Source organism: Aedes aegypti, chromosome 2, assembly GCF_002204515.2.
Source record: "Aedes aegypti strain LVP_AGWG chromosome 2, AaegL5.0 Primary Assembly, whole genome shotgun sequence".
In the NCBI taxonomy this organism is placed as follows: Eukaryota; Metazoa; Arthropoda; class Insecta; order Diptera; family Culicidae; genus Aedes; species Aedes aegypti.
In genome coordinates, this window is record NC_035108.1 from 77,927,470 (window position 1) to 78,171,262 (window position 243,793).

The 243,793-nt window shown below is 37.2% G+C and overlaps 2 protein-coding genes and 1 long non-coding RNA gene across 4 annotated transcripts; 2 read left to right on the plus strand and 1 right to left on the minus strand.

Moving 5' to 3' along the window:
• Positions 1-54,182: 54,182 nt before the first annotated feature.
• On the plus strand, positions 54,183-68,097 carry LOC5572406. 2 transcript variants are annotated; one of them, XM_021841317.1, is made up of 5 exons: positions 54,183-54,342; positions 54,427-54,589; positions 54,655-54,906; positions 66,473-66,810; positions 67,862-68,097. In XM_021841317.1, exons 1-5 carry the CDS (start codon positions 54,340-54,342, stop codon positions 67,874-67,876), a joined length of 771 nt encoding a protein of 256 aa, XP_021697009.1. In that variant the 5' UTR covers positions 54,183-54,339; the 3' UTR covers positions 67,877-68,097. The 2 variants fall into 2 exon arrangements, with proteins under 2 accessions (XP_021697009.1, XP_021697008.1); XM_021841316.1 differs by lacking the exon at positions 67,862-68,097 and having other exon boundaries at positions 66,473-67,191.
• Positions 68,098-76,657: 8,560 nt separating this feature from the next.
• On the plus strand, positions 76,658-243,579 carry LOC5574799 (sestrin homolog). The gene is made up of 8 exons (XM_021841318.1): positions 76,658-77,618; positions 104,787-105,415; positions 226,301-226,465; positions 234,397-234,579; positions 234,639-234,864; positions 234,940-235,255; positions 240,586-240,880; positions 240,941-243,579. Exons 2-8 carry the CDS (start codon positions 105,365-105,367, stop codon positions 241,025-241,027), a joined length of 1,323 nt encoding a protein of 440 aa, XP_021697010.1. The 5' UTR covers positions 76,658-77,618; positions 104,787-105,364; the 3' UTR covers positions 241,028-243,579.
• LOC110675679 lies at positions 156,082-156,560 on the minus strand. Its single transcript, XR_002499705.1, has 2 exons — positions 156,332-156,560; positions 156,082-156,274 (listed from the first exon to the last, which is right to left on the minus strand). It is a non-coding gene; the product is annotated as an uncharacterized LOC110675679 (long non-coding RNA).
• Positions 243,580-243,793: the final 214 nt, after the last annotated feature.

The window sequence follows — 243,793 nt, forward strand, 5'->3', positions numbered from 1 at the left end:
GAGCACCTGAATGGCGCTGAGAGCACAGGCAATGAAAGACGGGACAACGGAGGAAATGCCTTCGTCAGTACAGCGGAAGATGGAAACCAACCAGTCCCCACTTTGAGGGAGGTTAAGGATGCCATTCACCAGCTCAAGAACAATAAAGCTGCTGGTAAGGATGGTATCGGAGCTGAACTCATAAAGATGGGTCCGGAGAGGCTGACCATTTCTCTGCACCGGCTGATAGACACAATCTGGGAAACAGAACAGCTACCGGAGAAGTGGAAGGAAGGGGTAATATGCCCCATCTACAAGAAAGGCGACAAGTTAGATTGTGAGAACTTTCGAGCGAACACCATTCTAAATGCGGCCTACAAAGTATTATCCCAGATCATCTTCCGTCGTCTGTCACCTGTAGTAAACGATCTCGTGGGAAGTTATCAAGCTGGCTTCGTTGATGGCCGATCGACAACGGACCAGATCTTTACTGCACGGCAAATCCTCCAAAAATGTCTTGAATACCAGGTCCCAACGCATCAACTTTTCATTGATTTCAAGGCGGCATACGTTGTTCAATATTGCACTAGAAGGTGTTATGCGAAGAGCCGGGCTTAACAGCCGGAGTACGATTTTTACGAGATCCAGTAAATTTGTTTGCTTCGCGGATGATATGGACATCGTCGGCCGAACATTTGGAAAGGTGGCAGACCTGTCCACCCGCCTGAAACGTGAGGCAGCAAAAGTTGGACTGGTGGTGAATGTGACCAAGACAAAGTAAATGCTAGCTGGTGGGGCCGAGCGCGACAGGGCTCGCCTAGGTAGCAGTGTTACGATAGACGAGGATACTTTCGAGGTGGTCGACGAGTTCGTCTACCTCGGATCCTTGTTGACGGCTGACAACAACGTTAGCCGTAAAATACAGAGGCGCATCATCAGTGGAAGTCGGGCCTACTATGGCCTCCACAAGAAGCTGCGGTCAAAAAAGATTCACGCCCGCACCAAATGTAGCATGTACAAAACGCTCATAAGGCTGGTAGTCCTCTACGGGCATGAAACGTGGACGATGCTCGAGGAGGACCTGCAAGCACTTGGAGTCTTCGAACGTCGGGTGCTTAGGACGATCTTCGGCGGCGTGCAGGAGAACGGCGTGTGGCGGCGAAGGATGAACCACGAGCTCGCTCAACTCTACGGCGAACCCAGTATCGTGAAGGTAGCTAAAGCTGGAAGGATACGCTGGGCAAGGCATGTTGCAAGAATGCCGGACAACAACCCTGTAAAAATGGTGTTCGCCACGAATCCGGTCGGAACAAGAAGGCGTGGGGCGCAGCGAGCTAGGTGGATTGACCAGGTACACCAGGACCTGGAGAGCGTGGGTCACAGTCGAGGATGGAGAGAAGCGGCCATGAACCGAGGGAATTGGCGAAATATTGTTGGCGAGGCTTTATCAAGATAATTGATGTAAAGCCAAATAAATAAAATAATAACCTAAAAAGAAGCTCAAAATCAGGACGGATGGTAACCCTATTTTCAACTCGAACAATTATCAAATTCTCCAGACTTATGCATTTGACAATTCCAAATTTGGCTTCGTTTTATATTCACCTTAACGTGAAATAGAAGTTTAGAAAAGATTATAAATACATACACCGTGTCCAGTATATTCTCAATTTCGACGTAACATTACTTCGCGCTTGTCTAACTGATATCATAAGTGATTATAGTTTTTGAAAGGCGCTATAATACTGATTCACTATAGGAAATATTCTGGAAATATTTTATTTTATTAACTCAAGATTTTAGGAAAATTGTTTCCAGGCAGAACCAAATTCAATCTGCAGTCATTGCGGCACTTCTATTTATGAAATTTTATCTATATTTTTCTATTCAAAATACAATATGGTTAAATTAAAGTTTCTGAAATGTTTTTGCGGATGTTCTGAATTTTACTTTATAAACCAGACCAATATGATCAAAAATTCATTTTAAGTACAAAACTCGACGTCAATGAACATATCAAAGCAATTCATTTTTCTACTTCATCAAACGAGCTATTCTACGTTAGTCTGACACTACCAGATTGCAATGAAATAGTAAAACATACTGAATCTTACATTCAGTAAATTGTACCGAAGGAAAGAAAAAGTGTATGAGAATATATTGACCACGGTGTAAAAGCGATGTAATTAAAAAAAACAAAGTGTCCCGTTAATCGACGAAACAATTGTATATCATGTATGAAACTAGCTTCGTAATAAAATTTAATCTTTAAATTAACAATAAACAATCACAATTCGTTTATTTTGTATTTAGAACGAAGATTGAAACACAATGTGCGAATCAGTTGTAAAGACATAACGAGTTTTTAGAGCTTTAGTGAATGTACTGAAACGGGTTCGTGCAGTTTACAAGAGACACGATAGGCCTCTATAACATTAAATATTTTCTACAAAATGTGTATTTGAAACAATTTCGTTGCAAAAAACAACAACGAATAATTTCGTTGAGCAAATGATCAATCTCGTTATTAGTTATAATTAAAAATAAAATATTAAAGTAGATAATTTTAACAATATGTAATAATTTGATCATTCTCTATTCTCAAGGGCAGGGATGTGTAAAAGACATCCATAAATATCAAAATACAATTCAAAACGTGTCTCGTTACTAATTTAACATAAAGAATGTGTAAAATACTTTTGGCCAGCTAGATTGTTCAAGCGCCCCTTAGTGCGACACGCTGGTGGAGCTGTCCGAAGTGTGGCGAACGAAATTGTATGGTGGTGGCAAACTCCCTCGTCGGATAGTCGTCCAAGTTTGCTGAAGTGTGATATGGGGCGCGAATTCAAAGCTGAGTCATTGGTATTCTTCGTGTTATTGTTGTTCGTCGTCATGCTCGTCGTTTTTTTTTACTATTATTCAAAGTCAAGGTTACATCCAACACCGATACCCGAAGTACCTCATACCGCCATCAGACGGTAGATAGAATGGTGTATAGTGCACCTGCTGCACGGTAATACAAGTCCCAATTGATTGCGATCGTTTGCTTGTCATGCTTTGCTCGCTGGACGTAGTGAACGTTTAGCGAGCTCAACATTGCAGAGTAGCTAGTGTTGCTCACCATTTATGTATTTAGCATTTTTAGAGTTTAGGTAGTACCGAAATAATGATTTACAATGCCTACTGGTACACATTGAGCTCCATTTACATAACATATTTGAATTTCCTTCTTTGTCATAAATTCTCATGAATGCAATAACGAAATTACATTATCGAATTCAGCATCGAGAACGAGAGCACGTTCCTACTTCGAATCATCAACTCATCCATTTCGCCCGCCATATGGGTTCGGGTGTATGCTCAAGCACGACCGCCGTTGCCTATGTATTCAGCAACTAGTGGATTGTTTAGACTACTTGCTAAATAGGAAGAATAACAAAATCGCACCCATCGTCAAGTAGCTGGTCATCTGGAGGGCTTCACGGGTGTCACGGACAAACGGACGTAGTATAAGAGAGATTTTCAAACAGTGTTGTAAGCAATCACGGTAGTCGATGCGTTTTCGCTGATATTCGGCAGCGCTTCTCTCAAACATTCACAACACGAGCGATCAAACGAATGTCGAAAAGAAAAATGTCAATTGATTGCCACTGACCAACGCTAGGAAACGATACGGTTTTGTTTGTTTCTGTTCTGTTTTCACTGTATGTGTGTCACATTTGACATAACAGGCAAGATCAAACTATTCATGTTGTTTATGATCCGATGTCTGAATTCTATGTAAAACTTATGATTTATACAAATGTCATCGTGTCAGACGACATTCAATTGGCACTTTTTTGTGCTTGTTGACGTTCATTCTAAAGCTCGTGCTGTGACTGCTAACCATGGCAACGAAACGAACGTCGCGCAAAGTGTCGAATGTTTACAGCACTGTTTTCAAAAAATGACAAAAGACTTTCAGGTTAAGGTTTAATGAAGCAAGACGAAGAAGTTTTTTGCATTTATAAAATCTTTTTGTATGTTATTTGTAGATCAACTGCAAATTGTTACGTCGGTTTGCCTGTGTCTAAGTCATGGTCTAAGCTCTTGTTTTTGCCACGGCATGGCTGTTTACTGCTTCACCACCAACTACCACCATCTTCATCCGCGGAACCGGCTTCAGTCAGATGATTTTTTGAGGTAGGTTATTTTCGCGGCACGATTGTAATGTAGGGTGATTATTACGGTACACACCGTATTGTGTTTCTTTTTTTTTTCCTGATAAACTAATGAAAGTCGATATTGATGGTGTTGGATTGTTAGTAGGTAGGCATGTGTTGCTTTGTATCCCAACTCAGTCCTTTTCGTATGTGATTGGATTTCACACAGCCGATAAATGCCAATATTTGCTTTGGATGTAAGTAGCTTTTATTCCTGTTTGCCGCACTTCCGTCTGACGTGCTTTCTGTGGGACATTACAAAGTAACATTTGTGGAAAATATTTGCATTTGTCCTACTAGAGGTGACAGTTTTTCCTACTGTGGTTGTTCGGAAAGACACGCCTCAGAGCACCACGTGTCGCGTTCATATCTGTGGTATCGATCGAATATATTGTGCAACAATAAACCCTTATCTTTAATTACTAACCGTGCTGCTCTCGCGAGGAACTGTTTGCGGTTGGGATTGATCGGATGACACGGCGCCACGTAATGGTCTTATCCACTGGTGTACTAAACCAGCTCGGTCGAAGAATTTTGACACTAGAGCGGGTCCAGATCACGTGGCGACCATACGGGAGCGTGCCCCGCTCAAGTGTCACAATTCTCAGACCGAGCAAATTTAGTACATCGGTGGATTAGACCATACCATCAGGTCGTCAGTTGCATTTGTACTAAAGGTAGTGTAGGATTGGAAAAATGTGTAATACTATTCAATTTGTTATCAGTTTTAGTGAAATTTCCATTTTTAATGACATGTCGATTTGACCAAATATCATACAATTCATTATACCACAATATGGGAAAATCGATCCTCGCATTTTCGCGAAGTTTCACAATCGTCTTTTGATTCTAATGACCTCATATTCAAAAACTATACGTTGATAGTATAAAGAACAACTTTTTTCGTCATTTGAAACCAACATTTTTGAAACTTTAGGTGTTTCTGTTGTCGCAGCTAGGTAAATATACTTTCATAGCTGTCTATTAGCCTTTTCAATGAACTGGGGAGCAAATTAATTCGCTTCAAACCGAGCAATAAGTCAAAAAAAAAGTCAAAAGTCAGGATATTTCTTAATTTAATACCCTGATAGTCCTTCTTGTTTTCCTCTTCAAGAAACCCTTCTACGATTGATTTGGTCTTAGTCTACTCTAGTCAGCTTTGTTACCAACTGGTTACTCTCGCTGACTTTGATTCTTATTATATGCCTGTTACATTTCAAAGCCATTCTCTATCATATCATCTTTACTTTTAATTATTTAAGTTTAAGATTAGATGTTGTAGATGTTATATAGACTAGCAAGAATATATATGGTTGACAGGCTATTTCCATAAGGTAGATAGAACTTGTCAAATTTCCCAAAGTAACATCCATATTTACCAATGCCTGCCGATCGTTCCACAGGACAACAATCAACTTCTCCCTATGTCAATAAAATAGATGTGATGTCTAAAAATAAAATCGATTATTAACTGCCCGAAGATTAAATAACACTAAATCTGTGTCAATGGATTTGTTTACAGGCCGGCAAGCGGCAAACAGTTACATCATCATTTTCTTCCAATCTCCGATCCGATGGCCGGCGGACACTGTATGGAATTATTGTTCCCCCGCAGAAGATTCATCGCCCTATCGCAGTGGTTCCCGACCTTTTTGAAGCTTCGACTTTCTATCTTCTTGAACAAGGATCTAAGACAAAATTGGCCACTGATTCCGCCAGATATGCAAAAAGATCAAAGATGAAACTATTTCATAAGTTTAGGGGAGGTTTGGGAAGAAACAGTTCATTTCCTTGAAAGGCACCTGAAAGGATCATATCAAGATAATTACTTCAACGTCAAACGGTGCTTACATAATCGCTCATCATAATCTCAGGTTGGACGGATAAAATGATGTATGCGTTTGCAGAAAGTAAGAAAATAATCAAGAAGTCTCCCCCAGTCAACCTTTGAATTTCAATCTTTAGCAAATGCACAGATTATTTAACCGAAATGGTTGAAAGTTTCAAGAATGCAGCGGGGAACACCAAAACGCAATGCACTATTTTGCTGGCGGTAACGTCGACTATGCGAACATGTACAAGGCAGCCTATTGATTTTCGTAGAGTAAACTACAGAACTTTAGAAAAATATCCTGCCAAAATCTAACAAAAATATTGTAAAAACTCCATAAAATCTTTTTTTTTTCAAAAATTTCACCATTTTTGCTGAAATATCTGTCTTTTTATTACCATTGATAAGACAATGAGATGGTATCCGTATAAAAGTGGTGCTGAAAGAGCGCTTTATTGATGTATTCAATAGTTTTCTTAGCTCAATAATAAAATATTTTGCACTTTGTGGTTTTACTGGTTTTAAAGCTTCAAGAGAGCTAAGACTATCGGAAAATATGAAATAACCAATAAATTTAAGATGATAATTAAAGCATTATATATCGCTGCTCCGCAATGCAAAAAAAGTAAAAATTTAGAAACCAAACAATAATTATAACTCTACGCTTTTTTTTAGAAATTTTGAAACATATCGCATTAATGTTGGATCTCTTAACAATTCGATGTTTTTCGATTATTTACTATTAAAGAAATAGGTTTACCAAATATTATAGTGGGCTCAAATTTGATCATCATATGCGTTGTATTGAATAGCTACTTATAGCAAAGTTTTAGACAATGCGACAGATAAAAAAAATCTCCATGCCAAAGTCAATCATGGAAGTGCTCAAGTAGTTCTTTACGCTACCACTTCATCGATTTCTAATAATTCCGAAATATTCAATAACACAGCGTAAAAAAAATAACATTTTTGCGTGTCTCAAAGGCTCTAGTAAATTTGGGGTTGCTGAATTCAATGCCGTGCTCAGAAATGTTTCAGCATGTCACAGTGTTGAGGTCACCAAAGTTGTATAAAACACTGGATTTATTGATGTTTACAGGAAATTTAAACTATGAGTTAGAAAACTTTTCAGTGATCTAATCCACCAAGCATGCAAAATAGGACTTCAATTTTCATTTCATATGAAATTTGGTTCAAATTGCTCGATCAAATTTAGATTAAATCGGCTTTTTCGATATGGGATGGTACACAAATTAATTCACGCTATATTTCAACCTTTGTCACGTTTTTTATATGACTCCTCCGACATTTTTTTAAGGCTTGTCACGCTTGACTTGAACCCTTCCTCCTCCCGGAGCGTGCATGACCTCTATGTTTGCAGTCTCCATACGAAATTCTTCGTTTCCCTAATTTTGCCAACTACAATATATTCTAAATTATTAGATAAATAATTTTTGAGCATCGAAAGTATTATGAACTTTGTTGAGAAATATTGTTCAACATTTGAAGTTTAAATTTTGTGGCAAATTATCAAATACATTTCCTTACAAGCTGGTGAACTTGCATGCAATGATGAAATTGTCAAATTCTGCATTTTTTAACACCTAATATCTAAAAACTGGACGTGCTATGATATTTTTTTTTTCAAAACTGCAATTGATTTAGCAACCTTAAATTTATTAAATAGCGGTATTTCGGATCTTCCGCAGTGTAAAAAAAAGTGAAAGTCATAATTTGTGGAGGCTCCTAAAATGTGACCAGAAGTTCACCGAAAAACTTTCCTGAATTTTTTCAATGATTTGCTAGAAATCTGGGGAGCCAATAAATTTACGAGGAATATTCCATAGATACCTCCATGAATCACTCTAGTTATTATAGCTGACTGTGACAGCATTGACAGTGCGAAATTTAAAATCAGGCCCGTACTCGAAAAAAAATGCATTTTTATCTGTGTGTAACTTTTTTGTCCGTGTGTAAAAATTGATGAAAATCTGGGTTTAACTAGATTGGAGTGTATTGTTTACATGTGCAAAATTTCATAACAATCGGAGATGACGTCGAAACAAGAAGAAAATCGCCGGAGAATTTGGCGCGCCGTCATGGAAAATCCGACTGCGAGCATGAGATGGATCGGAAGACAACTGGGAATTACCCATACAACTGTCTCTCGGGTAGTTAAATCAAATCTTTTAAGGAATCCCAGACGACCTTGTGGCGGGTTGGAAGTGGAAGAAAATCGAAAACAGCTGACCATGTGAAGGCCCGGAAGGTGTTGGATTATTTCAAGCGTTTCAATTCGCGACGCGGCTCTGAAGGCCAATTCCGCCTGGTTCGTTCAGCAAACCATGAAACGAGCTGGGCTTCGTGTATTCAAGGTCCGGAAGGAACCGAATCGGCGTGATCAATAAAACAGATATCGGGGCTGGAGTTCTTCGTTGCCAAATCACGGTTTGATGTTCCGAAAGACATAAAGAAGAAAAAAAATGACAAATTCGCAAAAATATACTTGCTCTGGCAGGCCATATGCAAATCCGGTAAACTGAGTAAACCATACATTACAACGGGTATCATCAACAGTGAAATTTACCGGACTTAGTGCCTTCAGAAACGTCTGTTGCCCTTCCTGGGGTGTCACGGAGGCGAGACATTACTTTGGCCGGATCTGGCGTCATGCCATTAAGCGCGATCGACGTTGGACTGATACAGATACATGTTTTTGTACCAAAAACCGCCAACCCCCCAAGTTCACCAGAAATTCGTCCGGTGCAAAGATTTTGAGCTATAATGAAGGCCAAAGTTCGAAAATCGTCTAAGGTGTTTAAAAACGAGCTGGAATTGAAGAAATCATGGATGAAAGTGGCTCTACCAGTGCACAAAATGTAATGAGGGGTCTTAAGGGAAAGGTGCGGGCTTTCAGCAAAGGAAAGGACATTGAATAAAGTAATTACGCCGAAACATAATCCATATGTTCATTCCCTGAAAATTTCAAGAGAATTCGACTTAAAATACATTTTTGGCGAACACTTTTGTTTGGCGCATTTTCTTCGAGTACAGGCTTTATCTTATCAGAAATTGCAATGGCTTTTCGATCAGAAAAGAATGACACTCTGAAATATAAAGGCTGTTTATGTGGTCAAATAACAAAAATTTTAACTCAAATTCAATAAATTATGCAAGAAGCCTTGACATAGATTTAAATAAATTATAATAAAATTATATATGAGCAATCAAAATTTAACTAGGAACATAACAAAGTTTGTTAGAAGTTTATATCATTATTTCAATATTGAATTAAACTGCATGCATTTCCTCTCATATTCTTAATGCAACTTTTCCTTACTCGATATCGAGTTAGAGAACCATAGCTAAAGGTTGGTTTTCATGATTACCTCGATGGTTCGGATCGCATTTGCACTGGTTTTATGTTCTATAAACTCGATACCTCCCTAACTCGATGATTCCGTCAATATCGAGTTATAGAGAGTTGACTGTATTTTTTACTATTGTTAAGTGTTCTCAGAAAAAAAATCCAAAATATATAAAAACGTTGATATCAATAACTACTTTTGATATTATTGAATCCGCGACCCACCGGTTGAGAAACCCTGTCCTATCGTTAAAGCAATCATCATCAACGTTGTTCAGACTGAGAACGTAGATTGATTCCATGTTTGGGTTCAGAAGCTATTATTTTAAGGACATTAGGGATTTAATCCAACAAAGTCTGCCTAGAAATCTACTCGCATTTTCAAGAAGTCAACTAACGTGATTCAGATCTTTGAAAATGCTAATTTTTGATTGTTATTATTTCATTATCTTTATTATCGAGACTTTCAGCCTATGGTTGGTTTGTCTCCGATTGTTGTTTGTTGTTGTTTAGCCGTTTTGGATGTGATTGGAAGGTGGCTCGAAGCGGATGTCAGAATGTCATTTATAAGTAACATTTATGGAAAATAGTATGTAAGTACCACTAGTAAATTATGTGAGTACAAACTTACCATTTCTTTGTCTAAACCTTCTTCAAGGTTTTATCCCAAGGGATAGCAGAAAAGATATTTTTTGTTTTTGTATCAGTTTGAAGGGATTTGAACCAATAAACTTCTTCAAAAACCTTAAACAAAACTTGCACTAAATGAATTTGTTCCTTTAGCAACCTTCTTCATTCGAGCTTGAGTAATAAAGTTTGGTAAAGTATTTTAGCTTTAACGTGGATAAGATAGTTTTACCGATGGTGGATGCATAATTTTAGTTTTTGTATGGAAATTTCCATATAAACTGTAATTATAATATAATTTTTCTCAAACCTCATTTTTTTCATAATTACAGCTTTTCCCATCTCTTCTATCTTGCTTCCGATATATATGATTTTTGAACGTTTTCCTAAATGCGAGAGATAAGATCTACCAAATTTTCAGCCATTTTGGTGAGAATTTAAAGGGGCCCAAAGTCATCATTTTGGACCACTTTTAAATACTAACCAAAATGGCTGAACATTTGGCCGAACTTTATTTATCATTAATACTGTGAGGAGTATATAGGATGCGAATAAACACACACGTTACATGGAATCTTGTTTCACCTTAATCGAACTACTTTATGCTCTCATATCTCTAGGACAATAGTGATAATGAGTTGTAATCACGACGGCGACTGCAAAACAAAAGCTACAATGTTTCAATGGTTAAGAATTACTGTTATTGTCTACAGTGCTGTTCGGAATACTAGCAGCGCATGTCCATTTTCATATAAAATGATCGATTTTGACATGCTCTAGTTTTGTTTTTCGTACGAGCAATTGAGCTGAAATTTTCATTGAACTACGAATATGTTCAATTTTTTAATCATATTATTCCTTAATTCTGGCAGCCCCTTTTGGAAAATGAGGGGCTAAGCAAAAATTATTATTATGTGATTATAAAGTTAATGTTCTATTTAGAAAATTTCAGGTTGATTTCTTGTAAGGGAACATAACTAAGGAAATATCAAAGTTGATTATTTTGAATGAAAATTTACATGCACTAAGATTATTCCGAACAGCACTGTACATGGTGGTTCAATAATTTGCACCAATTATCATACTTAGCTTATCTTTCTTGCCGCGGATGGTTAGTCAGTTCGGTTGATAACAGCAAGAAGTCTTTTGTAATGTTTACCGATCACAGATTCTCTGAAATGCAACGCCATAAATCTAGTCAGTAACTACTCTCGTACAGTTCCTTTTGTTCTTTGCTGTACTCTGCATACTCGGCACATTAATCAGAGAGTCTAATCGTGAAATGCACACAAACTGGATGGTTATTTGTGGCAAGTGCGTAGAATATATATTTTCATGTCTACGTGCATAGTTCAAATATTGTTTGGTATTTGCTGCAGATAAAGCACAGTAGCTTGCGCATTGAAACAACAAGTTGTGTTTTCTGAGTAGGTAATCAACCGATAGATTTCAAACTTCCAATATAAATCCTAATCTCGGTAGAATATGGTGGTGAGTCAAAATCAATATCAGTCCTTGGAATTCAGTAACTATATTTGAAAATTAACATGCATACTACTAGGCTGTTTTTATTTTCTATGAATCGTGCTGCACAATGGAATCATATTCTGTCTTCTGTTTATATTCGTTATGTTCATATTCGTTTATTTTTATTTTTTATTCTTTTGTTGGTATTTTTTTAAGATTACATTTATTTCTTATATTTAGATGTTCTGTGTTATTCTGTCTACATTCTATTTTGTTAAACAAAGGTGAAGATGCATCGAAGCTAAATTTTCAAGAGCATAGATCATGAGAACTAGACCACCATTTCTACTGAAAATTTAACTCACTGGTCACTCGCTGGTGGTGACCAATCAATCAAATATTCAGCGCGTACGGTTGTCTGGTTCTCTAGATTTGGGCTTTCGAAAATTCGAGATTTGACTTCGATGCATCTTCACCCTAAATTAAGCAATTACTCATGTCTTTAAATTTGTTTGTACAGTGGTCACACTATCATGTGTCTCAAATTATGGATCATTCCCATTTGAATTGTATATAGAATATAGTGACTAATCATTATGATAAGGTAACCGATAATAGTGTCTCAAATTAACCTAACCTATTTGACCCTAATCATAATAAGAACTTATCACAGCAATAGAAGATTTCAACGGTGTTTGCCTAAGATTATTAAAAATTTTAACTGACATTTGTTTCATTGTTTCAATTGTATACAATTGATAAGTTTTATACCAGGAATAAAACATAAGAATCATTAACGAAATTTTATTTTCAATCCTCTGTAGAGCATTCTTCTTGATATTACAACCATAGAGTAAAGTGGGGCAAATGTTCGAGTGGGGTAAGAGTATCTTTTTAAGATTTCTAGCTCAATTTAAAACAAATCTTATAAATGTCATGGTGGTTCGAATACTATTCAAGAAAGAGACTTTCAATCCAAATATCATAAAAATCGATTAAGATTTGGAAAAGTTATGGCTATTTGTTGTTTTTCGACGTGAAAATTGTAATTTTTGGTCAAACTTTCGTTGCATTGAACCAATTGAAGATAAAATCTTTTTCAATATTTTATGTAAGGGCGTTTCTAGGCCTATCATAAGGTTGCTTTGAGGTGTATTAGTTTTGGCATAAATGCTTGAAAACAATTTTTGGCCCATAGTGGGGCAAAAGTTCGACCCTTAGCTTAGCTTAGCTTAGACTGACTACACATATCAATGGTTGCTATTCCGTGATTGACCGAAGTCAGTGAAAATGCACAAAGAATCAACTAGAAGTTCGGCTGGGATTGGCCATAATCTTCTTCAGTGTGCATAATTCAGTGCCTCTATTTATACATGGTCAATAACGGCGCCGGCCACGTCCTTGCAGTCAGGTGGGATTGAGGGAAGGAATGTTAGTGTATAATCTTTGCTATTTGGAGACCGTGTTTGCCTCTGCATCTCCACAAAGGTTACTGGGAGGGATGTTTGTTAATGGGAAGGATCGTTGGGTCACAGGATTCACTTTGATAAGCGATTAGACCATGATAAATAATTATTTGTGAGATATAAACATGCTTATATGTAAATATAATATTTTCATCTGATATGAACAACATCTATGTAGAGAAAAAATATGCCGACACTTGATGTGACGAACGTTTCAAAGTTTGTTGAATAAAGTGAACCTTTTGGAAGTCTACACTTGAAGTGTCGAACCATTCAAAGTTTTTTTTTAATTACAAAAATAAAGGTAAAAAGAAGAAAGTGTTTTGAAAAAAAAAAAAAAAATTTAGACATAAATAATTTATGAATCAGAGTTTATGTCGACACTCACAGTGACGAACCATTCATATTTTTTTGAAAAATCATATTTACGTCTCACCGTTGTAACGATGAGGGGGCAATCATACATATTTTATAGATTAGAAACAGTAGCATAAAACGAGCTCACCAATTGATCCGTCATCCTTGAGCAGCAACAATCCTCTTTGAACTTCACTCGTTTAATAGGCTATATAAAAGCACTCAGAGAAAATAGGCGTGCAACCCGTGAGGGAAAACAACTGACGACTGCTCGGGCTTTCTTGTAGAGATGGTCGGGTTTCACATTTTTCAAACCCGAACCCGACCCGTACCCGACTTATTTTATTCCTTCAAACCCGGACCCGACCCGAACCCGAGACAAAAATTTAAAAGCAAACCCGGACCCGACCCGAACCCGAAAAATTTTCGCTGTTCAAACCCGAACCCGACCCGAAACCCGAGAAAGTTTTCTAAGAAAAACCCGAATAGAACCCGAGTTCGAAAAGATGATAAATTCATCGTTTCTGATGCATAGGGAAGCTTTCCGGTTGTTACTTTGTGAACAATTATCCCCAAACCCGACCTAAACCCGACTTTTTTCAAGCCCGAACCCGACCCGTACCCGATATTTTTTTAACCTTCAAACCCGACCCGAACCCGAACCCGAAAACATAAAAAATTTCAAACCCGAACCCGACCCGAACCCGTCAACGTCGGAAGATCAAAAAGAACTAATCGAAAGCGGCACTTTTTCACTTTACTCGATCGACGCGCGACATGTTTGATCCTGCCCTCATCGCCGGCCCCCGCAAGAGCAAGCGTCAAGGTCGGAAGATCAAACACAACTCCATGCCATGGAATCGGAAGACCACACACTACAAACGTGAATCTCTTTTCGCACTCGCGCCACGCGGACCGAAAACAATTGGTCTTGATTCGATCGCTCGCCCTGCAAGAGCATGCTATGGAATCGAAAGACCACACACTACTCCATAGTGGGGCAAAAGTTCGACCCATGTATAAACTCACGGAAAAATTTGCAAATTGCCTAAAATCCACATTTTATCTTCAAATTTAGTTAAATTTGTCTGATCGTGTGAAAATTGTCACCAAAATTTTTCATTTCCACTTTGTTTTGCGAAAAACTGCTATTTTTGAGTACATTACAATTAACCCGGTTTTGGGCAATTTTTCGATGAAAATTTAGTGTGTATTTTTCGTCAAACTTAAGTTTACGGCTGGTGTAAAGTATGCCTGTCATAAAAGGATCGATATTTTGTGTTATAGCCAGCGAACTTTTGCCCCACACTAGATTCGAACTCTTGCCCCACCGGTGGGGCAAAAGTTCGAATAAGACAATTAATTTTGAAAGTGTTATAACTAAAAATGGGTAAATATTTGACACAAGTTTGTTTAGCAAAATTATAGCCAATATGTTAAAGTTTCACTGTATGGTAATTGTTTTGTTTTAACTGCTATTGTTTTCCTGGAAACTTTGATTATACCACTAAGGTCGAACTTTTGACCCACCTTACTCTACTCCATTTTTAATACAGCATACAACATGACCGGCCTAAATTTTTTTTCGGAAATCTAAAGTTGTTTCAAAGCCAAATTTGATCGTCTGTCAATAAGTGGATACTGACATTTTATATATTTGTTACATTCAACACTAATTGTAATGTTTGAGAGTGGCATTAGTTTTAGATACACAACTTCATCAGAACAGTTCATTGAAATCCCTCTCATCGTGACAACGTATCGAAGGTTTGAAATAAAAAGCTTTTGGTTTATGCGAGCATTTTATGAGGAGTTTTGGAAGCATTAGTGGAAATTTAAATTTTGCAACTCTGAAGAAAAAATATCTTTTTTTTTGCAATCTACTAGAACTGACACGGAGGCTTTCCTTTGCTGGCGTGAATCGCAAGTCAGTCCTATCTGTAAAAAGTAGGCATTGAGAAATTTGATTGAGAAGTTTTCAAACTCGTTTCCCATACAAATACTCAAAAATATCCAGGAGATTGGAACATATTTCGATCTTAATGAAACTTTCACAAATCGCTTTACGTTAGTTATGAGAAAAACATATGTAAAGATGACCAAAACACGGTTCAATTTTGTGTTACACGGTGCGGAAATCTGCAGTGGAACTGACATGCGGTTACTTTTCATCATAGATTGTGCAAACCATTATAAATGTTAGATCTTACTTAGAAATGATGATATGAATGATTTAGCGGTATTCAGTTATTCTTTAAATTATTTTTTAGCTGTTTTAGTAGAAAATGGATAAACATATTGAAAATAATCAAAAAGCCCTAAATTAAAAAAGTGCAAATTTGTGCAGCTAAATTCTTTACGATGCTTTAGTTTACATCTCAAAGTACCCTTGGAAATACATTTTGGGACAACTTGGGACAAAAAAGTATGGGATGTGTAAAGTTTCGATATAGAATCAAACATACTTTTTTCAGCGCACTCCCCGCATTTTTCCGACCAAAAGTACGATTTTTTATTTTATTTTATTTATCTTTGAAAAATCTTTTGAATAATAAAATATTACGATTATGCAGTATATTGTATTCAATGTGTACCTTATGTTTGCACTGAATTCTTCATTTATCTTAAAAACTCTAACTTTGACCTACTGTATCAATTAAAATATAAAAGATCGTGCCCTGATATTCCAGGAATAACTTAATAGATAGAAGTGTTCACTATGGAATGATGTACAAGAAAAACCGATCAGAACAAGTCATTTATTCGATTATTGGCCACCTGATCGCACATAGTGCTATAGGGAGTTTGCTCAAGTACAGTGCATGGGCTGGTTTTAGCCTGAGACGAGACTCGCGAAAACGGTCTTCATTTTCTGCGATTGCTGAGTTTTTTCTTATTCCACTTTGTGTTTATACCAATCATGCGCAAGCCGCTCAAACCCTTACATGAATCTCTCAGCAAAAAATGTTTGCGTTTGCATCACACCGAATCATACATAGCCTTTTGAATGAAATTTCTAACCACCAAACGTAGCAAACATTAGAAATAACTAATCTTGTGTTTTTAATAACAGTTTATTTTGAATACAATACTTTAAACTTCTGAAGCCATAAAAACCGCGGGCTGTATATGACGTTGATATTTTTTTTCTTAGCGAGTCTCTCTCAGGTTTTAGCGGGTCGCCGTTGGTGCGCATTCCCTGTTTGCAAATTTCCTCTTCATAAAAAAAAGTTCTGAAAAATAACTTGAAGCGTACGATTTGATTTTGCTGACAATGTTTTTTGAAATTTTTTTTTATTATATTTTGAATTATAGATTTTATTTGATTAAATTCTTTTTTTTTATTTTTTCATTTGGGTTTTTTACAAAAAGTATTTTAAAAGCACTCGACACTGAAGAAGTCTGTAAGTCGCAGACGAAATAGGCCTATCTGTCAAGATAAGCAACACATATTAGAGTTTAAAGGTATTTGCTCACCTTAGTGATTTTAGTATTTTATTTTTTTTTGCAAAAAGTGAAGTGTTAAAATTCATTTGTAGTTTTAAACATACTCTAATAATCCCTCCCAAAGTTTAATATAAAAAAGTGTAGTATTTTACAGGTTAAGACTTTGACCCCGAGGGGTCCTTCAACTATGATTGCGATAGTTTTTGTTTGGCTTGTTTGATTTTGTGGTGTTACCCTAGTGGTGTTTTGGCCTTATGGGCTCAGGTATTTTTTTTTAATTACAATTTGAAGTTTTTCATTATAGGGTTAAATTTTTATGCCACACAAATGTCGAATTGTTCTTTGTCTAGAAGAATAAGATCAGTTAGAATATTTAGCCTTCTGATTTGCTGGAACAAATATTATTCATCTAACAAAAAAAAAAATTGGTTGTGGAATGTCTGTGCAGCAAACCAATTTTTTTTGGATAAGAATGGATATTTTTCGAATCATTATTCAGTTAAAAATAGTATTTTAGGGAATATTACTCATAAAGGAAACCAAGTAAATTGGACGATAGCTAGGACCATCCACACGATTTTTATCCTTTTATTACAAAACAAACCATCGTAATTGCATTTTTCAAACAATTCGTTAAGATAACTAAAAATCTACTAGGAATAAAAGTAAATAAAAAACAAAACAAAATAATCGATAAATTGAAAGTAAGTATAAAACCAAAATGAAATAATTATAATGAAAGAAATAAAAATAGATGAGGATAATAATCAAAAAAGCAAGTCACGACAATAATTACGCAACTTGGCAGACATTGAAATATTTACAACGGCTGATAAATGAGTGCAGCAATTTGTTTTTCTGCTTCTAGTCACGTACACAAATTCACCCACACCAGGAAACCAACGTGCACAAGCTGTTTTGCTGTACATAGCGCTTATCTTGTATTGTTTCAACCGAATGCGACCCGTTTGTTCCTATCTCGCCACTTATTGACGGGAACAGTATCGTTCCTTGGCTGGGCTGTCAATTTGCTTGCAGTGTGGAGACTCTTGCATGATTCGCTCACACTGTTTGATCCGTCTGTGACGATCACGACCTTAGCGAATGGGCAACGCGTGATTAGTTCGAGTTGACAATCGTTTCAATGAGAACATTTGAAAAAAAAAACGCTCCTGAAGTGGCGTCTGCTATATCGCAAATTGCAACAATACAACCAGCTGTCCAATAACTGAATAAAAATTTGACATCGAAACAAATGTGGTTTGGAATGTCATTGTAGTGACATCAAACTTCTATAAACTGCATCACATTCAGGGGATGCGTGCTTCAGACCCGGCATGGGCGGTTGTAAATTGGTTGTTTATCGCGACATTTAGCGTATTGTTACAGCGATTCAACATGTGAGACAGTTCGTTGCCAGCTCGTACCAGTGGCGTCCCCAGGGATGGAGAGGGGGCTTAGAGTTACTCTACCCCATAGAACCAAACATTTTTGAGAAACTAATTTTGGATACGGAATCCCATCAAGAAAGGCCTATTTGACTTACAGTAATACCTCGATATAACGTCACTCGATTTTTATTTTTGTTACGTTAAATCAAAGTTACGTTATGTCGAAGCAAAATATTGTTTTTATAAATTTCGTTTGAATGTATTGTTTGATGAGAAAATGGATCTAAAATTGATGTAATTTAGCAGTCATTTTCAGTGTTTCTTACATATTTTTTCGACATTTTTCCGTCTTTATTTTTTTTTCTTTTTATTTTTAATTTTGTTTTACGTCCCTATTGTAATAATCATTAAAAAAATATATCCTTAAAAAATTCTTTGGAGGTATTATTGAATACTCGGAGGAACTTTAAAAGAAATTCATAAATAAGATCTTTCAGAAATCTTTCTAAAACTCAATGTTGATTTCTAGCAGGCAATTATGGAACTTCAAGAATTTTGTTACGAGAACTCGTGATGAAATTCTTAGAACAAATAATTTTGAAATTTGTTGACAGAATTTTAGAATTACTTCCCCAAGAATTATTTAGAAAATGTATAAGAGAATTCACGAAAAAATCACAAGAAAAATCTATCAAAACAAGAACTATCTTTGATGGATTTTTCATAGATAAGTTTCTGAACGAATACGTGGTGGGATTATCGGTAGTACTCTAGGAGAATTCCTTGATTATATTTTTGTAATAGAAAACGATGATTATATTTGGTTGGTTTGACTTTATTAACGAGATTTTTAGCCCTGGGCTAGTTCATCTCGGGACCAACGGCTTTACTTCCCTTCCGAAGGAAGTCGTCACTATAACTTTTTACGTCATAAGTGACTATGTCGGGGATGGGATTCGATCCCAGGTCCTCGGCGTGAGAGGCGAGTGTTCTAACCACTACACCAGGTCCGTCCCCATGATTATATTTTTGAAAAATATAAACGAATTCTTCAAGAATTACTTGGAGCTCCAATTGACAAATAAAATCATAGAGAACTTTCTTAAGAAATACATGATGGAATCAATGAAAGTTGAATGCATGAAAAATTGCTGGAATAACTAATGAAACTCTAGACTACGAAAAAAAGAAGGTAGGCGGATTGGTTTGAAGAATTCATAGTTGAATCCACTTTATATCCTGAAATTACTTGGTGAAGTTCCTGGTCAGAGGCACAGTACATTCCATAGATATTTTTTTAACTCAAATGCTTGAATTTAAAATTCCTAGAATTCAGAAATCATTGGAAACAATTCTTGGGCATTTCTGGAGAAATTCTTGGAGGAATAATTGAACCATTTCTTGGTGGAATTCAATGATAATTTTCTGATGAAATTTGTCAAGGAATCCTTAAGACGGGAATCCGTTAAGTCAATATTTATCAGTTGTTCCTAGAAACTTTTGTAGGAATTCCTGAAATTGCTTTGAAAAATAATCTGGTGGAATTCCTGGAATCATTTTTAAAGATTATCTCATAAATTTTTATTCGTGAATATCAGGGTAGTTCACTAATGGAATATCTGGGAGCTCCCCATCGGAATTTAAAGAATATGTTTTCAGTTTTATACATGAATATCAGGAGGGTTGAGGATAAGTCCATGAAAAAATTATTGGAAGAATCCTTGGAATGATTCTAGTTAAAATCCATGGAGAAATTTCAGTAATCATTTGAAGAGTATCTGCAGGAATTTAGGAATAGCAATAGCAAAATATTTCCTTAAACATTTAAAAAAAATCAATTAAACGTTGAATGGATCGGCGAATGGATGGCCTGGAGGTAAATAAGCCTAATCTGAGCTTGACCTAGTTTTTTGAATGCAGAGTCTGAATCAACAATTATTAAACTTTTCATTGAAAATTGAAGTGAGTAGCAAGTTTGGTTAAAATGGGAGCGTAAATGCAACAAAAATAAAGAACAATGATGTTCATAAACATTTGTTTATTTATTTTGTATTGAATTGTCAAAATGTTGGTTTTATCACTATAAACGCTTGCATTGCTCTGATTTAGTATTGGTTGGTGTTTGAATGTTGAAGAATGTTTATTGTAGTTCATAAATCATGTTTTAATAAAAATTAGAAAAATAAATGGGAGCTAAAAATAATTTACGTTAAGTGAGGTAAAAATTACGTTTTAAAGAGGTTACGGTATATCGAGTTTACGTTATGTCGAGGTATGATTGTATTCTTTTTTTTTCTATCTTTATCATCTCGGGACCAACGGCTTTACTTCCCTTCCGAAGGAAGTCGAAATTTTTAGTGACTATCTTGGGGATGGGATTCGATCCCACGTCCTCGGCGTGATTGTATCCTGTAGCCAACAAATGCCAGGGTCTAATTTAACGTGTAATACTCAAATTTGTACATCTTATAATTTTCTACAATCAACCTATCACAGAAAAAGAGTCTGATGCAATTTAAATCATTTCAAACCGATTTTTTCGTTGGTTACACGAAAATTAAAATAAGTTCAAGAAAAAAAATTGAAATTGTATGTTTTCAAAAGAATTGCAAGAATTTAAAATTTTATTATTATAAAAAATCGGTTCCCAGAAGAGACTTCAACAAAAAATTGAACAAGATAGGGATGTTCAAAATAAAAAAAAATTGAAAAATCGAGAACCAAAACTCATAAATTTTCGAATAAAAATTACCCAAGACGTGTTTAGATCGATATTAGAAAAATTATACGTAGATCGAAAATACAAATTTGAGTACAGTAATGTCCCGATTTTTTCAGCCTCCGATTTTGTCTACCCCCGATTTTTGCACCATTTTTGACCTGATTATGTCTACCTCCGATTTTAGCATCCTTTTTTGTCCGATTTTGTCAGCCTAAAATTTATATTTATTTCAATCAGAGTAAACACGTCTATACTGGCAATATTGAGTGCATAAAGTCAATTATGACCTTGACCACGTCTATACAATCATCTAATGACCGAAATTTTGAAATTTGAAATTTTTAATTATTATCCAAGAAACAATCAATGTTATCTTCGATAACGATACATAGAAAATTGAAGTAAAAAATCAATGTTTATATTAACAAAATCATAAAACTGAGTCCTTAAGTTAAAATAAAACTTGAAACCAGTACGATGTGAAATTTGTTTCCGGATTTAGCTCTTTCCCAATTTTTTCAACTGCAGCATGGGGCTGACAAAATATAGATATTACTGTATTTGAGGGTTAAATTTCAATAGCAACAGATTAATGAGCATGTTTGGACAGAAATAAAATAAAATCAGTTATAAGAACACAGTTTTCGTACTTCTAGTAAAATAAATTTGAATACAAAAAGTACTTTCTATTTCTACCCAGCAATGTTCGCTGCCCTCCTTTAAGCTGATTGATGTTAAAAAATGTCCTTATTCTAATATTTGATTTTCAGGCAAAAAGCTTTAAACATAGGCTTTTCATGTAAAATAAAATTTTAATACTCAAACATGTTCACTAGACCTTTATAATCATATTTATGATAAAATAAACTAGACGTCATTGCATATTCAAAAAGTTAAAAAAAATATAGATTTTTGTGGGTTTGAAATTGATTTTAAGTGAATTTAAAGTGTAATCAAAAATTTATGTTTCTGCACAAACATATATACTAGACTTCAGCAGTCTAGTTTCTGTCGGGAAAACCACCAGTTATAGCTTTGAATTATGCTTTATAGGCAAACAGTTATAAACAATTAATTAACTAATTGAAAAATATTTGAGTTTTACTAAAAATAATCTATTTCTATCCATGAATATTTGCTGGGCATCTACGATCAAATTTGTGCATGAGCAGAGCATGAGCATGAACATGAGCATAGATGACCGTATAATTCGTAGTTGCTACTCCGTGATTGACCTGAACAATCGAAGTTGCACAGGGAATTAATGAATGGGGCTTGGGATTGACTTACCATTCTTCAATGTGCACAAATTGAGAGCTCAAATATTAAAAGTCAATAACGGCGCCGGTCACGTCCTTACGGTCTTCGGGGAAGGGAAGGAATATTAGTTAGACAACCGTTGTTACTAGAGACCGAGTATACCTCTGCATCTCCACAGCTATCATGGAAAGGATATTGGGTTATTGGGGTAAGGTAAAGATCTGGGAGTCACCAGTGGTTGGTGATGCGATCAATGATATAATCACGCCTAATCGGAATCGCGAAATAATTCGATTATCGCATTATACGTCGAACAAGTGTTTATCACTCGCCCACGCAGGAGCAAGCGACGCGATCAATAGATCAAACACTACTAACTGCTACGATCCGCGGCGCTTTTTCATTTCACTACGTGAACGGGCCCAGATAGCCGTAGCGGTAAACGCGCAGCTATTCAGCAAGACCAAACGTACTAATTGGCATTATTTTCACCTTAATAAAATTCAAAATTAATTCTATGGAGCTGTCAGACACACTTTCGAGACTTTTTTTTATGCTCACCACAGAGTTTTTTTTTTTGCTAAAACTGTTTTTATTTTATGAGAACATTACCATTTTTGGGTCCAACATAAATAGGGTGCAGAGCTACTTGGGCACTTCCATGATTCACTTTAGCATCGAGGGTTTTTATCTGCTGTATTGTCTGAAACTTTGTAATAAGAAGCGCTTTAGTAAGACGCATATTGTGGCCAAATATGAGCTCTCTAGCTTTAAAAAAAAAAACCACTGCCGAAGTGAATCAAAAGTGCCAAGAATAGGATCCGGCTCCCTACTAAAGTAAAAAAAAATGTTCGAAAGTAGAACGATACAAAGAGTCAGAAAAAGCCTTTTGATCGTTACATACTCTGTTGATACACTTTTCCCCCTAAAAAATAAATGCGATTGATGAAAAAAAAAAATTTTTTTCGGACTCTTGAAGTGAAAAAATGCTGACAAACCCGCATCTTGTCACCTTTATTCACAGAAGAGAGGATCGACGAAGAGAAATCAATCATTATTCTAGCACACGCTTGAATTTTTTTAAAACCATTGCCTATTTTGTTTCTTTTAAATGTGAAAACCTTCAACGTGATCCAGTCAGCTAAAGATGGCATACCAGATAATTATTACTTAACGCACATCTAATTATATACAGTGTGAATTTGGAAAGGGGTTATGCACGAGTTATGTAAACGATCCAAGCCTACAAATTATGTCATGGGGTCGAGCCTAATAAAAATTCGGAAGACTCAAACAAAAAAATTGAAATTTAGCGTGACATAGTATGTGTACCATCCCAAATTAAAAAGCATGATCTAAGAAACCCATTAGCAATCCTTTTGAAATATTCAGAGTTAATAATAATTGATTGTTATGTAGTAAAACTATCTTGAAGAAGTCCTCAACTAACTCTTGGGAATAATTTGAACAAATTGATAGCAGCATTTGGAATATTCCCATAAGGGGTGATGTATCCTTTTCGTGGCACTTATGAATCATTTTGGCAGGGAGGTTTCTTAAAAACTACTAAGTTGTATTTTGTGAAAATATGTCAAATATAGAATCAAATTTGTAGCATTTGCTCATAAATTCTGTTTTTTTTTAATAAACAACGTGAATTTAGTTATAACATGAAGTCTACTATGCGATTCGCGCTATCTATATTACCTGAGCTATAAACGTCACTCCTTTTTTAAGGAACTGAAGAATATATCTAAAAACCCCTCCCAGATCGATTTTCAGGTAATGCCACTGGCTCGTACGATAGATGTTTGTCATTTGTTCAACTATTTGGACGTTGTGGTTTATTATTCGCCATCCCGCAATGCATTGTGGTATCATCCGATGTTATTGTCTTATAGATGCAGTAGGTGTGTACCGGGTCGGGGCTTCTATCTCTAGTTGGCAGACCCCTCGTCTGATGCAACCGGCGTAGTGGCAGTGTCGGTTACCTATCCAAGTCCAACTATCAGCAGCACAGAGCAAGATATCTCTGCCAGATCCCGAGTAGATACAGCTAGGTGGGTGTTGTTTATCGCCATATGGCACACAACACGAGGTTTGCTGTTGTGTAGACATACTTCAGAGTTTTGGATTACACTGTCATTCCCGTTTCAGTTTATTCACCACTCGAGAAGAGGTCGTAAACAACAAGCTGTTGATTGTTTTTGCAAAGAGGGCAAATGTAATATTCCATTTTTTAATAATTTGTTATCATATTTACATGCAAGTTGTATAAGGGAGCCTCTAAGCAAATAACGAAAGGGATTTATCTTTGTTGGTGAATGGTGAGGGGAGATTATTAGCTTATCTATGATAAGTGTTATATATCTATTCTTTGTTAAGCTCAATTTGGAACCACAGACACAAATTTTGACATTGCATTTTAATGAAGAAGTAAAACTTTTGTAGGGTAAAGTGAATTATGCTGAAATTTGCCTCGAAATGAGTAATCAGTTTGATGACTTAGATAAATTTTCCGAGTAGGAAAACGAACCAGCTTCAAACGCTGGCTCGTCGATTCAAATGAGGAAATGAAAGATGCCAGCAATCTAGTCTTCTTCTAAGTATTATGTCCTCACTGGGACAAAGCCTGCTTCTCAGCTTAGTGTTCGATGAGCACTTCCACGGTTATAAACTGAGAGCTTTCTTTTCCAAAGTTGCCATTTTCGCATTCGTATATCGTGTGGCAGGTATGATGATACTCTATGCCCAGGAAAGTCAAGTAAAGTCTATCAAGATATTGTAAGTTATTTGGAGAGATAAAAAGTGAAATAAATGATTTACTTGGATTTTTTGCAACCCAAGTAATCAAAACAAAGAAGAGAACCCTGGCTATGGCCGGGAATGTTTTTCTCAAGAATTTTGTTTAGTTCACTTTTACGAATACGACTATTTATGGCTTGTTGTGTTTTTATGATGCTATGAAGAAACCTATACAAAGTGACAGATTTATTTTCACTCGGTTTTCATACTTTCCCTGAGAATTCCTTAAGGACATATAGGAAGGAATCCCTGTCATGGCAGGAAGAATGGCTTCCTCACACATACAAATACATTTGATGCTGGTTCAAATTTTTTTCTCAAATTATTTCACTTACCTATAATTAATCACTCCCAAAATGCTAAAGGAACATCAGAACACTGCTACCTTACATTTTTTATGGTTTGGTAACTAGTAACTAGTCTAACTTTCACAAATCGTGCTAATTTTCAACACGAATGGCAAACTTTGCTACGTTTGTTTACACTTATTCACCCGCGAACGGAGGAAACTGTCACACAATTGTATCATTTTTGCTACACGTAGACCACTGTACACAGTTTAGTTTCATTACTTGTTTATTGAAGAACATCTAACTGATTTCTGAAGAAAACTACTTAAAACTTTGCAGAACCGTGCTTGAAACAATCACCCTATCACAACTTTTCACTTTTTTTATTTTTCTAATTTTTGGTCGGTTGACCGAATGCAGTGCTGTCAGGAATATTGATGATTGAGTACGACATCATGCAATATTATTTAGTTAAAGCGAAAAACACTCAAACAGATACATTGATAACTGGCAACTATGCATTATTAATTATAACTTCACTATTACCAGTATGTTTCTTGTGTACCACTACTTTCACACGGAAATTTACGTATTCAATGGAGTTTCACCTTAAGCTTTTTGTGCACACAAACACTTCGGAACTCTAGACGAACAAAACGGAGTAAGAATTGTTCAAATCAGTTGACTCTTTCTCAAGCCAGCTCATGACATACAAACACCAACCCATTTTTATTTATATAGAAAATACATAGATGTATAGATAGATAGGTAGATAAATAAATAAATAAATTGTGAAACTAGTTCTGAAGCTGATATAATACTAATGAAGAATTAAAAAAAAACTATCTGTTAAACTTTGTTAGTTACATAACTCAAGGTACAAAACAGGTGTACTTCCTTTTAAAGCTTAAGCAATTCAAATTAGCCAGGTGAAGAAAACAAACAACACTGAGTCGGATGATCTTCGGCCTATTTTAGGGCATGAGCCAGAGACGCAAACACTCGCGCGCATTTTCAACAATGTAATCTGTTCGGGATGATTCACTGGCCGCGTACTTACCTCTTCTATGTTAATCGTTACCTCGCTTAGAAGAATGGCCTATGTGTTAATTCAACTGTTTCGGGTTGTGAATCTGCTTATACATCGGAGTAATGAAGAATTGCAATTTGCAAGTAAGAAAAAAATACTATCAAATCATCAAAAACAATTATTAGAATTGGAAAATTCAATTTGAAATGAAATTATAACGAGTATGGAAAATTGCAACAATTTATGCCGTTTTGACTTTTGAATCATTTAAACATCATGTTTCGTTGACACATCTACAAAAGGAAATTAATTCGTTTTATTCCACTGACTACGTTTCACAGCTTAGTTGGTAAACACGCTGTTATAAATCCAGACCATGACCAAGAATTGCGTTCGATTCCCAGTACAAATGAAGATCTTTTCTTCCTGGAGTACCTAAATTAGAAGGCCATAACAATAAAAATTGACATCGTTGGTCAAGAAAGACCGTGGGTCATAACTATAGAAATACTCATTTGTATGTATGATAATCTTTCCAATCAAGTTGTATACCCTTCCGTACTGTAACACCCGAAAAAAGTATATCGATGTAAACACCGTTCACGCCAATCGGTCTTCCGATGATTACGATTACGACGACGACGACGATAATGCAAAACAGCTGATTGTGACTAATAGACTTGTTGGCGGTCGCTCTATCGCTTACCGACCGCGTAAAGTGTGGTGCCAAAAATACTGGCCCTAATCTTCTTGGCAGTTGGTTATACAGAGACAGAGACAGACTATTTAGAGATACGTGTAAACACCGGTCGTCCCTCGAAATGCGTGCGAGTTGTTTTGCACCGATTCTCGACGCTTCAAACGATGTGGTCGGGCCCTTTGCGGTTGACTTGATCATCATTTCGGTATTTTTCCGTTGTTAGTTTTTCGCTATCTACATTACAGGAACATGTGTGATCGGCGTTTATTTTCGAAAAAAAAAGTTCTACTGAAAGTCTTAGAATTAATACAAAAGGAATTTTCTTTTTGTTATCAGATATTAAAGACGAATCTATGGCAAAAGGTCCAAAGACAAAAAGTCGAAATAACAAGGTTGAAAGTCAAAAGAACAAAAAATCGAAGAGTGAAAAATAACGGACATAAAGTCGACATTTTTCTACCAAGTAAATCATTTTCGATCTTTTGTTCTTTCAACCTTCTGTCTTTCAATCTTTCGTTTTTCTTTACATATTATCCATAATTTTTTGTTAGATAAATTCATTTAACTATCAACTGTCTATCTTAAAATTGTATATTGTTTAAGTGGATTACTCCTAGGGTTTTTTCCCCTATTCGATTGGGTGTGTGAACACTATTTTTTGACATTGGAATCGTCGTTGTCGGTTTGTTCCAAATCAGCACCAAGGCTTGTACTGTTTAGTTTCTTTTATTATATTTGATTAGAACTCACAGTTTGACTGAGGGTACCGTGTGTCGGGGACAGATGATTCAGCGGTGAATCGTATTTTTCTAAGTGCCTACTGTAAAACAGGGTATCTTTGAAAATACGGGTGACTTTGATAGTGTGAGTCCCACAATTTACTTAAGATGATTATAAAACGAACCCAAACTTGGATTTTTTCAAGTGCACAAGACTGGAGAATCTGACAACAGTCCGCGTTGAAAACCTATCAAATAGCTTGCTGGCTGGTGGTGACCAATGGGATAAATTTTCAACGCGGAGCGCTGTTTGGTTCTCAAGTCTTGTGCTCTTGAAAATTTGAGGTGTGGCTTCGTTCTATAATCACCTTAATGGAACAACTAAATTTATGCTGTAGAGCAAAACGAATACGAAAGTTAATAATATTATTATGTAAAGTGTCAGAGGTATTTTCTTTCGAAAGTTACTATTTGTAACAGAAAGTTACTAAAGTCTCTTATTTTTAGAAAAAATGATCACTAAAGTTACTATTTTGTTTTTTTTTTTTCATTAAGGTGAATTTAAGCACATTGACATATGGCTAGTTCTTCACCTGACTGGGAATGCCAGATGTGCATACCAAGAAAGGTTGATGGTCAGAGGGGCCAACCTTTGAGCCCAGCCATGGGTCTCACCATTGTTGGTTTTTAACGACTTCTGCAGCCGAGAAAAAAAAAGAAAGGATCGTTGTAGTGGTCGCGAGTGGTGACTTTGTTGTTGGATTGGTCTTACCCCCGAAATCGTAATTTTTTGAGGAGCCCACCGGCCGTGTCGGCGTGAGAATTCTTGCAGGTTGGTTAAAATGATGGTGCGGTTGCGTATGGAGTTACGTTAGTTGGATGGGACTTATCCCTGAAGGAGAGGACTTCGAAGAGCCCACCGGTCATCCAATACTACACGCAGCGAACTGGACTATCGAATTTCATACATGTTGCCTTATGAAAGGTGGAACGATTATTGCAATACGAACGCTTTATGTATCGTTTTAGCATCACTCCACATCAAGGCGTCGATAGGCGCGTGGTGTACGCTCGGGCCTATCGATCGCAAGGTTCTTGGTTCGATTCCAGGTTGCCGCGAAAACATTTTTCGTTTTCAAATTATGGTTTCATAAGGCAAAATTTATGAATTTCAATCCGATTTCTTGTGGCGAATTTTCATAAGGGATTTCTATGTTTACGTCCATTAGCCTGAGTGTAGGTATTCTCTGAAGTTGATGTTGTTGGGTTCAGGTTGTAGGTTGTCACGTACGAGAGTAGAGTAGAGTCTGGCTTCCTTAAGGAAGCTAATTAGGGCCGCCAATAGTCCATTTTACGAGATGTTTTTGAACAGCTGATCGCTTATTTTATGAATGAAATTTTGACAGGAGGCGGTGTCGTAACGTGTGAAAGCAACAGCAATATCATCAGTGTTGCCGTTTCGTAAAATGTACTATGTAACAGGGTTGTTTGCGAGGGTATCGCGGATACTTCCGGGAATGTTTTTAGTACTTCTGTGTTGTTCGTACAGAGAGCAGTGACAGATTACATGTTCCGCTGAGTTGTGTACACAGCATTGTTTACACTCTTGATGGAGTGTCAGCACTCAGCAGATCCATAAGTCGAGTCTAGTACACGACACTGAAGACGGCCTTACAGTTGAGGTCGAAATACGCGTATCTGTCAAAGGATACAAACTCTAGTGGAATTAAATGGTATAGTACTAAATTCGGTTTTTTCATCTACTTAGATCCATCAAAGTTATAGGTAAAACGGGTATGTCTGGTCCTAAGGCGCGAAATTATTTTCTGGTCGCGGAGCATGGAGAACTCTTCCCGACTAGAAGTATTTCTCTTTACCTTCCGAAGCTGAGCTGAAGTATTTTGATGCCACTTTTCGGCCCAGTATTTATTTATTTATTTATTTTTTAACTAAAAATTTTGAAAGAGGGAAAAACCCCTTTGAGTGATTTCCTTTTGAAATTCTTCTCAAAAAGGCACAAAACCTCTTTATCTTTTCAAAATAACATTACAAAATGGTAATAATAATAAAATATAAATCTATAGGCTCAGGCGGCATTTATCCATTACGGAGCCAAAAATCTTGAAAAAAAAGGGCCATCCTTAAATGAGTTTGTTGAAAATGTTTCCATCAAACCTGAAAAAAGAAAAAAAAAGAAAGAAGCAGAATCATACGTAATATAAAGCATCATTAAAAATCTATAAAGTATTTTTAACGAGGGTAAGAATTTACTTCCCAGAATATCACGAACAGATTGAAGGAGCAAACGATGATATATTTTCAAATTTCCAAAGAAAACAATTCTAGGTATAGCAAAACGCGTACAATGAAAAACAATATGGTCAATATCCTCATAAGCAACACCACAATCACACAAATTAGAATCATTGATATTGATACGATATAAATAACTATTACAAATATAATGATTAGATATAAGCCTTGACAATGTACAAATAAAATTTCTTCCGACAGCAAAATTTTTAAACCAACTAAATCGACAAACATTAGGTAAAATTGAATGACACCATCGTCCTTTATCACTAAAGTCCCATGAAAGCTGCCAATTATTTAAAGAATATTGTTTTAAATCTGCAAAATATTCAGACGAAGAAATTTGTCTGTTGAACATACTGCCACAACGAACCCCTAATTTTGCTAAAGAATCAGCTTGCTCATTACCATAAATATTAGAATGAGCAGGAACCCAAATAAATTTAATAATGTAACCCTGAGAATTCAAATGATATAATTCTTTTTTCAGCAACAACATAATGTGATGAGTTTTAGAATTGAAATTAACGGAATTGAGTGCTTTCAAACAACTTAAACTGTCTGAACATATAATAAAAATATTTGGAGAACATTTTTTAATCAAAGAACAAGTAAAATACAAGGCAGTTAGTTCAGCTATGAAAACTGAGCAAGGAGATTGTAATTTGAAAAAATAAGCAGAATAATAATTATAAACTGCAAAACCAGCAACATTTTGGATTAATGATCCATCAGAAAAGTAAAGTTGATGTGAATCTAATCCAATAAATTTACGCCGAAAAAATAAAGGAGCGAAGCAAAAATACTCAACCCTAGGAATTTGTTTTAATTCTTTATATAACGATAAATCGATTATTGGATGGAACGAGTGAACATTAATATCAAAATTATGATAATGGAATGTAGAAATTGTTGTAGGAACAATATTCAAAGAAGAACAATATTTGTATGAATCTAAAATTTTGCAAGTTGGATTTATATCATTTAAACATTTCAAAACATCAATTATTTGGTGTTTTTTCATAAAACAATTCAACATGAATTTACAATTTAATTCATGTAAGCGAGTTTTAAGTGGAATCACTCCAGCTAAAACCTCAATAGATTGAGTATGAGTTGAATTCATCAATTTTAAACAAATTCTTAGACACCGAAATTGAATCTTTTCTAGTTTACAAAAATGCGATTGACTTGCATTTACAAAAGTAAAACATCCATATTCAATAATAGATCTAATGGTCGTTTTGTGAAGTGTAATTAAATCAGTAGGACGAGCCCCCCACCAAGTACCTGTTATAGTTCTAAGGAAATTTATTCTTTTTGCACAAATTATCTGGATATATTGAATATGTTTTTTCCACAATAATTTTGAATCAAACCATATTCCTAGATATTTATAATCATCAACTTGTTCAATTTCGTGACCATTAAGATATAAATTTATATTAACAATAGAACGCTTACGAGAAAATAAAATAAATTTAGTTTTAGAAACAGAAAAAGGAAAACCATTATTGTTTGCCCAAATTTCAATATTGTTTAATGCACATTGCATAAAATGACGAATAATTTCTCTATTATTACCGCTGATAGAAATAACTTTATCATCGGCAAATTGATAAAAATAACATCCATTTGGAATAACAGATGATATGTCACTGGTAAATAAATTATATAGAAATGGACTCAAACAAGACCCTTGAGGAAGACCAAAATAACTATATCGTATCAATTTGGAAGAACCATTATGAAAAAAATGCATAATTTTGAAAGAAAATAAATTATATAAAAAATTGGCAATTATATTTGGAATATTGAAATTTTTTAATTTTTCAAAAAGTAGAGCTAATAACACGGAATCATAAGCCCCAGAAACATCAAGAAAAGTTGAAACCATATCCTGCTTCTTATTAAACGAAAGATTAATTTGTGAAGCTAGAAGAGCAGTGCAATCACGAGTGCTACAACCTTTTCTGAAACCATATTGGGAAGAAAAAAAAAATTTATTACTTTCAGCCCATAATTCTAAACGATTAAGTAACATTCTTTCGATAAGCTTACGAAGACATGACAATAAACTTATTGGTGTACGACTATCTACGAGCTAATGAAGGATCCTTACCTGATTTTACAATACTGACAACCTTAATAGAACGCCATTCCAAAGGTAGAATATTTTGAAAAAGGAATGAATTGTACAACACTAACAAATGTATTTTTCCATCATGTGGTAAATTTTGCAAAACAATAAATTTAATATTATCAATTCCCGGTGATGTGTTTTTTGTAACAGATAATGCTAAATCTAATTCTCCTAATGCAAATGAAGCACTAAGTTCAGAAAAATAATTATATCTCTGACAATTTTTAAAATTTATAGAACATGGAACAAAATCAGGAGAAATTTTAGAAGCAAATTTATTAATCCATTCTTCAGAATATTCCTGAATATTTGGAGAAGAAGAATTACAATTTCTTAAATTTCTAGCAACAGACCAAAGAGAAGATTGAGAAGATTCTCTATCAAGATTTTCTATAAAATTTCTCCAATAATTCCTTTTTTTAAATTTAGTAATTCGAATAAATTTAGCTTCAGCTTTACAATATAAAAAATAATTTTCCCTTGATCCAAAACGACGAAATTTTTTAAAGGCTTCAGATTTATTTTTTAAAGCCATAGAACATTCACTATCCCACCAAAATGAAGGACATTTTCTTCGGCCCAGTAGTCTCTGACGGATTTAGCAACCCAGCGTTTTACATCTGGGGGTGAAACGGAAAGGGTAAAGCGAGAGATTTGGTGTCCCGTACCAGCTAACAAGTGTGCAGTAGTGTAGGACAACATTTAGATTCTCGCTCCAGGCCACTTTTTGGATTGCATTTAGGTCCCATAACAACTGTGCAAAATTTCAGCTCGATCGGTGAAACTATATTTACGCGCCAGCCGTTCAAAGTTTGTATGGGATTTACTATGGGAAAACTTACTTTTGCAAGGAAAAATCGCCAGAAGTTGCCCGTTGACCTCTATAAAAATTTTGAACACAGACCTCGATAGGTGTTTCCACGATGAAGAATATTGCCGAAGACCGCGAAACAATCCGACACTTGTGAAAAAAGTTATTCAATGAAAACCTTTTGGCAAGGCGACGTTGATTAACACGTAAAGGAATAACAATAATAACAAAATCGGGCAAAACTTCCGAATAGTATATGCTTAATAACTTTTTCTACAAGCATCCGATTGCTTTGCGGTTTTTGGCAATGTTGTTCATCGTAGAAATATCTATCGAGATCTGTGTTCAGAACTTTTATAGAGGTCAACAGGCGACTTCTGGCGATTTTTCCTTGCAAAAGTAAGTTTTCCCACACAGTTCGAACGAAACGTGTAAATTTCTGAGACATATAATGCACATAATTGGAGCGTGGAATATCATGGATATTTACATGATATGTCATGTAAACTTCAATTATATGTCATGTAATCTAGTAGGATTCTGAGTGGTTACATGACATATAACACTTTTTTACATGATTTCAAACTGAAATTTACATGACGTGCATAAATGAAGTTTACATGACATGTAATCTTCATTATTTTTAACTGTGCATAGTAAATCCCAAACAAACTTTGAACGGCTGGCGCGTAAATATAGATTGACCGATCGAGCTGAAATTTTGCAAAGTTGTTATGGGACCTAAATGCATTCCAAAAAGTGACCTGGAGCGAGAATCTATTTTTTTCATATAACCGTATCCCAGGCTAGTGTGCAGCCACATTTCCTTGAATACCGTAATAAACAGGAACCCAGGGGAAGGTGCCGGTCTCCGAAGTATGGACTCGTATACCCTGTATCCACGGATGGGACGGCCGTTCTTAGTGTAAGGATGATAGAACGCTTGCGGAATCGGTGAGGATGAGGTTAGAGCACTCACTGGTAAGATGGCTGCATAAAAAATGGCCGCTGCTTCGGCAGAGAAAACCGCACACTCAGTTGGAAGGCTTTGACAGAGTGTCAGATCGGCGCCGGTGATGCCGATACCTCCTCCACGCTGGGAAAAAGAGCCGTCTGTGTAACGGTGTATGTGCTCCGGGTATTTTTCCGCAGAAGTTTCAGTACGGAGGTTCTAAGCACCGTTCTATGTCTTTTTTATCTGCTCGTCTGTATTTGGAGGGGTAAGCTGCCAACTACTCGCTCCATGTCGAGCACTCTAGCCACAGGGGGTAGACTGGAATCGGCAACCTCACGGAGGATACGATCTACTTGATCGAAGAGAGCGACAGCTGTAGCGTAAGTAGTCGCTTTGCGGCAGATGGCTGCGTGCACTCGATGGTGGAACGGAAGGATGTCAGCTTCTGCAGAGGCTGCGTCGGTGGGGGTTGATGGAAGTAAACCGGAAATAGTGTGGAAGTACCCGTTGAAAATCGGTGAGAGGATTTCAAGGAGATTTTGTTGACTCAAACAGATGATCTGGAGACCGTATCTAGCCTATCTACGACAGCTTGTGCTACCCTGATGCGTGTGGTTCGATTGTTGGACCTATGTGGCTTGGATATGGTTTTTAATGATGTTCAGACGGAAAGGGCAGTTCGTTTTGACAGCAATGAAATGCTCGTTCAATTGCAGGTTACGGTCAATCAACGCCCTGACGGTTTTTCTGTTTGGAATGGGTTGCCCGTCAAAAATGTAAATGTCTGGTGGCAAGTTTTCAAACACTCCGTTCATCGCTACCAGGAACAGTTGTGGAACTTGGAACCCCACTTTCCTCGGCGAAGGCGTTAGAGCTGTGGTTCCCTACTGCTACCCGGAAAGATCGGTGCAGAAGAAAATTTTTAAGGAAGCCGATCAGGTTCCCGGAGAAACCCTATTCCGTCAGTTGTTTTAGTACCAAAGGCGTCCATGTTCTATTCAACGCCTTGGAAATGTCCAGCGAAACGAGGTCTACATTCTACCCTTTTGTCCGCGCATCATGAAGGAGGTCTCCAAGGGAGGCGAAGTAAGAATCAGTGCCGTATCCCGGCCTGAAGGCATGCTGTCGATGCCCGAGGAAACCATCCGTTTTGAGCTGCTCTTTTAACCGCCGCCGGTTAACTATTCTCTCGAACACCTTCGAGATATGGAAGGATATTTAGATGTGTCCGGTGAGGCCACGTTGGTTTTAGGAATAGGGATGACGAGACTTTCTCTCCTTTCGTCCGAGAATGAGCGCTGGTGCCACATACTATTGATTAGCTCTAACAGTTTCGCTTTACCTCCTAAAGCGAGGTTTTTAATGAGGGAGCAGCCTTCGGATTTACCGGTACTAGACCCGAGGGCAAAGTTGAGCTCTAGCTTGGTTGTTAGTAATTTTTTCGCAGAAACCTGGATCGTATGAATTGAAGCTGACTAGACTACCAAAGTAGTTTCCTAGTGCTTCGGCAACCGCAGAAGGCTTGGATGTTCAGGGATGTTATATTCTTTCTCCGGATCGTCGTTGGAAAGCCTTTTAAGTTCTATCAGGGCTTCTCGGCGTGCTTCGAGAATGGAGCGGGTGTCATCAGATCAACAGCGAAGAGCTTTCCTTCCTGTTCTGCTGCTGCTGTTGGGGATGGCTGAGGCAGCTGCCTTTGTAATTACATTGGGAAAGCTTATTAAAGAAGCAGGTTCTTCTAATTTGAGAAGATGATTGATGTTTAATTGGTAGATTTTCCAGTCAACCTGATCGTAACACCACCTGGGGTCTCTGGTGATTGGCAGGGACGTGACTGCTGCAGAAATCAGAATCGGATATTGATCATTATCAACGGCGAAAGGGCTAATATCGCAGGCTGCCCCGTCCCGTAAAACCATGGCAGGCCTTAGAGTACGTTCCAAATCCGTCGCCTGGTTGTTCCAACTCGGCGGGAGTAGGCTCAGATGCCATTACCTGACTTGCGCTGATCCGGCCACATAGTAACATAGTACCCCATGAAGGACTATGCAAATCCTAGCATGGCCTCCCTGCTTGCATAGATAATCATGGGATCACAAAGGCGACTATTCCAGCGGAGGTGGATAGCGGCTTTTAGGGGGACCCATAAGAGATGATCTATCAAAACAAACAACTAGCGGAATGTGAAGGGGAGGACCCATCAGTAACCGGCTAAGGTTCCACCCAAGAAAGGAGGCGACCAACATGAACTTAAGTGAGAACAGTGTGGGCAAAAGCAGGCACTGGCCGCTCCAGTGCAACATTTGAGGAGATTGATGACCCGGGACTAATCGAGGCCATTGATCATAATAGGATGTTATTTCCGAAAATGCAAGTGTCTGCTGAGTAACTTGGAAGACGGAACGTGGAGAAAGCGAATGAACCATGAATTGCACCAGCTGCTGGGAGAACCAACCATCGTCCACCTCGCAAAAACTGGGAGGCTGAGGTGGGCCGGGCATGTCATCAGAATGTCGGATAACAACCCGGTGAAAATGGTTCTTGAAAACAATCCGACCGGCAGAAATCGACGTGGTGCGCAGCGAGCAAGATGGGTCGATCAAGTTGAGGACGATCTACGGACCCTTTGCAGAATGCGTGGCTGACAACGGGCAGCCATGGACCGAGTCGAATGGAGACATCTCCTACGTACAGCAGAGGCCACCCAAGCCTTAGCCCGATTGGTAAGGTAAGTGCTGAGCAACTCGATGTCATCATAGAGTTTGTTAAGAGCAAAAGCAATATCAGTAAGGACTTGAAAACAAGTCTGCTGAAATTGCGACAGGACTATGAGAAAGCTGAGAACACAGAAATGCAGTATCGGCCAATAAAATTAACGAATCGAGTGTAGCCGCCCATGCCATAACTTCCAATCATGAAATAGATTGTGAAAGTGCGAAGCCGGTCGACAGAAAGGTAATTTTTAAGCTTTCTTGACGTTAGTAAGAACTGTAAGTGTTATGTCTTGTCTCGCGTCGCGTTTCGCGAATGACTATGATAAAGCTAAGGAAAAAAGCAAAAAAGACACTAAATCGTGCCAGACTGATGTGTTTTTTTTTTCATAGGAAACGCGAATATATTAGATGCGAAAGCGGGGACCCTCCGAGGATGAATACGTGGCGAAAAGACGCATGGTTGCTAAGGGAAACGTGACCTACACAGCTATCCTCTGGAGAGGGAAAAGCTGGCACGAGCCAAGTTCCGCGATCAAGAGGACATGGCAACATACCACGTCTAAGACCACCAAAGCAAAGAAAAAAGAGCCACGGGATAGCCCGAACTAGGCAGTGCTTCCACAAGAACCACCGTTGCAAATCAATAGCAATCTGTGGATAGGAGTTGGAAAGAAGAACTTAGGCGAAGCGAGGCGAAATACGCCGAGGTTCTGAAGGCGATGCGAAGCACGGAGCAGTTAAAGCCATTGGGCGCAGATGAGCGAAGCATAAGGCGGACTAGGATTGATGAAATGATCCTAGTCTTAAAGAAGGACGCCAAGCAAAAAGGTAGGCTGGTCGATTTGCCGGCTGAGCATACAAATGCCTCCTGAAGTTTGCTTCAAGAGTTTCGGGAATGACCATAACTCGTGGAAATGCAATGATTCCGATAGAAGCATGATGTGCAGAAAATGCGGCACCAAGTACCATAGGGCAAGCGATAATAGTGCTTGATTAGTGTCGATAGAGAAGACAACGGATACTTAATGAGTGGACCCAAATGTCCGGGTACAAGCGGAATACCAAAGCAGCCAAAATGGAAGTAACTCAGTTGAATTTAAACCACTGTGATGCAACGCAGATGCTGTTTTGCCAATCAGTCTCAGAAACGAAGACCGACGAGGTGTTACTATCGAACCAATACCGCATACTCATCAGCTAGCAGCTATAGGGACGACAGGACGATACCCAATCCAAGAAGTAGTCTCTAGCTCAAATGACGGTTTTACAATAGCAAAAATTGACGGTATGTTCTATATGAGTTGTTATGGGCCCCCAAGGTGGTCGATTGAATTTTCCCACATGGTCGACAGGATGATAGCTGAACTAGCTAATCGGCAGCCAGTAGTGACTAATGGGCAGTGGAGTGGGGTAGCCGCTGCTCCAACCAAAGAGGCCAACTATTGTTGGAATCCCTGGATGCATTAAATGAAGAGCTGGCAAATGTGGGTACAGAGAGTACTATGACTATCCGCTGAAATGGTGCAGAATCGATTATCGAAGTGACGTTCTGCAGACCTAACCTTTTAGGTAGCATGTCCTGGGGCGATGATGACGGTTATACTCATAGCGATCATCATTCGATTCGGGTGGAGGGAAGTGCGATGAAACTTGACGAGGTTGGAAAACAGCACATTGAGGCGCGAACGGAACATTCTGGACCTAAACAGTGAAGAGCGATTTTTTGCCAAGAATCCATGATGAAGATATTTTCTACAATTTCCATGCATAAAAGTCGTAAATTTTTTTTTTTTTTTGAAGATTTAAGGCCGATGTCCGGGATTCGAAGCATCCGTATGAGAAACTTTTTTGAAAGAAAGATAGAAATTTTTCAGTTTGGTCAACATAGACCACATTTAACGGTACCCAATGTGTAAACATCTGCAATTTGATGTAAATAAGCAAATGGAAATGGTGCCCTTATCGTGCCCTACTTTCGGGTCGTTGTCGCCGTGTCTAGTTACTCGCAGAACCCTAACGCTCTGGACGAAAGGCTTTCCGTAATCAGTTGGTGATTTCATAATCGTAAATTTATTACAAACGGCCGGCCGGTTCCTTGTCTCGCACCACTTATGTAAGAATGTCCTTCTTGGAAATTTTCCACTGTTATGCAAATGTAGGATGGGCTGAAAATAGTGACAGCCCTATGCGATAAACCATGCGATCGGCTATTGTCAGCTTATCAGCTGTGTTTCCATTCCTTAGTAATTTACATGCAAGCTCTTGCTTGGAATCGGAGTTTTGGTTCGAAATGATCCTAATTCACTCTCGTTTATCATTATCAATCCCAACAATTTGTTAAACTTATTTTTTTGTTTCTTTTTGATTGTTTGTGTGATTCAGTTGGAAAAGTTATCTTAGAAATTCATTATGCTTTCATAAGGATCTTACTCAAAATAATTAATTGCTTAAACCCCAAAAGCAAACTTTTTTCAGTTTTTGTTTCTAAATTTATCATATTTTAGCACAATTTTATGATTTTGCTACAAAAAAAAATTAAATAAAATTCAATCATACATTTATGAAACAACAGTACAGTCTACAATGCCATCTGCTGTTGATTTCATTACGTTATCATCTTGTTTTGTGATTCTAGTCGGGATGTTAACCATTTTTGCGATATTAACAAATTATACAAAATAAACGCATATTTTAGTTTGAAGTCACCGCATTTTATAAGTTTTTGGATACAATAAAATTTGATTCGGTCTGTCTCAACACCGACTATATGTAGGGGACGAGAGCAGTAATACACGAGTGTGGCTATTGCAACAATTAGAAAGCGACCAACAGTCTGATGCATCTGCTGATGCTCGTCGCCTCAGAAGTTAAAATAAACCAAAAAGACAATACGGTGGTGCTGCCAAATTTCTTTTCACATGTGTACCATGTTAATGTAGCACAAATATTTTTTCGTTTGAATTACGTTAGCAGTAATCTCCTTAACAGTGTTTTCTGCGCTATCGAATCACAGGAACCTAAAATGAGTTTGACCTCATTTAGAACTGAAGATTCAGAAACCATGCAGTAAAGAGTAAAAATCAAAGTGTTTTCCTGTTTTATATACAATGTAGCCATATACTTTTAATTGCCCCGTTTATAGCAATATAACTCTTTGAAACCTATCCAACCGTGAAAATTAAACATACTTCCCCCTACCTGGCATTTCCAAACAAAGCGACATTGATGAATTTATACTGTTAAAAGCCAACCCCTAATCCCTTTGTCATTAGAACCCTCCTTGTGACAAACCACTAAATCCCTGCCACTCTTGTCTTGAAGGATGTTTCCTTTCGCGTGGAAACAATACCTTGTGCAAAGCAAAAAAAAAGCGAAGCTTATCAAACGCATCAATCGACTTTTATTCATAAAACATCCGCTTTGTTGGTGTAACTCCTCAACATTTTCCGTACAATATTGCGCGATAGGATCGATGGAAACCAGTCCTGTCGTCAATTCTGCATATGACATTTACCACTTCCCATAGTAACTGGGGAATGGCCGGAAATAATTTTCACACCACCCATCAATAGGAACGAGAGCAGCATTGTCGAATCGCCTTACTCGTCTCCAAAACATAGGAACGGAAACATACTTTTGCTCTGCTGGACCGAACTGCATCCGAACCCAGTCGACTTTATGGTATGGTTTGCTCTGAAGTAGCGCGTTTTACCACTGGGCTAAGAAAGTCCCCTGGTTAGAAAATTACACATCGCAATTGCTGCACGTGTACGCACTTTTATGTTTTGCCTTTATGCGAAGAAAGGGAACAATAAGAAGAAGAATTTGCATGCATAGAACCGTTCTACCAGTAGTGGCAGAGCGTGGAACGTCTTCATACCAGAGCAGGGGGTTTCATGCTCGAACGATACGAAACATGTATGAATCATGTCGATAAGGGTTTAGTAAATTTGTTGTATTAATTTTAATACAGAAACTTTACTTAACAGTGATGGGGAGTTTTTGTTTTTCGTAATCAAAGACTAAAGTGATTTTTCATTGATTCTAGGGGAGGTTTTCTCGGGACTCTCGATTTCCGGAAAATATTGTTAAGTTTCCCGGGATTCCTGAATTTGCCGAGAAGTATTTTATTTATAATGGATTACTAGTGCGCTATACTGTGCTATGTAATAATGAAACAATAGCCGTAATATAATATACTTCTAATGACATATCAAAAGATCCAAAAAGATCTTATGTCTCATAGATGTTTGTTATTTCTATCTTTATTAACGAGATTTGCCCCTGGGCTAGTTCATCTCGGGACCAACGGCTTTACTTCTCTCCTGAAGGAAGTCGTCACTATAACTATTACGTCATAAGTGACTATCTCAGGATGGGATTCGATCCCAGGTCCTCAGTGTGAGAGGCGTGTGTTCTAACCTTAACACCTGGCCCGTTCCCCATCTTTTGTGTCTTTTATTTAGCTTTCGAATTATTTCACATTCATAGTAATCACCTGATTATTTCTGGAGCATTGCAATATGATAAGAGAATGCGAAAACCGTCATTTTAACGAATATCTATGATCATATTTTTACAGTATTCAGTGGGTGATATGCACTCATAATATTGAAAAATATAAATACTTATTATAGTTTTAGCAAATGTTTGAAGGTGCGCTTTAAAAAGTGGTAAAATATTGTGACAAACATAATGTAACGGTAATAACATGAACATTATGAAAACTACTCCACAAAATGTGATATGTATACAAAACACACACAAGGGATCATGCACAAATTATGTCACGCTTCAATGGAGGGGGGCAAGCCAAGCGTGACAAGCTTCACGTAATTGAAATCACTGATAGTTAAGCAGGATTCCCATATTATTTCCACAGGACTCTCAAAGATTTCCCATAGAAGTTCAATAGGAATCCAATAGGATTCTTACAGGATTCTCAAAAATATCCGTCAGATTCCCGCTGAATTTCCTTCGGAATTTAAACAGGATGCTCATGGAAACCACAAGGGATTCTCTCAATTCCTGCAATATATCTACACAATTCCCACGGAAAGGTTTCACACAAAGTCCCCACAAATTTCACAAATCCCAACAAACATTTAATGCAAATTTAAATATTCTCTAAGCTCTCTTTATATGGTTTTATGCTGAGTAAATGCGCTGTACTTACAAACAAAAGCTTCTATTTGATCCTTCTATCAAAAGATCTGGCGAATCTACTCAGCTATTTTTAAGCTGTGTTGGCAGCTCTTATGAATACCGATCATTGCTTTGTCTGGACTGTTATATGACAAGTTGCTGTATAACATCTTCGAAAGGCGCTTTTTCAACCATTGTACAAGAGTTGAATAATTTTTATACAGCTTCGCTGTATTATCCATTACATATTATTTTCAAGTTGCTTCACTGCTTACTGTTGTAATGGACTTTCGAGCCGGGCGTTCAAAATTGCGCTAGAGGGTGTCATGCGGAGAGCTGGGTTTAACACCCGAGGTACGATTTTCACAAGATTCAGTCAATTTGTTTGCTTTGCTGATGACATGAATATAATCGGAAGAACATTTGAAACGGTGGCAGAAATGTACACCCGCCTGAAACGCGAAGCAACAAGAGTCGGACTGGTGGTGAATGCGTCGAAAATACAGTACATGCTGGTGGGCGGAACCGAACGCGACAGTGCTTGCCTAGGAACCAGCGTTACAATAGACGGGGATATCTTCGAGGTGGTAGATTAATTCATCTACCTCGGATCCTTGCTGGCAGCGGATAGTAATGTTATCCGTGAAATACGGAGACGCATCATCTGTGGAAGTCGTGCCTACTATGGGCTTAAGAAGAACCTGCTATCAAAAAATATTCGTCCCGCACCAAATGTATCATGTACAAAACGCTGATTACACTGGTGGTCCTATACGGGCATGAAACGTGGACGATGCTCGAGGAAGACCCTCAAGTAATCGGAGTCTTCGAACGTCGGGTGCTTAGGACGATCTTTGGCGGTGTGCAGGAGAACGGCGACGAAGGATGAACCACGAGCACGCTGTAGTCTACGGCGAATCTAGCATCCTGAAGCTAGCAAAAGCTGGAAGAATACGTTGGGCGGGGCATGTTGTAAGCATGCCGGACAACAACCCTGCAAAAATGGTGTTTGCTTCCGATCCGGCAGGTACAAAAAGGCGAGGAGCACAGCGAGCACGCTGGGCTGGCCAGGTGCTGCAAGATCTGGCGAGTGCGGGCCGTAGCCCAGGATGGAGGGAGGCAGCTGCGAACCAAGTTGTTCTTCTTCTTCTTGGCATTACGTCCCCACTGGGACAAAGCCTGCTTCTCAGCTTAGTGTTCTTATGAGCACTTCCACAGTTATTAACTGAGAGCTTTCTTTGCCAAAGTAGCCATTTTCGCATTCGTATATCGTGTGGCAGGTACGATGATACTCTATGCCCAGGGAAATCAAGGAAATTTCCATTACGACAAGATCCTGAACTGACCGGGAATTGACGTGATTTTATTGTAATAACAATGTAATACCAATAAATGAATGAATCCTGGTATCCACACTGGAATCCAAAGATCCACATTGACACATTATGATCCACACTACAGTCCCAGGATCTACACTGCAATACAACAAACCACACTGGAAATCCAATATCCAGATTAAAAGCTTAGAATTCACAATGAAGTATCACAACCCTCACTAAAATCTTAGGATCCACACTGCAATCCTAAGATCCGAACTGCAACACCAGGATCCATATTGCAATTCCATGGTGATCCACACTGGAGTCCCAATATCTACACTGAAATCCGAGAATCTACATTGAAATCCCAGTTTCCGCAATGGAAATCCAGGATCCACACTGGAATCCCAGGAATAACATCACAATCCCAGAATCCATACTGGAATCCCAATATCTAACCTGGAAACCCAAGGTTCATGACAAAATATCAAAATCCATACTAGAATACCGGATCCATATTAGAATCCCAGTATCCACACTGTAATCCCATGACCCACATTAGATACCGTTTTGTCTCAAATTCCGAACAGACTCATATTCCGAACACTCAGTTTTTGTATGGCAATTGGGTTGAAATGTTTCACTTAAATATGTCAACAAATTAGCTGAAAACGGCACTCGATTGCAATTCAATTTTACGTCTTCCAATTTCTTTTATACCTCGAGAGTAATGTTGATTCTCTAGTTCAAGGCCAGTAAAACTAGCTCAAATAAATTTGTTTGCAAAATTATTCATTTGAATACGATTTTTTAGAGGTGTTCGGAATTTGAATCAAGGTGTTCGGAATATGAGACAGAATGAACACAGTGTTCGGCATTTGAATCAAAATGTTGTTCCATACCTTTGCGTTAAAACAATACTAAACAGGTTTCAATCAACATCATTGACGGCACATCCCACAGCTAACAGTTAGGCTTTGCGTAGGAATTAAAATTTTCACAAACATCAGCTATTTTATGCCCATCAGATGCATTTGAAGTCACTGTTGGCCTTAAGTGTTCGGAATATGAGTCAAAACGGTACCTAAGATTCGTACGGGAATCCTAATATACACACAGAAATCACATGATCTACGCTACAATATTGAAATCCACGTTGGCACACCAGGATTTATTCTGTAACACTAGGATCCACACTGGAGCTCCCGAATCCACACTGTAAACCTAGCATGCACATTGGCTTCCCTGGATCCATATTGGAATTCTAGGAATCACACTAGAATCCCATATCTACACTGAAATTCTTGGATCCACACTGAAATATGAGAATTCACACTAGAATCACAGCATCTATAAGGATCCGTACTGAAATAGCAGGATCCATACCATAAAACCAGGATCCAAACTGTAACCCCAGGATCCTCGTTGTAATCCCAGCATTTAAACTGGAATCCAAATATGCATACTGGTAACCCAGAATCCACACTGGATTTCCAGGATTCATACTTAAATCATAAGATCCACACACGAATATCAGTATCTAAACTAGAATCCCAGCATCTATACTGGAAGCCCAGGGTCAATATTGAAATCCCAGGATTCACACTGGAATACCAGGTTTGACAGTGGAATACGAGGAAGCACACTGGAATCCCAGAACCCACACTGGAATACCAGGTACCACACGGGAATCTTAGGATCCACACTGAAAACCTATCCCTGCCAGTATTTACTGAAATCCTGCGTTTAACATTACAATCCCAGGATCCAAATCAAAATCTTACAATCCCTGAATCCACACAGCATTCCCAGAATTCACACTGGAAATCCAGACGCTACACTGAATTCCCAGGATCTACGCTGGAATCCCAGAATCCATTATGAAATCCCAAAATCTACTGTTATCAAAGGATTCACACTGAAATACCAGAATCCACAAAAGAGACCCGGGATCCACACTAGAACTCTAGAGTCTGCACTGAAATCCCAGGATCTACACTGGAACCCTCATTGGCCTCCAGGATCCATTCTACTATCTCTCAGCAATCTCTAATTTGGAAACCACACTTTTGTAATATAAGACGTCCTTTGGCGATGCCGACCAGAGCTGCTGAAAAATCAGCTCAAATTTTTTTTTTCTTACAGCGCAACCTAGAAGAAGAAATCCGAATTGCGAAAATAGTGATTTTTTATTGGACTACTCTTGAGCTTTATCACAACTTTGCCGAAGATATCATCCATCCATTTTGTCTAAAAAATAACTGTATTTATAAAAGTAACTGATCTCAAAATAGATCACTGAGCGTTCAAGGGTTCTGAGCACAAAATAGCCCACTGGGCGTAAATGGATTAAGATGATGCGTCTACTTTTTACTGGCTTTCAAACATCTGCTTTTTTTTAAATAACGTGCATATTTCAAGGATGCAAACATTAGTCTCCATAATAGCTTCATTTTCTTCTAATGCACCATCATGATTGGACCATGATTTCTCAATTTTTCGACGGTTTCCAGTATCGGGTGCTGTCCAGTACTGAGGAATCTTCCCCTATTCCTACAGGAATCTTTGCAGGAAATATATACTCATAAGAGTATTTTATAGATTCTACAGAGCAATTTCATAAGGAATGTTCACGAGGCTACAGGAAATAAATAGTTCCATTTCCATAGGCCAAGTGCAAAATCCCAACTTTTGAGTATTTCAAAATGAAATCCTATAAAATTGTCGAAAATTTGTTTTAAAATTCTATCGACAAATTTTTAAGTATTTCTTTAAATATCAGGAGTTTTTACAGGGGCACCGTCAAACCTTTTTGAAGGCAGTGATGTTTCAAGAAACTCTACTAGGGATTTTATCAAGAATTCCTTTAAGAGAATCAGTTTATCCTAGTAACTGACGCTAAAGAAGACTACAATTGGCAGTCGAAATACACGTATGTTTCAAAAGATAAGTAATTAGGGCAGAATTTAAAGGTACAATGCTCAAATCAACTTATTTGATACACTTTGTTAAGAGAATCTTAGGGTTCGAATACTTACAAGAAGTATTCCTTCCTTTTACTACATGGGTACTTCAAAAACTTTGTTTAGAATTCTTTATGAAATTTAACTATGATTCAAGGAGATTTAGGTATTATCTAAGGATTTTTTATATGATGTTTTATAATATTTTGAATAATTTTCCAGTCGTACATTTCCCGCATTATCTCATAAATTGAAGGCATTATATCTATCGGTTCATGTAGGAATAACTACATGAGATACTCGACTATCCCCTTTCTTTGGTTTTCCTCCAAAAGCCTTAGCTTTTGGGCTCCAGAGATTTTTCCTAAGCCCAAGGTTCAGAGGTTTTGTTTCGAAAGTCTTAGCAAACTATTTTTTAAACTTCTGCGGAATTCTTAAGAAGTAGATCAATGTATTACATGTACTTTAAAATTTTTATTTTTTTTCGTTGTCCAAGAGTTGCCCAGGAAAACAATCCAGTTATTTATTCAGAAGTTCACTGAAAGATTTTTCAGGATTATTTTTTCCAACACTCAATACAGGGGTTTCGACAGGAATTAGTCCAGCGATTTCTCCTGTTACCCAAGTCACCCGACCAGAAGGAAGAAACAAGATTATAACATAATGTGTTCCCGTGATATGATTTTTTTATATCACCAGTTGTTATAAAACATGTACCGTTAGTAGTTAAAATAACAAAAAATCTAACAAAATTTGCACCATACTAAACTAAAATATAACAAACCCTGTTATAATAATAACAAAATTATTACAGAATGTGTTGCAAGGATGTTACAAAATAACAAAATTATTGCAAACTATGTTACTGTTTATGACATCGGATGTTATTTGCAACAAACTTATAAATGCGATGTCAAAAATATAACAAATGTTGTTATAAATGTGTTACAAAAAATGTAACAAGATGGGAACAAAGCCATCTTGATAACAAAATTATATCAATTTCTGTTATTTTTAACTGCTGTTGATAGGAATGTGTTATAATCTGGTCGGGCATGTTATTTATCAAAGTTTCTCCAAAAAGAGCAACCAGTAATGCCTCTAAGGATACACTATAAATAGACCTCAAAACTGTTTTTTCTTATTGAATTTTAGTAAATATTATGTTTTTTTTCAGTAATTTATGTAGAGATTTCTGTTTTAATTCTTTAAAAAATCCTGGGATACTTTTGATGGGTTTTTGTGAATTCATGTGGAAATCTCTGAATGAACTTCTGATGAAATTCCAGGAATTATGTTTTGAGATATCACAAAAGTATCTTCTTATGCAATTACTGTTACATTTTTCTCGAAAATCTTCTCGAGCTCTTCAATGCATTTTTTGAAAGAATGTTAGTTATTTGGTAGATGTACCTAGATTAGTGGAGTAATGTACTGGAGTCAAAAATAGCTGGTGAGCTATTTTGAGATTGCAAGAAGGAATCCCTCGAAGAATTACCTACTGAATAAGTTCATGGATGGATTTCATGTAGAATCTCCTGGAAAACAACAGAATCTTTAAAAAACATCTGTTGAAAAAGATCCCGGAGGAATAATTGACCTTTAAAAAAAAATGCTTTGACTTGGTGAGTTTGTAAAATTTTAGGTAAAACTTTCTATAAATAATGCCCTTGATTTTGCTAACAAGTGTATCGTGTCTTCCCCTCTGCTTCATACCACCTTCTTCTGGCGGCCGAAAATGCGTAACTTTTTTTTTATTCTTTTTCGAAATCATTTAATGTTATGTTTATCTCTTATTATATTGCTTATCATCAATGCTTTCTACTGGTCACATATATTTTGATTCGTAGCTCGGACACTTGAGGGCTCAGTGAAGTGTAACTCACCATAAAGCATATAAAATAAATCATTCTATGGGATTCTAAAAGACACGGACACCGTCTTCAGCCATTTAGCTGCACAGACTGTAACTCAACAATAGACAACAGAGAAGCATGCTCCAGTGGCACAGCTGAGAAACATGCCTGACGAAAAGTTTCAATGGCTGAAGCGGGAATTGAACGCACAACCCATGATACATTGCGCTTAAATGCCTCACGACACTAACCGCATGGCCACGAGGTCCTCTGCGTGATTTTGTGTTTGAATGTCTCAACTTTCGAATTGACAATTTGTTTCGAATTCCGGGCAGGTCAAATCATTATTCGAATTCACCAAACCATGAATGAACGTCTAAGGCAGTTGGAAATTTTGAATTGCCGTAGATATCTATGAAAAATGGTTACTAAAACTAGCCTCCATTGATTAGTAAATATTAAAACATTTCGTGTGAAATGTTTCCCATGCAAAGTATAGTGTCCGGACTCCGGTATTCGAAGACTATACATAATAATCCATTGAAGATTTGGTTTCAGAGTTATCCTAAAGCCTCCAATATACTCATCAGTTTTCACCTCACACGCTGTCAGATATCTATTGGTATGGTCGTTGAAGTTAAATGTTTTTTTTTTTTTCTAAAGAAAATTGTTTGGATATTTGCTGGTAAAGGGAATTGTGCAACTTGAAAATGTAGATGCCGGAGAAATTTTCGAGGCGATTTTTAATGGAATGTTTGTTTTAATTCCTGCTAGAATTCATATAGTAACTACTTATGCTTTTAAAAGCGCCGTGTTGAAAAAAAAAAAACTATCTGATTTTAACCCAGGAAGAATCTTTTAGTTCCTGAATATTTGATTATTCGTAATAACTCCTGTAGAAATCTTCCTGAGATATGCTTAAGTTTCTACTGAATGGAAAGATAGAGGAATTTCTTCTGAAGACATCCTTAAGTTGATTTTGTCTAAGCCCGTTAACTGACCCTTTTACCAAGTCATGAAATTGAATTAAATGGTATTGCGGACTCCAATTTGCTATCTGTGCTAATTTCATACAAAAATTTAGAACAATGAAACAAAAAGGATGCGGAAAGAATCGAATGTTGTCATTTTGTGTGGAAGTGGTAATGATTTCTTTGAGGTCGTTCGTCTACATCGACTCCGAACTACCCCACTCCCGTGCTAATTACGTCTATGTTGAAAATAATAATAAATCCTTGAGCTGTTTAGTGGAATACCTTTGAATAAATGAAAACCCGAATTTAGTACTATACCATTTAAGTCCACCATCCATTGACAGATACGCGTATTTTGACCTCAACTACGAGGCCGTCTTCAGTGTCGCGTACTAGGCTCGACTTGTCCATGTTATTTACACTTTGAATTTCACACAAATATAATCCCTAGTTGTCGAATATAATCCCTAGATTAGAACAAATCATCTTTGGGATAAAATTCTTTCTTTTCTCTCCAATGTCGACATTGATAATTCATGTACATTTGGTATAGATCAAACAAGTTGTTGTTTGATTACTTATGCTACCGCAACAAGACTTTTGTAAAACAACCTACAAACCCCTCTTCCATAGAGCACCACAAATCTGAACTCATCAGCAAGCTCTCCGGTTCTGTTAGGAAGAGCAATGCTCGGCAGAAGAGGGCCCTTTCGAACAAAGGGCCATTCAAAACATCCAATAGGGGGAGCGGTCCCTTGCTGCCGAGAGAAGAGGAATGGTTTATTGGAGTTTATAAGGTTTATACGCTGCATCACAATACAGTCCCTATTGGAACCGAATGGCAGTGAGCGCGTCTATCCCACCCTCCCCCTCCCCCCAGCCGATTGATGTCCAACATTGTAACACGCAATTCGCTAATGTATTTGGGTGAAATTGCGTGTCAGCTTTCTGGCCGGGTTTATTTTCTTTGTTCGCTCGTTTTGGAGTTTTAGATTTAGTAGGCATTTAATGGAGTTCTGTCGTTGCCAAAAAATCCCCGCTCTCTCGTGCCGCGGGCCCTGCAACAGTGACACGTGTGGTGTTTTCTTTTTATTTTGAGAACCCACTGAAGCAGAAGAATACAGCCATGCGTGAGCGAGGCGTATAATTGAAGGAATTTGGACTCACACGTTAATATGTGCAGGTTTGACTGCTGGATTTGCCAATGCTTCTTTACGCTTTAGCAATTGCATCATTTGGTTCTCTGTAAAATTAAGTGTCATAAAACTGGGTGAACTGACCTAGCGTATCATGTGCGAAGTATATCGTCTTAGGGGTGTGTTACTTTTCCCCGCATAATGGCTCCCTGAATATCGTTTCCTCAAATGCCAGTTACTCGAATACCCCGTATCACGGAATATTATTTCTCTGAAAAATAATTTGGTACTCATAATATACATATCTCTAAACATTTTCTCGTCAGGAATGACAAAATATCTCCTTCTATTGATTGCTTACTGTTCTTTAGTTCATCACCCTGTCACTAAAGACTATTCACACATTTTTGAATTACATGACTTTTCGAGGACACGGGTCATTCGCGGAACTGCCGTTCGAGGAAACGATAATATGGGAAAACGCAGCAGAATCCTCATTCCAGGGTTTAGAAAAAAAAATAATATAGGATCACTAGATTTGCGTCCAGTAAGGGGATTAAGAGCATAATGGATACATTTAGCAGAGGCTTACCTTAGGACCATAAAATTTTAATACTTTTCATTTATCTTCGGCTACTCTTTGAATAACGTACTACATTCATCAATGGTGATGAAAATCATTTCAAAAGCCAGAAAAACGAGATAGATTGAAAACAAGACTGGTAATAATGTCACTGGACTACGTCATCCAACAACGAAAACATGGTCTAGCAACAGTTTGTTTGTTTAAAATGTGTTGGGAAGTCGAGAAAATTGCCCACCGGTAAAGATTCTCGACCAGTAAGGATTCGAACCAACGATCCTCAGCATGGTCATACTGAATAGCTGCGCGTTTATAGCTACGGCTATTTAGGCCCCGGTATATAGAATAGTAATAATTTCATGGTAATAAATCTTCGAGCTGATTAGTGGAATACGATTTATGGACAAAAGGTCGAAAGATAAAACATCGAAAAACAAAAGGTCGAAAACGATTTGCTTGGTGGGATTTTTTTCCTCCTTTAAAAAACGATTTTCGACCTTTTGTCCCTTCTTTTTTGTTCTTCGACCTTTCGTCTTTCGACCTTTTCTACCTTCGATCTTTTGTCGTTCGACCTTTTGTCATAGATTCGTTAACTATATTAATGTAGATCTATTTCCAAATGTGTCTTAAATTTGTCTGTACTCATAATTATTTCCATAATTTTCTCACAGCAGAATTGGAGACAGCTTGTGAAATCTATGTTGCACAATATTACGTAATCGTGATGTAATGTTAAACGTACTTAGACATATTGTGACTCAACATCTTCCACTTTCATGTGACTCAAGTACAATTATAGTGTCATCTTCAAATCGATGACCAAATACAATTTCACAACAACTGATAACCAAAGTATAGAATTATATGTATGGTAAGCCTTTTTAGTTGATCTTCTATTATAAAAAAATGTATCAAATTCTACATGATGAGTAATTCTTCAAATTCAAAAACCTACATATAAAAAGCTCAGAAAATAATACTTTTTGCCTTTGAAATAACTGCTGTTTGAGAATTTAAGTCATGTTTGGAACATGATACAAAATGGTACATCGGTAACCAACATTACATAATGCAATTCAGAATAATACATATCTTCCTTCTGCCGTAACTGCCGTAACCTACTGAGACTGAGCCTGCCTCTCAGCTCAGTGTTCTATGAGCACTGCCACAGTTTAACATTGAGAACTTCCTTAGCCAATCGCCAATTGACCATTTGTACATCGTGAAGCAAGCACGAAGATTCCCTATGCCTAGGAAAAAAAAAAGAAATTTTCTAACCGTCCTTACATCCTTAACACGGCCTGCGACATTTGAAAAAGGTGTAATATCGACTTTAAAAAACGTCCAGTATAAATATCTACCGTGTTTATAGTTAGGATATCAAATCTGGATGCATGTTTATGGTAATGTAATCTCAATTTTTATTATATTTAGAAGGATTTATTATATTCAAGCTTTGCATTCAGTTGCTCACAGAGAGTTGGGTTGTAATTCATACAACCAAATCTGTTAGAACCTACTGAAAAGTAGATTTGTATCAAAATGTGCCTTAAACTTGTCTGTATCATTATTCTATGATTTTCTTAGGTAAGAATTGAAGGCAGATTGTGCAATATATGTTGCATAATATTACTTAATAGTGATGTAATATTGAATTTAAATAGAAATGTTATGATTCATTACAAAGCGTAACAAAAATGACACTTTTGCTTGTCTCAAGGATCAAATTATGTGTCTCCAGTAGATTTAGTGTTGCTGAATCTGATGCCGTTCTCAGAAATGTTCCAGCACGTCACAATTTTAGCTACAGGTCGCCAAAGTTGCATAAAACACTGTTTTCATTGATGTTTACATGAAATTTAAGGTATGATTTATCGAAATTTCTTGTGATCTAATCCAGCAAGCATGCAAAATATGACTCAAACTTTCATTCAAATATAATTTAGTTGAAATTTCACAATAAATTTTAGATTAAATTGACTTTTTTAATATGCTTAAAGTCTCCATACAAAACCTTTCATTTTTCTTATATAGGAAAATACAATACTTTTCTAAATCATAAAAAATAACTTTTAAGCTTCGAAAATATTATGAACTATACTGTTAAGTATTGTAATACTTATAAAGTTTGAATTCCGTGACAAATCAAGCAAATAAATTGCTATACAAGCTGGGAAACTTGCATGCAAGTTGGCTGATATAGTGAAATTTTGCCTTTTTAATAGCAAATATCTCTAAAACTAGACGTGCTATCATATTTTTGAGAACGACAATGGATTAAGTAAGCCTTAATTAAGTAAATAGCGGTATTTTGATGCTTGAGACAAAAATGTGCTCCGCAGTGTTATTATTCACTTTCATTTGATTCAGGTTTTGTACGATTATTGATTTTCAGTTTGCTGACTAAATATATATATACAACTGATAATCAAAAGATTAATCATATGCAGTAACCTATGCAGTTAATTTTCTATTATTGAAAATTGTCACAATTTCTAAAAATAAACCATTTTCTGAATAGATAGAAGATCATCAAGTTTCCACTATTTTTAGCCTACCATCCCTAACATAATCTGTAAACATTCATCTAATGTGAGTATTGAAAAAATGTCTTAAGTCTAGTGTTAAAACCAATATATAAAATCTACAATTTTTTAAATGTTTCGCTGGAGTCTTTTTAGGAACAGAAGTGACTTTATTCCTATTCCCCGTCGAAACTAACGTAATCAGTGCGTGCGCTCGAGCTCGTTTAGCCAATCCTACATCAAGTGCAACAGGCGAAGGGATTCAACGAGATAGTAAACACCTTCGTTCTCATCGCGCTGGGTTGCCGCATCATTGCTCTCTATCGAATATGTAGGAGGAAGTAGTTCACAATGCATATGGACAAGATTTTGTGATTATTCCTTGATAAACATATGTACACGCTGATATCTTCTTCTACTTAATCATCTGGAACTACGCCTCTGCGAGCTTAGTGTAAATAGCATTTCTACAGTTTCTAACGGAAAGCTTCTATGTCAAAGTTACCATTTTGCATACCATACCTAACACATATTTGGTGGCAATTTTTTTCTGCAAAAAATTGTACCTACCTAGAATGTATGTTTTTAAAAAGTTTTGTTTGCAAGAATTTTACATAAAACAGTAATGTTCAAACCAATAAACATTTTTTTAAAAAGCATAAGTATGACAATATTTTTGTCTACAACTTTAAAATAAAAGTAAAGTTTGATTTCTAACAATTATTCTACAAGTAATCATTTCTAAACGTGGTTTCCGTTTCCGTGTGGTTAGTGTCGTCAGGCAATGAAGCCCCAGTACGGCAGGTTAGGCTAACTATAGTCTAAATTTAGTCTAATTCGTTAGATTGTTAGCCTAAATTTTTTTCTAACGTTAGGCTAAATTTAGTCTAAAATTAGACAGATCTGACACAGTTTTGTTAGATATGCTGCAAGTTCGAAACGATCAGTTAGACTAAATTTAGACTAACGTTAGCCTAACGTTAGACAAAATTATGTATGGGCTGTTAGATGGATTTTATGCTGCTTGTGCATATCCCAGCTGTCATCCCAGCATCCCAAGAAATCCAAGCTGTCACCGTCCACCAGCGGCGCTGCTGTCGCAGCGGTGATAGAAAAGCAAAACAGTTGTCAAACACGAACTGGATTTTGATATTCTTTTAAAAAACTAAAATTTGACTTAATTTCAATGTTTTTGTATAAGGAGAATTGTGCAGACTTGTAGTAAACGGAAAGTTTTACAAAATGGTAAGTAATTCTATCCAATTTGCAATTCGTATGTCAGAAAAAATGAAATATTGAGGAAAGTAAACAACACTTTCTTCGCTACAGAACTGCTGTGTAATCCCGGGATGCGGGAACAAGTTCCAGCTGTACCGGGTGCCCAACTCCGGAAATAATCGCTTCCGGCAATGGAAGAAGGTCGCGCCTGTTTTTGGAACTGGATCCGAGCGGATTTGCTCTCACCATTTCATCGAAACGGACTTCGTGGAAAGTGAGTGTTTTCTGCAGCACAGTGAACATACTGTTGAATTTATGTATTTATTTGAACAATAATAGATATCCGGAAGAAGCTGAAGAGCACTGCAATCCCCTCCATCAACTTGCCGGCGGAAAGGTTGAAAGCATCAAACAAAATAGGCTGCTGCGTTTTGGGATGCCGCTCCAAAGACATCAAGAATATGGAAAAGTTTCCCTCCATGACATCGAAAGCTTGGCTGAAATGGGCAAACATACTGGGCTGTGCGGAGGCTAATACAGCGGGGTGGAAAATCTGCCAGAAGCACTTCAAGGACGATGCATTTACAACAGGTAGGTCAAATTAATTGACATTGATTGACTAAGGGGTAGCCTGGTTTTCTGTAAGAGATAACGGCCTCCAACGACCTCAACACCTCAGGTGGGCTTTGTGGCCGTGCGGTTAGTGTCGTCAGGCACCAAGCCACATGAAAAATGTTTCCGACTGTGTCGAGCTGGTCCGTTTTCTAGTGTGGTTCTTTCTGTAGAATGATGCATTCCATCACTTCTATTCGGTTAATGAATGTCTTACCTTAAAACTGAAATAGGGAACATTTTTCTATTCTCTGACTTTACCTTCTCACTGAGGCAGAGCCTATTTATCAGTTTAGTGTTCTTATGAGTACTTCTACAATTATTTACATTGTTATTGAACTTTGCTGCCAATTAAACATTATAGGGATTGCTCCGGGAATTCCGCAGACATTCCTACAAAAACTATTCTGACGATCCATCCAGCAATTCTTCTTGATGTTCCTCCAAAAAATCTTCTAGAGATTCATCCAGAAATTACCCTAAGAATTACTCCAGCAATTCATAAAAAAATATATTTTAAGTTTTCCGTGAGAGATTGCTGAAAGCAGGACTGGTAGCGATTTGATGCTTAAAAATAAATACTTTATAGACCTTAGGGCAACTTCACCGGTGGTCCAAATCACTGGTTGGTTCAAATTTTTTGGACCATGTTAAAAATTGGAGCTTTAACCGGTGTTGCAAATTATATTCCAATTTTATTTTATATCAGTTTTCTGGTCTATTTTTTTGGAACAGGATAACTGCCTGGTCCATTTTTGGTCAGATTTGGAACAAGATTTGAGCTGTTCAAAATCTGATTTGACACACGATTGTTTACTAGTTTGGATTTTTCTCCCTGAAACAGCCAAGCTGGGGGGGGAAAGCTTGATAGTCTACGAAGTGAAAAAAAGTGATTTAAGAAGGAATCAATTCTTCGAAAAACAATTCTTTAGGAATCATCAGATTATTTCTCTAGAAAATCCTCCGGGGAAGTCCGCCAAAAGAAATCTCCAGGAGCTCTTCCAGGAATTCTAACGAAGTTCCTTCTATGTGCCTACAAGGATTTTTACCAGGAATTCCTTCTTCGATTTCCTCTGGGGTTTTCTTCCAGACATTCGTCCGGGGATTTGCTGCAAGAATTACGCCGGTGGTTTGCTCCAGGAATCCCTTCGGTTATGTACTTTCTTCAGATATTTCTTCGTGAATTTCGTCCAAATTCCTCCGTCAATTTGCACCAGGAATTCTTCTCAGTATTTCCATTCGAAAATTCTTTTCGGATTTCCACTCCTCCGTGCATTTCCTTCAGGGATTCCGTCGGGAATTTTCTCCAAGAATACCTCCGTAGATTTCCTCTAAAAATCCCTCTGAGGATTTCCTTCAGGAATTTCTCCGAGGATTTTTTCCAGGAATTTCTCTGTGGATTTATACAGGAATTCTTTCGGAAATTTCAGGCATTTTTTGCGGAAATCGCTTCGGGAACTTTTTTCAGAGAATTCATCCGAGAATATTTATAGGGATTTACAGCAAGAATGTTTTCGGGGATTTATTCAGAGAATTTATTCGGAGATCTTACCAGGAGTATTTGTGAATTTACACCAGGAGTTCCTCCGGAAATTTGCTCCGGGGATTTTCTCCAGAAATTCATTCGGAGATTTTTTCCAAGAACTCTTCTGGTTATTTCCTCCATGTGGATTTCCAATAGCAATTCCTCGAAGGATTTTGTCCAAGAATTCTTCTGGGGATTTCGTCTGTAAATTCATAAGGGAATTCCGCCGAGGATTTTCTCCAGAAACTATTTCAGAATGTTTTCGGGGATTTATTCAGAGAATTTATTCGGAGATCCCACCAGGAGTGTTTGTGAATTTACACCAGGAATTCCTCCGGAAATTTGCTCCGGGGATTTTCTCCAGAAATTCCTTCGGAGATTTTTTCCAAGAACTCTTCTGGTGATTTCCTCCATGTGGATTTCCAATAGCAATTCCTCGAAGGATTTTGTCCAAGAACTCTTCTGGGAATTTCGTCTGTAAATTCCTTTGGGAATTCCTCCGAGGATTTTCTCCAGAAATTATTTCAGAGAATTTACCTGGAGATTTTTTGCAGAAAATTCTCTGAAGATTTGCGACAAGAATTTCAGCGAACATTTCCTCCAGAAGTTCCTCCAAGAATCTCTTCAAGGTTTTTATCCGGGGACATTCTCCAGAAATTTCTCCAGCGATATCCCCCAAGAACTCCTCCGAGGATTTTCTCAGGAGATTTCCAATAGCAATTTCTCCGGGGATTTTATCCAGGAATTCCTCAGGGGGTTACGTTCAGATATTTCTGCATGATTTTTTCTAAGAATTCATACGGGGATTTCCAGGGACTTTCCCTGGTGATTTGCATCAGGGGTTTCGTCCAGAAATTCCTCCAAGAATTTCTTCGAGGAATTCCTTCGGGGATTTCATTATGAGGCTCCAGAAAATAATCCGGGGATTTTTTCAGCGAATTCACCCGTGGATTTACTTTGGGAATTTCTCCGGGGATTTTCTTCAGAAATTCTTTCGAAGATATTTTCCAAGAATTCCTCCGGGGATTTCCCCCAAAAAATCCCCGGAGATTTCCAATATAAATTCCTCTGAGGATTTCATTGAAAAAACGAGAAAGTCCTCCGGGAATTTGCTCCAGGAATTCTAGCGGTGAATTCTTTCAAGCTTGCCTGTTAAGATTTGCACCAGGGTTTTCTCCAGAAATTCATCCAGGAATTTCTCATGAGATTTCGACTAGAATTTCTTACATAAAATTTATGCGGAGTTTTCTTACAGCAATTCCTACGGGATTCCCTCTAAGAGTTCCTCTGGGCATTTGCCCCAAAAATTCCTCCGGGGATTTCACGCAGGATTTCCTCTTGAGATTTTCACCAGGAATTTCTCCAGAAATGCTTCCGGAGATTTCCTTCTGGGATTTCCCATGAGATTTCCACCAGGAATTTTGAGGTTTTCTTACAAAAAATCTCCGGGATCCCCTCCAGGAATTTCACCGAGGAATTGCTCCATGAATTCATCCGGGGTATTCTTCAGGAATTCCTCTGAAGATTTCCACCAGGAATTTCTCCAGATATTTTTCCAGGATTTTCTCATGGGATTTCCACCACGGATTGCCTCCAGAAATTTTCGCAGAAGTTTATTACAGCAATTCCTTCGGAGATTTTCCAGGAATTCCTCCAAGCTCTTTCAGGAATTTCTTCGGAGATCCTCCCAGATTATTTTCAGAGTTCCAGGATTCTCTCCATGATTCCATCAGGAATTTCTCCGGAGATTCTCTAAAAATCCTTCGGCAATTACTTGCAGTCCGTGCAGGAATTTCTTTGAAAGTCCTCTAAGAATATAATCAGAGTTACTGTTGGAATTTCGGAGTGCGTTCGGGAAGATTTCTTCCGGGAATTCTTTAAGAGCTCCACCATATTTCCTCCAGGATTCCTCCTTTTTTTCAGATTTTCTCCAAGAATTTTTCAGAATTCTAGTAATACCATGGAAATCTTACTAAGAATTCTTCACGATTTTCTTCGAAAAAGTCCCTACATTTCCTCCGGAAGTTCCTCCAATATATTCCTCCACAGTTTTTCGTGTAATTCCTTCAAAGTTCCTCTAGGATTTTTTTAAGTTCTTCTAGAAATTCTTCCTGATTTCCTTTGACAATATCTTTGGATTTTAACTAGAAATTTCTCTAGAGTTCCTCAAACGTTTGCTCTAGATTTCATCCAGTAATTCCTAACTTTCCAGGGGAATTACTTCCCGGTTTCCATCGGGGATTCCTTCGAATATCTTCCATAGTTTTTCCAGAAATTTCTCCGCAGATCCTCAAGCAATAAACCCGGAATTCTTCCAGAAACGCCTCCGGATTTCTTTCAGAAACGCCCTAGGAATTCTTTCAATATTCCTCCGGAAAATCCTTCGGAGTTCCTCCCGGGAGTTCTGTCGGAGCTTCACCGATAATCCTTTCTGAGTTGCTCCAGAAATTCCTTCGGAGTTCTTTCAGAAATTATTCTGATTTTTGTCTAGCATTTCCTCCAGAGCTTCACAGGGAAACGCTTTGGATTTCCTTCACAGTTGCTTTTGGTTTTTTTCGTAGTTTTTTTTTTCAGAAATTCCTCTACGGTTCTACCAGGATTTTTCCCGGATTTCCCTGAAGAGTTCCTCCGTAATTCCTCCACAAATTCCTACGGTGTTCCTCCAGACTTCCTCTGGTAAATCCTCAAGAGCTCTGCCAGGAATTGTTCCAGAGTTACTCCGACCATACCCCTAAGAATTTCTTCGGAATTCCTTCAAGATTTACTTCGAAGTTTCAGTAATAATTTTTTTCCAGGAATTCCTTCGTTGTTCCTTTAAAAGTTCCTCCAGGAATTCTTTCAAAACTTTTGCCGAGTTCCTCCAGGAATTCCTTTGAATATGCTCTAGAAATTTCTGCAGAGTTCTTCCGGGATGTTCTCCATAGTTTCTTTAGGATTTTTTTCTGGATTAAAAAAAAAAACTATCCCGCACATCCTTCGGAGTTCCACACAAATTTTTGAAGGTCCTGCAAGCATTTCTTCAGAACTCCACATAGATTTTCTTCGGAGTTCCCTTGGGAATTCCTTCAAATATCCTCCGGAAATTGTTTTTGAGCTCCACCGGCAATTCAAATTTGTTCCTCCGGGGATTTTCTCAAGAACTTCCTCTAGAGAACTCTTCCAGGGCATTCCTCTAGGAATTCCTCCGGAGATTTCCTGAAAGAATTCCTCCGGAGATTTTTTCAATATATTCCGGGGATTTCGTATAGGAATCCTTCTGCAGATGTCAATAATAACAATCTTCGGAGATTTCCCTCAGGATTTGCTCCGGAAATTCCCTTCTGGAATATTCGGAGATTTTCTCCCTATGGGGATTTATAATATGTAGCAGTTCCTCCAAGGATTTGCTCTAGAAACTCCTCTGGCGATTTGCTTCAGGAATCCCTCCGGGTATTCCCCCAAGAACTCTTCCGGGGATTTTCTCTTCAGGAATTCCTTCGGCGCTTTGTTTCAGGAATTCCTCCGGAGATTTCCTCCAGGAATGTCTCAGAGGATTTCCAACAGCAGTTCCTCTGGGATTTCGTTCAGAAATTCTTCGAGGGATCACCTCCAGAAATTGCCCCGGAGATTTCTTCAAGTAGCACCTCCAGGAATTCCTCCAGAAATTGTTCCGGAGTTTTCCTCCAGAAATTCCTTTGGAAATTTTTCCGAAAAAATCCTCCGGTGATTTTCTTCAGGAATTTCTTCAGGGACTTCCTCCAAAAATTCCTCCGGGGATTTTCTCCAGCAATAATTGGGATTTTCAACAACAATTTCTCCGCGGATTTCGTTCAGAAATTAATTAAGAAATTCCTCCGTGGATTTTCTCCATAAATTCTATCGGAGAATTTTTCAGATATTTTTTCTGTAAATTTCCTCCATAAAATTTTTGGGGATTTGCACCAGGAATATCTCCGGAGATTTCCTCCAGAAATTCATCCGGTAATTTCGAGGATGTCTTCTGGGATAGCCCCGAAGAACTCCGGGGTTTTCTCAACGGATTCCTCAGGAATTTCCCAATAGCAATTCCTCCGGGTATTTCCTCCAGGATTTTCTCCAGAAAGTTATCCCGATATTTCTTCAGAAATTCCTCCGAGGATTTGTTCCAGAAATTCATTCGGGATATTCTCTAAGGATTCGCTCCAGGAATTCATCCGTGGATTTCCCACAGGACTTGTTGTGGGATTTTTTTTTAGAAAATCCTCTGGGATTTCCTCATAGAATTTCTCCGGAGATATGCTCCAGGCATTCATTCGAGGATTTCCTCCAGGAATTGCTCTGACGATTTTCTTCAGAAATTCTTGCGGGAATTCTCTACAGGAATTAATCCGGGGATTTCTTCCAAGAACTCCTCTTAAGGTTTTCACAAGGATTTCCTTCGGGCCGAGGATTTCCTTCAGGAATTTCCTCCAGAAATGCCTCCGGAGAAATTCCTCCTTTTTTACAAGAATTCCTCCGGGAATTCTTTTGGAGCACCACTAGGAATTCCTTCGCGTTTCCTCCATAGTTCCCCATTGTTTTTTTTCGGAATCTTTGCAGGAATTCTCCAGAGATTCTTCGGAAATGCTCTGGAGTTCCACTAGGAATTTTTCTGGAGCTACTTCGAGAAATGCCCTACATTCCCTCTGAGATTTCCTCCAGAGCTCCTCAGGAAGTGTCTCAAAAGTTTCTCCGGGAATTCCTTTAGACTTCCTCCAGAGTTTCTCGTTAAATTCTTCCGAAGTTCCTCCAGGATTTTTTTTTAAGTCCTTCCGAAATTCTTCCGGATTTCCTCCGGCATTTTCTGATTTCATGCAGCAAAGCTTCCTCCGGATTTTCACCGGATTTTTTTCAAAAGTTATTCCAGAAAATCGTTTGGAGTTCCTCTAGCGATTCCTCTGGATTTCATCCAGTAATTCCTGAAAAGTTTTTCCGGAGGTCCATCGGGAATTCCTTTGAATTTCCTCCTTAGTAGTAGTTCCTCTAAAAACACCTCCGGTGTTCTTCCAGAAACCCATCCGGAGTTACTCCAGCAACACCTCCGGAGTTCCTCCAGGAATTGCTCCGTAGTTTCTACGGGATTTCATTTGAAGATTCTCTAGGAATTAATCCAGAGTTCCTCCAGGAATTCCTTCAGTGTTCCTTCGAGAATTCCTTCGTAGTTTCAGTGGTAATTCTACCTGATTTGCTCCAGAAGTTCATCCGAATTTCAACCAGATTTTTTTCTGGATTTTAACCCCTCTACCGTCAGCTTCGTTTTTCACCGCTAAAAAAAATTCAAATCACGATAACTTTTTTGTTTCTCGATATTTTTGCACCATTTTTTCGCAAGCCCTCAAAAAACTCTTCTAGTTAAAAAATATGTGTCGATATTATTAATTGATCATCTGGATCCGTAGATATTCCAATATTCCTTGGGGGACGGACGCTTAGCCATAACCAACGTAAATATCTCAGGCTACAAATTTTTTATCGTATTCGGATATTCACTCCACGGAATTATATATTAATGCGAGTATGTTGTGAAAAAATGAAGCAATTTGGTGCAGCCGTCTTTGAGTAATGAGCATTTATGTTTCTGGTACCACGCTGGACAAATAAAGATCTTGAAAACTCTAAAAAACCTCATATCGTAATTTTTAGATTTCTCCAAGAATACTGAACCGATTTGTATGATTTTTTCAGAGTAGCTCCTTATTACCTGGCATTGTATAGTACACATTTTATTTTTTTGATAAATTGACCAAAAACAAAATGGCCGCCAAAGACATTTTGTATGGAGAATGTCGGTCCCCCAAGGAATATCGGAATATCTTCAAAACTAGATCACCAATGATTAATATCGACACGGATTCTTAAACTAGAAGAGTTTTTTGAGATGTTGTGAAAAAATGGTGCAAAAATATCGAGAAACAAAAAAGTTATCGCGATTTGAATATTTTTTAGCGGTAAAAAATGAAGCTGCCGGTAGAGGGGTTAACCAGCTATCCTCCGGAGTTCCTCCAGAGCTCCACCTGGAATTCCTTTGGATTTCCTTCATAGATCCTTTTGGAATTATTCCGCAGTTCTTTCAGAAATTCAACCAAAAAATTTTCTGAAATTCTCTCATGAATTCCTCAGCAGATCCTTCAGAAATTCTTCCGGAGTTCCTTCAGAAATTTCTCCGGAGTACCTTCAGCAATTCATCCGGAATTCCTCCAGGAATTATTTAAGAGTTCGTCCAGGAAATCTTTTAGAGTGCCTTCAAGAATTTCTTCAGAGTTGGTTCGGGCATTCCTTCAGACTTATTCCTGGAAATCTTCCAGAGCTCCGCCGGGAATTCCTTCAGAGTAACTTCGTTACTCCAGGCATTCCTCCTCTTCAGAGTTCCTCCAGGATTCGCTTCCTAATTTCTCCAGAAATTCTTTCGGAATTTTTTCGGAGTTTTTCTAGGAATTCCTTTGTCGTTTCTATAGAAATTTCTTCAAGATTTTTTTCAAAATATTTGCCGGGAATTCCTTCATGGATCCTCCAGATATTCTTTGGTTCCCCCTGAAATTTCTCGGAGTATTTCCAAGAATTCCTTTAGAGATCCTCCAGAAATTTCTCCAGAGTTCCACCGGAATTTTCTCCATAGTTCCTTTAGGAATTTCTTCAAAGTTTCTCTAGAAAATATTCCGCAGTTCCTCTAGCATATCTTTCGGTGTTTCTCCAGTAATTCTTTTGGAGGTCCTACAATTTCTTCAGAGATCCTCATGAAATTTCTTCGGAGTTCCTCCAGAAATTCCTTCAGATTTTCTCCGGAAATGACTTTGGAGTTCCACCGGGAATTCCTTCGGATATCCGCCAACATTTGGAGTTCCTCCAGGAATTCTTCAGAGTTCCTTCAGTAATTTCTCGGAAATCCTCCGGAGTTCCTCTAGGAATTCTTCTAGAGTTACTCTGGGAATTCCCCTTGATTTTCTCCGAGAAATCCTCCAGAGTTCCTCCGTGAATTTCTCAAGAGTTTCTCCTAGAATTTCACCAGAGTTTTTCCTGGAATTCCTCCAGAGTTCCTCCAGCAATTCTTCGGAAGTTCCACTGGGAATCGTTACAAAGTTCTTCCATGAATTCTCGCGGAACATTACTAAAGGACCTATGTACAAATGAGAGATTCTCTCCTCTCTCGTTCTCTTTTGATGATAACAGTGGAATACTAAAGATTTTGGGAAGTTTTTCACTATAGAACGAAAGTCAATTTCCTTGACTAGCGTTTCATACAAAAAAAGCAACAGAAGAGATTAATGTGACTCAGTTATTAATGAAAGAGAAAGTAAACAAAGAGAGCCTCTCAATGTTAGATAGGTCCTTTAGTAATGTTACGCGAGAATTCTTCTAGAGTTCCTCACGTTATTCCTCTGGATTTGATCCAGCAATTCATCGGTAGTTCCTTTGAAGCGCTACCGGAAAATCTTTCGGCTATCCTCCATAGCTTCTCCACGAATTTCATCGGAGTTTCTTAAGCAACTACCTTGGAGTTCTGTCTGGAACGCCTCCGGAGTTCCTCTACCGATTCCTTCAGAGTTCCTCTAGAATTTTTTGCAGTTATTTTCCAGGAATTACTTCAGAGTTCATTCGGAGTGCCACTGGTAATTCCCAAAGATTTTATTCATGGTTCCTGTAGGAATTTCTCAGGAGAGTCCCCCAGATAATTTCTCCAAACATTACTTTAAAAATTCCTCCAGTCGTTGCTCCTAGGTTTCTTTCAACCATTGTTTCTGGGATTCCTTTAGAAATTCCCCCAAGAATTCTTGTAGAAATTTTTCTAATCATGTCACAGAAAATTCAGAAATTCCATCGAAACATACGTAATGAATTGGTGTCAAGATTTTTTATGGAAATTTAAGGCAATATTATTATTCGTTTGTCCAGAGTTCCTTCAGGAATTTTGCAAAACATTTCTTCAGAAATTCCTCCATGAATTTACTACAAAAATTTTATACAGGTAACTTCTCACAGGGTTTCGCTAGTGGTTTCCCCTAGGATTGGTTTAAATTTTGCTTCAATGATGCAAAATCAAAAATGTAAATTCTTTTAAAAATTTACATCAGGAATTGGTGTAAGGATTTGTATAGAAATGTATCGATTTCCAGCAATATTAGTATGTACTTCTCCAGAATTCCTTCATAATTTCTACAGAAATTCTTCCAAAGAATTCTCCAGGAATTTTCTTCAGGGATTTCTCCAAGGATTGTTTCAGGAATTAAGCCAAGAATTCGTTGAAAATTCCTCCAATAATTTCTCCATGGATTTCCAAACGATTTCTTCCAAGAGCTCCTTGAAAAATACCTCAAGATATTCCTCCAAACATTCACCCAATTATTCCTCCTGAGACCACTTTTTTTTTTAATTCTACAGACATTCCCTCAATCATTGTATCAGGCGTACCTCTAGGCATTCTTCCTTTGTATCCTGCAGCTGTTGCTTTAGGGATTCCCACAAAAAAACTCCAGTGATGTCTCTAGAAATTCTTGCAGGGTTTGCTGTAGCAATTACTCCAAGAATTTTTAAACTAATTCTCACATAGATTTCTCAAAAAATTCTCCATGAAATTTTCACAATTTGTAGAGAATTTTAAAGAAATCAAAACATTTCTTTAAAAATTCTTTCAGCGATTCCTTCATGCATTTTTTGTACGAATTTCTCCAGAAATTCCTTCAGATATTCCCTCAGATTTTTTTTTTTCTATCTTTATTAACGAGATTTTTAGCCCTGGGCTAGTTCATCTCGGGACCAACGGCTTTACTTCCCTTCCGAAGAAAGTCGTCACTGAAATTTTTAGTGACTATCTCGGGGATGTGATTCGATCCCAGGTCCTCGGCGTGAGAGGCGTGTGTTCTAACCACTACACCAGGTCCGTCCCCATTCCCTCAGAAATTTCTCAACGGATTTGGCAGAAATTTTTCTATAAATTTCACCAGCAATGCTTAAAATGCTCCTTGAAGGAATGTCTGGTGGAATAATTTTTGTACCTTTGGAAATGCGTCAAATATTTTCTGCAGAAATACTGAAATTAATTAGGAAAACGGAGATCTACAGTTTTGTTCAAATAATAGTAGTGAAAGCCGATTTTCATACAAAATGCTCAACTTTGGCATGCTGTAACTTTGTTTTCATGTGAGTATTCGGCTTGAAATTTTGACATAGAACTACAAATATCCTCAATTTCATTATCACAATATTTGAAAATTTTCACAGTACCGGTCAAAAAGTTAAGCACCAGGTGAAATCGTTCAAAATAATAGTAGTTTATATAATTTGAATATCTACTGCATTATGAGTAATCAATGAGTTTCAACAATTTCCACCCAAGCTGTAAATGTGTAAACGAGCCAATTATTTACAAAATTGTTTCTGAACATGAATTTTCAAAAGAAAAATTAATACTACTTTGAGCAATTTCATCTAGTACTTAAATTTTTGACCGGCACTGTGATAATTATGTGATGATGAAGTTAAGGATATTTGTAGTTCTCGGTCAAAATTTCATGCCGATTGCTCATAAGAAAACAAAGCTACAGCAAAGTTGCGCATTTTGTATGAAAATCGGCTTTCACTACTATTATTCTGAACAAAAACTGTACATCTAAATGAAATTTCCTTAGAAAAGACCCAGCGACCCTCTGGGGGGTTCTTCCAAGAATTTCTTCACAAATTATTTCAGGAACTCATTCAAGAGCTCCTTCCGAAATTTATTTTTAATTATTCTTAGATGCACAGTGCGTTCAACAAACATTATTGAATTGTGTGATCAATTCATAACTTTCAATAGAATTTTTCCAGGATGTCATTCAAAAAAGTGTTAAAGATTTTGTTTCCAACATTTTCAATGACATAAGTCTAAGCGCATAAATGGTCTCCCAAACAATCAATTTATCGTACGAATTCATTTAAAATTTTGAAATGCATGCATTAGAATGTTTTGGACAACTTAAGCTTAAACCATATATAATTTTCAATAAAATAGCAAGCTTTTAAAAATATGTTTTTTTTTTATATTTTCAGTTACATCACGATACTTGAAGAACAGTGCTGTTCCCACTAAGAAACTGAAAAGGCCCGTGAAGATAGTGGAAATTCATCGCAGACAGATCAAACAGATTCCCACTGAACAGTGTCTGCTGGACCATGACTATGTGAAAGAAGATGTACGGCCAAAAAGCAACAGAATGTGTTCTGTTTACGGCTGCACTACAAAAACGAGCAAAGGCGTATTTCTTCATAAATTTCCGAAAGAGAGGATCAAGATGACCGCTTGGGTGCATGCCATAAAATCAGGAAAAAACCGACAAAAAATTCTTTTGTCTGCAGTCAACATTTTCACGATAGTGACTATAACACTGGTAATTATCGTTTCCCATTATAAGGAAGACAACAATATTTCCTTCTGTGTATCCCATCTGCAGTTCAATTATTGTATTGTAATCTCAATTAACTTGGACAAGTTAGAAAAATATTGACCACAAACACCTTTACCACAGACCAACAGTTGAGCAGTTCGAATAACTGCTAAAAATAGATGTTAAAAAGAACGTACTTAATAATTTAGTGCTGGAAAATAGGCCATTCCATGACATATTGGCGTGATGAAATACAGCCTTATACAAAAAATAGTTATCATCAAAAATGGAATCAAAAATTATTTGTAACGATCGTTCACGTGATTGGCAATACACTTAACTTGTGAATAAAGTTATGCGATACCAGAAAACAATACTTCGTAATAATTCAAAATATCCTTCTCATTTATCGCTCATTTCTATTTACGAAAAGATTTCATGTGAAAAATGAATTGTTTTTTTTTCAGGAACAATCATTGATCACATTTTTTTATTCTATCATTCCAAACATTGCATTCATTTCTTTTATCTAGGTGTTCTGTGTTATTAGACAACACTATCATCCTAATTTGGTAAAACAAATTTAGAATTTTATTAACATTTTGTTAACAACATATTACATTTCATTTGCCGTAGCAGTTCAGATTTTTTTCAGATTGATTTCACCTGCTTATAAGAGAAAAAAAAACACGTTTTCAATTTGCTTAACCTAACTTAACCTAAATGTATAATATCGTGGCAATAGGAGATTGTAACGATTTTTGCCTGAATTTATTTATTAATTTACTTGATCATTGATCACATATTGAACAAAATTTTTCTGGATAGAGTAGAAGGAGGGATCAAGTAGATGTTATGTCATTTTCATAGGGGGATTGACATATTTGTGACGAATTGCTACGATGGAAGAAGGGGGTAGAACATTATCTCAAATATACGGCGTCATTTATGGACGGTCATTTTTGTCCAAGAGCCATAATAATTTTCATACGAGATACATAATATACACAATATACATAGCGTATGAACACATTTTTTCTTATTTATTCAACAGGGTCGAATATACTGAGAAAATCTGCAGTACCATCCCAAAACATTCCTCTGACATTTTCCCAAGAAGTTCAGATACGCACTGATGATCCTTACAAGCGAATCGTTAAATCTTTCCGAAAACCAAAAGATAGTCTGAACTCCTACGAAACTCTAGAAGTATCCGGAAATTCATCGCTGGAAATTACAATGCAATCAACCGAGGTTTCACAATCTGACCGTTCTGGATTCTGTGCTGTAAACGCTGCACAGTGGGACAAAACTGAAAATTGACGGTCAAAACCTCTTAGAGGCGTTTTAGCCCATAGGTGTCTTCGGGACATTGTTTTGAATTAGCATCCCGAGTAATAATAAAAAATAATATTTATATTAGACTAAATAAGGCACCCGAGCAAAAATATTTTTTTTGAAAAAAAATTTTTTGGGCGGTCATACTTCAGCAAAGTTTTAGTTCTTTTTATTTTCAACAGGTTTGCTGAACATACTTGATTTTTTTGACTTCGTTTTCACGGTTGAATTTTTAAATTTAACCTATTTTACCATAAAAATCAGTTTTTGACCATTTCTATGCTCAATGTGCAATTTACGAACATGACATGTTCTACAACATTTTATATATTACAAAAATACACAAATTTGCTGAATATACCAAAGCTGTGAAATCTTCACATTTCAAGATATAATGAAATTATGTTAAAATTTATATAATTTTCGACCATTTTTCTAAGCAAGTTTCTTCTGAATCGGCACTTTTCAGCAGCCATATTTAGTATACTTTGATGCCTTATTATATCAGTTAAAGCCCCATGGCAACAGAATGATCGGGTCTCACAGGGCTTATTGATTTCAACCATTTTTTTTGACGAGCTTGGAATTTTGATCTTAAATAGTTTTTTGACCTTTTGTATACTCACAGTGCAATACTCTGTATTAGTTATATCATAAAATAACATATTAGAAAACACCTTTAACATACTAAAACTGCTCAATTTTAGCATCAAATCGTAGTTGTCGACGATAATTTGGCTTCGGTCACAATGCGTGAAAAACTTAAGAACAAATAATAATATGGTCGGTGTTCAAACAGACTAAACCAAGTGTTTTTATTGATTTTAGGAAAACGCCAGGCATTCAAAATATCAAAACATTTGCATTATTTGTTATGATGATGGAACTTATCTTTTTATGATACGTCTGTATCAAAATACCATCAGAAAAATCAAAAATCGTGTTACCAACATATCTCTATGACACCAAAATATCATCTGGTCAACGGGCAGCAGCAACAGCAGCGGCGACGACGAGATCCGGGAATTATCACGGCCGTGTGGAGGCAATAGGACGGAAGACGAAACGCAAGACGCAAACGCAAACGAAGACGCAACACTTTTCCACTTAAAATTAACGCCAACAATGGTTCCGGTGATGGCAGCTGACAAAACGACGCGGAACTTTTATTTCTCCGACCGACGCACGTGACTTTTTTTTACAAACTGATGCGGCAAAGATAGCTGCAGGTTTTGTCCGCACTGTTTTCTCAACCGTCAACAATGTGCGAAAAAATCGAACATGCAGCATAAATTCGGGTTTATGATTTATGCTCTTCGATTTTTTTAGGTGGGCAACATATCTAACAAATGTCTAACAATGGCAACCGCCTAACTTCTTCCGTCCTGGGGCGCATCATGTTAACCCTTTCTTTTACTTAAAGCTTAAAGCTGTGTTATTGCAAAGCCTAATTATTCAAAATAACTTTTATAAATTTCATCTAAAATCGATAGTAAACTGATAGTTTTCAATAATTTGACCATTATGTCGGTTGATTCGATGTTTGGTGAGACAAATCAGCGTGTACATTTATTCCAATTATTATCGAGCTAATCGTACCAATTCTATTACGCTAGCGCTGGATCATGGGAAAGAGAGAATTAAGGGATGTGGGTTCAATTCTCAATTCACCCTTAAACATTTCCGTGTTTCTCGTATGTGCTCTTGGACAATGCTTGTCTGTTTTCTAGTGATCAAAACTGTTGCAAACATTCTTTTCATTAGCCAACAAAATTCACTATTTTTCAACAGAGCAATTGTTTTATCAAGCCTAGAGAGACTTAATTTTAATGAAGTTTCCAATTTACGAAGTCAACTTAACAAGTGAACTAAACAAAACATGAAGTACAGGAAGGAAAAACTGCACGTGTAAGGAGTGTATCGAAAAGTAGTCGCAAACTTTCAAAATAGTCTCAAAAATAATGGGTTGAACCTACAAACAATGTTTTAATCAGAAATGCTTTACAATGTATTTAAAAATGATTATGCGGTGATATTATTTCAAGAAAGTGGCATTTTGCATGATAATTTTGCAAATTACTAACAGATCTTGATGAAAATCTTGCACACCTCTGAAAAAATTGATATGGTCATAAATGTGTTAAATTTTAAGAAAAAAATATGTTTGCTTATGCTAATATATTCTGTGCCACAACTCTCATGACATAGTGTAATCAATATTTTGAAAAATTCATTAACAAGCATTTAAGAGCAAATACAAAAATCGAAAATAGTCGATTTTAAAGGACCTCGTTTTTTGATTTTTTTCTTTCTACACGTTAATGCTAATATCGAATGATTATAATGAATAAAACATTGTTTTTTGATTGGAAAACTTTCTTTGCATATTTATGAAGTAACGTAAGCAAAAAATGTTACTCTATATAATTACCACTGTATATGACAGAGCTTCAAAAGTTGATTAAACAAAAGTGACTTTCTAAAACCGACCTTGTTCCAATTATTGAGCTTTTTTAGAGCAATAATTTATTTTTTTGAATTTCTTTTTACGTGCTGTGTGAAGTAAACATATTTTCCGATAGAATAAGCTTTTCATCCTATTTGTTTGATATACATTTTGTTCAATACAAATCATCGAATCTTCAGAAGACACTTCAAAAATGTAATTTTGTGCAAGATTTTATTTTCCATGCTTTATAAACCTTGTTGAATTTATATTAAGACTGCATATTATTTAATATTTTTTTAGCTGCTTCAATTTTTGATGCCATGATGAAGATTTGCATGAAAAAAGCTTTCAAAAAGATGAACTATGCTCTGAGATATACCGTTTTAAATGTTTGCGACTACTTTTCGATACACTCCTTAATACTTTTAAGCATTCTGCTACGTACGTTCAAATATTATTTTCCAAATAATACAACAAATGATACACTTTATTTCTTACAAGGCAGAAGAGATTCACGTTTTTAACATTTTTAAAATATAGTATGACTATAACGTATCCATCACAATGCAAGATTTCCAAACAGTTCTGCATAATTTTTTATCACATTTTGTTCAAGTAACATATACATCAGATGTGAGATTTTCGTATAGACAATTTTCAAGATTTCATTACAGAGAATTAAGTTTTAAATCTATAAATCGCGATTTTTCTGGTCACTTTATTTCGGAAATGGTCACCCTAATCAAAATATCCAAAAACATGTGTAACCTTATTTCGGATAAAGAACAAAATAGCAAATTTTCACGGAATTCGGTGACTCACTAGATCGGTTTTTCATGGAATGGCTGTATATATATGAATAAAAATAGAGTGGTGTTTGTATGTCACGAAATTGAGAACGGGATAACCGATTTGCACAATTTCACTGTTGTGTTCTTGAAGAGTTTCGACGTGTTTGTGTGACGAAAAAGTTTAGGGAAGTTTTCGTAAAATTTCGTAAAACGGGAGGTTGTATGGGAGGTTCCATGACATTTTTCAACAGCCTACTCGATGGCAAGACGAAGTTTGCCGGGACCACTAGTACAGTATAAATAAAGAAAATAAATAAAATAATGTTATAGAGAAGGTATCGGTTCTTTTGGCTTTAAGGTAGAAATTCTACAATTCATGATTTGCATTTTTGGTGAGGCGTGAAAGAATTCGACAGCAATTCCATCTTTTCCGGGATAAAAAAACACCGCCTGGATGAGTTGTAGTGCGAAAAGATGGAGCAGCTGTATCGTTCTCAAGAAACGCGTAAGTTCTACAAAAGCTCAATGCATCCAGCAAAGGCATTGAAGGTGATTGAAAAGTGGAAGCAGAACTACGATGAACTCCTGAATAGCGCAAAGGAGGAAGACCAAGGCAGTAGGAGGAATGGTTTCATCAGTACGACCCGGACAGGTTGGCTACTTGTCTGCACCGATTGATAGCCAGGGTCTGGGATACAGAACAGCAACCGGAGGAATGGAAGGAAGGAGTAATATACCCAATATACAAAAAGGGTGACAAGTTAGAATGTGAGAAGTATCGAGCGATCACCATTCTTAACGCAGCCTATGAAGTGCTTTCCCAGATCATCTTCCGCCGTCTATCGCCGCTAGCGAGTAGATTTGTGTGAAGTTATCAAACCGGTTTCGTGAACGGGCGATCGACAACAGACCAAATTTTTATGTTGTGGCAGATCCTCTAAAAGTGTCGCGAATATCAAATTCATACGCACCACCTATTCATCGATTTCAAAGCCGATAGAATAGACCGTGAAGATATGGAAAATTATGGACGAGAACGGTTTTCCAGGGAAACTGACTAGACTGATCTCGGCAGCGATGAATAGTATACAGTGCTGTGTGAAGATATCGGGTGCGTTATCGAACCCGTTTGAAACACGCAAAGGACTTCGACAAGGCGATGGTCTTTCTTGCCTCCTGTTCAATATTGCGCTAGAAGGTGTTATGAAACGGGCGGGCTTCAACATGCGGGGCACGATCTTCAATAAATGCAGCTAGGTCATCTGTTTCGCTGACGACGTGGACATTGTCGGAAGAACGTTCCAGGTGATTGCTGGACAGTACACCAGGCTGAAACGTGAAGCAGAACGGGTTAGATTGAGGGTAAATACGTCGAAGACGAAATATCTGCTGGCAGGAGGAACCGATCGACGGAGATGAGTTCGAGGTAGTGGCCGAATTTGTCTACCTCGGATCATTGGTAACGACGGATAACAACTGCAGCAGAGCCATTCGAAGACGTATCATTGCCGGAAGTCGTGCTTACTACGGACTCCTCAAGACCTTGCGATCTGGTAAACTTCACCTCCGTACTAAGTGTACTATGTACAAGACGCTGATAAGACCGGTAGTCCTCTATGGGCATGAGATGTGGACAATGCCCGAAGAGGACCTGCAAGCCCTATTGGGTTTGGAGCGACGTGTGCTTAGGACGATCTGTGCCGGAGTATATGAACGGCGTATGGATGAGAAGAATGAACCACGAGCTTGCGCAACTCTACGGTGTACCCAGTATCCAGAAAGTCGCTAAAGCTGGAAGAGTGCAATGGACGTGCAATGTCGGACAACAATCCCGCAAAAATGGTGTTCACCGCGAATCCGGCCGGTACAAGACAAAGAGGATCACAACAAGCTAGGTGGTTTGACCAAGCGGAGCAGGATCTTGAAAGTGTGGGGCGATCGAGAAACTGAAGCTAGCAGCCATGGACCGAGTTTGTTGGCGTGACATTGTAGCGCAGGTCACGTCTTGAAGGACGTAGCGCCATAAAAAATAAAGTAAAGTAAGTAAGGGGGTGTAGCAGAGGAATCAATATTTTTCAGCCCTTTCCTTCAAGAGAATTGCTTCATAAGTTGATTCATCTCTCTGAAACCTCTAATGAAATTGAACCCACATCCATTTATCGACAGTGAAAATGTGAATGTTTAGAATTATTACAGATTTGTTACTCAATAGAGCCACTTTTATCAATCTTGATAGAAGCGAAAAGAATCATACAAAGTGTCTCATACATTTGACAGATCGTCAGATATGTAACCGAAATTAATCTTTTCATACACTCGACACCATAGACACCATAGATTTGTTTACTCTGCGTAATTCAGCTCTTATTTTAACGTAATTACTAATTAAGCTAACATTTCAATGATCTTCGACAGTGGGTACGAGAATTGTGACAACCTGATGGGTGGAACACATTTTGGTTAAGTTCAGGATCCAAAGAATCTATATAAATAAAAATATATTTTTAAGATTAACTGATCTATTTCTCAACAGCAAACACTTACAAATAAGCGCAACAAAAAAGACATTTTTGCAACAAAAAAGACATTTTTGCGTGTCTCAAGGATCAAATTATGTGTCTCTAGTAGATTTGGGGTTGCTGAATATGATGCCATTCTCAGAAATTTCCTAGCAACTCACAATTTTTAGCTACAGGTCGCCAAAGTTGCATAAAACATTGGATTTATTGATGTTTACCTAAAATTTGAAGTATATTTTATCAAACTTTTTTGTGATCTTATCCACCAAGCATGCAAAAGAGGACTTAAACTTTCGTTTTAGATATATTTTGTTTCAAATTTCACGTTCAAATTTAGATTAAACCGATCTTTTTCAACATTGTTGCAGTCTCCATACAAAATTCTTCGTTTATACAATACTTTTCTAAAATTAACTTTCCCACATCAAAAATATTATAAACTTTGATGATAAGTATTCTTATACACATACAGTTTGAATTTTGTGGCTAATTAAGCAAATCAATTGCCTTACAAGCTGGCAAACATGCATGCAAGTTGGCTGATATAGTCAATTTTTGCATTTTCAAGAACCAATATCTCAACAACTAGACGTGCTATGATATTTCTGTAAACGGCAATGGATTCAATAACGCTCAATTAAGAAAATACAGGTATTTTGATGCTGGAGACAAAAACGTGTTTCGCAGTGTAAGCAAATTCTTCAAACTTTCTCATACTATGTTCAAACTTAAAAGATGTTAACCAGTGTTTTAGGTGTCCGTTATTAGGTGTTTTCGTACCCATTATCAAAGATATCCCAAAACCAAAACTTGACTTTCAATTACACGGTTAAAAATAGCTCTTTTAAAAGGTAATAGTTAAACAATCTTTCAACTGCAATCGATATCTAAGATATAAGATCTTGTTTCAAAACATGTGACGAAAAACGTTAGTTTTCTCTAAAATACTATTGAAATTATCGCTTTTTACGGTACTGGAAAGATTCATGAGATTGCATATTCAGTTCATGAAACGAAAAAATTTTGGTTAATCAGTTCAGTAAGCGTTATCAATCTGTTTTACGATCCCTATTTGATGAAGTTTTAAAGATTTCCCACTGGACTGGCAATACAATGTTTGCTGGGCCAACTAGAGTGGGTATTTCCTTAGTAGGCTGTCCCTATAGTTACACTAGTGGCTTTTTATGACCCTTTTCGTAGCAAAATACATTATTGACCCGATTTTGTCAGCCCCCGATTTGGGCACCCTTTCTGACCTGATTTTTTCTACCCCTGATTTTAGCACCCTTTTGGACCCAATTTTGTCAGTCTAAAAATTATTTTTTTTTAATGTGGATTAATTGGGTACAATCATAATGTGCAAAGTCAAGTATGACCTTGGCCACGTCAATAAGATCATCTAAAGTCTGAATTTACTTTGTAAGTTGTCACGGAACGGAGTTACGTTAAGGATCTTGTAAAATATTACGGTACATACAAAAATAAAAAAACGTATCAATAATACGTATCAATATAACGTATCAGTAATCATAAACAAAATAGTCAAACAAAGCCTCTAGATGAAAATAGAAATTAAATTAGTCGATTTTTTTTTCCCGATTTTAGCTTTTTCCCCAATTTTGTCAACCCTAAATGCAACAAGGGGCTGACAAAATCGGGACATTACTGTATTTGCCATCAAGGTCAGAAACTATTTATCTAAGTACCATTGATTCACAGTTCAATTATATCCAAAAAATGATCGAAGTTAACAGCTTCGATTAAAATTTAAGCTCATTTGCACCTACAGTAGCACTACTAAGAGAAAATAATTTTTAATAAATAAAATAAAGGAGGAATTAGGTTTCTTTGCGCAATCTGTTAGGAACGTAGAACAACGATTTTTATTGGTGTTTTGTCTGCTTGTTTTCGTACTTTGAATATAACATAAAATAGAAATAGTGCTACTATAGGCAGATGTGTTCCTATAGTGGTTCAAGCGATATCAAATACAAAAATATGATTATTCGTAGTTTTTATATTTTTCCTACCAAACCAAGATACAGAACCAAGAAAAACTTTCTGAGATAGTACGGCTGGCTTTATTATTAGATGTTACATAAATATCTGTACTTAGCTGATACGCCATTGGTACATCAACCCTAGCATAAAATAAAACATTATACGACCGAATGCAGCAAGAACTCAGATTCTCTTCCTATCTCGTTACGTTACACGGTAGTTCCGCTGGCAGAATTCTTATCAATTTGATAAAAAATTATAAAAAAAATCAGGAAAGTTATATTTTATTGAGTTGTTCAAGTTACTGTTCAATACTTTTACAGGCTTTACTATGATATTTTCATTTAAAGCCCATGTTCCAACACACTGAATCGTTCTGTGCGATTCTCCCCTACATTGATTCCCGCACTGGGTCACATTTACACCATTCCCGTTCCTGCGCTTCCATCCGTATGTACAGAGACGGACGGACGAGCTGTTGATACTAACTTGCTCCATACCTCCGGATCTATACACACATTGTATAATGCATTCATCAACGCTCATTTAGCGTATTAAACAGAGAGAACCCGATTCCCTCTCCGCGGCTGAGCGGCCGGTGTGAACCGATACGCGGTTTATTAGCGGCTTAGTAGATACTAGGCACAACCTCCTTCAACGGACCATGCGACGAACGACAACTACTACGAATGCCCCACGGGGATATGCTGTGAGCGAAGAGCTGTTGTGTTGTGCTCTTCTATAATGCTTGATAGCGGCTTCGCCTTCGGACTCAGTTCGCCAGAACCCGCTGCCGTGAACGGGTGATATAGCCTAAGAAGCTGAGAGCTAAAGCAAGCAAGTCAGTGGAAGAACCGACCGCAGAGAAGACATCCCTCCTTGCACGAATTGCGGAATAATCCCAAGGGTTGTGGAGTGAGGACTTTGAATGTTCGAGAGCTTCATGAACGTAAATGATGTTTTGTAAATATTCTTGAGATTTGGGCGAGATTTTAATATTTGAAGTAGAGAGGTTTTTCTATAGTGTTGGCGCATGTTCGCTCCGAATTGCATCAGTTTTTTGTACGACTGGTTGTTCTGTTGAGATTGTGGGGGAAAAGGAGTGTGAAAAATCGTGAAAGTGAAAACTTGTTGCTAAGGGAAATTTGTTGCGCCTGAAGTGGTGAAGCAAGAAGATAGAAGCAATACTGAATCTGGTACATCTGTGAAACTGGTGGAGTTGTTGATAGGCAAGACTCCACACCGAATTTTCGATATCTGGAGACCTGTGGTGGCCTTCTTGGCCAGCTGGTGTTGTTCTTCAAAGAGAACGAAGTGATTGATAGTGAAGCGCAAGGCAACAGTAGCCAGTTTGGTCGTCGTCAAAGTCGTCATTATTGTTGTCGCCGTCGTCGGTCGTCAAGTTCTATCATATTAAAATATTATAAAGTGTGACTCCTCGATCCGCGCCGCACCGGTCCCAGTAGCTGCCGGAGGCAACTCGTAGAGAGAAGAAGCCAGAAAAAAAACTCAGCGAGAAGCTCGTACTCATACTAAAACTTCCTTTATGTACTGATCCGACTTAAATCGCGAGTAGTGAGTACGTAGACAACACCGGCACCGGAGACTAGATTGTGTTTCGTTGGTCGGTTGGCGACAAATAAGCCGGGAGAGACAATTGGACACCGGCTCACTCCGCGCGAGACACAGTAGGAGCTGTTGATGCGAAGAAGGGTAAGCGCAAATTAGATTGTTGCTTGATGTATGGGATGAACGAGCTGTCGTCTTTCGAGATTTGAATTGTTGGTACATACGGAAGATATGGAGCACCTGATAATCGTTTGATTTCGGAGCTTTGGTTTACGTTTACAAGGTGATAACATGTCTGCTTCTTGGTGATCATTTGTGTTCTCGGTTAGAAACAGATTGCTCGAAATAACCAAAATTGATGAAGATTTGAATCTACCTTGGTTGTTCTCCTATCACTACGCCTTATAGCTCTAATATCATTCTATATTTAGCAGCGTAATTATCCTTTGAAGATGCCAAAAGTCTTGGGAACATATTCATGGCTCTGTGGAGCATTAAGAGATATGCTCAATTTAAGCATTGTAATGACCTTATCTCTATTAACATTAGAATCAAGTAGATGAAAAACCGAATTTAGTACTATACCATTTAATTCCACTAGAGTTTGTACCCTTCGACAGATACGCGTTTTTCGACCTCAACTGTAAGGCCGTTTTCAGTGTCTTGTACTAGTTTCGAATCTAGGTGAATGAAGGTGAAAGATTCGAATGAAGGTGATTATAAAACGAAGCCAAACTTTTCAAGTGCACAAGACTGGGGAATCTGATAACAGTTCGCATTGAAATTCAATCAAATTGCTTGCTTGCTGGTGGTGGCCAATGGGATAATTTTTTAACGTGGTGTGCTATTTGGTTCTCAAGACTTGTGCTCTTGAGGTGTGGCTTCGTTCTATAATCAACTTCCAATGTTTTCAACATAGAGTTTTTCTTAATATGGTTGCACGGCACCAGTTCCCTCTGAAATAGGTTCAGGTGCTCAAAAAAAGCCAAAAAGCTTGTCCCCCAGTTAAGGACAACTGTTTAAAAATTCATACATCTGTTAATACATTTTCGAGCTGCTTAGTGGAATACCTATAAATAAACGATACCCGAATTCAGTACTAAACCATTTAATTCCGCTAGAGTTTGTATCATTTGACAGATACGCGTATTTCAACCTCATCTGTAAGGCCGTCTTAAGATTTTCCACGCAAATTATTTATAATTTTCATACAAAAAATCTTACTATGGGGAGACTGGTCTATAAACTGTCAAAAATGTCGTACGTAATTAATGGACAGCCCCTCTAGAGTGTGTTTTGGACTTTGTCAGAACATCAACAATTACTAATACTCGACAGCTCTAAATATATTATTTTTATTTAGATTTTAACAGAAACCATACGCTCAGCAGTAAAAAGTATACCTAGAACCTGGAGGGTGTGAACAGGATATCAAGCTAAATTTTTACATGAAAATGATCCGAGTGTGCCTAAAAGTGTGCGGTCATTACTTAGTCACGCTTAAAACTGTTATGCATTTTATGTGACACAAGAACTTTCAACTTTTGAAAAAACGTTATATTTGGTCTTATTTATGCATAAGTAAATTCTTGGTTGTCGGCTATCTCAATCTTAATCTGCGAACGTTTCAATTTATTTTGCCCAGTGAAAAACCCTTGAAACATTCTTCCAAAGAACTCACAAGAAAAATCCCTTGTGATTCTTCTACGAGTTTTTCTTGTATTGAGCCATGTGCTTTTAATAAATTTTTCTGAGAATTCCCACAGGTAAATTCGTAAATTATGTCCGTACTTTGTCAGTGCCATCTCCAAGAACTCCTTTACCAGATTCCAGTGAGTGCCTCCTTGGATTCCTACAGAAAATCATTCGCGGAATTATGATTACTATCCAACAGATTCTTACAAGAAAATTTCTAGGATAATGTCTATCAATTTGTTTTTTTTTCTTTATTTGAAAATTCCGCCAGAGAATGCGTGAAAAAATATTTTAAGCAATTCTTCAGGAAGGTCTTCTACGAACTTATTACATATACATTCCAATTGAAGGTTTGAAATATTATCCAGTGGTTCATAATGATTTGTTTAAAAATTACTGAGGATTTTTTTAAGAAATAGTACAAGCAATTTTAGGAGTCTTTTTCTCAAAGACTCAAAGAGGTGAACCCGCCTAAGGCTGAAAGCCTCTATAATAAAGAAAATCAAAATCAAATCAATTTTAGGAGTCTCATCAAAATTGTATTAAAGATCAACCAAGGATTCTTTCCACGCATTTTTCGGACAGTTCACCTATAGTTTTTCTATGTTTCCTTTAAGGTTCTTTCTAAAATTTCTCTTCGGGTTCAACTTGGTTACAGGTTCAATTTCTTCAACGAATATTTATGGAAATTTCTCAAAAAATATTCAAGGATTGCTTAAAAACGCACTGAAAAAAAGGACCTCATACAAAAAACATTAAATCATTCTTACAAGTGATGCTCTGAGAATTCCTTCTAATATTTCATAAGATTTTTATACGAAATTGAAAAGGAGAAATTGTTCTTGGAGATTTTTCAGAGAAATTCTCCGTACATCTATTTGTATTTTTTCACAAAAAACCCTCTAGGTAATTCTTTAGATTTCTTCAAAAATCTAAAGAATGCTCCCCAAATTCCCTCAAAACTCGGTCGAAAATAATATAATAATATTTCTTCAAAAATGCCTTCCAGCGAAAATTTAAAAAAAAATCAAACATTTTTATATGCTTTATAGTGGAATACATACAAATATTTTTTCAAAAACTTTTCCCGAAAAGACGGATTTCCCGATTTTAGAATATCATATTATTTTTTTCCACTGGAATGTCGTCATAGGATTCTGTCGAAAAATTCACCAGAGATTCATCCAAGTATCTTCCAGAGACTTTTTTTAAACAGCACTTAGAAGTTACTCCATATTATTTTCCGAATGATAATCCCCGGATCCTTCCATAAATAACATCTAGATATCTACTCACTCTCCATTTTTGGTTCAAAAACTACTCCAGTAACACCTCAAAACATATTTTGAGGATTTTTTGAAACTACTCTACGAATCACTCTATATCCATATCCATTTTGTATCAGATTTCTTTAGTAACGCATACACAAAGTTTTTGAAGAACTTCTAGAGAAATTCGGAAAAAATACTAAATTCCTGTCGAAAAATGTTTGACTATATTTTACGAAATTCCTGACGATATATCAAACAAAACAGTTCAAATAGATTTTACTACAAAAATTATTGTTTTTTTTCTATCGTCTTTTATAGTGGACAATTATTGGAGTTGTACGAATGAAATTTTACTGAAGGCATTTGTACCTAACATCTTAGAAAATGTTCTACATGAACTCCGAAGGTTCATGATAGTATGGCGAACAGATTGATGTAGAAACCAGTTTATACCTACCTACAGAAATTTCAAACAAACTTTTTTGGAGTGTATCGCAAAAATATAAGTGGAATTTTTCAATAACTTTGGCAAATATGTGTAACGGTAAAATTCACATTGCAAGATTTAACTGATTTTAATTCTTGGACCAACAATTTGCATTACTTTAAAAACTATTTAAGGGATTCCTGATGTACTTTCAGAAATCAGAAACCATACGTATAAACTTTCTTTAATTTTCAAAACCCCTAGAATTTACATTTATTATTAAGATACTTAAAAGTGATGCATTTTGAGTATGGAAAGATTTGTGTACGAAGTTTTCCAAGAAAGCATCATGCGAAGAAAGGAGGAACAACAAACTGTTGAAGGAAATAGAAACAACAGATGGGCAATGGAGCAACGAAAGGTAATAGATTATTTATTATATTGTTATTTAATTCTGCCCCCCCCCCCTTTGGCGCCGCTGTTCCTGCGCTAATGCACAAAGATATCATTTGACGGATCGAAATTCATGATATTTTATCCATAAATAAATATGCAACTACCGTCGGCTAATAATTCTTCCAAATTCTACCAGCAATCTAACCAGAGCTCTATCAGGGTTTCCAATACACATTACATCAGAGATTCCTTCAAGAATTGCACAGGAGAATCTCCAGCAATTTTATCCATTATTTCACGAGGAATTTTATCCTCTGGGAATTTCACTAGATATTCATCCAGAAATTTCACCAGAGATGTTTCCAAGTATTCCTCTAAAACTTCTTTTTGAGATCTTTTCAAGATTTTTTCTAGGATTTCCTCAAGAATTCTTCTAGGTTTGTTTCTAAAAAAAATCCCCAGGGATTCCTACTAAATACTACTAGGGATCCAGGACCTAAAATTTCTCCAGGGTTCCTTAATCAATCCTCCAAGAGATTTTATAGTCATTATTTTGAAGAGTGCGCCCGATATGTTTCAGAGTTTCTTCAGTGAATACTCCCAAGATTCAAGAAGATTCTTCCAGATATTTCTTCCGTGGTTACGTCAGGATTGTTCCAGCCATTCCTTCTGGGATTTCTTCCGAAGATTTCTTCAGGCATTCCCTCAGGATATCTTTCAGGGATTCTAGGAATTACGTCTTCTATGATTCTTGAAATTTCATTTCTCTACGGATAACAAAAATCCTGCAAATATTCCGAAAATTCCTTCATAAAATTCCACCAGTAATATTTCATGGGCTCGTCCTTAAATTTGTCCAGAAATAGATGCAGATATTCTTCTTGAGATTGTCACAGACGATTCCTCCAAGAATTTCACTCGATAGTCCCCTAGAAATTTCACCATTGATTCCGGCAGAGATGCTTCCATGTACTACTCCAAAACATGTTTTTCAGATTTTTCCAAGAATTGTTTCTAGGATTTATTCAAGAACTCTTCCAGGTAGGGTAACGGTCGTATTTTGGACCCCCTAAGGAAGTGATTTTAGTTATTTGTGTCAATTAATTAATTGCGCAGCGTAGCCAACTAAAAGAACATGCCAAAATGTAAAGAAAAACATTCTCTACGAGATAAAAATGCCCATACGGTCATGTAGGATCCAAAAAACGTCGAAAATAATTGAATTGTGAAGCATTGTTTTTCATTATTTTGGACACACCAATACATTTTGGACCCTCGAAGTATATATTTTGGACCCCCGGCATTTTTTATCGTTTGGCGACAAAGTCTATGACACTAATTGTATAATATGCTTGCCCATAGTCTAATCAATCGATTGACAATGGAAAACCGAAGAAATTCTACGCTTTTAGTTCAGAAATTTGGAAAATTTTTTTGTTTACATTTGAAAAATTTCTGACGGCATCATTTTCTGTGTGTAACGTGTTGTAACGGTTGCATGGATGAACCGAATAAATTAAATTAATTTGAGATAAAATAAACACATTTTCTATGTACAAACGGTCGATGCAAGTGCGGAATAGTCCTATCTTTCCAAATGGCATGCGAATTGAGTTGGTCTTTCGATTTAAACTGGGAAATTCGCAGGAAAATGGCCCAGGAGGTCCAAAATATATAGGGGTCCAAAATATATTGATTACCCTATATTTCTAAAAAAAATCTTCAGGGATTCCAACAGATTACTTCAAGGGATTACATCTGAAATCCCTCCAGGGACGCTTTTTGAATCCTCAAAGAGATATTTCCAGTCATTATTTTAGAGATTGCTCCTGAGATTTCTTCAGCAAATACTCACGAAATTCAGGGAAGATGTTCCAGGAATTTCTTCAGTAATAACTTCAGGAATTCCTCCAGAAATTTCTAAGGGGGTTCTTCGAATTATTCTTTCTGGGATTTCTTCCAGAGATTCCTCCAGGCATTCCTTCAGTAATTTTAGAACTTACATCTTCTATGATTTTTAAATTTAATTTTTCGATTTTCGTAGATTCGAAATGGGGTTTAAAAAAACCTTCAGATATTCTAGAAATCCTTACAGGAGCTCTTCAAGGGATTCTTCCAGTTATTCCTTCTGGATTTTTTTTCTAGAGATTCCTACAGGCAATCCTTCAGGAATTCGAAGAATCACTTCTTTTATAATTTTTCAAATTTCCTTCAATTCCTCCAGGGATGCTTGATGAATTGTCCAAGAGATTTTTTGAGTCATTATTTTGGTGATTACTCTCGAGATTTCTTCAGGATTCCTCCTGCGCATTTTCTCGAAATTCTCCACAGGTTTCCCCACAATTTTCTTCAGTGGTTATCCCAGGAATTCCTCCAGATAATCCTCAATTGATTCCTTAAGGGATTCTAGTGATTCCTACAGGAATTGTTTCAGAATATCTTTCAGTAATACCAAAAATTACATCTTCTTTGATACTTCAAATTTCATTTCTCGATATCTTTAGGGATTTGAATAGGGTTTTAAAAATTACCTGCAAATATTCCAGAAACCCCTTCTGTGGTTCCACAATATAACTCATCCAATGATACTTCTACATGGGGTCCTCCTTATATTCGTCCAGGATTGGGTGCCGGTTTTCTTCTTGAGATTCTCCCAGGCGATTCCTCGAAGAATTCTAGAATTTCACTGGATATTCCTTCAGAAATTTCACCAGGGATTCCGCCAGAGATGCTTCCAAATATTCCTCTAAATCATCTTTTTCAGATTTTTCTACATGATACTTTTAGCGATTTCTAATGAATCATTCAAGATATTTTTCGTGTCATATTTTCAGAGATTGTTCCCGAGATTTCTTCAGGATTTCCTCAAGAATCCTCCTCCTATTTCGAAATCGGTTTCGTTCGGGTGTGGTGCAGACGTTTTCCGAAGATCGAAAAGTATTATCATTCGACAGCTCAATATTCATGACTGTCCATCCAGATTCAAATAACATTACGCTCTGAAATTCCTCGAAAAAATTTCTTCAGTGATTTCTCTAAAAAATCTATTAGGGATTCATTTAGCAGTTTCTTCAAGAATTTCATTAGAGGAGTTCTGCCAGGGATTCCAGCAGAAATATTACCTGTGTTTCCTTCAGTTTCACCAGGTATTCATTCCACCAGGAATTCTACAAGAGATTCCACTAAGATTTCTTCCAGGGTTTCCAACAGGAATGACACCAGGGATTCTTACAGGAACTCAGGACTTATTTAGCAATTCCTTAATGGATTCCAACACAAATTCCTCCAGGAATACCTCGAAAAATTCAACAAGAGATTCCTCCAGGAATTTCACTAGATATTTATCCAGAAATTTCACCCAGCAATTCCTTCAGGGATGATTCCAAGGATTCCACTAACACCTCTTTATGAGATTTTTCCAAAAATTTCGCCTGAGGTTTCTCCAGGAATTCCTCGGGTATAAAGTAGAACTATAACTGCCGCACGATATACGAATGCTAAAATGGCAACTTTGACAATTTTGTCATTTTTTCCAGAATTTCATACTTTTAAAGATTTATAATTCCACAAGTTCACTTTCTCTCAGACTTCATCTGTAAGAGCACCGGTGCCCCGGTCGAGCATGTAACATCCCCATCAAAACATTTTTGTTACGCCAATCCTCCCATGAATCCAACCCCATCAAACTCAATCAGCTCCAATAATTCTTGATTGAACTCAACTAATAACCCCTCGTCGGCAGTGGATGATGACCCGAACTCGGACGGGATGGCACAGCAGCTCTAGAATTACAATCTCAGTTCGCCCGGCCGCGGTATATGTAATGTAGCAGGTTGAAATGAAGATAGATAGTGAGGACAGGGAAGGTAGGTGGTGCAATAAAGTCGCGTCACCGCGCGCACACGTATTTACGGACTCCGAACGAGAAAAACAAGTTCACATCAACAACAACTCACCCGAGCCGAACTCTATAAGTACATTACTCGAACGACCAACTAAGTCCCCCGAGAGTCCGCATGTGCTATGGGCTGATAATGTGCCGCCGTCCACCACGTAACCTTTGCAGAGACGATTCTGGGGTGTAGGAGAGTTTAGTTGTGGTTTGAATGTAATTTTACATAAGTTTTACTCGTGGAATGATGTAAAATATGTTATTTTTCCAAATTGTAATTATTTTCATATTGTGCTAGATTTAAGAGAAAAAATTACGAATTTCAGAAAGGGCTTGTAGTAGCACTGGTAACTAAAATATCGCTAATCCCAATTAAACAGCAAAATAAGCTATAATATTACGTCAATTGCGATGCACATCACCCATATCCGTTTGTAACTATTCTAAGCAAAATGGTTCCATTTTTAAGGCTTCTTAGATACCCTCGTGATCTTTTGTTTATACAAAACGCGGTAAGAAGGTAACTTCTTGTACCAGCTCAAAGAGTATCGACAGCTTTGTATAAGGCATGTGGCTGTTGTGCAACATTAACATAGTCGTAAATCTAGCTTATTGCGCGATATATGACTTGATAAAAATGGCTACAAGCTATCAGGAAATTAATGCTTTGTCATTGATATTTGAATACAGTACTTAGTTAATTAGGAATTAATTAACATGAATCTTCTTTGCCGTCTTATAGTATTCAACTCTCCTCTATTAATGCCCTTTAGTGGCAGAGAACCGAGTAGAGATGCCGATTACTACACGACATATTACATCGCCTCTCGCAAGCTCCATCTGATGGAGCCCGTTTGGGGATGTTGTTTGTGCCAAATTATTATTTATGAAAATGTTTCCCCGTCGTGGCCGTGCGCGCCGGTTGCGTCCAATGTCCAATAACCAATACCGGCGCGTGAGAGAGTGGAGTGGAAAAAAGCCGGTTGCCGGTTGTTTACCATTTTTACACCGGATAGGGAGAGGGTCAGATTGCTGAGCTCGAGTGTCTCCCTCTTGGTTGGTACACTGTTTTATAAGGGTATAATGATGCAAAATGTACTGTAACTTTCTGATACTTCCCTGTTCAGAATAAAATTATCGTAAAACGGGGTAACTTTGAAATTTTTTTCGAAGAAAACTTTAATATTTAGGCATGCTGTTTCAAAGAATTATAATTTATATTTTTAAAACAAGTACTGGTATCCCAACTATCGATTGCAGTTGATAGATTGCCAAAAGTTTTACTTTGAAAGGATACACAATTTTTCATATAATCGAAAGTTGGTTTTCTGTTTTGGGGTAACTTTGATAATGGAGTATAAATCGAACAAAATTGAATCAATTACGGAACGTTGCATACCGCTAGGCGTTTAACGCTATATGGAAATTTCTGACTTAGATTACAAAAACGGTCCCAGTTTGTAAAAATGGTTTTCGCTAAGAGATTTGAGACCGAATTCATGTTCTACTATAACTAGGCTATCAAGGATAAGCGACGAACTCATTATAACTTCATCAAATAGTGATCATAGAACAGATTGTTTGTAAGCGTTTCAAAAATGCTGAAATCTTATAAATTTTTAATATTTGCATATAAATTCTCAAATGTACTTGATTCTAGCGAAATAGCTTTGACATAAAGTATCATACTACTACTTTTTACTTTTGCATTCGTTTTGCTTAACTTATTAACAGAAACTTTGTTATTTCGTTAGGTATGTCGTGGGTCTCGTACTATCAAAGTTACCCGCATTAGCAAAGTTATCCCGTTTTACGTTACCAATTTTACCAGGCATAGGCCTGATTGGTGGCCCATAGTTGCTGCTTTAAAGAATTTAATACAATTCTCATACAAAGAATTGATTATATGTCTAATTTGGACTAGCAGCTAAATAAATGTTTGAGTACAGAATGTCTCACATTACTACAAAAGAAGGATTACATTTATTGAATATATCATAAACGATTAGATTACGTATCTAAAAATAGAAACTACTACTTACCAACAAAAAAGAGACCAGACATAAACCAGGAAGATATCGAGCAGGAATCAAAAAATAATAATTAAAAAAAACGAGTCAAGGAATACTCTAAGAGTAAAACAATCTAAAAAAATATTGAGTTGAATCCACATAAAATTTTATGATTAGAAATACATTAAAAGGTATTTAAAAATTATGAGACGGTGATTTCAATAAATTTTGTATGATAATTTTTCAAAATTTTTCATGAATAAATAACAAAATAAGTTAGGGGTGGTACACAAATTATGTCACGCTAAATTTAAACTTTTTTGACCCCCCCCCCCCCTTTGTCACTCTCTTCGTTTGAGTTTTGAGAAAGTTGTAAGCATGCGCTTGGCTTGACCCTTGAGGGTGGGGGTAGAGGGTCTTGTTTCCCGGATATGAAAAAATCCCGGGATTCGAGATTTTATTTTGAAAAATCCCGGGATTTCCCGAGATCCCGGGACAAAAATCAAATGCTTCCAAAAACAACTATCGAACAGTCAGAGCGGGTTTTGAAGTAATGTTTAGTTTTATAGAGTAGTTTCATAATAACCGACCCTGTTTTTGAAGGTGAAGTTAAATTATTATAGGAAAAAACAATGGAATCTTAGATTTCATTCATCAAAATTTAACCTATTTGGAATCGAAGTCAATGGTCATTTAAATTGAAATGAAAATCAATCGTGATGCAAAAAGTATAGATATAGGTAATACCAATCACTCTTCAATTTTACCAATATTTTTTTTAAATCTACTCTCATGATTATGTAACTTATTTACATTGTTGTGTCATATGAAATCTTCATGCTTTTAAATTATTGGCATAACAGTCCGACCAGAACCACATAACAAGATTATAACACATTCCTATCACATGCAGTTAAAAATAACAGATGTTGATATAATTTTGTTATCAAGATGACTTTGTTCTCAACTTGTTATATTTTTAGTAACACATTCATAACAACATTTGTTATATTTTTGACAAAGCATTTTATAAGTCTGTTGCAAATAACTTCCGATGTCATAAACAGTGACATAGTTTGTAATAATTTTGTTATTTTGTAACATCCTTGCAACACATTCTGTAATAATTCTGTTATAATTATAATAGGGTTTGTTATATTTTAGTTTTGTTTGGTGCAAATTTAGTTAGAATTTATGCTATTTTAACTACTAACGGTACATGTTTTATAACAACTGTTGATTTAAAAAAAATCATATTAGGGGAACACATTCTGTTATAATCTTGTTTCTTCCGTTTGGTTGGGAGCCATGTTAGACGTTAGAGCCACGTTAGACCTGGAAAAGTGTAAGGTACACCGGGCAAATTGAAACGGTTACATGAAGATGGTTTACAAATGGAACAAACCGTAGAGTTATAGTTTATTTAAAATATCATAAGTGGGCTTAAATCTCAATAAAAACTCTTGCAGAGTAAGCTGAATGCAATAGCTTAAATACATTCTTGCATTAACAGTCACCAAAAAAATATGCTGCTTGTTTTGTACCATTATTTGAAAACAAATACATCAACATTTTCTAGTTAAACATGCAATTTCGGGAAATTCCGGGATTTTTGAAAATATCCCGGGATTCTGGATTTTTTAGATCCCGGGATTTTTGTCCCGGGATCCCCGGGAAAGTAATACACAAACAGTCGTCATTTTGCGCTCCTAATTTGTTTTGAATCCCAAAACTTTGGTCAAGTAACCTTCGATATTGGTCATATCGACATACGGAGAGAAAATTGAGAACGAAAAAACACATCGAGATATGGAGATATCGAGATAAGGAGGATATCGAGATATGGAGAGTGAAAATGTATGCAGACTGAAGGGACTTATGAAATCATCGACATAGGGAGAGATATCGAGATGTAGAACATCAAAATGTGGAGAGTCGACTGTATTATATATTAACTAAATCAGCTCTTCTCGAATAAGGGTAAATTAATTGTAATAATTCTTATTCTGCACTTCCATGATGACAAAATTTGATATTGATATTGTTCAAATATGACGATACGCAACAAGGGAAAAGAGGGGGTCATACATAGGCTTACGGTCTATAAAAAATTCTAAAATCTACAAACCATACAAAATCTGTTACGTGGGGGAGGGAGGAGGTCTAATATTGGCAAATTTAGCGTTAGAATGGCACCTTATTAGGTTTTTCAAATGCTTTATTTTCATAAATTAGATGAATCAAAACAATGACATATTTTACTGTGATGGCAATTTTTGTTATTCGTATCATTAGTTATGTTCTTTGGTATTTTTTCTCAAATTAAAAATTTCACCATGATAGTATATTTTGTAATTCATTAGTTTTTCGACGAAGTCATATTTTTTGAAGGATTTTTAGGTTTTTACTCCGAGATTCGACTCCTGGTATGCAATCCTTGATCCGGAAGTTTATCTGGCATGCTTTTGCAAGAACGGCCCTCTTAGACCGTTCAAATACCGTGTTGTTTGGCGCTAGAGACCATTTTTTTCCATCCTTGATTGGATCTCATTAATAATAACATATTAATAGCAAAACTAGTTATAATTGCAAACTGTAATCTTATTTTATCATAATTTTGTTATTCATCTTTACCCGAGATACCTTAGCACTTTTCCCATTAATTCCGTTCGGATTTTTCAAGACATTTTATTAGGTTTTCCTCCAAAAATTTTGGTCTGGATTTCTTCAAGATATCAACCAATAAGTATAAAGAAATCTTCTCGTCCTCTTCTTTCTTGAATTACGTGCCAACTGAGACAAATACTGCTTCTCAGATGTTTCACAGTTGACTTTATTTCTGAGTTTGAGAACTTTTTTGGCCAATTGGTCATTTTCGCACTCGTATATTGCGTGACAAACACCTGTTTTAGAAAGTCGGAAAAAGTTCCAACCCAAAAAACCGGCGGGATTCAAACCTATGATCATTAGCATGGTCTAGACCGTTTTCTGCTACGGCTAGTGATAGCTCCTACCAAGAACTATCTCCGAGATTCTAAACTAGGCTTTATTTAATGGATTTCTTAAAATTCTTCCAGAAATGTCCTAGGAAATTCATAATAATATTTCCTCCAACAATTCATTCAGGATTTTTTTTCTGGAAATCGTCAAGGAAATTTATCATAAACTCCTCGGAGAGGAGGTTCCTGGAAAATTTAGCAAAATAATCCATGGATTTATCTTTTATGGATAATTTTCCTGAAACCTCTGTGGAAATAGTATGAAGAGTTGCTATAAATCTACCTACAGTTGTGTTCAGAATAAAAGTAGTAAAAGCCGTTTTTCATGCAAAATGCTCAACTTTGGCATGCTGTAACTTTGTTTCCAATCAGCTTGAAATTTTGGCAGTGAACTACAAATATACTCGATTTCATTATTACATAATTTGAAAATTTCCACACTACCGGTCAAAAAGTTAAGCACCAGGCGAAATCGCTCAAAATAATAGTTGTTTTAATAATTTAAATATCAGCTGTATTTTGAGTTTTTGAATTTTTCTTTACTCATCGTTTCAATATTTTTTACCCAAGCTATAAATGTATGAACAATAGACCTGTTCACTTTTTCTAAGGTACCCTTGCCACATCAAATTCTGAACTTATTGATCAAAACAAGTTATCTGTCAAAAAATGAGCCAATTTGGTGAAGTTTTAGAGGTGTATCAAATCGATTTTGTGGTTTTTTGGACTTTTTCTATGAAATGCGTTCCTGAAACCCAGAAATATCAATGAAAATGATTCTGAAATACGACTAGCCTTTAGCTAACACAATAGTCTATCACTTTGCCGAAGACACTAGGGTGTTTTGACAGCTTCTTCAATATGCTTTTAACTTAATTAGTCTAAAAATCTCGAAAAAAAGCAATATATTTTTCCAGTTTGCCATATAAATTCCGATAAAAATCTTATTATATTTTGTATCCAATTCAACTAACTATTTGATCTGCGGGTTACGAACATATCGTTTATACATCAATTTCGTGTGAGAATCAAATTTCACTTCGAAATAATTGAAAGTGTATCACTCTATACCCTAAAATCTCATAGGGTTGCCAACACATATACACTCTATGTAAACCACAGTTACCCATGATTTATATGTCATGAGTTTGAATCCTACTGTCCATCATCATCGGCTCAAAATAGAGTTGATGGTAAGGTTTGGGTCTAAGGATCAGAAGATTCACGGTTCAAGTGCAAGGAATAATCTTTTTTTTTTCATAATCAACAGCAATCGTAGCTTATCATCACAATTTTCGGTTAACAACATCCCCATCGTAAAGATTTTTGTATGAATATTCTACAAGTTTTGTATGAGCCGTAATATCATGAAGTCACCCACGACCCCTTTTCAGCGTCATGGAATTTGTGAATAAGCCCGTGCAATTCGAACATTGATGCGATGCTTGATAAAATATAACTATTAGCTTTATTTAGGTTTTTCAGTACGATGTTGGTTTAGTCTTCAAAGACTGGAAGACTCATTAGAGCTCTAGTTCTCAAGGCTGTTGCTACGCTGATTTAACTTGAGTCATCACTTGTAGTTGCCTTTATATATTGAAAGGTAGATCTTCCTTTTTAAGAATGGTTCTGTATTAAGGAACAAAAGATTTCATCCCGTGTGAGTAAAATTTGAACATGAAAATGTTTCAAATCAGGTCAAATAGTTACAAATCTTAGCTTGGTGTAAAAATAAAGAAAAAAAGATTATCTCTTGTACTTGAACCTTGAATCTTCTGATCTTCAGGCCCAAACCTTACCATCAACTCTATTTTGAGCCGATGGCGATGGACTGTAGGGTCCAAAGACATGACATCTAAATCATGGGTAACTGTGGTTTTCATAGAGTGTATTTGTGTTGGCAACCCTATGAGATTTCAGGGTATAGAGTGATACACTTTCAATTATTTCGCAGTGAAAATCAATTCTCACATAAAAATGATGTATGAACGATATGTTCGTACCACTTAGATCAAATAGATAGTCGAATTGGATACAAAATATAATAAGATTTTAATCGAAATTTATATGGCAAACTAGAAAAATATATTGCTTTTTTCGAGATTTTTAGACTAATTAAGTTAATAGCATAATGAAGAAGCGGTCAAAACACCCTAGTGTCTTTGGCAAAGTGATAGACTATTGCGTTAGCTAAAGGCTAGTAGTATTTTCGAATCATTTTCAATGATATTTCTAGGTTTCAGGAACGCATTTCGGGGAAAAGCAAAATCGATTTGATACATCTCTAAAACTTTACCAAATTGGCTCATTTTTGGACAGATAACTTGTTTTGATAAATAAGTTCAGAATTCAATGTGGCACAGAGAGTTGTGAAACTTTTTTCAAAAAGTGAACAGGTCTAATGAACAAGCCCATTTTTTACAAAGTTGTTTCTGTACAAAGATTTACAGCTTAGCTTAGCTTAGCTTAGCTTAGCTTAGCTTAGCTTAGACTGACTACACATATCAATGGTTGCTATTCCGTGATTGACCGAAGTCAGTGAAAATGCACAAAGAATCAACTAGAAGTTCGGCTGGGATTGGCCATAATCTTCTTCAGTGTGCATAATTCAGTGCCTCTATTTATACAGGGTCAATAACGGCGCCGGCCACGTCCTTGCAGTCAGGTGGGATTGGGGGAAGGAATGTTAGTGTGTAACCTTTGCTTTTTGGAGACCGTGTTTGCCTCTGCATCTCCACAAAGGTTACTGGGAGGGATGTTTGTTAATGGGGAGGATCGTTGGGTCATAGGATTCACTTTGATAAGCGATTAGACCATGATAAACAATGATTTGTGAGATATATACATGCTTATACGTAAATATAATATTTTCATTTGATATGAACAATTTCTATGTAGAGGAAAATTATGCCGACACTTGAGGTGACGAACCATTCAAAGTTTGTTGAACAAATACCTAAATGTAACATTCCTACAGCTGTCAGGACGAAAGCATGTGTTATTATATTTTACTCATTTGAAAAGAAACAAAAAACTCGATTGGTTGGGACATCATAGAACACTCTTATTCTTATGCCGACACTTACAGTGGCGAACCATCCAAAGTTTGTTGAATAAAGTGAACCTTTCGCAAGTCTACACTTGTAGTGTTGAACCATTCAAAGTTTTTTTAATTACAAAAATAAAGGTATATAAGAGGTGTTCTGAAAAAAAAATGTTAAACATAAATAAATCATGAATCAGAGTTTGTGTCGACACTCACAGTGACGAACCATCCATAGTTTGTTGAAAAATCATATTTGCATCCCACCATTGTAACGATTGAATGTGCAGTCATACATATTTTATAGATTAGAAATAGTAGCATGAAACGAGCTCACCAATTGATCCGTTATCCTTGACTGAGCAGCCACAATCCACTTTCGGCTTCACTCGTTTGCTCGGCTATAAAAAAGCACTCAGGAAAAAAAAATAAGCGCGCGACCCAAAAAGAATAATAAAAAAAAAAACTGTTCGGGCTTTCTTGACGCACTGCCCAGGAGCAAGCGTCAAGGTCGAAGGATCAAACAGAACTAACCGATCGCGGCACTTTTTCAGTTACTCCAACCGAACTCACCGATCACGCCACTTTTTCACTTACGAGACCGACGCGCGACATGTTTGATCCTGCCCTCGTCGCTTGCCCCGGCAAAAGCAAGTGTCAAGGTCGAAAGATCAAACAGAACTAACCGATCGCGGCACTTTTTCAGTTACTCCAACCGAACTCACCGATCACGCCACTTTTTCACTTACTAGACCAACGCGCGACATGTTTGATCCTGCCCTCGTCGTTCGCCCCGGCAAAAGCAAGTGTCAAGGTCGAAAGATCAAACAGAACTCTGTTTCTGTACAAAGATTTACAAAAGAAAAACTACTATTATTTTGAGCTATTTCACCTGGTGCTTAACTTTTTGATCGGTAGCGTGAATATTTTCAAATTTTGTAATAATGAAATTGAGTATATTTGTAGTTCACTGTCAAAATTTTATGCCGATTGCTCATAAGGAAACAAAGTTACAGCATGTCAAAGTTGAACATATTGTATAAAAATCGGCTTTTACTTCTATTATTCTGAACACAACTGTACTCCTGAGGAATTACATAGAATTTCCTTGAAGATTTTTAGGAAGAATTTCTGCAGGTATTAAATGGACAACGGTTGTATCTTTAGAGGGGTTTATGGAACGACAAAAGGTCGAAAGGACAGAAGGTCGAAAAGACAAAATGTCGAAAATGATTTGCTTGGTGGGAAATGTCTTTCTTTGATAAAAGATTTTCGACCTTTTGTCCCTTCTTTTTTGTTCTTCGACCTTTTGTCTTTCGACCTTCGGTCCTTTCGACCTTTTGTCGTAGATTCCTCTGGAGGAGATCATTGGAGAATTTCTGATGCAATCTCCTGGAAAAAGTTTTTGAACAATTTCTTTTTGGATATCTAAAAATTTCTCGCTGGATGAATTTCTGAACGACAGCGTTCGACAGACTTGCTGATGGAATTCATTTAGGGACCCTTAGGTGGATTCTGCAATGTAATTTGGAAGGAGTCTCTGAAGTAGGCATTGGAAAATTCCTGTTTTTTAGGAATCTATGAAGGAATACAGAACCTACCTGAAATACCCTTACCCCCAACGCCATTACCCCAAATCGTTCGGAATACAGAGCAGTTTTTGTTTTGTAAGCATAAAATAGGACGAGCACGGCTCGTATGTATGCGTCTACGGTACGTAACTGTAACGTAAAGCCCGATAAGAATGTATCTTCTCATCCGTATATCAGCCTTTTTTTCTGAGTGGTTTGCAAAGGCCCAAGCAGTCCGATTCATTTTCGCGCGCTCGGAGTGTTTTTTCGCTGGCTTCGTTCGCTTGCCTAGTGCTTTGCGAAGACCCAAGCTGTCCGATTCATTTTTCGCGCGCTCGGAGTGTTTTTTTTTTTGATAGCACTTCATTTGCGTGCCATCGGAGTTATTTTCCTGCTTATACGTGTTGACGCTGCTCAGTCGAAGATGGATTACCAATTGGTGAGCTCGTTTCATGCTTGTACTAACACATTTGTATCATAACATGTATTTTTTTATGAATTTGTTGAACAAACTATGTATGGTTCGTCACTTCAAGTGTTGACATAAGCGCTTATTCATGTTTTATAAAATTTAGAGATTCAAACCTTTGAATAGTTCGATGTTTAAAATGTCGACGCATTGATAGATAACTTTTTAAACAGAGGTTACATGAATGGTAAGTGCACCAAGGTGAATCCTGATCATGTAGCTTTGAAGCCCACCCACTAACAAAACTCCTTCCCGTGGCAACCATGAAGATGCAGAGGCATACTCGGTCTTTTGTAACAATGGATATCACACTAACATTCCTCCCCTTCCCCGATGACCGTAAGGACGTGGGCGGCGCTGTTATTGACATTACAAATTTCAGAGTCCTTGAAAATGTACATTGTAGATGATATGCTACTCCCAAGCTACATCTGTTGATTCCCTGTACAATTTCAATGATTCTTGTCAATCACGGAGTAGCAACTACGAATTGTACGGTCATCAATGCTCATGCTCATGCTCATCCGTATATCAGCCTTTTTTCTGTTGTTGAATATTTCTTCCTCATTATTTTTTTTTCAGAAATTTAACTTTCATTTGAATATAGGCGATAACATTGATTATGTTCTTATAGAAAGATTATTGACATTATTACTACAAGCATTCTTCCATTACAATTTCTCAATCTCATAAAGTTGATTTTCTTTTTTCTGCTGTTATCGAAATTCATCTAAAAAATTCCACATTTCGCTGTAATGGAGATGAAAGGTCGTCGTCGTTTCATTCTTGTTTCGATACATGTACAGTGTTTCTATGCTACAGCCCAGCGATTTCAATATTACCATCAGCACTTCCACAGCTATCAATTGAAATCAATCGATCATTTTTGCAAAAGTATGTCGTGTGACGAACTCGAAGATACGGTATGTCCTGGAAACTCGAAGATTTCAAACTCAAATAATCGTTAATCGTCCCATTGAAACAAGTCACCCTCTGAATGATTTTATTGCGCATTTAGTGCTAAGTAACTACAGTAATATTAAATATCTAAATGATTGAAACTCCACAACATAATACTCCACAATTGTCAATCTCAAAACACTATGCTTTCGGAGTTTTTGGATTTCATTTTGGTTACTCAATGCAATTTTCGTAACAAATTATAAAGGAGTTCCTGAAAGTTACCTTGCCGTAAAATCTATAGGAAAAGATAAAAAAAAACTCTAGTAGAAAAATAGAAATTCTAGGGGCACTCATTGAGAATCTCCTGAATGCAATACGGAGGTGTGTGACTCATCGATTCTTATTCTAAATGCGAAATCCATGCCAATAACTTGTCCCACCGATAGGTGGTACCGTTTTGGACTTAAGTTAGTTTATTATGCAAGATAAATAGAGACACCCTCCATAGTATACAAGTATTCAGCATAATCTTATAAATGCTGTTGGAGGGTCAGAAACTAAGATCGTTTTGGTTAAAATTTGTTCAAACTGGCTTTGGTTTAAGTCTATCAGTTTAAAAAAAGACACGTATCATTAAACATGAAGACATTTTAGACACATCCATTACAATAATAGTTTCTGAGGAGTAACCTGCACCAGCCTTGCCTAAATCATTGAAAACATTATAAAACTCAATATTCTGACCGCTCAAATTAGTTCATTCTGAATATTTTTGCTTTTCAAATGAAACAATGCGAGATCAATCCATTTGATAACAAAATTTCTGGCATTGACTACTGTTGTGATTGTTCACTGAATCAAGTGCTTTTATTTGCATCTTATATTGCTCAGTACATTCCGAGTCAGGTGTTCCCAATTGCAAAACTTATGAATATTGAAGAAAATCCTTCACCTTGAGCCTGTCGTACATTGTAGCACTGTTTCAAACCATCAATACGGATTCAATCTCCCGTGTTGGGACGCCTGATTGCGATGCTAATATCCGCTCGCAATCAATATTAAACTAAATCTATCCCGAGTGCAATGCCCAATCTGCAATGGAAATAAATTTCATCGCGCCTCCAAGGATTAAGTCGCTCGGTCCCTTGCCTAGGGGCGAATAAGCCAATTCAAGTCCATGCCCAGCTTTATCGGATTGCTGCTGCTGCAATCGTGCTTTGCACGATGGCCGTAGCACAGATAGACAGACGTAACACTGATAAAATTTCAATCGATCGCTCTTTTAAACCTGTAGCACTAATGCTATCTGTAGAGCATCATCACTTTTCGACGAATCCAATATAAACTGATTCAGTCTGATATTGTAACATACGATTTGGAATAAGCTCATTAGAACACCCATATATCCTACTTCTTGATTCAATAGTGTAATAATTGATAAACAATCAATTAAAAAAGTTTTGATTTACATCATAAACTTACGATTTCGATAGAATTAGACAAGTTTCAACAATTTTCGTTCTCGCAAAAAATTTAGAACGTTTTTTCCTAAAACAGTGAAGGACGTCGTGGACAAGAAGGGGTTAGGTTAGGCATTTCTTCGTTTTTGACCGCCATCTGCAGGTCTTATTGCACAAAACATGCTCACCAGATAATGATAGTGTGAAGTAATGGGCGATGGGTTTCGAAGAAAATTGTTTTTCATTTATTTATAGGTGTTCCAATAAAAAAACTCGAAGCTTTATTATCAAGAAATATGTTCCAACAGTTACGTCTTTTTATCTGTGGCAATTGTTTCGTTCTTTTGCTCCTCGGAACTGGTTCCACCGAAATTGAATTCCGTTTTGTCTTGTGCATCTCGACGGACAGACGGACGGACGAAATCCAGGCTCTCTGGTCATTGAGCCAACATAAGCTTAATAAATCGTGCCAGCAATAACTAGATGTTGATATTAAGTGGAATTTAAATTTGATTGTGTTTTCGCTTTTCGGGGCAGTTTTGCTATAATGGACTCATTTTTTATTGCAACACATTTCGATTGTTTTTATTGGATTCGTTGATCTTCCTACGCGTTTACTTACTGTCGCTTGTCATTAATCTTGCAGATTGAAAAGCGAAGCTTTGTTTGTTCTGTTTAAGTTTGACTTCTTTTTCTGACATCAATCCAAAAAGTTACTCAACTGTTTTGTTTTGAATAATATTTGAATTGAAGTTTTGAAGAAATTACTTGTATCATAATACATCGAACGCATCGTGGAACTCTTCTTAAATAAATTTTCTCATCTTTCCAGGGCATAGAGTACCTTCGTGCTTCCCACACGATATGCACACGCAAAAATGGTTAATTTGCAATGAAAGCTTTTAGCAACCGGCAGCTTAATTTTTTACTGCTAAAAAAAATCAAAACGCGATTTGGTCAATTTATCAAAAAAATATAATGTGTACTAATGCCAGGTAATAAGAAGCTACTGTGAAAAAATCATACAAATCGGTTCAGTATTCTTGGAGAAATCTTAAGATTACGATATGAGGTTTTTTAGAGTTTTTAAGATCTTTATTTGTCCAACGTGGTACCAGAAACATAAATGCTCATTACTCAAAGACGGCTGCACCAAATTGCTTCATTTTTTCACAACATACTCGCAATAATGTATCATTCCGAGGAGTGAATATCTGAATACGATAAAAATTCTGTAGCCTGAGATATTTACGTTGGTTATGGCTATGCGTCGGTCCCCCAAGGAATTTTGGAATACAGTAAGGACCCGATTTTGTCAGCCCCTCGATGAATTTTAGGCTGACAAAATGGGGAACCTGACAAAATCGGGTCATTTCATTTTGTTCCTGTTTTTCAAATTTTGACGTGTTACATGGTTACATGGACTTTTAAGAGGGCAATGGACATGGGCGTAGCCAGTTTTTTCTTGTCAGGGGCTCCCCCCTCCCTTATATTGGTCATATCGATTTTTTTCACTTTTAATAAAAGGCATTGCCATTGCCTCCTCTGGCTACGCCCATGCGTGCATGGCATCAAACATCATCATAAACTTTAATTTGAACGTGGTAAAACATGACGATTACAACTTTTTGACAAATTTAAAATAGGCTGACAAAATCGGGTCAAAAAGCTGACAAAATCGGGGGTAGACAAAATCGGGGGCAGACAAAATCGGGGGCTGACAAAATCGGGTCAGTACTGTATCTCCGGATCCAGATGGCCAATTATCAATATCGACACCTATTCTAAAACTAAAAGAGTTTTTTGAGAGCTTGTGAAAAAATGGTGCAAAAATATCGAGAAACAGAAAAGCTATCGCGATTTGAATATTTTTAGCGGTAACAAATTAAGCTGCCGGTAGAGGGGTTAATAATTGTGGAAGTGCTCATAAGAATTCTTAGCAGAGAAACAGGCATATGTAGGGTTTTTGTCCGCTTTGAAAGGATTTATTGGAGTCTTGAAAAGATACTTGATATTAAGACATCGTATATACCCAAATTTTTTAAGGGTTTTTTCTCCTCTATGCAAAACGAAAGATACTGACGGACATTGTTTTTACCGAAACGTATTAAATTGTCACCGGTTTTGACGGGTTCAAAGTTCTGTTATTCAAACGACAAACAAATTGATAAAGGAAAAAAGGCCTACATGAATGACTAAACGACCGTTCCAAAAGCAGGTCAGCCCGGTGATAATTGTTGTAATTGATCATCAAATTAGAACTCCCGTATCGATTAGATAAGTACTGATCAATACGCTGCTCCCCGGTGTCGTCAATCACAGCCTTGTTGGTGGTCGTTGTGCTGCCTTTGCCTTCGAGAGACAACAAAGACAAAAGGTAGAACGCTATCTTTTTGTGCGGCGGACGAATTTGCACCTCGTCAACAAGAAGCGCGATAACCTCTCGATTAGGGTTACCATCGGTACTGTTCTTAGAGTATATGCACTCTTTTTCGATTTTGAAAATCGTGTACTATTCTTTTATGCTATATAACCTTCTCGATAAGGGACATCCATAAATTAAGATTTCTTACGCGCCATACAAATCATTTTTAATTTCCATGCAAAAAATCTGACTATATAGGAGCGGTCTGAAAACATCCAAAATGTTCTTAAATGTTCTTCTAGAAAGTTAAGCACATCGTGTCGATGGTATTAGTCGATCATTACCTCCGGTTTAGTAGTTTGTGTGTCATATAACATAAGTAGATGTTTAAGTATTTTTTTTCCGTACCTTAAAATGATTACGTAAAAGTTAATTGTTGACCAACTCAGAAATATCCCTGATTTATAAAATAAGTTCTTCCCTATTTTACTGGTTAAATAATTATAATAGTTTAAAAGTTAATATCTCCTTTACTGCGCTGATATTTTTTCGTTTGTGACTTCTAGTCATTTCAACAGAAATTTTACCTTTTTTCAAAGAAGGCTGTTCTTCATCGGTAAACATGTAAAAAAAAAACTAACACAGCTATTGACACTTTAATCCGATTTTTTTTTTCTGGCAATTTTATGCAAATGACTTTTGAAGCTTAAAGACTTCCGGGATTGTTTTTAATCAAAACATAAATAGACAAAGAAAAATTGTAGAGTATGTAAGGCAATACATAATAGATTATATCTCTAGCCCTACTAACGCTTTATGGACTTACTGTAGCTACAATTATTTATGTCACATTATAATGAAACATATATGATTGGCCTAATGGTCATATGCATAAGGGCGTTTGGCCGAATAATGTATTTGCAAAACAATGCGAAACAATTTGAAAGAACAGCTTTCCATTAAAAGAAGGGAACGTTCTAATTGAAATATATTCGACTTGGTGCCAAAAAATATTGAAACAGTAAACTAAAAAGAATTGCCTGTTATTCTAAGAAGGCAAAAATCTACCAAACGTCCAATCGACCAAATGTACATAAATCAAAGATATAAATTCCAAACATACCGTTTGAAACTGTCTATCATGTGTTCTTTATACATGTCAAGCTGTTACAAGAACGATTTTTATAGTTGTTTTGAGTTCAATGCATGTGGCACATTGTATTGAACATCGATTACTTCTACACATGAATTTTATAACAAATTTACCCAATTTTCATCTAAACGTACTCTAAACGTAGTATGTAGAATACATTACGATGTTTTTGGGGAAGTAGTTCATTTAGGAAAACTTCATTCGGGGAAGTTATATTCGGGGAAATGTCGGACAATCGTTTAAATGCTATTTTTTGTTATGTTCTTAATACAATAATGACCCGATTTTGTCAACCCTATTTTCGCGGAGATATTTTTGTTGCCACCTTCTCAAAATCGATTTTTTTCCAAATCTTTTTTATTTCTACTCAAGGAACTATAAATATGCATAATTTCGGACAGAAAAGCAACAGCGGGCGGTCAATCATGCTCAATAGAGATTTTCAAAAAGAAAAGGAGCCGTTCAAATGATCCGGATCACTCAGAAGAACGAGTGGTCCGTGGCTCTTTATTTGCGAGAGTCGGTTTATTTGATCAGAACGGATCAGACAAAAAATGACCCGCAAAATAACGAACCGATTCTTCTCCCTACTCTCCTCTGTTCCTTCTTCGGCTTTATTATAATGCTCGACATATGCTTTGCTTTGCGCGCCACGCTACACATGCAAGCAATGTTTTCTGCTGACCGTGCTCTCTACGCTCTCAAATAGACAGACAAATTTGCCCCGCCCACTTACACACAGGCAGATGTAAGATGAGAGAAACAGTGCCCACTTGAGTTGGGGTGTTTAGTGATGAAAAACTCACAGTTTTTTGTTGCTTGATCGAAAGAGCACATTTTTCTAAGTATAACACAATTTTATTGCGCTTTTATATCTTAACTTTGATACTATAAATGATTAAAAAAGATTTCAATCCGTCGACTCAATGACATTTCAATTTACATAATAACAGCTCGTCCCGAAGAAAAAAATGGCCGAAGGTTATTCAAGTGATTTCCATACTAATTTCAAACGTATTTTAAAAATAGTTCCAGATCACGGAAAATTGTAAAACTTTAGATTCGGAATATGTAAGAAACTAAACTAGCCAGCCTCCCTCGGGATATCTGAAAACCATGGTGCCAGTACCTTTCAAAGTTGACAGGTACTGGCACCATTGTTTTCAAGTTTTGTTGAAGAGCGAAAGAGAGAGTATTTCTAAGAATTAGAGGTTAGTCCCAAATTTCTGACTTTGTTAACGGACGGGAAGGAGGCAACCCTCATACAATGGTCTAGGACTGTACCACCTACGAATTTGTGCGAAATGCTTAATGCTAATGCTTACTTCCGTAATTTGATCAGAAATGTTCTTCTTGGGTACTTAATGCATTTTCAAAGCCCTGACCAGTATTTAAAATTCTTTCTTTATTTATGGAACAAAACACGTATGATAATTGACCCTTTCTCACCCTATCGAGGCTAAATAAACAAGAATTCTCGCCTTCGGTATAATAAGGGCATAACTGCAGTGATTGAATTCGCCTCATCGATTTTCTCTTTAGCTAATTACTTGGCCAAGATGCTGTTCTCAACAGCTGTTTTCTATTTAGTAGAATGTTTTTATCGTCCTTCGTCATGCTGCACGCAAAAACGTTACGAAAAACGATTCAATTTTCCTTTATTCATCAACAAATAAAATGGACGAAGAGAAATCGATCACTGCAGATACTTTTTTATGATACTAAACGCGAAAATTTATTTGCAACTAGATCACATCGAGAGAATCGTCAATCGCTCAAGTTTCCTACAGCTTTCTAATTACAGTTCATGAATGTGGGATTTTAATAGTAGTTTACGTAACTCTTAACAGAAGTCGATCGTAACAGAACTCGTCATCATTATCCAACTCGATACTATCCTAGCGATAGCCTCGTTGGAAAAAAGTACGACACGTGTTGCAAAAATCCAGAACGAAGAACGTGTTGCGTACAACATTTTATGCAATTTTGTAAACGGCCATTTGAACATACCATCGATAGGGGTGACATCACAAAAGCAATGATTTTGTTGTTTTTTTATTTCGATCATTGGCTATCTAGATCCGGTGAAATTCCGAAATTTCTTGGAAGACCGACGTATACCCATAGCCGACGTAAATATGTAAGGCTAATTTTTTTCTCATGCTCGGTTATTCGCTTTTGAAAACAGAACTTTGATAAGAGTCTGCCGTGACTATTTATTCTGGTACCCTTTCGGCCGTGAAAAAAACCTAAACACTTCATTATGTAATTTTGATTTTTTTTCGGAGACAACTGAATCAATTTGTATGATTTTTTCGGATAAGCTCTTTATTGCCTGAAATTGTGTAGCACACATTTATTTTTATTTTTCGTAAATTGGCACAAAACGAAATGACGACCAAAGAAATTTTATACGGGAATTGTCGGTCCTCCAAGAAATATCGGAAAATCTTCAAAATGAGATGGCCAATGGCCATTATCGACACAGATTCCAAAATTAGAAGAGAAATAGAAAACTTTAAAAAATGGTGCAAAAATATCAAGGAACCAAAAAATGATCGCGATTTGAATTATTGTTCTGTTATTTCAAAATTTGATATTAATGTCCGTCATTTTCTTCTTCTTTTTGGCGTTACGTCCCAACTGGGAAAGAGCCTGTTTCTCAGCGTAGTGGTTTTACAAGCACTTGAACAGTTATTAACTTAGACCGTTTTTTGCCAATTCACCATTCTTGCATATGTATATTGTGAGGCAGGTACAAAGATATTCTATGTCCAAAAAAGTCGATAAAATTTCCGACTCGAAAAGATTTTCGACAGAACCCTCGATACTCAGTTTGGTCTTGCTGAAAAGCTGCTGTTCCTATTGTGAACCAATTCTAATTTATTTGCTTATTTGGACATTAACCCATGGGGTGAGAATGGGTTATTTTCGTAAATTTATAGATCAGTGAGTTACTCACAAACGTATTCCATTACTAGAAAACATATTTTAGCCTAAGTTACAAGAGTTATCGAGCAGTCTACGTCGACATATGCGTTTTTGACCTATTATCGCCCTAGACGGTATCTGAGTTCTGATTTAGAGTTGCTTATCATAATTTAACAATTTCTAAAAATTCTGTATACTGACTAATTACGCAAATACCATCAGTTCCGTGTTAACGCTTACAAGACTAAAATAGCCTGTTACGATAAAAAAAAACTGCAAAAAATAATATTCTGAGTGGCGCGAAAAATTCTTGCTGGGATAATTGATAAGATCATGGCAAATATGGTAACTCTATTCCCAATCGATGACCCCGGCGGGATTAAGCGCGCACTGTTGACTATGGTCAATTTTAATAGTACGATAAATACGGATAACACTCAGGCTAAGCTCCATCAGTCGAAGATTGGCAACAATTGTCTGCACTCACGGATGTCAGGGTGTAAAAAAAGATTATCTGACCCAGAAAGCGCGCTTATCAGCTCCTAAAGCGCAGCGCAGACCTCGTGATATCCTGCCTCTAGTTCAAATCTCGAAATTTGTTTTGCTGTTCACACATTGCGCCCCGTTGTTATTCTAGTGAGTGCAACGGGCACATTGTTTATCTAGCCCAATTAAAATATTTCCTCAACACTCGTTTTTTTTTATATCTCTATTTTCGTTCACAGGCATTATCGGCGACGCACTCGGTCAGTACCGGTGACCGACCTTTCGAATTTTTCTCCTCTGCACCGCACCGGACGGTTGTTTTGCAATACGACGTATTTTTTCAGTGTGAGTGATTAAGTCCCGCGAGTGGATACGTTTAGTGCAGCAACTTGACGAAAACAACAATTGCAGCAGCCATCCGCAGCGTGGTCTTTGTTTGACCGGAGCCGAAGTGATCTAAGGGCCTGTGCCATTTGAATGATTTAAGTGCCGCGTCTTGAAGAGTGAGAGGGATAAGAAGCGGCCAATTGTGAACAACAAAAACAACCAAATTATACGCCTCTTTGGGTACTACTCAGGTCTTTGAATTGAGTGTAAGTGGGGCTTAATTAAGCCTCCGAAGCGCTTTGGTTATTGGTTGTGATAGAAGCGTGTGATCGTGTGCAACAGAAGAGATCCTCTGATGATCTTGGATCGCAAGCTGGTGGATAAGAAGCGTTACTTTTTGCTCTGATTGGGATTACAACTGGTGGAATTCGGTTTTCGGAATCGAGCGAGTGTGTCTGAACGAGTCGAGAGATCCGGACCAGGCATCTCCATGTACTCAATGGTGGACTGCTACAACGGAATGGGTCAACTGGGGCCAGAGGTGAGTTCTAATCATTATTACTTAGTTTAAATAATGAATAAATCGAAGAATTTCAGATTTTTTTTTTTCAAATTTCTGTATTAGTATTAGTTCTATGTTAGGCAACACAATCATCATAATTTGGTAAAACTAAATTAAGCTATTTAGTAAAAGGTACCCCTATACAGTAATTTCACGATTATATCACGGACCCACATTTTTTTGGCGTGATATAGCGAAGCGTGATAAAATAAAAATGTATCTTTTTCCTATATGATTTTCATCAAAATTTGAGATTTATGTTGCAGAAACAAAGCGAATGAAACGAAAAGCATGGTGGCGATGGGTCAGATAGATATATATTGATTGTTAAGGGTTATTTTTCCATGTAAAATGTATGAATTTCATACTATTATTGAGGCGTGATAAAATAGAACAGAAAACCGTGCTTAAATCGAGAGTGATATATTGAAGCGTTATTAAAATGAGCAGTGATAAAGCTTAGCTTAGCTTAGCTTAGACTGACTGCACATATCAATGGTTGCTATTCCGTGATTGACCGAAGTCAGTGAAAATGCACAGAATCAACTAGAAGTTCGGCTGGGATTGGCCATAATCTTCTTCAGTGTGCATAATTCAGTGCCTCTATTTATACATGGTCAATAACGGCGCCGGCCACGTCCTTACAGTCAGGTGGGATTGGGGGAAGGACTGTTAGTGTGTAATCTTTGCTATTTGGAGACCGTGTTTGCCTCTGCATCTCCACAAAGGTTACTGGGAGGCATGTTTGTTAATGGGAAGGATCGTTGGGTCACAGGATTCACTTTGATAAGCGATTAGACCATGATAAATAATTATTTGTGAGATATAAACATGCTTATATGTAAATATAATATTTTCATTTGATATGAACAATATCTATGTAGAGAAAAAATATGCCGACACTTGAGGTGACGAACCATTCAAAGTTTGTTGAATAAAGTGAACCTTTTGGAAGTCTACACTTGAAGTGTCGAACCATTCAAAGTTTTTTTTTAATTACAAAAATAAAGGTAAAAAGAAGAAGGTGTTTTTAATAAAAAATATTTAGGCAGACATAATTTGTGAATCAGAGTTTATGTCGACACTCACAGTGACGAACCATTCATATTTTTTTGAAAAATCATATTTACGTCTCACCGTTTTAACGATTAAAGGTACAGTCATACATATTTTATAGATTAGAAACAATAGCATGAAACGAGCTCACCAATTGATCCGTCATCCTTGACCAGCAACAATCCTCTTTCAGCGTCACTCGTTTGCTTAGCTATATAAAAGCACTCAGAGAAAATAGGCGCGCAACCCGTGAGGGAAAACAACTGACAACTGCTGGGGCTTTCTTGACGCACTCCCCAGGAGCAAGCGTCAATGTCGGAAGATCAAAAAGAACTAATCGAAAGCGGCACTTTTTCACTTTACTCGATCGATGCGCGACATGTTTGATCCTGTCCTCATCGCCGGCCACGGCAGGAGCAAGCGTCAAGGTCGAAGGATGAAACACAACTCATTTATTAAAACGAGCAGTGATAAAATCGAGAAACTACTGTATAACATAACCTGATTTTTATTTTCGTCATGTTATATCGAAGCAGATTTTCTTCCTTGATTTTGTTCGAAATTTAGTTTTGATAATATATATACTTTCATACTTCCATTGTCTAGGATCTTCTAATAATATAAGTTTTCTGGACTTTCCTGACATATCAGCATCGTTTCTGCTATGGACCGATGCACGAGTTCACTAATTTGACGTATGAGCGGTGCCGAATTCATTGGTTTCCATGGTCACATAAATAACACGGCACCGCTAAAACGTCAAATAATGAACTCGTGCATAGGTCCATACGATACAGAATGAAAAAAATGCTACTCTGACAAGCATTCAGAGTTCTCAATAATAACTGTTGAAGTACGGTATGTCTCAGAAATGTGTACCGGATTTGCTGCAGAAACATTTTAAGGAATAGCTGGAAAAAACTTTGAAAAAAATTCGCAAGTTTGAGCTGGAGGAATTCCTGAAAAATACTTTCGGTAATGCTCGATTGAACCCCTGAAGAAGTTCAAGAAGAGCCTGGACAGTTCAAGATGAGCGACAGAAATCTTCAAAAGACTCCCTGTATGCTTCTCTGGAGAAATCATTGGATGAATTCTAAGAGTATGATTGGAAGAATAATCAAAGAAGTCCCATAATTATGGTTACCATATCTGCTCTCACCAGAAAAAGTACAACGAAACCCTGATTCCCTTAATGGAGTTCAAAATCTCCTCTCGAAAACCACAAAATTCGGAAATACTGTCTACGAATAACGGCGCAATTTGCTTTCTCACCTGAATCGAAGAGCCTGGGTTAAAGGCTCCTTCGATGTAGTGCTCGGAAAATTAGTCTAGAGCAACAAAATGAAGCACTGAAGAGTTTCGGATGTCCCTATGTTTGTTCATCGATGTACTTTCTTCACAACCTTACTTTGCATCCACCTAGCTAATGTGTGTTCAACGGTCACAATAGTTTTGCTTGACAACAGTCCAAAGGGGAATAAAAAAGTCATCGCGTTTCGCTAGACAAACACGATTTCTGATAACAGGTCCTCCCATAACCGTGGCAGAGCGGAGATGGACAAACAAGAGTGGGAGCGAACCAGGGACGTTGGAAGACGCTGTGATTATTGCCTCAAAGAGCCCCAGATAGTCGCAGCGGTAAACGCGTAGCTATTCAGCAAGACCAAACTGAAGGGTAGTGAGTTCGAATCTCACCGGTTGTTAAAAGATATTTTCTCGATTTCTCTGGGCATAGATAATCTCCGTACCTGCCACACGATATACACATGCAAAAATGATCACAATTGGCCTAGAAAGCTTCCAGTTATTAACTGTGGAAGTGCTCATAAGAAACACTACGCTGAAAAGCAGGCTCTGTCCCAGCTGTAACGTAACGTCAAAAAGAACAAGAAACCCCTGAGTGACCCAGTCCGTGGCTATTGGTTGGAGATAACAGCGCACACACATTGAATCTCGCGCTTGAATTGATTTCCAGAAGTTTTTTTTTTCTTTCTATTCAATCATTTATAACGCATGCATCGTTCCTAGAGCCATGCGTTGACCGGTGGACAGTAGTAGTACGAATGTGCCTAATTGATTTCTACAGTTCCTTGACCTCTCGCGCGATTTTGCACTCAGTGCGCTTCATAGAAAGAGCAATCAGCAAACGGCTGGATGGGGGGTTTTGTTCAGCAGGAGGGTAAGGGTAAGAACCGTTATCAAAACGACAAAGTTGCATTCAAATTGATAGTATAGACGAGCTGATTAACGTACACAGTGGTCTGAGAGACTTTTTGTGGATAGGTTCTTACTCATTAGTGTTAGTTGATAACAGATATGTAGTTTATCATACCATGAAGAAGCTGAAAGCAGATACTACCAGGTGGGACGTTACGCCATGGGAATACTTCTAAGAATTTCTCCAAAAATCCAAAAAAAATTCTTAAAGCATCAGTAATTTAAGAAATTTATGAAAAATAAAGTTAACTCTTTTTTCCCTATGTTTTTTTTTCACAAGGATTCTTCCGTCAAAAAATCTAGACATGTTTGAACAGATTCATAGATGTATATTAGCAAAATTCTATGGACACATCTGAGAATTCTACTGAGGATTCCTAATTGTTTTTTTAAGTACTCCTTCAACTATTCCATCTCCATTGCCTCCTGAATGTACACCAAATATTACTCTGTTGATAACCAACATATACCCCAATATTTGTACTTTGGATAGGACAAAAAATTCGAAAAAGTCCTAATAAAACCTATTTTGGAACTCTTTTAAACTCTTCAATTGATTTTTTTCATCCAGGGTTTTCCTGAATTATTTGCTACAGGTATTGATCTAAGTGTAGAAAATTCTATAAATGCATCTTAGATATGTTAAAAACCCTTTAGTTATTTCTTTCGGATTAGACCAAGATCCACGCCAGAAACCACAAGCTAAAGCTCTTTTGAATACTTTGCAGACATTCTGTCCGGAATCATTCTTGAATTTTTAACGGAATTAATTGGATTTTTTTTGTGAACTTCTACAATAACTCCTGTAAGGTCATCTATGACGATATTTTCTTAATAGGAAAGAAGTTTCCTCAAAACTCAAACACACCGATTTCATTGGGACTTTTCTTAAAGGATTTTGTTCAAAGAAACTCCGAAAAATTATAACATCTATTTCCCCAAGTATTTCACTTTGTTTTTTCCTTCTTACTTGTGATGAATTTCATTCAAAGAATCACTCCAGGGATTACTTAATGATCATTTCGAGAAATTCTTCCAGACGCTGTGTCAAATTAATAAAAACCTCTAACGATTCTATGAGAGCTAACTCCTCTAAGTTAGAGCCAGCAAAACCTTTTCGATCCGAGGGCCAAATCGCACTAGCAATTCTGTGTGGTGAGCCATTTTTTTAACACATAAATATTCATTTGCATAAATGTAGCAGGTTTCTTTTGCAGAGAGATAATTGCAGATAATTGCAGCTAAGCATCCTGCTGGATATTGTGAGAGTCCTTTTTGAAATTATGCAAAAACCATACGCAGGATATTTAAAAAAAAAATCTTAACCAAAATTTTGGACATTGTGAGTATGATGTCCAGAGTTTTATAAGAATCATTTTCATAATTCATTCGAAAAACCTAATATTATTCGAAATCCTGCATGGGATTACGCGAGAATCATGACCCGGAATGTGTTAAAATACTGATTAAGCTTTTTCGAAAATCTTGATCAGAACTAAGAATTCTGTCCAGGATTTTACAAGAATTGTGATTAGGATTCTATCAGAATCTCGCTCAATATTCACTCCGAAATCCTACCTTGAAATGTTTGAAAATACTGTCCAGGATTTCAGAAGAAGTTGCTTTGTCAAAGATTTCAGAAAATTACGTATTGAATTCGATGAAAATACTGCCTAGAAGCCCATGAATTCGATCATGTTATCCTTGAAAGACTTGTCCAAAATTCATTAAGGAAAAGTCAGTTAAAAACGATGTTTTTTTTTATAATCCTGTAAAGAACTTTGCGTAAATTGTTCCCAGCAAGTAGAAGCTTAGAGAATATTCAAAAAAAAAAGCTGCTAATGAAGTAAATTTAAGTTTGATAATCTAAATAGAGGAGATTGAGCCTGTAGAGTTGACTTTTTGACACCTGATGTTAAACGTGGTGACAGTTTTATGGTTTCAATATTAGTTTCAAGCTTCTATTTTTTTTTCACTATGGACGATCAGGTGGCCAAAAATCAAACAAATTGTTTGTTCTAATAGGTTATTCTTGTACATCATTGCATAGTAAACGCCTTTCCCCCCAACTCGAATAGGTGTTGGCAGTACCCTCTCAGGTTTAACTGAAACTTCCTGGATATTAATTAGTTGAGCCATTAAGTATAGAACACTTATTTTTATCTACATAGGAGATTTTATCCAAAATATATCTGGACTATCTTTTGGAAAGGGACAAACTTTTTACTCTATTTTTCCTTCAAAATTATGTGATTAAAAAATAGCAAAAAAAAATACTGAAAAATTCTCATTTGAGGCCCAAACCGCACAAAAAAAATCAAAATTCAAAGTCGATTCAAAAAATTAGCATTTTTTATTTTGATATATTTTATATTCTAACAAAAACTTTTTCTTGTCTTCGATAATTTTCTTAATGTGTCAATTACGAACAAAACTAAACAAGTGTAATTAGCAATCATCAAGAATTCAAGGAACCTCAATACTTACTTTACTTTTGCTGGCTCTACGTCCTTAGAGACATGACCTGCGCCACAATGTTACGCCAACTAACTCGGTCCATGGCTGCTATCCTCCAATTTCTCGATCGCCCCACAGTTTCAAGATCCTGCTCCACTTGGTCAAATCACCTAGCTCGTTGCGCTCCCCTTCGTCTTGTTCCGGCCGGATTTGAGGTGAACACCATTTTTGCGGGATTGTTGTCCGGCATTCTCACAACGTGTACCGCCCATCGTACCCTTCCAGCTTTGGCGACTTGGCAAGCTCGTAGTTCATTCTTCTCCTCCATACGCCGTTCTCACATACTCCGCCGAAGATCGTCCTAAGCACATGTCGTTCAAAAACTCCTAGCGCTTGCAGGTCCTCTTCAAGCATTGCCCACGTCTCATGCCCGTAGAGGACTACCGGTCTTATCAGCGTCTTGTACATGGTACACTTAGTACGGAAGTGAAGTTTACCAGACCGCAAGGTCTTGTGGAGTCCGTAGTAAGCGCGACTTTCGGCAATGATACGTCTTCGAATTTCTCTGCTGCAGTTGTTATCCGACGTTATCAATGATCCGAGGTAGACCAACTCGTCCACCACCTCGAACTCATCCCCGTCGATCATCACACGTCTGCCAATGCGAGCTCTATCGCGCTCGGTTCCTCCAGCCAGCAGATATTTCTACATTGTATGCTTCCTGTACTGATGATTTTTACGGCTGGCTTGTAATCATCGTGCACATCACTGTTTAGAGTCCCACGCTGGCACTAGGACGATGATCAGCCGCTCCTAACATGGAGAATAGACGCTCTGATAAGCTACACCCTCAGAAGAGAGGAGCGAGAGGAGCCCCCCTTCCCTGTCAACATACGACCAAGGTCTCACCAGGGTTGGTTACCCGATCTTCCCTACTGTTACTCGTACCCCAGGCGACACCACGGGGAGGTAGGGATAGGAGTTACTGGACAAGAGGCTAAGGACCACAAATGGGGTCTATTTTATACCTGCAGGTACGCGAAGTACCAATGGTACGTCTTTTCAGTCATTTACTACCTTCTAATCACAATTAGTCTAAAAATGATATGCATTCGGGGTAATGGCGTTCGGGGTAGTTGCCCATTCGGGATAACGCCTTTCGGGGAAATGGAGTTTGGGGTAGTGTCATAGAGTCGCCTATCTAACATTGAGAGGCTCTCTTTTTTAATCAATAATTGTGTCACATTTAAATCTTCTGTTGCGTTTTTGCATGGAAAGCTGACGAAGGACATTGTATTTCGATATATAGTGTAAAACTTCTCAAAAGCTTTAGTATTGTTATAATAGAAAGACAGCGAGATAGGAGAGAGTCTCTCATTGTTACATAGGTCCTTTAATGAAGGAATAGGCTTAATTTATGTGGTGATAGCAAAAAAATTGAGGAAAATGGACCTGCGGTGTCGGCTTTAGACACCTGATGAAATACGTGGCCCCAAATTTGGGGCTTCGATATCAGTTTCAAGCTTTTAACATTCAAATTGATTAAAATCAACAAAATTATCCAGGAAATGATTTTTACATATTAAACGTGTGCTAGAATAAGGGCTTAAGTCGCATGATCGATTTCTCTTCATCGATCCTCTCTTCAATGAATAAAGGTGACAAGATGCAAATTTCTCAGCATTTGTTTACCTTAGGACGCAAGATTGCACCGCTGCCAAGCGGTCTAAAGTGAAATAATGCCAACAAACTTGCATCTTGTCACCTTTATTCACAGAAAAGAGGATCGATGAAGAGTAATCGATCATGCGACTTACGCTCTTATTCTAGCACACGCTTGATATGTTCAAAGCTTCTTCTTTGTGTCGAAGACTTATACACTTGCCCTGAGGCGTAAAGCAGAAGTTGTGATAAGGAATTTACTACGATGAATACAATCGTCTGCAGTCGTTACATTTCCATTGTCAGCATGTCTCACCGCACTGTTCTTTGTTGCAGTTAACGATCGACGTTCGTTTGTAATATATGAATCCGATTGCAATCATTTGCTTTGTTTCAGTGTCAAGCCATTGATTGATTGTTCTCGTTGATAAATCCATGAAGATGGGTTTAATGCCAAAAAGATTTTTTTTATAATAAATACCCGAGCTGTTTAGTTGAATAGCTATAATTAAATGAAAACCGAATTGAGTACTATACCATTTAATTTCACTAGAGTTAGTGTACTTTGACAGTTGATGCAATAATGATTTATCAGCTTAACCTTGATAAAGAAAAATCTTAATGATTAATTGAAGAAAAGCTCACAAAACATGAAGCTTAAAAACAGATTTTATGTTATGCATGTGGCTACCACTTCGCCTGTTTTACCGAATGTGCCCGAAAAATGCTGCCAAAACATGTTCGACCAGCCCTGCATTATATAACTTCAGGGCAGACAATCGTCACCTTCAAATGGAAAAAGTCGGTGACGAAACTAAAAGAAGCATCGTCATCGTCACTCAAGTAGCGTCGGATGACGATTTGCCGCAGAGATCCGGCGCAGAGGCTCGGCGTCATGACGAACAAATACGATTCCTTCGTTACGGGCGAATCTTCGTTCGGGAGCACTGAGCCGACTAAAAATATGAATCGTGTCTTCGACAGATTGAGAGCATTTTTTGAAAAAATAAAACAAAAAGAAAATAACAAAACACGACTGAAATCGAACAAACGATCTCCGAATCGTCAACACCACGCGCTTACCAACCAAGCTATTTTAGAATCATGAGGGAAGTGGGTTCATTTGCCAATACAAGCAATTATGTGACGGCATTCGTTGGTTGGTGCGAAGCAAGCGAATATACAGTAAACGTCTTCTTCTTGTGAGTAAGGGTAGCAAGCGGGATGAAGAAAAATTTGCTCGTTGACGATTTTGGATTGAAGTTAGTCGTGCATTCTTTCGTCGATGAAGAGACGACGACCTGCCAGAGTTATTATACTGGATGACGATGTCTTTTTTTATTTCGTCATCGCACTGTGACGAATCTGACGATTGCCTGCTCTGTATAACTTAATTAAAGTAATCAACTGTATCGCAGCCTTTTCAGAACCACAATACCTCCGACGCAATCGACGTAAATATCTCTCATATAAGGCAGTCAACAGGTTGTGTATATGTATGAGCTTACCCTTCAGGTGGTCACCCTCTTCCTCCCATGCATCACCCCACCCAATGATGGCCGATTCGCCACATACCCCAGGCGTAGGTAATTTGAATAAAGTGATTTATGATTAATTGTTTTACCGCTTGATTGAACTCTGGCGACGTCGTCCCCGTCATATTCGAGCAGCAGTTTTGTTCATTTAGTTAGCGCACAGCGTGTCTATTCTTGATTCGCCTTGTAAAGCGATACAGGCAAGTCTGAGGGAGTGGATATTGATGGAATAGTTGATAAATTGACAAACTCCATAACGTCAAAAGGACAGAAGTTCGAGAAACAAAAGGTCAAAAAGGGGGGTGACCCATTTCGCATAAAGACGTTTCGCATAAGGACATTTCGCATACAGACGTTTGGCATAATGGACGTTTCGCATAAAGCGGTTTCATACAAGAACAGGTAGCATTTTAAAGAAGGCATATAATTCTGATTATGCCAAATGTCCATTATGCCAAACGTCCGTATGCGAAACGTCCTTATGCGAAACGTCTTTATGCGAAATGGACCACCCCCGTCAAAAAGGACACATAAAAGACAAAAGGTTTTGACGAAAGAATTATGACATGTAACACAAAAGTTTGTGTAATTTTTTTTGACTAGGGATCAAAATTCATTGTTCTTGACTAACGCTTCATTCAAAAAGTGTAACGGTGGTTCAGTTATTGTTTAAAGAGAAAGCAAACAAAGAGAGGCTTTCTATGTTACATAGGTCGTTTAGGAAAGTTCAGCGAGCATCGTCTATAGGAAAACCGACTCCTCCAGGTTTGACTGTTCCGATTTTTCTGCTCGTGCTGACTCTAAACTAAACCCTGCTAAATGCGTGAGATGGATTTTATTATTATTGGACATCGTCATCGGGCACGGAGCGGTACTTGCGGCAACGGCACAGGGATGCGGACGACGAATATTGACTCTTATTACAGTTGCGCTAAAGCAGAGTGCAGAGACGACTAAAACGACGAGTGCCAGAATTATTCTCTTGAGCTGTCAAATAACTTAATATGAATAGGCGATAGTGCTCTCGCGTTTGGTCGGGCGTTGCACAATGGTCCAAATCGACGATTTTACAGGAATAAATCTCCGTTTCTCTGTTCTTATTTATAGTACATTTATTTAAAAGAAGATCTTCGTAATTGATTTTAATTGGGTATTTGCATAGAGTTTTGCCGGAAGTCAAAATTTCGGGACCACTACAAATAGGGCTCCAGTAAATCCTACAAAAAAATCCTTAAAGATGCCTTCATGAATTCTTCTCGAAATATCTCCAGAAACCCTTTCAGAGATTTATCCAGGATTTTTTTTCGAAGATTCCTCCAGCGATTTTACCAGAAATTCTTTGAAGATAATCCCTACCTCGATTTCTCCAGGGATTGCACTAACCGTTTGGCAGAGATTCCTCCAGGAAGAACTTTTGTTCACTGCCAGATTTTATAGACCGGTTCCTATAGGGCTCCAGAATTATCTTCAACAATTCGTTCAGGAATTTTGCCAAGGATCCATCCAAGGATTATTCCTGGAATTTTCACAGTAATTCTAGCGATTTCGCCAAGAATTTCTGCCGAAATGCCTTCAATGATTCTTTCATAGATTCCTCCAATAAAATCTTGACTGAAATTCCTCCAGGAATTTCGCCAAGGATTTCTCAGTGAACTTTTCCATGAATAATTGCAGAGATTTTCAATTTCCTCGAGGATTACTTCAGATATTTTTTTCAGAATTTCCTCATGTAATCATTTTGAGATTCCTCTAGGAATCGTTCCTGAGATTTTCTCCGGGAATAATTCCGGAGATTGCATCAGAAATTCATCTAAAGAGATACCTTAAAAGTTTCCTGCAGGAATCGTCCCAGGGATACCCTCAGAAAAATAGCTTCTTGAATTATTCAAAGCATTTTTCCAGGTAATCAGAGATTTCCCTTGAAATTTATCCGTTCTGGACCACAAAAATCCTCCGGGGATTCCTTCGAGAATTCCTCTAGAAAACCCTTCTGAGATTTCGCATGGATACTTTCAGGAATTTCATCAAAAAGAATATGAATTCTTGCAGGGTTACGTCTGCTATTTTTTTTAAAGATTCCTATAGGAACTCCTTTTCTAAAGAAGATTTTTAAGAAATCCTTGAAAAAGCTCCTGGAGGGATTTCTGGAGCCATCTGCAGAGGAACCTTTAGAAGAAATCTGGAGTAATCCCCAGTTAAACTTCTGGAAGAATCCCTGGAGATAAATTCTTACAGGAGCATATGAAGGAATTCCCGAGGAAATCTCATGAGGAATTTCTAAAGAACACCTTGAAACCCTGGAACATGCTTCTCGACTACAGTCTTTATTTCTTTAACAGCTTCTTTATAATAAAGAGATGAAAAGCATATTTCTTTGAAATGTACAGTCGATTCATTCATCCCTGGAACAATTTCCAGAGGAAATATGGTAGAGACTTTTCTGGAGCAATTTTTGGAGAAATTTCTGAAGAAAAAGCGGAAAAAATCTGAAGGAATCCTCGTAAAGATTTTCCTAGAAAAATCCCTGAAGAAACTCCTGTAGGAATCTCTGAAAGGTTTTCTAAGTAATTTACGGAGAGACTCTTGGATGCACATCTGGAAAAAGTCCTGAAAAAAACCTTGTAGAAAATTTTTCTGGAGAAAACCCCGGATTATTTTTTGGAAGATCCCATGGAGTAATTTCTGGACAAAGCCCAGGCTTAATCTGTGGAGGAATCCATGAAGAGATTTTCCAAAAGAAATTTTTGTAAGGATTTTCCTAATCAATTATTCAGGAGAAATTTTGAAAACAATTTCTAATGAAATTCGTGCAGGAATTCAAGGGAGCAATTTCAAGAAAAAGGAGGAATTCTCGAAGGCATCTCTGGAGGATTTTTGGAAGCCAAGAAATAATCTCTGGAGAAATTCCTGGGGAATCTCTGGTGCATTATCTGAAGAACTCCTTAGAGTAAGTCATGTAGCGATATTCCTGGTGATAACTCTGGGAGAATCGCTGGAGGAAGTTCTTGAGGAATACTTTGAGGAATTCGTGAGTTGTAGAATGTAGCGATATTCCTGGCGGTAACTCTGGGAGAATTCCTGGAGGAAATTATCAAGGAATTCTTTAAGGAATTCGTGAGTTGAAGAAAACCTGGATTAATTTCTGATGCAATTCTTTGGGAAATTCCTGAAGCGATTCGTGGAGGGATCTCCGGAATAATTCCTGGATGAATCTCGAGTGCACTACTTGAGGATATCTTGGTATAAATCCGTGGAGAAATTCTCGTAGGAAATTTTGGATGAATCACAAGAGAAATATCTTGAGTAATCCTTGAAGAGATTGTCCTAGTGTTATTCCTGGAGATAGTCGTGAAGATATCTCTGCAAGAATCCTTGTAGAGGCTTTCCTGAAGGAATCTTTGGAGAAGTATCTGCAAGATTTTCTGGCAGATTTTTTGAAAGAATACCAGAAAAATCCCTGGAGAAATCTCTGAAGAAATTCCGGAACATTTCTGGAAGAACTCCTGAAACAGACCCTGGAGGAATCCTTGGTGAAATTCCTAGAAGAATCACAGTAAAAATTTAACTGAAGAATCTATGAAGGAATAACTGGAGACATTCCTGCAGAAACTTTGATTCCGGAATACTCCGGCCAAAGTGGCCAAAACAAATTGTTGGTCCTCTTGATGCTCTTGTAAATGAGAGAGTTTAATTCATTGGCCGTTGCAAGCAGGCGGCGTTTGAATGATTTGGAAAAAAGCGGTCATTAGTCGTTTTGAAATTTGGTTTTAGAATGGTAAGTTTTATGATTATGTTGACAATGTTCGCATAGTAAGTTGGGAGATGCTATCGAATGTTATACCAATTAGTGTGCAACATGATCATTACCCAGACAGCTAGAAATCGCATAACAGTTAACGAAAACAAGTCGTTTATTTATACACATTGTATCACATCCGCACTACATGGTGGATGAAATCGTTTGATCGATGAACGCTAGAACGCTGAGTTCATGTGTGCATTTCATTCCGTCCCGTATACTAGTACAAAGTAAATCGGATAAATTCGTAGCAGCTGTCAAATCAACTTTGTTATCATAAATATAGTCGCCTAAGAGTACAGATTGATTCGCAATACAATCACACACTCGCATTGCATGATATTTTTCATCATATAAAATATGCACGTATAACGCCTCCACTTTTATACGTATAAGGCCTTTTCGTGAAATATTTTAAGTAAAACTTTGCATATATAGACATCGCATAACGCAACAGGTGATTCCGTTATACGTACATTTTTGTTGTCAGGGTAGCCTTAAAGAATTGAAACGCAATAAATAGTGAAGCAAACCTTGAATTTGTTTGTATCAACGGGGCCCAGATAGCCGTAGCGGTAAACGCGCAGCTATTCAGCATGACCAAGCTAAGGGTCGTGGGTTCGAATCCCACCGGTCGAGGATCTTTTCGGGTTGGAAATTTTCTCGACTTCCCAGGGCATAGAGTATCTTCGTACCTGCCACACGATATACACATGCAAAAATGGTCATTGGCACAGTAAGCTCTCAGTGAATAACTGTGGAAGTGCTCATAAGAACACTAAGCTGAGAAGCAGGCTCTGTCCCAGTGGGGACGTAACGCCAGAAAGAAGAAAAAGAACGGGAGCCTACGAGTTAAAATAATTTTTTGTCGAACGTACTCCATGGAGTATTGACTTCTTAAGATTTCATAGTTTTTCACTTTATTTTGCTTATCTTTTTTCAATGTCAAGAATTATAAACTTGTAGTGTTAAGCATAAACGTTTATCATTATTTCCTCTACAACTTTTCTAAAGACTCCAGTCTCGTGGAAATAAAAACAAAAGCTATAGAAAAAAAATCCATGGGGCAACCCTATGTTATTTTTTGAATTCGATTAACTGAGCATAAAAGATTCAGATAAAAAGTGTCTTCAGCAAAGTTGTTCATAATAATATTTTATTCATAAAACTACACATTACCACAAATTATTGCATACATAAACCACAAACTTTTGCCAACATAAAATTTAAGTCTAAATAAGGATCACCCTAGCCATCTGTTTTTTAAGAAGACACTTAACTCAATTATGGACAACTTATCTGAAGACATCGTGCATCAAAACTCAACAAGAACAGAGAAAAAAGTATCTTCCTACAAAATTGTCGATTCGGACCATTGTGCGTCGGCGTTTGTGACTGTGGCGGCGGTTTCGGCGACGACGGAGGCCAACGAGATGTCCCCGAGCCTGCTTCCTGATCACTGTGAGCCCCAGGCTCCACCTCCTGCCGTAATTGTTGGCTCTTCTGACATTTTGTTTGACTATTTTTGTATCATTTTCCGTTGTTCCATTTCTAGGTCAATTGAATTTATGGCCAGTAATGAAAATTTTTATAACGATGTTCATTGTACCGGATTTGAGCCTGTTGATGACGGGCGCGTCGTCATCGGTTGCGGAATTGCAAATTGAGTTTGCAAGTTTGCGTTCGATGATGGTATGGTTGATAAATGGATATAATTGTTTTAGGATTTCGTTTATAATCATGCTCTGGGATTGGGGCAAATACTAAGACAAAATATTTTATCGTAAGTCTTGATGATTGGAAGATTTGAATGAAAATGGATAAAATTTTCTAGAAATCTTATAAATGAAAGGGCTCAAGATTTCTGTTAAGAAAATCTACGCGTAAATCTAGCCTCGGATACCTTTCGGATTAACGTTCCTTCGCGGAAGCACTAGTGCCCTTTCTAAAAATAGCCCATAATTTACCGCAAGATGCAAATCCTTCCAAAATTTTACCCATCTCAGCAATAAATTACAGTTCCGCGGTACACGACCAAATAGAGGGCACACTTGCGCTTTGCCGGTAGCCAAGTGTGCGTGAGTAAACCACATTCAAAAAATGGTACAAATTTCGTAGCTCCCCTTGTGGAGTTCTCTTCCTAGAGATACCCATCTCTGGGGCCGATCATCGCCTGATCGGCTCACGTTTGCCTCGCTCGGGGGCCATTGTTTACGAAAATAGTAAAAATATGCAAATTATGAACCATCTAAATGTTTCACGTTTCGCTGCGGGCAGGGTGCCCTCCCCCTGTCCTTCCAATTAGCGACGACAACCCCCTTTTTCCTCGTGGGGTCTCGGTCGAATGTCGCCTCGGCTCGTGTTCGTCGTCAACGCGACCGCTGGCAGCAGGTATGAATGGCCTGGCTCCAGGGATGGTACTGGCTTTTTTTTCGCTGAAAATAAGTCAACTCTCCCTTACTTGATACTTAAGGCCCAAACGCAATGATAGCGGAACGGCAACGGAAAGCGGAACCGGTTCGCCACCATGAACTACAACAAGCTTGTCGACTCAGTGTTAGTTCAATTTCATTCGTTGTCAGCTCAACCGAGATGGTGTGATTAATCCTGGCGAACCGGTACCGCATTCCGTTGCCGTTCCGCTATCATTGCGTTCGAGCCTTTACTCCACATCTCGATATCGAGTTAGAGAACCATAGTAAACCTTGGTTTCAATGGCTACTTAGATCGACTCTTGGATCGCAGTTGCACTGATTTTGTATTAGGTGACTGTACCAAGCCAATAGTTTTAAAGAAAGTTTATGACATGTAGGGAGCCGAATTATATTCTTGGCATTTTTGATTCACTTCGGGGGTCTTTGCAAGCTACTGAGACCAAACCTGACCACTACGACCGTCGTATTGAAGTACATCTTATTTATTGCAATGTTTCAGAAAACTCAGCTGAGAAAACCCCAAGATGTCAAAATGAAACATGGAAGTGCCAAAACAGTTTTTTACCCTCTCAGAAATGAGAGAGAAATATTGGATTTCTTAATGATCCTAAGATGATACAATTGTGGCGTTTGTCTGTCACCTCGCTGAGCTTATTCAGTGGAGAGCGAGCTTCTTAAGCCGCATGGTATCCAAAGTTAAGACATCTATCACTAAAACAACGACTTATGAAGTGTTTACTGTATAATTTCACGATCAGTAAAAAAAATTGAAAACTTGAACAAAATGGGCCTACAACTCTCATAAAGGACCCAAAGGCAAAGGGATGTGTGACATTTTGAGTTGTTTTCTTTCAGTTCTGTGTTGAGTTTCTTTGCAATCTCCAAAATTCAAACTTAGGTCTTAGGTGATTTTTCCATCCAACAGAAAAAATAACAAGATTCATAGAAGATTAGCTTGTATTTTGGCTCCCATACAATTAGTATGAAATTTACGATTACTGAAATAACTTCTAATTAGATTTTCTCAAAACTAGACAAAAATGGAACATCTTAAAAGGCGTTATTTTCAGGATTTTTTCGATGATTTATTCAAAATTAACGACTTGTCCCAGAGATTTAATTTTTTGTATGTAGTTTTTGACATCTGGAAAAAATACACCATTAACATTGTGCATCAATATTTCAAATATGCACAGATATATTTCAAATCATATTTTGATCCACTTTCACTCCTTTGATCCATGGTCATCACCATCGACTGTAGTCTTTGGTTGTGATTCTCCCGAACATTGAAATCAATTCAGTTGATTGGAAACAATAGAGTAACAAATTTACCGGGAAACATAGTATTCACCCATAAATTTCACAATGATAGGCAATGATCGTATAATAATAGAACATTAAAAATAAATAGAAATATCACTACATTTCAATACACATCACTCAAGACATGAAAAGACACTTCACATTCGACTAACATACATTAAATTATTCAAACCTATCCAATAATTCGAATAGCATTTTACATCATACTCACAACGAAAGTTATGTGAATAGAAATCAACGTGATATCACTAATTACAGGGTGACCAGCGCACCGGGAAATCGGGAAAACCGGGAAAAAGCCGGGAATTTCGAATCACCGGGAGAAAACCGGGAAATATACGGGAATTTCAATTAGCACCGGGAAAATTATGCATACCAAGTAATGTTTTAACCAGCACGATTTATACTTTAGTGGATTTTTACAAAAGCTTCTGAATTCGAATCCCAAGTTAGTCAATAAAGTCAAGAACATATTCTTTATACTAATGTTACCACTTAGGGGAAGACGGGATAAGACCGCCCGCCTAAGCAATTTAATTCATGTGTCAAAATTAAGAATGAATAAATCCCTTCTCGATGCAGCATATCGTTTTTTAAAGCCTTGTGCATGATCAAAATATTTGTGATAATTTATTTATTTCTTGAAGTTTGAAAAAGTGATTTCTTATCACGATTATTTTTAGAGACTGGGTAAAAACGCCCACCCACGGGGTAAAAGCGACCACCACGATTTTCGTGCTCAATTTTGCGAAAAAAGTATATCAGTTCCCTGTTATTCCAAAAGTATCATGTTTTTCATTAATTATCGTGGATATTGAAAAATGTTTAGGGTTAATTAATTAGAAGACTTAGATATATAGTTATTATTACCTTAAGGCATCCATATTTTGGAAAAATATGCGGATTTGGCTTGTATTTTTAACAAAATTGATTTCATTTTACATGAATAGTAATGTACAACTTTTAAAATGGTTTGGACTTTGTATTTGGTATAACTTAGAGGTGGCGGTCTCACCCCATCTACAGTCGTCGGTTTTACCCCGCTTGAACAAATTTCACAACAAGAGCCTTATTTCAAAGTTAAATATTTACAATTCATATATCACTTCACTGCAGCATATATGATATTTCTGTTAAAGCATGGACGGGTAATTTGATATGTTTTTACAAAACAATCCCTTGCGAAATCCTTAAGTGAGCATCTGTTAAACTTAGATCAAATTCGATATTGACGAGCAGAAACTTTGTTTTGATACTTGTTATGAAAAAAAAAAAATGTGAATATCACCCCAAATACTTCGGAATGTCAAAAATCTTGTGTTTACTGAAAGTGCTTGGTGAACTTTCAAGAAAATCGCCATTTTCATGCCAAACTACAGGTGATCCGTCTTACCCCGACGGGCGCTCTTACCCCGTCTTCCCCTACTCTAATCCAGTAAATAATTAGCCAGTAAATTGAAAACATTTAATGAAGGAACATTTTGCGAAAAGTTTTTCATATAGTTTCATGATGCTTTTTAAGTTAAAAACTACAATGTTTGAATGTTATAAATTTCTTTAAGCAAGCTTGTAATTCACTAAGATCAAATTAAATGCGTTTACAACCTACGATATTCATTGAAGATATACCATTCGCTTCTTGTTTGGGCTTGGTAAAAATAATATAAAATTCTAGTTCATTTCAGAATTAACACTATTATTTTTTATCAGAAATAATTGCCTTGAGAAAATGTTCTAGATTTGTGGGGATAAAACATAACAAAAAAATCTATGCTGATGACCATGGAACGAAATGTTGAACAATTGAAAAATTCATTTTTATGTCTTCCAAATCTGTGACCGTTTAAAATTTAAACTATGATTCATTCAAAGATTGACTCGATCCCATCATATAAACAAGGGTCAAATTTGTTTTACCACTGAACTTTTTCATAACAATTTCCACGATTACTTAAAATGACCGTCGTAAAATATCGTTTCATAGATCAAACTGGAATTTAGCAGAATCAATATAAGCCCAGAAAATTTGAATGCGCAGCAAAATATCTGATTTCAATCTACCCCTAATAGAAATGCTTTGGTTTATGACCAAAAAACTCGTACTTAAAAGTCGTTTGAAAAATCGCAATAATGTTTCTTAGCATATCATTAAACCGGGAATATTTTTGAAATACCGGGAAAAAACCGGGAGAAAACCGGGAATTTGAAATTGACTTTTCACTGGCCACCCTGTAATTAGTTTCTGCTGTGCAGTTGATATATTTTCGGAGTAAAACAGGGCGAAGCAGCCCTGGATTATTTATATGGACATTGAACTCCTTCCAGGTTTGCAAGTTTGGCAGGTCAGATTGACCATATCTGAAGTCTGGACCACCTACATCTTTGTCAGTTGATTAAGATGAATCAAACGATTTCACGAAAAAAACCTGGTAAATTTATATTCTTTTGAGGGAAATTTAGTAAGAAGCTGTGTGTTTTTACACATAGATTGAAATATGAGTAGTGACATAAAGTTGCATTCTGACCTGAAAATAACATCAAATTTGCTTATTTACCGCCTTGATTGAGAGGAATTATTGATGAAGCTAAACTCATGATGGTATAAACAGATTTGTTACAGAAAACGCTTGAAATTGCAGACTAATATACCAAACTGTATATTATATAAAAGAAATGTATGATCTTGGAAGAAATCCTTTTCTTCTTGATATTTTTCTTCTGTCCTGTAGCTGAGGAGTGAATTATCTTCAGAAAGTACTCAGAGAATGGCCCACTCTCAGGCTTGACAGAAATTCCCCTGCGATGTAAAAAATGTGTTTCTGAGGAGAAACTCAATATTCACAACACGAATCCTCAAACCATTCGAGAAAGAGTGCATCCAAATGCGAGGATTTTTTTTTCTGGTACTCTTTCTCTCTTCCCTACTCACACTTTAAAAGAACTCTTGAGTGACCCGTTCGAACAAAACAGGCCTCGCGGAGTTGTGGTGGAACACTTTTTTTATTGAATTTTCTTCGTTATGTTTTGTGGCGCATCTTTCTCGCTCATTTCTTGTGTTGCCTCTCTGCTTAGCATTTTTTTGCTCGCTCATAAAGAGGCAAAGACAGCACGCTTCTCTAGAGCATGCTACCGAACTCTGGTGATGTTGAGGAGTATTATCAAGGCTGCTCACTCTAAGTGAGTCGTTCAAAATAATAGCGTTTTAAATATATTGTACTTCAAAACCTACGCTGTTCCATTTTCAAATTAGATTTTTCAACCGAACTTATATTTTAATCTATAAAAATGTATTTTGGATTAATTCAAATGTGATAGCTGCATTATGCGAAACTCTCTGGAGCATTTTTTTTCGATATAACCATCGAAAGTTTACGTGAACTTTTTACATTGTTACTAAGAAAATCATCTGTGTAAGATTTCAACAGTTTTTTTTAATCTTAAGAGATGCATGTGTCCCAAAATTTCCCTTTGGTAAAAAAAACTTGGGGACCCAACCTCCAAATGGTAGCTAAGAATGTTACAATCAAATTTTTGTATGGGGGGAACTCTGAAAAAGACGTTTAGAGTTTGCCCTGTCGAGATTTTTGAAAAAAAAGTCTGATTTTCGTGAGCAATGTCGAACAAATATTTCTAGTTCAGCAAAATGTCGGGAATCATGGAGTTCTAATATTTTTCGCAGATCCACATAAAAAGTTGTTGTTTCTGATTTTTTTTATTGCAGCGTCTAAGTTATCTTGAAAAAATCTTTTAACTGCATGTTTTATTTTTCATTATTTTACATTATTATTTGTATTGTTTTTGATTTACGGAAGACGGGGAAATTTGTAAGGAAAAACTATTCCGAAGACATTGTTCAACTAATTTTACGCTTTTAAGAGCTATTCAAGATTTATGTTGGTGTTTTTGTGCAGAATGTTATGCGAATGTGATTCAATTATGTCCCCATAAACCGGAAAAAAAATCAATTGCTCGTCGTATTTCACATATAATTGCCAAGTGAAGCTGTGTCTGAAAACCGCCCACCAAATAATAAATTCAGCCTTAACAACAATTATAGGTGAAATATGGTGTGCCAAAAAGTTTTATATGTTGGAAATTGGATCACATTTGTGTGATATTCTGCAAAAATACCAAAAAAGTACAACTCTAATAACTCCAAAAATGCATAAAATAAGCAAACAATAATTCTAGCGTTTAGTTTGATACCCATTAATGATGCTAAAATTGTACTGAAAAAATCACAGATTTGCATATTGGAAAAAAAATCATAGTGCAAAATTTTCGTGCAAAACATACAATGAATATTTTTTTACAGATAGCTTGGACCCCAATGGGTATGCAAAAATATAAAAACTACGGATTTTACGAAATTTTGCTGAACTAGAAATATTTCTTTGACATTACTCACGAAAATCGAACTTTTTTCAAAAACGTTATTTCTCAGAATTCCCCCCATAAAAAAATGGATTGTAACATTTTTAACTACCAAGTTTGCTAACAAGGTGTAATTTTGGGACATCCTAATACACACCTATAGGTTTTTCAACAAGTGCATTAATCCGGGAATGTCTTTGGTAATTATTCTACCAATTTCTACTGTATCTTCTCTATCTCATCAATGATTTATTTTCCAAAGTAACGCCAAAACCTTATTCGAGTTTTTCTTTCATTAGTTTCACAAAAAGTGTTTGTACTTAAAGGTTTTCTTAGTGAACTTGTTTAACATGCATGCACTAATATCTGCTTTAACTTGAAGAGGATCGTTGAAAACAAATTGGAGGATGTCTTCGAGGAAACCCTTCAATAATTACAAGATAATACTGGAAGAAAAGAAGAAGGACGTAACGCCAGAAAGAAGAAGAACGGGAAGAAAATCGTAAAAAACCGAACAGTACAACAGTATACGAAGTACAATTGTAAAATGAAAACAGAAAGTTTTGTTGCAGACATTTTTAGGTTTATTACTCCAAAAACATAAAGAGATTTTACGGACGAAGCTCCACAGAAATTTTGAAAGAAACTTATTGAGAAATTGTTGAAAAATCTGATACTGAGAGAATTACTGCAGGAGCTTTTTTAGTATTTAGGAAGAAGCAACTGGAAGAATTTTTGAATTAGTAAAAAGGCATTGAAAGTTCTAAAAAAGTGTGATGTGTGATTTCTTTGGCATTAGCAAAAACATGATTCCTAAAATATCTCTTTTGTAGCTTTTCAGTGCAAACTTTTTGATTGTTTGTACAACTATTTGTAGAATTTTGAAAAGTTTAAAGATTTTTACTGATTATTAGCACTGTTTTTGCTGATTGATTGAAACATTAGATTGATGTTCTTTTCAATGGTCCCGGGTTCGGCTCCTGAGCATCTCGAAAGTACTTGTAAATGATCCTATGTTGCAAAAAGTTACTAAATTGGCATCATATTATAATTTCAGTGAAAAAACTTTGATGTCTTTGTGGGCTTCGTGGCCGTGCGGTTAGTGTCGTCAGGCAATGATCGCATCATGTCATGGGGTGTGGGTTCGAGTCCCGCTTCAGCCATTGAAACTTTTCGTCAGGAATGTTTCTCGGCTGTACCATTGGAGCATGCTTGTCCGTTGTCTAGTGTTAAGTTACAGTTTGTGCAGCTAAATGGCTGAAGACAGTGTTCCGTGTCTTTTTTTTTTTCAGGGTCCCTGAATTGGCTCCAGAACATCCCGGAGTAATTGTCAATGACCTTATATTGGAAGAAAAACTCAATTTGCATCTTATTATACTCCTGGCTAAATATCTATGAGGAGATCAATGGCATGGATTGTGCTGAACAAATTTTGATCCCCAACCGATACCCCAAGAACCGGTTCCAGGAAATTCAGTTTATCGATTGTATATTTATTTGTAGAATTTTGAAATGTTGAAAGATTTTTACTGATTTGCAGCATTAGAAAAACATCTACAAATGAAGAAATAATCCTGGAAGAAATCACCGAGTAATTCTCGGAGGACCCCTATTGAGAATCAAGAAGTGCCCTTGGAGCTATTGTTGACAGATTCTATGGAGGAATCTTTGGTGACTTATTGAAGGAATACCTCTGTCAATCGCTTTTTTATGAAATTAATTATATTACAGAGGAATCCAAGAGAAATCACTTGAATGCTGTGGGATCAATGATACCTGCTATAAAAGATGCTGCTTTAAAAGATACTTTACGAAGATTCCTTCCTACTTAGAGTAAGTACTGGATTGAACTTCAGGATTAGTTGATTAGTTAGGAAAAAAATCAGTAGTGATGCTTGGAGAAATGGTATGAGTTAATTCCAGAAATTATTCCTGTGAGAATAATCTGAGGAATATCTCTACTAATGCTATGGTAAAGCCTATGGTACCACTGCAGCAACTTTCAAACAGATCCTGAAGAATTGGTGGACGAAAACTTATGACCTTGTGGCTACAAATCAAAGCCATGCTGAATACATCATGATTTGATTCCCTGTACGGTCTAGGATCTTTTCGTAATATATATAATTTTGCTTGAGTTTCATCGGTATAACATCCCGGGTAGAGGAGAATAGCAAAAGAATAACAAAATTTACCATTAAAATAGAATATTTGAATAGCAAAATTTGTTCTTTGTTTGTTTGAAATAAGAGATAAAATAACAAAAATAATAACTAAGTTTGTATGGCATAATAACTAAATAATAGCATATTTTGCCATTGTAATAACAAAATAATAGCAAAAATATAAGCAACCGTAAATAACAAAATATGTTATTATTTTGATATTGATAACAAAATAATAACTAAATAAGCTATTCACGAATAGATCAAAATAACGATACTTTTAGTTATTTGACTTTAATATTTAAATTTAGCATGATTAAAAAATAAACTTTTAGCTCTCTTGCTAAAAAACTTTTGCTTTTTGAATCTTTAATGAATATCATATAAACAGTAAAACGAGCTATTATGGCAAAATTTGATATTGGTTTGTTCTCATAAATTATTTAAATAAAGTTTTCAAATATCAAAATAATGACATATTTTACTATGATGGCGATTTTTGTTATTCTTTAGATATTTAATGTTTTTTAGTATTTTTGTACAAATAACAAATTTTACCATGATAGTATATTTTGTTATTGATTAGTTATTGCATGAATTTCAAGTATAACATATCAATAACAAATTTTGCTATGATAGTATGTTTTGCTATTGATGAGATATTTAATGTCATATATTAATAACATAATAATGGTTAAACTAGATATGATAGCAAAATTTGTTCTTATTTTACCATTATTTTGTTTTTCACCTCTACCCGGGAAGTGTATTTTTCAATCATCCTAAAATTAGATATTACCCGGGTAGAGGAAAATAGCAAAAGAATAACAAAATTTACTATTAAAATAGAATGTTTGAATAGCAAAATTTGTTCTTTGTTTGTTTGAAATAAGAGATAAAATAACAAAAATAATAACTAAGTTTATATGGCATAAAAACTAAATAATATCATATTTTGCCATTGTAATAACAAAATAATAGCAAAAATATAGGCAACCGCAAATAACAAAATATGTTATTATTTAGATATTGATAACAAAATAATAACTAAATAAGCTATTCACGAATAGATCGAAATAATGGAAATTTAAGTTCTTTGACTTTAATATCTAAATTTAGCATGTTTGAAAAATAAACTATTTGCTTTCCTGCAAAAAACATTTGCTTTTTAAATCTTCAATGAATATCATACGAATTGTAAAATGAGCTATTATTGCAAAATTTGATGTTGGTTTGTTCTCATGAATTATATAAATAAAGATTTCAAATATCAAAATAATGACATATTTTACTGTGATGGCGATGTTTGTTATTATGTAGATATTTAATATTTTTTAGTATGTTTGCACAAATAACAAATTTTACCATGATAGTATATTTTGTTATTGATTAGTTATTACATGACTCTCAAAGATAACATACCAATAACAAATTTTGCTATGATTGTATGTTTTGCTATTGATAAGATATTTATGTCATATATTAATAACATAATAATGGTTAAACCAGATATGATTGCAAAATTTGTTCTTATTTTACCATTATTTTGTTATTCACCTCTACCCGGGATATTATCGTGAATTGTATACGAATGCGGAAATAAACAGTTTGACAAAGAAAGATCTCTCTTAAAAATTGTTGTAGTGATATTGGAACACTGACCGCAAAGTGGCGAACATGCCTGCTAAACTGGAACAAAAACAAAACAAAATGCTCGCGAGCATCAGTATTCTGATGTACTCGTATCTGTCATGCTCGCGAGTAAACGAAGCTAAAGTGATTCGTGAATGTGGTCGGAGTTGTTCAGAGTCAATTGCGCTTTTGAAAACAAAAAAAAAATGTTTCGCCTCCGAGATTACTGGATTTCAAGGGTTTCAAGGTAGTTCAAACTGGTAGTTTACTGTCGACTTGATGGATATACAATTCAAAATCATGATAAATCACATCTTGATCGGTTACTGGCGAGTGACTGCTCGCAAGCATGCTATTTCTTTTGGTATGTTCTCCCGAGAAGGCGGATGCGAACTTACTCACGCCAAGCCAGTTCGCGAGTCTGTCATGTTTGTTCTGCGTTGGTTTACACTCGTGAGGGGCTCGTGAAGCAAACGTTTCCACTTGATGCTCCGCGACAGTTTTGAAAATTTAAACTAATGCCTTGCGTTGAAAATATTTCACTGTTTTGTTCTCTACTGACGTTCTACGCATATTTGTCCCGCTGTCCATAAGGTTTACATAGAACATGGAACAAGTAGGCGTAGAAGGGCAGTCTAGATATATGCGCTCTTGAAAATTCAGAGGTGTTTTAAATATATCTTAACCTTACGAATATCTTCACCGTTATGGTGGATAAAATAACAAAGTTTTTACGAGTCTTATACACAGCGATGTCAAAACATCAATCATTATTGAACATTGATGTGCCGAGGATATTTTTACGAAAACATTCAAAATTTGGGCTGAGGTTTTGTTATTGGCTGGTTAAAAATATTCCGTCGGGCAAAATTATCCCATCTATTTTGTATAAGACGGTTTTGAATTTAGTGTGAAAAACAACTCATAAGGTTGAAGATATCCAATTTACCTCGACAGATTATTTTAAAACTTTCTGGGTGTTGCTTATTCTCGGTGGAAAAATTATCTAAGAAACTAACAACTTCGATGATAATCGAAATTTTGATACCGTGAAATAAAATAAGGAATATTTCTTTAGTTTTATCAAAATTTTTAATATTTGCGTAAGTGCAAAATTTGTGATTAATCCATTCAAACACGTTTATACAGGCTTAAAAAGAAATATTTTGCTACAGAAAGTCACTTCCGAACTCAAAACAAAAGTTTGCAAATATCTTAACCAATTCAGCCATTTCCAAACCAAGAAGTTTGCAATATTTGACTAGAAACCAAATGAAGTTTCATTTAAACGCCTGATTGTCACAAGCTTGAAGTAAAAAGCTTTCTCAATATAATATAGTAAATCGATTTAGATTAGAATTATAAGGCTAAAAAATAAAAATTAATATGAAGATGAATCGAAGCCAAATCTGGAGAATCGAACATCCATTTTGGCTGGAAACTTGATCGATTAGATACCAAGAGTTTTCAGCTTAAACGAATGTTTGGTTCTCCGGACTGTTGTTCTAGAAAATTTAAGATTTGACTCCGAATCATTTTCATCCTAATGAAAGATTGGCTAGCCTAAATCTTACTTGACGATTTTTGTAGGAATTTTATGGTAGAAGAACAGGTGCTCAGCGCACCATATTTTTTTTTCCAAAAGTGCTCCACGAGCTGAAAGACAGAAAACCACTGCTTTAGAAGTTACAGTTGGCATTCTTAGAATAATTCCTTAGAATTTAGAATTTAGAATTATTTCTTATATATTCGCTAAATTCCTGTAGCAATTTGAAAAGAATATGTTAGTAAAAGGAAAAGAAGGAAGAAGAAATTTCTGATGAAATTCTTGTTATGACAACCAGTTCGTCTTCTCCTGAACAGTGCGTGGAGTATTTCATGTGATAAATCTGTAGAAGAATTTCTGGTGCAAGCAATTCAGCAGAATTCCTAGAGGAACTTTTGAAGGACATGATTTTTGTGGTAAATTCTGAGAAAAATCATATAAAACTTGATGGACGCTGTAGAAATATATCTCTTTAGAAACTTCATGAGTAACTGTGGAAGAATCGTTGTGAAAACTCAAAAAAATAATCAAAAGATATCCTGACAATCTCTTAGTAATGTAGGAAAGAAAACCTCTAACTATTTCCAGGGAATCTCTGAAGATATCTCCATAAAAATCCCAAAAGAGCCTTAAGTAAGCCTTCGAAGAATTTTTGAAAAATCCTGTAAAATATTTGATAATCTCCTTAATTGTTGTCTGGAAAGTTTTCAAGAGAAACCTGTTGAAATTTCTTGAAGTACGTATACAAGTTTTTGAAGAAAAACCTAAACAATATAAAAAAAAACATTTGTAAGTTTTTAAAGACATCGCTTGGAGTTATTCCTAAAAAATGTCAAACGCAATATCTAGTTTTTATGTATAAATCCCAAACTAAATTTCTAAAAGAACCCTTTAAAAGATGTTTAGCACATCTCAGCAAGAACTCCTCGACAAATCCTTGATAGCTTCCTGGGAGGATTTACGAGATGAGTCCTTGGAGAGATATCTAGAGAAATTTATTGGGAAAACTTGTACTAACGGGCATTTCGAATGAATCACTGCAATAAATCTTTCTCAATATCATCATATCAAACTTTTTTTTCTGCTTTTTCTATACATCTTGGGGATGGATATCAATAATTTGCACTAAATTTCATTAGAAAGAGATTTCCTTTTTCAGATGGTCTTCTCATCTGAAAAAGGAGCCGACAAAATCGGATCCATACTGTATTCCGCAAATACGGCAGTGAATGAAATACTGTGCGCTATTATTCTACAACACAACATCCTTTTCCTTCTTGGATATGAATCAAACCGCGTACGTGCTCTCTTTGAATTGTTTATTTTGATCCGATAGTTGGAATCGCAACTCAACAGCGTCGTAATTATGCCAAAGCAATAAATGAAAAAACTAAATCAAAACAACATCTAAAACTTGTGAAGCCTATATTTGCTGAATTCGAATGTGTTGGTTGATCAAAAAAGGAGGAAAAGAACACACGTCACTCGATAACGTTTTTTCTTCCCTCGTATTCTTGGCTCTGCTTTGGACTAAATTTTAGTTCGAGGCCGTGTTGTGTTGGAGATGAAGAGTTTTATTTTTTTGTTGGGCATGTGTTCACTATAAATATTTTTGGCAATTTATACCGCTGGAGGTCAATTCGGCGGTCTCTCTCTCTCTCGCACCCTCACCGCACAATTTTGTCGTCATCGCGGGTTCCAAACTACATACTGAGATGACCGAATGCGAGAGGCGAATTTTGATTCGATTTTTTTTTATTTTGCTTTACTTCGTCTTATTTTTATCCGTCTTCAAGCTGGAAGCATCAAAGCTAGAAAACTTCAAGGTTTATGATTAGAATTTCAATGAGGGTATACGCTGCTGCTTTTAAATATGCGAACGAGGGTAGGAGGAATATCAACATAGAGCTCAAGGTTTTTAAAGAGTTCAATATCGGATTACTGCGGACGGGTTTGTTTTAATTTGATTTGCAATTTATGCGACCGATCTATTTTTGGATGACTTTGAAGAATATTCTAATAGTAACGGGTGTAGTTGCGATTATAGAGGAGTAATGTTTTAATATGGCGTTTAAACCTTCTATTTTTCTTAAATACTCTGTAAGTATCATTCCAAACATAACATTCATTACTTATATCTAGGTGTTCTGTGTTAGAAAACTCTACCAAATTATGGGTAAAACTAAATTAAGCCTTTATTAACATTTAGTTAACAACATGTTGCATTTATTTGCCGTAGCAGTTCTTTCTAACTGAAAAATGAGAATTGTTGTTGTTGTTGTTGAGTTCTGCCTGGAGAATTTCGGCCACAAAAACATTGCCATTCATCTACCTGATAGGAGCCCAACGATTCGTTTTCGCGAAGGATAATCCCAGAAGTTAAACTTATGGTTGCCCCCGGAATTTGCGCATACAAATTTTGTGGTATCTTCCTTCACATGACAGACGTTCTTAGCATGAGAAAAATCTCCGCAATTCATGCATTTAGTATCCATGTTTGGTCGTTCTGCATTCGTATATCGTGTATGATTATATGTCCAAGGAATTCAAACTTCAAAGTATGTTGGATCTTACTGGAAATCGAGATTAGATACCTCTTGCATGGTTTCGCTTTCAGCCGCGAACTTTAGCGCAATTCTCGAAAATTTGTGGAACTTTTTTTAAAACCGTGACTCGCTTTTCTTTCTATTCATGGAGATTGAAAAAGTGAGACCAATTCATAACCATTTTATGCCTATTTCATCAGATCGAGTTACGTTGCCTCACCCATTAGTGGTGCCAGATTGTTCCAGATACCTGAGTCATCGGTGTGAAGAGCTAAATTATTCAACTAATTTACATAGCCACTAAAAAGCGACCTCACATCAGTGGTCGAATATTTGCCAAAACTGGACGCTTTCAAATGCTTCGCCAAAATCAGTCGTGCGCTTTCGTGAGGTGCAACGGTGGTAGTGGTGACATGGCTTCGAAACCGATAAACTTGATTGATCCAAAGTGGTTTATCAAAGTCGCTTTGATTTGACGAACGGGGGCGGGCTTTCTTCTCTTTGGCGTAACGTCCCAACTGGGACGGAGCCAGCTTCTCAGCTTAGTGTTCTTATGAGCACTTCCTCAGTTATTATCCAAGAATTTTCTTTGCAAATTGACCATTTTTGAAAGTGTAAATCGTGCGACAGATAAGATGATACTTCATGCTCTGGGAAGTCCTTGAAAAAAAGTTCCTTGACCAATGGGATTCGAACCCACGACCCTCAGCTTGGTCTTGTCGAATAGCTGCACGTTTACCGCTACGTCCATCTCGACGGGGTGGGCTCTGTTTGTTGATTTTGGGCGCTGAGGTTTGTCTTCTCTTCATTCACACCAGCCCGCCAATGCAAATTTCCTGCCACAGTGTACGTCGTCCGCGAATAGATTTAACTAGCGACTCTCCATATTTGCCTCGCAAATTGACAGCTCATTATATCGCGCAACACTAGCTTCTCGCTTAGGCCACGGTGTGAGCATGAATTTTGTAACTTTTTTTAGGTAGACACCTTAACACACTTTCATGCTGCAGGAATATCTAAAACGGTTTCGGCGGGGCTGTGTGTTTTGTTTTGCTAAATGCAATATGGGCCCATAACTGGTATCGCAATTTACGCATATCGATTGCGCCCACCGAGCAGCATAATTACACCAGATTTAGCATATGCCGAACGGACCAGAAAACTCACACGCTTTCAATCGCGCGTGGTGCGATTAGGGACCCGAATTGTGCGGTGAGCTAAACGAACTGCTTTTGTCGTACAATTCATATATATTCTGTTCGAAGAAATTCATTTTAAAAATATTTATCTACTCTTCATACTCATTTTGATCAAACTCGATCAAATACAAACAAAATTTGTGTTTTCAATCAGATTTAATTGCATTTCTAATAATATCAGCTACGTACTAAACGTCGTAAGTATTTGAACAACGCGGTGTATCATTTTGTTATTAAGTTTTTATGGGAAAACGATAGAAAATAAGATTTTTTTACGCGTGATGCTTACTGAGGATACACGTGTAAAAAATGTTAAAATGTAGATTTTTTTCAAAAAAAGTTGAGAAAGTTTTGATTCTCCTGACGTTTTTTTTCTCCAAACCGCGTGAAAGTTACTTACGTCGATTTGAAAAAATAATCGAGAAATATTACATTCAGATTAGACATTTCTTTGATTGAGACTCTAAAACTAGTTTTGGCCAGAGTGTATTTTTCCCGACCATTGTGCAACAAAAAGCTTTCGGATTTTGTTCTAGCCATGTGCTCGGGTCAACACCCGCTAGATGCGTCCAACGACGACGTTCAATCAAGCAACAAGTAAGTAGTGATGATGCGATGAGACGACGCGGGAAACGCAGTGTGGTAAACGGCTAGGCAAGGTTGTTGGTAAATAAAACCATTTGTTGGAGGAATGGCGCAAAAAATAGCTCAACAGAACGCAAGTAGGTAAAAATTTGTTTTATCGCGGCAAGCTGCTATAGCCGTCTTGTAAAACATTCTAAAATGTACGGCAGCGCGCGCACGAGTCGTGCAGAGTTTTGTGCGTTTTGCGGCAGTAAAACTCGGACGAATAAATAAATATCCTCACAGGAGTGCGATACATTCCTATTTTTATTGGGTTGATAAACTGTGAGGATTTTCTAAATTTACTACAGAGTGATTCCAAGCAACAGCACCAAAATTTGGTAAATTTTTTAATTCATTTTTTTTTCTATTGAGCTGAAACTTTGCACAGTTTTCCAGTTCCATCCAAATCGTCATTTTCCGATATCAAATCTTCAAGTTGAGTCACGACTAACTTTTCAAAAGGGTGTATGTGAAAATGGTTCAAAAATATTCAAAAAGCTGCACAGCAAAAACGGTTCGTTCGATTGTTAGACAACTAAAGAAACAAAGTTAGACCACTAAATAAAGATTCCATAAAAAATACACACAGTAAAAAAAAATTTTTTTTGCGTTAAAAAACATAATTTTTGACACAAAAACTCAAATATCTCAAAACCCTATCGGAATACCAACGTAATTTTTTGAGGGAAAACGGTCCATTATATTAGCTATCTACCATAAAAATTTGGTGATGGTAAACCAATAAACAAAAAAGTTATGACATTTCAAACATGTCACAATTTTCACATTAAGTAGAAAAAAAATTTTTTTTTTCGGTGTAAATTATTACGGGAACCGCAGTTTGTTGCTAATTTTATTGTTAAGGGCCTTGCGTGAATTAAACAAGTCGTTTTCATGTATTCATTAGTATTATGTATATTATATGTATAAATATTATGTATATGTATAAATATTATATGTATATGTATATATGTATAAATTAAAATGAATTAACAGATTACACGAAAATAATTTTTTTTTTACCAGGATATTTTTTTTTAGAGTATGATCGATGAGTTTCTAAATGTTATGTATAAACTTTAAAAGTTTTGGATTTGGGTATGCGTTATGAGATCATGAAAACATTTTATTAATACTTATTTATTTATTTATTGTTATTCATTTTTTTACAATATCGAACACTTTTGCATCATTATCAGTACAGTTTGAGTATAGTTTTGCTTTAATTTTATTTTCTGAAAATGGAATGAAACAGTGAAATTTTTGGGTTCCTTGGATCGTTTTCGCGTTATTATATTGCTCGCTGAGCTCTGATGCCGTTAATTCGTACTCTTCAGTAGTAGTAAAACAAAATGATAATTTTGTTAAATCTTCTTCTTTTCTGCGATTCGCCCAATCAAATAGTTCTTTTGCAGTTTTAATTGGATGCTCACGTTCTTTGGCTAAACTTGCTCTTGTGGCCATGCGCTTTATGGTTCCTCCAATAGCATCACAAGGACCTTTGCCATGTGACGTAGCAAAGAAATGCCATTCTGCATCAATTCCGTACTTTGATTTAAATTGACATAGGCTCGAAAAATTCTTACGGTTTTTGTACTGCGATGCTGCTCCATCAGACATGAAATATATCTTTCTGATTTCTTTATCCTTATCAACGCGTAAAAAGTTAATCATTTTGGCAATGAACAAATTTACAGATACTGAGTCGTGTCTTAAATCTTCGGAAATTACAATAAAACTAAAATGTTCAATTTGCGTACTTCCATTGAAATAAATAACGAATGGATGAATTGTAGCTTGTTGTACGTTCCAGTGATGGGACTGCACTTCATCTTGCAATACAGAGCTATAGTTTTCAGAAAAATCACAAATGACTAAAAATTCACCATCTTGTAATGTATTTTTCGTATTTTTTAAAAAGCGGGATTGCTCTGTTTTAATAAAGTCGTGAGGAATTAAACTTTCTAATTTCAAGCAAAAAAATGACACAAACTCATCTACAGGTTTTACAATAGTTTCTAGGTCACACCTATCCGTGGTCACCCATTGCTCAAATGATAACTGATCAATATAATTTTCTTCAAACTCAGCGAATAAAGTATTTTCCAATGATGAAGAATCTGGACAATCCGAACAAGATCGTAGATAGCAATTTGATGTGGTTTTTTTACACAAAAGACTACCAGTTAACATTTTAATATCCTTTGATAAATTGATTCTTTTCAAACTATGTAAGATTAGGTTAATATTTTCGTGTGTTGTGCACACACAAACATTATGTGTTCCTGAATTGGATAGAAGCTTGCATTGCCTTGGACGAAGGCTTGCAAATGAAAAACCTACCTTAATATTTTCGTTAATTTCCTTGAAGCGTGTATACGCTTCTTTCAAAGTAGTCATCATTAATCGTTTTTGGATTGCTTGACGCTTTCCATCTTTTTTTACAGATACATAATCTTTTTGGCCAGGCATAGCTCTACTTACTTCATCGTCTTCAAAATATTAAATTATTTTTTCTTTTGTCTCATCTGTTAATGAAGTACTCGACCTAGCATTTTTGGTTGCAAGACAGTTATTTTTGAATTGTTTTGCCTCTTTTGCTGTATTTCTATTGGTTTTGAACTCATCAATGGCGTCTTGAATAGACCACGAGCTTGGCAGCATCGACAAAATCAATAATTTTTCTTTCCTTGTCGTGGCTAGATTCGAGAACCTTTCCTTCATATTCATAATTACCTCATCGTAGTCTGTATTTTCCAAATCCTCAGGTCCTAATTTGAAGAGGTTTCTTCGTACAGCTTCGTTGATTTCACGGTATATTTTCTCGGGATAATTGACGTAACCCATCTTCGTCCATATAATCGGAGTCACTTTTATTCCAGCTATCCCTTCGTTGAAGCGTTCGATGTTGACCTTCTGGATGCACTCATCTTCTGATTGATTTGTTGAAACAGATGTCGCTGATGGTGCCGTGGCAAGACTATCTGCACTTGGTACTTCTGGTAACTCCTCATTTGTTGTCGGTGCATCTAGTAATTCCTCAGTTGTTGTTGTTTTCGAACTTCCTGCAACCTGATCCACCGATGATGTACAGATTGCCCGTTTGTCAACGTTTAAACGGCAGGACGTACAAATGCGTAAATTTGTATTCAATGTAGACATTGGAGCATAACCAGCCGCTTTCAGTTTATCTATGGTGCTTTCGGTGAGATTTCGTAGCTCTTTCGAACACTTTTTTTCTGCAAACGGCCTGCAACAGTTGAGAAAGCGACTACTCATGTTGCTCGTTAGATTTTAATAAACAAAATCACTTTTAAGTTTTTACTGACTAGTTTGGTGTCGTTTGCTTGACTGAAGAAAAAATTTACAATTAAATCTTTTATAACCATAGTGGTAGTATATTTTTAGCTTTTTCGTGAGTATGTTCATGGTATGTACCTATCATGTTTTTGATGTTGTTGAAGTTACTCGCTTTCTCCCAAATATGATTAACAAAGTCTATTCTCTACCAAGGCGGGTCTATACCCAGGTGTAATCAGATTTTAACTTTGTGGAGAAAACCAGCGCCGAGAAAACCGACCTGCTTTACGTATACTAGATCACCTGGGTATAGACCCGCCTTGTTCTCTACGAGGTAAACTTTTTGCAACTAGTCGTATACCTGTATAGAAAACTTTTTTTGTAGCTTTTGTCTTCAATATTAGATTTCTTATAGGTTTCTTTTATCAAAAGATTTCAACACTATTGAGAGAATTTTTCTTCAGTTACGTACAATAAAAAATATGACACTATCAAGACTTTAGATCACAACACTGGATCGCGTCTAACTTTCTAATAGATGCTATAATAGTTATGAATAATTAAATAAAATATCATGAAAACAACTTGTTAACCTCATGTGGTACCCTTAACAAAAAATTTAGCAACAAACTGCGGTCCTAAAAAAAATTAACAATGAAATAAAAAAGTGTCAAATTTGTGAAATATTTGATATGTCATAACTTTTTTGTTTATTGGCTTACCATCGCCAAATTTGTATGGTAGATAGCTAATATAATGGACCGTTTTCCCTCAATTACGTTGGTATTCCGATAGGGTTTTGAGATATTTGAGTTTTTGTGACAAAAATGATGTTTTTTAATGCAAAAAAAAAATTTTTTTACTGTGTGTATTTTTTTTGGAATCTTTATTTAGTTGTCTAACTTTGTTTCTTTAGTTGTCTAACAATCGAACGAACCGTTTTTGCTGTGCAGCTTTTTGAATATTTTTGAACCATTTTCACATACACCCTTTTGAAAAGTTAGTCGTGACTCAACTTGAAGATTTGATATCGGAAAATGACGATTTGGATGGAACTGAAAAACTGTGCAAAGTTTCAGATATTTTTGAAATGGACGATCAGAATCGACTTGCATGCCTCCGTGGAATCCCTCTACAACTTCTTTATAGAACATTTTTCTCTAAAATCATCAGTTTCGGAATTAGAATTCAAATAAATTGCATCCAAATGTTTATAGGCCATTTTTTTAAAGTTATTCTTGAGTCAAAATGATCGATTTTTTTTAAGGAAAACACTCATTCTACCATACTAAAAACATGTGCAAAATTAACTGAAAATCGAAGATGGACGAGTTCTGTGACTGAACGATTTGACATGGAATTCGTCTTTGCAGATTTCTCCGGGGATTTTATTTTTAAAGAAAATCATATAGGTGTTTTCGAGATGGCATTTGTTTAGATTTTCGTCATGGAATATTTCGACCGATTCTTATGAATATTTCTCAATAAATGTTCTGGGACTTCTTAGAAGATTCCTTCCTAAATTCTTATATGAATCCTTCCAGTTCACATTGCACAATGGTTCTGACAATTTAGCAGAAATAAGTGTTTTTTTATCTCGTCAATTTTAGACGTTTGATGTCTTCAGAGAAGTTATGCGGAATAGAATTTTGCATCTTTTAAGAGAAAAGTTGAATAGGGTGGCCCTTATTTAAGTATAAATTTTGACTCAATAGATACTTCCTAAGATAGAACCTGGGATGATGCCTCCGGGAATTCAGTCAAAAATTACTCTTGGGATTCCTTCAGAAATCTCTCCATGGGTTAATTTGGGGAGTGTATCAAGTTTTTTATGGCAGTGAGGGGGCCTTCCTTAGCCGAGTGGATAGAGTCCGCGGCTACAAAGCAAAGCCACGCTGAAAAAGTCTGGGTTCGAATCCCGGTCGGTCCAGGATCTTTTCGTAATGGAAATTTCCTTGACTTCCCTGGGCATAGAGTATCATCGTACCTGCCACACGATATACCAATGCGAAAATGGCATCTTTGGCAAACAAAGCTCTCAGTTAATAACTGTGAAAGTGCTCATAAGAACACTACGCAGGCACTGTCCCAGTGAGGACGTAATGCCAGGAAGAAGAAGAATTGCAGTGAGTCTTCACAAGAATTCCAAATTTGATTTTTGCCTCATCAATATTGAATGATGGAGATTGAAATCAAGTCACCTGTATTCAAGATTCCAAACTATAACAATAGGTTCGGGTAACACGTGAAACAGGCTAGCGTATAATCATTCCGCACAAAGTTTAACTCTTTATCGGATAATGACTTCTAATTACTGACCTACCTCACTACAGAATAAAACGTAACCATTCACATGTATGAACGAACACACATAACATCGCTGTCACGTTACTCGCACGAACCGCACAATGTTTCCCATATTTCTGCCAATAATGCCCACAGAACCCAATGTGCGATGTTTGCATAGCTTGTTACCATGCGGTAATTATAGATCCAAAAGCCCGGTGGCGGCACACAAGTTGGTCGCGTGAGTCTGAGTTTAGTTTTTTTTTTTTCACCGATATGTACCTGTTTGACACCATACTTACTGCTGTTGCTACCGTTTTTTTCACTGATGTTGTTGCCATAGTCTGGACAGAGTCTATCTGTGCAAGTTCCACGACATGATACATGTTTGTACTACACAGCAAAAAATAAATTAATTCTGGCCAACGCTAAAGGGTGCCTGCCTTCCAAAAATTTGTGTAGAAGTTGTTTAGAGTGTATTATTTACACTGTATTTTTACCGAGCTGTCAGTTTTTCGACAATAAGCCATTTTACGAAGCCTGGTCAAATGACAGGAGACCTGGGATTTTTCAATCATCGGCGTCAGTTTTCGCGATGATGATGGTTGATGACTGTGCGCATTTCTAGCGTAGCTTTTCATCCAGGCGAAAACTTAAATGGAGAAAAATTATTAAAATATTTCTAGCTTAGCTTAGCTTAGCTTAGACTGACTACACATATCAATGGTTGCTATTCCGTGATTGACCGAAGTCAGTGAAAATGCACAAAGAATCAACTAGAAGTTCGGCTGGGATTGGCCATAATCTTCTTCAGTGTGCATAATTCAGTGCCTCTATTTATACAGGGTCAATAACGGCGCCGGCCACGTCCTTGCAGTCAGGTGGGATTGGGGGAAGGAATGTTAGTGTGTAACCTTTGCTTTTTGGAGACCGTGTTTGCCTCTGCATCTCCACAAAGGCTACTGGGAGGGATGTTTGTTAATGGGGAGGATCGTTGGGTCATAGGATTCACTTTGATAAGCGATTAGACCATGATAAACAATGATTTGTGAGATATATACATACTTATACGTAAATATAATATTTTCATTTGATATGAACAATTTCTATGTAGAGGAAAATAATGCCGACACTTGAGGTGACGAACCATTCAAAGTTTGTTGAACAAATACCTAAATGTAACATTCCTACAGCTGTCAGGACGAAAGCATGTGTTATTATATTTTACTCATTTGAAAAGAAACAAAAAACTCGATTGGTTGGGACATTATAGAACACTCTTATTATTATGCCGACACTTACAGTGGCGAACCATCCAAAGTTTGTTGAATAAAGTGAACCTTTCGCAAGTCTACACTTGTAGTGTCGAACCATTCAAAGTTTTTTTTAATTACAAAAATAAAGGTATATAAAAGGTGTTCTGAAAAAAAAAATGTTAAACATAAATAAATCATGAATCAGAGTTTGTGTCGACACTCACAGTGACGAACCATCCATAGTTTGTTGATAAATCATATATTTTATAGATTAGAAATAGTAGCATGAAACGAGCTCACCAATTGATCCGTTATCCTTGACTGAGCAGCCACAATCCACTTTCGGCTTCACTCGTTTGCTCGGCTATAAAAAAGCACTCAGGAAAAAAAATAAGCGCGCGACCCAAAAAGAATAAAAAAAAACTGTTCGGGCTTTCTTGACGCACTGCCCAGGAGCAAGCGTCAAGGTCGAAGGATCAAACAGAACTAACCGATCGCGGCACTTTTTCAGTTACTCCAACCGAACTCACCGATCACGCCACTTTTTCACTTACGAGACCGACGCGCGACATGTTTGATCCTGCCCTCGTCGCTTGCCCCGGGAAAAGCAAGTGTCAAGGTCGAAAGATCAAACAGAACTAACCGATCGCGGCACTTTTTCACTTACGAGACCGACGCGCGACATGTTTGATCCTGCCCTCGTCGCTCGCCCCGGCAAAAGCAAGTGTCAAGGTCGAAAGATCAAACAGAACTAACCGATCGCGGCACTTTTTCACTTTCTTCAACCGAACTCACCGATCACGCCACTTTTTCACTTACGAGACCGACGCGCGACATGTTTGATCCTGCCCTCGTCGCTCGCCCCGGCAAAAGCAAGTGTCAAGGTCGAAAGATCAAACAGAACTAACCGATCGCAGCACTTTTTCACTTTCTTCAACCGAACTCCCGATCACGCCACTTTTTCACTTACGAGACCGACGCGCGACATGTTTGATCCTGCCCTCGTCGCTCGCCCCGGCAAAAGCAAGTGTCAAGGTCGAAATATCAAACAGAACTGGAGAAAAATTATTAAAATATTTCTGATCACAAAAGTGCTTTTTTATGTGCAATATGGGTAACAAAGAGGTAGCTGATACAATAACTAGGTGTAATGTTGCAGTAACGAACATTTTTGGATCTCATTTTTGTCATTTTCTCCATGTCCTCGTTTGGTAAGATGAGGCGTTATTGCAAATCACGCTGGATTTAATCCCAGGTCTCCTGTCAATTGACGCGGTTGCGGCGATCAGCTGTTCCGAAACATCTCGTAAAATGGCTTATAGGCCTTTTCACAAGCCGTTTCAAATCAGCTGTTTCGGATTCTGTTTGACAGTTCTTCTTTTGATTGCTTATTTCGATGCAATTATCAACATTATTTATTTCACCCTTGGAAGAAAGTTCGCATTCCGGTGAAACGTCCTTTCTTCCATTCTTGCCACGTTTAGTGACAGTTTTCAATCCCACTTTTTTTTGGAAGGAAGTTATGAATTCAGAGATTCACCCTTCCTTTGGTTTGTAGTTGCAACCATGTTTGATGAATAAACGAAAGAAGACGAGACCTCCTAAGAGGTTTTTTTTCCCAAGACGGTGTCCAAGAAGGAATACCACCGTTAGCTTTCGCCAACGGGTTCAACGAAAAATCGGGTCCAAATAAGGATCGTAAAGAAATCAATAGGAGAAAATATATTATTGAAAAGTACTGTTTTAGTAACACTGAAAAGTACCGTTTTTAATTTTAGCACTGAAAAGTACTGTTTTATTGCTTTAGGTCAGTGTTTCCCAAACTTTTTTGACTTTCGCCCCCTTGAGGCCAACATATTTCAGAATCGCCCCTTAAATGAATATATGTATAAAACGACATTCTGAGTTGAATTTCTAAAGTTTGTCAAATTATCAGGTTTACTAGTGTAGTAATTTGGAATCGCAAATCAGTCCGATGCATTTCGTCAAAATTAAGTTGATGTCATTTTTCAATCTATTTTCCATTGATCTCTCAGCTACACTAACAATACCACAATATTTGTTGAGTAAGATTAGGAAAACCACAAATTGTCCCGTAACGAAACGTATCCGCATATCAATCACTTTACAGATTTCCACAACGCGTTAAAATAAATAAGGAACTAAGAAATTGAAAGCAAAAAAGCTAATTCAACGAGCTTTCATTTCAATTCTATGAAAGAAAGTCATGAAAAAAATCGTTTTTATTTGCACCATTTTCGATCGTCGTTTTACCGGGATTAGTGATTTAAAAAACTTGAATATCGTATATCTTAACTTTAAAGTCAAAAATATAATTAATTGTTTTCTTCCTTTCATTTTTTTCGACTTTTTGAACTAGTTGGATGGTCTGTGACACAATAGAAAATAAGTATTTGTATCAGCCATATTTTAAATTAACCGTTTTTGGCAATAAGTTCATTTATCCACAGAACCTGATTTAGGTCAGTTAAATTTGACAAAAGTATTAAAATGGTTGGTATCATGATAACTGATAAGACCACGTGTAACCAAAATTCTCAAATGAATAATGTTGTTTTTTTTTTGTAAAAAAACAGATTCCACCTATAAAAACTTGAGCTGCCTTATCTTAATTACCCTACAAAAAAGTAACTAAATGTTTGTTCTGATTTTGAAATAATTTCCAACAAAATCCAACAGCTCCAAAAAAATGTCTCATTTCAAAAATACTTCAATGATATTTGCGTTGCGTGGTAACGGAGTATTTCGTAGATTGCATACTGAAAACTGTCATGTTAGTTACTTTACCACTCTTATTCCAATTGCTCATGGAGAACTATTTTGGATGGAATAGCCATACAATCGGAAGTCAGAAATGAAAAGACATGACAATGTCCATTGCCGGCCACGCCCATCTTCTCCTTCACGAGGAAAGGAAAGGAAAATGATGATATGACACCTACTTGAAGAGAGGCCAGCGACTCGCCGACGCCCTTATAGATGTCAAGGAGTTGGATGAAGGGAAGGGTGATGGTCTAGGATTCACTATAAGCGAGTGATGCGACCGGATTGAAATTTAGTGTAGGTGTAGATAAGTATAATTTTTGTTATTGGGTGTAAGTGTGAATGTATAGTTTCATCGTCGTTGGGAGTGACGCAGCTAAGAAAGTTAATGTCACTCCATGTGCGTTCGTCTTCCAGGGATGGGACACAGGTATTTCCACCTAGTGCCCTAGCTAAAAAGCTTTGGTTTGAGAGCCATTACTCGCTCTCTGAAACGAGAAAATAAATTGGCCTGTCCCCATGATTCAGAAAAAGCCCAGATTGCATTAATATATGTGGTCTAATCGGAACAAACTAACCAAATACGTTCATATGTCTAAACGCCGAGTAGAAAACTGTTTCCTCAAAAAAAAAAAAAAAAACTTCAACGATTCTATAGGGAATTTGAATCGGCATCCTCTGAATGGTTTCGTATATGAATAAAACTTAACGGCATGGAACTATATGATTTTTCTTCTTAATTTGTCAGAATCACACTTTTCTCAAACGAAACAAAAACTATCCGGGTGGCGTAGCACCAATGGGATCATGTCAACATCTAGCACCCCACAAGTCATCTTCAAAACCTTCGCTCAAAAAAGCACTTTGATTACAGCACAATCAGCCAATTATATTGCAGCTATTCAGCGTTGCACAAAAGCACTACAACCCGGATAACATTGCACCTGCTAATATCGGCCGAATCGCGAACAACGGGAGCACAAAACATTTTTCAGGTGGCATAGCACCATCAGCCGAATCTATTTTTCACTATCCGAAAACGCAGAACCGAGTTAAACGTGACAGAAAATTCAAAACGCAGCCGCCCGCGCGCATGGCTTGCTGCGATCTCCAAAAATACTTCAATGATATTTGTGACTAAAAAACTATTCAAATCTACGTTAAATTTGATAAAACCCCAGTATCTGATTCATGTTTCAAAAATACAAACATTTTGTTTTTGACATTTATAAAGTTTTTTCTGTCAGGATTGAAACATATGTATGCTTAAAAGTACAAACAAATAAAGGTAACATAGTCAAGTCTCCTATAATTTGCATGTTAATTTAAATTCATTACTCGTACTTTCGCCCCCTCTCTATGGGTTTTCGCCCCCAAATTCAGTTTAACAAATTTTCGCCCCCCTGAACCTGAAAATCTCCCCCAGGGGGGCGAATTCGCCCACTTTGGGAATCATTGCTTTAGGTAGTTAAAATTAAAACTTCCAAGAGCAGAGAGAATTCGTATACGCACAGCACGAAAGAACGATGCTACTGAATCTGAGTAACGTCTGTTGGTTTCCTGTACAGCTGTTCTTGCAATAACGGAGTAGCAACTGCGGACTCTATTGGAAAATATGGCGTCACCAGAAAATCAACGTAGCGAAGAACCTGAAAAATTCTCAACTCTCATCGGGACATCGGCAAACAACTCGGAATCGTGCAGTCAACGGCGAGTCGCGTGATTGAATGCTAATCTGAGCATCGAACGGAAGGAGAAATTTGGTCAGAATAGATGTTCTATTAGTAATCAGGATCTCAAGCGTGTTGTGAAAGCGTTCAAACGGAATCCCAATGTTTCGATCAAAGATGTGGCCAAAAAGTAGAATCTGTCCAAGTCTATGGTTCAGAGAGGTAAGGACCAGAAGGTACTGCGTATGTACAAAGTTCATAAGGCTCTAAATTGTAACGAACGGCATAATACGGTGGGAACGTCATGGACCCGGGAACACCCAGATGCTGTCGAAGACTTATTGTCTCAGCATGGCGCGAGGTTCTGGCAATTTCCGAGGCTATTAAACTAGAGATCTACCTCGAAGAGTTCCTACAGAATTGCCTGATTTCTCTGTTGAAACAAGACGCAGGCTCTACGATCTTCTGGCCTGGATGCCCTGAAGTGATACAAATGGGCTCACTTTCATACCCAAGGGCATGACCAAACTTCCACACACCAAAACTAAAGCCCATCGAAATGTATTAGGCTATTATAAAGCAAGCACTACGGAAGCATCTCAAGGAGGTCAAATCTGAGGAAGACATGACGAAATAGTGGGTTTCCAGTAGCTGCAGCCAGATAGTGTACAGAACCTAATGAGTCGGATTGAGCGCAAGGTGCGAGCATACGATTACGGTGTTGAAGTTAAATTGAATGAACCAGGCTATCGACATGGATGGAGACATCATCTTCTATGGTGACAGAGGGCTCGATTGGCTTGTCAGATAGATCGGGCCCGGGACATCCTGTCTACTGCAAATCGTTGACATAGGGCATGTCCATTGCCTGGAATAAACATACTAAAAGCTATCTACAGGCAGATTACACGCACTTTCCTCAGCGTGGTGAAATGATCAAGAGGTATCGGATGCGACTCTTACTCGCTAGACCAGGGTTCAAATCCCGGCCAAACTTTTACGTTTTTTTTATTATCTCTCCAAGCCGATTCTATCGATTACTGGACCCTGATTTACAGCAGTCATCAGCTGGCTTATACGTGTAAAAACGTAATTGTATGTTATATTTGCAGCTATAATGACATGGTATTATAATTTATTTTATTTTTTTTACTGTGATGTGTAGGTGCCACCACACAGTGGCGATAAGTACGGCCGAACGTGCTCGACTTGGCAACTTAGTACGGCACGAACCAAATTGCTTGCGGAAGCATTTCCTAGTTGTTGCTCTGCTGTCAGATTGTAGGTGATGAATTGCATCACGCGATAATTGCCCATTTGAAGCCCTGCGTCAGCGCAGATACGGTGGTGGTGGCTGAATAACTTTATCTCGAATGGAGAACCGGCCGGCGATGGAAACAGAAACTTCAACTCTAACAATCCATAATCAACCTGGTTCTGTTCCAATGTGTGAATATTCATTCCACGGCACTGTACAGTAACTTCCAGGTGGAACGACGTACAATTGATTCAATTGTTGCAAGCTGCTGTCGCTCCTTAGTAGGTCATGTTGACTCGTATGAGGGGGGCAGATAGCCGTAACGGTTAGCGAGCAACTTCTCAGCAATACTAAGCAGAGGGTTCGATCCCTACGGGTCAAGCATCTTTTCGGGTTGGAAACTTTCTCGACTTCCCAGGGTATACAGTATCTTCATACTTGCTCACGATATACGAAGACAAAAATGGTGAATTGGCAAATAAAGCTCTCAGTAAATAACTGTGGAAGTGCTCATAAGAACACTAAGCAGAGAAGCAAACTCTGTTCCAGTTGGGGCGTTACGCCAAGAGGAAAAAAATACTGATACTCGTAAAGGCTACATCGACTTGATTGGTGGTAATTGATTGCTCGATTATTACTAGCAGATCTCTAAACCTCATTTTTAAATATTCCACCCACTTCGATTGGCTCGGCTTCGGCACGTTGGTGATTAATCCCGGGACTTGGGTGATTTGACGTAACTACAAAGCTTGTGCGTAGGAGCCGTCACTAGTCGCTGGATGGAGCGCCTAGAGTGGCTAACTAGTCAGGTTTCATGACAAAAGTTTAAGGTCAACCTTCGATGGCACGGATTGACCGTAAACTTGTTTTTTTTGTTATCTCAGACAGCAATGTAAATATGTAAACTAAACTGGTTGTAGACACAGCTTTTCTGTCGTCCCTGGCTTTTTGATAGGCAATTCTAGCAACTTAATAGCCGTGGCTTAGATTCGGTAATATAGAGATGATTGTAACGATCATTGTTGGCCTCGATACCAGAACCTCTCCCGATAGTATTACAGGACTCTTTTTTTTTAATTTTCATGAAAATGAAACACAACTTAAATTTAGAAACCCGGTTAACGATTTGGAGCCTGAATATTACTCATGTTTCTATCACTTTATGCCTGATTTGAAAAATCTATGTGTATTGTTAAAACTTCTTCTTTTTTTTCTTACGCTTCAATTTACTTCAGTAGAAAAATAATGAACAAAGTTGAACTCTGCAAGAAATTTCTTCTGAACATTCTCTGAGACGTTCAGTTTCAGACAACTCGGAATTCAAAATGGAAATTTTGTCTGTGTTCCTCTTGAAATGTGCACATAATATTTTTAACGCTTTTGGTTATTTTTACCATTCAACATTTAGATTAAACATGTAGCATGATTTTTCAGCTTAAACACAACTCAGAAGAATCTATGTTGAAGCAAATTTTAATGAATCCCCTACTTATTGGATAATAAGTCTTCGAACTGTTTGGTGCAATATCCATAAATAAATGAAAACCGAATCAAGTACTATACCATTTAATTCTACTAGAGCTTGTATCCTTTGTCAGATAAGCGTATATTGTTGGATATTTATGAATGAATATGAAAAACAAATCCTAAAAAGAGGATCGACAAAGTAGTGATTAGAAATCAAGCGCGTTGTGCTTAGCTTTTTTTGCCGGGGTGCTTTCCTTGCTTCATGATCTTGTTTTTAATACTGAAAAAGAGCCATGTATTTTGTCTTTCCAGTTTTGAATATTGCCCTATTGAAAAATGTCAGAAGCCCATTTAGTATTCTCAGGCATAATAACTGAAAAATCAAAAGTAATATTTCTGTTTAAATAGAGTTCTAAAGCCCTATTTAATTTTAGTACCAAACGTTTAAGTTTAAGCCAATGTTTACTAAATTTTCAAGTGTTTTCATTGGGTTAAGTCCGGAAAAACATGTTTTTCTGGTTTTGGAGATTTTTCGCACCCCTTGGTTTAAACTCAAATTTGGGGTGAATTTTGTTTTCCGTATCCCTCCCTAAATATCAGATAGGAACAACCCCAGTGTTAGCACTTTTTAAAAAGTGAAATCCCAGTGGAAATTTGCCAGTGAAGTGAACGTCGAACATAATCAAAAGTGTCAAGGTTCAAATTTTGATTTAAATTTAAAGTTTAAATATGAAAATGCCGTTATATGAGCAGGAAAATTTGCCAAAGCAGTAGCAAGGATACGCTCTGTCGTCTTATTCAATAATATGATGAGTTTATCAAAAATTATAGGACCCTATTGTCTGTTGAAGTTTTGAAGGAATTCATGGAATTGTTCTCCAAAAATCCTTTATACTTTAAAAAAGCACTCAAGAATGAAAATGTAAGGACCGATAAGAACAAATAATACAAAACTAATTCGACAATGTGAATATCTCAATTATTATAGCTCTGAATTCAATGGAATCAATGACAAATGATAGGACCAGATGTATTGGTAGAATTATACTTAAGAGATCTGTCAAAAGGTCCGCAGAAAATTGCTTAAATTAATTCCGAATGAAATTTTATCCAGAAACGCCCCCGCAAGTTCTTCAAGTATTTTTCTTGGATTCCTTCCAGAAACTTCTCTAGTTTTTTTTTTTTTTTGTCCTTAAGGACAAGATAAATCGAAGTCAAACCTCAAATTTTCAAGAGCACAAATCTGGAGAACCAAACACCTGATTGAGCTGAAAACCTAATCGATTGGTCACCACCAGCTAGTGACCAGTCGATTAAGTTTCCAGTTTAAAAGGATGTTTGGTTCTCCAGATTTGTGCTCTTGAAAATTTGAGATTTGGCTTCGATTCATCTTCACCTTAAAAAATACCTTCTTGAATTATGTCGACATGAATCTCTAGAGATTTTCTCCAGGAATTTAGTTGAAAATTGATGAATTCTGATATCTTCAAGTGCTTAAAAAAATGTAAGAAAACTCAATGCAGAACTGGATTTTACGGCACTTGTCATTATTATTATATTGAATTTTTGATATTCTTTCTTCAAGCCGAGTGCCTGTGTATGGCTTTTTCACAGAATATTTCGCAGACTTACACCTCATTCCCCGGAATGTGATTACCATTTCACCTCCCGAACGCAACCGACGCCAGAGTCGACCTACTTTTGCGCTTCTAAACATAGTATCTTAATATCTCAAACATTTGCTCTTCTTTCCATGCCCCAAACTCGTGTGATCGCGTTTCTATCCAAGCGCGATTTAACGAACGTTTATGATAACAACTTTAGTATAATCATCATCACCATCACATACCTATACATACTCTCTCGCCTGGTGCCATAAAACCGCCCGAGCGAGTGCGAGGTGTGTTGATTGGCGAAGGCCCCTCCTCGTCGACCCTGCTACACCTCGCTGTCCGTCACCATGGCCAGCGACGTCGCGTGTGCAGGCAGGGGAGCTGCTGCAGTGTGGCCCCGCCACTCATCCATAAACAACCAAATAGAAAAGGAAAGAGGTTCAACGAACTTTTCAGCGCGAAATACAGATGCCAGTCAGTCAGTGGTGGCGCGCGCGGCACAATTTTTATTTTCTTCAAACGCTCACAAGCACGCGCAATCGCGAAGCGGCTCGGTGACCAACTGTATTATCGGTGCGTGCATAGGCCGAGTTCCCGATCGTTGGTGTGTAACAAAACTGTAACAACCTGAGACATTTAATTCAAAGAATTTTATACCGAAGTGTGTTATACAATTAGCTGGTAAGGCCTTGGACAGTGTTTGGCATTAGGGCTTAAAAAGCACAATTTTCCAACACACATTGTTAGAATAATTCATAGTTATCTGCCAAATCGTGCACTTTAGGTAAATTGTCTGAACTCCAAGTCTGAAAGTCTTCCTGTAAAAGCAGGTATTCATAAAGGCAACATTTTCGGGCCAATATCATGAAACATTTTCACATCTGACTTACCTGAGTTATCATGAGGGATGTTAAAAATCTTTGTTTGCGGATGACACAGGCCTCTCCGCCAAAGGACAAAGCCTGCGTGTCACCTGTAGTAGATTGCAAAATAGTTTGATTATTTTTTCTTCACTATTTTCAAATTAAAGGAAGGTTTCTCATAATGCTTCTAAAACTGAACTAATGATATTCCCACATAGACCAAACGCTCTTTATTTCAAAACTAGACATGTTGTCACGATGAGAGGGGTTCCAATAAATTGAACAGATGAAGTTATGTGTCTGGGCTCTTGCTGGATGAAAAATTGTGTTTTAAAATCACATTGAGGGCTCTCAAGTCAAATGTAACAAATATATAGAATATCTGTATCCACTCATTAAGGTGAAGATGAATCGAAGCCAAAGTTCAAATTTTCAAGAGCACGGATCTGGAGAACCAAACATCCGTTTAAGCTGAAAACCTAATCGATTGGGCACTAGCTGAAGGTGACCAATCGATTAGGTTTTCAGCTTAAACGGATGTTTGGTTCTCCAGATCCGTGCTCTTGAAAATTTGAACTTTGGCTTCGATTCATCTTCACCTTAACAGAAAATCGAAATTTTGTCTTAAAAACTAGCTTCTGATCTACAAACAAATTTTCAGACCAGCCATGCAATAGTTGATGTAATACTAATTGTGTTATGCATTTCTGATCGGGTTGGGCGCAGTGTTGAATGGTGGTTGATTAATCACCGTTGTCTAATCGGCCGCGGTGGCTAGCTGGTTGACAGACAGCTGACTTATTGACATACACACAGGCAGAAGTCAAAATTTTGATTGTACCGTGAAATGCAGCTATTTGCACGAGTTTTTGAAAATTCCATCGCTTATCGGCTTGTTTACTGGTCTGGGTCAAGGAACTCTTTAGCATTAGAAAGATAATGTTACTCAGGAGAGCGTTTGGATCAGATAGTATAATATGGGTGTTTCAACTGTGATCGATTTGTTCTCATCTGAAAAGGTAATCAAATTAAACAATAACTTTGCAAAAATAAAACGAAATTGAACATACTTAAAAATTACTAGTGAAATTACTAGATGAGAGAATTCAGTGTCGAGTGCTCGACTTGGACATTTGTTGTCAGGACCTGTGAGACGATGTTTCATCGTTACATCACTGTGTCAACCGAAAAGCAGTTAGTGCTAAGCTCATCGATTTGAAAACCCAAACCGCCACAGCTGAGTAAAGTTCATTGCATCAGCTTGAAATATCAGCTGAGTACACAAGACGACGCACTTAATCGTGCCTCCACTGTCAGTTGTAAGCTACATAAGTACATGCATATTATTGCAATCGCTACATTTCTACCACTGGTCAATGGGTGTAAATGAAAGCACACTTGTTCATGTAAAGGAAAATGGGACATAATGCTCCCATAGCGTTCACTAAATATTTTCCTGGAACTTCAGTTGTAAGCAAAACACTTTTTTTACATTGAATATAGTGATATAAAACTCTTGGGAAAGGTGAGTTTTGTATAATACTTACTGAATTAATGAAGCAGAGTAGCCAGCAACAAAGGTTCCGATACAAAACTTCGGCATAAGTTTTTCAATAGTAATTTTTGTTTTAATATTGTAGTTTAGAATATTTCTTCTTGTCTCATTTATATCTGATAAGTGTTAATGAGAGCTAGCTAAAACAAAAAAAACGATGCGTTTACGCCAGGCATACCAGCCATGAATTCATGTTTGCAGGAAAATTCAAACTAAATTTTCATTAAAAAAATCCTAAAACATTTATGCTATTTTTTTTTTTGCACGATCAGGAATATAGCGTTCAAAAATAGTATGTGATTTTTTTTTCCGCGAGATAATATATGGCTCGAACTTTTGCCCAGCTGATTTTGGCCAAAAATAGCGTTCAAGCTTTTATGCAAAACATAATACATCTCAAAGCATCCTTATGGTAAGTCTGAGAACGCCAAAACATAAAAAATTGAATAGTATATTTGTTATTCCAAGCTATGAAAGATCTACCAAAACTTTACAATTTTCATGTCAGAAAACAACAAACAGCCATAACTTTTGCAAATCTCGATTGATTTTTATGATATTTGGAGTATGACATTTATGACATTTATAGCATTTGTTTTGAATCGAGCTAAAAAATCTATGTAGGAAACTTTTGCCTCACTAGAACTTTTGCCCCACTTTACTCTATTTATCTTTCTTTACCCTCATCCAGCCAACATACTTTTACATGCTGAAAAACACACCAAAATGTGCATAACTTTTATGTTTCTGGATGGATTTTGTTGAAATTTCAGAACTTCTTGCAAATTATCGTGACTTATCCCTGTTAGTTATCCATTAGACCTTACGGTTCATTAGAACTTTCGGTCATTCCCGGCCTTATGACCCTATCGGCCTAACGATTTTTTCAGCCTAATGTTCTTCGACCTATCCATATTTGGCCTAATGGGATAGTTGAAGAAAAATAACAAATTTTGTTATTTGTAACAAACATGGATATAATCGTGATATAATTTTGTTGTAATCCACCATATTCTAAGTGTTTCCGGAGTTATTGCGGATTGTCTTGGGGTACCAAAATAGGACAAATCATCCATTCAACGTATATCTCAAGACCCCGGTGAGCTGGAAGGTTGGTGTCTGCATCAAAGTTGCTCAGCAGGAATTCATCCGCTAGGTGACGCTAGTAACATTTTTTTTTTTTTTCAAATTTCTTTATCTCGCGTTCCTGATGAGCTAGATGGTTGGTGTCTTCGACAAGGTTGTTCAGCAGATCAACGTCGACCTAGCAGAGTCCAACCTGGCTAGGATTCTATCCGCTAGATGCCGCCAGTCACAAAGTTGCATCATTCTTGAATGTTTCGAGATCCTGTTGAGCTTGAATGTTGGTGTCTTGTGTAAAGTTGCTTAGAGGATCAAGGAATATCTACCAGTAACAAATCTTTTCTGTAAATTTGTCCGCTAGGTGATGCTAGTAACAATTTGTTTTCTCACTTGCAATATCTTGAGATCCTGATAAGTTAGAAGATTGATGTCTTCGACAAAAATTGTTCAGCAGATCAAAGGCAGTAATAAAACTTCTAATTGAAAAATCATCGCGCCAGAAAAAAAAACAATCGTTTGTATCTCAAGTCTTGATGAGCTAGAATGACGGTTCTTAGGCAAAGTTGTTAAGTAAATTAACGACCATCTGGCAGTAAGAATTTATTTGTAAGGGTGCGCTAGTAACAAATTCTCTTCAATCTTTTATGTGTCAGAGATCCTAGATCAGCTACACTGAACGAAATCTCCCGCTCCGTATTGAATGATTTTTGCTTCATCTGAGCCCCATACCTATTTTCCGACACATTCAAGATGATTTTCATCTGTGTCAAAATCATCTTGTTTACAAATCACACCGAATGAAAATCATCCAGTCTTGAACTGATTCCCTTCTTTGTTAAAGATATCGAAAACTGAGTGATTATCATACGCAAACGTAAACAATCCCGATCGTACCCATAGTTCATAATTTCGAATAATTCAAAATAGAAAAGAATAATGAATAACTGCTGCTTTTTATTTAGCTGCACAATATAAGTAATATTCAAACATTATAAAATATTGAGACTGCAGGATCAGATGCCTGTTCGTAAGCTACATGCCGTGACTCCATCCCGCTGATTGAATACAAAATCCTTGGTTCTGTTGTTGCTGGGGTTCTTGGTGGCACTCGAAATAAATCGTAGATGCTACGAATACAATAGATGCTAAAAACCTGAATATATTCCATTATTACACGTAATTACCTTGAAGATCTACACAAACTCGTTCTACAATTCGCAAATTGACCACGCCGCAACCGCCATATTTACAATGTATGCAAGAATGATTCGATATTAAGGACCATTCATACGCCACATGACGTTTTATACAATAATTGAATGATTTTCAATTCGGGGCATGGTAGGAAATAAAATCTGTCATTAGTTGCAAATTATTCATTTGTGTTATAGTTATTCAATTATCTACTCATTGTCATACCGATATATACTTATATTCATTACTAAACTGGATGATTTCCGTTCAGTAGTAGGTTGATGCATCATATGTTAACATATTCATTCAAAATGAAGAATACAGAGATTTTCAGCCATCTGAATTACATATCATTCAGTTTGAGACAGGAGCTTTCGTTCAGTGTAGTCTTCGGCAGAGTAAATTAGTAGATCAAAAGCTATCAAACAGATCAAGGGCGGTGAAAATATAGCGCTAGGAGGCTCTAGTTTTTCCATGTTAAGAGACTTATGTGCCAGTTTGGTTTGCATCTTCGGCAAAGATGTTAAATAGATTAAGGGCTATCTGAGGTGGGAAAACTGATTTATTATTCATCCGCTAGATGCTGCTCCAACTCAATTGTTTTTCCATTCTTCTGTATTTAACAATCCTGTTGAAAAATTTTGCCGAAGATGGTTGCCTCCTAGCCTATCAGGATCTCGAGAAATTTGTTACTTGCTCTCCAATTATCTATGATCTGAACAGAACAACTTTGTTGAAAACACTAACCTTCTAGCTTATCAGGATTTAGTAAATTTTTTACCCTTAACGGATACATTCCCAGTCAAATTTGTCTCTGTTAGGTTGCCCTTGATCTGCTGAAGAATGAAGGAAATTTGTTATTGGTTGCACCAAGCGGATAAATTTTCAATTAGGTTCATTACTGCCAGATAGCCCTTGATTGCTTAAAAGGAAAATAACCATCATCCTTTTACAAATTCTCAAAACCAGTTTTTTTTTTGCTCAAAATTTAAGCAATATTCAAGGAAATCTATCATTGCATTACACTTACTATCTGGATTGCAATGATAAATTTTTATGAGGATTTCTTGAAATTTGAACGAAAAAACTTTTTTACATTTTTGATGATTGCTGATGATTGAATGATGGATTCTAGAGCCTTAACAACTTTGCCGAAGACACCAACTTTATAGCTCATCAGGTTCTTGAGATATCCGTTGAAAGCATGATTTGGCCAATTTTGGATTTTCCGGACCATACATTTTTTTGGGGAGGTTCTGATAATTTCAGCAAAATTCATTTAGAAACATATAAGTTAAGCACATTTTAGTGTATTTTCAGCATGTAAAAAGTATGTTAGCTGGATGAATCGACAAAATTTTGTATATATAGAGGACCAGAGAACGGTTCGAAGATATGCAAAATTTGGTCAATAAAGAATATTTAGAATGTTTTGAAAGTGCTTTAAAGCATACCAAATTACCCATCCACCCTTTCGTCTACAATGCACGCTTTAAAAATGTTACACGCGATTGTTTACAATTTACATATAATTAATCAAAAGTAGTTTACAGATAAAACACTGACACTAATTTCGATTTATTGTGCAGTGATTCACAACCTATTTGAAACTAAAAATCTCTTCAACATTTCATAAATCTGTCGCTGCTTCTAGAAAAATATGTCTCCAATGGGTTTTTTCTTCAAACTTTTTTATGAAAAAAAAAAAATGATTGAAATTGTGGGAAGATTTTCCTCCATTTTAATCCGATTATCACGAACAATTTGTGCCTTCTTAGTTCAATGTTTCGATCAGTGAATTCTTCCCGAAATAACTTGGCGAACGAACTATTAATTGAAATGTAAGATTGGTCTGAAAGTTGAGCAAACCCAATATAAGCTTCAAATTGAAAATACATGATACCAAGGGTGTGCTATCGAGCTTTTCAAAAACAACTTTATCAAATGAATTTTGAGATCAATGCCATGAAAGTAATCACAATATTTTGCAATAGTTCACTTGCATACATAGAAAACATTACCAAAAATCCCTCAAGATATTCTTTGGAACTCTCCTCCAAAGATCATTTCATGAGTGCTATAAAATTACGTTAAGAAACTGCCAATGGTCTATTTTTTTCTATATCTATTAACGAGATTTTTAGCCCTGGGCATCTCGGGACCAACGGTTTTAGTTCCCCTTCGAAGGAAGTCGCCACTATAACCTCTAAGTCACTATCTCTGGGATGGGATTCGACTCCAGGTGCTCGGCGTGAGTTCTAACCACTACGCCAAGCCCGTCCAAGGATCTTGTTATACCCTTGTAAAAACTCACAGGAAGCAGCATGGTCTAGAAAACCCATAAGAAGTTTATCATGGATGGAACGAAGGATCCACCAAAGTTTTTGAATCTGTAAGTTATCTGGGATGTCAACAATGGATTGGCGGCCATTTAATGATGCGAGCCGTTCTGCTTACAATCATCGCCACATTGTATCAGGGCTTTGTTCAGCACCACATGCTAAAATTTGTAGACAAAACGGCCTGCAACATTAATTTTTGGGAAACCACCCTTCCTCTTCTTAAAGCTGCTTTTCTTCACAAACTGATCACCTTCATATATATACACCTTGGAACCCACTGAATATTTCGAAAGTAATACACAAAAAAATATTGCCAAGAGACTGTAATGAAGCAAAAAAATCGACAAGCTGTCGTTTGAGAGGAAAACTACACGTTGTTTCGCTTTTGGAACATTTTTTAGGAAAAGATAGTCAAAACGGTGTGCATTTTACAGAATACAAAAAAAAAACAAGACGAGCATTTTGCTCAATAAGTTACATCAATAACTGTACATCTTTCAAGATTTTTCAAGTGAACGTTGATCCTGTCCGGTTCTACTGCTGTAAGAATTTTGAAAATCGTTTCGAAGACGACGGAGATATGCATTTTCAAAGTTTGGCTTATGACTCTTTCTGGACCTTTTGTTGTAGGTTCATTAGCTAATGTTTTCCATTCGCAACTATGTTATGAAAATATATGGTATGTCTCTTACTTTTTTAAGAAATCAATTGGCATTATTTTTATTACGATAAGTTGCGGAATTAATTCTATGGAGCTGTCAGATATCGACGACACACTCTCAATTTTTGTTTTCAATCCACTTTAGTTTTTTTACTGAAACCTAGACTGAAACTATGTTTGTAACCAATAAGCATTCTTTTCAGAATCGGTCATTTGTCATAATGAAAACATCAGTTTTCTTACGTACGGACATCTTTCTAAAAAAAAAATAAGAACGTCCGTTCTGTCAATTATGATAAACGAACGTTATTGGTTCTCTTGATTTTTTTTATCAGTTTCAGTTTTCACAAATGACCCATTCTTTCTAGAGCCTTAACAATTATGGATTATTCAGGGTGTCCATCCATCCGGGAAATCCGGGAAAAATCCGGGAATTACAAATGACCGGGAAAAATACGGGAAATACCCGGGAATTTAAAGAACACCCGGGAAACATGTATTTCAAACGTAAGACTATCGGTACTATTGGCGAAATTTTTCCCAGAAGGTGCACTAGTCTTCCCACTATCACTATCTTTTGGTGGTTTGGTAGAAAGATAGTTAACAATTAAGATCTATTAAACATTTGTATGTAGTAGGGTATTTAGTGATTCATGTCAAGGTTCTTGGCGAAAATTTTGTTTGATTTCCATTCAAATTCATGGCAAATTTTTAAATCTTTGCTGGAATCCTAAGGGGAATCGAATCAATAATTGGCCAGTTCCTTGAAAGATTTTTCTGAAAGATCACTGAAATTGTTATATATAGATTGCTAAGGTTTGTAGTGGATTCTAGAAAAAATCCTTGAATGATTCTGCTTAAAATTTCTAGTAGATTCGTAGTTGTCAATAAAAATTCAAGCGGAAAAAATACGTGGCCTATTTCTTAAGAAATCTTCTGAAATCTTGGACAGATTAATGAAAAGTTCCGTTTGGCGGATTTCTAGGATTATTTATAAAATTGATTTTCGATTAAGCCTTTTCTGGATTAGGTTAGTTTGACTATGACACAGTTCTTATAAGGCGGTAGCGAGTCACTTTTTTCGTTCTGGTCACTAAAACGCCACTATTTGCAACAATTCACATTTTTTTTTCAAAGAAATGATCACTAAAGTTACTTTTTTTGTTATTAATTGATAAATCAACGATGGCCATCGATAGCTACGCTTCATAAACCTAAACAGCAGAATATGTAGTGATGTTTTACTGGTTTTTAACTTTCTAATGAAAACATTTTTTTTATCAGTACATATATCAAAGTGTTTGGAGAGGTGAATAGTGCACACACATTTCTGATAGAATATCTGGAATTCATTAGCTGGGTTTTGTGACAAAAATATTCATAAAGTTTTAAAATGTCAGCCTAATCCCTGACAGACCAGATGAGTTTATTTAGGTAGATTTCTTGAGAAACCTAGGGAGATCTTTGGCCTACCTTTTTGAGAAAACTCAACTAAGAAGCCTGAAACAACTCTGAAATTTCAACCAACATTTGTTTTATCGTATTTGTAAGAAACTTGTTCAGGTATTATTACTATAATAATTTACCTAAAAGATAGATTAGTAATTTATTTTAAAAAATAGATTCAAAAATTGTACAAAAAAATCAGCAAATCCACCAGACATTCAATAGTGGATTAAGCCTACCTTTTTATTTCTACCACTCCGAACGACTATTTCTATTCCAAATACTCGCTTTGAAATAGAAATATTCATTGTTTAAACACACATGGTTGCATAGGCTAATTGTTTTGAAATTAGTTTAAAATAAGTGTTATTTATTGATCCTTGACGCATTACTAAGGACTGTTCATTTAAGAAAGTGGACACGTGTTTTTTACAGTAAACTGTTTATTTTCGAACAAATTCATGAGTTTACCTAAAATACATGGAAATCAACGTAATTTCGATCAAATTCACCTAAATTTGAACATTTATTGAGCATTGCTGGAGAATGCTCTTACTTTTCTTTTGATACCTCCCATAAAATTCTGCACAACTTTTTTCGGAACTTTTCGAACTGCTTTTTGAACTGCTGACCACATTTTCTTGAAAAAATCGATGGAGCTTGCTTCTCTTCCATCCTTCTTAAGATGCCGTTTGATTATTGCCCAATATGTTTCAATGAGGCGTAGTTCTGAGCAATTTGATGGATTCGATCATTTTTCTAAAAATTCGACTTATTCCTTTGTTGTATACCTTGAAATTGATATACCTTGATTAATGATGTCGAATGACAGTTCATTTACCGCGCGTTCCCCTACGCGCGCAAGCGAACCGAAGGGTTCGAGCCAAAAGAAAAATATACGGACAAGCAGTCCACTCAGAAACACAACTCAGTGCAGACGTTTTAGCAGCAAGGAAAACCCCCCTAAACTTTGGTCTTTAACCCCAGTATCCGCCCGTGAAAGTTGAGTCGTAAGTTTCCACTTTAGCTTCAATCAAAAGATTTAAAAGTGACGACGAGGCAAAGTGGTGTTTTTCTCGCGAGTGAGCAGAAAAAGTGCGCCGGCGTTCAGCACCATCAACCTGAACGGGTCGCAGGCAGGACAAAGCAGCGGAAAATTCCCATCTTTTCAGTGGAGTTATCGCTACAGAATTGTAGAGGCGAAATTGCTGCCGTGAGAATCGGAGTTTGGGATTTGTGAGTATAAACTGACGCTACGAAAGTGAAATATATAAAGAAAACGTTTTCTTAGTGTTTCGGCCATCTTATCGGGTGGCGTCAGTTGGACGCTCACAAAGGCGAAAAGGCCTTTTCATTTCTATACCCAGTTAATGAATAGGGTGGTCCAAAAATCAATCTTTTGTTCCATTGAAAAAAACAAAACGGATTATTATTCCTTTTAATTGTTTTCTCATACATTGTATTAAGAGTGGCTATTTTCTTTTCTTTAGTTTAAGCAGGTTGAAATTTAGCGCAACAAAGGTGCGATACATATTTTAGCTATCCAATATCTCCTATATAGCGCAAAGGTGCTTGGAAACAGCTGGATTGATACGGTTTCGTTGACGTTCGTTCCCGAAGGAAATCGGACACTCCCTGTGCGAGGAACTGGACCCTACCTTTCATTCGCAGTCACAAGGAGTGGCATTGGAAGTATCAACCTAAACGTGAGTAATCTCAGGAGTTTTACTTAAAGTGGAGTTACAACCCTTATTTGGTTCACAATTAGAAATCTTACTGTATTTTTTTCTTTCGTTCTCATTCCATAACTATTGATTTGTTGAAACTTTATGTGACTACACAACACGATTTTTGCCTTGTGAATTGTGGGATATTTACCTTGATTTTGATTCAATTAATTCTACGACTGTTATAATTTTTTAATAAGTGATTTTTTTAGTAATGGCTTCCACAAGTATGGCTTTTTCCCTGGAACCATACCGTAAAGGAACATCGTTTAACGATTGGTTCACACGGATGAAATATTTCTTCCGTGTAAACAAGATTAAAGATGAGGACAAAATGGCATATTTTATAACCATGAGTGGGCCGGTGATTTTTGCGGAAATTAAGCTTTTGTATCCGGCGGGTAACTTTGAAGATGCTGAGTTGGATGACATTGTGTCCAAACTCAAAAGCCGCCTAGATAAGACAGACCCTGATCTAGTACAGCGATATAAATTCAGCACAAGGGCGCAGAATCCAGACGAATCAACGGAAGATTTTGTGCTAAGCCTCAAATTGCAAGCCGAGTTTTGCGGTTTTGCAAATTTTAAGGAAGTTGCTATACTAGATCGCATTATTGCAGGTATTAAAGATAAAAATCTCAGGCAAAGGCTGTTGAGTGAGGAAAAGTTGTCGTTGTCAAACGCAGAGAAAATTATTGCGACATGGGAGGTAGCTCGGGCAAATGCCGGAACTGCCGAACCAAATAACAGAGATTTTCCAAATTTAGTGGCAATGGTGGAAGGTGGTTCAAGAGACCAAGAGGGAACGGCCATGAGAAGATTATCCAAGCTTTACGATTTAGCTAGACAGAATCAAACTTCAGGAAGTAACGATATGGCGGGAAATAGTAGAGGTCCAGTTAAGAGCCGTTTAGGTTTTAGGCCATATGAGAGAACACAGCATACATTCCGTGGTGGACGCATGGCCTATGGCTCTAGAGCGGGCAGCTCCCGTCAAGATGATCAAGTTTTTGGACAACGGCAATGGCAACGGCCAGATTACTCGCAAATGATTTGTAACTACTGCGGAGTAAAAGGACATATAAAAAAGAAGTGTTTCAAGCTTAAAAACCTGAACAGGGATGCAGTTAATCTGGTGGAATCATACAAACCGGGTCCATCAGCAGATAGACATATCACGGAACTATTGGAGCGCATGCGGACGCAGGATTCAGAAGACGAAGAAATCGGAAGCGATTCAGGTGAATTACACTGCATGTTAGTTACGTCTATAAACAAAATAAGTAATCCTTGTCTGGTACATGTCAATATTGAAGGTAAAGAATTAGAAATGGAGGTTGATTGTGGTGCATCAGTTTCGGTGATTAGTAAAAAGCGATATTTGTCGAAGTTTAACAATCCTTTGCGTAATTATAGTGAACAACTAATTGTTGTAAACGGAGCAAAATTGAAAATTGAGGGAGAGGCAACGGTCTTTGTTAAATATAATGGTAAAGAGGCTTTAATGCAATTATTGGTTCTCGATTGTGAAAATGATTTTTATCCTTTATTAGGCAGAACATGGCTGGACGTTTTTTATCAGAATTGGAGACAATATTTTACAAATTCATTGAAAATAAACAACTTAAATGATGATGGTGGCAAAATTGCTCTTGATGACATTCAAATGAAGTATTCCAATGTTTTTACTAAGAATTTTTCACGCCCTATTAACGGATTCAAGGCGGAATTGGTTATAAAGGACGAAACTCCAATTTTCAAGAAAGCTTATGACGTTCCTTATAGATTAAGGGACAAAGTTGGTAGTTATTTGGATAAATTGGAGAAAGAAAAGGTTATCACACCTATTGATACGAGCGAATGGGCCTCACCAATAATAATTGTAATGAAGAAAAATGACGAGATTAGATTAGTAATTGATTGTAAAGTGTCTATTAACAAATCCATTGTCCCAAATTCATATCCTCTGCCATCAGCACAAGATATTTTTGCAAATTTATCTGGTTGTAACATTTTCTGTGCTCTGGATCTGGAAGGAGCATATACACAGTTGGAATTGACGGAAAGGTCCAAAAAGTATGTAGTCATCAATACCATGAAAGGCCTCTATAAATATAACCGTTTACCACAGGGAGCATCTTCAAGTGCATCTATTTTCCAACAAGTTATGGATAAAGTTTTGGAGGGAATTGAGAACGTTTCTTGCTACTTAGATGACGTTTTAATTGCCGGAAAGACCGTTGATGAATGTAAGACCAAACTACTAGCTGTGTTGGAGCGTTTAGCTAATGCTAATATTAAAGTCAATTTAGAAAAGTGCAAATTTTTTGTAAAAGAGCTCACACATTTGGGGCATGTTATAAGTGGAAAAGGACTCAAGCCCTGCCCGGACAAGATATTGACCATAGAGAAAGCAAAGGCGCCGAAAAATGAATCGGAATTTAAGTCGTTTCTTGGACTGATAAATTATTACCATAAATTTATTCCAAACCTGTCCGCTAAGTTATATTTTCTATACAATTTACTTAAGAGTAATGTTCGATACGTGTGGGATGACAATTGTCAGAAGGCCTTTGTGGAAAGCAAAAATCTGCTAATACAAGCCAATTTTCTAGAGTTTTATGACCCAAAAAAACAGATAGTAGTTATTTCAGATGCCTCAAGCTACGGGTTAGGGGGTTTAATAGCACATGTGGTAGACGAAGTTGAAAAACCTATAAGCTTTACGTCATTTTCTCCAAATTCAGCGCAAAAAAAGTACCCTATCTTACATTTGGAGGCACTAGCCTTAGTGTGTACAATTAAAAAGTTTCACAAATATTTATATGGGCAACGCTTTACTGTTTACACAGACCATAAGCCCTTAGTAGGAATTTTTGGAAAAGAAGGGAAAAATTCGATTTATGTGACGAGACTACAACGGTTAATACTTGATCTATCTATATACGATTTCGATATAATATACAGGCCTTCACATAAATTGGGAAATGCGGATTTCTGTTCGAGATTCCCTTTGCCACAGGATGTTCCTAGAGAGTTAGACACAGAGGTAATAAAAAGCATAAACTTTAGCAAAGAAATACCAATCGATTCAAAAATGATAGCTACTGCAACTAAAGATGACGATTTTTTACAGCAGGTTATGAGTTACATGCAGAATGGCTGGCCTGATAGAGTTGATAAACCTTTCGCAGATGTCTATTCTAATTGTTTTGAGCTTGAATTGATTGACGATTGTCTTCTCTACATGGAAAGGGTCATTATACCTCAGATTTATCAAAAGCAAATTTTGTCACTTTTACATGCAAATCATGCTGGAGTCATCAAAATGAAACAACTAGCACGGCGAATGGTTTATTGGTTTGGAATAAATGCCGATATTGACAAATATGTAGCAGAATGTGATGCATGTAACAGTATGGCAACATCCCATGAGCAAACAGAGCAATCCAAATGGACACCAACGACAAGACCTTTCAGTAGAATTCATATAGATTTCTTCTTTTTTGAGCATCACACGTTTTTACTAATGGTTGATAGCTTTTCCAAATGGTTGGAAATAGAATGGATGAAAAATGGTACAGATAGCAACAAGGTTTTGAAGAAATTGGTTGCATATTTTGCAAGATTTGGATTGCCAGATGTAATAGTGTCGGACAATGGTCCTCCTTTCAACTCCTACAGTTTTGTAAACTTCCTAGAAAAGCAAGGTATTAGAGTGTTCAAAAGCCCACCATACAACCCATCAAGTAATGGACAAGCCGAAAGGCTCGTTAGAACGGTTAAAGAGGTTCTTAAGAGATTCCTAATGGATCCTGATATGAAGGAGTTGGATCTGGAAAACCAGATAAATTATTTCCTATTTAATTTTAGAAATTATAATTCGACGAAAGACGGACATTTTCCGTCTGAACGAATATTTTCGTATAAACCAAAGACTGTATTAGACTTAGTGAATCCAAAGAAACACTACAAAAAGCAACTAGATATACAACAACCAGATGATGAAACGGTTTCAGAAAATCAGAGCGGGAAAATTCCTGATCGTTCTTATGATGCTATTGACCATCTGATGGCTGGGGATGAAGTGTGGTATAAGAATAATAATCCCCACCATCATGCCCGTTGGGTAAAGGCCACATTTATTAAATGGTACTCTCATAATATTTTACAGATATCCATTGGAAGCGTCAGCGCAATGGCGCACCGGAAGCAAATTAGGATCTGTGGAGATGAGGCAACCAGGCAAAGGCCGAATGTAGTGATTACGAGAAGCGGTGGTAGCGAAAACCCGAAGGGGAATATGGATATAGCAAGGAGCGAAGGCCCATCGAATTCTAACGAGGAAGTGAGGCTACCCGAGGCTCCCAATGGAGTTAGAAAGCGAAAGAGACTGAATTCAGACAGCAGGGTCGGAACACCAGGTGAACTCGATCTCAGACGGTCTAAACGAGTGAGAAAAGCAAATCGTTCGGAAGATTTTTATTACTAGTTTCGGATGGTCATTCATAATTACAGTTAAAAAGATTTCATGTGAATTTGAAACAAATTTATTGTATAAGTTTTTTTATTTTTGATTATTCATCAGTTCTGATTATATAGCATAAGCTCTCTAAGGGAGAAGAATTGTTGTATACCTTGAAATTGATATACCTTGATTAATGATGTCGAATGACAGTTCATTTACCGCGCGTTCCCCTACGCGCGCAAGCGAACCGAAGGGTTCGAGCCAAAAGAAAAATATACGGACAAGCAGTCCACTCAGAAACACAACTCAGTGCAGACGTTTTAGCAGCAAGGAAAACCCCCCTAAACTTTGGTCTTTAACCCCAGTATCCGCCCGTGAAAGTTGAGTCGTAAGTTTCCACTTTAGCTTCAATCAAAAGATTTAAAATCCTTCTTGAGCATCTCCAAAGTAGCTGAAGCATAGTGAGCCGATGCTAGGTCTGGCAAAAACAATGGAGGCATGGTATGCTTTCAGTAGATGGGCAGAAGCCATTTTTTAATGCATTCAGTTCTGTAATTTTCGCCGTTGATTGAACCCGTCGTGAAATATGTAGTACATTCATACCGCAGGAGCAAATTGCTTGCCATACCAAATCATTTTTCCCAATTTTTTCTGTTGGGATGTATCGTACGTCGTCAGGAATATCTGTTTTGGCCACAGCGTTGAAAAAATTCAATTTGGACACTTCGCGATTTAAGCCAAATCTCGGAACGTCAGTTTTTCTGTACACCATTTGTGCAGAAAAAAATTAAGAGTCGCCATGTTAATTCGACCCATCGTTTAGAATTTATAATTTTTTTATGTCAACCTTTGTCTGCTGTCAAAATAAACACTTGAGATCACACTGAAACAAAATTTTATTTGTTTTTATGGAATTTTTACACCAAAATGCTAATATTTAGGTGTCCACTTTCTTAAATGAACAGTCCTTAGCAGCTTCATTTTTTTACAAAAAAAAAAAATTCACATCGCGACAACCTTTTCGTTTTTCAATATTTTCGCACCATTTTTTCACAAGTTAAAAAAAACTCTTCTACTTTTAAAATCTGTGTCGATTTTAATCATGTTTCTTGCAAATATATTAAAAAACAAAGAAGTTATAACGATTTGAGTATTTTTCTGTGGTAAAAAGTTGAAGCTGCTGGTAGAGGCGTTGATGATATGGTTGTTTTGGTTACTTCAAGTATGGAAAAATATCTAGTCTAGATTATCTCTAATTATTATAGCCAAGATTATAGCCTAATAAATACATCATTCAGTTTTTCTCGAGTTCATCGAAAACAAAAAAGACTAGGATAAGGCTACCTTGTGAGTGAGTGAAGGTTAAGTTTTAATTTATTTTTACTGGTATTTTTCCTCTTCTATTTTAAGTTCTCGATTCTTCCGGAAATTCCACAAGAACGCTAAGGAGTTTATCTGCAATTTTTCTGCTAAATAATTTTCCTTTATCATCGTAAACTTACTCCCGAACTCTTCCTGAAATTCCCCAAAAAAAATATTTTCTGGAAATTTGTTCCACAACTATGGCATGTAAACCAGTTTTAATGAAAGAATTTTGCCAGAATTTATTTCTTCAGAGTTGATGAATTTTGTATTTCCAGGAAATTTTCTCTACTGATTGGAAATTTAAAGTTGTTGCGTATGCCTAGCTCTGCGACCTAGCTTTTATGCGCACCGTACAAGATTTACCATTATTTATTGAACGTCCGGGAAAAATCCGGGAATTGGAAAACTGATTTTGAATGGACACCCTGATTATTGATGAACTTCAACTTCGGTTTAACTTATCCATGAAATTGTATCCATATCGATCCTTAGATTTTCCCTGTCCCCAAAACGTGCAGTCGGTTGTGCAAATTTTGTTTACTGCCACACTCCAACGGGCGCCAATCCACCAAATCACGACATCACGCGTGGTTCTTCTTCCGACTAATAATAACACCAACGCCATACCGTGTAAATACGTCGTAACCTTTCAGTTTTAATTCGTTACAATCTATCTGCCGAAATGTGGTCCTACTGCTGCTACTGCAGTGTAGTTTAGAATCGCTCAAACAACCCAAAATAACATCTATTTCCGTCCGACTATGGGGAACATCCCCCGCATCTCTCTCTCACTGTCTTTACAAATGTTCAACTGACTACTTACCGTGCGATTTAACCATACACAGCAAAAAATAAATTAGTATCGGCCGACGTAAAGGCTGTATCGACGAAAATGCCCAAAAGAAAAGCATTTCGAACACAATACAAAACTTTTAGCAAATTGAACTACTCCCCTTAGCGTGATGAGTTGCCCTAAAAGTATCGAACGCGACTGTGGACAAAGGTTCGAATCCCGGTTAATCCTTTACGTCTTCATTATTAATTTCTCAAACCGATCTTTTTTATTACTAGACTTCGATTTTCTGCAGTCGCCGGCGGATTTTATTCGCTTAAAAAATGTTATTGTACACTACATTTGACACAGGACTGATGTGCAGCTTAAATGACGTAATCTTACAATACATTTTTTGCTGTGTAAGGTAGCATTAGCTGCAAGGTGTGATTAATCGCTACATGCACCCGAGATTGAAGAGAAAAAAGACCGACTTGACTGATGCAATTCGCAAGGACAGTTTCGTTGTTTGTCACCCCACTTGCTGTTGGCATTCCATCCCCACCCTTTCACCCACCTCCCGCTTTCTTTTCCAAGAAGAAAGAGCATCGAACCTTGGGCCCAGCTGTGCAAATAAATGTGCTTTGTGTGCGGCAGTAGATCACGAGGGATGAATCACAAACTATTCTGCGTGTCATCGGCATCATTTGCCAGTGCTCGCCGTCGACGTTTGGGCTAGCGCAGTTCGAGTGGTGTGATTACACGAGTGAAATGTCGATATTTTTAACACCAACCAACCGCGATGACAATGAACAAAATTGCAATACGGTAATTACTACTCTCCCCTCCCCCCTTTAGCATCCCTACCCGTTCGAGTCCTCAGACATTGTTCGCTCGATTGGGAACAGGGTTGCCAGGATTACCGATTTCTCAGTAGTCCTAGCGATTTTCAGTTTTCATCAGAGGTTGAATTCTGAGAAAATTGAGAGTATCTCGCACTAATCGCTCTCTGTGACAATCATGATTCGCTGAGAGATGATGTATGAGATAATGAGAGTCTGTTTATCGTCTACTGCTAAAGCTCTGATTATATCTGGGAGTACATGATAAAACTCATCTAAACAAGCTTCAAACCTGTGAGTCACTATTGCTATAGGATATTCGGAGATATATTCCGAATTCTCTACTTTGTATAAAAAACATTTCACACGAAATGTTTCAGGTGTGCGTCAAGAAAGCCCGAGCTGTCGTCCGTGTTTTTTTTCGGGTCGCGCGCCTATTTTTTTTTCTGAGTGCTAGCCGAGCAAACGAGTGAAGCTGAAAGTGGATTGTGGCTGCTCAGTCAAGGATAACGGATCAATTGGTGAGCTCGTTTCATGCTACTATTTCTAATCTATAAAATATGTACTGCCCATAAAGGCATAACTGTCCCATATGGAATTAGTAGGCATTGAGAAAACAGCGCTCAAAGTTTGAAGTTTGCATTTTCATATAAATGTTTATAATTTTCTAGTAAAGTTTTGAATACAATATTGATTTAGCTTTACCCCACAGAATACTCAATTTGCTAATATTGATCAGTAAAAAATATAAAGTTGAACGAAATTCCAGTTTTGCAGTTGCTATTGGGGTTCAAAGTTCATATAGAGACTGTTATGCCTTTATTTTTCAATATGGGACTGCATCAACTTCATATTTTTCCACAACATTTTCAAACAAAGTGTATAAATTTTCATATGCCTAGTGAAGTGCATATTAAAACATGAATGTTACGATGAAAAAAGGTATAGGTTCGCAAATCAATATGGGACAGTTATGCTTTTATGGGCAGTGTATGACTGCACATTTAATCGTTACAATGGTGGGATGTAAATATGATGTTTCAACAAACTATGGATGGTTCGTCACTGTGAGTGTCGACACAAACTCTGATTCATGATTTATTTATGTTTAACATTTTTTTTTCAGAACACCCCTTATATACCTTTATTTTTGTAATTAAAAAAACTTTGAATGGTTCGACACTACAAGTGTAGACTTGCGAAAGGTTCACTTTATTCAACAAACTTTGGATGGTTCGCCACTGTAAGTGTCGGCATAAGAATAAGAGTGTTCTATGATGTCCCAACCAATTGAGTCTTTTGTTTCTTTTCAAATGAGTAAAATATAATAACACATGCTTTCGTACTGACAGCTGTAGGAATGTTACATTTAGGTATTTGTTCAACAAACTTTGAATGGTTCGTCACCTCAAGTATTGGCATAATTTTCCTCTACATAGAAATTATATGAACAATTATATTTACGTATAAGCATGTATATATCTCACAAATCATTGTTTATCATGGTCTAATCGCTTATCAAAGTGAATCCTTTGACCCAACGATCCTCCCCATTAACGAACATCCCTCCCAGTAACCTTTGTGGAGATGCAGAGGCAAACACGGTCTCCAAATAGCAAAGGATACACACTAACATTCCTTCCCTCAATCCCACCTGACTGCAAGGACGTGGCTGGCGCCGTTATTGACCTTGTATAAATAGAGGCACTGAATTATGCACACTGAAGAAGATTATGGCCAATCCCAGCTGAACTTCTAGTTGATTCTTTGTGCATTTTCACTGACTTCGGTCAATCACGGAATAGCAACCATTGATATGTGTAGTCAGTCTAAGCTAAGCTAAGCTAAAACATTTCACACGAAATGTTTCATTTTTTGCCGGTCCAAAGTCTAAAGTGGGAACTGTCTGGTTTTAATTTGCAATTTTCATGAATATCTTTGAAAATTTAGGATGTCATACTACCTCAGACATTTCTTTAACGACTTGATGTGTTGAATTAGTGATTTTTCTTTTCCAATCATGGTTTTCCGGTTCTGTCCGGAGTTCGGATAAGAATCATGAAACGACCACGCATTTCTTTCTAGTTTTCAACTCAAATCTTTCAATTTACGGAATCAATATCTTTATCCACCATTTGAATGTTAACTGTTTTTACTGCTTGATAATGCTGAGCTATACCACAGAACGATTTATTTTATATGTTTTTTTGGCGAAATAAATCGAGGTCTTAACTGTCACTAATGCAAATTAATACGGTAATTCTCATCAATTCTTGATTTATATTGTTATCAATTCATGCCAAAACATACGATTACATGATTTCAAATTTGTTAAAACCAATATGATATTTTTAATCTCTGTACGAACAGATGAACAATGAAAATATGTCCAACACTTTTTATTCAATTTAATGGGCCTATCGATTACGCAAAAAAACATCCTGGTCACCCTGATTGGGAAGGAGGCTGGCTTCGTGCCGATAATTGCACTGGCCGAATATGGGGCTGTTGGCCCCGAATTAACGCGGGTAAACAACGTTTCTTCGTTCGTGAATAAAATACCTACTTTTAGAACCGTGGCCAAATGATTGGAATAGTTCGGATGAGATTGCAAGCTTACGGTAGAGGAAAACAACATCACCGTTGGCGGTGATGACGACAGCTGACGATTCGATGATACTGCCTTTAGACCGGCCGGCAATCTATCATATGAACTAGAAACTAGATCCTAGAGGGATAGAAGGTAATCAACGGGCCTCCGCTCGAAACCATCCGATGAACGAAAGTGTGTTGTTAGGGTGGTTCAAGCTTTTAGAAAGCTTGAAAATTCCATCTCTCATACCTTCCTTACAATCCATATGATATGAATAGCGTTCTGGAAAATTTTCGGTGGTGTTCCAAAAACGAAGTTGGTATGGAGCAATTTTGAAAAACGTTTCAAACACGTTCGTACTATAACGTAAGTATAAATTAATCTTCTCAAAGTGAAAACTCATTCCTTAAACCATAATAAACAAAGTTGCTGAAGAGGACAATTTAATCCGATCATGGCAGGGAGAGATATCCATTGATTTGTTTTGTTCATTAAGGGTTGAGAAATAAGGTTCAATAATTTAAAATAACACAAACTGGATATAATAGTTTCACCTGTGTTAGGACAAATGTTTTAGTTTTATCATATAAATTTTCATATTAACCTTCCACGTCCTTTATAAATGTTTACCGAAATGGCTGAATAAAATGAAAAAGGATGTTAAAAATTATATGTGACATCGCATTTCCAACTTTTTTGAAATTTGAAACACTCTAGTGTGTTGTTTACTTGTTCACTGCTCCTGCTGGTGCTGTCGTCGGTCAATGATGAGGATTGAGAAAAGTGAATGTTTTAAAATTAACTTCATCCACGCTGCTACGTGTTTACGTAGGGATGTGGCAAATGCTTTCGCCTATGAGCCGTGATCAGCTGCATACTTCCTTGAATACCGTTCGTTACTCTGTAGTGAATGATCAACTCTGGTGATCAATGATTTTGTTTGCGACTTCTGGATGTTTATCAATTTCTTGAATAAAGTTTTACGAGTATTTTTAGTTGAAAAAAAATGTACAAATATACTAGTAATCGACCTTTACGGATTTTGATGAATTTTGGATGAAACATTGTTTCAATTCTTCCACCTCATTTTCTTTCTGGTGTTAATGTTCTTTTTAGCTTAGTGTTCTTATAAAAGTCCAAATTTCCGTCAAATTTATATACAAATCGGTATCTTCAGCTTTACAACTCTGTATCTTGGGAAAAATCTGCCAAGGAGTCTTCCTAAATTCAAATTGTAAATCTCAACGTAAATGAAACTTTGAACTGTTTTATCTGCTTTCTAAAATTTCGATAAAGTAATGAAATATTTAAGATATAAAATAATTTGGTAAATAGTATTAGCATGAAATTTAAATAAAAAATGTATAATTTGTCTTGTTATACTCCTACTTAAAGTTGGTAGAACAGTGAACAGGCCAGAAATGAGAAAAGTCTTCAAACTATTCATGGGCAGCCTAAAATGAAACTCTGGCCGCAAATTTGGAAAATTTGGCAACCTTGGTCTATGAGATCAAAATAATAGATTGAAAGTATGACCATTTTCATCCCAAAGACATCTTATGTGAGAAATCGAGCCTAGACACCTTCCGCATAGCTTTGCTATGTAGCCGCTGACGTTATCACTAGGCTAAGCAAGTCCTCGTAGTACCGTGATTTCGGGTGAAATTGATCATTTTTCACGGTTTTCGTTAGAAGTTTTCCATAATGTTGTCAGTGCCGAACAACTGAATACTGCCAAACAAGTACGAGGGTGAGCCTCATTGACTCATGCATCGAAATTTTCTATCAAATGTGATTTAAGTGCTAAAAATTACCTCTAAATTAAAAAATCGGAGTTTCCCATTTTGGGGTGAAATTGATCACTTGTCAATACGGTTTTTGTTAATTCTGAAAACAACTTAACATACTAAATTTGGGCTCCCTGAATCCAAATATGCTTTTCAAATTCTTTACAACACAATATTTATGGAAATAACACATAATTAAATTTCAAGAATATCGCGTAAAACGCCTAAATGTAGGCAATTTCCAAAAGAATATCAATCTATCTAACATAAATTCAATTATTTCAACAAAATGAGTGAAATGGTACGAATTTTGATGATCAAATCTGTTTTGGGAGTATATTTTAAGTATCCTCACCAACTTTCAGACTGACATCATGTGCAAATCCTTGTTTAGGACTTAAAGTTCATGTATGTCTGTCAATATCACACCAAACATGATTCTGAATTTTTACATTGTTTTCTTAGAAATAACCATTTTTTAACATTAAAAACTTCACAACACACAATTAGACAGTAGTTAAGACGAACAACGTTCATTTACTACGGGTTACATTGGTATTGGTGATCTATGAGTAAGAAATAAAATCGCGTGACACGGTGATCAATTTCACCCTACTGATCAATTTCACCCGAATTTACGGTACTAACATGAACCCATGCAAAATAGCACGTAATCTGCTTTTTGCAAGTTATTTGTAACGTAGATTATGTGAAATTAGATGATGTATAAATTGACCGGGAATGTTTCACCTGTGATAAGTATTTTAGTTGCGCAGAAAAACAAATATTTATAATCCCACCTAAAAAATGAAAAGTCATTCTTGCACACAAGCACATCCTACTCATTTTTGCAGTTTTTTTTTCACAAAAGTATGAAAAAAAAAATGCCGGAAAATCACAAACAAAGCCAAGTGAGTGGCACTCAGGGTCATTTTGAGCGTCCTCGCCGCTGTTGTGCCGTCCTCGGGTCTAGTTGGAATGCGCGCGTTCGCTCTTTGGCACATTCTGGGCGAAACGTGCGTAAACAATTATCTTCTTGACGGATGATTCCGGCCGCTGCGCTCGCTCGCTCGCTATACATAGGTGGACTTGTTGATGTTTATCCTAGAGCGCAACATTGTTGCAATATTACCAACCGGCCCAGGAGGAGTGTACTGATGGAAGAAGAAAATTTGCGACCAGAAATAAACCGTTAGGATGAAGTGCGCACTATACACTTAATTTGAAAAATTGAATAAAAATATCTACATTGTATGACATTGTCTGATTTTTCCTTTAAATTTAGCATCAACTCCACTATACTTATTTTTTAAATCCACATATAGAAAAACTAAATATTTTATTCAATTGGAACATTTTACATTGAACTTAATATTCGGACGCTATCGAAAAAACTAATTTTCAAAATATTCGATAGAGTGGAGTGGAGCCTGGGACATGGTTGTATGAAAAATGTAGATTCTCGCTCCAGTCCACTTTTTGGATTGCATTTAGGTCTTATAGTAACTATGCAAAAATTCAGCTCGATAGGTGAAACTATATTTACGCGCCAGCCGTTCAAAGTTTGTGTGGGATTTAGTATGGGAAAACTTACTTTTGCAAAGAAAAATCGCCAGACCTCGATAGGTATTTTTACGATGAACAACATTGTTAAAGACCGCAAACAGTGCCGTAGCGTGCGGTTGGCCAGGTTGGCACCCGCCAAGGGCGCCAGCCTTAGGGGGGCGCAAAAATGCGTCAGGCATTTGGTAAATTCTTAAAAATATTTATTAGTAAGGGAGCTTCTTCAGACACTATTTTAAAGAAATTCTTCAACGTAATAATTTTTAATTTTTAAAAGATTGATCAATATTTTAATGATGAGTTTAATTATTTACTTGCTTAATCTCTGAGTGATCTTAATTGTATTTTTAATAGCCGTTACAACTTGTTTAAGTGTAAATCAAGTTTGTGGGTTTCAATTGTAGGTTCATATTAAGAAGAAATAAGAAAATACTCAAATAAATTTTAAGAGATTATAAAGAAATTTTGAAAACACAACACAAACAAATAATTTTATTTAGCTTGAACGAAAGTTAGTGCGTAACAAATCTCACTGAATCACAAATTATATTTCCTCAAAATTCAGAAAGAAATGCACATAATCTTTCACAGGGTTCTTAGAGTACGGTACATAATTATCACAAAAAATATACGGTACATAAGTTCACATGATAAAGGTGAGTTTCTGGCGGATTTCTTTTGTAAACTTCTTTCAGAAAAATTGTCACAGAATTCCTAACAATACTTCCGGAGAATTAGTAAAAAGCAAACAAGAATAAAAAAATCCAACACCAAGAAGGCGAAGTTAATTTATTAAACAATTTCCTATTTTTCCATGTTACTATTTAGAAATTAAACTTTTAAATGCAATCTAGACGAAACACAAGTTTTCTTACAATTTAGACTGATTCTACCATATGGACGCCATTCACCGCTCCTGCTCCATTCACCGCTCATTGAATTATTTTGAATAATCTGAACAAATTTTCGCAATAAAAGTCATCAACATGTATTAGTATACCAGAACGGATTGTATCAGAATGAAATATATATGATTTCAAAAAAAAAAAATAATTTTAGGCTGTTTAAGGCGGTAAAGATGAGTTGAACAATGATTTTATTATGGCAGATCGAAAAATGCTTCATAGCTGCCTAGAACCTCATACTTAGGATGAGCGGTGAATGGCGCCCTACACATGTATTATTGGCATACATGTCATTCGGTACCATTATGCGTTGTTCACATTCTAACTTCTTTCCTACAAAAAAAAGTTTTATCTTGCGTCTAGCGCAAAAAGTTGCGAAAAATATCGAAAAAACGGATTTTTGACAGAATTTAATGTGTTGAAATGCTGTTAAATGAGCGGTGAATGGCGTCCTTACGGTACTTAAAAATATGAAAAGCTTTTTAATTTTTTTTTGAACTTTATCCAAAGGATTAGAAGAATTTTCTTCAATTTATGGGAAAATTCTAGGCTAAACAACTGTAAAAATGTTTTCTTGAGGAGTTTATAAGAAAAATCAGTATACAAGTTTCAGCAGTCTCTTTATTTTTGTTAAAGTTGAAGTTGATTGATTCACTGCTGGAAAGTAATTTTTTGGCCTATCTTGATGCATGGGAAATTCCTGCAAGGAAAGGAAGCGCATTTTCTGATCGCAGTACGCAGTTGAAAAGAAATGTCAGTTCAAACGGGTGTCGCTGAAGAAAATTTCTGCAAAGAGTCGGCGAGAAATTTCTTCTGCGATTTCTTTTCAGTAGCAAATCAGGCTTAACCAAAGACAAATGTAGTAAGAACATTGTATTCAAGAGAATAAAAAAAATGATTCAGTGATTTTAAAAATAATTTCTAAAATGTTATGCTCATGATTTTGCAGATACGTCTCATGAACAATAATTTTGTTATGAATTTCTTCAAAACATCTTTTAGATAATCTTCAACACTTATCTAGAAGAACTACAATTTACTCTAAATTAGTGAATATTTAAGTCTCAACAATATTTTGGTGGATTTTGATAATAATTTCACAATCTATCTATTCACAATGAATCTGAAATTAAGGCATATAAACGGAATGCATAACGGTAGCGCTATTTACAAATAGATTTAATGTGGAAAATGGCCCACATTCATGATATAATTTATTTGAGGGCCTTTTCCCACTCTAAATTCACTTTGGCTGTAGATTAAGATCCAGTGATGTTAGTTTTATGTACACCGTTTATATACATGCTTGGATGTGTTACGAAAACTTTAATCACATACAAACCTGAATCATGAAAAGAAAATTGAACAAGGGGCGCCCAAAAGAAGGTTTGCCAAGGGCGCCGTGAGGCCACGCTACGGCTCTGACCGCAAAGCAATCTGATGTTTGTGAAAAAAGGCTTCTATAGGGTGATAAAAGATTTCTATAGGGTGAAGATGAGATTTACACATTCATTTATTCATTTATTTAGTTAACATCTACACAGATAACACTGAATCAACAATTTCACGCCACAATACTCGGTTCGTGGCCGCATCTCTCCATCCTCGGTTCTGCCCCACGCTCGCCAAATCGATACGCACTTGATCCGCCCACCTAGCTCGCTGCGCTCCACGCCTTCTTGTACCAACCGGATCCGAAGCGAACACCATCTTTGCAGGGTTGCTGTCCGGCATTCTTGCAACATGCCCTGCCCATCGTATCCTTCCAGCTTTGGCCACCTTCTGGATACTGGGTTCGCCGTAGAGTTGGGCGAGCTCGTGGTTCATCCTTCGCCGCCACACACCGTTCTCCTGCACACCGCCGAAGATCGTCCTAAGCACCCGACGTTCGAAGACTCCAAGTGCTTGCAGGTCCTCCTCGAGCATCGTCCACGTTTCATGCCCGTAGAGGACTACCGGCCTTATGAGCGTTTTGTACATGGTACATTTGGTGCGGGCGTGAATCTTTTTTGACCGCAGCTTCTTCTGGAGGCCATAGTAGGCCCGACTTCCACTGATGATGCGCCTCCGTATTTCACGGCTAACGTTATTGTCAGCCGTCAGCAAGGATCCAAGGTAGACGAACTCGTCGACCACCTCGAACGTATCCCCGTCTATCGTAACACTGCTACCTAGGCGAGCCCTGTCGCGCTCGGCCCCACCAGCTAGCATGTACTTTGTCTTGGCCGCATTCACCACCAGTCCAACTTTTGCTGCCTCGCGTTTCAGGCGGGTGTACAGGTCTGCCACCTTTTCAAATGTGCGGCCGACGATGTCCATATCATCCGCGAAGCAAACAAATTGACTGGATCTCGTAAAAATCGTACCCCGGCTGTTAAGCCCGGCTCTCCGCATAACACCTTCTAGCGCAATATTGAACAACAGGCACGAAAGTCCATCACCTTGTCGTAGTCCCCGGTGGGATCCAAACGAACTGGAGTGTTCGCCTGAAACCTTCACACAATTTTGCACACCTTCCATCGTCGCTCTTATCAGTCTCGTGAGCTTCCCGGGAAAGCTGTTCTCGTCCATGATTTTCCATAGCTCTACGCGGTCGATACTGTCGTATGCCGCCTTGAAATCGATGAAAAGGTGATGCGTTGGGACCTGGTATTCACGACATTTTTGGAGGATTTGCCGTACAGTAAAGATCTGGTCCGTTGTCGATCGGCCGTCAACGAAGCCGGCTTGATAACTTCCCACGAACTCGTTTACTACGGGTGACAAACGACGGAAGATGATCTGGGATAATACTTTGTAGGCCGCATTTAGAATGGTGATCGCTCGAAAGTTCTCACAGTCTAACTTGTCGCCTTTCTTGTAGATGGGGCAGATTACCCCTTCCTTCCACTCCTCCGGTAGCTGTTCTGTTTCCCAGATTGTGCCTATCAGCCGGTGCAGACAAGTGGCCAGCCTTTCCGGACCCATCTTTATGAGTTCAGCTCCGATACCATCCTTACCAGCAGCTTTATTGTTCTTGAGCTGGTGAATGGCATCCTTAACCTCCCTCAAAGTGGGGGCTGGTTGGTTTCCATCTTCCGCAGTACTGACGAAGGCATTTCCTCCGTTGTCCCGTCCTTCATTGCCTGTGCTCTCAGCACCATTCAGGTGCTCGTCGAAGTGCTGCTTCCACCTTTCGATCACCTCACGCTCGTCCGTCAGAATGCTCCCATCCTTATCCCTGCACATCTCGGCTCGCGGCACGAAGCCGTTGCGGGATGCGTTGAGCTTCTGATAGAACCTACGCGTTTCCTGAGACCGGCACAGCTGTTCCATCTCCTCGCACTCCGTCTCCTCCAGGCGGCGTTTTTTCTCCCGAAAGAGGCGGGTCTGCTGTTGCCGTTTCCGTTTATAGCGTTCCACGTTCTGCCGGGTCCCTTGCTGCAGCATGACCGCCCGCGCTGCATTCTTCTCCTTCAAAACCTCCTGGCACTCCTCGTCGAACCAATCGTTCCGTCGACTCCGTCCCACGTACCCGACGTTGCTCTCAGCTGCATCGTTGATGGCTGCTTTTACTGTTCTCCAGCAGTCCTCAAGAGGGGCTTCGTCCAGCTCACCCTCTTCCGGTAATGCAGCCTCGAGTTGCTGCGCGTATGCCGCTGCGACATCCGGTTGCTTGAGCCGCTCTAGGTCATACCGGGGCGGCCGTCGGTACCGTACGTTGTTAACGACGGAGAGTTTTGGGCGCAGTTTGACCATCACCAGATAGTGGTCAGAGTCGATGTTAGCGCCACGATAGGTCCTGACGTCGATAATGTCGGAGAAGTGCCGACCATCAATCAGAACGTGGTCGATTTGCGATTCTGTCTGCTGTGGTGATCTCCATACACCTACGGAAGGCTGTGCTACGAATGGCCATATTCTTGGAGGCGGCAAAATCAATTAGTCGTAGGCCGTTTTCGTTCGTCAGCCGGTGGGCGCTGAACTTTCCAATCGTCGGTCTGAATTCCTCCTCCTGGCCAACCTGAGCGTTTAGATCTCCTATGATGATTTTGACGTCGTGGCTTGAGCAACTGTCGTACTCGCGTTCAAGCTGCGCGTAAAAAGCGTCTTTATCATCATCAGTGCTTCCGGAGTGAGGGCTGTGCACGTTTATTATGCTGAAGTTGAAGAACCGGCCTTTGATCCTCAACTTGCACATTCTCTCATTGATCGGCCACCACCCGATCACGCGCCTCTGCATATCACCCATCACTATAAAAGCTGTTCCCAGCTCATGTGTATTGCCGCAGCTCTGGTAGATGGTATGGTTACCTCTAAACGTTCGCACCATTGATCCCTTCCAACACACTTCCTGCAACGCTACGATGCCGAATCCACGGTCCTTCAGCACGTCGGCGAGTATGCGTGTGCTCCCGATGAAGTTGAGAGATTTACAGTTCCACGTACCGAGCTTCCAATCGCTAGTCCCTTTACGTCGCTGTGGTCTTCGCCAATTGTTCCGGTTCGTATTCTCTCGTTGATTATTCGTTGCTTGATTTTTTTACGGCTGGCTTGCAGGGCCTGACACCAACCCCCTAGATTTCCGGAGGACCATTCCCCCTAAATGTTCGGAGGACCATAGTGCGCAGTTTAGCTTAGAGTCCTTCTCTGGCACTCGGACGATGATCAGCCGCCCCTGACATGGGGAACAGACGCTGTTGTGAGCCGCTCCTAACATGGAGTACAGACGCTCAAGGTTTGCAGAAGCAAAAGCAACAGCAAACCCCCCCTTCCCTGTCAGCATACGACCAAAGTTCCCACCGGGGGTTGGTTACCCGATCTTCCCTAAGGTTACTCGTACCCCGGCCAGTACCGCGAGGAGGTAGGGATAGGAGTTGCTGGGCAAGAGGCTAAGGACCGCACAAAGGGGTCTATTTTATTCCTTCAGGTACGCGAGGTACCAATGGTACGCCATGCCCAGCCATTTACCAACCATGAGATTTACACCTTACTGATGAAAATAAGATTGAAACGATCTCACCAATTAAGGATTCTTCATTACAAAGCTGGTAGTAGGCCTTTTTTTCGATCGTTGTTTTAACTCAAGTGGAAGTGGAAGTTCTCTATTTGTTTTTAAATCATAATGATATTTAAAGTTTTTTTTTCTTTTTCTACAATAAGCTTCAAAGAAATTTTCAGAGATTTTACGCAATTACCTCACACGAAACTAATAGTTCTTTAGAAATTCTATTCTTGATTTTCTAGAATAATTTCAGGGACTCAAGGCATCGCTTCAGAATTTCATTTAGAAATTTTTCATTGATTCTCCCTGAAATTTTCCCAGCTTTCTGTTTAGATGCATTTTTCCACAATCTTCTTCATGAAATTCAATGCTGCTAGATCCAGTTAAAGAACTCTGATTTTTCCCCAGGGATCTTTAAGCAGTCCAAGTGAAGTTTATGAAGAAATTCATCTTGGGATTCTTTGAAGAAACTTTATAAGATATACTACAAGAGTTCGTACGCCGTTTTTAAGGTATTTGTCCAGCAGTTATTTTTTTTTTTAACTGTTCCAGAGATACCTCCATGAATTCAATTAGGCATTTTTCATGAAGATCCTCAAGAAACCTTGCTATTCCAAACATTTCTCACTTGAAAGGTTTATGGATTCTTCAGAATTTTATGTTTAATTTATCAGTACCAAAGATTATGAAAATATGTCAGTTATGGGGATTTTTTTTTATTATCGGACAATTTGGGCCGAAGGTTCTCCGATTTGCATGAAATTTTCACCAGAGGTAGAGCTCGTGGATACATGACCAAAAGTGAAATTCAAAAAAATTATAGTGGCCTATTTTCCCGGAAAACTCTTGATGAATTTTCACGATTTTTCTATATACCTCAAACTTTGAAAATTCATATCTCCTGAACTATGCATCGTAGATCAAAAGTTTTTTAGTGAAATCGAAAGGAAATTTTCTAAGCAATCTATTAAAAATATAAAAAGAAAAACATTTCTTGGAAAATTTTTCACCATGGGGAAAATTGTCGGAAAAATAGCGAAAAAACTGTCGTCTGTATCATGAAAAATTTTCAAAAAAATATTTTTGTTTCATCAATCCATACTCTAACTTTCGTCCATAGACGCCAAAGTGGTATCTTTTACCGTTTGGGCGACAGAACTGAAAAACCGATGACCACCCGCACGCTTCCCATAGAAAAATGTGTTCTATTGTGGGCCTCATAACCGTGCGCTAACGGCGGCAGTAATTTTCACGTATTGTAAGTGTAACGCAGTAAACCATCCTTTCCTTTCCAGTCAGAAGAAGCTTTTCGTCAATCGGACCACTCTCCTTTGGTCAGTTGGGTGTTTTGTATGTCCTTTATTCGTAACCTTTACTATTGAGACCAACGGTCTTTAATTGAAAACGATCCTAACATTTAATAATATAGGTAATAGGAACTGACCCTCAGCAAGCATGGGAAAATTCACTCACTCACCCGAACGCCACCGATGAAAAATAGCAAACAATCTGCTGCTATCGAACATTCAGTGATAGCTGAACCGTCCTAGGCGGAGTGAACCGTAAAGACGCCATTCACCGCTCATTTAACAGCATTTCAACACATTAAATTCTGTCGAAAATCGGTTTTTCGATATTTTTCGCAACTTTTTGCGCTAGACGCAAGTTAAAACATTTGTTTTTGTAGGAAAGAAGTTGAAATGTGAACAACGTATAATGGTACCGAATAAAATGTATGCCAGTGATACATGTGTAGGGCGCCATTCACCGCTCATCCTAAGTATGAGGCTCTATATACACAACTAGTTGGAATTAATTTACTTTCATTAGCTGGTTGTTATCTTTGTACTATAGTACAAGAACATATTAAAACGTGGCAGCTTAGAAGCATTTTTCGATCTGCCATAATAAAATCATTTCTCAACTCATGTTTACCGCCTTAAACAGCCTTAAATTATTTTTTATAAATAGTAAATAATATTAAATCATATGAATTTCATTCTGATACAACCCATTCTGGTATACTAATACATGCTGATGACTTTTATTGCGAAAACTTGTTCAGATTTTTCAAAATAATTCAATGAGCGGTGAATGGAGCATGAGCGGTGAATGGCGTCCTTACGGTAGCATGAAAGCGTCGAAACCGATTGATTGTGTAAAAGCGACAATCGGAAGGAACCCGAAGAGAAGTGAATACCAATACACTTGTATCTGCGAGGCACGAGTTAATGCACTTAGCATCCATTCGCCGAATGCATTGAACTGACTGAGAGGATTCCTACTCACTGAATCATTCCGTGGTGTGGACTGTCAGTCAGTGAACGCTCATTAGCACTCAAACCCGAATGCCATTCGAACGGAATCAGAATGTAAACAATCATTCCTGGACAAACATTTCAAAAGGGCACATCGATATTGGTAAACATTGGCTTTGCAAGCCGCTGTTGAACCCAATTCTGGACAAACATTTGAAAAGGGCCCAAGAGATCTTGAGCCTTTTTTTGGAAACGTTGCTGTTGAGCCCTTTTTAGCCCATCCACGCAAACTAACACCACTATCAGGAAGATTGGTGTTAGCTCTTCCTGATAGTGGTATTGGTGTGCGTGATCGAGTTTAAGGTGCAAGAAAAAATGGCACAAAAGTCAGAACTGAAAAAGCAGTTTTCTCCTTTTAAAACAACAAATTGATGAAAATAAAAACACACAGACTTTTTATTTGGCAAATAAAACAGCTGTGTGTTTCTATTTTCTTCGATTTGTTTATTTTAAAAGAGAAAACTGCTTTTTCATTTTTGACTTTTGCACCATTTTTACTTGGGCCTTAATTAGGCTCAACAGCGTCTTGCAAAGCCAATGTTTACCAATGTCGATATGCCCTTTTGAAATGTTTGTCCAGAATTCAACTCGATCACGCTCACCAATACCACTATCAGGAAGAGCTAACATCAATCTTTCTGATAGTGGGGTAAGTTTGCGTGGGCGGGCTAAAAAGGGCTCAACAGCAACGTTTCTGAAAAAAGCTCAAGACCTCTTGGGCCCTTTTCAAATGTTTGTCCTTTGTCCGAATTTTGGTATTGCATTCGACTGATTAGATGCCGTTTTTTGTTTCGCTTAGTGCTCGCCGAAGAAAAAGAATGGGCACTGGAAATTGAAACGTTCGGCTTGGTAAAAAAAACGGCTTTTTCGCTCCCGACTGTGCGTGGAAGCGAGTGAGGAAAACACAATAACTGAGTAGTTGTTCCATGCTTGACCCTCAGTATCATATAGTTGCCAAGCATATAGTTGATCCTTCAAACGCTACCATAAAGATTGATTGTAACAAGAACTTCCCGTGCGGCTTTCATATAGGCTGACCATAAGCCAGTCAGATAAAAACGGGACAAATAAAAACAAAACCGGGACAATTTCAAAAGACATAGATTATGCACTTTTGCTACTTTTCCCAGAGTTCCAGTTCTCCGAATGACCCATTTCCCCGACTGACCCTTTCCCTTGTGAAGCAATGCAGCTCAAAAAAGTGCAATAGGGTAAGTGTTCCCTTAGTTGTGGGTGTTCCTATAGTTGCGGTAGTGCCGTTTTCACTGATTTTATTCCATTAGCCACAGAACCGACACTGCCAATCGACGTGTTGGCTTGTTTATACACGGAATAGTTGAAAAGAGCATCCAAATTGCTTGAAAACTGATGAAAAATCACTAAATTTGCTAAAACTGTTCTTGCTTGTACCAATAGTTGCGGTAAAGTGTTCCTATAGTGGAGGATCCCATAAGAAAACAACGGATACCACAACTATAGGAACACAAATTAAAAAAATACCGCAACTAAAGGAACAGCGTATCAATAGTGGAGGTATTATTTTTCACTGACATGCCGTGGATTACTGCGATGAAATCATTTTTCTCATTAAGTCAATGGTCGTTACTTCCCGTTCCAACATCAATATGTTAATTAATTGCGCTTCTTGAATTAAGGTGGTTAAATGAAGTTCAATCGCGCTTAGTACCTCCACTATTGGTACATCTACCCTAATAGTCTTTACCCGAGCAGGCGAAAAAGAAAAGTAATAGCAAATTTTGATATGGACATACAAAAGTGAAATCAACTTGAAAGATATAAGAGATAAACGATCCGAAAATAATATCTAAAATTTACTCTTGGAATACTATTAGCAGATCATATTTAGCTTTTATAAGATCTCACCAATATCAGCGAGGTATTCTTTAGATCTTCCAACATCAAATTTAGCTATGGCTCAGAAGTTCCAAGAATAAAAATTTGATATTATCTTCAGATCGTTTATCACTTATGTCAATCAATTCAATATCTCGATTTAATGGTCAAAATTTTGCTTTTGCTCGGGTAGTGAGATAGTGTTGAAATAGAAAGATCGATAAGCTACCAAAGAAAGAGATATTTTAACGTTCTCGTTTAAATACATATTGCCAAAAATACATATTGTTCACTACCTTGAAATGCAAAAGGTTATGACAATTATGAGCGTTTCGGAAAACTGAGCTTTTTGGGGAAACGGGGTTTTCGGGGAACTAGCATTCTGAGAACTGGCTTTGGGAGAACGACATTCGGGAAAGTAGCAGAACCAGATTATGTAATCCCAAGCTCCATGTCTGTATGATTTAATAAAAATCACATAAGAACCTTGAAGCTCATTCTTTGATTTCCGAAAAGCAGCGTTTTTGGAGAATGTCCGAAAAAAAATCGTTACACTTTTCAATTTTTCAAAATGGCCTATTTTTAAATTTTAATAATATTTTTTGGATTAAACTCGATATAATTCGAAAATAGCTACTTGTAGAGAAATTATTCATATAATCAGAATCATTTCAAGATGCCTACTGTATCATCAGAACGTATTTATTTTGACAAAAAAAAAACAAAATTTTGAAAATCGACCAAAAGTTGTTCTTAGAAAAACTTTTTTATTAAAAATTTCTCCATCATGAAACTTTGTCCCAAACATCTGTATACTACCAAGATTCTATGGTGAAAATTTGAAAAATATCAAAAATTGGGTTTTGTGTTATTTAAAATTAAAGTCTTATTTTCGATTTTTTTATGAAAATAAATAAATTATTTTTTCAGTGTATATTTTTTTCTTATAGTCCAAACGGTTTACTACAACTTCTTCATAGAACATTTTTCTCTAAAATCAACAGTTAGAATTTTTCAAATAAGTTACGTGCAAAAATTTATAGGCCATTTTCAAAAGTTACACTTGAGTCAAAATGATCAATTTTTCTATGGAAAACGTTTATTCTATCATACCAAAAACATGTGCAAAATTTAATCCAAATCGAAGACTATCGAGGTCGATTTTTATTTTTTTTTTTCGACTCATTCTGGATGGAATTCGTCATCAGTAGCTGTACAACAGTTTATTCAGCCAAAATCTGCTGTTCAACTCTTATTCCACCAAAATGTTTGTTGGGAACACATAGTTGTTTTTTTTTTCATTTTAGGTATTATATGAATAATTATCTTATGAAGATCCGTATTTTGGAAATCCACCAAAATTTGGCATAAATATGGGTACAGAAACGCAAAAAGTTAAGCAAAAGCATGTACGGATCAAGTTTAACTCTGTTTGAGAAACTAATAACTGCTTGGAAAATAGATGAGTAAGACAATAAACTCTGAAATATTTCTAAAAACTGTTTGTTCTGTTGTTATTTTCATTTTTATATTTACTGGTGTTGAAAATTATGTGCCAATTCCCCATTTCCTAAAATACGGGACAATTCGAGCATTTTCCATAAAACGACGGGACAGTCCGTCGAGGGGAAGAAAACGGTACTGTCCCGTTAAATACGGTACGTATGGTCAGCCTACTTTCATAGAGGCTGTTAGCTTTAATACTAAATAACGTTGCTGATGAAGGGCACACAAAACACCCAACTGACCAATGGAGAGTGGTCCGATTGATGAAAAGCTTCTTCTGACTGGAAAGGAAAGGATGGTTTACTGTGTCACACTTACAATGCTTGTAAATTACTGCCGCCGTTAGCGCACGGTTATGAGGCCCACAATAGAACACATTTTCCTATGGGAAGCGTGCGGGTGGTCATCGGTTTTTCAGTTCTGTCGCCCAAACGGTAAAAGATACCACTTTGGCGTCTATGGACGAAAGTTAGAGTATGGATTAATGAAACAAAAAATATTTTTTTGAAAATTTTTCATGATACAGACGATAGTTTTTTCGCTATTTTTCCGACAATTTTCTCCATGGTGAAAATTTTTCCAAGAAATGTTTTTCTTTTTATATTTTTAATAGATTGCTGAGAAAATTTCCTTTCGATTTCACTAAAAAACTTTTGATCTACGATGCATAGTTCAGGAGATATGAATTTTCAAAGTTTGAGGTATATAGAGAAATCGTGAAAATTCATCTAGAGTTTTCCGGGAAAATAGGCCACTATATTTTTTTTGAATTTCACTTTTGATCATGTATCCACTAGCTCTACCTCTGGTGAAAGTTTCATGGAAATCGGAGAACCTCCGGCCCAAATCTGTCCGATAATTTAAAAAAATGCCCTTATTCCTCCGATCGTTTTGATACATATTTTTTCAGGAATTCTATCATTTGTTTTTTAAGAAATTTCTTTAGAAAATTTTGGGAATCGATTGATTAGTTTTTCAATAGTTATCTTAGCACTTTATCTGCAACTAGTTGTGCCGGCAAACGTTGTATTGTAACCCATCAGGCAATTTTATTATGCTCGGAAGACTCCCATACAAAGAAACAGCTTCTTTTTCGCTCACTTTTTCATACATTCTCGGTGAATTTCTCAAACTTTTTACACACCTCCTCGAAGAAACGTTTAACAAACGAAACGTAAAAAAATCTTTCAAATCCATTGACCAATTACCATGCCAACTCGTGACAAACAAACACTACTCCATTTTTATTTATAAAAAAGGCCGGAAGTTCAGTGATCTTCAAGGAATATGAAGACTCCCAGTTTCATTTTTACTCAGTTTTTCATACTTTCTCGGTGAATTTCTCAAACTAATTTCCCACAAGAACACGTTGGAACGCTTAACAAACAAAACGGAGAAAGAATCAATCAAATCCGTTGATCTGTTACCTTGCCATTTGTGACATACAAACAACATTCCGTTTTCATTAATGTAGATAGATGATAGTCAAGACTTCCTCAAATATCCGGAAGTTCTTTCAGTAATCTTTAAAGAAAATGTGTAGACTTCCATCAAAAGTAACAGCTTCATTTTTACTTAGTTTTTCATACTTTCCCGGTGAATTTCTCAAACATTTTTTCACACTACCACGTCCCTTAATCCTTGACAAACAAAACGGAGAAAGAGTTATTCAAATACGAACACCAATTCAATTTTATTTATATAGAAGATAGATAAATAGAGAGATACCCAAGACTTCCTGAAAAGTCCATAGATTTCTTCGTAATATTTTAAGAAGTTCATCTAAACTTTCATCTAATCGCAGATATTTTAGAAGTGCCTCCCAGATTTTTCAGGAATTTCTCCATTAATTTCTGATAAATGTCTTTGAGACATCTCTGGAAAACCGACCGATTCTTTGAAATCTTCCCTAACAAATTTCCTAATGAATTATGGGAGGAATTTATGGAGTAATATCTAAAGGTGCCTTTAGCGAGTTTCTTAGTTGAAATCCTAAGGAACCCTGAGTAACAGTTTTAAAGGAAATCCTAAAAATCAGTGCAGGCGTCTCTGGAGAAATTACTGCTTGGTTTGTTGAACATATCCTAAACGTATTTAAGGAAATCAATGGAACAACCAGTGTATGCATTCGTGGAGAACTTAGGACTTTTTTCTAGATATTTGTGGAAGAATCGTTGGAGGAATTCATAATGAAATTCTTGGTGGAATCTCTGGAGTAATTCTTGGGGCTATCCTTAACCCTCAAAAGCCCGGGATGACCCTTGAACCAAATTCAAATGGCCATCATCCTTGGGTGAGTCTGCCTGACTCCTCCGCCTATTCAGGGTAATGAAAAAAGCGTGGACACGAGGGTTCCAAATTGACAATATCATCAATTCAACGGATATATCAAGATTCCGACCTCTAGTTGATGTCATCGGTAAAGTTGTTCAGCAAATCAAGGGCTTTTTTTCCCTATCTTTATTTGGTAGGCACTCCGTGTTATTCAACCGCTACTGTGCCGAGTTTCTTTCTATAGGTATCTGTCTGATTACTCCTAGCCATACAGATTCTATTATTAGATGCCCTATTGCTTGTGTATACACTATTGTGCATTTACTTTGCCTACTTCACAATCCACGCTCGATTGGAATTATCGAGTAGGTAGGAAGAATTATTCGAGCTGTTTTTGCTGATGATCGTTCCAATCCGTTCGTCCGTATGCATTGCCAGCGTTCATAGCGTGAAGGTCCATATCCATAGTTCGGTGTGATGAGGATTTTTATTATCCACGAAGAAATGCCAGTGTCGCAGTTACTTTCGGTGCGTTTACGAAAGGAGATTCTGTCCCATCCATACAGTGTCTATCCTCCGTGATGCATCTCCAGTAACCGGACGAGAGTTTTTTGTTGGAGGGGCTGGGAATCAAACCCATGACCATCTGCTTATCAAAGCAGAAGTGTAGCCAACTACGAAACGTGACCCCCAAAAATCAAGGGCTATCTGGCAATGAAAAATTTAATTGAGAATTCAGCCGCTAGGTGGTGTCAGCAACAAACTCTATTCAATCATCTGCATCTCAAGATCCTGATCATCTAGATGGTTTGCGTCTTAGGCAAAGTTGTTCAGCAGACGAAGGGTTATCTGGCGGTGAAGAGTCTGATTGATAATTCATTCGCTAGGTGGCGGTAGGAAAACATTTCTTCAATTGTATCTAGATCCTTAACAGCTAGGAGGTTGTTGTCTTCTGCAAAGCTGTTCAGCAGATCAAATGCTATCTTGTAGTAGAAAATGTGATTCGAAACATATCCGCAAGAAACAAATTTTCTTGTTTTAAGCACAGCTGTTCAGCAGATCACGGCCTATCTTGTGATAGAAAATGTGAATGGAAACACATCCAGCCTTTCAAAGAAGCTCCTACACCTTCTATAAGAGGCTTTGCCAGCTTCTAGAAGAAGCAACAGCTTTTGTAAGATCCAGTTTCTGTAAGAAAAAGTATTTTTAGCTTCTTAGAAAAAGCTTCTCAAGCTTTATCAGAAGAAGTTTCTCGAACTTCTTAGAAGAAGCTTCTCAAGCTTTTTAGAATAAGCTTTTCCAGCTTCTTAGAAGAAGATCCTCCAGCTACAGTTTATTAGAAGAAACACCTCAATTTTCTAAGAGGAGGCTTTTACAGCTTCCAAGAGGAAACTTGTCCGGCTGCTAAGAGGAAGTTTGTCCGGCTTCTTAGAAGAAACTTCTCGAGCTGCTAACAGAAAGCGTCTTCAACTTCTAAGCGAATATTCTTCAACTTCTAAGATGAAGCTGCTCCAGCTTCAAAGATAAAACTTCTTCAGTTTTTAAGAAGAAGCTTCTTCAGCTCCAAAATAGAAGCTCCTCCAGCTTCTGGAAGAAGCTTCTATAGCTTCTGGCAAAAGCTTTTACAGCTCCTGAAAGTAGCTTCTTTAGCTAATGGACAAAAGCCTTTTAAACTGTTGGATAGAATCTTTTCCAAATTTTGGAGAGAAGCTTTTCCAGCATCTGCAAGAAGCTTCTTAAGCTGCTGGTCAAAGCTTCTACAGCTCCTGAAGAAGATTCTCGAGATTCTAGGGGAAGCTTCTTCAACTTATGGGAGAAACTTTTTCAGCATTTAAAAAAAAGCTTTTCCAGCTTGTAAAACGAAACTTAACCATCTAGAAGGAGGAGAATATTTTCCTGCTACTGGAAGAAGTTTTCTAAGTTTCCGGGAGAAACTTAGATTTTCTTGCAAGAATTTTCATTACTTCCGTACTTTCATTCAGGGAAGTTCAGAAAAACATCAGAAGTAATTTGTGGAACAAACATTTGAAATATTTAAAGGAAAGCATTGAAGAAATCTCTTAAAAAATTGTACATCTCTAGAAATTATCTGTAGCAATCTGTTGAAGGCATATATTTCTTGAATTTTTTTTAGATCTCTTTGGACAATTTTAAAAGACTAGTAGATCAATTAATTTGAAATAAATTTAGAAGTAATTGTGGATAGCCTTATTCTCCTCGGGTGAGACATCCCTCTTGACGTCTCCCCCTTTTCCGAGTAACGGAAAAAGCGTAGTCATGAGGGATCCAAAACAGGGTTGGGAAAAATCTCGAAATTCCCTCTACAGTAGCCAAGCAAAGCAAGTCAACGAAGCCAGTGAAAGTCAGGCCTATCGCTGCTGTAGGCAAAAAGCCTTGAAAATAGCAAAACACCCGTTGCTAAAGGCAACCCAAAATTACTGTAGAAAAATGTTCTATTTTTCGCTGCATTTCCCGTATTGAGAGCCTTCAATGACACTAATGATTTAGAAAAGTCATGCACCCAACAAAGGTTTCTTGATGAGATTCACGTTTTTGAACTACTACTGGGAAGAGCCACGTGATTTTCGCGAAACTCAAGCCTACTACTCAGAGTTGGGAAAAGTTCTGAAATTCACACTACAGTAGGCAAGCGTAGCAAATCACAGTCAGCGGAGCCAGTGAAACTCACGCGTATCGCTGCTGTAGGCAAAATGCCTCGAAAATAGCAAAACACCCGTTGCTAAGGGCAACCCAAAACTACTGTAGAAAAATGTTCTATTTCCCGCTGCATTTCCCGCAATGATACTACAGTGAAACCTCCATGAGTCGATATTGAAGGGACCATCGACTCATGGAAATATCGAGTCATGGAACAGCAATCCTTTGGAAAGTGGCTTCTAGGGACCATCATAGTAACCATGAAATTCTGTTTTTAGTAGGTATGGTTCCATGAGTCGATATCGAGTCATGGAACATCGACTCATGGAGGTATCACTGTACTGATTTAGAAAATTCAATATCAATATCCCTTCAATGATATTGACCCAACATAGGCTACTTGATGAGATTCACAATTTTGAACTACTGTATTAGAAGGGCCACGTAATTTTCGCAAAAACTCAAGCCTACTACTATTACCATTCCCAGCACTGGTCCAAAATTATGCTTATCATCAATTCAATGAATAACAAGATCCCAATGAGGATGGTGAACTAGGCAAAGTTGTTTAGCAGATCAAGGGCTACATTGTAACAAAAATCTAATGGAGAATTCAGCCGCTAGTTGGCATCGATATTTTTTTTTAATCATGTGCTTCTGAAGATCCTGTGCAGCTAGATAATTTTAGATAGAATTATTTATGAACGAATTCTTGACGAAATCCGTAAAATAAACAGTAAACGAACTCCTGAATAAATCTTTGGAGGAATTTGTACAGAAAACTTTGAGCAAATACTTGATTATTTTTATATGAAATCCGAGAGAAACACATACAGTTAAACTTGTCGTAATGTCACAAGTGATACTCGCAGCAATTAAAAACACTATTATCAATATCCTAATAATAGATAATAGGCGGTATTCTCTGTAAATTCCATATGAATACTTCAATCTTCTGGTTCCTGTTTGATTTCTTGGTCCCTGTTTAGCCTCTTTTTGGTCCTATTTTGATTCAAAGTTGCTCTCTTTTTTTCTGACATGATCCTAATAACCCTAACACTCCTATTTTTAAAACAATCATTCGCTACCAGTACTGTCATTACTATTCGCTTTTCTCGTCCGGCTCAGAAATGTATGGGTTGGAAATTTCCATGATTCGTAGTTGAAATTCAATACTGAGAAGAAGCCGAAGACGCTGCCAAATTTAACCATTTTCAGTTCTCACTACCTGGCGCTATAGCAACAGTTTACCGAACCAACAAGCAAATACTAATAATACTGCCAGTAAACGACTTTAGATCTCGAGGAGATCTCGTTTCTGGCGCCAAAACTTCAGGGCCATCAACAAACCTCACTCTCATAGCGTCCAAGTAAACTCACCGAAACACCACCGTCGTCGCGTCTCACAGTGGGACGAAACTGAAAATTGACGGTCAAAACCTCTTAGAGGCGTTTTAGCCCATTGGTGTCTTCGGGACATTGTTTTGAATTAGCATCCCGAGTAATAATAAAAAATAATTTTTAAATTAGATTAAATAGGACACCCGAGCAAAAAAAAAAAATTCGAATTTTTTTTTTGAGCGATCAGTATTTCAGCAAAGTTTTAGTTCTTTTTATTTTCAACATTTTTGCTGAACATACTTGATATTTTTGACTTCGTTTTCACGGTTGAATTTTTAAATTTAAGCTATTTTACCATAAATATCAGTTTTTTGACCATTTCTATACTCAATGTGAAAATTATGACCATGACATGTTCTACAACATTTTATATATTACAATAATACACAAGTTTGCCGAATATACCAAAGCTGTGAAATCATCACATCAAAAGATATAATGAAATTATGTTAAAATTTATATAATTTTCGACCATTTTTCTAAGCAAGTTTCTCCTGAATCGGCACTTTTCGGCAGCCATATTTAGTATACTTTGATGCCTTATTATATCAGTTAAAGCCCCATGGCAACAGAATAATCGGGTCTCACAGGGCTTATTGATTTCAACCATTTTTTTGACAGTTACAATTTTCAGTTTCGTCCCACTGTGCGTCTGTTTCTCCATCGAAAAAAGTAATAACCTACCAACCGCTGCTGTTCTGATGGCGCTAGTTGCGATTGACTGAAACGATGATGAAATATACCTACAAATTTATCTGTAGGAAAAATTACGGTTATTTTCCTACGCATTAATCATGATCACTCATAGCCGGTGGCAGAATGCCTTTAAAAATTGAGGGCCAAGGAAGTGGCGACCGTCTGTTGTTGTCACTGGAAGACCCATGCGTATTGCCTAATCGACTAATTGCCATTAGGCAAGACGGGCCTAGATATAAACTCTTTCCTACGTCCTTCGACTCGGTCCATGCGTCCGATGCGTGTTTGCTGTTTATAAAGGGGTACCCGTGCTGTTTTATGTTGCTGTCGATAGAATCTGCCGTTTGTGGAGCGACGCCAGTTTATCCCAACGAACTCCTCGACCAGATACAGTCAGTGGTCACCATGAACCTCTCGTTGATCAACAGCACTTTGCGTATAGCTATTTGTGACCTTCCGCGCTCCGGCACGGTTCGCCATTGATAGAAAGAGCTCTTTGTACACCCAGCAGCCCCCAAGTGACATGTGTGTTTACTTTCGGTCGGAATTTGATTCGTGATGTTTGTTGCTGGAAGTAATGGCCGGCCGGCTACGTATGACTGTCGAACGATTGGATAGTTGAAGAGCAAACATTCGACGAGCCGAGGTGTGGCCCTCAGGTCAGTCATAAATGGTCGCCGTGCTCGTACTTTCAATTGGCGCTTTTGAGGCGAGTTTTGAAGCATCCACTGCCCGAGCAGAAGAGGATTACTGCAGAAAACAAACTAGTATATTTCTTACCAAAAAACTTATCACCTCTGAATAAGGTTTGAAAGATGGTAAAATACCTCAAATAATATCTCATGCACATTCTACAGACACCAAACTAATTGTTGGATCAGGTTTTGCAATACCCATGATGAATTATTATATAGAATAAAATTGTTTTTCATTGGCAGTTCAATTCCTCAAGCAGCCTTCAATAGCTTTCAAATATATACCTCAATGAGGTATTTTAGCTGTTTTAACAACATTTTCAATACCATTATAGTACCAAGTTGAGTTGTGGACAGTACATGGATTACTGAACAATACATAATTATAGATTGGTGCGAGTAATTCGTTCCTGCTCGGGTAGTTTTGCAAGGTGTGTCTGGTCTTCTGCAATCTGCTGGCGCGCGATGTAGATGTAGGAGGCGATTATCAGTCGTTTTGTTGACTAATTTTATGAAGGTCGTACATGGGACTTGATAATGGGGAGATACATGCATGTAGTTTGGTGATGGTATATAAAAAAAACTTATCGAAAATGTTAACTACAAGTGTAAGGGAGCAAACAAGTGGTTATGCATCAGTTTTTGAACAATATTGAATACAATAGCTGAAGAAGAACATCGTAAGATTGATTTCTCAGATCAAACAGTTAAGCTTTTCAAGCATTTATAAATTGATCATGATTGATTATTTATGTATCGTGTTTGGAATTTGTAGTAAAAAATTATAACATTATAATAATTATTGATTCTAGATGTTTTGTGGGCCTTCCTTAGGCAAGTGGTTAGAGTCCGCGGCTACAAAACAAAGTCATGCTGAAGGTGTCTGGGTTCGATTCCCGGTCGGTCCAGGATCTTTTCGTAATGGAAATTGACTTCCCAGGGCATAGAGTATCATCGTACCTGCCACACGATATACGAATGCGGAAATGGCAACTTTGGCAAAGAAAGCTCTCAGTGAATAACTGTGGAAGTGCTCATGAGAACACTAAACTGAGAAGCAGGCTCTGTCCCAGTGAGGACGTTAACGCCAAGAAGAAGAAGAAGAAGAAGATGTTTTGTGGATCAACAGAGCTCTTCACAGAAGCTGATAAAGCTTCGCACCAAAGCTGAGAAAGCTTCTCACCGTATCCTTAAAATACTTACTTTATTGAAAAATAAATAACACCGAATTATTTAAAGCTGCTCTAGAACAATTATTCAACCTGTGCATTTAGTTTGCTTCTATCGTGTCGTACGCTGCAAATACATCTTTTTCTGATGAACACTGGACTGGAATAAACCGCATCGTTTTGTAGTTTCTTATGTCCATACCTCAAGTAAATCAAACTAAACTTGTCGTAATTATAAGATAAGATATATCTCATTTGGTTTTGTTTCTGCATTTATAATTGTCATTCCGAGACACATCGAATAACAGAGCCACAACATCCGCATCGCATCTAGAATGATCGATGCTACTACCAAAACGCCATTAATGCTAATCTGAGTGGAACACCACAGAGAGGAGAGGCTGGACTGTGGACGTCCGAAGAAGGATGCACATTGAGTAGATTTTTGTTTTGCATTTATTCATTTCCAGTCACATTCAATCATCGTTGCAGGCTCTTGTTTATCAGCGAAGGCAGCTAAACGCGGCTAACGAGTTTGTTCCCATTATTGTTCGAGTGGCCAATATGTGCTCCTTCACTACATTGTATACTGTGGTCAATAAAGTTTGAAGAGCAGCCATCGTCATGATGTCCCATCTTCGAAGTAATCAATTGGTGCAACAATGCTTTGATGTTACGTCAGAAAATGTTTGTTTGGTGTTCATTAGGATTCCGGTACGAATATGATTGCCAAACCTGTTTCATCGATTTACATTTAGTGTGTTTACCTTTTTTGCATGTTTCATTGATTAACATTAAAATTGTACCGCAAAATATACTGCAGATCAAGTTTTTTTTACAGCTTCTAAAACAATGATATTCATGTCACGTTCGTTTCCAGTTCTATTACTTTAGTTTTCCTTTTACTATATGATACTTTTATACATTTTCTCATTAGCTTTTTTTGTTGTAAGTGAAATAATACAAAACTCATTCTTTTATTTTTCCATTTCAGGTATGTTCTGACTGCAGAAGTTGATATTTTACGTAAGTAATATATATATTTTTAAGAAATTTCTAGGCTTTTGAAAGGAACTTTTCCAGGCTTCTGAAATAAGCTCTTCTAGGCTTCTGGATTCATAACTGAGATGAGGCTTTTCCAACTTCTAAGAAGAAGATTTTCAATGTTCTGAGGAGAATCTTTTCCACCTTGTGGTGAGAAGCTCTCCCATCTTCTGAGGAAAGTTTCTCCATCTTCCGAAGAGAAGCTCTTCCATATTCTGAGAAGAAACTTTTCCGTTTTCTAAAAAAAAAACTTGTGCATCTTCTGAGGAGAAGCTTTTCCAGGTACCTGGTAGAAGCTTTGAGACTTTTCTGTAAGAAGCTTGTTTTCCATCTTTTGATCAAATTCTTTCCCATCTTTCGATGAGAACCTTTTCCATCTTCTAAGTATATGCTTTTCTATCGGATAGAGTTTTTCATTTTCTGAGGATAAGATTTTGCATCTTTTGAGGAGAAGCCTTTTCAGCTTCAGGGAGAAGGTTTACCATTTTTTAATAAGAAACCTTTCCATCTTCTGAGAAAATGCTCTTCCTTGTTATGAGGAGCATTTACATTTTCTTATGAGAAGCTTTTCCATTTTTCGAGGAGAAGCTTTTCCATTTTCTGAAAAGAAGCTTGTGCATTTTCTAAGGAGAAGCTTTTCCAGATTTCTGGAATACAAATTCCCATCTTCTGAGAAGAAGCTTTTCCTTTTTCTGAGAAGCGAGTTTTGCATGTTCTAAGGAGAAGCTTATCCAGCTTCTGAGAGAAGGTTAACTATCTTCTGATGAGAAGCTTTTTTTTTACTACTAGTAAGTACTAGTAAGGTACTAGTAAGAATTGCACTGCGATCCAAATAACTAAGGGATTGGAGTTTACGCTTACTCTGGGAGTGTAATTTTAGCAATCAATAATCAGTAACGACGCCGGCCAAGTCTTTACAGTCAGTTGGGATGGGGAAGGCATGTTAGGGTGTAATGATTGTTGCTTCTAGAGACCGAGAATACCTCTGCATCTCCACAATCACCACGGGAAGGGTGTTTATTAATGGGGGAGGAAAAGATCTCGGAGTCACCTTTGGTCGGTGATGCGATCCATGGTGTTATCATAAGCATGAAACGAGCTCACCAGTTGGTAATCCCTGAGAGAGAGGAGACAGCTCACTGACAACTGGCTTGTTTTCATGGCTTCTTTGATTTCTTCTTCTCAATTTTTGGTTCTGCACAATGGTTCGGGGAGTACAAACCGGGTCAAAACCATTTTCGCATTTCATTTGTTATCAAGAAGATCATAAAATTAAAAAAAAAATCAATAGCAATTTAAGTCGAAACGACAATATTTAAATAATCAACTATTTTATATGTGGTTGCACCGTAAAACAACCTGAATTTTCAATCACATCCAGTTTTAGTTTGGCCAAATTTTGACGATTTTTCACGCTCTGCCCTTCTAATGTGCGGTTTTCCAGTGACAGTTGATGACAGGTTCCTTTGACTTTTGGGAGCTCGCAATCTAAGCCAGCTGTCTCCTCTCTCTCAGGGTAATCCATCCTCGACTGAACACAAATATCTTTTCGCACTCACACAGCGCGAACAGCAAAACTTCTCGGCGCCCCGAAAACGAACCGTCTTGCTTGGGCTTTCCACAACACTGCCCAGCGAAACGCGCGAAACGAAAAACAATCTCCCGACGTCCCGAAAACGAAGCGTCTTGCTTGGGCTTTCGAAAACACTGCCGAAAAGGTTTTTCAATTTCTGATAAGAAGCTTTTCCAACATTCGATGAGAAGCTTTTCCATCTACTGACGAGACGCTTTTACATCTAATGGGGATAAGCTTTTTATCTTCTCAAGAAAAGATTGTGCGTCTTCTAATGAGAATTCTGGGTATGTGGTTTTTCATCTGCTGAGGAAGAGCTTTTGCATCTTCTGAGAAGAAGCTTTTCAGGCTTCTAGGAGAAGCTTTTCCATTTTATGAAGAAAAGCTTGTGCATCTTCTGAAGAGAAGATTTCCCGGTTTCTGGAAGAAGCTTTTCCAGGTTTCAGGAAGAAAATCTTCTGCGGAAAAGTTTTTCCATTTTCTGATGAAAAGCTTTTACTTTTTTTATGAAAAGCTTTTCGATCTTCTGTGTATTTGCTTTTCCATCTACTGAGGAGCAGATTTTCCCTTTTCTGAGGAACGACTTTTGCATGTTCTCAGAAGGAGCTTATCCAGCATCTGGGAGAAGGTTAACTGTCTTCTGAGGAGAAGCTTTCCCATATGCTGATGAAAAGCTTGTGCATCTTCAGAGGGGAAGCTTCTCCAGGTTACTGGGAAAAGCTTTTCCAGGTTTCTGAAAAAAGCTTTTCTATCTTCTGAAGTAAAGGTTTTCCATTTCCTGATGAGAAGCTTTTTCAACTTTCGATGAGAAGGTTTTCCATCTTATGAGTATATAATTTTTCATCTGCTTAGGAGAAGCTTTTCCATTTTCTAAGAAGAAATTTTTCCATTCACTAAAGAGCATTTTCATTTTCTTAGGAAAAACTTTATCATTTTCTCAGGAGAAGCTGTTCCATTTTCTTCTGAGATTTTACATCATCTGAGGAGACACTTTTACATCTTATGAGGAAAAGCTTTTTAAATCTTCTGAGGAGAAGCTTTTTCATCTTCTCAAGAATAGCTTATGGATCATAGGAGGAGCTGCTTTTTCAGGTTTTCAAGAGGTTTCTGAAAGAAGGTTTCCCATCTTCTGATGAGTAGTGTTTTCCATCTTTTGATGATTTTTTTCCGTCTTTCGAAGAGAATCTTTTACATATTCTAAGTATATGCTTTTTCATCTGCTTAGTAGAGAGTTTTTCATTTTCTAAGGAAATGCTTTTGCATTTGCTGAGGAGAAAACTTTTCATCTTCTGGGAGAAATTATGTAATTTTCTGAGAAGAAGCTTTTCCTTGTTCTGAGAAATGAAATTTTCAAACATTTCAATAGTGCTTTGACAAGAAATTCAAGAATTTACAGTTATTTTATATTCATTGATTATGTTATTAAGTGGTAGTAGTGTTCTTCAAGCAATGTTGCTGCTCAGCTGCTCCAAAAACTTCCGTTAATGTGTGAGCCCGATTTTGGGCTTGTGAACAAGCAGTGCAAATTAGTGTCGGTTTTGGCGTCCGGATACATACATAGATGACGGGACAATGCACCAATAGCCCAAGGCTACCAGAAACGCAGAATGCTGTCTTTGCTGACCACCGAAAAGCTACCGTTGATTGTAAAAACTCAACATGCAAGCATTGGCGAGTTGCACGATCGAGGAGTATACATGAAAACAACAAACGTTGGTACACAACTGAAATCTGGTGAGATCGTTTTGAATACTCAATGTTATAATTTTTGGTCAAATTGCACACATCAATAATTCATGGGATGTATTGCGGGTTGCTATTTACCGGGTAAGGAGCAACATAAATTTTCATCTCGTTTCAGAGAGCGAGCCCAGGCGTTTAAGCCAAGGCTCTAGAGCCAGGACATGAGGAAGAAATGCCCATCCCAGGAAAACAACAATGGAGTGTGCATTAACTTTCTTAGCAACGCCACTCCCAACGATTTGACCTATAACCCTGAATTGAAACGGTTGGTACGGTTGTCACCGTTTCTTCTTCCTTGAATTGAAAAATTATTGCCTATCAGTTTATTCATGCGTGAATAACCTAATCGTCATGATTTTTCAATTGCCTTCAACCCCAAAGTCTGCACAGTGGGCCTGGCCATTTTAATATTTGTATCATATCGCCGATATTCTGCCAATGTTAATACTGACAAGAAACACCTTAATTAATTAAGATATATCCAGGATGCTTTTTAATATTGGCTGTGCAAGCGCTTAGATTAGATTAGATTAGAAGCTTTTCCTTGTTCTGAGGAGCATTTCCATCTTCTGAGAAGAAGGTTTTCCATCTTCTGAGGAGAAACTTTTCCATCTTCTGAGGAGAAGCTCTTCCATTTTCTGAAGAAAAGTTTGTGCATCTTCTGAGGAGAAGCTTTTTCAGGTTTCTGGAAGAAACTTTTCCATCTTCTGAGGAGAAGGTTTATACGCCTTCTAGCACTAAACCGAATAGCGCCTTCCGCTTTTTTTACTAGCGCTGTTTTGCCAGTATGCTAAACCTAATGTCGGAAGTAGTGCGCTGTATAGATCATCAGATGATCTATACAGCGCACTACTTCCGACATTAGGTTTAGCATACTGGGAAAACAGCGCTAGTAAAAAAGCGGAAGGCGCTATTCGGTTTAGTGCTAGAAGGGGTATACTATCTTTTGAGAAGAAGCTTTTCCAGCATCTGAGGAGCATTTTTATTTTCTTAGGAGCCGCATTTTTCATTTTCTCAGGAAAAGCTTTGCCATTTTCTTAGGAAAAGCTTTTCCATTTTCTTAAGAGAAGCTTTTCCATGTTCTGAAGAGAAGCTTTTCTATTATTTAAGGATGAGCTTTTCCAGCCTTTTGGGAGAAGCTGTTCCAGGCTTCAGGGAGGTTTTTTACTAGCTTCTGAAAGATGTTTTTTCAAGTTTATAGGAGAGAATCTTTTCCAGGATTCTTGAATAAAAATTAACAGGCTTCTCGAAAAAGCTTCCTTGGCTTTCGGAACAAGCTTTTCCGGGCTTCTGGAAGGTACTGTTGAAGGCTTTTAGAACAAACTGTTTTGGGATTTTGAAAAAAGCATTTCCAGATTTCTATAAGAAGCTCGTCCAGCCTTCTGAAAGGAGATTTTTAAACTTTTGTATGAAATCTTCCCGGACTTTAGAAGAAGCTTTCGCATATGGAAGAAGGTATATTGAAGAGTTGGGGAAAGCTTTGTTAGACTTCTTTTTAAAAATTTAAGCAAAAGCACTTCAGGCTTTTGGTTGAACCTTTAACAAACTTTTCTAGACTTCTTTCAGAAGTTTTCCAAGGCTTTTGGAAGAAGATTATTAATTTTCTAGAAAAGCTTTCCCAGGCTACTGAAAGAAGCATTCTCAGGATTATGAATGATTTTTTCTACACTTTTGTGGGCTTCTAGAAGAAGTTTTCAGAATATTAGCATTTGGAAACTGCTCTTCAACTTCTGCTTCCGATTTTTTGAGGTATTTGGGAGATAAATTCCTAAGTCTTTCCTAAGTTTCTGAATCTTGGTTGAAGGATTTCCTAAACCTTACATCCCTGGTAGAATAAGTTTTCCTTTAATTTTGGGAGAGCTATCACCGAAGAGGTTTCTAGAAGAAATTTCACCATAGGGCGTACGATCTCGATAATGCGGACAGGATTCTATTTGAAATCTAGACATGATTGATTTGTGGTTTTGCAACTTGGGTTTGTTGCATGAAGTCTCATATAAAGTCATAGAACTAAATTTTGTTCTATTTATTTAAACATTAAAATAAGGTTTTAATAAAATTGGGATTGAATTCATATATCTAAATCAGAACTTAAGTTCAGATAGCAGTGCATGTGTTACACGCACAAAAGTTCACGACTTTCATTATCTTTTTATAACATATCTTAAATATTGTATAGATCATTTTTGTGGAAATATTCAAGATTCGATCTAAGAGCTGATACTAGTTACTTTTTTTACTCACAATATTGGCCATCGCTCATTCAATGAATCGGAACTTTTTATAGACAGCCCATTTAAATTGTGCATAAGTGTGTCTCTCATTTTAAGTTAATATGTTATTTTTTGACAACCAAAAGTAAACTTTTGGTTGGGTTGGGTGACAAAACGTCGAAACTCAAAACGTCGAATGCTAAATCGTCGAAGGGACAAAACGTTGAAGGGCTAAACGTCGAAAGGACAAAACGTCGAAAGAGGAGAAGTGGAAGGACGTGAACATTTATTTTGAAGAATGATTCTCTTTCAAAGGAATCAATAATTCATTATGTGCCAGACGTTATTCAAAGTACATTTAATCGAACACGATGTGAAAAAAGGCATCCGGAAAACAATGTTGAAAATCGATCGCTTTCGACGTTTTGTCCTTTTGGCATTTTGTCCCTTTTGACATTTTGGGATTCGACGTTTCGTTATTCGACGTTTCGTCATTCGCCATTTTGTACCTAAACCTTTTGTTTGATATTGTGTTTTTTAACGTTTCTATCGTTGGAAAACCTTCAATGACACCTTACAGTTAGCCGCAACCATCCTTTAGTGCTTCTCAATTTGATTGCAAGCCGATAGAAATATAGGAAATCGAAAACTAAATAAAAATCTCACAGCAAGCCTTCCTTATCGTACCCACTATTTTGGTATCGTATTCGAGCGCCTCTTCCTCAAACGAAACCGGACAAATTTGCATAAACGTGACCGACTTGTCCAAATTTCATCACTCGCGCAAAACAATCACACAGCCAATATACACTCTACTTCCCTCCTCCCTGCTCGAATCAGCTGCTTCGAAGTGTAATAAAATTTGCAACCGACCAACAGACCGACGGACGGACAAGGGTATAGGCTCTTTTAGTGGAGGTAGCTTTAATAGTGGAAGTGGTGTGTTTTGACATGTTTCAAACTTATAAATGACAACGAGATATTCTCTATGATGTACGATGCGAAAATGATACAAGGAATCGAATAATATCCATGAAATTTAATCGTTAACTATTTAAAGCAACTATTTGCTTTGAAATTTTGTTCCATATTTCGGCTGTTTTCCCTTAGGTGCACCACTAATGGTATATTTGCCCTAGGTGGATGGCGAAGCTTGGTATGCAATGTGCGAAATCGGTCGCCGCAACTCTCCATTCAGCATGCCGCTTAAATGCCATTTAAATATAGAGTTTAGACATAATCCTGACGATGAACGCGTATACCTACGAACAGCAGAAAAGGATCGAAGTGGTAATGGTTGCCCGACCGTTTGGTCGAATGCCGCGTGGTCGAAAGCTGGAACATATTTTTTGAGTTTAAGCTTGAGCTTAAATGATTGCCTCTCGAAGTATAGCAAGTGCCACTACACTGATAGATTTTTACTAACATTTTCGAACAAAGATAGGTTTTCAACATCTATCAATTAATGACGTTTATTTTGCTCTCAAAATCAGGCATTTCGAATACCATACATTTTTTGAAGTTACTTTAACACATGAGTGAATCAAGAGGATTGTGTGTCACAACTGTAAACTACCGGATTGTGATATCACCGAATACCACCCAAGTAAAAGCTGCATTCGATTACTGATTGGGCCAAGCTCTTTTTCCAATTCGAAAGGTGCAATTATTCCGACGTTAATTTCCATTAAACTGTCGGATTATGATCCAAGCCGAAATTACTCGAACCCGGTCGACTTCAATCAACGAAATAAACACCCCAGTAATTGACGTCATCGGACTCATTCGATGCAAATAGACACATAGCAGCCAGGATCGATCTTGCCTCCCGTTTGCCAGGTTTGAGTTGAGCCGAGTGCAATAGCAGAATTAAGGGATGACGGGGTAACATGCGCCTCCAGAGGAAAAACTCAACTCCAACAGTGATTTCCGATGAAAAAGTTATTCCAGTTGGGTTTACAAGGAAGTCGCATAAATTTATAAAATTCGCAACTACTAAACACAGTCATTGGATTGAGGCATTCATATCTAAGAAACACCTAGTTCCCCTACTATATTCGTTTGTTCGCTCTCTGCTGGTCTGTAGCGATAAGCGCAGAGATGTTCGTTGAGGATGAAAAAACAACACCGACAAGGAATGTGTGTTATCTATTTAGCATGGGAGCTGTTGTTGCTGAATGCCTTTAATTACTACGTGCATGCGTACTGAACAAACAGTGATGCTGATAGTGATGATTTATGTTACTTTGTATTCCGATAGTGTAAGCTCATGAGCCTGAGCCCCGGTGAGGAGTGAACAAATGCATATTCATTGAATTTTAGGATACAATCTGTTTTCGTATATATTATAATACCAGAGTGCATCGAAGCAGCAATGCACAAATCCACACAAAACTAGTGTAAAATTTGCCTACAAGTCTCATCGATAAGTACAAAACCCCTCAAGAGAGCCTGGCTGGCAATTTCCGTCGAATCTCATACACCGAACACGATTCTGGAACTTCACATTATTTTTGCATTAATAAACATTGTTTAACACGTAAAAACTTCATAACACACAATTCGACAACAATTCAGCAAACAACGCTCATTTACAACATGTTAGATTGATATTGGTGCTCTATTAGTAACAAATCAGATGTTGCGATTTATTATTTTGGAATTTCTGAGAAACAAAAAATAAAAACTTCTTTATTGTTGCTGAAAATATTCAAAAATAAAATGTGTACTAGGGAAAGTGTACCAGTTATGGCCATAGTGGTTCCCTATTTGGCCATATGTGAAACTTTGATAACTTTCACATTTTAAATCTTTTTGAATGTTTCAACATCAAGATACAACTTAAATCTAACTACTACAACACACAAAAGTTTTCAAAATTTGAAGACATAAAAGTAATTAGGTATGGCGAAATAGGGAACCACTATATCCACAACTGGTACACCTACCCTATATAATGCCAGGTAATAAGAAGCTTTAAAAAATCATACAAATCGGAAGAATGTCTGAAAATTATTATATGATTTTTTTTAGGTTTTCAAGATTTTTATATGGACAGCGTGGTACCAGAAACACAAATGCTTATTACCAATGATCAATATCGACACAGATTATAAAACTAGTAGAGTTTTTTGAGAATTTGTGAAAAAATAGTGCATACATATCAAGAAACAAAAAAGCTATCGCGGTTTGATTTTTTTTGCGGTGAAAAATGAAGCTGCTGGTATAAAGGTTAATGAGATTTCATCTAAAGTTCTCTTCATCTTCTTGAAAGTTTTTTAACCCGATTTCATTTACATTTTTCCCAAGAAATCTTTCTATTTTTCATCCCTTTAGATATGGCTACACAAATTACAATTGAATGTCTGCAGGTGTTTTAGCCGTTTGCTTTAAAAGTTCCTCCCAAAAAATCAATAATTCGTTCTACATTTTACCCACAAACTTGTTCCCGAATTCCATGTAAGTTCTCTAATAAATTCCATAACATTAATCAAAAATTCTTTGAACTCCACAAGAAAATATTTAACATAAAGTCCTGGATAGAAATCTCCAGGATATTGTTGAAAAACTATCGGGAATTCTACAAAATATCATATCAAGATCTTTATCGCTAAGTACTTCTCACTGTGCTCAACCATCAATTCCAACAAAAGTTTTACTAAAAACCAACTTCAAAATCAGCTAGAAGTCCATCCAAATTTCGTCACATATCTGTATTTTATCAGAATTGTCTACAGATGGTCTATCACGTAATAATCATCGGTTGCTTATTTAAAAAGACATTTTAAGAAATTTTAGTAATACGCTTTTTAAAATAAAATTGCTTGATAAAAGTCTGGGGTAATTTCTCATTCCGATATTTCTCTGTTAAAATATAGATAAATCCAAAAGCGCACTTAAGACATTGGGAAGGAATTCCTGTGGCACATTAAAACGTGTTCGGGTCATTTAGCCGAATGCCGTTTGGTGTGAACATTAGTGTGGGACAAAATTTAGATTCTCGCTCCAGTCCACTTTTTGGATTGCATTTAGGTCCCATACCAACTGTGCAAAATTTCAGCTCGATCGGAGAAACTATATTTTAGCGCCAGCCCTTTAAAGTTTGTATGGGATTTACTATGGGAAAACTTACTTTTGCAAAGAAAAATTGCCAGAGGTTGCCCATTGACCTCTATAAAAATTCTGAACACAGTCCTCGATAGGTATTTTTACGATGAAGAATATTGCCGAAGACCGCAAAACAATCCGACACTTGTAAAAAAAAGTTATTCAATGAAAACCCATTGGCCATGCGACGTTGATTAACACGTAAAGGAATAACAATAATAACAAAATCGGGCAAAATTTCAGAATAGTCTAAGCTTAATAACTTTTTTTCTCAAGCACGGATTGCTTTGCTGTCTTCGGCAATGTTCATCGTAAAAATACCTATCGAGATCTGTGTTCAGAATTTTTATAGAGGTCAATGGGCGACCTCTGGCGATTTTTCTTTGCAAAAGTAAGTTTTCCCATAGTAAATTCCATATAAACTTTGAACGGCTGGCGCTAAAATATAGTTTCTCCGATCGAGCTGAAATTTTGCACAGTTTTTATGGGACCTAAATGCAATCCAAAAAGTGAACTGGAGCGAGAATCTAATTTTTTCATATAACCATGCCCCAGGCTAGTGAACATGCATTTGTAATAAAGTTCAAAAAAGGATAAATCATCATTGGTATACAAATAATGAGCTCTCTGGTGTTAGTTCAAGAAGAACCTCGTACTGTAAGCAATTATTCACTTATCTGCTAACGGTAATAGCTACCAGAAGAGGAGTTTGTAGTGAGCTTTTGACAATAACGGCTTAAGACTTCTGCTGGATCTGGTTGTTTCAATCCCTCGAATCGTACTAAGTAGTATATTTCATAGTTCCAGTGGATAAACAGTGAGCTTCTTTGACGTAAGTGTGCTATACGCAAGCAACGGTGCAGAGCACAGTTCACAAGTTGCATCGTAATCTTGGAGGAGAATGACATCTCAACTAAGTTAACACTTGTGCTAAGAACTATGTTTTGGATAAGACTTGGATGGACATATTATAAACCAGGCCTATGATAAAAAAGGAAAAATCTCTTTGGAAAGTTTAAACAAGTGTAATGCATATAATCGTTACCAGTATCCAGTACAACTACAAAGAACTGCCGATAATTTAAAGAAAGTAAAATTCACAATAAAAATGCAAGCTAAATTATTGCCAATAATATTGAAACCAGTATGACTCGAAATAATCGCCTATGTTAAAAAGAAGAAAAAAGTTCTGATGAAATCATTAAAAACACAGAGACGAATAAACCATCAGCGATTTGTGTAGTTCACAACTTCGTCCTGAATTAACCGATCGATTTCATCATTCTCTTGGAGCTCTTATATAGTGGCAAACATGACATCCCCCCACATAAAAAAATCAACGTTTTAGCAATTTTTTTGTTCATTATTCGGCCATAAGGCATTTGCCAAAATGACCCGTTTGGCTTAATAACATTCAGCCAAACGGCATTCGGCTAAATGGCCGGACACCTTTAAAACCTTGGTAGCTATTTTAATAGTTCACAAAAGAAACTCTTCTTTTAAACTTCAGGAAAAATGTCTAAGAATAATTAAGGAGGGACCCTAATCTTGGAGAATACACTTGAATTAATTTCCACAGACTTTTTGGAAATTTTTCAAAAAAAATCTGGTACGAATTGCAAGTTATTAACGAAACACTTACTCCGTCATCGTAATCATCGAAACTTCAAAAGCAGTTTTTCTGTTCAAAACTAAAAATTATTCGATGAAAATGTGTTCACTGGTTGGAGAATAGAATACAGTGAATACATTTTCTTGTAAATATTCTTGATTTTGAACGAAAAAACTGCTTTTGAAAATTCCGAAATCAATGACGGATCCTGTCCTCTTAACCTGCCCGACCGTAAAATTGGCATTGATTCACTTTATTGTGTTAGTAAATGGTTTTTCAAAAATTCGTATATGTTTTGAATATAGTAGATTTTGGAAATTTGATGTCTTAAGCAATGATTTTTACCACAAGAAAGCAAACAACTTTGTTTAAATAACCTTACACCTAAATTGCCATTCGAACGAAATGACATTTAAGCCATATAAGGTTATCGCACCCTTCTCTTTCCAGCAACATGATCAAATGGGATTTTTGGTTTGTTGCGGAAACGGTTTACACAAACTTGTTCCCAAGAGGTCGTCAGATTGTCTTATATGAGCGCTAAAAAATGAATTGTACTTCAAAATTTCGGCCTTATTTAATAATGTAGAATAACGATATAAGGACAACATAATACATAGTATAACGTTACTTTTTCGTCACTTTTTTCTATATTCTTTTCTTTATTCTTCTTCATAGGAAAAGGGAAAAGCTCGTTCAAGTGTAGCTTCCTAAACAGCTCTTTCTCAAACGGGCATAAAACCTCCTCTTCTTTTCGCATCAACAGAAGGCAAATTCCCAATGATACTATGTTCTTAAGGTTAAAGTGCACTGTAAAACAAAACGAATCTTGAAGCTAATGGTAAACATCTACTAACTTATTTTTCATGTTACAGGTCGGACTCGATTATCCGGGGTTTCGATAATCCGGGATTCGATTATTCGGAATTTTAGACTCGATTATCCGGAACTTGATGTTTGATGTTCTTGTTTTTCAATTTTTATGTATAAATCGGAGATAATTTGGTATTGCAATAAACAACATGAATGGTTTTGCAGTTTTGAACGTATTTAAGAACAGGGGGGTTTGAAAAAGTGTTTTTTGTGTATGCTGGTCTAAACTTTTTTTTCTTGTAAAGACCCCTACTGTTCCTAGAAATAATTTCTGGCGACGCCACCGCTTCATATAAATAAAACAACAAAAAAAGATAATATTTAAGTTCTTTTATCGAAGATTTCAATTTTTTTTCTTAGTGATTTGATTATCCGGAGGATTCGATTATCCGGAGTGAAAAAAAAAATCGATACTCCGGATAATCGAGTCCGACCTGTGTAATAACATTTTACAAAACTGGTGTTTGTTGGAGGCACGGGACAAATGAAAAACAAACACATGAAAACAATAATTAAAAGCCCGACACATACTACTTATAGGCACATTATTGCCATAGTTTGTACGAAATGTTGGAAGACGGAAGAACTGATGAGAACAAAGATTATGACGATGAGTATCGACATTTAACAGTTTTAATATAGCTGGACAATCTGTATGAGATTGCAGAACATCGGAAATACACGAAGCCTCGTATACTTTACGACAATGTTCTGAAGGATCGAGATCACCCAGACAACCAAAATGTACGCATAACGAAATCACCTGGAGGCTCTATATGTGCAAAATTTCACTTATAAGATGTTGCGAAACGGCCTTCTACGTAAAAAAGTGGAGGCGATATGCGTGCACATATTATGTGATGAATAATAACATACAATGCGAGTGTATAAATATTCTACCGAACTAACCTGCAATATTATGCGACTTAACTTATGATAACAAATGATGATTTGACAGCTGCTACGGATTGATCCAACTTACTTTGTACGTGTGTACGGGACGAAACAAAATGTACAGATGAACTCAGAAAAGAAGTGTTTTATGCGAAGAAACTCATCAATCTGACGAGTTTATCCACGGTGTTTAGCGAGTTTGATGTAATTAGTATGAATAAACGAGTTGTAACGTGAACTTTCATGCGATTTCTGGTTGTCTGGGCAATCAATTTATAACGATCAACGAAACTGGGCAAGTTATGAGGATCGGTCCACGGAAGACAATGAAGAGCATAATGATGAAATTTATACTAAACTGCTGCGATTTATTGAATGCTAGAATCGCTGTATAAGGCCCAAACTTCAACGCCGTACTCCAGAATAGAGCGGACTAGAGAATAGTAGAGAGTTTTTATACAGTATTCTATGTCATCGAAATGCTTGGTGGAACGAAAGATCAAACCCAAGCACTCTAGCGCTTTCGACGTAATATACGCTACATGACCTTAGAAGCAAAGCTTGGAATTCTGCCGATGAACAATGAACAAAACGGAAATTATTGATTTTTTTCATGCAAAAAAACATTTTTTGTGAAATTTTATATTTTTCCTGAAAAGTCAAAATCTTTAGCTTTCATTTCGTCCAAAAAGTTTGAAAATCGGTCGAACGGTTTAAAAGTTATAATTTTTTTTAAATAAAAACTAAATCGCGATTTTTCTGGTCTTTCTTATTTCGGAAATGGTCACCCTAATCAAAAAATCCAAAAACACGTGTATCCTTATTTCAGATAAGGAACAAAATAGCAAATTTTCACGGAATTCGGTGACCCACTAGATCGGTTTTTCATGGAATTGCTGAATATGTATATCGTATGACAGTTACGAAGGTACGTTATGCCCTGAGAAGTCGAGAAAATTTCAATTACGAAATTGTCTTCGATCTGCAAGATTCGAACCCATGACCCTCAGCTTGATTTTGCTGAGTAGCTGAGCTTTTACAGCTACGCCTCCGAGGTCAATGGATGATGAATCTAAATCGGTGTAAATTTAAGTAAATTTTAAGATAGTAAGCATACCGTACATTCATAAATTGTATATTTAAGAAGCTATTCAGAAGCCCAGTTTCAACCACGCCAATTTACGTTTCTGAAAAGCGCGCTGTCAGATTTTTTACGACTGGCATGCGCACATCCATGAGCCGATTAATTGTTGGCAGTGCCCAGGCAGGGATTGTCTAAATAAACATCAGTTAAAATTTACGACTTCTTCCTTATTGGCAGTCTGTTCCTGTAGCAGAAATTCCCTTCAACGTATGCTCTGGTTAAGGCGGTAGTCCGGCGCGAGATGACAGGAGGAGGATTTGTAAAATCAACCGAACGTGCCACAAAGTGCAGTTCAATGCAAACCGCGATTTTACTATTTGCCCATAGCGATGCATAGGTACATGAGACTGATTGCCATTAAACAGTCTGGCATCTGGTTCGATAGAGTTGTGGATCGGGATAGGGTTGTAATTGGTGGTTGCTGCTTGCTAGACGTGACGAAAGCCATAAATGTGTCTAATTGCATAGGCAAATGATGTCTGTGGTTAGTGGCACGTGCATTTCCCACTGAGTTGACAGGGAAATGAAGCAAATCATTACATTCCATGTCTGCGACGCACAACCAGCATGATGTGTCTCAATTCTGATGCGATAAATTTTTGTAAGAGAATGTTTTCAACATCTTACGCTCTCTTTTGCTTATAACTGGCAATACTGAAGCATTTGGGAAGTTTTTCTCTATAGATCGAAAGACGATATATTTGGCTTACGTTTCATACAAAAAATAAACGCAACAGAAGAATGTGGCTCAGTTATTGATTAAAAAGAAAGTAAACGAATAGAGCCTCCCAATATTAGATAGGTTCTTTTAAAAAGTTACGCGGGAAATATTCAGCAATATTGAAATCAAACGAAAATACGAGTTGGCTAAAACGGGATCTAGAATAGAATTATTCTAAAAATATAAAATGACTGTAGTCCATTCAGAAAAAAAGTCTTTGACCCTCTAGTTGAAGACCGGTTCCATTACAACTCGGTAAAAATTCCACTCCCGATGGCAGGCTACAATCTATCCCGGAATTTATGATCCAAGAGCACTCATGATACACACCATCTCGTGCTAATTTATTGCACAGCCCCCGAGAGGAAACGGCAAAACAGCTTAGAAATTATTATTTATCGTTTTGTTTTGGTTCCCTTGCCCGACTGTTTATTCGATTTGGCCGATACGTCGCGGAGGCTGGGTTGGGGTATGAGTCCTTCACTCATTCGGTCAACGTTTCGCGCAATTCTCGGACGATGAGTGATATTCCGGTTCGAAAAGAGCGCACATAACACACGTTTCAGTATTTCGAAAACCATTTGTTAGCAGCTCTTCGGCTTCAGATGCGACCGGGTTCATTCGTACCGTAATCCGGGGTAACATTAATCAGTTGTTTTAGATAATTCTTCAAAATCTCATTTTGATTTTTTTTTATTCATTACGAGTACTTACTGAATTGAGCATACTACCTAAACTTTTGACAACGTAATCGTTTTCGGCGATTCCATTTTTACTAGAAACAGTGTTTTTTTGCTTATATAATTTGATAATCTTATATGAGGCATGAATTCTTGATAAATTGGTTCAAAATCATACAGAGCATACTTTAAACAAAGAAATATAAATTTACACATTGACTAAAGTCAAATTTCTTGAACTCTTGATTTTGATTTATTTTGATTAAAAAAAATGTTTATTTGAACTAAGGTTACCACGCTGATCAATGATACCCCTTTTTACGGTAGGTACGCTAAATTTTCGGAAGACATATGCGTGCGTCCGAACGGTGGTATGCGGCGCATTTCTCACAGCGAAAGCTATCGACAGCTGGAAGATATTAAACTGACAAAAATGAACCGAAAAAATATCCAACATCGAAATGAGGCCACGCACGCGGCAATCGTCGAAATAGAAGACCATGGGGTCAATGGTTCAGAATGCACTATGCTAGATTAGAATTCACGTGTGCAACCATGCGTCTCCATGGGTTGCGATGCTTACTCAATGAAAATGGTATGGAAAATTGAAAATAAATTGTTAATAACAAAACGATCACCGTTTATGACTTTATAAACAATTTCCATGCTTATTTCGAACGCTTCTGAAACAGATTTTACAAATTTCGAATGAAGAACGTAACTTTGAACCACCTCTCCCCCAACAATCAACATCCAGGCTGCCACCGCACAGAGGAGTAGCTAGAACAAATTCGTGGCCATAATTTCAAATTAAAAAAATGAGGTTTCGACATTGAGTTCCCATTAGGGCTGACATGCATTGATCGATTTCTCGCATAACAGTTCTATAGGGCCAATGATTTTAGTTATCAGTGCAGGAGAAGACCATTGAGTTTATAAATTTGGCCATGATTGACCGAAACTACTCATGTGTGCGCCGGCAGCATCAACTGTTGTGGCAGCAATCGGCAAATACCTATGTGTGATAAATTTGGCTGTTGTTGATTTTCTGTTTTCACACATATCTACTATACAACCCCAGGAACAGACATGCTGACTGAGAAGCGCCTGCCTGCTTCGACTCTGTGGTGACGACCCGTCCAATCTGATCACCAACAATGTCGTCATTGTGAAATATTATACCGGATCACGGAGGACGCCGGTAGTTTTCCATACCTTCTTCGTGGAGCTCAATGTCGTTTGTGTTTACACGCAATCGGTACAAGTATAGAGGGCCTTCAGAGTGTTTATTGTTTGGGAAATGAAAAAACCGCAGAGGATATATACGGGTTGCTTCCGCCTACAAATGCTACCGAGAATACGGTATAATCCGCTCGAAATTTGAATTCCACGGCCAGTTTAACAATGGGTGTACTAATGAAAATTGATACAAATTCCATCTCCAAACATGATTGGTTACTGATTACGAAATATATATTTGCCGTATTAGTACCGTAATGTGTCCTAGACTTTTACGCGAGTATATTTTATTTTAATATTTTCGACCTCTGATTCCACCTGGAGTTTCGCCAGAAATTTCTCTAGGAATTTCTTCAGCATCTCATCCAACCTCTTGCAGTTTTTTCAATTTCCCAAGTAAAATTCATATGGATTGAAAAAAAAATAGTTTTGCAATTTCTCATTGTAGTAGGCTGGTTTTCATCGCGTCAATCTATCATGAAATGGCCTACTTTCCTGCATTGAAGTATGCAGTGCGGGAATAGTCATTACCTAACCGAAACCAGTGCTGTAATGATTCATTACGTAACGCTTTATCATTACGAAACTGTTTTGAGTTGCGTAATGATAAGCTTTGATATACTGTGTTTTACATGAAGAATAGTTGTGAAGAATAAGCTTGACAGCAGCAACAAAACGATTAAAACATTTATTTCGATGTATATTACGAAGACCACAACGTTCTGTAGTAGTCACTAATTATGAATGTTATTTTTTCCATCAGGTGTCTCCATTGTTTCCATACCTACGGAATTAATCTTAAATGCTGAATCAAAACAGTACTTTTATATTTACGTACGCGGCGAAGTTTTTTTTTAAATTAGAATAGGAAATCATAGAAATGGAGGTACGTGGGCTACAAACGGCAGTATATAGCCTTTATTTATGAGCTTATACGCAAAAGTCTTGAAAAATTATTTAAGTCCAAATATGGTTTCAAGCTCAGCATGGCACACATTTTGTGCATTCACTAATCTTCTCATATATTTCGCATTGCGAACATTATATGTATAATAAAAAAGCGAGATTACGTCGGATCGACATGGTGTCTTTACCGCAAACATTTGTTATAATCATAGCAAATCGATCCGACTTTATCTTTCCCAGACAACCAAAATGTATGTATAACGAAATCACCTGGAGGCTTTGTATGTGCAAAATTTCACTTATAAGATGTCGCGAAAAGGCCTTCTACGTACAAAAGTGGAGGCGATATGCGTGCATATATAATGTGATGAATAATAACATACAATGTGAGTTTTAAAAAATTGCTACCGAACTAACTAGTGATCTTATGCGACTTAACTTATGATAACAAACGTTGATTTGACAGCTTCTACGAATTAATTCGACTTACCTTGTACGAGTGTACGAGACGAAACAAAATGTACAAATGAACTCAGAAAAGAAGTGTTTTATACGAGGAAACTCATTAATCTGACGAGTTTATCCACTATGTTTTGCGGGTTTGATGTAATTAGTATGAATAAACGAGTTGTAACGTGAACTTTCATGCGATTTCTGGTTGTCTGGGTTCTCTTTCAATACAATTCTGCATAAAAACATTACCAATGCTATTACATACTATTGCAATGCTTTTACATACTATTGTTAAATACACAATAAATTTAAGGCTACCATAGATTTTTTGTTTTAAAAACTTATATTTTCTGTAAATGTGACGATATTTTGCAATATTTGTATAAGCTCTAATTATAGATGTATACATATCGTACAGAGCTCCGCGTAAAAAAATCTTTCTTTATCTTTCAGTGTTTAAAAGATGTATACAACAAGGCCAGTGAGAGTGAAAATGTCATACAAAATTAAAAAATTGCAATTCCCCATATAATTGTATAGCTGTTTATTTATATAACTGTATTTAACCCCTCTACCGGCAGCTTCATTTTTTACCGCAGGAAAACAAAATTCAAATCGCGATAACTTTTTTGTTTCTCGGTATTTTTGCACCATTTTTTCACAAGTTCTCTTCTAGTTTGAGGATCCGTGTCGATATTGATCATTGGTAATCTGGATCCAGAGATATTCTGAAATTCCTTGGGGGACCGACGCTTAATCATAATCCACGTAATATGGTTCATGATTATGCGGGATATTAGCACTGCTTCCAATATTGTCTACAACTACTTCAAACAATATCTGAACCATTCCGGACAACATCCAGAATAACAATATACCCACAGTACCACAGACTGTTTTGCCAGTATGGGAAACGGTAATCAGACATATAACAATGTGGGGAATAGGCGGTTAAGTTATGTAACCATAAAAAATCATCGATTTTATCGAACAAAATTTTTCGTTTACCATTTATCAGATGGTAGACATACTATCCATTTTTCACTCAATCTACCACAAAAGAAACAGTTCTAGAATTGTAAAACAATATATCTATATAAATAAAAATGGAATGGTGTTTGTATGTCACGAAATGGCTTGAGAACGGCTCGACGGATTAGAATGATTCTTCCATAGTTATGTTCCTGAAGTGTTCCGACGTGTTTGTGTGCATAAAAAGCAAAGGATATTTAACGGGAAAGTTGAGAAAACAGGAGTGAACGGAAATTCCATTTTGCACGGGGCGTTTCATGACGTTTTTCAACAGCCTACTTGATGGCAAGACGAAGTTTGCCGGGACCACTAGTTTTGAATAAAAACGTTTACAATTTGTGAAAATATTGGATTATGGTAGTCAACGGTATATCAACTCTATGCCACACTATTTTTTTCCTATTCATAATAATGAAACAGGACAATTCGTATATCAACGAACAAATGTTGTATTAATATGTTCAAAGATTAATATTGCATTGACTACGTCAAACAATATAAAATCAATCATAGTCGATTTCGTCCTAATCAGCGGTAAGGATTCCGACCACCACCTTTAGCTCGATTGTATTTTGTCTGGGGGTTACTCCAGAAACTTTACTTCCGCTGAAAGCTGCGAAACAGGTTCAAGTTGAATTCAGCGCCTAGATTCAGCATTGGGGATGACATTCTGGTTCCACGATCTTACGGCGCTGTTGTAACATCTTTTAGAAACTCTTAAAAAGAAAAAGAACATTGTCAACTCTGACTTCGATGAAAAACAATAATAACACTTACCTGTAGATATGTTGCAGCACCACTCTGAAGTCCGAAGAAGTATGCATTCCTTATTTCACTTCTGAAAACACAGAAACCAAATTAAGTACGTTGTTTTTGAGCAATTCAACATGAAATATCTTACCAAACAAGTTTCGACTCTCGATTTACAGAAATGAACACAAATATGGCAGTTTGACTGGTGAAAAATTTTCTCTGATTTCACAAAACGCACACAAGTGCAATATAACTATATCGCGTACGGTATGTTTACTATCAAACCATAAGACTTCAGTGTATGTGTGACAGCTTTTCATGATACTAAACAGTATGCAATCATATTTGAATGTTTTGCCAAATTGTAACCATTTCCGATATAACCCACGTAAGTTTAGAAATAGTTGATTTATTCATAGTTTCCAAATATGGACTATATGGAACTGATTGATAGCAATTAGCTATATAGTAACCGTTAGCGGTACAGTAGATGTAGTGTGAGATACAGTACAAAACCGAAATATATTTATTGTAACACAATTAAGTCACTATATTGGAAGCAGGTCACGTATGATTTATGATTTAAATGTTGTTTGGGAAATTTGCCAGAGGGTTTTTTACTATGCGGGAAGGTCTTTTGTGAATGTTACTCATAGGACTCTAGGAACTGACGCAATTCTTGGTGAACTTCTCCTAGTGATGAGAGCAGAATTCTTGCTTCGACAGTTTTTCATTAATAATGATTTTAAAAACATCTATTTTTAGGGATCCGCGAGAATTTTGAAGATTTTTAGGGCCGCAGCTGCAGAAATGTTGGGAACCACTGCGCTATAGGTACTGGAATTGACAATCCGACACTTCAGAAAAGATTGAAAAATGACACGCAATTTTGTTTGTGGAAATTGAAGCACCGTTGTCACCCCCTTTCCTTAGAAAATAGACGTATAATGGACTAGTATCAATAAGTTTTCCACCCTCCCATGATTTAGTTAGGTAAATTTTGCCAATTACTATTCCCATAATGCATCATATCCATGCAATCCCATTCCTAAACAGTTATTCTCTAACAATTCTAAACTCTTACTCTGCTCTAACATCGGCAAGTGTCGTCCGTAGTGTGATGTCATCCCACTTCAGTAGGGAGACCCTGTGGGAGGGTTATCTTGCAATCGTCGTCATTTTCATGCCAATCAGCAGGAGAATCATATGTTTCCAAGCGCAAAACCAGCTGTTTCTCGAACACCATGTACCCATACACAGCTAGGCAATCAGTATAATAATGTTCTGTCTATATACTTCAACCGCGGATTCGTTAGTGGTTGTATTGTGGGCATAGCTATATGCCCCCCTCATACAAGTGGAGCCTGTACTTGTTGATACATAGAAACACCGACCGGCGTTTTTTTCAGCTGCTGATGAAAAACAAACAACAATTTATTTAAAGTGCTATCGAGCGAGAGCGTTCGAGTGTTGGTGGGTGGGGGTGTAGGTGGGGTACTGGGGGGAAAGCGTGGAATGTACATAGTCGTTATCGCATGTTGCTGGCTGATGATAACACGTTATTTTTAGGCCCCTCAGTGTGAAGTACATGTATGCCTTTTCTGTCTCGACCTAATCGATTAGACCGGTTAACTGCTGATAAAGACCGGACTGACACACTTGCTTTCGATCCGATGGATGTGTCTGTTGTCCAGATATGAGTGTTTCATCAGTAGAAAGTGAGACATCACCAGAGAGACCTGCTCTCGTCTGTGCTTGTAATCGATAAGGGTTTTTTTGCTATGATTTATGATACCGACTTTGTATCGATGCAGTACAATGCAACGAGCTGATTTTTATCGGTTGATTGAACACCATCATTAACTCTGTGAAACACGAGCTCCACCTGCTGGTAATTATTTCATTATCATTACACTGATCAGCATAATTGACGCATCGATCAATAAATTAGCATGACGAATTTCCCTTCTGTCTAGACTGGATGAATGTGTCTTAGTCAACCATGGGCCTGATCAGAGTGGGGCGTTGGCCCCCCTCCTGGTTGATGGAAAAATAAAATTTAAAATCATTGGGTTACTGTTTTGTTTGAATTCATTTTTATGTAAAATTCCGTCATTAACACTTTTTGAATACACTGTTGAAAATAATGGAGTTTACACGTCATATAAGCGTACGATGTAAACATGAAGTCATGTAAATTTAAGTCTGAACTCATGTAAAAATGTGTTATATGTGAAAAATGTCTACAGCATTCATATCGAAGATACGGGGTTGGTGGTCTAATGACTACCGCTTCTGCTGCATAAACTGAAGATCATGGGTTCAATCCCAGGCCCGTCACTTTCCTCGTGCTTCATCGTTTCTTCATAAATTTCAGCAACTCACTCGAGTTGCTCCACAAACTTCTTTAAAAATCTTTCCAAACATCCTTTTCTCATTATTTTTTGCTGAAAATTCTTGGTAAAATTTTCCTAGAAACTTATAAAAATCATTGATACCTCGGAGAACTGCTCCAAGATCGCTTTAGTTCTGACTCTTACTCCATGGATTCTTCCAATAATTTACGTCAAGTGGTTTTTTGATACTATCCTAAGAATTTCTGTAGGAATGCTTTTTGGGCTTTTTCAAAGAATGCAGAATATATAAAAAAATAATTTAATGAAAACTGAATTCAGCACTATACCTTCATTCCACTAGAGCTAGTATCCTTTGACAGATATGTACAGGTATTTCGACTTCAACTGTTTTCGGAGGCGTGTATTAGACTCGACTCAAGTCTCTAGTGGAAATAAATGTTTAGTAGGGAGCCGGATCCTATTCTTGGCCCTTTTGATTCACTTCGGCAGTGGGGTTTTTTGAAAGCTACAAAGCTCGTATTTGGCCACAATATGCGTCGTATTGAAACGTTTCTTATTGCAAAGTTTCAGAGAATTCGGCCGAGAAATACCCCCTTGCCAAAGTGAATCATGGAAGTGCCCAAGTAGCTCGGCACCCTACTAAATTTTGTTTTCATTCACTTACTAGCATTCCAGTAAACAGCTCGAAGATCAAATAATGGAAACATTGTTCTGGAATTTCCTCGGAATCCTAGAAATAATTATCTCTTGGATTATTCATGGAATTACTCAACCCAGACAACCACAATGTACGTATAACGAAATCACCTGGAGGCTTTGTATGTGCAAAATTTCACTTATAAGATGTCGCGAAAAGGCCTTCTACGTACAAAAGTGGAGGCGATATGCGTGCATATATTATGTGATGAATAATAATATACAATGCGAGTGTATAAATATACAACCGAACTAACCTGTGATCTTATGCGACATAACTTATGATAACAAATGTTCATTTGACAGCTACTACGGATTGATTCGACTTACTTTGTACGAGTGTACCGAACGATACAAAATACACAAATGAACTCAGAAAAAAAGTGTTTTATGCGAGGAAACTCATCAATCGGACGAGTTTATCCACGGTGTTTTGCGGGTTTGATGTAATTAGTATGAATAAACGAGTTATAACGTGAACTTTCATGCGATTTCTGGTTGTCTGGGAAGATATTACATAGGGTCGGTGTTCCTTTAGTAGACAGTCCCCTATTGTCCCACTAGTGATTTTTACGGCCGTTTTGCTATAAATCGTTGCCAAATATTAGTTGACATGAAGGTCAGAACTAAGTACCATTAATACACAGCTCGATTTTGTTCAAAAACTGATCAAAATAAATAATTTTGCTTAAAACTTAAGCTCTTTTGCGCCTATTGTAATCCTATTGTTCCTATATTAGCACTGCTAAGAGAAACTGTTTTTTACACGGATAAAAATCTGATCCCCACACCATGATTTACAAATCATGAAATTCATAAATTGGTTAGGTCATAATATCAGGATCACGAATCATGATTCCTGGAGTCATAGTCATGATTCTTCATAAGCGTAACATCCAGTGTGAAAACACTAAGCAGCGCACTATGCTTCATCTCATTCGTATTGATCACTCCTATTTCAAGATGACGAAGCGATTGAGTGGTAGAGTATGTGGCTTACAATCGGAAGGTTCTTGGCTCGAATCTCAATGTATGCTATTTTTAACTTTTTTTTATTTTGTCGATCATAAACGGATGCACGACTCAGCATTTTTGGCATTTGAATCATGATTCCGAGCAATCAGCAACAAAAAACCAACGCGTGTGTTGCGTTACGGCAATCTGACTAATGATATCATGAGTCTAAATCATGGTGTATTTTCATAAGATGAAAACATACTAGAATCATGATATCATGAGTCATAATCTTGTTTTTGGATTCTGATTTCTACCCGTGTATTAAATAAACAATATATTTGATGAATTAAGAACTTTTTTATGTCATCCGCAAGCTTTTGATTTACGCTTCAAAGGAAAAATATAAAAGTTTTGTAAAAATACGGGTTTGATTTGTATTTTGCCTACCTCATGAAGCTAGTGCTACTATAGGAACATAAATTATAAATAATGTTCTTATAGTAGCACAAGCGATAATAAATACGAAAATATGAGTTTCCGTAGTTTTCATATTTTTTTTCAACAAAACCGGGTTTTGGTACGCCCACCCTAAAGCGATTCCTGCTGAAATTTCTCCAGACAATTCTCAGGGGATTCCATCAGAGCCTTTCCCAGAATTTAATTTAGTTATTCTCGCTGATGTTCTCTTAAAGACTTTTCAAAACGTTCGTGAATATTTTTTTCTATATTTTATCTGGAAAATAATTCTAGAATTCAGCCATAAATAGTGTAATATTATGATTACCTTAAGGAAAGGTAGCAGGAAAAACTAAAACATCGCGCATAGATTTCTTCAAGAATTATTCTTAATTTCCTAGGAAATTACTTAAGTGTTTTTTTTTTAATGCCCCAAAATATTCGAACACAAATGTTTCCATGTATACATTGAGAATAATTCAGGAGAACTTTTCATTACTTCATGCAATGCTTACTTCATATTTCACAATTATTAATCTATTCAAGGTATTCAAGAGCACTATCAAAAATTCATCCCAATCCAAGTAATCTTGGAGCATTTTTAGAAATTGCTCCATAAAAAACTCATGAATGAATTTAACGTTAATTCTAATAAAAAATATGTAGAAAACTCAAGATAAAACTGTGAAGGAATTCATTGATGTAATGCTTAATACAATTCCTTAAAGAACTCCTGAGAAAGTAATTGTTACTAAGTAGATGAAAAACCGAACTTAGTACTGAGCAATTCTCGCTGGAACCAGGCCGCCATCGGCACCCATCGTTAGAATTCCATGTTTAACATGTTGAGTGCTAACAAGGTGAAAACTCATTCTACTACTCAAAACCAAGATGGCGTCAAAATCCAAGATGGCCGCCAGATATTTTCACTTTCAAATAATACTCCTATGCTTCATCTGAATCGAATAAAACACCAACGATTGAAAACTTGTGTCTTTCTTGTACAAAAAGTAATGTTTGCATTGATTGCACTCGCCATATACGTCAAAATCGTATAACATGATTTAAAAAATCGTTCATTTCATAGGGTAAATACCATTGCTCACCTAGTTTTTGTAACTTAACTTACGCAATTTTCCTCAACTTTCTGATGTTGATCTCAGAATTCAAAACGAGCGGTGCGCTAATGGTGAAAAATCGATTTCAAATTCAAGATGGCGGCCAAATTCAAAATGGCCGCCAAATTTGTTTTAACTTAAAATGAAAGCTATATCCTTTCTTTATACGATGCCACGGGTGATGAGGACGATGAGGGTGATGAGGACAGGATCAAACGTGTCGCGCGTCGGTCGAGTAGTGAAATGAAAACGCGCCACCGATCGTTAGTAGTGTTTGATCTATTGATCGCGTCACTTGCTCTTGCGTTGGCGAGTGATGAATACTTGTTCGGCGTATAACGCGATTATCGAATTAACCAATGGTGACTCCCAAATCTTTACCTTAGCCCACTAACCCAATATCCTTCCCATGACAACTGTGGAGATGCAGAGGCAATCTCGATCTCTAGTAACAACGGTTGTCGAGCTAACATTCCTTCTCTTCCCCGATGACCGCAAGGACGTGGCCGGTGTCGTTATTGACTTTTAAAATTTGAGCTCTCGATTTGTGCACATTGAAGAATGGTAAGCTAATCCCAAGCCCCATTCATCAAATCTCTGTGCAACTTCGATTGTTCTGGTCAATCTCGGAGTAGCAACTACGAATTGTACGGTCATCTATGCTCATGCTCATGTTCAAATCCAAGGAGAAATTCGTATATGAATGTTTGGAGAATTTTGATGATCTGAAAGAAATTATCAGATTCATAGACTAGTCATTGGTGTTAATTTTGAGAGCATTCTAGAATTTAATTCAGGAAAAAAATAAATAATATATATGAAGAAGTTTTAGAGCATTTGTCAGTGATTTCATTGTTAGATTTTAATCTCTAGAAGGTTGTTAGATTTTAATAATCTAGAAGGAAGGTTACTTAAGTAAGCCAACAAATTGAACCTAGTTTTAGGATCCACTTTACTCATTGTAAAAGAGAAATGAGTGGATGTCTTTCATATGAAACGTAAATCATGCGAAAAGGGTGCAAACTGCAAAATTTGTATATAATGATAGTTTCAGCTTGAAATTCGTGAATTACTTTTTAGGTCGCTCACACTTTCCTGATGAAAAACCTATCTACGCCCATGATTATGACTGGAAATGTCGACCAACTTCCCATCTTCCGTCTAGCCCTAGCAGGTACGTGAACATGGGCACATGAAATTTTCAAGTTTAAAATTAGACTGTTTCTGAGTTTGAACCACCAGGGAAGCACTATGTCTGTTGAAAGTTACCCGTTCTCCCACCTTACCCACCGTGTCACTTGCAACACCCACCACCCAAGTGTTGTGTACTTACCTACTGCACTATGTGCGACCAAGTGATGGATTGAGTTGAGTGATTGACGTGCCAACACACGTATATTTCATCGACGAAAACGAACGAGCCTAGGTCAATAAGGCGAAACGTCAACATCTTGCGTAGCAACTCTACCCACTTTATGTACCAATATGCCTAAAGATAAGCAAGGGGTAGGCATCATTGCGTTGACCACGATGACACGAGGACGATGACTACGGCCAATCGGAAGCATGGTGGTGAGGCGCGGAAACGTGTTGGGAAAGCGCGTTTCTTTCGAGAGCTCGCCAAGCCGGCTGAAAGTAGTCGATGACGAAGAAGGGAGTGCGTAGCTTAGGTATACCGATGGGTCTCCGATGAGAGTGAGTGCATAGTCAATTGCCTGACGGTTGAAGAAGGTATTTTTGGCAACGGTGTTATCAATGTGTGCCAACAATTAGTGAAATTGAGCGACGCGGGGTTGCGCAATTGACAATTACCGTGAGTTTAACACATTGGGTTTACTTTCCTTGTTATGACTTTTTACGTAAGGACGCAGGTGGCATATTCGATCTTCATTAGTTTGGACTCAATAGTTTTGATTCTTTCAAATCTTTAGAAATTGATACTTTTTATGGTATTGTAGTTAAGAAGAGACAATTGGCAGCTTTTGTTAAGTCTAAGGGTAAGACCTGGGAGGGAGAAACCGATACGAAATTTATGTACGTCAAGGTGAGCCGAGATTCTGCTGTCACGAACTGTCACCTAAATAGTTTCGCCTGCAGTGCTAATTATCCTCGGTTGTCCACTTTTTGCTTCCTTCCTTAAAAATTAAATGGCAAACTCGCGTGGCAAGAATTTACTAATTGTTTCAAATGAATGGATGCACAATATATTTAAAAAGCCCTTCCGCAAATTATAGAATGCTTAATCATCATGGTATCTACTAGAGAAGAAGTGTTAGACATAACGTTCTGCTCGATCAGAATTAGTAACCAGTTGACGAATTGGCATGTGTCAGATTAAGAATCCACATTTATTTTGAACTCTTGAATCAAACATCACAGATTGAAGAAATTTTTACAATGAACATCGGAATATCTCCAAAATCAAGTGACCAATGATCATAACGAAAAAGATTCTGAAAATAGTAGAGTTTTTTTTGAGAAATTTTGCAATTAACATATAATAACATATACAATCACAATTTGAATATATTTTGAGTTAAAGTAATGCTGCCGGTAAAGGGATTAAGAACATAGAATTAGCCTTCCAAAGTTTACCAACAAAATTAAAAATATTGCATATATACGGACCAGCGCTGTACTTACCACATGCAGTGCTCAATTGAACTATGTACTTTTCCTTCCCACAATCTTCGAATCATCTTCACTCACAAACAAAAATAATATGACAATTTGATTGCATCATCCAGCGCGTCATCGGCACACGCAAATGAGGTCAAACGGAATCGTTTTTATTTCTGAAATTATAGCACAAATTGCCCATTCAGCGTACACAATCTCTCCCTAATCGCACCGCGGCTCGGATTAATCATTCTTTTTCACGCCGTCTCGTACCTTATACTTCCATTAAGGTGAAGATGATTCGAAGCCATGCCTCAAATTTTCAAGAGCACAAACCTAGAGAACCAGATATCCGCTCAAACTGAAAATTTGATCAATCCCTCGCTGAATGTGAATAATCGACCAAATTTTCAACTTTACCAGAAATCTGGTTCTCTAGATTTGTTCAAAAGCAAGTTTGAGTTATGGCTTCTGTCCAATTTCACCTTAAGCGTTGAAACCGTGTGCCGCGAGGACTTGTGACTGTCCGCACGTTTCTCCTGCCAGCGCGCAGTGTAGTGTCTCTCTGTTGATTGTGCTAGAATTATTATCACCCACGGAGCGAACGCGACCCCAACAAAACCGTCACTGTTCCGTTTCGATTTCATACAATGTACCAAGCATTTTATATTCAGTATTATAAGCTGATAGTAGGACAAATAAAATAACCACCCCACTTTTCTCGTTCTTCTTTGCACTTGCAGTACGGTTCAAAAAACTCCCTGATGGACAACCCCGAAATGGACCATGTCACAAAGGTGATAGCGTATCATCCGCGCTATTTGGATCACTATCTCAACACGCAGAACTTTGTGATGAACTGCGATGGACCGCTACCGTTCGAGTACCGAACCTACATTGCCATCATGGTGAGTTTGGGTTTGCTTTCTAAAGAAAACGTAATGAAGAATTTTTACTAATAATGTGCCTATACCCGAGCAGAATAAAATTGCTGCAAAATACCAAGGTAGTGTATTGCATACCAGATACACAGCAAAAAATATTTAAATTTTAACGGCATGTAAATCGTCAAAGGTGTAAATTTACAATACTTGATAACGAAATTTGATTTAAAAACGGATTGAAATTAATGCACATGTTTGGAGCATGAAATAACACACAATTTTCATTTTACTGCACCTTGAATTTTCAATGCTGAGCTTAAAAATAAAGTAATATGAATACGTTTTCCGATTGATAAACATTTAGTTTTCAATCGACGTGTTAAAATAAAGGATCACACATTAGCAGAAAATTAATATGTCCGGTTTGTTGTTGATTGCTATTTAGGTCATCGGATTTTGCACGATTATTTGACCAGTTTAGGAGTTCAATTAGTTATCAATGGAGATCAAACCTAAGTGAATTAGTTCTGAGTATTTAGTAATTAGTAGTAATTAGTAGTGCAGGTAAGATGAATCCGTGGAAGATCAATTATTGTGGACTTATCAGTTATTGTGGACTTATATTAACTTTCAGAAAGCCATGGCAGTGAAAGCAGTGCACCACCGAATCACCAGCAATCATCAAATTTGAATTAAGACAGATGGGCCTCAAACAAACATTGAACCGGATACCCACTTCGATTAGTATGTGTTCGATTTACGGCTCAAATATTTTGCGTATCAAAAAGTGAACATAACGATCAAAAATAAAAACTTTCAGAATAATTCACCGCCAAAATTTTTTGTGTTTACTTTCTGTCCCAGAATCTGATAGCCGGAGAAGTGGGAACAAATGGAAAGGGATCAACAGACGATACACTGCTGTCCAGCAAAAATTCAATAACGTGTAAATTTACGGTGGTAGGTCATTTGGCATAAAGTCGTTTGGCATAAGACCGTTTGGCATAAAGTCGTTTGGCATAATGGTCATTTGGCATAAAGTCGTTTGGCATAATGGTTGTTTGGCATAATAGTCGTTTGGCATAATGAGTCTGAAACCAAGAATTTCTCAATTTTCGTTTTTACGTTTCTATTGAATCTTTCTGATGACACGAGGCTTGTTTTTTGGAGTCAATTGATACAAAATGGCACTCTAATCAACAATCATTCGCTCTTGAATAAATGTAAGCATATTAGGAAAGTTATTGCCAATAGTATTTTATTATTTATCCAGAAATTACCCTTCTTTCATATATTAATTCTTCTTTTGAGTTTCGCTATTGGAACAAATTTTTGCACTGAAGATTTTTATATATTTAGCACAAATTTACCCTTCTATTAATTGTTCTATTTTTTTCCTAAATATGATGTAACCATTGTTATAGGTATGAAAACTGTTGATTTTAAATTTAAATAAATTTCTCCTTCTATTATGCATAGGCTGTTCTTTGGAGCTATATTTTTTAAGTATTTTTGTATACAACTGACATAAGGGCGGCAATCGATAACATTGATCTGCTCAAATTATCAGCGAAAAGAGAAATCGATTACTGCAGTTACTTTGATGGGTTGTGCTACTTTTCCCCGAATGTCGTTTCCCTGAATGCCATTTCCCGAATATCCCGTTTCCTCGACTAGCCCACTCTCCCGGAAAATTTTTAGCACCCATAATTGTCGTAACTACATACATTTCAGGGGGGTGAACGTACTGACCATCTAATATGCACCCTTCTTTATTTAATTGGCTGTTCTTTCGAGTTTTACCGTCTTCAGCATTTTTGCCAACATGTGTATAGCCGAGAATGACAGAATACTTCCTTCTTTGACTGTTTATCGTTCTTTCTCGTCACCACTTTTCGGGGGAACCAGTCATTGCCGCAATAATTTTTGGCGTCAATTCTTGTATTGGTTTAATTGTAAATTTTGCCTTCTTTTAAAAATAGGCTGTTCTTTATGTTTATACTGTTATAAATTTTATTATTTAGTAAAGCTTCAGGTATCAGAAGGCCGGCTCCAAAGGCACGTTCCCCACCAGTTGGGAGATTTGTGCCATCGCCATATTTGAGCCTATTTCATCATCTACCCGATGGGAGAGGAAAGGGAAGGGAAAGATGGGAGGAAATAGGAGTGGGGTCCCTTGAAGAGGGAAGATCGCATAAGCGAAATGAGAGCATGTAGCTCCATACCACAATGGGTTCGAACAGCGCCCTAAAAAGGGCACTGCAAAACGTATGAGCGTAAAGAGAGCCTATAGCTCATTACCACAGCGGGTTAAGAATAACAGGATGTCCTGAAGATTCAGGCTTCTGTATTCAGTTTCACTTAATAAGTGTTTACCAAGTAATTGGAATCGCATTTGCGCAAAAACTGGACAGTTACATATCAGGTGATACGAAGTTCCATAATCGGAGTCAGCACGCTGAATATTTGCCATGTGATAGTTGAGTCGGCAGTGGCCTGTCAACGCTCTGACCAAGAGACTGCAATTCTGCTTTGACAGATTTGTTAAATACTTCGCCACCTTTGGAGATGGCTCAGTAATATACAATTTTGTTTGACGACACGACTCCAAACTATTCCAATATTGCTTGTGCTGAGTTGCCGCCCAAGAGTTTATCTGAAGCTTCACCCAGCACTTCGAAATTGGAATAGCCGGCTCAGGGCCAATGAAGTCATGCGATGCTCCATCGCGAGCTAGCTCATCAGCCAATTCATTTCCAGCGATGGAAGAATGGCCAGGTACCCATACAAGGTTTACAGAGTTGACTGAATTCAGTTCCTCAATTTGAGTTCGACATGCGATAACAAGCTTCGACCTTGAGTTGGCCGAAGCGAGAGCTTTTATAGCAGCCTGACTATCTGAACAGAAGTATATGACTTTACCCATTACGCGCTGTTGAAGTGCTGATTGCACTCCACACATAAGAGCAAATATTTCCGCCTGAAAAACGGTGCAGTTTCTACCAAGTGAGTAAAACTGATTCAGCCTTAGCTCACGAGAATATACTCCTGCACCAGCTCTACCTTCAAGAAGGGAGCCATCAGTGTAACATACTATATTGTTTGATATACTTCTTTCCAAATAGCCAGACGTCCACTCTTCCCGTGAAGGGAATTGTTTGGTAAATGTCCTGTAAGGAAAGTGACAAGCAATTGTGAGATCACTTGGAGCAAGGACAATTTTGTCCCAATTCACCAAAAGTGGAAACAACGAAGTGTGTGTGTAGATCTACGATTCACTGGATTTTTCTCCAGTAGATCCAGTACCCATAAACGGTAAGAGCAAGAAAGTGCTTCTTGTTTAAGATATATGTGTAGTGGCGCAACGTCGAAAAGGGCCTCGAGCGCTGCTGTGGGAGTTGTAGAGAACGCACCAGACATCGCCATCAAGCACATCCTTTGGAGATGGCCCAATTTTGATTGGATTGTTCTCACTTCGCCCTTTTGCCACCACACAAGACATCCATATGCCAATATTGGTCGAACAACTGTTGTGTAAATCCATTTGATATATTTGGGTTTGAGGCCCCAAGTTTTACCAAAGGTTCGCCGGCATTGACCGAAGGCCATACAAGCTTTTTTGACTCTGAAATCAATGTGAGCTGTCCATAAAAGTTTGGAATCTAGAATGACTCCGACATACTTTACTTGATCAGTCACATTAATCTCAGTGCCAAAAAGACGTAAAGGTCGAATTCCATCGCGGTTTCGTCTTTCCGTAAAAAGAACAATAGATGTTTTATTCGGGTTAACCGAAAGGCCATATTGGCGACACCAACTCTCGACTACCTGAAGAGCACTTTGCATCAGGTCGAATAGGGTGCTTATGCACATACCAACTATCAGAGCTAGATAGTCGTCGGCAAATCCATAAGTTGGAAAACCGCAATTATTGAGTTGCCTCAATGCTACGAGATTCCACAAAAGTGGTGACAAGACTCCCCCTTGGGGGAATCCGCAAACACTCAATTTTCGAATCGCTGCTTGACGCAATGTCGAGAAGAGATGTCGGTTTTTGAGCATTTGATGAATCCAATTGGTAATCATTGTAGGTAGCCCATGGTTTCGTGCGGCTTCCAATATGGCATCGAAAGACACGTTATCAAAGGCACCCTCAATATCCAAGAAAACACCCAAGCACGATTGCTTCTGAGCGAATGCTGTTTCGATATCGTATACAACTTTGTGTAAAAATGTCACAGTGGACTTTCCAGATTGGTAAGCATGTTGATTCACATGAAGAGGCATGTTTGCCAAATAAACATCACGGATTTGATGATCGATAATGCGTTCCAGACATTTCAGAAGAAAAGAGGTCAGACTGATTGGTCTAAAACTCTTCGCTTCCTCATACGACGCACGTCCTTCTTTTGGGATAAACTTTACAGTAATATCACGCCAGGATTTGGGAATGTACCCGGTAGCAAAACTGCTTACAAGTAGCTTTTTCAAAACATGTTTGATAGACTCAAATCCCTTTTGGAGCAGAACAGGATAAATCCCATCCGCTCCTGGAGATTTGAAAGGAGCAAAACTATTAAGTGCCCATTGAATCGATTCAGTAGTTACGATACTGCGAGCCGAGGCCAGAGACTCGTAACTACATGAAAAGACATTTGGTTCATCCGTAGATGCTATGTCCACACATCCGGGGAAGTGTGTATTGAATAAACATTCTAAAACTTCTTCATCGGAAGAAGTAAAGTCACCATTAGGTAAGCGAATTTCGTTCACTTGGAAATCCTTAGATTTTGCAAGAATTTTGTTCAACCGACTGACTTCACTCAAACTGGAAACATTTGTACAAAGGTTTTTCCAGCCGGATCGTTCAGCAGAACGAAGAGCCTTCTTGTAAGCCTTGCGAGCTGACTTGAACGTCTCTGATCCAGCTGAACCGCGTCTGTTCCAACTCCTTCTACATTGTTTCCTGAGTCTAGTCAGATCGGAATTCCACCATGGGGTCCCTCTTGTAGTCTTTACAGACCGCAGAGGACATGCTTCTTCAAAAGCTTCCATAATGTAGGATGTTGTAGTATCAACGGCATCATCCAGATCACTTGGATTTTCAATGGACGGAGAATATCCATGAAATTTGGTCGCAACCAATTCAATGTAGAGTTCCCAGTTTGTTGACCGGGGATTCCTAAAACGCAAAGTCTGCGCAGTTACATTTGAATGTTCAAAGAAGATGTAGTGATGATCAGATAATGATTCCTCATCTGATACATGCCAATTCGTCAACTCGTGACTGATTCTATTCGAGCAGAGCGTTATGTCTAACCACAGATAACAGATGTTTATGCTAGAACAAAAATCTTCTGAAAACTTGTGTAAATATTCAAACTAAAACACGTTGAAAACACTAGCGCCGCCACACAACGGATTGCTGCAATCAGTGGTGAATATAAGTATCTTGAAATGTTTCATATTCACCACTGACATCACCATGGGAACTTAGCGATAACAGCGCCACCACGATGTTGCTACTTGTGTTGCCACTTAAAATCAACATTAATTGTCTTACACAGTTTTACAATCGGACATAAACATCTGTTATCTGTGGTCTAACACTTCTTCTCTATTAGAAACCATGAAGGTTGGGCGATTGCCTATGTTAAGTAATCCAAGGTCTGTACTACTTAAGTATTCCATCAGACTGGAGCCTCTCAAATTGATATCCGAGCTGCCCCAGATGATGTGATGAGCATTGGCATCACTGCCCACAATCAGCGGAAGGCCTTTTGTTACGACAACTCGTTTGAAGTCATCCGTTGGGGATGATTCATCATGTGATAAATATACCGAACAATAGACGTATTTCCTGTTGAGGTCACCAACAGAAACATCGATTGTGACAGCACATACATCTCTGGTAGTTAACTCAGAAATGAGTGTAGCAACGATTGCTTTATTAACGAGCACGCATGCGCGGGGCATGGAGCGCGAGTTTGCCAGTTCAAGCTTGCTAAAAGTAGCAAAAATTGGGTCCACAAGGTTACCTAGATAGAAGTTCCCTCTACGAAAGTAGGGTTCTTGAACTAGCGCCACTTATGCTCCTTTTTTTTTTTTTGTGTGCAAAGATTGATCGTTGCTGTTCTAAATTTTATTATTACCTGTTATAAATTTTATTATTTAGTAAAGCTTATTGTAAACCATTTTTATTATCAATTCTTGCCAGATGTGTTTTTAGAATTATAATTATTTCAGAACCTGCCAATATTCAATATATATTTTTTGGGGCAAACGCGTGATCTCCTTACAAGATATGCTGGAAAATATATTATTTCAATCACAAATTTTCCCTTTTCTCGATAATAGACGGTGTTTTTGATGTACACTTCCAAAATTAGAATTTATATTGAACCGTTGAAAAGTTTTGCCACAAATTTTTCTTTTAAAGATGTGTTGTTCAATTGGGCTGTGCTGTGAAAGGATTTTTTTTGCGTTAGAGTCTGAAACATTTTAAACGAAAAATAATCTGCTCTCGTATGAAGACTATTTTTGCATTAAGTCGCATTAATAGATCTTTTAATTAGAGCTTTTGATATTTTGCAAAAAACAAATCATTCTTTTATCAAGTAATTTTCAGCGAATGTTACGTCCAAACTGGGACTGAGCTTGATATACAGCGAAATATTCTATGAGCGTTCCCTTGATGAATAACTGCCAACTTTCCTTGCCAATTTACTGTTTTCAAATATGTATATCGCAACAAGCTCAAGGGTACTCTATGTTCTGAGATGTAGAGACCCGTCACGAGTTTTATTTAGTAATGCTCTATAATGTCACAACAATTTTTGAAATTCTTAGCTCGGATAATCTCTGAACAAACATCACGCTTGTTTAGAACCTACCAAATTTTTTTGCTGTGGGCTCGGTGGTGTTTATCTCGGTAAAAACTTAAAAAATGCCGATATTTATTTCAAGTCAATCATTATGCCAAACGGCCATTATGCCAAATGACCATTATGCCAAACGACCATTATGCCAAACGACTTTATGCCATACGGCTTTATGCCAAACGACCTTATGCCAAACGACTTTATGCCAAACGGGGTACAATCTAAATTTACAGTATACTGCCTTCTATTCAAGCCGTGTAAATTTAAAGCATGATTTAATATTGTGTTTATTTTCATGCTCCAAATATGTGCATTAAAATCAACTTAAAATTACATTATTATTTTAACTGTGTAGACCACACGTGCGGCCCGCTGCCGCTCTTTGGCCACCACGGGTTTAATATATAAATATTGAAGGACTTATTAGTCCTGCACTAGAACTATATTTCAGATTAGGAATGTTTAGTACTTGGTGATCACTTGGCCGGTTATCGAATCACCATCTTGCAGTTCAGAAAGCTCATTTTAGCACGCGCATCGTAATTTATCGTCATAAGCTACAAGTAAATAATTCGAAGTGTTCTTTGTGATCGTGCGGCGATAGAAGGAAACCTAGACGAAATTGAACAATGAACTTATAGACGTTATAGTTTACGAAGCATTACACGTGTGTTTATCATTTGGACTGACCATCCCGTCCTATCAGTCCCTAATGGTGCTCATATCTTTGTTTCTCGACCATCTCCATTGTTGGCTTAGCGGTGATTTGGAGAACCCACCACCTCACCGTCATTACCGTCATCGACGTGAACAAGTGCACTTTTCTATATTTGTTGCGAGGCGATTTGCCTCTCGTTACAAGGCAGACAATCGGTAAACAGCGTATTTTTTATCTTGTTTGTTCACCGGCTTTTTTTCTCGTTGTTCTGTATGAAAAAGAGACTGTTTTTTATCATTGTTCGAACCTGCTGTGTTCATTATGGAATTTTATTGATCTTATGCACGTGGGGTCATCACCCCTTCCCTGAGACAACAAATCTAATCACGCTCATGGCGTTCTTCTTATTCTTCCAGGCTGCCTCCAGACACAAGTGTACCTACCTGGTCAATCTGTACGAGAAGGAATTTCTCATGCAGGGTGGAGATCGAAACTGGTTGAATGGGCTGGATTGCATTCCCGCCAAACTACGTGCCATATGTGACATCAACAAAATTCTGGCTCACCGTCCGTGGCTGCTGAACAAGGAGCACATAGAGGTAAGGATGGTATTTCTGGGTTGAAGCTATTCTTATCATATTCCGCTTCTCTATTACAGCGTTTGACCAAAGGCCAGAACAGTTGGTCACTTTCCGAGGTGGTGCACGCGATCGTCCTGCTGGCCCACTTCCATTCCTTGTCGTCTTTCGTATTCTCCTGTGGGCTCACCCAGGAATTGGACGCATCTAGTCAACGGATCGAAAACAACAATGTTGTACCCCAAAAGACTGAAAACGAACATCGTCATCTTCATAATCACCACAACCATCAGAACGGACAGGAAGGTAATTATATTCTCTATTGGATCGCCTAGTCCTCCGGTGGAAATATTGTTCAACGTAGAACCGTCTGTCTTGTAGCAATCATCCCACCGCAATCCGAGGTGACCGTCGATGCGCTGATGCAGCGCATGAAGAAACTGTCGGAGAACAATACCGAGTGCACCGAGACGGAGCTGAGCAATCGGTTCAAGAACGTCGAACTGCAAGCCGCAGAACTGCCGGCCGTGGTCCCGAGGGATCCCTCGTTGGAGCTGCCGCAGCAGATTGGACGCTACGTGGACGACCCGAACTTCACATATCAGGACTTTGCCCGCCGTGGCGCGGAAAACATTCCGCAGACCTTCCGGATACAGGACTACTCGTGGGATGACCATGGGTTTTCGCTCATCAATCGGTGAGTTGGGTTCTAACCAAATATTTCCAGAGGAAACAGGGTTTTCACATTATGCATAAATTTTATGGAATACAATCATTCAAGCCATGTATCAACACCGATTTGTTATATGTTGATTTTTTGTATTAGGTGTTATACTTGGCCTAGAAGCCAATATTCCTCCGAAATTTCTGAGAAGCACACTTAAACGAATCCTCGAAGATATGTCTGGGAGAATTTATTGAAGCATTACTAGAACAATTTCTGAAATTTATGAAGGAATACACGGAATTATATTTTCGTTAAACAGTTAGATACCGTTTTGTCTCAAATTCGGAACATGACTCATATTCTGAACATTCAACTTTTAACAGTGATTTTTCATTTGAATCTTCAAAATTTTTGCACTGGATCATCAATTCTTGTACAATTCAATTCTTCAATGTTAAAAAGTATTGAAAATATTAGTTTCAATCTTTAAAATCGCCACTGCTCGGAATATAAGTCATGCTCGGAATTTAAGACAAAACGATAAATTCCGGAACACAAAAATTTATTTTACGAATTTCTAATCCTTGCAGAAACTACTTCACTACCTGGAATCATTCGAGTGGCGCGAAGAAAATCCTACACAGATTCCTCCAGTAATATCCACAATTTTTTTCCGGGTCGTCTAGCGATTTTTTGAGGAATGCTTCCATTGATCACTCCAATAATTATTCCTAGAATTCATTTTCCTCGTGCAATTCAATCTAAGATTACTACAGCAGATACTTGCTAATACTCCCTGAGGAGTTTCTTGAGGATTTTTTACGTTTACGCTAGAAGTTTGTTTATTTCAATCCAGTTGTAAAATTGTTGAGTTGCACCTTACGTAACATGCAACAATGGAAGCATGTTCTAGCAATAATTTGTTTGTTTACATGATGTTTCTCATATGTTGCGCGAAAATTTTTGCAAGTACAGAGGCGTGTACTAATTTCGCAGTAATGAATTTGTATTCGCGCTTATGGCGTTGCTATTCAGTGCTATTGTTAGTTATATTTTCAACAATTGGCAATTCTGATTAGTTTCAAAAGATATTTTTATTCTTGAGTTGAAACAAACTGTGCTGCTTGAGAATTATTTTGGAATTTTCTACAAGGTTTATGCGGAAAATACTTCAGGTAGTCCTTCCTAGGATTTTTATAATCATTTTTCAAGCAAATATATCTACATGGATTTCACCAGTAAGATTAATGTCTAGCTACAATATTTTTTTCAATTACATTACGGGTATTCCTACAGGCATGCCATCAGATTTTTTTTTCGGGAATTCCTAGTGGAATTCATTCATCTGGATCCTCCATACTTTTGGCAATATCTTCGTCTAATATGTTTGTCAGAAATTCCTCAAATAATTCCTGAAGAATTTCTTTGAGTAATTTCTAGAGTAAATCTTCCAATTATCCTTGCTTGTGTTTCTGGAAAAGTCTTCTGAAGATTTCTTGGTTTTTTTTAAAGTAGATTCTTGAAAACCCTTCCCTGAAGTAATCTTTGAGTCAATACCAGGATCAGCTTAACTATTATCTGGAATATTTTTTTTGGAAAAACTAAACTGCTCAGATGATTCGAATACATTAAAAAGAGATACATTTTTGCATGGAATTCCTCTACGCATTCCATAATCCTTTCAGAAATTGCTCCGATAAGCTTATTAGGATTTTTTCAATAAATTCTCCGATAATTCACAGATTGCTTCATAAACACTTCCAAGGCTCTCTGAAAGATTTTTTCCACGTATTTGTGTAAGATTCCTACCATATGTTGTTTCAAAGATTCTTCTTGAAACAATATTCGACGAAGCATCCTTTAAATTATTTCAAGGATTCAACCACGATTTTTTTCCAAAGTTACCAGTATTGAGTAGGAGTTTTCCATTGAATTGTCCAGACATTCGTTCAGATATTTTTCCTCACATCCACTAAGGTTTTTTCAGGAATTACACCCGGAAGTATGCCCAGAAGCTTTTTCCAAGGAAAACCCTGGGATTTTTCAGGAACTACTTCAGGCATTTCTGCACTTTTTTGTGAATCTTCCTAGTTTTTTATAAGTTAATTTTAGTATTTCTTCATGCATTAATAAAAAGATTTCTCCAGAAACTCGGTTATTACCCACTGGTCTAATCAGTTCTTCCAAAAAATTCATCATGGAATTTCATAAGAATTTCTTCAGGGATTCCTCCAGGAAATAATTCAAGTATTCATTCAGAGGTCTAGGATATCCTACAAAGATTTTCCAAGAGTCGTTAATAATTTTATTTTCATCCCTGTGCTAACAACTTTCCAAATACTACTAAGAACAACTTCGGGATTTATTCTGAAATTCTCTCAAGAATTGTTTCAAGGGTATTTCTCATGAATTTTCATGTGTACTCTTGTGTGATATCTTTCGAGGCCTCTTTCAGGTAAATTGGTTTCAGGATTGTTGTAGCAAGTGCTTCAAACATCTTCATCTTCCAAATTCATTAGAAATTTTTTTTTTCATTCCTTGTGAAATTGGCCAAATTGCTTAACAATACACTATGAGACTTCATGAATTACTTCAAATTATTTCTTCCAAAATTATCTGAAAAAGCTCTACGTATGGATTACGCAAAAAGTATTCCTTCAAGGATTGCTCCGAAGAGTTTCTTAAGAAATCTTGTCAGTGATTCATTCTGTAATATTTTTACCAGAAATCTTATTTATCCAGGTTTTCCATTGAGAAAGGACATTTCTGCAAGGATTCTTCCGGGTATTTTCCTCTGGAGTCCAGATAATATTTCTCGGAAGATTTCAACAACTATTTTTTTCCAGATGTTTTCCAAATTTTCTAGCCAGAAATCCACTAGATTTTTCCATGATTTTTCCGAGGATCCTATAAGGTACTATTTTTCGATCACTTCAGGGATTCTTCAAGTAATTCCTCCTGCAATAATGTATGAATTCTTCTAGGGGAATGTTCTTAGCCTTCATCCCAAAAGTCGTTCAGAAATACTTGCAGTAATGCTCCAAAGAGTTTTCATGATTTTTTTTTCTGTAGTTTCTCCAGGGATTTCTTCTTGGCTGCTCCTAGGGATTCCTTCAAGGATTTCTCCTAGAGGCTTCTTCCAGGAGTTCTTCCCTCCTGATGCCAGATAAAATTTCTCTTAGGATTCCTAAAACTATTTCTCAAACACTTTCTTGTTAGGATTCCTCCAGATTCTTCTATGATCTTACCGAGGATCCTATATGGAACTGTTACACTTTATTAAGAGTTTATTGCATGAATTTTATTTCCATCATTCAAATTTTCGAACATTTTTATGTTCAACTAGTGGTCCCGACAAATTTTGTCTTGCCTTCTATAGGCTGCAAAACGCCCTACAAAACGCCATGCAAACGTCCCGTACAAAATAAAAACTGACGTTCAATATCCTGGGCCTTTATATACACAAACACGCTAGAACACTTTAGGAATTTAACAATGGAAGAATTTCAGAAATCCGATAACCCGTTCTCAATGCGAATTTTTTTCAAGGGAAAAATTGTCAATCGTTTTTTCCTTATTGATTTAGCTGTTCTTCGTGTATTCGAGCATCTCCTCGAAACGCAGAACAGCTAAATCCATAAGGACAAAAACGATTGATCATTTTTTCCTTGAAAAAGGCCACAACAAATGGCCGAAACGTCGGGCAAAACAAATTAAAACGTTCGCAGATTAAGACTGAGATAGCCGACAACCAAGAATATACGTTTCAACTTCCAGTCACAACCCCCATTAAATTAAAAAATATGTGTTCTTTATCTCTTCATCTTCCATACACGATAGTCAGTTTAAAATCGAGTTAGAGAAAGTTAAATGTATTCAATTTTGAACAAGGTTCGGATTTCACCCATGTTTTTTTTAAATGAAATTCACATTTTACTTTAGCTTGTTCAGACTCGAACTAAATTGGAATTTTTCACACATTGAATTATTTTTTTACCATAGCATAAAACGATAAGATATAGGCTGCTCCGAATTAGAACATGAGGGGTCCGAATTGTAACATGAGGGGTCCGAATTGGAACAGGGTTGGCCCAATTCGGACCTTTAGGAGAATTTTGTTCAAACAAGTCTAGTCATGTCCTGGTAAGAGATATCACAAAACTGTCTGAGAGAAAAATGCGCGCGCTAAATCAGGCTTCCGAGAAAACATAAAACTTTTCATGCCGTCCATCGTGCTGAAAATAAATGGCCAAAAAACTGTTACTAGGTCCGAGTTGGACTATGTTCCCCTACCAAATTCTTATTAAAATTTACAATACAAAATAAAAAACTTTGGTTATGTAACATAGCATCTTTCTGGAATTTTGAAAATATTGAAAATCTAAATGATGAAAATTTTGGAAGTACAATAAAAAAATTCAAATTTGCAAAACTCAACTAGATTTACTACCTGAACTACTGCAGGGTAGGTCAGGGTACTATAGTGTATTCCTTTCTTCATCGTAAAACAGTGTAATAAAATTGATAACGTTTTGATTTTTAAGTTACTTTTAGTCCCTTTTCGAGAACCGGAAGTCACTATTTAATCACTTATTTCTCAAATCTGGTCCCTTAAATAACTTTTTTCGGCACTGATTATGACATCAATCATTTTCACGACATAGCTCGAAATAACCGCATGTGATTGTAAGAAATAAAAATCATTATTAAAGTATTACAGAACTTTTTTTTAATTGATGATCAACAACTCGAAAGAATTTGCTACATTATAGAATAAAACAAAGAAGCCATTTTTAGCATACAGTGCACTCCTTCTTGAAACATTTGTATGTCTTGTCACAACATAAGAACTTCAAACAAACTATAAACTGAACCCAACTCATAAGCAAGACTGACAAAACATACTAAGTTTTGGCGTTCGACCAAACCACATTCGGCCGAATGGCCGAACACCCTGTGAAGTCGTTTTATGAGCGATCCCAGATGGAATTACTAAAGATTTTTTTTAAATAATTATGAAGTAATAATGACTAAAAAATTTCTACGGGAATTTTCTGACAAATCCTGGAAGAGTTGCTGTTAGAAATTCTTTATCAATCTTAACACGAATATTCTTGAAGAATTTCTACGGAGAGAAGAATGATGCCTGGATGAACTATGTGAGGAGAGACTCCTAAACAAAATGTTCGAATAGTCTCTGATTTATAATGAGTTCGATAGTCATATTGCTTATTCGATCCTTGCCGTAAGCCTTTGGCAATTTGTAACGGATTTTTGGCAGATGATTTGAACTGTATTCGCCCAATGATACATGTTAGGTCATCTATACCCATATGTAACCCTTCCCATCCTTTTTCCAGTCTCTACAACGACGTGGGCTTCTACCTGGACGACAAGTTCCGGCTGGCGTACAACCTTACGTACTACACGATTGCCGGGCGGACCAACGTCGATACGTCCAAGTTCCGTCGTGCCATCTGGAACTACATCCAGTGCATGTACGGCATCCGGTACGACGACTACGACTACGGCGAGGTCAACCAGCTGCTGGACCGGGCGCTCAAGATGTTCATCAAAACGGCCTGCTGCTTCCCGGAACGGATCACCAAAACCGACTACGACAGTGTGCTCGTTGAATTGCAGCACAGTGAGAAGGTGAGTTGCTGGTTTGAGGTGTGACTTGGGGCGTTCATTGACTGATTTTTGCATTTTTAGGTTCACGTGAATCTGATGATCATGGAGGCACGCAACCAGGCCGAACTGCTCTACGCCCTACGTGAAATTATGCGTTACATGACATGATTTGGAGATAGGGAACGTGGCGGAGAGGGGAGTAGTTGCTTGCAACCCCTCCCCCTTTTTTGTAATGTGTAGATTTTATAAGTGATTAAATATGGTATGTAATTCTATTTTAAAGCTGTCGTCAGGTAACGGAGAATTCATACAAACCAACAAACGCAAACAAATCTAATCGTAGGTCATAGGTTCTAACAATTGGTAGGCGGTATTGTTTCGCTCATGGCACGGAACAATACCGATAAGTGAAGCTGAAAGCTATGCGAGAAGTAAGAGAAAGAATATTCATCTGGTGATATATTTGTAGATATCAGGTAAAGAAGCAACTGGTGTGACTAACAAACCGCCGAGAACTGCGAGAAGACGGAAAAAAATATGAGCAAGCATACGATCAGGGCATTGAAGTAATTTTAACACGTCCCTCATAGGATGAGATATAATAAGTAGTTTGTTTTAATTTGTAGCTAGGAACAACAAATGATACAAATACACGTGAGAAACAATCGTCGTCGCACAAATCGACTTTTACGCCCGCCCGCGTTTGTAACAAATCGGGCGGCGAAGAAGATCGGTATCGGTACCGAACAAAATTGAGACGGCTTGTTCGATGGTATTTCACGTTCCGAATTGATCTCAGCTCAGGTACGAAGTCAAAATTATCGTCGATGATTTTTTTTAACGATACCCCCTCTAGTGATGTTCTTTTTTATATTAATCTTTAACTGTCAAGTGAACGTTTTACGAATACCATCGGATAATGCTGTTCAGAAACTACATAGACGTACGGGAAAGGCGAGTCGTTGAGCGTTGGAGGGGTAGAAACCGTTGCATATTTGGAAGAAAACTATGCTTGTCAAATTATTATCACTAAATTTTTTCTCAATCAAGAAATTTCAAAACCTTTCCTCCATTTCCACACTTTGCAACTTTTGCAACACTTTTGTTGAACAAGGTCGAAGCCACTATTTTCGATTTCTCAACAATTTTTGACACCTTCCGCGTCCTTTTTACATAAAACCTTACACTAAGAAGGACGTAAACTACAGAATTTTTGCAGGCATCCTGCGCAGAGTTTATCAAAACATTTTTGTAAGGAAAGGTTGCGAATTGCTGAAGCAATCATTGATTGATTCCTTGTAAGATCTTTGTCAAAAGCCTGATTTTAAGTTGGTCTTCGATAATTCCCTAAGGAGTTTCTCAATCAATATCTTAGATAAAACCAGTTTTTTTATATATAAAACATGAGAATTCAGTTTATTAAGTCCATTACGGTAATAATAACCATGCGTTCTCCATGGAATGAAACCTGAAAATCTGGAGACGCATTGCTTTACTATTTCGAATTAATCTTTGGAGACAAATCAAATTTGATCGATTCAAACAATTGGTTTGTATATTCATATGTGAGAAAAGCTAAAAAAAATACTTCAATTCAGTAAGAGAAATTTCCGAAGTTTCCCATTTGTTTACGTATACCACTCTCATGCTCAACGACTCAAAGCGCAAAAACCAATCTTCAAGAATTTCCCCATCAAGCTTCTTTGACGGTGCAAAAAGATCAAAAACGATTGATATTAGATCGATCCTGTCGAACCTAGTCCATGATTTTTTATAATGCAAGACAAGAAAAAAGAGTTAGGAAGGCAAACGTAAAGCCGGTATTACAAATCAAATTTCGAAACAAAACACATTGTGTTCAATACCAAACCAAACGGTAAATTATTTCGTTCGAATCAAAATTGTTGCTTTTGTATTCGAAAAAGTTTAGATAGGACCAAAAATTGGTAAAATGTCGCACCAGTAAAGGGTGTTTTCTGTTCTAGCAACGTTCCCGTTAGTTTCGATGAAATCTTTCTGTGAGACATCGTAGCCCCATCATCTAAGTTAGCGACAAAATGCAGAGCAAAGTGCAGAGAATCGAAGAAGAAACACACCTATTATACAAAATATGTGATTCGTTTGTGATGGAATTTGTGCCAAAAAAATCTCTTTATAATAACATACAAACATGCATACATATGTGTAGAATCAAGTGGAAATAATCTTTGACGGAGGAGTCACTCGCTTCCCCAAGAAGCCTTAAATGTTAGAAGTGTAGATTTGAATCAGAAAAAAATATAAATGAACAGTACGTAGATCGGAACTGATGAGAACTACTAACAGCACACAAGCACCTACAAAACATACAATTTACTGTTGATCATTGATTGTTTTATAGAATATACATTATAACAATAAAATAACTGAGTTACTGTTATTTTGCGTGGGAACGAACGGGAAGAGGAGGATCTGTTCCGGAGCCTGGCAATACTAGTGAGGATGCAAACACGCTCGTGAGCAAATCAGCAGATGAGTAGTTCGTCATTTATGTTATGCTCGTTCCTGGAGGAGGAATGGAATTGTTTTGTTGATCACGTTGGAAAGTTTATCTGAGCTAAGAGAATAGAGGATAAAGGAAACGCGCCTGACGCAACGGAGATGCGAAAGCATTGCAGTACGACGCTACATAACGATTCATGTTGTCATCATAAGAATAAATGTGAAGATCTTCAAAAATAGCTAACTGTTTGATATTCATTTTTTTTAGGAAATGTTAGAGAAACCTTACCCAAGCATCCCAAACCCATCAGGATTGCACTAATGCTGTCCTTACGTCTAATAGGAACTACTTGATACCGCAAAGTGTAAGTAGGGTATTTTTAACAAGGGAGAAATCTGCAAAAAAACGCCTGAGAAGGGAGTGTGGAGATGCCGCACCAACGAAGACCCACT

Excerpts from the sequence above, each read along its gene's own strand:
- LOC5572406 (XM_021841316.1), top strand. Across the intron at positions 54,590-54,654 it reads CGAAACGGACTTCGTGGAAA|ATATCCGGAAGAAGCTGAAG; the intron begins GTGAGTGTTTTC and ends GAACAATAATAG. Across the intron at positions 54,907-66,472 it reads GGACGATGCATTTACAACAG|TTACATCACGATACTTGAAG; the intron begins GTAGGTCAAATT and ends TTATATTTTCAG.
- LOC5574799 (XM_021841318.1), top strand. The coding sequence starts at position 105,365 with ATGTACTCAATGGTGGACTGCTACAACGGAATGGGTCAACTGGGGCCA. Across the intron at positions 234,580-234,638 it reads TGAACAAGGAGCACATAGAG|CGTTTGACCAAAGGCCAGAA; the intron begins GTAAGGATGGTA and ends TCTCTATTACAG. Across the intron at positions 234,865-234,939 it reads CCATCAGAACGGACAGGAAG|CAATCATCCCACCGCAATCC; the intron begins GTAATTATATTC and ends TCTGTCTTGTAG.